This window comes from Petromyzon marinus, chromosome 31 (genome assembly GCF_048934315.1).
Source record: "Petromyzon marinus isolate PM22_M1 ecotype Great Lakes invasive population chromosome 31, UKy_Petmar_22M1.pri1.0, whole genome shotgun sequence".
Taxonomy (NCBI): Eukaryota; Metazoa; Chordata; class Hyperoartia; order Petromyzontiformes; family Petromyzontidae; genus Petromyzon; species Petromyzon marinus.
Window position 1 is genome coordinate 5,831,225 of NC_133697.1, and position 282,493 is coordinate 6,113,717.

Here is a 282,493-nt window from a genome sequence, read left to right on the forward strand (position 1 = left end):
CCGGCGAGCGCAGGGCCCACGACTCGGGACCCCGTGGACCACCCCGCCCCGATCGGACGGATCCAGGAGGACGTCGGCTGCGCCTTCCCGGGCCTGAGCGACGAGCAGCTGAGGCAGACCCAGCAGCGGGATCCGGATCTGGCGGCGGTGGAAGCGGCCCTGCGGGAGGGGAAAAGCACCCTACCAGGGCCCTGGAGCGGTTTGTATGCCCGGTTGTGTGTGCAGAACGGGGTGGTACGGGAGTTAACCGAGGCCGGCCAGCCGGGGTGCATCTGTGTTCCTGCCCAGGTGCGACCCCAGCTGCTACGGCTGGTACACGACCACCCGCTCGGGGGCCATGACGGGGAACGGCGCACTCGGGAGACTCTGCGTCGCCAGTATCTCTGGCCCAAATTGACGCAAGATGTGGCCGCCTGGGTACAGGGCTGCCGCGCTTGTCAGCAGTGCGGGCCGAAACCGGCACGATACCAAGTACCCCTAAGGCCGTTCCGCGTCAGTCGGACTAACCAGCTGGTCGGCATCGATCTCCAGGGGCCATTCCCACGATCCCACCGGGGCAACCGCTATATCCTCGTAGCGGTGGAATACTTCACCCGCTACCCCGTGGCGGTGGCCATCCCCGATAAAACGGCCCTGGTAGTAGCCCGGGCGTTCGTGGAGCACTATGTACTTAAGCACGGGATCCCGGAGCGAGTCCTTACCGACCAGGGTAGCGAGTTCGAGGCCGAGTTGTTTCAGGCGCTGTGCCGGGAGTTCGGGATCCAGAAAGACCGAACCACGGCGTACCACCCCCAGGCGAACGGTATGGTTGAACGTATGAATCAGACTCTGGCCGGAAAGCTCAAGCGTATGGCGGCCGCAAACCAACGGGATTGGGACGAACACCTCCCCTACGCCCTGTTCGCCTACGCCACCACGGTGCACACATCGACGGGCCAAACCCCGTTCCTAATGATGTTTGGTCGTGAGTCTCGTCTACCCGCAGACTTGCTGTTCGGCATTCCTCCACCCCAAACGGAGGAAGGGAGTCGCCCCGTGGAACATCTGATGGAGACCCTACGAGGGGTCCGGGACCGGGCCTACCCGCAAGGGGAGGCCGCGCATCGGCGACAGGAACAGAGCACCCGACCCCGCGTGGAGCCCCCCCTTTTCTTGACAGGTACCAAGGTGTGGCTACACACCCCTCGCGTCGGGGCCGGACAGGTGGGGAAGCTGACCACCTACTGGCGGGGCCCCTGGACCGTGGTACGGCAGATCTCTCCCTGGACGGTATTAATCCAGGGTGGAGAGAGGGGCCGAGAAACGGTGGTTAACGTCCGCCGCTTAAAACCATGGAGGGCAGCCCCGGCGGGGGAGAACCTCGCTGCCCGAGTACCGCGAAACCCCGGTGCCCCTGCGCCACCCGTGCTCGGGGGCCTCGCGCACTACATGGGCCCCGCCGTGCCCCCAGCCCCGAGGCGTCCCGGCCCCGCCAGAGGACGGCGGGGACGCCGCCCCTTAAACCCCGCTGCCGCGGAGTTTGTCCCCCAGCCCCCAGGTGCCGAGGGATCGGAGGAGCCACTGGAGTGGAGAAGGAGACCGCTGCAGGAAACCCCGAGGACGGAGCCACCTCCCCCGAGGCCAGCCACGAGATCCGGGCGGATCCCCCGGACCCCGCAGCGCTACCTCGTGAGCGCGGCCCAGGCGAGGTGCTCCAGTCAACCCGGGACGGGGACTGGCACCTCGGGGGGCTATGTGATGCCGCCGCCACGGAGCCGATCGGCGGGCGGCCCACCTGCGATCTCGCCGCTCCGAGCGACGAGGCCGACATTGCTCCACCCCACCACCTCCCCACCCCCCCCCCCCCACCGGAACACACACGCACGCACTCCCCCACCATTAGAGCGCGTGGGGAGACACCCTGGCCGACAGGTTTTCACCCAGAAGCCCTCGTAAAGGGATAATCTTCACGGTTTCCTGCAGCCAGGGAATTGGACGGTCTCCCCCGACGCTAACACCCACCGCGGCGCCGTGACTTTGGTTGTAATTACATGGTCACGACGGGGCTGCCGTACCACCGCGGGTAGACAGCACACACAACACACACGGGTCAGCAGGCAGGTAGGAGGGCAGAGCCACGAGCGGCGGGAAAGCAGGGTCGCCCTCTGGCTGGAGGGTCGCTGAGCAGGTAAATTTAGATGCGGACGTCGCTGAAAGCAACGGCCCGGGGGATGCTGGGATACAGATGGGCCTACCGATTGGCGGGTGATCCCAGCGAGCTGATTGGCCCGCGAGTCGGCACCAGGTAGCCCCTTTGATGTAGAAAGAATAAAGCGGGTCAGGGCGAAGGAAAAAGGGGCTCTGGCTACTCGAGTCAACCCCAGGCCCGTCAACTCCCGAGTCCAGCCGCGCGAACGTCCGTGGGACGTATCGACGCGCCGCGAGGACCAGACAGCAGTGACGACGAACCGTGAGTAAGAGAGAGAGAGGGAGTTGGGACTTAGCTTAAGAGCAAAACCGGAGAGGGTAAAGGGGAGAAGGACAGGTAGAGTGTAGTGCCGACTATCGAGAGATAGATCGGTCCTGCCCCGCTGATCCCGACTGACTCGATTAAATAAGGGTTCGCCGACGCGGTGGAATAAATCGTCGGCGGTTACATAACGGACTGGTGTGGTTTTTGTGGAAGCGTGGGTGCGCTTGCTGTCGCGGTGGTCGTTACATAACAGACTGGTGTGGTTATTGCGGAAGCGTGGGTGCGCTTGCTGTCGCGGTGGTCGTTACATAACAGACTGGTGTGGTTATTGCGGAAGCGTGGGTGCGCTTGCTGTCGCGGTGGTCGTTACATAACAGACTGGTGTGGTGGTTTTTGCGGGGGTGTGGAAAGAGAGTGGAAGCGTGGGTGCGCTTGCTGTCGCGGTGGTCGTTACATAACAGACTGGTGTGGTTATTGCGGAAGCGTGGGTGCGCTTGCTGTCGCGGTGGTCGTTACATAACAGACTGGTGTGGTTATTGCGGAAGCGTGGGTGCGCTTGCTGTCGCGGTGGTCGTTACATAACAGACTGGTGTGGTGGTTTTTGCGGGGGTGTGGAAAGAGAGTGGAAGCGTGGGTTCGCTTGCTGTTCTCGGTGGTCGCCGCGTGTGTGGAGCGGCGCCGCGTGGATTGTGTGCGCTACGAACGGTCGGCTGCGGACTCCTGCGCTGCGAGCGGATACCCGTCTCGCACGCATGCCCATCGCATAGCCCTTTAAACCCGTTTAAACCAACCCCCCCAAGCGTCGGAGTGAGCACGAACGACGTCGCTTACCCTCCGACCTTTGACCCCCTGTTACCCGCGTGTGATTGGTGCGTGGGACTGCGCGGGCGGGGAGCGTCGCGTTTGGGTGCCGGCGAAGCGCTAGCGGGTCCCAGGGAGGTCGAGGGTGATGCCCCACCGGCAGGAGACCCGGACTCGGGGGGGGACGGCACAGGGGGGGGAACAGGAGCGCGACGACCTTTCCCCGCCAGGGGAGGAGTGCGGCGGCGGCAGCTCCCACACTAGTGGAGAGTCTGGGAGCGTCGGTACTTCGCGGACAGGGTCGCAGGCAGGGGAGATCCCGGGGGCCGGCGACCCTAACAACTCCACTACTCGGAATTCAAAGTATCGTCGTAGCCGGGATGGCTAGATTTTTTTATCATGGGGGGGGGGGCGGGGGGGGGGTGATGTAGTGGAGTATGAAGATGTGTTGTGGAAACTGCGTGATTGCATGATCACACGGACAGTGTGGGTTATCTGGGGTCAGCCTGTGGAGAAGGCGAAAACAGTGTGGGTCGTGTTAGGACAGCCAGGTGCACAGGCTGGGATGATGAGGTAATGGTTGGGCCAATTAAGCCAGAGGATCAGCAACGGCGGTGATTGGCTGTGGCTGTTGTCAAGGGCGAGGAGGCGTCGAGATGTCTGGAGAAAGGCAGGTGTTTGAGGACACGAAGCTTGCAGAGGCACGCGGGCCAATTAATTAGCGATAATGAGAATGGGGATAAATTGGGGAGACACACAGAGAGCGGAGAGTTGGGAGCTGGACGAGGAAGACGTGGAGTTGGAACCAGAGTAGAACCAGAGTAGAACCAGAGTAGAAACAGAGTTTGGAAACAGAGTTTGTAAAGAGTTTGGAAACAGAGTTCGGAGACAGAGTGGGAAACGGAGTTGGAACAGAGTGTGAAGCAAGGCGAAGTAGTTAGCAGTGGAGTGAGCGTAGCGATAGCGAAGCTGAAGCAAGACGAAGTAGTTAGCAGTGGAGTGAGCGTAGTGATAGCGAAGCTGAAGCAAGGCGAAGTAGTTAGCAGTGGAGTGAGCGTAGTGATAGCGAAGCTGAAGCAAGGCGAAGTAGTTAGCAGTGGAGTGAGCGTAGTGATAGCGAAGCTGAAGCAAGACGAAGTAGTTAGCAGTGGAGTGAGTGTAGCGATAGCGAAGCTGAAGCAAGACGAAGTAGTTAGCAGTGGAGTGAGCGTAGTAATAGCGGAGTTGAAGACGCTGTGTGCGGAGTGTGCGAAGTCGCTGTGTGGGAAGACGCTGTGTGCAGAGTTGCTGAACGGGGAGTCGCTGAGTGCGAAGCAAGTGAGGTGATAGTGGGGAGACAAAGGTGGTGAGCGAGCCGTGGTGACCAGGATACTGTGGAGTGTGGAGGACATGTTGAATGTTGTAAATAAAGCAGTGTTCGAAGAAAGACAGAAGTTGTCCGCGTAAAGTCGAACACTACACTAATGATCGATGCGCATGCTCAGTGATAACACTTTCCTGCTCCCGCGCAAGAAGACTCGGCCCACTCAGTGGACAGCAGCAGAGCCACGACAATCAAAATCAAACTCCGCCCAATATTGTAAAGATATGGAACTACTGTACTGTAGAGGCGACCACGTGGATTTCAGACTAACCGGAGAACATAGATTGTTTGGTTTAAGCACGTGACCTTTAATAAACATTTCCAAGAATAACAATGTTGTATAACTGTTTTTGGATTACAAATTTGGGCAAAAGGGAAAATCCACGAGTTATTAAATCACGTCAAAATCTCAGGTGCGCAGTTAATTTTCCTAAATCGGATTAACTGCACGCGGATAATCCAGAGTGTACTGTACACGCATACACATTACTGCGGTTAATGCACCCACAATAATAGCCATGGCAGCAGCTGGATTCGAACCGTGATACCCTGCAACAAACGGCGAACGCCCTACCGCTGGGCCGTGTCGCACAACGAAGAGTTAAACGGCCCCCCTTCGTGTTTGATCTTCCTTGCTGTGCACTGCCGCAGAGATGATAATCTGTTCACTAACTTCACACCGTTTGTTAAGTGGGCTGGCCTGGCGCCAGGCAAACGCCGCCAAGCGTCATGTCAAGGCAAATGTCGCCCTCTGGTGGCATTGCAAGTGATCGTCTCAAGCGATATTCCTCGCGCCCGGTGAAACGGAGCCTTGGGGGTTAGAGCGGAGATTTTCAATCCCCCGTGGATCGCGACCTCCTGGGCAAAGGTGGGGGGGGGGCTTTGCTTGGATGCCTTTCTGGAAGGCACAGGCTGCTGTGGCATGGATACCGTGCAGGAGAAATTTCGAACGTTCGCAGGGAACGTCGGCTTCACGCAACGTGAAGCGTGTTGCCTTACCGACACAGGACACACTTCATACACAACGTGGAGCGTGTTGCCTTACACGAGACACACTTCATACACAACGTGGAGCGTGTTGCCTTACACGAGACACACTTCATACACAACGTGGAGCGTGTTGCCTTACCGACAGGAGACACACTTCATACACAACGTGAAGCGTGTTGCCTTACCGATAGGAGACACACTTCATACACAACGTGGAGCGTGTTGCCTTACCGACAGAGGACACACTTCATACACAACGTGAATCGTGTTGCCTTACCGATAGGAGACACACTTCATACACAACGTGGAGCGTGTTGCCTGACACGAGACACACTTCATACACAACGTGAAGCGTGTTGCCTTACCGACACGAGACACACTTCATACACAACGTGGAGCGTGTTGCCTTACCGACAGAGGACACACTTCATACACAACGTGAATCGTGTTGCCTTACCGATAGGAGACACACTTCATACACAACGTGGAGCGTGTTGCCTGACACGAGACACACTTCATACACAACGTGAAGCGTGTTGCCTTACCGACACGAGACACACTTCATACACAACGTGAAGCGTGTTGCCTTACCGACACGAGACACACTTCATACACAACGTGGAGCGTGTTGCCTTACCGACAGGAGACACACTCATACACAACGTGGAGCGTGTTGCCTTACCGATAGGAGACACACTTCATACACAACGTGGAGCGTGTTACCTTACACGAGACACACTTCATACACAACGTGGAGCGTGTTGCCTTACACGAGACACACTTCATACACAACGTGGAGCGTGTTGCCTTACTGACACGAGACACACTTCATACACAACGTGAAGCGTGTTGCCTTACCGATACGAGACACACTTCATACACAACGTGAATCGTGTTGCCTTACCGATAGGAGACACACTTCATACACAACGTGGAGCGTGTTGCCTTACTGACACGTGACACACTTCATACACAACGTGGAGCGTGTTGCCTTACCAACACGGGACACACTTCATACACAACGTGCAGCGTGTTGCCTTACCGACACGAGACACACTCATACACAACGTGGAGCGTGTTGCCTTACCGACACGAGACACACTCATACACAACGTGGAGCGTGTTGCCTTACCGACACGAGACACACTCATACACAACGTGAAGCGTGTTGCCTTACCGACACGAGACACACTTCATACACAACGTGAATCGTGTTGCCTTACCGATAGGAGACACACTTCATACACAACGTGGAGCGTGTTGCCTTACTGACACGTGACACACTTCATACACAACGTGGAGCGTGTTGCCTTACCAACACGGGACACACTTCATACACAACGTGCAGCGTGTTGCCTTACCGACACGAGACACACTCATACACAACGTGGAGCGTGTTGCCTTACCGATAGGAGACACACTTCATACACAACGTGCAGCGTGTTGCCTTACCGACACAGGACACACTTCATACACAACGTGGAGCGTGTTGCCTTACTGACACGAGACACACTTCATACACAACGTGCAGCGTGTTGCCTTACCGATAGGAGACACACTTCATACACAACGTGCAGCGTGTTGCCTTACCGACACAGGACACACTTCATACACAACGTGGAGCGTGTTGCCTTACCGATAGGAGACACACTTCATACACAACGTGCAGCGTGTTGCCTTACCGATAGGAGACACACTTCATACACAACGTGGAGCGTGTTGCCTTACCGACACAGGACACACTTCATACACAACGTGGAGCGTGTTGCCTTACCGACACAGGACACACTTCATACACAACGTGGAGCGTGTTGCCTGACACGAGACACACTTCATACACAACGTGGAGCGTGTTGCCTTACCGACACAGGACACACTTCATACACAACGTGGAGCGTGTTGCCTTACTGACACGAGACACACTTCATACACAACGTGAAGCGTGTTGCCTGACACGAGACACACTTCATACACAACGTGGTGCGTGTTGCCTTACTGACACGAGACACACTTCATACACAACGTGAAGCGTGTTGCCTTACCGACACGAGACACACTTCATACACAACGTGAATCGTGTTGCCTTACCGATAGGAGACACACTTCATACACAACGTGGAGCGTGTTGCCTTACTGACACGAGACACACTTCATACACAACGTGGAGCGTGTTGCCTTACCGACAGGAGACACACTTCATACACAACGTGGAGCGTGTTGCCTTACCGATAGGAGACACACTTCATACACAACGTGAAGCGTGTTGCCTTACCGACAGGAGACACACTTCATACACAACGTGAAGCGTGTTGCCTTACCGATAGGAGACACACTTCATACACAACGTGGAGCGTGTTGCCTTACCGATAGGAGACACACTTCATACACAACGTGAAGCGTGTTGCCTTACTGACACAGGACACACTTCATACACAACGTGGAGCGTATTGCCTTACGGACACGAGACACACTTCATACACAACGTGAAGCGTGTTGCCTTACCGATAGGAGACACACTCGTACACAATGTAGAACAAGTACCGGACTAACACCACATTGACAAGAGGCGTGGACATGTGGTCTCCCTCTACTGTGGCCTGGGTAACCCCGAGTTGTGTTTTTCGGGCTGGTGGATGGTGAGGGTTGGGGAGAGGTGGGGGGGGAGCGATGGTTGGGGGGGGGGGGGAACAGCGGTCTTGATTTGTGGGTGGCGGGGCCACACCAAAAATGTTGAGAACCACCAACTTGAGAGTGAGGTTGTTCTCCACAAATGTCTAAAACACAACCAACAGAGAATGCGCGTTATTGCTGGGTGGGCAATCCCACTGAGAACACGCGTGGAGGAGAGAAAGCCAAGGGAGCTGGCCACAACGAGCGTCGCTCGACCCAACTGACCCCTCAATAGCCACCTCATTCGCGACTGCTCGTGAAAATGTGCAAGAAAAAAAGGGGACGCTCAAATCGTTCTGCATCCACGCTGGAGTTTAATCGTCACTATCATCATCATCAGCAGCAGCAGTTAGCAGCAGCAACAGCCATGATCAATCCACTGCTGGATGAAGACCTCCCAATTCCCCGCTGCCATCCTTGTCGTTGCTGCGATGCATCACGACCACACAGTCGTCTACACACGAGCCGATTTTATTGCAGATGCAGTGAGATCGCGGATGTCACTGTATGGTGCCGGCCCTAGAGGGGCACGGCGTGCGATGTACTCACATCGCGGACATCACGGATGTAGCAGCATCGTGCATGTCACCGGGTAACGCCGGCTCTAGCGAGGCACGGCGTGCGATGCACCTTCATCGCGGACACCCCGTAGGTGGGTGTAGTACCAGCCCTAGTGAGGGCTTGGTGAGCGCTGGGATAGCGCAGTGGCACCACGCGTGGCGTGCAGTGCGGGCTCCCCCACCGGAGGGAGTGGGAGAGTGTCAGCCCAGGGACAGGGTTACCCTGGGCCATGGCACTCTGGTTGACCCCGAAGGCACGTGACCGGTAAAGTCTACAGGGGGGCCCCCAGGTGGGGGGCTAAGGGGTGGTCACGCGTCCGGGGAAAGTTGTCTCAAGAAGAGTCGAGAGAGTGCCAGAGCTCTCTCGAAGGTGGGCGGGGCCAAGGGCGGAGCCGGCCCCGACCCGGGAGCATATAAGCCGGGTCCCCGCAGGGACCGGGGTTCGTTGTTGCTACCGTCATCTGAAGATCTACGTCCAGAAGAGTCTCCAACACGTGGTCTGGAACCCGAGCCGGGTTCCAGGCCGTATTAGCTAGCTCCCAGTGCGTTTGTATAGTTAGCCGGGTGGTCCACCACCCTAGGCTGTTATCTGGTAAAGGGGCAGCTACCCCTTTGTGTATTCGTGTTGTTGCTGTATTTTTGGTCCAACCAGACCTGATTGAAACCCATTTCTTTTAAACTGCTTTTCGTATTTAGTTGGTTGTACTTCCCCCGCATCTCCGAGTAGCACGGTTGGCTACGTATGGTGCGAAAGAAGATCCATATACATACATACGTATTTCTTTGTAGAGGTTCCACGGTGGTGAGATGTTAATTACCTCGCCTGGTATAAGAATGTCCCAAATTCGATCCAGACCCTGACGATGCCTGTATATTTGGAGTTTGCATGTTCTTTCTCTCCCTGTGGTCGTGTGGATTTTTCTCAGGGTCCTCCATTTTATTTCCTCCATAATTAGAAACATGTGTTTAGAGTATTTGGCTGCTTTGCCACTCATTTCCCATCCATCCAATCCATTCGTCATCATTAGCTCTCGTCAAATGTTATTTTACTTAATTGAGGCATCACAGGCTCGCCCATTACTTCCTCTCATATTTTATTCACCCCATCTCCACCATTACATTCGTACGTACCGTTGTTCATTCTCTGTAAAGCACCTTGGTCAAGACATTATATAAATTACGATACGATAAGATATATTTCCACATGATAAGCCACTTCAGTGAGCTATAATTTGTCGCCAGGTCGCTTCTGAAACAAGAGCTATATAGCTCAGTGGGCCTTACCTGGTAAAATAAAGATAGTTGAGTTATTATAGAGCCTTATCAGACTCTTTGGTTCTATTCGGTAAAGTCACGTCGGTAAAAATAAAATAACAAAAAATCACGACGTTTCGGCCACAACACAAGTGGCCTTCATCAGGTGAAGGGACTGGACTGTCCAGAGGACAGCGTTGGAGTGAAAACAGCAAGCCCAGGTCACGTCCTTTAAGCTGTGTGGGAGGAAACAAATAAACGCCTTGACAAAGGAATTAGCATAAAAATATCAGACTTAAATTTTGATTTAAAGCTTTCGTGACTGCAGTGATTCATAATCTTGGTTCTTTCGGTAAAGTCACGTTGAAGGGAAACAATAAAATAATAAAATATATATAAAACAATACAATTCTCACGACGTTTCGACTGCAACACAAACAGTCATCATCAGGTGTTTGCGTTGCAGTCGAAACGTCGTGAGAATTTTATTGTTTCATATATATTTTATTATTTTATCGTTTCCCTTCAACGTGACTTTACCGAAAGAACCAAGAATACCTTATCAGACTGTTGGGGACAAGTGCTGTTAGCGAGCGGCACCTATGAAGGCCGGCACAGCACACGAGAGGGTGACTGGCCAACACCACGCCCGGTCGCCTTTTTCTATCCAGCGGCCATGTTTATACATCGCTCATTCGAAGCTGAGTCGACCTAGCAGAGGCCCAGAACCAGTACGGATGATCCTTACTGGCGTTGGCCGTGAGCTGCAATCGAACTCGTGTCGCCGGGTTGGTAGCGCAGTGTGCTCACCACCGCGCCACACACACACACGGACGAGTCATATGACGGATTACAAGCTACGACAGGTATCAGCGTTAGTACCAGTGCTTTGCTGTGCTATCAAGGGACTCTCAAATCTTTGCTCACCGATGCAGCCGCTCACTTTAAAGGCCACCAGCCACGCTGTGTTTGTTGGACCACCGCAACTGCAGATCCAGGCGCTTGCATTGCCTGCTTCTAAACCTGGCACTGCTCCACATTTGGAATTCCCTCCTAAACCTTTGCTCAATCCAAAAAAACCCAATGGGATTTTGTTCTGTTTACACCCTCGATAGTGCCGTTTTAGTTTGGCCACTTGGGAGTTGTGGGTCCTTTTGGGCGTGTGCTATGTGACCGTGAATGTAATATATATAACAACACTCAAAGAAAACAATTACCAGCATTTTAAAGACTGGACGTTTCATAAACATTCAGCTTTAAAAAAAAACACAAATCAACAATTCTCAGTGCCCCTTTCAGCACCATTAAAAACATCGCGTGGGAGTTCGGCTTCGGAATGCAAAAAGTATCCGAAACTTGTAAACAAATTTGAAAAACTTTTCTTTCTCCGAGGATGTCCGATCCCAGAAAATAAAGTATCTCGTTCCGTCCCGCGGAAATGCCTCTACGCATCATGCTATACATATGTATATCGTGAAAATACTTCCTAACAAAAAATGCAAATATTCGTTTTAATCCCAGGTGTAAAACGTTAAACCCACGAGGAATACACATTGATGAAACCTGAAAACCACTCAGGAGGACCTGTGGTTTGAGTTTGACTTTTACATAAAATCAGTTTGGTCGTAACTTTATCTCAACCAATGATCCACCTTACCCTTGCCCCTACCTCCTAATACGAAGCTTCAAACGAAAAACTATAACCGTAAACCCTAATGCCTAAACTCTAAATCTCTGATAATAGGGGTTTCCCCTTTTTACCTGGCAACAAAACAGGTGATAAGATGTTAAAACACCAAACTGAAACCTTTACAAGGAATCATGTCTGCATTAACCACAATACTTGTCAGAATGCAAACAAAAACCTACTCTGATAATATATGCATTGTCTTTGAAACTGATTGGTTCACACAAGAGACAGCCTTCTTTTGAGCCTCGTCTCAAACGGTGTTAGACCAGAGAACGCTTGACTACTTGAAATTCCCACATGGTAAGCTACTTAATTGGGCTATCATGTGTGGCCAGGTCGCTTCTGGAACAAACGTTTACTTTCCATAATAAAGATTTTTTTGGGTTAAATTGCGTCAATATAAATGTGTCGTTAAACCCGCGACTACACAGCCAATTATCAAGGTTTGTCACGTAAACAAAACGTGCCAATTAATTCCTACTTCAGCACACCGGTGTTGGAGAGTAAACGTTTAATTGTCTGAGAACGTATTCGTTCCACTGGAGGAACAAAGAATGCGTCCCCAACTATCCGCCCTCCCACCTTCCGTCCATACCCAATATCCCCCGAATATCCATTTCTCGGGGGAATACATTTTCCGGGGGAAGCCAATATTGGTTCACCGTGACTACAGGGCCCAGTCGGTAGTGTCGCCGGGCCGGCTACAGGATCTGGGCCTCCACGAGGCGGTAGTAGAGGCCCCGGGCGGACAGCAGCTCCTCATGCGAGCCCAGCTCACAGATGTCGCCGTCCTGCAGCACCGCGATCACGTCCGCCGCGCGCACCGTCGACAGCCGGTGAGCGATGACGATGCAGGTGCGGCCCTGCTGAGCTTTCTCCAGAGCGTCCTGCACCACCTGGTTTCATCGCAGCAGCAGCAGCAGGCAGCATTGCGGCAGCAAAAAGCAGCAGTAGCAAGCAGCAGCAGCAGGCAGCAGCAGCAAGATGAATGTCGATGGACCGTTTGGATGCTTCGCTCTCGCGGCTTGTGCCACTTTTCCCGTTGACACATGCGAGCCGTGCCGGGGCCATGCCGAGTCCGGCCGTCACCACTCAGGAGGAGCCAGGTTTTGTTTTTTTCCACTGCAGAAGGCGAGCCGCGACGCTGGTATCGCGCGCAACGCGCGGCGTCGAGACGCATGTGGACGAAACGGCGATGCGGTGTTTGTAAGTCATACCAACAGACATCACGCGCTGAGAATTAGTCATTGATCCGATGCCCCTGGCCCTGCTTGGCCCCCGAGATAGAGTAATATGACCTGTGAGGCGAGCGTATCATGGTATGAGCAAACCTGTGCACATGGCAGATTGCTAGTGGAAGACCACCTGTACCGAGAGGGGCCCTAATGGGCTCGGTTTCGATGTGGCAGTGGAAAAAGGCTGTATTGGTGAAACGCGACATAGTGATCATCGTCATGTTGAGAAAATGACGATGATCACTATGAAGCAATGATTGTCATTTCGTGAAAATCTACATCGTGCGATAAACACAAATTACATCACGGTAATCGTGGAGGGCAGTGAATTGGCGTTCACGTTGAGCCTCTTGTCAGTACCCGGCCCCCGCCCCCCCCCCCTACGTCCTCCCCCTGGGGAGTTTCACGAAGCAACTAGTGGTGACCGAAAAATGTGCGAGTTCAAACTCCGCGACGAGTCCCAGTCTCAAATGCCGCACACGCACACAAATAAATAAAGCCATCATATCATGCAAAGTGATATCGCAATAATTATCAATGAACATCAGAAAAAACTCCCCCCCCCCACCTCTTTCCTATTCCCCTTCTCCCCTTTGATGCTGTTATCTTCCCCCTAACCTTCCTCCCCCCATATCAACTTTCACTTCTCTGCTAAAGGCTCCCCACCTGGATGGGGCAGTGTGCCCAATCTACTCCCCTCCATTGCCACCGAGCCCTGCCCTGCCACGCCGATCTCGGCCTTTTGCTTGCGGAATCTCTGCCCTCCCCCCCACTTCTTGTTCGGCGACCGATGCTATGTACCGGGCTCGAGTTTTTTTTAATTTATTAATTACGTCGTATCGCCATCGCGAAGAAAACGCAATCCGGCGGTGGCGACGGCACGCACCTTCTCGCTCTCGGCGTCCAGCGCGGACGTGGCCTCGTCCAGCAGCAGCACGCGGGGGTCCCGGAGGAGCGCACGCGCGATCGCCACGCGCTGCTTCTGCCCGCCGGAGAGCTGGGCGCCACGCTCGCCAACCACCGTGTCGTACGCCTGCGGCAGCACGGCCGACACCGCAGCGACGACGAGGGCGGGCGAGGAGGGTAGCGAAGAGGTGGAGCAGGAGGAGTTGGAGCAGGGGAGGAGGAGGAGGAGGTGGGGGGAGCGCACGTTAAGGAACGTCGACGGCCAACGTTCGCGCGGCGATGCCGACGATGACGGTGATATTGATGGCGACAATAAAGACGATGACGACGAAGGCGACGCTGGTGATGACGACAAAGACGACGTTGATGACGACCACAGGCCGCGTCACGCGCACACCCGGCCCGCCGCTCGGACCTGCGGCAGGGACTCGACGAAGTCGTGGAGGTTGGCGGCTCGGGCGGCGGCGACGACCTCGTCGCGCGACACCGCACGGCTCACGTCGCCGTACGCGATGTTCTCGGCGATGGAGCAGCCGAACAGCACCGGCTCCTGCGACACGACGCCCAGCTGCCGGCGCAGCCAGCCCAGGTTCAGCTGCCTCACCTCCACGCCGTTCAGAAGCTACCCGCGTGCGCGCAGACAAAGAACCGCCGTATAGCGTTAAAAGACTGCCCGGGGCAAGTGCTGTTCAGCGGGCACCCTATGAAGGCCGGCACGGCACACGAGGGGGTGGGTGGCCAGCACCACACCCGGACGCCTTTGTCTCCCCAGTGGCGATGTTTCACACACTGCACCGGGTACTAGGGGAGGCTCGGGATCGGTTCTTTCACGCCGTACGTAGCCCACTGTCCTAATCGGAGGCGCGGTATACTTGGTGTGGAACACCACTTGATGTGGAACACCACATCAAGTACACCCCTCACTTTGGCTGTGGCTATTAGTCACGACAAAAACAAATAAACATAGCAAACAAAATGTAAAAAAATTAAACAAAAAAAGAGAACGGGATTCATGAATTGAATTGTGACCCTGAAATTGCGACAAATCATGGAATCTCTACATGGAAAAGGGGGCGGTGAGTGGGTGAGGTGATGGATCGTGATGTGTTTATCTCGATACGCGCGCGTTCGCGAGCCGATCATCTTCATCGCGTCGAAGTCCAATAGTCCCACACGCGCGATTTATCGTGGGACATGTTTGATCTCAGCGGGCGACACACAGTCAACTTAATGAGGCCTCTCCTGGTGGTAAAAGGCTAGTTGTAAAATAATTATCCATTCGCCACTGAGGGAAAGGATTTGATTTTCATTTAGCGCTCAAATGTCGTAGCATCTCGAAGCGCAGCTTTACTTCTAGCGAAGGAGTTGTGACTGTTGAGGGTGAACTGCTTGCATAGCCGGCACCACGAGAATTGGCTACGACTTGGTTGGGAGACCATCATCCAGCAGTGGATCGATCATGGCTGACGATGGTTCTATTACTGCGTAATGCAGCGATGTGTTCGGGACCTGGATGCCAAAGTCGTTGCCTGCTAGCCGTGACGAGAGGGCTTCAGGACGGAGATTTCGTGTCGCTTTGCTTTTCCTCCTCGTCCGTTGAAAGAGCGGAGGCCACATTGGTTGACTTTATCGATCCATAGACTGGGTTGCATGGACATAATTGCACGACTGTGGCCTGTATATTTAATGTATACGTATATATCTCTATGGGTTTTTACATATGGTCGATAGCTTGTTCTGCATTGCCACAATCACACGACTGCAGATGGTCTTTAATGTATATCTATGGGTCTCTATGTATCTCAATGTGTCTCTATTTGTCCCTGTGTAGCTCTATGTGTCTCTATGTAAATACTATACGGTCCATAGTTTGGGTTGCATGGTCACAATCGCACCACTCTGTGGGTTGTGTCTTGAATGTTCCATTGATGAATGAGATGTGTACATCGGCCTGTCAATGTTCCGACGCGATCATTTTAAATGCATGCCACCACCGAATGCTCAAATGAGCATGGGCTATTGCAAATTTTATTCTTACAGCCCTAAGCTAGTGGTGGAAATTCCATTTTCCTATGGTGGGTGGTGAGTCTATCCAGACTACACTATCCAGAGGATATTCACTTCCGAGAATGTGGTTCTCATTTTATCAACACTACAGAATCATGATGACAGTGAGCTGAGTTGTTTACATTTGGAATCCTCAAGTGGAACTAATAATACATGTATTAAACATGTTTATGTTTATAAACATTAATACATGTTTATGTATTAAACATGTATTGTTATTATTTTTAGCTGTTTTGCTTTTTATTCTTGGTTCTTTCGGTAAAGTCACGTAGAAAGGAAACAATAAAATAATAAAAATATAAAACAATACAATTCTCACGACGTTTCGACTGCAACACAAGCAATCATCATCAGGTGTGAAAACCACAGCAAGAAAATTTGAAAAAAGTGGCGGGTTTTTTTAACGTTAGCACCACGAAGAGCGATTTGGCAGTTATTCAGATGGACGAGTCCATCTATGATCGGAAAAGAGGAGGGGGGAGACGAAAATAATGGATGCAGTCTGAAAGCCACTGTAAGCGTGAACAATCACTTAAGACCCGAAATGGTTTATCAAATCCTTCCAATGATTGCTAAGCCAGAATCCATCTTCTCGGTTGAAATTGTCTCTGTGTTTGTATATGTGGATAGCCTCATGAACGAATCTCTCATGGTAGCCAGATGGCTTGCAAAGAACCTATGTCTTGGAGAAGTCAATGTCATGTGAGCCTACTGAATTATAACAGTGATCTGCCACGGCCGAGGTGTTGGTCCTACCGTGTTTTAGGTCTGCTTTATGTTCACGAATGCAGTCCGAGACATGTCGTTTGGTTTCTCCAATGTAACTACTACCACAGAGGCAACTTAGTTTGTAGACGCCAGGGTAGTGTATGTCCGGAATCACATCTTTTACAGACGGAACCAGATCACGTATTTTACGTAATGTGCTGAATCGGACCTGGATCTTGTGTTTATTCAAGATTTTGGAGATCGTTTTTGTGATCCGCGCAATGTAGGGTAAAGTGATGGTTTTGAAAGGCTCCTCAAGAGGGTCCTTCTTTATGGTTGGAGTGATAGCTTTGCGGATTGTGTAGTCGGAGTAACCATTAGCCTTAAGTGCTTGGTGTACGTGCTTGAGTTCACTGGCTATGTGTTCCTGGTCAGATATGCATTGGGCTCTATGGTGCAGAGTCTTGATGAGGGAATTCTTTTGGGATGGATGGTGGTGGGAATCCGTATGGGTAGCTTTCCTGTAGACAGAGTGGCTCATTGAACCATCAGGTCTCTTTTTTATTAGGACATCCAAAAAAGGTAGCTTGCCATCTTTTTCGACTTCCATGGTAAATCTGATGGCTGGGTGTATGGAATTTATGTGGTCGAGGAATTGGTCTAGAGCAGGCCGGCCATGTGGCCAGATGACGAAAGTGTCATCCACGTACCTCTTCCATAAGGTTGGGCGCAGAGTGGCAATCTGGATGGCGTCAGTCTCAAATTTCTCCATGAAAATGTTGGCTACAACCGGAGATAGGGGGAAGCCCATTGGGGTGCCCTCAGTTTGTTTGTAGAAAGTTCCATTCCAAGTGAAGTATGTATTGGTTAAGATGGACTCGTCCATCTGAATAACTGCCAAATCGCTCTCCGTGGTGCTAACGTAAAAAAAAACGCCACTTTTTTCAAATTTTCTTGCCGTGGTTTTCACACCTGATGATGATTGCTTGTGTTGCAGTCGAAACGTCGCGATAATTTTATCGTTTTATCTTTTTATTATTTTATTGTTTCCCTTCTACGTGACTTTACCGAAAGAACCAAGAATATGAATCCCTGCAGTCATGAAAGCTTTAAATCAAAATGTTTTGCCTTTGTTCTTTGTTGAATTCAAAGTGCTTTTTCTCTATGATCTATTTATTATGACTTAGATCTCCTTAGACAAATAGACTTCCATTCTCAATGGGCTCTTAATAATGCATTATTTGTATGTACATTGAACTTCTTTCGCACCACACATAGCCAACTGTGCTTATCGGAGGTGCGGGGCAAGGACAATAAACTAAAAACAATGAGAAGTTCTAAAGAAATCAGTTTTCAATTTAGAAAAAAAGTGCATAGCTCCAGTGGCTTCCTAATATAGGAAGGAAAAGCGTTGCAGAAGCGCATCTGAAAGCTCTCGATGCGGTGGCCTTCTTTATGCGATGGTCAGCCAAAAGCCGCCGCTAGAATGACCGAAGTTTGTGTGCCGAGATCAGCGAGGCATTGGTAGTTCATTTGTGGCGATAACTTCGTGTGTAATGCGCGTGACATTAACAGTTAATTAACTGTGACTGGTAATTAATACATTAATCTTAACAACTCGATATCCTCCTCTCCCCAGGATAGCCAGATCCCTGCGGCCGCCTCTTGTATTCGGATGCTCTCTAAATATTATGTGTGCCGCATAGTATTCATTGTAAGGCGACGGCTCCGCGTGTCGGTGTGGGCGGGGTTGGCAGACGAGTGGGCGTGGCCTGTGGGCAGTGGGCGGGGTGGGTTGCAGAGAGAGAGGGAGGCAGCCAATCGCCGTGCAGACAGTGGCCGAGTTGGGCGTGGATAAGTGAAAGTGGGCGGGGCCGAGGGAGAATGGGGGGGAATGCCGGTTCACAATGCGTCCTGATTGGGCCTCATAAACTTGGTAGCATTAGAACACTGGGTACGGGGACACCTCTGCTTGCGAACGAGTTAGGTTCCAGAGGTCTGTTCGTAAGTGGATTTGTTCGTAAGTCCAACTTTAATCCTGTCGATTCCAAAAGTGTTGTACGGCATGTACACTAAATGAGAGGAATGGCTTTAAAAGTTGTATTATCTCCTGTAGATGTAGATGCCACTGCTTCTTCCTGTTCTGCAGATGCAGATGCCACCGCCGCCATCTATTGCGCGGCGGTTGAACTTTCGACTCTTGGTCCGAACATCTGCAGCTAGAAACACGGACAGGTTTGTTCGTATCTCTGAAAGTCGATCGAAAGTCGAATGTTTGTAAGTGGAGGAGTCCCTGTATTCTGTCTCCCCCCCCTCCTATCTTTCCCCCCCTCTCCCCTACATGCTCAGGATCTCCTTCTGTAAGTTGGTTGTACCACCTCCTCTTCCCCAATCATCCCCGCTCCCCCCCCCCCCCAATTTAAAAACCCCGTTTCCCCCACCTCGTCCCCCCCCCCCCCCCCCGTCACCGCCATCCCCAGCATTTCCGTAGCATGCTGTTGTTATTCTTCCCTCCCATTTTAAATCTTCATCTTCCCCCTAGTGCGAGGTCCTCAATGGGCCAGGGCAGCAGTCCCACCCCCTTTTCCCTTCTTTTCTCTCCCTTTAGTGCGGTTCCGTTACGCCGGAATGGATGACCGCGGATTTTCTTTTTGTACCCTGTTACTGGAACTTTTCGGCGTGGCATGTCGGACTCACGTTTTGTTGTAACATAAAAAAAAGCCACAAAACACTTGGGTATTCTGGGTCAGCCGCTCCCCACTGCCCTCCCAAGCTGCCTCTCTCCTAAAAACCCAGGCGGAGGCGGGGGGTGCGTTGGTGACGAACGGCAAGCATTGCGCCACCGAGCCGGACGCGGTCCACGCTGCCCTCACCAGCTGGCCGGCGCTGGAGTCGTAGAAGCGCAGCAGCAGCTGCATGATGGTGCTCTTGCCGCTGCCGCTGGGACCCACCAGGGCCAGGGTCTGGCCCGGGGCCACGCGCAGGCTCACGCCGCGCAGCACCTCGGCGTGCGGCCGCGTCGGGTAGCGGAAGTGCACGCCGCTCAGCTGCAGCTCCCCGTCGAAGGCGTCCTGCGGAACGGCGGACGGGGGGAACGTCAAACGCGCAGCAAGGGGATGTTGGATATGGGACGTGAGATAAGGGAGGGGGGCACGGTCCCTCAAATGCACTGCTCACGATCGTTTCCCCGACTCCGGTCGGGCCCTCGTTCGTTCACTAATTTTGAGGGTGCAATACGCCCGGCCTTTTGCACGCTGTGTGTTGTTCCTGCGTCCTTTTGAAATTCCCACTGTATTTTGGGCTTTGAAAGACAATTAACAAAATGCTTACAATAAAAGTTACGGGACACAGGAAATAGAATATGGGACACGGGACACAGGACATACGAGACGGAACAAAGACATTAAACATGAGGCATGGGACGTGGGACGGAGGATGTATATGGGACATTGAACCTGAGGCAGACTGTGACACGTGAGAAAAGGAACATGGGATACAGGACAGAGAATGTGACACGTGACGTGGGAAATCAGACAAAGAACATTGAACACAGGACAGAAGATGTGGTGACACGGGACGCGTGACACAGGAACATGAGACGCGTAATAACGTGATATAGGATCTCGAACTGATGACATAGGAGAGGCAATGTTCGGTTCCAGGGACCAAGGAAGCAGGACACGTGGCGGTGAGGGCCAGCGAGCCTCACCGGCTGGATGCCGCCCTCGCTGTAGCTGTCAATGGCCATCTCGCGCCGCAGCAGGGCCAGGATTCGAGCCGCCGACACCTTGGCTCGGCCGTAGTTGGGCGCCATCGCCATGGCCTGGCCCACCGCCAAGGCGCCGAAAATGATGGCACCGAACACCCTGAGGGGACAGTGCGCTTCTCCATCAGCGAGTCCCCTCGCTGCGGGCGACGTCCGCTCGGTTTCCAGTCCGAGCCCCGATTCAACGATTTGCCAGGGGCCCCCCGAAGCCAATCGCTTAGATAGAAGACGCTGACGTTACACCGTTGCTTCCTCGTCAAGGGTTTTTTTTCCGAAGTCTTTGACGAGATCGGACGAGGACGCGTCACAGCGAGTTCGATCAACAATAATTTGATGAATATGTAATAGTTAAATCAAAGTGGGTGACAAAGTACCTGCGTTAAGTAAGCTCAATGAACCCCCCCCGCCCACAAAAAAAAATCCATGGGGACTCCGTGACAACACTGGAAAAAGCTGCCCCTTCTTGTGCCACGGTGAAACAACAAAAAAAACTGGGCTCGAATTAAAGCGAGAGAGGACCAGCGCCGACGATGAGCCAGGGTGATGCTGCCCCCAATAGACGCCGTCACTCCTGAAAATGTTGATGCGCTCCAGAAGACGGCGATTTGTGACAGAAGATCAACAGCCAGGCACAGAGCTGAGGCAGTGGATAACCAGCAGGGGGTCGTCCCGGTGAGACGTGTGGACAAGGCCAGATTAAGTTTGAGGAAAGCTCGGGGTTGTTATGGTCTGGGAGCCCCCTCTTTATTTATTCAGTTCCTTCCTTCGACTGTTTTACCATTACCCGCGCCCAGTGCCAAACACTCCACTGATATTCTCCCCGCTGATTTCAGTTTTTCAACTGAGATGTATGCGAATTGCCATACAGCTAAATTGGTTCAGTGACAACGAACAGATACATTTTAATTTTGGCACAAAGGTTGGCAGTAATACACACGGTGGTGCCGTGTTAAATTACCGAGTGCAATGGGTGCCCAACTATTCCTGGACGTGTGCGACCACTGTCAGCCCTCTAAAACGTTCTTCTCACGGACCACCACTCGGTTTTGTGAAAGAAAAAAAAATCACCGCAACAGCTCCGCAGACCACTTCCCGCTAGTGTCCTTGCGGAGCACCAGTGGCCTACAGGCCACGTGTTGGGAACAACTGCTCTCTAATGCCACGGATCAACTGTTAGAAAGTGGAATACAATTATTGAGACCGGGAATGGGGAAAAGATTTTGAGGCCCGGGCATCAAACTAAACTAAATTATTTTTTTAATTTTACTAGGCAAGGCCTGCTGAGCTGTATAGATCTTTTTTTCATCTGAAGCGACCTGGCCACAAATGATGCGGCTCAATGATGTGGTTCAATGACGCGGCTGATCACGTGGAAATTTATAGCGGCCAAATAATTTAAAAGCACGTTGATTCTAAATTGTGGAAGGAAAACCAGAGGACCTGGAGAAAAATGCACGCAACCACAGGGAGAGAGACACGCAAACTCCAAGTATACAGCAGGCGTCAGTGTCGGGATTGAACCCACGACCTCCTGTATACGAGGCGGGGTAGTTAACATCTCGGTACCGTAGCGCATGCCAGCAGCCCCTAAATGCCCAGCGGACGCATTGATCAGCCTCCGGGTGCGTGCGAGTGTGCGTGCGAGCATGCGAGCGTGGATGCAGACTGACTTGTAGACGTCCTGGAAGGTGAGCTCCCCCTGGGCCACGAGGAACCCGCCCAGGCGGAAGACGGCCGCGTACGCGAAGCACAGGATGCCCTGGGTGAAGCCGAAGGTGACGCTGAAGAGGTAGCCCCTGCGCTTTATGACCCTGCAGGCGGCGCGGCGGGGGAGAGGGGCGTGCAAAGTTCGCGATCAAAACGGTGGGGGAGAGGGGGATTGCAACATGTGTGAAGTATTCCCTCGTAATTCACGAACTTGCTATCCGCAATTTTGGCTATCCGCGAATCGCATCTGGAACTCTGCATCGAGAGAAATAAAAGAAAGTGATGATGCGAGCATTATAATTTAAGGTAAGTTCATTCATAAACTATTATTTAATCAATCTTGACTTAAAGCTTTTGTGACTGCAGGAATTCATATTCTTTGGGTCTTTCGGTAAAGTCACGTACATGGTTCAAAGAAAATAACAAAAACCAATGACGTTTCGATCACAACACAAGCGATCATCATCAGGAGGAAAACAGAGGGGAAAAGCTGCTGAGGCAGACCGTTTTATAGGTTTAAAATGGGTGCAGCCCAATGGTCATGAAGTCAGCGGGGCTAGTGATGTTATTGTGAGAAATTAGCATGTTAATGTAACTAAGCGACATGTCTCGGATCGTGTTCGTGAGCATAAGGCAGATTTGAAACACGGTAGGACCAACACGTCGGCCGTGGCTAATCATTGTTTTAATGCGGTTGGCTCACACGAAATTGATTTCTCTAAGACGAAGGTACTTTGTAAGCCCACTGGCTATCAACAAAGATTTGTTCATGAAGCCATCCACATATAGAGACACAGACACAATTTAAACCGAGAGGATGGGTACAAACTAATCATTGGAAGGACATCATCAACCAGTTTAAGTCATAACTGGCTGTGATGTTCCCATCCTGCTACCTTCAGATGTTAGTTGTTATTTTCCGATTTTACATTAACAGGTTAAGTGTCTCACACCAACACAGCTACCTCCGCGCGCCGACCTCAACGCGGCGGTGGCTCTGCGATCTCCCATTAACATGCTAATCCCTCACATTAAAATGTTAATCTCTCGCATTAACATGCTAATCTCTCACAATAACATGCTATTATCTCACATTAGCATGATAATATCTCACATAAACATGCTAATGCTAATCTCTCACATAAACATGCTAATCTCTCACATTAACATGCTAATATCTCACATTAACATGCCAATATCTCACATTAACATGCTAAGCTCTCACATAATCATGCTAATCTCTTACATTCACATGCTAATCTCTCACATAAACATGCTAATCTCTCGCGCTAACATGTTAATCTCTCGCATTAACATGCTAATCTCTCACATCCACATGCTAATCTCTCACATCACCATGTTAATTTCTCACATTAACATCACTAGCCCCACTCACTTCGTTTATGACCCTTGGGCTACACCCATTTTAAACCTATAAAACAGTCTGCTTTTAGCAGCTGTTTTCCTCGTTTGTGTTGTGATCGAAACGTCGTAGTTTTTGGTTTATTTTATTAATTTGAACCTTTCTACGTGACTTTACCGAAAGAGCCAAATAATATTATTTAATACTTTAACATTTATTTAATGATAACCAATAAAAAATAGTTATGTTATTAATTTTTTCATGTATTTGAAACGTTTATTTATTTAAGGTAATTCAATCAAAGTTTTTCGTAGGCCACCATCATTATCCGCGAAATTTGCCATTCACGAGCATCTCTGGAACGTATCCCTCGCGAATAACGAGGAGATATTGTACGTATGTTGAACTTCTTTCGCACCGTGCGTAGCGAACTATGCTAATCGGAGGTGTGAAAGAAATTTGTCTTCAATTTAGATTCAAATGTGCACAAGTGCGAGCGAAGAGTATTTGGTTGCTATGAATGCCCACGCGATAAGCCACTTTGTTGACCTACCATTTGCGGCCAGGTCGCTCCTGAAAAAAAACAGCCATATAGATAGCTCAGGGGGCCTTACCTGGTAAAACTAAATCAATTGCCTAGTTTAGTAGTGTGGTGGGTCGACGGTCCGCACCTGTACGGCTCGAGGAGACACTGCTCGAACATTCCGCTGAACTTCTCCTCGAGGCACAGGGACGCCACCGTCCGGATGTTCTGCACGGCCTCGGTGGAGATCTGAAGGCGAGTTCACGGCGTCGCTCCGAATGAGTCGCTCAAGAACAACAAAGTCGCACCGACAACGCGACCCGCTGCACGAGTTCTGCCCGCGCTCTCATTTTCGACGAATTATCGTTGTTGCAGTTGCCGCAGTTCGTGGTTGTGTCTTGCTGCGCAGCTCCCCGGTGCATTTCCAGGTTGTGCCGCGTGTTGTTCGGCACCACGTCCGACGTTTCTGTTTCCGAAGAGTCTCCTGGAAGCCCGTTAAACATGCCCGACGTTTGGCCAACGAACGTTGGCATGCGGTTGGAACCATGAGACCAACACTTCCCGATTAGCATGGTTGACTACGCACGTTGAATATTTTGTCATAAAAATAACAATAAGGGCTACACTAGTGATGTTTTTTTGTTGCATGCGCACAGCCGTACGAGCACACTTTAATTCCCGCTCGAGCGCTCCACCATATAAATGTGGAATTTCCACCACTGACTTGGGGCTGTTAAGAATACGATGAGCAATAGCTCATGCTCATTCGAAAATTCGGTGGCAGTCATTCATTTAAAATCATCATCATACACACAACATTGGCCTCACGTTGGCCAAATGTTCCACGTTTCACCAAGAAGCGTCTCGAGAGTTTAAATGTCACGATTCCACCGCCGTCGCCGCCAGCGCCACCACGTGTCCCTCCTCGCGCCGCGCGGACCGCTCACCTTGCTGGCCTGCTCGTACGCCCGCTTGATGGTGGTGGCCTCGGAGCCCTGCAGGACGCTCTGCACGAGGCCCGCGCCCACCATGAAGGGCATGAAGGCGAGCATGAGCAGCGCCAGCTTCCAGCCCACGAGCAGCGCGATCAGCAGGCCCGTGGCCAGCCCCGAGACGTTCTGCACCAGCATGCCGGCCCGCCGGCCTGTCGCCTGCACGGCACGGCGCGGTCAGCCGAAATCGTCGAACGAGCCAAGCCATCGGGAGGCGTCGACGGCACCTCCGTTTTATAAATTGGAGGGGCCAACAGAGCGTTGTGATGGCGGTGGGTGGGGGTCGGGGGGGGAGAAGGGAGAGAGGGAAGGACAGGAGCGTGGGGCTGCGGTGATGCCGCAGATGTTAATTAAGAGCCAATTGGTTTCTACTGCATGGAGGGGCTGTAGCCGAGGGGATGGGATACAACGCAGCTCGGTTTAGCACGCGAGTAACGCCGATCTGCACCTCAGATTCCACGGTCCGCTTTCATCACCCACCCCCTCGGCGAGAGCGTCTCACCCGCACCGAGGGACGATCGCTTTCGTAAGCCTGCAGCACGTCGCATTTTTGTGTTGTTCGATAAACAGCAGACGCTATCGTAAGAGTTACGCGTCACATCGCCATCGCCTTCGTCGTCGACAGCGCGACGAGGGAAACTCACCCCCTGGACCTGCGCCGCGTCGGTGGACAGCTGCGCCGTCAGCGCGCCGGTGTTGTTCTTGTGATTGTCGAACCAGCTGATCTCCTGCAGAGCACGCACCAGCAACCATCATCAACCACCCCCTGCCCGCGTCATTCCTGCCAGCCGAGCGGCGTAACTTAGGGGCCGTCCATAAATGACGCCACGTGATTTTGGACGATTTTTGCCCCCCCCCCCCCCCCCCCCGTCGTCACACGGCGTCACAAAGAAGTCAGACCCCCCCCTCAAATATGACGTCACAAAGCTCTGCCCCCCCACTCCCCCCCCCAAAACCACGTTTCCATTTTGAAAATAAAACATGCTTCAAATAGCTTTAAACTATTGTCATTGTAGTGCGTATTTAATGTGGCGCTGCACTCTGATGTTGTAGGAGAAAACATTTATTAAAAAGTCTATTTAATCAAGTAGAACGTGTTGTGTATATTGATTCAAAGTTGCGCATTTTGATGTGACGTCACATTTCTCAACCCCCCCACCCCCCCTCGTCACACATCGTCACAAATGTCTGACACGCCCCCCTCCCCTCCCTGCCCGAGGGGACTCTCCCCCTTGGGGTCACCAAGAGGTCGGGGAGCCGGGAGCGCTGGCCGGTGGGTTGCCTGGGGACGTCCCGGCAGCGCCGGTTTTTTCGGGCATTGGCGACGGAGGAATATGCCCGGGGGCCGGTAGCCACGAGTTGGGACTCGGCTCGCAAAGGGGGGGGGGGCTGCGATGTCCGGATCTGCAGCCGGGCGGCTCCGATTGAGCCGCTCGCCCCACGCGAGGGGGGGCGGCGAGCTCGACTCTACGTACGTCGAACTTCTCTCGCACCGTACGTAGCTAATCGGGAGACGCGGTGCGATTAAGCAGCCGGAAGCTCGGCGATGGACGAACGAATGGACGCAAATCCAGAAGGCATCGCGGCTTTCAAGGACTGGAACCGTGCACGAGAGCTGGGCTCCGGCCACTCCGTGGAGGCCGCTGGCTCGTCAAGGTGGGGTCGGTCACGAGGCGCCGCCGGGCGCCAGTGTGCCCGAGTATTTAGGTTGCCGCGACGGCGATGTCCAATACGGCCTTGGTGGCTCATCGGGGGAGCGGGGCGGCTCGCGTTCGGAAACGTCGCAAGTTCAAACGCTGGTCTGGGTGTTGGCTCTCCCCATCGTCCCTCCCCGGGTCGATAAAGTGAGCACCTTACCACTTTGTAGAGAAGTCAACAGTGGTTTTCCAATGGAGAGACTCACCCCCCACCATAGGAATGTGGAATGTTCTGTCCCTGTCTCGAAGTTATAAGCAAGATTTCTGATCTCATATATATTTATATATCACCTCTTTTCCGAGGCATTTTGCTACAATTATACAATTGTACATAAGATGTTCGTGGTTGTGATAAAGAGCGGGGTTGTTAAGAGTGGTGGTGGTGGTGGAGTAGTTGTGACAGGAGAACAGGCGGGAGTGGTTAAGTAGGGGTTGAGGTAGTGGTAGTGATAGGGGTGGGGGTAGTGATGGGGGTGGGGGTAGTGATCGGGGTTGGGGTAGTGATAGGGGTTTGGGTAGTGTTAGTGATAGGAGTAGTGATAGGGGTAGTGATAGGGGTTGGGGTAGTGTTAGTGATAGGAGTAGTGATAGGGGTTTGGGTAGTGTTAGTGATAGTGGTAGTGATAGGGGTTTGGGTAGTGATAGGGGTTTGGGTAGTGTTAGTGATAGGGGTAGTGATAGTGGTTGGGGTAGTGTTAGTTATGGGTTTGTAATAGGGGTATTGATAGTGTTTGGGGTAGTGATAGTGGTTGGGGTAGTGTTAGTGATAGGAGTAGTGATAGGGTTGGGGTAGTGTTAGTGATAGGGGTAGTGATAGGGGTTTGGGTAGTGTTAGTGATAGGGGTAGTGATAGGGGTTGGGGTAGTGTTAGTGATAGGGGTAGTGAAAGGGTATAGTAATAGCTTTCACCCTTTTATCTGGCACAAAAACTGACACCTTTATACAAGGGATCATGTTTGCAATAACCACAACACAAGCAGTCAATTTCAAGGACAGTGCATATCATTATCAGAGTTGTCTCTTTTTGTTTGCATTTTGACTGCTTGTGTTGTGGTTATTGCAAACATGATCCCTTGTATAAAGGTGTCAGTTTTTGTGCCAGATAAAAGGGTAAAAACCTATTACTATATCTTGCTACTGGCAAAGAAGGTCTCATAGTGTAGTGATAGGGGTTTGGGTAGTGATAGGGGTTGGGGAAGTGTTAGTGATAGGGGTAGTGATAGTGTTGGGGTAGTGTTAGATATGGCGTAGTGATAGGGGTATTGATAGTGTTTGGGGTAGTGATGGGGTAGTGATAGGGGTATTGATAGGGGTTGGGTTAGTGATAGAGGTTGGGTAGTGTTAATGATAGGGGTAGTGATAGGGGTTGGGGTAGTGTTAGGGGTAGTGATAGGGGTAGTGTTAGTTATAGGGGTAGTGATAGGGGTGGTGATAGGGGTTGGGGGTAGTGATGGGGGTGGGGGTAGTGATAGGGGTTGGGGGTAGTGATGGGGGTAGTGATAGTGGTTGGGGTAGTGTAAGTGATAGGGGTAGTGATAGGGGTTGGGGTAGTGTTATTGATGGGGTAGTGATAGAGGTATTGATAGTGTTTGGGGTATTGATGGGGTAGTGATAGGGGTGGTGATAGGGGTTGGGGTATTGATAGCGGTTGGGGGTAGTGATGGGGGTGGGGGTAGTGATAGTAGTTGGGGTAGTGTTAGTGATAGGGGTAGTGATAGGGGTTGGGGTAGTGTTATTGATGGGGTAGTGATAGGGGTTGGGGTAGTGATAGGGGTTGGGTAGTGTTAATGTTCGGGGTAGTGATAGGAGTTGGGGTAGTGTTAGGGGTAGTGATAGGGGTAGTGTTAGTTATGGGGGTAGTGATAGGGGTAGTGATAGGGGGTGGGGTAGTGATAGGGGTTGGGGGTAGTGATAGGGGTAGTGATAGTGTTTGGGGTAGTGATAGGGGTAGTGATAGGGGTTGGGGTAGTGATAGGGGTTGGGGTAGTGAAAGGGGTTGGGTAGGGTTAGTGACAGGGGTAGTGATAGGGGTATTGATAGTGTTTGGGGTAGTGATAGGGGTAGTGTTAGTTATAGGGGTAGTGATAGGGGTATTGATAGTGTTTGGGGTAGTGATGGGGTAGTGATAGGAGTGGTGATAGGGGTTGGGGTAGTGATAGGGGTTGGGGGTAGTGATAGGGGTAGTGATAGTGGTTGGGGTAGTGATGGGGTAGTGATAGGGGTTGGGGTAGTGATAGGGGTTGGGTAGGGTTAGTGATAGGGGTAGTGATAGGGGTATTGATAGTGTTTGGGGCAGTGATGGGGTAGTGATAGCGGTAGTGATAGTGTTGGGGTAGTGATGGGGTAGTGATAGGGGTAGTGATAGGGGTTGGGGTAGTGATAGGGGTTGGGGGTAGTGATAGGGGTAGTGATAGTGTTTGGGGTAGTGATGGGGTAGTAATAGGGGTTGGGGTAGTGATAGGGGTTGGGTAGGGTTAGTGATAGGGGTAGTGATAGGGGTATTGATAGTGTTTGGGGTAGTGATGGGGTCGTGATAGGGGTAGTGATAGTGTTTGGGGTAGTGATGGGGTAGTGATAGGGGTAGTGATAGGGGTTGGGGTAGTGATAGTGGTTGGGGTAGTGTCAATGATAGGGGTAGTGATAGGGGTTGGGGTAGTGATAGGGGTTGGGGGTAGTGATAGTGTTTGGGGTAGTGATGGGGTAGTGATAGTGGTTGGGGTAGTGATAGGGGTTGGGGTAGTGTTAGTGATAGGTGGTAGTGATAGGGGTATTGATAGTGTTTGGGGTAGTGATGGGGTAGTGATAGGGGTTGGGGTAGTGATAGAGGTTGGGTAGTGTTAATGATAGGGGTAGTGATAGGGGTTGGGGTAGTGTTAGGGGTAGTGATAGGGGTAGTGTTAGTTATAGGGGTAGTGAAAGGGGTGGTATAGGGGTTGGGGGTAGTAATGGGGTAGTGATAGGGGTATTGATAGTGTTTGGGGTAGTGTTAGGGGTAGTGATAGGGGTAGTGATAGTGTTTGGGGTAGTGATGGGGTAGTGATAGGGGTTGGGGTAGTGATAGGGGTTGGGTAGGGTTAGTGATAGGGGTAGTGATAGTGTTTGGGGTAGTGATAGGGTAGTGATAGGGGTAGTGATAGTGTTTGGGCTAGGCCTGGTGATAGCTGGGGGGCGGGGACAGGGAGTAGCAGTAGCAAGATGAGCTCAGGAGAAGAGATGGTTGACTACGTATGGTGCGAAAGAAATTCAACACACATACATACAAGGGAGGAGATGAGTACCAACGCAATCCTCAGGTTAGTAGGAAACCACTCTGCCTTTTGCAGCAGAGCTCAGGGGCGTGTTCACAGATCACTCTGTGTGTGTGGGATGATGCCGATGATGACAACGACGACGAGAATGATGATGATGACGAGCCGTGCGCTCTGTGGCTGCGGGGTCGCACCTGTCTGACCATCGCTTTGAAGCTCCGCTCACGGAGCCTCCGTGTCAGCACCTCGCCGGACTTCCCAAACGTGTAGCCCTGCGGGGCGCAGCACACCAAACCGCCCGGCCGTTATGCTTAAACGGCCCGAGTTCGATTCCCGGCCACGGCATAGTGTCAGTGGTGAGCGATAATAAAAAATCTCCCGCTCCGTCAGCACGTGTGCAATGCGCGAACGCATGCTTCCTACCTGTACGATGTTCACCACTAAGGCTGACCCTCCGATGGCGATGAACATGAGGCACCAGAAGACCGATTTCTCCCTCTGCTCCTCTTCCGTGGGCAGCGTGAACGTCTGGGGGTGCAGGCGGTACGACACGAGAACGCGGCTCACTCATCACCTGGTAGACAAAGTGTCCATCCGGCCCGGTGTTCCGAGATGTTATATACCTCGTCTGGTATACAGGAGGTCGTGAGTTTGACCCCTGAAGCCTGCTGTATATGAGGAGTTTGTGGTATCTCTCTCCCCATGGTCGTGTGGATTTCCCTCCACATTTAGAAACATGCATTTAGAGTATTTGGCTGCTACGATACATGTCCACGTGATAAGCCACTTCACTGAAATATAATTTGTGGCCAGGTCGCTTCTGAAAAAGAGCTACATAGCTCAGTGGGCCTTACCTCGTAAAATGAAAATAGTTTAGTTCAGTTTATCAAATTCCAGTGGAGTGCGGCGGTTGACTCATGCCATCATCCCTCTGGGGGGGGGGATCGTAAAATTAGTACCACTTTGTGGGCAAGTGAACAGTGATTGTCCTATGGATAGACTAACATCTGCCAAGTGAAATGTGGAATATTCACCACTTCTTCGGGGCTTCTGAACTGCAGATGGGGCAACCTGTTCAATGCTCCTGTGAGCAGGAAATCACTTGGACTTTGACTGCAAAGTGGCAAGGGGAGAGATACGCGTTTGCTAAGGAATTACGCTGAAAGAAGACAGAGGGACACGTGGATTCGAGAACATGCACAAACTATCGACGTGACATTGAGCGTTAAGAAGAGTAAGTGGGCTTTGACAGGCTCCCGACTGAAGACGGTGGTTGGTTGGTGGCTGGCGGTCGAGGCTAGTCGAGACAGCCAAAGGAGGAGTGAACATGCTGAGAGTGCGTCCACGGCAGAGATGGAGCGATGAATCCAGGTCACCACGTACAGGTGCCAGATGGATTGCCACATCGCAAGATCGTGAGAGATCGCAAATGAGTTGTGGGGGGGGGGCTGCATCCAGGAGTGGATTGATAATGGCTGCTGCTTCTGCCGCTGATGATGATGATCTCAACGGAGTGATTACCGGGGCGCGCGGTGCAGCTCACCCCGATCAGCTCGGCGAAGATGATGGCGAAGACCGGCTGGATGGCGCCGTTCACCGCTGCCACCATGATGCCCAGCAATATGTATGGCCACTCGGGAGCGTTGAGCCTCAGCATCTGCAGGAAAGAGATCCCTCGCGCCGCCTTCTTCTCATCCTGTCAAGAAAAACCGCCGTCATCGTAGTCATCATCACAGTCGTCATCACTGTCGTCATCGCTGTCGTCATCGCCGTCGTCATCACAGTCGTCATCACTGTCGTCATCGCAGTCGTCATCACTGTCGTCATCACAGTAATCATCGCTGTCGTCATCGCTGTCGTCATCACTGTCGTCATCACAATCGTCATCACTGCCATACAGTAGGTTATCTCTGGTGTAGGCCAATCAGTTTGTAAGACAGTGCATATATATTTTCAGAGCATGTTTGTTTTGCGTGTTTTGTCACAGGTATGTGTGGTTAATGCAGACTTGATGCCTTGCAATAGGTGTCTCTATTTGGTGTTTGAACATCTTAACACCTCCTGTTTCATTGCCAGAAAGGGTGAAGCCTCTTTCTTATTTTTTTCAACCAGGACAACATGGTGAGCTGGCACCCCCTCTCTCTCTTCCTCCATCAGCCCCGTCAAATCACGTGAGATTTGTCTTATATTCTCTAAGATTTAAGATAATATTTTGACGAAAGAATTACATTCATAGGAGGACAAATTGAAAAATGAGAGCAATTTTAAATTAACCGTAGACAGTCGTCTGTATTCGTTACTCCCACCTCTTCAGTGTCGCCATCTAATATTATTTCTACTACGTCTTCCCAACCTCTTCTGCCATTTTAAATCAATTCAATGTTTATTTCATTTCATGTAAAAATAATCCCGTGTAGCCAGTAACCCAGCTAGTTTCTGTGGCGAGAGCCCACAGTAGCCACTAACAATAGAGCTACTGTCGTTGGGGTGGGGAGGAGCCCAGCCAGCAGCCAGCCAGAAAACTCGAGGCATAGATTATTTGTATGTATGGATGTATGTTGAACTTCTTTCGCACCGTACGTAGCCAATCGTGCGATTTGTAATCGTAGTACGACTGGGAAACAGCAGAACAGAGTTCTGCGCCCCGTCCCTCGGCGCATACCGCCCCGCATCAACGGCTCGGCAGAGTCACCAACCTCCTCCTCCTTCTGCTCCTCCTTGTCGTTGCCATCTCCAGCCGCCACCGTGAGCTCCTCAATCCCCTCGCTATCGTCCGGTGAAGCCCCCTTGTCCGTGCGAGCGACGGGCGCGGGGATGTCCGTGAGCGCCGGGCGGTCGCCGGGACCCTCTTCCGCGCTCGCATCGCGGTTCTCACGCGGCGGCTCAGCGACTCCACCCGCGTCCTTCCCGCTCGACTACAAACGTGAATGGTAAGCACAGATCATCGTCAGTGTCGCCGTCGTCGTCATTGGGTTCGATGTATCCACTGCCGGACTAAGGTCTCTCCGAGATGTCACCATCCGTCACGGTCCTGCGATGCGGCAATGCTTCGAGCTGCAGCTCGCGAGTTGGTTTCACCGCTCCATCTCCGAAGTGGGAGTCCTCTCGGGAGAGTCCCCTCCCCCTGATCGCCACTCCGGCATGAGGCTTCCGGTCTCAGCCGGCGATGTGCCCTGCCAATCACTGGACATGGGAGCTTTTTTTTATATACCACGTCTCACCGTGCTGGTTGAGTGTGGGTTTAGGGAGGGAGGACGCGGAAAGGACCGACTCGTCGATTTAACCAAGCTGTGAAGTTGTTGGGTTCGTGTATACGTTATAGGGAGGGAGCGAGGGAGGTGGGAGAGAGGAAGGGAAACAAGGGAGGGAGGGAGGGAGGGGGGGGAAGCGAGCGGAAGGACCAACTCATCGGTTTATCCGAGCTGTGAAGTTGTTGGCTTCGTCTAAAAGTAAATCATGTATTTAGAGGGAGAGGGGGGGGGGGGGGCGCACCTGCGCCTGGGTGAGGTTGAAGTACATCCCCCGGCGCTGCAGCAGCTCCTCGTGGCTGCCCATCTCGGCCACGGCGCCGCCCTCCAGCACGGCGATGGTGTCGGCGCTCTGCACCGTGGAGAGGCGGTGAGCGATCACCAGCGTGGTGCGGCCACGGCGAGCCTGTGTGCACGCACGACGGGCGGTCGGTCAGCGTCCGCCGTCCGTCGTGCGTGTCAGTCATATGGGGGCTGTTTAACCTTTATCATTAACTATTAGCAGCGTTGAAGCTGTCGGGGCAGAGTGTGCCCGCCGATTTCCTTTTTTGCTTGGTAACTGGGTCCCAAAATTTTGGGCGATGCTTTTGATCACTTTGGTCAGTTTTGAAAAAAATAAATATATGTATATAAAGGATAAGTCCCCATAGCAACGCAACTTTGCGCTCGAGTTGTGGTCATATTGGATCATCTTTACGGGAGTTATCGCGTGTGTCCCGCCAACCCACGCGCTGTAACGGATGTACAGACAGAGCTAATGCCTAAACGTTTTTTTTAATTGCAGTTAAGTAATGCGAAGTAGAAACGATGGAAACGAAACGGTAAACACGGGACGAAAAAAACAATCGTACCGTGAATCAGATCGCTACCCGCTGGTCGTGAAAACTCGGCAAGTCGCCTTGAGGCCGAATCACCATAATAAACATCGGCGACGATTTTGCATTGCGGCATTTCAAGCGGGAACCAGAGCAACTCTAACAGCGCCGTCCGTCGTTGGCCTGACGGACGTTTTGAGGTTCTTGGGCCTGTGCCCGACAAAGTGGGGGGCGTACCCAGTCAGGGGCAAGGGGGTCGAGGGCAAGGAGGTCAAGGGCAAGGAGGTCGAGGGCAAGGAGGTCGAGGGCAAGGGGGTCGAGGGCAAGGAGGTCAAGGGCAAGGAGGTCGAGGGCAAGGAGGTCGAGTGCAAGGAGGTCGAGGGCAAGGGGGTCGAGGGCAAGGAGGTCGAGGGCATGGAGGTCGAGGGCAAGGAGGTCGATGGCAACGGGGTCAGGGGCAAGGAGGTCGAGGGCAAGGAGGTCGAGGGCAAGGGGGTCGAGGGCAAGGAGGTCGAGGGCATGGAGGTCGAGGGCAAGGAGGTCGAGGGCAACGGGGTCAGGGGCAAGGAGGTCAGGGGCAAGGGGGTCGAGGGCAAGGAGGTCGAGGGCAAGGAGGTTGAGAGCAAGGAGGTCAAGGGCAAGGAGGTCAAGGGCAAGGAGGTCAGGGGCAAGGAGGTCAGGGGCAAGGTGGTCAGGGGCAAGGGGGTCGAGGGCAAGGCAGGTGGTGTACCCGGTCGAGGGCGGCCTGCACAATGCCCTCACTGGCCGTGTCGAGCGCCGACGTAGCCTCGTCCAGTACGAGCACGCGCGGGTCGCGCACGAGCGCGCGTGCGATGGCGATGCGCTGCTTCTGCCCGCCGCTCAGCTGCGTCCCACGCTCCCCCACCGGCGTCTCGAACCCCTGAACAGCAAAACGAGCACGGCATGGCCATCACGATCGTCGTCATTGCTATCGTCATCTCTATCGTCATCTCTATCGCTGTCGTCATCGCCATCGCCATCATCATAATCATCGACATCGTCATCATCGTCATCGCCATCATCGACATCGTCATCATCGTCATCGCCATCATCGACATCGTCATCATCACCATCATCGTCATCATCGACATCGTCATCGTCATCATCGTCATCATCGACATCGTCATCGTCATCGTCATCATCGTCATCATCGACATCGTCATCATCGTCATCATCGTCATCATCGACATCGTCATCATCAATATCGTCAACACCGTCATCGTCATCACCATCGTCATCATCATCATCAACGAGTACGGAATTCCCTCGTTCTTCACGAACTTGGTATCCGCAATTTTGGCTACTCTCAAATCGCATCTGGAACTCTGCACAGACTGCATCGAGAGAGACAGACAAAGAGATGAATAAAGTGACGAGATAAAGTGCTACCGTCTCCCACGGTTTACTCGACGTTGGCAGTCCCTATGCCAGGCACCTGCACGCGATTGTTCCAGGCTTTGTCTGCCACCCCGTCGTTCATCTTGACTGCGGGCCACGGTCCCCGTCTGGCCGCGATGCGTCCTGCCCAAGCCCACTCTTACTTTCATAAACAGTCAATGTGAGATCTCTCTAACCAGTGGCATTTTACATACTTGCTGTCATTATTATTGCTCATAATAAAGGTTTCTGGGTTAGATCACGTTATTTATAAATGTGTCGCAGACCCTTCACCACCCGACACGGCCAATCAGTAAACAAATGTGTCACCTTCTTTGGTTCTTTCGGTAAAGTCACGTAAAATGAGAATAAAATAATAAATTGATAATATAAAATAACACAATAATATTCTCACGACGTTTCGGCCACAACACAAGCGGCCTTCATCAGGTGAAGGGACGAGACTGTCTGGTAGGACAGCGCTGGAGTGAAAGAGCCACGTTCAGATCACGACCTTTAAGCTCTGCGAGAGGAAACAAAGCGCCTTGACAAAGGAATTATCAATTTATTATTTTATTCTCATTCTACGTGACTTTACCGAAAGAACCAAAGAAGATGAATCATTGCAGTCACGAAAGCTTTAAATCGAAATTCAAATGTGTCACGTTGACAAAGGACAAATACTCTTTGGTTCTTTCGGTAAAGTCACGTAGGTAGAAAAATAAAATAAAACAAAAAATAATAAAATATCACGTCCTCAGGCGGAAAAAAATATAACCCAGCAGTGGAACTGCTGATCGAAACGTCTTGAAATATTATTTTTTGTTCCATTTTATTTTTCTACCCACGTGACTTTACCGAAAGAACCAAGGAGCATGGATTCCTGCAGTCACGAAAGCTTCAAATCAAGATTAAAAGACAAATAGTTCACTACTTTAGCCCACCGGTGTGTTGAAGAGTGAATCCACAACATTTACAATTTTGAGTACGACGTTTCGCTGGTAATTACATCCAGCATCGTCGTCAAAACGCCTCGCAGATCCGCCGCTACTACAGTCTGTTCTCCTGTCGCGCGCGTGGATTTCACCACGCGAATTAGATACGACGTGATGTATGTATGAGGACACACATTTTTGTCATAACACGGATGCGAATTGTACGGCGCGTGAGTAGGGAATAAGCGGTCGTACGGCTGCCTCGGCGTGGCATCACACGAGGCATTGGGATGCTGCTGGATGCTTCGAGGTGCTACCCACCACGCGCCTTGGTCTTTGTTCGGCCTGCGTACGCATCTCACGTCTGTTATCAGGGACTGCGCTTTACATTACATATTCTTCATTACGACGCAATTTACCCGTAACGCAGTGTTCTTCGGGAACGCAAGCTACCACCGCGGCATAGACTGCATCGACAGCTATTCTCGATTGCCACGATTCCCGCCGGAGTCCGAGCGGTGGCGGCAGTGGCGGCATCACCTCCGGCAGCGCCGCGATGAAGTCGTAGGCGTAGGCCTCACGCGCCGCTCGCTCCACGTCGCCGCGGCTCACGCCCTCGCGCCCGTACGCGATGTTCTCGGCGACGGAGCAGCCGAAGAGCACCGGCTCCTGCGACACGACCGCCACTCGCTCCCGCAGCCAGTGCACGTTCAGCTCCCGCACGTCGTCGCCGTCCAGCAGGACCTGAGGGCCGCCCCGTCGCGCAAACGGCGAGTCAAGCGGCGGCGGACGCAGCGACGCTCGGACCACGTGTGGGCCGGGGAAGTTTTTATTTTTTACCAAGGACATGTTTAGCAATTGCCAGGCATGTAAATTCTGCCACAGCTTAAGTGTGTATTTATTCAGAGATATGTCAAGCAGTGTGAGGGAACAAAAGGGAAATGTTTTGACCTGCAGTGCGGTGATGGACACGTTTGTCACGGCCCTCAGATGTGTGGGGGCCTCAATGAGGGCTAAAGGGGCACCAGACGGGGCCTCATCTGGCATATGGCCCCAAGCCTCCAAAATGCTCTTCATGGCCACTGGTTTTGTCTAAATATCCGTCTGAGGACGATTTTCTCATTTTCACACAAAAAACTCCCTACCAATCGCTAGGAAATCATTCACACGGCTTAGCAATATGAAAATCAATACCCAGATCTTTAAAGACTTTTTGAGCGAAATTGTAAAATGAATACTCTCAAAACATAATTATTTTCTCTATGCTGCATACCCAAGCAATCACTGCACGCGTGTTAGAACACGTGCACGTGTTAGAACACGTGCACGTGTTAGCACACGTGCCTACAGCATAACAAACCTGTCCCTTTATGGCTCCCTTAATAGAATGGCTTTGCCAGCTTGTTTAATGTAATATTCTGAAGTCTCACATTTGGTGGTGGTGCACTCCCTCAACGGAGGAACAGCAAAACTACACAAACTCCTTCTCTCCTGAAGCACCCTCATCACGGCAAGCAGGGCTCAATATTGGCATTGAGCTCCTGAACATATTGCCATGTGCAAGAAGAGTGATAGTGGCGGCAGTGGCGATGGTGGTGATGATGGCTGTGGTGATTGTGGTGGCGGCGATGGCGGTGGGGGTGACGGTGGTGATGGAGATTGTGGTGGTTATAGTGGTGGCGGTGATTGTGGTGGCGATGGTCATGTCGGTGGTGATAGCGGTGGAGGTGGTGGCCGTGGTTGGGGCAGCTGGTACCTGCCCCTCCTGGGGATCGTAGAGTCTCTGCAGCAGCTGCACGCAGGTGCTCTTTCCACAGCCGCTGGGCCCCACCAGCGCCACCGACTGTCCCGGCCGCACCTCCAAATCCAGCCCATTCAGAACCTGACACAAGCCACAGTCGTCTTCGAGAAAACTCAGACTTGTTTGACCATACTTCACCATATGGGACCCTTTCGCCAGTATCAAACTTATGAAGAAACAAGAATAGGCGTTAAATTTTGACTTCAAACTTTCGTGACTGCAGGAATTCATATTCTTTGGTTCTTTCGGTGAAGTCACGTAGATAGAAAAATAATAATAAAGTTAATGAAAAAATAAATTAATTTAATTTTAAAAAACCAGGACGTTTCGATCGGTTGTGTTGCCATCGAAACGTCGTGGTTTTTATTTTTATGAGATTTTTATTTTATTTTTTATTTGTATTCACTTTATTGTTATTTTTCTATCTACGTGACTTTACCGAAAGAGCAAAAGAATAAGAATAGGCGTTTACCCTTTTCTGGCAATTAACGAGGTGTCCAAACACAAAATCGATATACCTATTTCAAGGCATTGAGTCTGCATCAGCCACACATACTTGCGGCAAAACATGCAAAACAAAGACGCTCTGATAATATACGCATCTTAACAACAGTGTTATCTCCAGATAGGGCAAACCCTATTGTTATCATCCATCATGCTTCACCACTCTGGTCGATGAGGGTTAGTGATTGGGGAGCTATGGGGGAGGGGCACGGTGGGGTGGGGGTTTGGATGACACTGAGAAGTAATGGCAGACATGACCGGCAAGTGAGTTCGGGTCACAGAGTTCACTGTGACTCTCTCACCCAGTGGTACACATTTCAGTGTCTCTCGAGGAGTCAATGAACTGTGGAATTGACCTCTGACTGGAGTTCGAACTTGTGGCTTTATGATTGAGGGCCCCATGCTCTTACCACAGTACCACAAATGCCGAATGTATTATTTGGTAGACGTCATCGTGTTTCATCGTCGTAGTTGAACCCGTCTATCTTACCTGCTGCCATATGGATGAGAAACATGGACACTGACAAAGAAAATGGAACTAAAACGCGTAGATTTACTGTGAAGCGTGGAGAGGATGCACGATTGGAATGATACGAGAGACAGGAAGAGGAACACGTGGTCTAAAGCAGGGGTGGACAACCTGTAACAGAGCTAGAGCCAAAAAAACCGCACCAACTCCACCCCAAACCACCCACTCCACCCCAAACCACTCACTCCACCTCAAACCACCCACTCCACCCAAGCCACTCACTCCACCTCAAACCACCCACTCCACCTCAAACCACCCACTCCACCCCAAACCACCCACTCTACGCCTAAGCACCCACTCCACCCCAAACCACCCACTCCACCCTAAACCACCCACTCCACCTCAAACCACCCATGCCACCCCAACCCACCCACTCCACCCCAAACCACCCACTCAACCACAAACCACTCACTCCACCCTAAACCACCCACTCCACCTCAAACCACCCACTCCACCTCAAACCACCCACTCCACCTAAAACCACCCACTCCACCTCAAACCACTCCACCCCAAACCACCCACTCCACCCCAAACCACCCACTCCACCCCAAACCACCCACTCCACCTCAAACCACCCACGCCACCCCAAACCACCCACTCCACCTCAAACCACCCACGCCACCCCAAACCACCCACTCCACCTCAAACCACCCACACCACCCCAAACCACCCACTCCACCTCAAACCATCCACCGACCTTAACCATCCACCCACTCCAAGCCACCCCACCCATCATTCCCCCGCAACTTGTTGTCCTTCCTCCTCACCTCCGATGAGGACGGTTGGATACGTATGGTGCTAAAGAAGTTCAACATCAATACATTCACCCACCCCATACCACCCCACCCACCCCAAGACACCCCGACCGTCGCACCTGCACGTCGGGGCGAGTCGGGTAGCTGAACTTGAGGGCCCTGAAGCGGATGTGCCCCTGGGTGGACGAGGGCCGGCGCCCCGACTCGGCGGCGCTGTCGATGGCCGGCGTGCGCTTGATCATCGCCAGCACGGGGGTGGCGGCGGCACGGGCCGTCGAGATGTACTCCATCTGGCTGGCGGCCTCCCCCAGCGAGGACGCGCCGATCAGCACCGAGAAGAACACCTGAGTCGACACGCAGCGGGGGGGGGGGGGGGACGGCCGGGAAAGGAGCAGGAAAAAAACAACCGCTGGTGACCATGGGCACTCGTCGCTTACGAACGCCCGTGGTTGACGCTTTTGGTGGCGCATTAGCGTCTCTCGAGTGGACTGCGAGGCCGGATCGGCGTGGAAAATCCTGACCTGCGGCGCCGAATTCACGGCCCAACTCGGCTTGAATAGCCGCACACGTGCAAAGGCGCAACTCTGGTTCGGGCTCAGGGTTACGGTTCGAGTTTATTTTGTTTAGGCAAGTGGGAACTCGAGCAACCAGGATATATAGTCTTGTGTGCGAGAGGGACTTGGGCTCACCAACTTGACAAAAGCCAAACAAATAAAAACAATACATTTTCGTCACCTCTCAAAAACTGCGGCGTGTTTCTTCGGGGAGAGTACACTCATACTCGCGAAACCCAGACAAAGTGATGCTTTATATCTGTGCGTGTTTGTGCCCCAGTGAAACGCGGCACAAGAGCATTGCGCGCACACGGGGCGAGTACAGCGGCGTAGCGTGGCTCGCATGGGCCCCCCGATGCTGGAAATGAAATGGGGCCACCCGCCCGCCCCTCCCCCCCCCCCCATCTACGTGGCCCGGCGCCTACGCACTCCCCCGGCCTGTCGGCCCCGGTGTGCACAGTTGCTCCGCCCTGCACGCTCGACAGCCGCGGCGGCACTTGGGGGTCGGGCGGCTCGGCTCACCGTGATGAGCGTGCCAACCGTGTAGTCGTCGCTGTTTGGGTCCAGCACCAGCGTGGTGCCGTACCAGAACGCGAGGCCGTACGTCCCGTACACGACCAGCATCGTCATCCCGATGCCGAAGCCGTTGATGAAGCTCTTGCGCAGCCCCATCTTGCTCGCAGGCGCCAGGCTCCGGCTGTACCTGTGGTGGGATGGGTGGGGGTGGGTGGGAGCGACGATTTAGTGGGGGGGGGGGGGGGGGAAAGCTGTAGCTGATGAATTCACAAATAATGCGGCCACCAATCAGGATTGGTTTTGGTGCGTAGCGGTGGTGGTGATCGTGTTAATCGGTGTGACGACGATGCATGGAACGAAAGGGACAGATAGGCGTTGAGGTTAGGGTTAGGAGTGGAGATTGACTGAAGCAGAAATTTGTTTTTGCAGCTGCCTGTGATTAAACTGGGTCTCAATGTCGAGTGAAGTGAGTGTCTCAGCCCCAGTTAGCAATGACTGCACGCAAAAACCATCAAATTTAATTTGGCGATGCTCTTAAATGGGATAAATTGCAGCTCTGAGACGTAAAATACGTCTTCATGGCGACTGTGATTCAAAGTGGCAGGGTGCGAGAAAATATGCTGCCCTCTACTCGGTGGACCAGGGATCAATTGAAGGGATCTGAGAGATATCTGTGTGATATCCGCTTCTGTGGGCCATTCTCAAACGCGAAGGGTTGCACTCCTGTGCAAGAGACCCGAATGGATTCACCTCATGACATGACACCGATAACACAATCGCGATGAAATTGAGGGAAACGTTTTGAGAAAAAAGATAGCACAGTAGTGATAACGAATGCAGTCCGATATTGTATAGAGATGTTCGCTGTAATTTTGCAACACCAACGATGCATCTCTCACCGCTCCACCTCCCGCGCCTCCCCTCCGAACGCCACGACGGTGCGGATGTTGGAGAGAACCTCGCTTGCGATGGCTCCCGCCTGCCCGTACGCCGCCAGCTCCTTCCTGCTCAACGCCGTCGACGCCTGCAGCGTGCCGTTGAGACGGGATGGGACGGGATGAGATGGGGTGAGATGGGATGGGATGAGATGGGATGGGATGAGATGGGATGGGATGAGATGAGATGGGATGAGATGGGATGGGATGAGATGGGATGGGATGAGATGGGATGGGATGAGATGGGATGGGATGAGATGGGATGAGATGGGATGAGATGAGATGGGGTAAGATGAGATGGGATGGGACGGGATGAGATGGGATGAGATGGGACGGGATGAGATGAGATGGGATGAGATGAGATGGGATGAGATGGGATGGGATGAGATGGGATGAGATGAGATGGGATGAGATGAGATGGGGTAAGATGAGATGGGATGGGACGGGATGAGATGGGATGACGTTGGAATGGGATGGAATGGGATGGGACGAGATGAGATGGGACGGGATGAGATGGGATGGGATGAGATGGGATGAGATAGGATGAGATGAGATGGGATGGGACGGGATGAGATGGGATGAGATGGAATGGGATGGAATGGGATGGGATGAGATGGGATGAGGGCCGCCAAACATTTTAAACGGTTGGGGTTTTGACAGCGTGATGGGGGTGTTTTCACATTTGTGTATTGTCGGCGGCCCCATGTTAGGGTTCGCACTAAAGGCCACTGGGGGACGCCAGTGGCCCACGGGCATTTCAACGAAGAACACTCATGTATTCCTATATGAATAAAATAATGCTCAACTCTTTTCCGATTCACTGGAAGATGAAGGCCTCCACATTCCGTGTCAATCACTCGTCAGTGTTAGCTGGTGTAGTCTAAGGAGTCCAAGGCAAGTTGAGGCTATCACCCACCACTCATAATAGCCGTGGTGGGAACTCAAAGCAGGGGTCGCCGGATTCATAGCGCAGCACGCTCACCGCTACGCCAACTGCTCCACACCCATATTCTTTGGTTCTTTCGGTAAAGTCACGTAGGTATAAAATAAAACAAAATAAATTAAATCACGATGTTTCGGGCGCAACACAAGCGTCCGTCATCAGGTGGGACAACCACAGCAAGAAACAATTGCTGAAGTGGGCAAAAGGGCTGCTGTAACAAGAGGCTATATAGGTAAGAGAGGGGGGGATGGTGGATTATAAAATAAATAAAACGAGATGAGGGCTTTGCCATCACAAAACCAAAATAAATAAAGAACGCTGCTTCAGAAGGCTATTTGCCTTTCCAATATAAACGTTATTTTACTTTTTTATTTCTTTATATTTGGCTGGGTAAAACACACCCTTGAGTATTCTTGGTTCTTTCGGTAAAGTCACGTAGAAGGAAAACAATAAAATAATACAAATATAAACCAAGAATATGAATCCCTGCAGTCACGAAAGCTTTAAAACACCCTTGAGTGTTTATTTTGGTGTTACATTTACCCACAACCACCCAAGACGGTTCCCCTAATAAATCTGGTGAAAGCGCGACTCTCGCGCAGACGCCACGGCGACCAAGGATCGCACAAACTTTGATAAACGCCGGGCGGTGATACGGTGTTTTGAGAAAGCGGCTTCTCCAATGTCACCCCGACTGACGTGGAGCCTTGAGGAACCCGAGCTCTGCCCTTGGACAAACGGGTGGCCCACTGCATCATTGTCGTGACCGTATCGCCCGGAATGTCTACATCACTGTCACCTCGACATCTGCGAGTCGTGGCGCCATGGGCCAGGGGCAGGCACTGTCGAAGTTAGGACGTGGAGGGTGGGGGGGGGTGGTGATGGGTGGGGGGAGGTGGGGGGGGTGGTGGGGAGAGGAGCAGCGGGGGGGTAGAGTCCGACCCGCGAATGGTTCCCAGTGGCTGTTGACGCCTCGGTGGCGAGATGTTGACTCCCTCGCCTGGTATGTAAGAGGTCGTGGGTTCGAACCCGACCCTGACGCCTGCTGCTGTATATTTGGAGTGTGCATTTGGCTATCCCCATGGTCGTGTGGATTCTTCCCTGAGTCCTGCGGGTTTTCCCTCCACATTTATAAACATGCTTTTCGAGTATTTGGCTGCTATAAATTCTCACATCATCTCCATATTGCTGGAAGGTCTGTTCGATGGGCCAGCCATCGAGCAAAGACGGTCGCAGCATCGCGCGCTTTCAGATGCGCTTCTGCGGCCGTCTGGAATGCTCTTCCATCCGATCTTAGGAAGCCACTGGAGCTATGCACTTTTAAATCTAGATTGACAACTCATTTGGTAAAATCAGCTTTTTCTGTTTAGTTTGTGGTCCTTCCCCCGCACCTCCGATTAGCGCGGTTGGCAATGTACGGTGTGAAAGAAGCTCAATATAAATATATGATAAGCCATTTCGTTGATCTATCATGTGTGGCCAGGTCGCTTTTGAAATAGAGCTATATAGCTCAGTGAGCCTTACCTGCTAAAATAAAAAATAGATTAGTTTAATAGTTTAAAAATACTTTCATTACAAATCCACATTGAGCCGCTATGAGATCATTACTGTTGTTGTGCTATATGTAGGACTAACAAACCCTATTTAACTTTGACCAGAACTGCGACATTGTGGGTGAGAATTGGCCACAGCTAACCGTGCCGTGGGTGTCTCTTAACCACAGCTAACCACGCCGTGGGTGTCTCTTAACCACAGCTAACCACGCCGTGAGTGTCTCTTAGCCACAGCTAACCGTGCCGTGAGTGTCTCTTAGCCACAGCTAACCGTGCTGTGAGTGTCTCTTAACCACAGCTAACCGTGCTGTGGGTGTCTCTTAGCCACAGCTAACCGCGCCGTGGGTGTCTCTTAACCACAGCTAACCGTGCTGTGGGTGTCTCTTAACCACAGCTAACCGTGCTGTGGGTGTCTCTTAACCACAGCTAACCGTGCTGTGGGTGTCTCTTAACCACAGCTAACCGTGCCGTGGGTGTCTCTTAGCCACAGCTAACCGTGCTGTGGGTGTCTCTTAGCCACAGCTAACCACACCGTGAGTGTCTCTTAGCCACAGCTAACCGTGCTGTGGGTGTCTCTTAACCACAGCTAACCACACCGTGAGTGTCTCTTAACCACAGCTAACCGTGCCGTGGGTGTCTCTTAACCACAGCTAACCACGCCGTGAGTGTCTCTTAACCACAGCTAACCGTGCTGTGGGTGTCTCTTAGCCACAGCTAACCATGCCGTGGGTGTCTCTTAACCACAGCTAACCGTGCCGTGGGTGTCTCTTAACCACAGCTAACCACGCCGTGGGTGTCTCTTAACCACAGCTAACCGTGCCGTGAGTGTCTCTTAGCCACAGCTAACCGTGCCGTGGGTGTCTCTTAACCACAGCTAACCGTGCTGTGAGTGTCTCTTAGCCACAGCTAACCGTGCTGTGGGTGTCTCTTAACCACAGCTAACCGTGCCGTGGGTGTCTCTTAACCACAGCTAACCGTGCTGTGAGTGTCTCTTAGCCACAGCTAACCGTGCTGTGAGTGTCTCTTAGCCACAGCTAACCGTGCCGTGGGTGTCTCTTAACCACAGCTAACCACGCCGTGGGTGTCTCTTAGCCACAGCTAACCGTGCTGTGGGTGTCTCTTAGCCACAGCTAACCGTGCTGTGCTGTCCCCACACCCGCGACGCCTCCAGTAGCTGTGCCACTACGGCAGATGCTATGCCTTGCCAGTAGCTGTGCCACTACGGCAGATGCTATGCCTTGCCAGTAGCTGTGCCACTACGGCAGATGCTATGCCTTGCCAGTAGCTGTGCCACTACGGCAGATGCTATGCCTTGCCAGTAGCTGTGCCACTACGGCAGATGCTATGCCTTGCCAGTAGCTGTGCCACTACGGCAGATGCTATGCCTTGCCAGTAGCTGTGCCACTACAGCAGATGCTATGCCTTGCCAGTAGCTGTGCCACTACGGCAGATGTTATGCCTTGCCAGTAGCTGTGCCACTACGGCAGATGCTATGCCTTGCCAGTAGCTGTGCCACTACAGCAGATGCTATGCCTTGCCAGTAGCTGTGCCACTACGGCAGATGCTATGCCTTGCCAGTAGCTGTGCCACTACGGCAGATGCTATGCCTTGCCAGTAGCTGTGCCACTACGGCAGATGCTATGCCTTGCCAACGCGTGTTGCAATCGCTCGGCTAGATTCGTGCACTGGAGTCTTGCGACATTGCCCGAACACGTTGCCGGCGAAGGTCAAGGCATCGGCTGAGCTAAGGTATAAATGACTAACTTGTTTTGGAATGTTGCCCCCGTGCCCAGATGCCCACAAACCCAACCCTTGTTGCCATTATAATAAAATATCATTATTAATCTGGTGCCGGCACAGCGCCCAGATCCGCCCTGTGTGTGTGCACCTTCACCGGGGGGGGAGCTAGTGTAGTGGAGACGTTCGCACGCTGCGCTACGAACCCGGCGACCCAAATTCAATTCGCGCTCACGGCCAACACCGGTGAAGATTATTTGAACCGGTCCTTGGCCTCCCCTAGGTCGTCTCAGCCTCAAATGAGTAGCTGGTGCGGTGCGTAACCTTCGCCGATGGGGAGACAAAGGCGTCCGGGCGTGGTGCTGGCCACCCACCCCCTCGTGTGCCGTGTTGGCCTTCATAGGCGCTCGCTAACAGCACTTGCCCCTCCAGTTTGTTAAGGCTATACGGGGGATCTTTGTATTTTTTTGCCCTCACCGCGCCAGCGCCTACCAAGATAACCAGGTGGCACCCACACACCGTGTCACCACTTGCAATTCGGTAATCTGCCCCTTTGCAATTTGATTTCTAAAATTACATGTTAAGTATGTACCTCTCAAGGAGAGAATATATGATGATGTTGCATTTGGCAGTCGTGCACAAAAAAATTCCCGTGGCCTTAAAAGAAAAAATATAGATATAATAAGTGGTAAGAATAGGTTTTACCCCTTTCTGCAAATAAAACAGGAGGTGTGAATATGTTCAAACGCCAACTAGATACCTTTGGCAAGGAATCAAGTTCGCACAAGCCACACGTACTTGTGGTGAAAATGCAAACAAACACGCTCTGATAAATGTACGCATTGTCTTTGAAACTGATTGGCCTACACCAGAGACAGCCTTCTTGATGGCCTTGTCTCACCAGTGTCAGACCAGAGAACGTCAAAAGGCGGACAGTACAAAGACAAAGCCACACGCGTTTATAGCTCGGGTGAGCAGCTATATAATGCAACCTTTTTGCCAGTATCATGCTTTGATAATAAGTGACATTTCAGGCGATGGCCTTCATAGAACAGAGAGGCCAGAGAGATATCATTAATAATGGTTGGACACCGCACTTTACACCACGATGAGAATTACATTCTGATGACCAGAATTTAAATAGGCATATGACTAGTTGCCTAATATTAGCCATTGAGTAACATATGATCCCTTCAGGAATCAAGAAGTAATACTCCGAAACAAACTAATTTTATTTCAAAGTAAAATTATACTATGTTGTTGGCGCCTTGCATTGTGGGAAGTAACAGCCGAATTTATCATTACTGCTTGATGCAACCCCTTGTGGCCACTCGAGACGTTACAATGTACCTCTCAAAATATATCTATTTTTTTAAAGTTGAATCACAACCTCAAATCACGACAGGGGTTTGGAAAATCAAATGTTGTCGGAACAAATTGTCACAAACTCGGCATCGCGATTCGATTCAAGGATCGATTTGTTTTTCTCTGCCTCCTTTTGCACCGCCTCGTTTGTGTTGTTGTCGATCGTGTGGGATCAGCACTCGCTCTCTTGTCCCGCGTGCTCAGAATGTATCGCAAAAGCCCTGCTGGGCTCCTTAAGCATCTTTGCGTAGACAATAACTTTATTTTAAAGCTTCTTATGCAGCCTCTGCAACGATCCTCACCAGGATAGATTAATTCGGTCACGCATTATCCGTCAGCTTCCCCCCAACCGAAAGCTATTACCGCATTGTTGACAAAATAAAACATTGGCGCGTTAAACTTACCAGAACTTCAGCGCACGCACAAAGACAAAGATCCCCCGTCTAGCCTTAACAGACTGTAGAAGCAAGTGCTCTTAGTGAGCACCTACGAAATCTGGCACAGCACACGATGGGGATGGGTGGCCAGCACCACGCTCGACCGCCTTTGCCTCCCTAGTGGACATGTTTACACACCGCAACCAGGTACTCATTTGAGGCTGAGTCGACCTATGGAAGGCCCAGGAACGGTTCAGATAATCGTCACTGGCGTTGGCCGTGAGCGGGAATCGAACTCGGGTCAGCCGAGTTCGTAGCGCAGCGCGCTACCGCTCACACACGCGTGCGCGTGCGTAATAGTTGCGTGCTATCAACAGCATGTATTCCTGCACACGGCTTTCAGTGACACTTTTGCCACTCTTAACCTTTGCACGCTCGAGCACAGCACTCGCACAGGGGGCGGGCTCCCACGGAGCGGCTTAGACGTTTACCTGCAGACAGACCCAGAGTAACCCTCTGAAGTCACCGACAGTCACCCCTCGGGAGTGGGAAAATCACCGCGAGACGAGACCCTCTGCTCACAAATTGCCCCCGACAACTCCTTTTCAGGCGATATAAAGCGCGACCGGCAGGAAGCGCCGTGTTCGGTGATCGGGTTCACGTGTTAAGGTGCAACGCGGCAGGCGGGTGAATGACCGACACTAACCTGCGGCGTGCACCGAAGTAAACTTCGGAGTGGCACACAGCAACTCCCGTTCATCATCACTCCACGTTCTTTTCATATTGGTATGTTTTTTATCTTTCTACCCCCCCCCTCTCCCCCCCACAATGTATTCCCAATGTGGTATCGGTGTCACGTGTCACGTCACGTGACGAGGAATACGTTCGGTCTCTTGCAGGGCGGTGCAATGCTTTGTGATACAGAAGATCCCACGGAAGCGGATATCACAGAACTAGTTTTGTTTTATTATTTGCTAATTGGTGCCCAGTAATGCATTGCGAAGTGGATCGTGTCTTGCGCTCACAAGAACAAACCTTCGCACATTCCGATGTGCCAGCAGCATTTTTTATATGTTAGTTTGAATATAATTTCGTTTATTTAGTAGGAATACGTTTTGATTATCGAAGGGGTTGTCTGTTCCTCAATAGCTACTATTAGTATAACTATTAATATGCCAATGTAATAACTGGTCATCAGAAATACATTTTAAAAACTTTAATCATCATCAGGCCCCATGGTGTAAACAAGTGCAGTCTCCAACTCTATACCATATCTCTGGCCTTTCTATGTGCTATGAAGAAGGACCATTACCTAAAACGTTGCCTCTCATTTATATATATTTTTTCCTCTCAAGGCCACAGCGTTGTTGACGTGCAATGTGTTTGAGATGTTAGTTCTGAAATCATTTTCCAGCGACCTCTCAGCCAAAAGCACGGAGGCTGGGCCAGCTTGTGTCGTGTCTATGTCGTGTCTATTTAATTTCCACCCACCAGGTAGACGGCGCCGGCGGTGCCGGCGATGAGGGGGCTGACGGCCATGATGACGAGAGTGAGCTTCCATCCCTGCGAGAAGCCGACGCCCAGGCCGGCCGCAAACCTCACGACGAGCTGCAGCATGACGCTCACCTGGTCGCTCATGCCGTCCTGCATCTTCATCACGTTGCTTCGCCGGGGACAGGCGTGGCAGCGGACAGAAATACATCGCAATCAGACCCTCCGGCTTCCCGGCAGGGAGACGTGTGCCCGCGGTGTTAACCGAGGATTTAATATTTTGTTTAGTTTGTTGCCTTTCCCCCGAACCTCCGATTAGCACGGTTTGGCTACGTACGGTGTGAAAGAAGTTCAACACACATACGCACATTTATTTTTGATCTCCCAATGTTATCCCGGTTGTGCTTTCGGCGTCAAGTCATGGGATAGATAATTTGGCATAGAGGAGCTCTGTGTTAGAGGACTGCCAGTGGAAGCAAGTGGATATCACAAGAGCTAATTCCGACTTCCCTTCTTCAAGTGCAATCTGGTGCACACACAGTGGCAGACACCACTTGTCCACTCGCTGTGCATATGAGAGTGAGGTCCATCACGTGACAGTCAAACCGATACCTGAATTTGTAAAGTTGAAATTTTGCCAAATTTAAAGTGATGCATTTTTATTGCACGGTCATTGGTGACTTGGCTGAAACCAACATTTCATGTGAATTGAGACTTAATCGCAGGCAGTTGTCCAGAAAATATTTCCATTTCCGACACACAAAGTCTATTTTTCGCCATAGATGTGGCCAGCCGCTGCACAATCTGCTCGACTCAGGTTTTTTTTACTTTTCTTGATAATATATTTTGTCTGATCGTGCTCATTGTGTTTACATGCTTGACCTGTGCAGTGCATTGAGATTAAAAGCTACATTAAATCAAATTATTATGATTATTATTGATTCTGAGAAAGGAGCATTTGAGAATTAGTACACAGGCCAGAAATCAGTACCGCCTGAGGTGGCAAAATGTTTGCAGTGCCAATCTATTTACACGGCCAATAAAAGTGAATGATGTGATAATCTACGAATTTAAAAGCTTACCACGTTTTCACTTTTACTCGTGGTGTAAATAAAGTGGGATCGTTAACATTTCGTCACCATAGGCGGTGCCGATAGGCGGTACCGACAGGTGACACCTCTGGTATGTGGCACGTATAGGAACTGTTTAAAACACGTAGCTTGATTCTATAGATTTTAAATAATCTTTCCCATCAAATAATGGGAATAAAAAAAAACCTGGGGGATGGATATCAAAAGCATGGGATTTCATTTTTTTTCATTTTTATAATCCCACTAATAACCCCTAAACTATATTCACATCACCTTAACAAAGTGGCCCAACACTTAACGTTGCTGATTAGAGCCACTGGCACGAATCTGGTTCTTTTCAATATGAAAAATAACACATTTGCAGCAAAACTTTTGTGATCCTGTCAGGTGCTAAAGAGCCCGTCCACAGTGACCGATTAGGATGAGGATCCTTGTAATGTGCACGTTACGGTGGTCTGAGGAGAAGGCTCACTGCCTGACTGGGCCGCCAAAAGGTTTTTGATGTTTTTGGAGGCCCAGGGCAAAATTCCAAATCAGGCCCCTTTGGCCTTTTTTGTGGTGCCCCCTATGAGGCTGCTCGTTCTGAGACCTCTTCAGATCTGAGGCTCAAGGCAAACTGCTCCACCTGACACCCCCACCCCGCCACTTGAATCTCTGCACCTGATTTTTTGGTCCCAAACTCCTCTACAAATCGGCAGGAAGTGCCGAGATTATTTTCTAACTTTGGCTAATCAGGAAGAGGCCTACGTCGTGGGCATTGACACGGACGTGAAAACATGAATCTATTTCAATCAACTACCGTGAAGCGTCCCAATGGCCTCCATCCAGTACCAGAGTTTACCAAACCCGTCTGGAAGCACCGCGCGGTGCTGAATCAGACAGGGTTACCACCTCCGAGCTACGAAAGACCTCATTATATTTCATGGGAAAAAGAAGTAGGAGGAGAAGAAAAGATCTCGCATTATCAGAAGAAGGGATACCTTCACGCAAAATGAATTGTCTTGAGCGGTGGTGTTATCATCACTGTGATTATTACGACCGCTCATACTACTACTCCACAACTGACAAAAAACCGGAGCTCTTTATTCTCCTGGGAACACTCGGAAGATTAGCCCAGGACGGGGTGCCACCTCAACGGGAACGGCACGGGCGGGCGGTAATCGTAGCTGGCCGAGGAAGGTGCGGCGGCGAGCGCCGGTCCACTCACTCGGTGAGACAGTTGCCGAGCTCGCCGGCTTGGCTCGAGTCGAACCAGGCAGCGTCCTGCCGCAGGATGGAGCGGAAGAGGAGCCGGCGCACGCGGTGAGCCTGGCGCGCGCCCGCCGCCGCCCAGCACGCCACCTGTACCGTGCCCAGCACCATCACGGCCGCGCCGCCGCCCATGAAGGAGTAGGCGTACTCCGTCATTTTGTCCTCGATGCTGCAAGAGCGCGCGGGAGGGCGGGAGGGCGGGCGCCGACGCGTCGATCAGCGTCAGTCTCGATGAATGCGGGGTAGATATCGACGAAATAGAGATTGACCCTGATTTAACGTGGGTCAATGTTGATCGTGAAGAGCGTGCGATGGGCACGCGGCGAATTCAGTGTGCGAAAGTCCAAATTAAAAAAAATGCGCGGATTTGAATAGCTTGATAAACACAGTGACAGCGAGTACCGTGGACAGCCCCTTTGTCAAATCGCTGCTGGATGAGGGCCTCCCCACTACGCGCCGGTTATTTTGACCATACTTCACCACGCTAGTTAGTGCGGGTTGGTGGCTGTGGGGAACTTAGACACGAGAGCATACACCTACAAAAGTTGATGTGGCTGCTCTGGCTACCCACGGCATAACCCCCCAAAACGATGTGCTGATGCCACATTTATGCCCGAAGAATGAACGTAACTTCAAACAATACCGAAATAAAATCGGAAACGATGCAAATGAGAGAGCAGAAACGAGACAAAAAGGAATGGATTCTTCATTTCAATGGTGAACCCCAGACTGTGACAATGTTTGTAGAACTCGCTTAAGTTGTGATTGTTAAACGCCTCTTATTACGCGCGAAGGCTGCCCGATTGTTGTTGTTGTTGTCAAAGCAATTAAAATTGTCATCAATAAAACAAATCGATCTGCCCGCGCGTGGAGATCTCTCACTCGAAGGTGACGTTGGCGAGGATGTTGCCGATGCAGGAGAAGTTCCCTTGGCACTGGTCCACTTTGCCGAAGTCCACGAAGGACGAGGTCATGTCCCCAAACACCATGAAGAGGATGGGGTAGGTGACCCCGTGGCCCACGGCCGACAGCGTCCCCACCACCATGAGGAAGATGTCCCACCGGTCTGCAAAGCGGAACTGGGCCCAAGCGCAGACGCGTGTGGAGTTTGCGACATTGCTTTCGTTTTACTGGCCTGGGAATTGACTGAAATTAACCCCCGAGGGGTGACCTGTAGTAAACTCTGAAATGACACCGAGTAACCTCGTTCACGGTCCCCGCATTCTCCTTTCACACTTACGCATGTTTTGCTGTGCTCTTTTGTAACCACCCAAAATGTTATTACGATTGCGCAATCGACATCGCGACCTTTGATTCGCGCCGCTGGCTACGGACGGTGCGAAAGAAGTTCAACATACATACATACATACGTACACACACGCGCACACTGATGAAACGTCCATTCGGACCTCTTTCAGAGCAGTGCGACCGTTCGTATTCGAGAGCGGCCCCGCGGAGGCGCATATCGGAGAGCTACCTCTGAGACCCCTCTGGTCTACGTTGTAGAGAGCAGCACTGTCCCACCCACCCCTGCCGATCACGGACTCACCGCGGTTGTCCTCATTTGCAGTGCTGGGTGGACAGAGGCCGAGGGTGGTGGTGGGGGAGGGAGTAGGGGCCTGGGAAAACCGCTGCCCCATTGTTTCGACTGCCGCGTCCTGGAGGTCAATTCGAGCGGGCGACCTCTGTGGAGTGCGAGTCTAATGTGCTGACCATTTACACCTCAACAGCGTCCCGCACCGACACCGATTCACCTCGATCTGTGGTGGTGGTGGTGGTTTCCTTAAAGCATTTCCGAGTTTCTGACCCGTCGGCTCTGTGTGGTTTGTATTGGTTCATAGCAATGGGTGGGGGGGGGGGGGGGGGTTCTGGGGGGGAGAGGGGTTAGAACGCGTAAATATCTAAATGCGTCGTTAAAACCGCCACCACCAGATACAGCCAATTAGCAAGGTTTGTCACGTAAACGAAAAGTGCCGATTTGTTACTACTTCAGCGCACCGGTGTGTTGGAGAGTAAACCCGCAGCATTTACAATTCGCTGGTGATTCCAACCAGCTTCGTCAGGCGACTTGCCGTAATTGTACTCGCACGCACGCTCACCAGGTCCAGCGGTTTGACTGGCTGTGATGTCTTCTTGGAGGAATCCTTTTTCTTGTCGTCCTGTAGGCGATACGAGGCGTACATCGACACCGTGCACAACAACGTGCACGTGAGCATTGTAACAACGTTGTGCACCCGTTGAGCGTGACGGCTTTGGGAAGAGGCCTTCAATCCAGCAGTGAGATTAATCACCGGCAGATGATGATGATGGTGACTGATGATGAAGATACCTTGGTGCACGACACCCGGTAAAGAGCCGATGACCAAAATTAACCCGGAATGTGCCCCGGGTCTCCACGGATATGCGAAGCTAAACAGGGGTTGGGCAGCCAGGAGAGTAGTTTGCATGGGGTGGCCGCTGTGCATAGCAGGTGTTATAGGCTGCTGCGGGACTAGTGTGCGGTGCGACAGAGGGCAGTGCAGCAAACATCTATTGCTGTACTATACTTCTATGCTCCCGCGCCAATGCTCTCCGCCTTCATCAACCCGCATGGACTCAGCGTGGTGAAGTGTACAACTTGCTCAGAGAACACCCAGGGGGACCTGCGCAGCGCGCTCAATCTTGAGATCCTCATCCAGCAGTGGATTTGACAAGAGGGCTGCTGTACACATGCCGTGGAAGAGACAGAGCGCCCTTAGGCGTGTTGGCAACAGCTTGGCCACGTGGCGGCAAGCGTCAACGATCTTGCGAGAGGCCCAGCACAGGTGTGAGTCACCATCACCTGGCCAACGTTGCAACAGCAGCAAGCAGCCGCTGTGGCCAATGGGCAACATCAACAAAAACGACAACAGCCGCCGCCCGTTCGCCACTAAGTGGCGGGGACGATTCACGACAGCGCTTGAGCCCTCAAAGGCGCTCGGTGCATTCTGAGGCCACGTGGTGAAGGATCGCTGACAGGTGACGGAACAGACCCAGGTGCCATGTGTAACCGCTTCCACCTTTGTTTACCTAACCAATTAACCGTGGTGAACACACCAACATAAGCTTGGCCAATGTGCAAGACAAAAGATCCCCGTGTAGCCTTAACAGACTGTTGGGGCAGGTGCTGTTAGCAAAGGCCTATGAAAGCCGGCTCCACACACGAGTGTGTGGGTCGCCATCACCACGCCCGGCCGCCTTTGTCTCCTCAGTGGCGATGTTCACACAACGTACCAAGTACTCATTTGAGGCTGAGTCGACCTAGGTGAGGCCCAGGACCGGTTCAGAAAATCGTCACTGGTTGTTGGCCGTGAGCGGGAATCGAACTCGGTGTCGCCGGGTTCGTAGCGCAGCGCGCTCACCACTACACTACCGCTCCCCCCACTGTGCAGGCGTACACACACTCACACACTCGTGAAGAGGTGCACGTGGCACAGCTGACCCCGAGGTGATGTTCTACAGGTGTTCGTGAAGGGTTAAGTCAGAGCGGGCTCTGGCCTAAAATATGGCTCTAGATGTTGGTGTTATAATTTATTTATGTAGTTTATTGTTAAAAATTCGATCACAGTCCCTATGATCACTGTTACATTGCATTTATGGCTTTATTTTGGTGATTGCGAAAACGTTTTTTGGTTTTTGGCCATGTTTTTGTTTATTGTAGTACGGAGTTAATCTTAGTTGTCTTGTGATTGTTGTTGTTATTTGACTTGCATCCCACTGGGATTTTTTGCACACAGCGTTGGTGTACGGTGCTATTTCAGGAATATTTTTGATGTTTTTTTCCTGGATTTTCTGTTTGCACAGTCACATTATCACTTTAAGATGTTTTTCTTGTTCATGTCTTTTTTTGTTGCGGTTGGCTCACAGGGCTATACCAAATAAATGAAACTATGAACTATATACGTTGACGAAGACTGCGGCGACTTTTGATTACCGTAGACAAGTAACGCCACCAACTCGACGCATCCGTTAACAACACTGCGGCTTTAAGATAAATATATACTGTCCAAATATACTCTCACATGTAATCCGCGACGTCTCTCAAAAGCCTTCTTGTCCGAAACGTTGCCGATAATATATTTTTATTTTTCATTTTACGGCCACGGTGTTGTTGACGCGGGTGTTGAGTTGGTTGTTGTTCGTCGTGCAATACTGCCAGTATGACCAAATACTTTTGAGTGCAGTAATACCCCGGTTCGTGTCGGGGATGCGTTCCTGAAAAGTACAACGCATATCAAATGGCGTGTATTATTATTATTACTACTACGGTCTGGAACACTCTTCCTTCCGATATTGGGAAGCGACTTTGAGCTATGCACTTTTAATTCTATATCGAAAACGCTTTTTTGTGTTTAGTTTGTTATCCGACCGGCTCTCTCCAAAAAAACGTGACATCACGGGAAATGACGTTGCTTGTTGTCCTTCCCCCGTACCTCCGATTAGCACGGTTGGCTACGTATGGTGCAAAAGAAGCACAACATACATGCAAAGACACACTGTGGTATTAACCAGGGCGGCCGCTGGAGTCGAACCGCGAACCTCCGCAACGACAAGCAGCGGCGAACCCGCTGCTCCCACTTGGGGGGGGGGGGGGGGCGTCACACCCCCGGGGTGCGGGAAAAGTGAAGAACAGCAGGTGCCGTCGACAGCAACGAATCACAGATGAAGAAGAATACGGTGAGTTCACAATCACAACAGTTGTTTGCGCTGGAGGAATCCGATGAGCGATAAAGATTTTTGCACAGATGTCCAGTAGGAGCGGGCAAAAACGTTACAACAACGGACAATGCAAAAACACGCTCGCCGTGCAAAGGAGAATGAAAAAAACAAATCACCCAAACACGTACAAATAAAAACTAAACCGTGAGTCCTCCCCAGTAATTTCTTCCCATTTCCAGCTATTGTGAGCTTCTCCTCACGATATCTCCCGGCTATTTGTACCTTGGAGGTGGCTAACCATAGCTTGACCTGCGCACAGTTCCCTGTGATGCGCGTCTATCTCAATGCAGTTTCACACAGCGAACTCTCAATATCGATCTGAACATGCATTTCGATAATTAAGATTATTTTGCTGCTATAAATGTCCAAAATGGCAAGCCGTTTTGTTGAGCAATCATTTGTGGCCAGGCCGCTTCTGAAAAAGGGCTGTATAGATAACGCAGTGGGGGGGGGTCTTACCTGGTAAAATACAAATATCCACACGTAGTAATAGCTTTTTACCCTTTTATCTGGCACCAAAACTGACACCTTTATTACAAGGGATCATGTTTGCAATAACCGCAACACAAGCAGTCAAAATGCAAACAAAAAAGAGACAACCCTGATCATGATATGCACTGTCCTTGAAATTGATTGGTCCACACCCGAGACGACTTTTATCCACACGTGTAACGTTACAAACCTCACCTTGCCACACGACACAGCAGCAGAAGAGAAACAAGAAGCTGCTAGACGCAGAGATAGACGGAGAGAATTGGGGAGGCCACTGAGATACCAGTAACCGTAATGGTCAAGCCCCAACAGCCCCAAAGGCCAAGGCACTAAAGATGAAGTCCGAATGGTGTCCCAACCTTCGCCGCTTCTTCTCTGCATTACGATGACACACCAAGAGGGCCGTGAGTCGTACCTTCATGGTTGGTGGTGGCGGCGGCGACGGCGGTGGTGGTGGTGCCTCCGATAGCCCCGGGTGAACTGACTGCCCCGAGGTGTGTCCCAACCTCACCTTTATATGCGACGACACTTGGTGGCAGCCGCGCGTACAAAGTCCGAAACCATCGCCACCCGGTCCAGGCGCCGTTATCAGCGTCCCCATTGTTTACCACGGGCCTCCACGTGGGCAGGATCAGCAGCATCAGCACGCACAGGCATAATTGCACGGTTACGTGGGAGCAAAGATCGGACGTGACCTGTGGTAACCCGCCTTGCTGCTCCCTCAAGTCGGCACAGAAGGTGGCCCCCGCGCGGGTGTGCGAGTCGCGGTTCCTTGCGTGTGTTCCTGTGTCTGTGGAGCGATAGTGTAGCAGTTACCGCGCTGCGCTATGAACCTGGCGACCCGGGTTCGATTCCCGCTCACGGCCAACACCAGTGACAATTATCTGAACCGGTCCCGGGGCCTCCCCTAGGTCGACTCAGCCTCAAATGAGTACCTGGTGCGGTGTGTAAACATCGTCACTAGGGAGACAAAGGCGGTCGGGCGTGGTGCTGGCCACCCACCCCCTCGTGTACCGTTCCGGCCTTCATAGGTGCTCGCTAACAGCACTTGCCCCTCCAGTCTATTAAGGCTATATGGGGGATCTTTGTAGTGTGCGTGGCGCAGTGCTTTAGCGCAGCTACGCTACCGATGCCCGCTCAGAGTGCGTGGAGGAGAGCAGAGTGAGATGAGATGAGAGAGGTATGCATGGGCAAGTGCGATACGTTTTAAGATATTTAAGCTCTGCACACAATACAGTATTCGTGTGGTGGTTAAACCCAGGATGGATCGTAGTCGAAGCCCAATACTGAATATTTCAAGCCGGCGCAGATGTTGCTGTAAAGGGGTCCACGTTTCGTAACTATAACAAAGACAACGACCCCCTCCTGTAGCCTGTAACAGACTGTTGGGGCAAGTGCTGTTAGCGAGCACACGAGGGGGTGGGTGGCCAGCACCACGCCCGGCGGCCTTTGTCTTCCTCGTAGAGGAATTTACTCATTTGAGGCTGAGTCGACCTAGGCGAGGCCCAGGACCGGTTCAGACAATCATCACTGGTATTGTCCTCTGCATGCCACCCCCCTTCCTCTCATCTCACTCTACTCTCGCCACGCAATCCCTACTCCAGAAACCAAGGATTTTTGTCGAACCCCCGCCAGATCCACTTTCGCTCTGCTGCCTCCATTGGTGGAGCTTCCTTCCCCCTGCCACCCTCGCGACTCCCAGGTTAACTGACAGCGAGCAAACCCCCCCCCCCCCCCAAGAAGAGACTCATTGAAACACGTCGAGTCCGTCGTCGTCTGGCCCAATCACCAACCACCAAAGTCCTCGCCAACTTCGGTACCCTTCTTCGTCTCCCCAGTGTCGCAAGCAGGAATTCATTTCAAAGCCGAGCCTACCAACTGCGAGTTCAGAATAGGCTCGGGTAGATATTGACTTAAAGCTTGCGTGACTGCAGGAATTAATATTCGTTGGGTCCTTCGGTAATGTCACGTCGATAGGTTCAAATAAGATAACAAAAAACCACGACGTTTCGATCACAACACGAGCGATCGTCATCAGGAGGAGAAAAAAAAGAGTAAAGCTGCCGAGGCAGACTGTTCTAAAAGTTTAAAATGGGCGTAGCCCAAGGGTCGTAAACGAAGTGGGCGGGGCTAGTGATGTTAATGTGAGAGATTAGCATGTTAATGTTCAAGTCTAGAATGTTAATGTAAGATAGGAGAGCGGCCTCCACGACGAGGGCGCGGAGGTGGCTATGTTAATGTGAGAGATTAGCGTGTTGATGTAAAATCGGAGAGCCGAAGCCACGGAGAAAATAAAAACTAACATCGGAAGGTGGCAGGATGGGAACATCACGGCCAGTTATGGGGCCGTTCATGAATGACGTCACACACCTAGGGGGGGAGGGGGTCAGACATGTGACGTCACATCAAAATGCGCAACTTTAAATAAATATAAACAATAGAATTGTGATAACAGCACTAATTTTGATAAATTTTTATTATTAACTATTTTATTATTTAAATTTACTAAGGCCACCTTTTATTTATTCCATGAAGGAGCATTTTGCTTCTCATGGAAGAATGGAGAAGCATACATTTTGTAAAATTTTTGAATTATTGTTTTTAAACATTTAGATTTTAATGATTCTACCAGGGCTTTTCATTCTCTGGATTGAATGTGATTGTTGTAATTGTACTCTCCATGTTGATTTGTTCTACTATAAAGTTTACAGTATTTTTATAGTTATAATTACTTTTAATATTTTATAATTATAAGATAATTTCAATATAATATTCTGAACATCTGCAGTTTTAGTTAGACGTTGAATATTTTCAAGTGAATTTTATGCTAAATTTCAGCTTTCCAACGCCTTTTTAATATGTGTTTTCTCCTACAACATCAGAGTGCAGCGCCACATTAAATACGCACTACAATGACAATAGTTTTAAGTGATTTGAAGCATGTTTGATTTTCTAAATGGAAATATGGTTGGGGGGAGGGGGCAGAGCTTTGTGACGTCACATTTGAGGGGGATCTGACTTTTTGTGATGCTGTGTGATGAGGAGGGGGAGGTCAAAATCGGTCAAAATCGGTCAAAATCGCGTGACGTAATTTATGGACTGCCCCTATGACTTAAACTGGTTGATGATGCCCTTCCAATAATTGCCGCGTTTGTACCCATCCTCTCGGTTGAAATTGTGTCTGTGTCTGTATATGTGGATTGCTTCATGAACGAATCTTTGTTGATAGTCAGTGGGCCTACAAAGTACTTTCGTCTTAGAGAAATCAATTTTGTGTGAGTTAACCGCGTTAAAACAATGATCAGCCACGGCCGAGGTATTGGTCCTACCGTGTTTCAAATCTGCCTTATGCTCACGAACACGGTCCGAGACATGTCGCTTAGTTTCCCCAATGTAACTACTGCCGCAGACACAGCTTAGTTTGTAGACGCCAGGGCATTGCATATAAGCGATCCTATCCTTCACAGATGGGATCAGATCACGAATTTTAAGTAGTGTTAAATCGAGCCTGGATCTTGTGTTTGCTCAAGATTTTGGAAATCTTTTTGGTGACCCCTGCTATGTATGGCAAGGTGATGGTTTTGATTGGGTCCTCAGATGGTTGTTTCCCAACGGTTGGGTGACAGCTTTACGGATTGTGTGGTCAGAATATCCATTCATCTTGAGAGCTTGGTGTACGTGTTTCAGTTCACTGGCTAGGTGATGATTGGCTTGTTGTTGTTGTTGCATGGCCAGGAATTTAACCCAGGTGGGCCATGAATCGTCGTGCGGTGCGCAAACTACCACGCCACTCACTAATTGTTTTCTAAAGATTCCCTCTCGGGTGTAATGCTCAACACTTTTTTTATGAATGCCAGCCGAAACGTCGTCATCTTCCTATTCTCTCGGCAACGGTAGAAACAACAATAAAAACTGTTGTTTTTTTTCTCAATTAACACTCATTCTGTGCATAAGCTCACACCGATGCAGCACCTTGATAACTCCGACGCGATCCATCCGTTATTTATATCAGCCGCCGGGTCCTTGCTTGCCAGACAGACCTTGAGCCCCACCCCCCCCAGCCTCGGCACGCTGAGCAAGGGCAAGGCAAACAAAGGAGCGCCGACGATCGCTATCGCCGCACCGCTGTTTGTCACCATCCTCTCCCTCGGCAGACGCCCCCCATGGGGGGCCCCACGTCTGGGTCAGGGCACGTGGTCTCCGCGGTGCGAAGTTGATCAAGGCCCCCCCCTCCTCCACACCCGCTTCGGATCGGCGGGGAGATAAAACGGCGTCAGCAATGAGAAGATGGACTTTTCGCGCGCGTTGTTTTGTGTGTGTTGGTGTGACGAAGGCGCGCGGTTACGCACCACACACACACACGTGCGCGCGCTCGCTCTCACGCCCATGCCAAAGATCCCTCACCTTTGGCCCTGCAAACCGTAGGGGACAAGTGTGCCCTGGGCGAGCAGCTATTTGTCAGGGTGGCAAGATGTTAACTACTTCGCCTAGTATACAGGAGGTCGGAGGTCGGGGGTGGGGGGTTCGATCCCGCCCCTGACGCCTGCTGTATATATTTTGAGTTTGTATGTCTCTCTCTCTCTCCCCCCGTGATTTATACCAGGGAATTTGAAGAGGAAGAGGATTGGACAGGAGAGGGATACGGTCAGGGGTGGGGAAAGATGTGAAAAGGGGATTGGTGAAAGGGGGAACTTGGGCGGAGGTGAGGAGAGATTTCAGAAGACGTGGGAGGAGAGGGAGCGCCGTGGTGGTGAGATGTTAACTCCCTCGCCTAGCATACAGGAGGTCGTGAGTACGATCCAGACCCTGACGCCTGCTGTATATTTGGAGTGTGCATGTCTCTCTCCCCGTGGTCGCGTGGATTTTTCTCCGGGTCCTCGAATTTTCCCTCCACATTTAGAATCAACGTGCATTTCTAATTTAGAGTATTTGGCTGCTACAAGTTTCCACGTGATACGCCACTTCGTTGCGCTATCATTTGTGGCCATTTAATAATGGTGTGGTCAGCGACACACGTTCCAGCTGCCTTTGCCTCCCCCCAATGCTGATGTTTAAAATGCTGCCCCCCCCCCCCCGGCCCCAATCTATGTGGACGAGAAATCACTTGGAATGATCTCAGAGGCAGCTCTGTGGTACCCACTTCCACGGGGCGTTCTCTAACATGATTGGTTGCAAGGCTCTGTGAGAGATCCGGAAAATTCATGTGACGTGACACAACACACAAAAAGAGGGAAACACTTGATTTAAAGATTGGCACATCGTACGAAGTGGTGGTGTGGCCAGGTACACGGCCGGTCACCTTTGTCTCCCCAGTCTCGCAGCAGGAATTGATTTAAGGCTGAGTCGACCTCCTGCGAGTCCAGAATAGGTTCAGATAGGCTTACCTGGCTTGTTGTTGTTGCGTGGCCAGGAATTGAACCCAGGTGGCCAGGTCCCCTAGTGCAGTGCGCAAACTACCACGGCCAAACAGCGTGGACACTATTATGTGATTGTTTTCATGACAAACAAGAAATGTAGAATCGGTTATTCGCTCCTGGATTGAAATGCATTCACAAATGTAGCTTTGTTTTCACCAATCGTGAGACGGGCAGTGTGATGAACTCGTGATCATCTTCACATCGTTGTCGTACCTTTTACCAACATTCAGTCCCTTAAACACCCCCCCTCCCCCCCCCCCCCCCCCGTTCTATTGAACAATTCATAAATCTGTGAAAGAATAGCTCGATAGCTGCACAACACTGCACAGTCAAAACCTACGACCCAAAATCACCTGGAACGCGCCCAATATCGTCGTACGTGCGATGACGCGCTGAGCTTGTGTCGCAGCGCACGTGGCCAGCCGTGCTAATCGGAGCGCGAAGCAGACTCGAGCCTGGATTAGGGCTTGGATGGGCACCCGCCGTGCATGGGCACGGGTGCTATTGTGGGCTGCTGCAGGGCTACGTTGTCAGACTAGGGCAGTTGCCCCCCCCCCCACCCACGCCTCCTTCCCCAACCCCATGCTGACTTGCGTGATTAACGGTTGTGGGGCGGGCCCTCATCCAGCAGTGGAGCGACCAAAGCGCTGCGCGGGTTGTGCACGATTACACGATGACAGTAGGACGGAGGGGGTTCAAGTTGCAGCTTCCAAAGCACCCGCTATAACGCGCGTCGCGTGGGCCTTCGCGGCCAATATTATCCATAACAGAGGTTTTTGGGTCAGATCTTGTAATTATAAATGTGTCGTCAAACCCGACACCACCCGACACAGCCAGTTAGTAAGGTTTGTCACGTAAAACAAAACATGCGAACACTCTCCAAAACGCCGGTGTGCTGTACTCGTAACGAAATGGCGCGTTTTGTTGACGTGACAACCCTCGCTGAAGTGGCTGCGTCGGGCGGTGGCGGGTTTTACGACACATTTCTGTGCTTGCGCGGTGTAACCCAAAAAAAACACCTCTGTTATGGATAACACGCAACCTTCAGCCCCCCTCCCCTTGCCCCCCCCCCCTCCGTGACCTCCCAACGAGCTCGCAGCCAGCTCACTTGGCGGGCACAGGCGGGGAAAGTGAAATCTGCGCGACGCCGCGAGTCGCTGGCACGCGGCCATAGTTGCCAGCGGCAGGAGTTTAACTTTAAATAAAAGATTTGACTCTCGGTAAAGTATTTTTTTTTTAAAGGCGACACGCCGAAACTCAACAAATTCGTAAATAACACCGTGGCCTTAAAAGGGTATATACTGTATATGTGGCGACGTTTTGGGCAATAGGACCTTCTCCAGGGCACGTCCATCATGAATTCTCTATCACGGCTTTACTCCCAAAATGTAATAATAATAATAAAAAAATGTACATGGAGTAGGCAGTAGGTGGCAGCCTCTCCATGCTATGGGAGAGAAACGCGAACACTCGGGCTCCATAGGTCAGCGTCGAGGGCAGCGCAGAGGAGGGAGCAGGCGGGGGGATGGTAGGATAGGGGGGCGAAGGGAAGGAGAAAGTGGATCAAGTAGCCCCCCTCCCTTCCTCCAATCGCTATTGAAGGTCTGCCCTCCCCCTCCCATGCACCAAACCCTTATATAATTCTACGGTGACTCAATTCCACCTTACATTGGTCCTTCTGCCATTCATTGGACACACGCGGCTTATCGGTAAACACCCAGGGTGACAAATGCTAACAATGATTTTCTGAAAACCTTTTATCTTTAGATCACAGCTCCGTATGATAGCAAGGTCGCAGTGGTACATCATTACGAGAAAAAAATGTCATTGAAGAGGGGTACCGAGGTATATTTAATGCAGAATATAATTTTGAGGAGAAACTAACGTGATATCAATCATCCTCAGAATCTGAAAATAGGAAATGTCTTTAAACCAGACGGTATATACGCCAAGATGTTTGCCCAGTGGACACAGACCGTGGTGAATACTGCTCATGGTGAACACTGCCCATAATGAACACTGCTCATGGTGAACACTGCCCACGATGGACACTGCTCGTGGTGGACACTGGTAGTATCTTGGCACTGCAGGTTGTACCGACAAAACTCTTTAGGTCTTCGATGCAAGCCTATCCTTTTCACATTTAAAACGACAGACTACCAACGCGCGTGTGTGTGTGTGAGTGGGCGTTTATACAATTCTTCCCGAGCCCCCAATCCGGGCTTCCACACTGCATCTCGCAAATCAGATGCACACTTTCATGTGCATGCCCTGGGAACAATCTGCTAAGTCTTCACAGGGACGTAAAAAGTCCGTTACCTAATAATTCAAAAAAATAATCACCATACTAATTCACCACTTCACGACAATGCATGGACAGAGTCTTTGCCCTTGGTCTCGGTTGAGCCACCCCGGTCTCCGTTGAGTCTCCCGGTCTCCGTTGAGTCACCCGGAATCCGTTGAGTCACCCGGAATACCGTTGAGTCACCTGGTCTATGCTGAGCCACTCGCCCTCTGTCGAGCCACGCGCTTTACCGTTGAGCCACTCGCTCTCTTTCGAGCCGTGCAAAAGCTCATCCATCCCACCGATCAAGAGATCGCGCTGTCTCTCTGGTTACGGCAGAAGTGGGTTACGTTATCTTTAAATTTGTATTCAGTTCTGCCGTCAACAAGGTCACAGCAGCGAACTATGCTCCTACTTAACTTTGCCCCTCCAATCCCTGGGTCCCCAGAAATATTGTCAGAACTCCAACAGGCACCACCAACACCACCGACACGACCACGAACCACTGCGTATTAGAAGAGTGATTTTTTTTTATTAAGCGACACTTTGCATATTATACGGTACCACAGGTACATTCGGTTAGCGAAGATGAAAAGGCACAGAGTGTATTGGACTAAGTCTGACACACTCTACACGACGTTGAAGGACAGCACACATCTGTACACACGAGAAAGCACCTTAACCAACAAAGGGGGAGAGGCAACCTACAATCATGTCTACGTGTTTTCTTATCTCTTTTATATTATCGTATATATTCATATATATAATCAATTTCTGTTCGATCTAAGAAGATTTCATTTTTTTTCAAAATAAATTACAATAAATTAGGAAAATAAATTACCGCTTGGAGGGTTACATTTCAAAATAAAATAAAAATCGGTCCTTTGCATTCTCTACGCCTCTAGAACTACTTACCCACTAGAATTCAGAAGAGTTAAATTAGCTGCGACGGCCTTAACTTAAATCAAACATTTTTTTTTATATATATAAAATCACCCGCTAAAAATTCAAAGATCGAGCAAAGACGGACAACGAGGTTTGCGCGGATTCTTACAAAAAAAGGGGGAGTTTTTGCACGAAAATCCGGGGACGAATTTGTGAATGAACGCAGTGGTGCGGAGACTCCAGTAACGCCTTCGACAGCCTTCGGGCCTTTGCGAATAAACAAGGACGAGGGATAGTGCCTCGGTTAAAAAAAAGTGCCAATTAACCCAACAGCGAGAGGACTGCACAGTAGCGAACCCAGGAAACACGGCCGTAGGGAGAGAGGGGGGGGGGGGTGTGGACGACTCCTCTCGTCCTCACGGCTCGCTCGCTCACTCGCTCGCTCCGACCGCCTTGCATATTGCTGCGTGGGCTCGCGTCGAATCGCCCACCCCCACCCCCCCCCCACCCCCAATTTTTCAACTCCAACAGAGCGCGGCGGTGGGAGAGACGAAAAGAATTGACCCGCGCGATATCAACCCCGGGTTGGCCAGCACATGCGACAATCGCATTGGCACAATACTGTGAGGGCAACCGAAAACGCGTCGCTCGGCAGGAGCAAGAAAACAAGAAAACGTGAAAATCGCAGTGGCCTCAGGGGAAAGAAAAAAACCACAATGGGTGTCATTTTATTTGCTTCTGTCGCGTCAGCACGGTTTCGTTTTCTACCTGCACCCTAGAAGAGAAGGTAACGGGGCACAGCCCTGCGTTTCGCTTGCTCACGCCGCTGCCGGCGGAAGGGGCCTCTCGGCTAACGGGAGGGCTTCCCCAGAGCCGCTCGACTACCCCAGAGGGTAGTTGGCCTGCTCTTCCACGATGGCCGGACGTCTCGGAAGACGTGGGAGAGCCCGCCCACGCTTTGCCGCGACGTAACGGCGATCGACTACGCTGTGGCTTCGTGCTGTGCCCTGTATTCGTGTTGTTACCGGTCGACTTGGGGATGGATATATATATTTGTACCAGCTCCTTCCGTACCGGCGCGCAATGACGACACACTCAAGCTACAATAACAACAAACAACAACAAAAATACGATAGCATTTTTTTTTCTCTGCAGTAAAAAGAAACCGGATCGAGGAAACAAACTGCCAACGACCGCCGTTGTCTGTGTATGGGGGGGGGGGTGCTTTTCCCTTCAAGTTAATTTATTTAGCGACTCTTCGAGATGCACGCCGCTGGGTGTTGTAACACCCCCCCCTCCCTCTCTCTCCCCCAGATCGCAACAATACAAAGTGTCCCCCCCCCCACTACTACTTTAGGGATGTACAAACAGAGTAGTAATAATCCGTGCGTGTACAAAACGTTCATTATCACGCGCCAGCCTACCCCCCCCCCCCAATTATCAGTCGCTTTACAAAAAATTACCCGCCCCGTGAGTTTCCCTTCGCGCGAAGTAAAAATGGTTCGTAAAAGATTGGCAAGAGAAATAGCGTCGGGCCGGGCCCACACAACCCACCCACCCACTCGCCCCCCAAACCGTGTAAAATACTGTCGTGATGCATAGCTAACCGCACCCGGGCGTTCGCGGTAATATGCCTTGAGAGCATTTCCATTAAAATAATTTCTATGAAGAAGGCACCAAACCACTTAGGTCAAAATATCAGGAGCAGACGAGAGAGAGAGAGAGAGGGAGGGAGGGGGGGGGCTGTACGGAAAAAAAACATCACACGAATCACCCTTTTTGCGTGATGCCGGTTCACACCACGGACGAAAATCTGTGGCGACCGTAACTACAATATAATAATAAATACCCAAGAGGATTTTTTTTCTTTTTTTCCATTTGCGACCATAGCAACAAGGAGAAATAAAAACAACCTAAAAAAATTAAAGTACGCAAAGATGGAGGTTTTTTTTGTCTGTTTGTTGCCACACTTTGCTACGATTTAAATTGCACACGAAAACAACAGCGGCGCTTGCGACCGATGAACAAATGGCAACCCCCCCCACCAACCAAACTCTCCCCCCCCCCTGCCGAATGACCAGTGTATTGTAAAAAAAATCAAAAGCAATCAACTACGTCAACTTTTATTTAAGCTTATCTTCAGAAACAAGCAACGAAAAGGCTTTTGGCGTCCCGTTAAATGGGCCACGTGTTCACCAATGCCCCCCCCCCCATTCCTTTTCCCTGACCTTGTATTGCTGCTGGTTTAGAGCCTCAGCCGACAATCCCAGCTGCCGCAGAGGCAGACTGCATCTTAACGAGCAATAAATCTGACAAGCACCATCAGCCCACGCCCGCGCGCGCAGACACACAGACAACCTCTCTCGCGCGCGCACGCACGCGCAGAGACGCACGCGCACTCCAGGCCAACACCGCATGATGTGTCCACATGCCTCCCAATTGTTTTTTGAGAGGGAGGGGGGGATGTGGATTTTTTTTGGGACGTAATAAATTACCGTAACAATGTTTAAGTAGCACACGTGAGTAACATGTAAGGGTTAATGCCGTCATGATAAATACAAATAGGATTTCATCGTCAACATTAGCAGCCATGATCTATCCGCTGCTGGTTGAAGGATCTTCAACACTCCCCAAAGCCATCTCCATCTCACAATCCCCGTGATGTTAACCATACACCTAGTTAGTAACAGCACACGGGCCAATTTCATCGCTCCATCGCAAAGATGGCCATGTAATTGCTCGAAAATGTAACATAGTGCGCGCGATGACTCGGGATATTTTCCGCTCACCGGTTTATTATTGTCGCCGTCGTTTTTGTATACCGCATACCGACACGAATGCTCCCCCCTCCCGCTTACGAGTATGGCGTAAACATGAACGGCCTCGTGGTCGGTGGTGTTAAAAAATATTTGCGGAATTGCAAAAAAACATTTTAGTCATTAAAGTAATTTTTGCGAAACACTTTTCCGTTGATGAAGAGATAATGGGAGCGGAGACCGTCAGCGGTTGATAGATTTGCAGTGCAGTCGAAAGGCAACCTCTGTCTTCCGAGAGCCTAATTAGGGGCTTCTAAAAACGGAAATTGGCGATCTTAAGCCACCTCAAAGTGAATGTGTGTAGAGTACGACCCACGGGCACATAACAGAGACATTGATCCCCCATAGAGCCTCCAACGGGCTGTTAGGGCAAGTTCTGCGAGCGAGCACCGATTATTGCCAACGTCGGGATTTAATGGCCAGTAACACGTCCTGCCGTTGTATCCCCAATGCTGATGTTTACACGCGCATACTCCGTGCAAGGTACCTCTTTTAGGGCCGAGTTGACCTCCGGGGTGGCCCAGCACCGGTTCAAATATACATCACCCGTTTCGTTGAGCGGTGCGCTAACCACTGCACCACCACTCCCCACAAGTTACCAAACGCACGCACAAACGCAACGAGAGCTTATCAAACCAATTCGACACTATTCTGCATGGCGTCTTGAGACGCTCTTGTATTTAGATGCGACACGGATCCAAATTGCGCGTTTCAGAAGGGACAAAGGAGTTGCAAATGAGGAGCAACAGAGGCACCACTGGGACGGGGCAGCAGTAGGAGTCAGAGACCCGAGACCCGGGGGGTGAGATGGGAGGACGCGGCGGAGCGAGGATGCGAGGGCAAGTCGGCGTGTGACTGGAGAGAGACATTCTGACCAGCTGACTCCATGCAGCATTGGGACCTCGGGCTACGTAAGTCTACGGGTCTCTCTGTAAGTCTATGTAGGTGCATGGGTCTCTATGTACGTCTATGTACGTGCATGGGTCGCTGTGTAGGTTCTACGGATCTCTATGCGAGGACGATGGAGGAGATGGGAAGATGCACAGAATAGATGCTCATGACTTCTGGCTTCGTGTTAATTGTTTTGTGGTAAGAACTCAGCAACCTGCCAAGCCGGTAACATCCATAGCGTCTCGATTGCAAGGACAAAACGTGAGATAACTGAAAACCAGTGTGGCGCCTACAAATCTGCCAAGCTACGCTGCGGAAACCACAAAAGATGGGCGACGGGGAGGCCTTCATCCAGCAGTGGTTTGATCATGTCACCGCCGCTGATGACGACGACAACGATGATAACGGCGCTTGTGGGGGAGACGGATTGTCGTTGGAGCCAGCGAGAAGGACCCTGGGAGTCGGTGGGGTGTCCACGGCGTCCAACGAAGTGGCAGCACAAACCCGCCGCGGTTTGCTTGCGGCGCGAGAGATCCCTCGCATATGCTCGAGAGGAACGCTGTCCCTGCGCGTCTCTTGCCCATCTGTCCACGCGTCCCCAACGCCCACCACCACCACCACCCCCCTGCCACCACCGCCACCACCGCCGCCGCCATCCACCCAAATTCCCCCAACTGCACCCCTCCAACCCACCCACCCACCCCCATCCAATGTAAGTCCCCACGCGTTCACGTCTCTCTCCTGGGGCACCCCCACCCCCACCCACTGGCAAGTGGCCAGACCCCTCACCTGGCCAGACAAGGCCGCCACCACCACCACTGCCGCGCTAAATCGTACCCAAGGGGTGGGGGCTTGGAGAATTGGGAGAGTGGTGGTGGTGATGAGAGGGAAGGGCTGGGGGGGGGGCGGTGCCGAGGAGAGAGGGGGGGGTTATTGGGGGGGCTGAGGGGACGGACAGAGCCCATCACCCCAGGGAGGGCATTGTGTGCAGGAGGCGACGGCGGCAAGATAATCGGCCGCAAGTGATTTAGATTTTGACATCAACACCAACAATTAGGCGACTGGCCACACTCGTGCTGCACAATGCACTCTGACAAAGAGGCGAAATTATTTTTTTTTCTTCACTTAATGGAGAAACATTAGCTCCCGTTCGAAATTGGCTTACATTTATCTTTTTTGTTGTTGCGCAGAATTCATTCACGGTGCCGCACACGCGCACGAGCACGGCGATGATCGGGAAGAGTAACCTGAGGACGGCCCGAGAAGGGCGGCTGCCCTGCGTGGCGATTCCTTTGTTAAAATTCAAAACAATTACACGGCGTGGGTTAACGAGGTTAACGAGGTTGCTGCTGCCCCGGCTCCCCTAAGAGCTCCACGCGGCATTTGGCACCAAGTCCGACGCTCCGCGCCATGGGCTGGTCACAGCTTCTTCGGCTCTCAGAACTCGGAGCGAAACGTCGAACATCGTGCCGAACAACAGGCACACCCCGGTCGATCGGAGAGCCGCACGGCCGATGTTTATCATCGCCAACCACGAAACACCAACGCGGCAAGGCGCAAGCGGTGGCTGGCGCCGCTGCTTGCGGCGGACTTGCGCCCCAGTGCGGGGGGACAGGGCCGCGTGTTTCACCAACAGGGCCTCCAATTTAATTTTCGGGCTCGTTACGCGCACAGACGCGGCAGCAGTCGCCTGATTGGGGTGGAGGGAGGGGAGAGAGGAGGCAGGGAGGGAGGGAGATGCAGGAGGGATGAGAGGGAAGATTGAGGGGGTAGCAGTGTGGGGGGCAGTTGGATGTCTCCTCCATCACCATCCCCCCCCCACCATCCAACTCCCCCTGCCATTATTTCTCCTCGCAGCCCCCCCCCCACAGAAGGTTCCGAGACAAAAGTGAGTGGAGGGAGTGGCGGCGGCGCGCGTTTTGCGTTGTGTGGGGGGGGGGGGGGGGCGGACTTTATGGACGTGGATCATCGCCAACAAAAGAGAGCCGACGCGAGCGAGTGGCTCCTGATCCGTGGAGGCGTCGGTGGCCGTGACGCGGTGGCGGGGGGCGGAGGGGGCGGAGGTAGGGGGAGGGGGGTTGCGGGGGAGGGGGCAAGTTGAGGCCACCGACTCAGGCGCAGACGGGGGGGGTGGGGACGCCTCGTGACTCAGACGCACTCGCAACAAAGCGCGTCGGCGCGGCGCTCAATCCTCGTCGCGTCCGCGGCGCTGTGGCGCGTGCCCACGCTCGTGTGCGTGGGCACGCGGCACGTGGACGCACAGCGGTTAGCGGGCTGCACCGAGAACCTCGTGCTGGCCGTGGGCAGCAGTCACTCAGGGATTCAACACGAGCGACGATTATTTGAACCGGTCCCGGGCCTGCCCGAGGTCGACTCGGCCTCAAACGAGTGCCTGGTGCGGTGCGTAAACTTTGTGGCCGAGGACAAAAAGAGTGGTCGGGCGTGATGCTGGCCGTGCCGGCCCTTCATAGGTGCTCGCTGAACAGCACTTGCCCCAACAGCCTGTCAAAACTTGACCCGAAGCTTTCGTGACTGCAGGAATTCATATTCTCTGGGTCCTTCGGTAAAGTCACGTAGATTGAACAAGAAAATAATTATTTTTTCTACCTAAGGGACTTCACCAATAAAATAATTATTGTTCAATCTGCGTGACTTTACCGAAAGACCCAAAGAATAAGCCTGTTAAAAGACTATAGTGGGGGATCTTTGCCTTTGTGCGCATGGTGGGAAACAGCAAAGTTGTGCGGCTTCTGAAATTGAACGCGACTAACCGTTTGGTTATACCTTTCTTCATTCTGCTAAGTAGATAATAAACAGGCAGCACCCTCAATTTGCTTAAACCGTCGCAAATAGTAATTTGCGACGCATGTTGTGCGCATGTTAATATCATCATTGATAATTTTCACCGTACGCGAATAAAGGAAAAACAAAATCGTGCGAATTAAATTAAATTGGGAGTGCACGCGGAGCACATTTGCGGTAAGGCCTCTTTGCACAGACAAATTTTCACACAACGGCGGGGGGCGCGGGGGGGACACTTCGCCCCCGCCCCCCCTCCCCCCGAACAAAAATATTTTCAACGACAACTCGCACATCCCTCTAATTGCAGCTTCAGAAATCAAACTCTTGCAGTGCCTTTCCCCCCCCACCTCTCAACCCCCCTCCCACTCCCCCTCCCTGCCCCCCCCCCCCCCACTCGAGTCATTCCGCATGAATAAAAACAGTCCATTCGCGCCACGGCCACAGCCACCGATGGCCCCTTGCCTCCCTTGCGGCATTCCCGCGGATCCTCCCGCTTGTCGGGAGTCCCGCCGGGCAACGGTGGCACCGCACGCGAGAGGCCGCCGCCACGTTTAACTCTCGGGGTGGGAGTCGTCTGTGCACCTCCAAGTTGCCGCTAACGTGCCGGCAATGTACCGGCAACGTCGTGACCGACCCGGGCCACCGGCTCGACCCACAGACGGCTCTCGCTTCCATTTTTCCGAACGAGTCCAATCTTTCGCGGGGTGACGCACATCCCCCCTTGCGTCCTGTGCAGACCCTAAATAGTTGTCGTTTGTTTCCGTTCTAAACTCGTCCCGCAGTTTTAATTCCTGCAAGAAGAAAAAAAAATGTCTTTTTGCCGTGGTCGTCTGAACACGTCCGGCACCGCCGACGTTGTTGTGTTTTACCGAGTAACTTCTCGTGGTTCGTTTCGGGGTTTCTGTGACGAGGCTGGACAAAGCCGGCGGGGGGGGGGGGGGGTGGCTTGTTTTGTTCTCCCTCTCTCAAGAGCACGTGGCCAGCCAGGCAGCTTGCACTAACGGCCGTCACAGAGCTTCCTCCTGCCCCGGCCTTGCGGGGGGGAGGCAGTGGTGGTGGTGGGGGGGGGGGGGGGTTGGTTGGCAGGGGGGCGCGTCACCGCCGGAGGTCACTGCAGGAGGCTGTCCTGCGAGCAGCCGGAGAGACGGAAAGCGTCGGGGACCTCCGAGTCCATTTTGCAGATCACCTTGTAGATCGCCTTCTTCCAGGACGGGTCAGTGTCCTTCCCGGCGGTGATGGCCGTGAAAAACTCCCGCAGCGTGATCTCGGACACCTCCAGGAAGCGCACCGGCACCTGGGCACGCACCGGCACACAGATCGATGCAGTCGATACGCTACTCGCTTGGGAAAAATTTATATTTTTTCATAAACTAAGTATAAAAACTATCAACAATTTTAATGTTACCAGGTAAGGCACACTGAGTAATATATAGCTCTTCTTCAGAAGCAACCGGGCCACAAACAAAAGCCCAGTGAAGTGGCTTATCAAGTGGAAATTGTTAGCAAGCCAAAATAACCTAAACGCATGTTAATTCTAAATGTGGAGGGAAAAACCGGAGGGCCTGGAGAAAAAAACAATCACGTAACCACGGGGAGAAAATGTAAACTCCAAATATAAATAGGGGTCAGGATCGAACCCACGACCTCCTGTAATACCAGGCGAGGTGCCGATATATATATCAATAACGCCCACCCCCGACTGGCAGACGAAAGCCAATTTTCAAGGCCGACACTGTGAATGCTTTGTTCCACACAGGGACAGCTGCCGCTGGCAGTCCCCCGCAGCAGGGCATTGCGATGGTTGAGATGAGATGCGACGCAAGGCGCTTTGAGTTGCTCACGCATTTAAGCAAACTCCGGGCATCCTCACAGCGGCTTTTGGATACCCATTGATCAAAGACGGCCACCGCATCGCGTGCTTTTAGGTGTGCTTCTGCGGCTGTCTGGAACGCTCTTCCCTCCGCTATTAGGAAGCCACTTGAGCTATGCACTTTTAAATCTCAATTGAAAAATCTTTTCTTTAGAACTGCTTTTTGAGTTTAGTTTGTTGTCCTTCCCCCACACCTCCCATTAGCATGGTTGGCTAGGTACGGTGTGAAAGAAGTTCAACATACATAAAGCAAGAGCACTGTAGATGGAAATCGAAAATCCTCACGTAATAAAGGGGCGAGATAGATCTTAAATTAAAGAGAGAATAAATATAACGTATAGCTCTGATGGTCAATCTACTGCTGGACGGACACAGCCCTCCCCGTGCCATGTCAGTCATTGAGGTTTGTTTGGTCATATTTCTTCAAGCCAAGCCGGCGCCGGTTGTTTGTTAATATGGGCCGGTAATCGAACTTGGGTCGCTGGGTTCATAACGTGTTCACAAGCCACTGTGCCAAAAGTAAAAGCAACAATGGAATTCAATCGGAGGCATTCCACACGTCTCCGCCGGCTGATAATGTGTAACTTATTATGACTCACGGCCACATAAGCGCTGAAATAAATAAATACAACTTCGATTTACGTTGCGGCTGAATGTGACCGCATCTCGACATGCAGTACTGTACAACAACAACAACAAAACTGCGCCAAAAAGTGAACTGCCAGAGTGGAGTAATGGTCAGCACACTGGACTTGCAATCCAGATGTCACCGCAATTGGATTCCATCTCCGGCCACGGCAGTTGAAACGATGTGGGGCAAAGTTTCTTAAATCCCTCCAGGCAAACTCTGTCCATCCCGGCACGGCAAAACAACTGTGGCTGGTCGATCGGTGGGCCGCGTGCGGTGGGCTAAAGTGTGACTTTTTTGCTCACGTCTGGCCAACGTGGAAGACTAGGCCAAGTAACCCTCCTCAGAGTTCGCTCGACCGGATGCCCTTCCGCCAGCAATGAGAAAGCAATTGCAGGGCCGCACCTTTACCGTGTTTTCATAGCGATGCTTCCACAGACAGGAGAAACCATGAACACTCAAGGTATCATGATGCACCCCCCCTACCCCCCTACACACGCCACCAACCCCCTACCCTGGTGATTCGAGAATTTTTTTTTACGATTCCGAGAGAGTTACCAGTTTCAATTATCTTTCTTCAAAACATTTGTTTTTTACTTTAGATTGTGGCGAATGTGAGCGGCGTCCAGTGGCTGCAGGGTGACTCTGTTACAATGAAAACACGCACGAATCAAAACGCATGTGGGCGACGCGCGCACCGAGGGCGTCGAGAGACGATATTCGTCGCCCGAATGATGAACAACAACCATCAGCTGTTACCAGCCACGAGGGTTTACTTGCTGTACTTTGACATGCAAACCGTGCGCAGCGGGTGCCACGCAGGGGTTAGCGCACTCCGCTACGAACCCAGCGAGTCAGAGTTCAATGCCCGGTCACGACCAAGTATGTATGTACGTTGACCTTCCGCACCGTACGTAGCCAACTGTGCTAATTGGAGGTGCGGCGTCAGTGGCGGATGAAATCGCAACTGGGTACGAGCCGCCGTCCCTTAACCAACGCACGTTCGCCAGTGCGAGGTGAAGTACGGTCAAACAACCCCGATGAGCAAAACGGGAATGGAATATCTTCATCCAGCAGTGGATTGATAATGGGCGGTACACACATGCAAACCCGAAAAGCCGCGCAACAAAATCAAAGCTTCCATAAAAGCGTTGACCCAGTTTGCAATGCTGTCAACATCAGCCAATGCATATCCACGTGCACAGCGTCTCATCCTGACTGGGTGACACGAGGCTCACGCCTCAGTGGCAAGGGTGCCCTTGGCGGCACACGGCTTGGTTTAAACAACTAAACCCAGAGCGGCCAGGAGATGGCGGTACAGAAAGCGGGTTCCCGAATCCATCTGCACATTCCTAACCCCATCGTAATTTCCAATAAAAAATATATCTCCAACCGCCCCCCCCACCCCCCAGGTTTCCACAACGAAAACGGAAATCGGCCAAACACCCCAAGGGCAGGACTCCTCCCCCTTCTTGCGGAGTCGCGAGACTCTTCCCTCGACGTCGTCACAGACTCCACGAATTCCGACGGCGCCCTTCGCTCTCTCCCCCCGCACCCCCCCCCCCAGAGGTGGTTGAGCAATGGGCGCGGGGGCTCGCGCGGCGCCCCATGCCCCCCCCCCCACCCCGTTCACGCGTTTGCTCTCCTCCCCGCGCTCTGCCAACGCCGTTCGACAACACGTGTTCAAAGTGGCAATAACACGCGATCCGCACGCACGCACGCACGCCCCGCCCGCCGATACTCAATATCGCGGAATGCACGGATTTTGGCACTTCGGGGGAGGGAGGGAGGGAGGAGGGGGGGGCAGCGCGATGGCCAAACGCAGGCGGTTGCAAATTGATTTGCGGCGTTTTTGACGACGGCAGCGCCGCAAACAACCGGTCGCGGTGCGCCATCTGTAATGGCCGGGGCGGGGGGGGGGAACAAATCACTACAATTAGCGCGCAGGTTTGCCGCAGGTTTGCCACAGGTTTGCCGAAGGCTTGCCGAAGGACACTGGACAACTCCACCTCACGTGGCGGAGACGCCGTCAGGCAGCTCAAGGGTTAGTGCCTTTTTTTACTACTACTACTACATCCTCGAATCTTAACTTTTAAATAACTTTGGCGCGTCTGAATGGGGGAAGGATGGACGGGGCTTATAATTAATGCAGTGTATCAGATAGAGTGCCCTTGCACTCCTGACCTTCACATCAATGAGCGCAGTCAAAGCATGTTCAAAGTGCCCAATGTAATATTCATGCAACAAGCAAGCAGAGATCAAGGCTCTGTCCTGGGGTAAAAATACAAAAATGCTGTACCAAATAAAGAACAGGGAGCAGAGGAGGGAGGGGGGGGGGGCAGGGAAGAAGAGAAAAAAACAGGGGGGGGCGGAGCGGAACGGGAAAAAAACAAAACTAAAGGCGACTCGCATTCAAGTGCACGGCAAAAAATGGTGTTGGGAGCGCTGGCGAGAATTAGGAACGGCATCGCGCGTCTCCAGCGCCCGCCGCACTCCCCCTCGCTCGTTGTTGGCCCGCCATGCGCTCGCCAGCGCAGTAATCTGATTTAGACAGAGTGATCAATAGTGCTCTGGGTATTGCGAAACGGGGCAGATGGCAGCAAAAGGGGGGAGAGAGAGAGAGAGAGGGAGGAAAGGGGTCAGAAATGATACGCCCCAAAACCCACTGCCCTGGCCACCCTCGACCAGTGGTATTGACTCCAGGCATTGTCCGCAAGCCAGCCAGAAGGCATTGCCATGCAGCTTAACCATTAACTCACCAACGTCCTCCTCCTCCCTTCCCTTGACCTTTTGTTTCAAATGGGCATATGTTAACCTTTCTGCCATTTCATTAATCCGCAGATGCCACTCCCGACGAGTAGGCACCGCACGCGACGCCGCGGCATTACTTTTGTTCACGTGCCACCGGCTAATGACGGCTCACAAATAAACGCCGTCACAGCTACCGCCACCACCGCCGCCGTCGCAAATCCTCCCGGCTCGACACTGCAACAATCGCGTCAGAAGCTCTGACAAAGTTGCAGCCGAAGGAGCAAACCCCGAGTGGTTATCGCACAGCGGCGGTATTAACGGTGGTCAGACACAGGGGGCTTCGATGCAGCTGCAACAAACTGGGTGGAAAAGGGACCTGAGGGGTGGGGGGGGCAGGGGTGATGGGGGTTGGGGGAGAGGTGGCTGGGGGAGATTTGGGGCGGGGGGGGGCCGCAGCTCATTCCCCGTCCACGGACCGCTCCGCCCCTGCCACCCTGTCCCTTGCGTGGCTGGCGGAGTTGGGAGTGGTGGCGGCGGTGGTGGCCGGCGCAAAGAGAAGGGTTAAAAGCTGCCAGAGCGGAGCAGATGGCAACGCGGCGCACGGCAACCTTGATGCGTCCCGACGCCAGTGATTGGTGTCTGCCGCTTGTGCCGACAGAGCGAACACAGCCCGGAGGCGTGATATATATAAGGCCGTTACTGTGAGCTAAGAAAGATCCACAAGGAGAAACGGGACAGGAAGGGCAAACGGGCAGCCACGCGCAAGCCAAAGAAAAACGTGTAATTTTTAATAGCACATTTTTTTTCTTTCGCCACTCAGTCCAGGCGATTGTTTTGCAATTCAAAACATTCCAGGCTCTATCCGTGCAATAAAATACTGCCCAGCCCTTGCTCATCCGATAGAACAAAGCGGGCCCTGGTTTACACGCAGTTTGCAGTCTGTGTGTAGCATTGTTCATCGTAAGTTTTTCGGGGCGCACAACTCCTTCAGTATTTATGAGTCTATTCGGCTTCTGGAAATGGCAAACAATAACACTCCATCATCACGCCCCTTAAGGGGGGGGGGGGGAAGCCCTTGGAATTTTTGCCTCCATAGCCGATAATTGTGGGGGAAATTACCATGGCCTCAATGGATAAGAGTGATTTGAAAATGGACAAATTCAAATTAATTAAGGCCACACTTTTAACGCAAACTGAAGGTGTCCTTGGGTTCTAAATGTAAAAAAAAATTACGAATTTTTTTATGTCAAATGTTCGGAACAGTTTCTAAACGGTTTATTCAAAACGCGCGCCCTCGACGTTAATTGCTCCAAATGATGATGACACTTTGTTTCCTCCATAGGAAAAAAATGTTCACGGAGAAAAAAGTTCATTATCATATTATTATTTTTACGAAAAGTGACATCGACCCTTATAGGTTCGGACAGCGCTTCATTAAATCCTAGACGAAAATGTCAGCATTTGGAAAACAGGTGTATTTGCATATAACCTCATTTCACAAACACACAAATCTATTAGAGTGGGGAAGCAGATGTCAGAACCTTGGAAATCGCCCATTTAGAGGTTTCACGCAGCACATCGTAAAGCAAAGTCGTGGGCGAGAGTATTGGAAAGTGACAAGCTGCCACCAGATGATTTATTACCTCCTTAGCTCGGCACAAACCAGGGGAAGGGACAGCTATCTGAGCGCGGAGTAAACAGCTAAAACTATTCACCGTTTGTAAAAATAGGTCAAAAAAAACCAGAGGGCTTCAAAAGAAATTGCGTTCGCCCTCTTGCTAATATTCAAACAGGCTGCAGTGACCTGCTTGAAGAAGGGGGGGGGGAACTTTTTTTTATTCCAGAGGCCCCCGTCAACTAACCAACCGCAGAAAAGCAAACAGTTGTCTGCTGATGTTTGCTTGATAAAATGTGGCCTTTGCCTGCTAAACTTTAGCTCGCCCGGATGAATAATTAAACGGCGCAAATGAGACCCCCACCCGTCGCCGCCGCCGCGCCGAGCCCGCGTGCGAGTTTCCGACAAAACAGGTTTTCCGCCCTTGCTCAAGAGCCGAGGAGGGTTGTCTGGAAAAGGCGGCTGAGGGGCACGAGCGACTTCGCCCCATAATAATCGCTCGCTCCTCGCTCGCTCGCCGGGGTGAAAAGGGAAGCCACAGCTGGCACTCTCGCCGAGATCACGCCGCGCGCACAAAGGCAAATACTCCCTCCCCACCCTCCCCTCTCCCCTCCCCTCTCCCTCCCAACCCCCCCCTCTCCCTCCCAACCCCCCCGTACAGAGTGAACGGACTGTTTGGGGGGGACAAGCGCTGTTCGCGAGTAGCGCCGACGAAGAAGGGCGGCACGGCACACGAAGGGGGTGGGGGTGGGGGGCAACACCGTACCCGGCAACCTTTGTCTCCCCAGTAGCAATTTTATTTTTACACATACTCATTGAGGCCGAGTCGACCTAGGGGAGGCTCAGGACCGGTTCAGATCATCGTCACCGATGTTGGCCGCGGGCGGGAATTGAACTCGGTTCGCCGGGTTCCTTGCGCAGCGCGCTAGCCCGTTGCTCTACCGCTCCCTACGGACGCGCACACGTACGTAGGCATGTGCGTACGTATGCGCGTACATAATGCGTGCGCACATAATGCGTGCGTCCAGAGCGCAGGAGGGCACGCGCACATGTATGTGTGTGCCCATATGCAACATCTCGGGTACAGACGCCTTTGGTGTGGGTGGGAATGGGGTGGGGAGAGGGAAGCAGCTTTGAGGGGGGTGGCTAGTGGGACAAATGTGTTGAATGTAGAACACGTGTTATCCACTGTGGAGCATGTGTTCAATACAGACAACGTGTTATACACTGTGGAATACATATTAATTCACGGTGGAACACGTGTGTGTTCACGGTGGAACACGTGTGTGTTCACTGTGGAACACGTGTGTGTCCACTGTGGAACACGTGTGTGTTCACTTTGGAACACGTGTGTGTCCACTGTGGAACACATGTGTTTTCACTGCGGAACACGTTTGTTCACTATAGATGTGTTCACTGTGGAACATGTTCACTGTGACACGCATATTGACTGTGACACGCATTTTCACTATTTGGCAATGCTCACCACTAACAAGTTGACGACTGGTTGCATAATGCCCACCACTAACCATTTGACGACTGGTTAGTGGTGAGCATGATGCAAGCGGTAAACATCTATATTAAGGTAAGTGACGACTGATTAGCACGGTTGGCTACGTACGGTGCGAAAGAAGTTGAACATACATGTAGGCGAGTGTCACGTGAGTGTCACGTGACCCCGTTTCCAGGACTGTCTGCCCTCTAGTTCCCTGTAGATGATACAAAAAAAAAACAGTCCGTGTCCGGTAGACCAAGCCCTCAACATGGGTTTAGGAATCAAGGAGTAAAGTTCACAGGAAGAGCAACCGCGGTAGTAGCGATAGAAGAGTAACAAGCAGGTGATGGACCGCCGTGCGAGCGAGTGACCGCAGGAGTGAATCGGCGAGTGCTAGATCGCCAAATGGGTGCCGCGGTGGCGAGATGTTAACTCCCTCGCCTGGTATGCAGGAGGTCGCGAGTTCGATCCCGACCCTGACGAAGCCCTTTCATATAATGGAGTTTGCAGGTGTCTCCATCCCCGTGTTCGCGTAGATTTTATCGCCGCCTCCTCTTCCCCTTCACATTCACAATCAGCATCACGCGTTTAGATGAATTTGGCTGCTGTAAATTTCCACGCGACGATGAGCCACTTCGTTGAGCTGTCATTTGTGACAGCCAGGTCGCCTCTGAAAAAGAGCTACATAGCTCAGTGGGCTTTACCCGGTGAAATAAAAAAAAAGATAATTGAAAAATGACTGTCTTACGACGAATTCTGGCCAGTGTGGCGGGGTTGGCCTGTGATCTGGGGTGCTTCCACCCCGAGTGGGGAAAAGAGAGGGAGAGGAGCTCCATGGAGAGAGGGGAACAGGGCAGAGGTTGGTGGGGAGGTTGAACTGCACTGCGGGGGGGGGGTGCAGGAGGCAGAGGGAGACGTTGAAGAAGGGAGAGAGACTTACAGGTTTTTTTGGAGGGTTATATCGCGTAAATATATAAATGTGTCGTTAAACCCGCCACCACCTGACACAGCCAATTCGTAAGGGTTGTCACGTAAACTGACCATGCAAATTCTTAACTAGTACAGCACACCGGTGTGTGTTGGAGAGCCACAAGCTCTCTACTAGTGTACTAGTGTGCTGTACTAGTAACGAATTGGCATATTCTGTTCACGTGACGAACCTTACAAATTGTCTGTGGCGGGTGGTGGCGGGTTTAACGACACATTAATATATTTACGCGATCTAACCCAAAAAAAAAACCTCTATTATGGATGATATTGGTCGCGAAAGCCTACGTGTTCAACGGAGAGAGACTTGTTTACAGGAATATCGTGTTATCGATTGCAGGGTTTTGCGTCAAACTCGCACTGGTGACTTACTACGGGGTAAGCGCCCTTGCCTGTAACCATCAAATAAAGAGGGTCACTGCATCGCGTGCTTTCACGTACCTTTTTGGAACGCTCTCCATTCCGATATTCGGAAGCCACTGGAGCTATGCACTTTTGAATCGAGATTGAAAACTCATTTCTTTAGACCTGCTTTTTGTGATTAGTTTGTTGTCCTTCCCCCGCACCTCCGATTAGCATCGTTGGCGACGTTCGAAAAAAAAGTTCAACAGACATATAAACACATTTTTTTTGTATTTTACCAGGTGAGGCCCATTTTTGAGCTGTATGGCTCTTTTTCAGAAGCGACCTGGCCACAAGTGAATAGCCCAACGAAGTGGCTAATCACGTGGAAATTTATAGCAGCCAAATACAAACATCTGGCAGATCATCAGCGTTGGTTCGCGCAAGCCTGACACTCTGCTGACGAGAAACCGAATGCCGAAACTGATACAGGGGGGTAGGTATGTGTTGAACCGAAACTATACAATCCCAGAAGGCCGTGTGTGACCAATCGGTTGTGTAAACAAGACTCTCTTATTTTTTTATGTGGCAGGACGGATATATGAAGGATGTGTATTGTCTGCTTAATTATTTAGTTTACAGCAGCGGTTATCACATCGGGGTGGGTACCCCTGGGGGTACTTGAGGTGATTTTACACGTGTGACATTACATCATACGTGAGAGCCATTGGCGAATGATCATGCACGAATCTGCCAATATAAAATAAGTCCGGATTTTTAATTTTAAATCAATACGGTAACCGAGAACGATAAAAGAAAAGACCTTGACAAACCCATTGATATTCTTGGTTCTTTCGGTAAAGTCCCTTCTACGTGACTTTACCGAAAGAACCAAGGATATGAATCCCTGCAGTCACGAAAGCTTTAAATCAAAATTTAAACCCATTGATGGTAAACAACGTAAACAATGTAAACAACGCGGTTTCCGAGGGCAACCCGTAAAGCGCAAACAAATTACGTCACGCGCGAAGAGCGTCCCCGTTGACTTTGTTTCATTCGCTTGCAGTCACTTAACTCGTTAGGATAACTCGCGAAATGGACAATAATTGGTTAAAATACTTACGCCCATTAATTCATACATTTATTTCTCGGGAACCACGTTTGGCTCAGGGGCAAGGGGGGGGGGTACTTACACTGGGTTGCAACCAAATTCAACAAGGGGTGGGGGGTCACACCTTGAGCCAAAACAAGGCTGAGAATAACCACGTGTTCAGAGGATTAACAGATGCTGTTGCTGCAAAGGGAGCATTGTGGGTAAAAACTGGCGACATAATTTGCGCCACGCAATGCTGCCACGGTCAAGCGGTGTCAACAACAAAGGGCAAGCGCTCAACTCGTGTGGAGATTGTGGTGGTCTCTCTCTCTCTCTCTCCCCCCTCCTCTTCTCCCGAAACATCCCAGGGTGGAATGATGCTCTACCCCCCCCCCCCCAACAGGTCCCTCTTCCACCCTGACCTCTCCGTCCCGGCGAGTTGATGAAGTGTCGCGATTCACGGTCACGACTTCTCACGCGGCACCCGTGAACGAGACCACGTGACGACGTGACCGCGGCCGCTCCACCGGCTCCAAAATCCAGCCCCTCGATGGCTTTGAAGATCGCACGCTCAGCCGCCTTCAAGATCACCCATCGACTTGCACCGGCCTACGACCTCCCCCCTCTCACTCTGCTCCCCTCCACTTACTCTCCTACCTCTCACTCGACTCACCGCTCCCGCAACCAAGGCTTCCCATCAAAGCCCCCCCCCCCCACTCCACCTTCGCTCAGTGGGAAGTCCGTCATCAACCTGATGACGGACGCTTGTGTTGCGACCGAAACGTCGTGTTTCTTTTATTACTTTTTTCTATCTACGTGACTTGACCGAAAGGACTGGAGAGTATGGATTCCTGCAGTTACGAAAGCTTCAAATCAAGACTCACTCATTCTCCTCCACTGCCCCCCATGGCCTGGGACTCCCCCCCCCCCTGCCATCCGTGCTGTCAACTCACTGCCTCTGTTCAAGTCGAGGCTCAGGACGTTCCTCCTCTGCCCAATGCCTCTGTCTCTGCACAGTCGCTTGAGATGCGGTCACATTTAGACGATGCTATACAAGTTAAGAATGTATTTTAAGAGCCAATGCAATAATCAATTCCTTCCGTAACACTGGTTGAAAAACAGCGGCGTCAAGCTGTTGGAGGAATCGCGCGACTCATTGCATTCAAGTAGCATCGTTATTATCATAAGCATATTATCAATCCACTGCTGGATGAAGGTCTCCCCAAGTCGTCGCCATCTCTCACGGTTCTGTACTGCAACCATTCGGAGTAAACAAATCGAGAAGCATCGATTCATACAGACGTTGCTCGCCGCACACATCCCAAGGCATCAAGAATCACACGTATAACTGTCAATCGTTAAACGCTTGCACGCGCGACAGTGTCGCGTTTCTCGGCTACGTTGGGTGGTGGAGAGTTACCACAACAATGCTCGTCTCTATTGTAACACGGCCTAACCCGAGAATCTATTGCAAATCATTGATCAAATTAATTGAAGCGTCATTACGCCCTACCCTACACAGTGGAGGTCAGAAGCAGAGGGAAAATACAGCGAGCCAACGTTCACAGATTCATTGTTATTATTATAATTTCTGTTGCAGGATTCCCTCATTATTTGCGAGGGATATGTTCCGGAAATGCTCATGCATAGCAAATTTTGCGGATAATGATTTTGGCCTACGAAAGCTATTAAATACGAGAACATGATCATAACACGAAAATGGTTATACTAAATACGAAGTAAATAAATTAATTTTATTAAAGTATGAAATTATAGTTTATGTTAAACGTCTTTGGCACCGTGCATAGCCAACGATGGCTAATCAGAGGCGCAACAAACGCCGGTTGCGGGATTTGGCAGAAACAAAATCGCCGTTTGGGAAATTTGCCGTGGATACGAACTAACCTTACATTACGATGATAATGCTGCACAATCGAAGGATGCGGCAACGATGATGCTGATGCGATGTCGTTACTGCTCCTACGCAGACGTAGTTCCAGATGCGATTGGCGGATAGCGAGTTCGTGAATTACGAGAGATTGCTGTAAAGTACAGATAGTCCCCGAGTTACGATGGTCCGACTTACGATATTTCGATCCAACGATGGCGATAGCGATACGACAAAATTGTTAAATATTTAAAATCTCGCGCGGCAGGCAAACGCAGTAGCGTACGAAGTACGATACTGTACGTTGGGACGCTGCCGGGATGTACACATCTCTCGCCTCATAGATGTGCAAAATATGATACGTTACAATACGTTCAATGCATGTATGGTACGTAGCTTTAGCGATTTCATTTTAGGGTTACCACGATACGATACATACGTTCAATGCATGTTAAAAGTTTTATATATATAGCAAATAGGATTGTTTCCTGAAAAAACTTCATATTAAATTGCAGTTCTAATTGGTAGGCTAAGAATTTACCTTGTTTTTTTTACTTTACATTTTACTGTGCAATACAGTATTGTAATTAATAAATACATACAGTATATAGTTTACACAGTTCGGTACTGTAAATTGCTCTGTTTTGCTAAATTATCACCATTCTTTAAGACTCCTGGGGAGGCTAGGCCATCTTCGACTTACGATATTTTTGACTTACGATGGGGTCGTCGCAACGAGTAGAGGGCTACTTTAACAGTGACATTGGTCATCGATTTTTTGGTTAACATTTTGCCTCCCATAGGACCCCATGATTTCGATTAATGTTAAAATGTTGGTTAACGGTATGTTTACGTCATGCACGCGGGTGCCAATTATCGGCCAATCCGAGGGCTCGTAAGTGGGGCTGAGCCATGCCCTCAGCCAATCAGCGACGCTCATTTATGAGCGTTTATAGCTCGACTGGCTTTGTTTACATTGCGTTTTCTGTTTTGGCAGTATAAACAGCTGTCTTTTGCAGACTCAGTCATTTTTTAAAAGTATTTTTCAACTTATAAGCGAATTTTTATTACAGTTATTTCGGCGAGATGGTCGCTTTCGTGGAACGGATTAAAAACGTTAACCGAGGGACTGCTGCATTGGCAAATTGACACGTTCTGAAGTCGCGCTTGAAAATAAAAAGTGCTTCTTAGCTCAATGGGCTTTAATCGGGGGGGGGGGGGGGCATCGTGATTCAGGGGGGTTTTGAGGTTCAAAGAAAAAATAACAACACAGAAACGCACGTGGCCAAAATAAGAAGGGCCACTAGCGTCGCCTCCGTATCTTCTGTGTGGTTCTCTTGTAGACAGAGGGAGCCGACACTGACTCACTCACACGTCATACACTGACTCACTCACACCATGCACTGACTCACTCACACATCATACACTGACTCACACCATGCACTGACTCACTCACACCATGCACTGACTCACACCATGCACTGACTCACTCACACGTAATGCACTGACTCACACGTCATGCACTGACTCACACCATGCACTGACTCACTCACACGTCATGCACTGACTCACTCACACGTCATGCACTGACTCACTCACACATCATACACTGACTCACTCACACATCATGCACTGACTCGCTCATCATACGCTGACTCGCACATCATACACTCACTCACGCTGCTACTGACTCACTCACACATCATACACTGGGAGTGTCGTGCTGCCAGCTATGGCTGAAGTTTTTTTGTCGTACGTGTTATGTATATCGTTTATTGTTAAATTAAAAAAAATTACACTTCCTATGATTACTGTTGTTACATTGTTTTATAGCTTTATTTTGGTGATTCGAAAACATAAGGTTAATATAAATTGTCTTATGATGTTGTTGGCTTGCACCACATTGATTTTTGCACGCAGCGTTTTAATACGGTTTTTTTTTTGCGTGGAATATTTGCTGGCTTATTCCAGGATGTTTCTGTTACGCGTTGTCGCTTCGAGATGTTCTGTGTTCAAATTTTGTTTGTTGCGGCTGCGGCCGACTTAAGAGCCGCATGGCTCACGGGGCTATACCTAATAAATGAAACTTGAAAACTTGAAACTTGAGACAGAGGTGGGGGGCGGCGGGGGACAGCGGTTGGGGACGGAATTACTGCCACTGCTTTAAAAAAAGCGTAACGACGCTTCCGGTTATTATTCGTAGTTTGGGTTCTTTTGTTGTTGTTGTTGTACACAATCACCATCGCGGGCAGCTCTGCGGTGGGAGCGCCGGGAGCTGAGAGAGGGGAATAATAAACAATGGCTCGAATGCAAAGGGAGCGCGGGGTCCGTTGGGGGAGGGGTGGGGGGACTTCGAAACGCCCTCACTATAATCTGAGCAGTGACTAATTACGCAGCCTTTGGGGGGGGATCTGGTCCATGAAAAAAAAAACCGGCACTTGGAGAGGAGATCAAGGGGATGCGACGGACCGATCCCACCGGCCACGTTGGGTCTGACGACGGGGGTGCAGGGGGGAGGGGGGACACGTTTGATGGGCACAGAACGCGACGAACGATTGGAACGTGCGGGAGAACGCGTTGCGAGAGGCGGGGTTGGTGGTGACATTTGGTTTCGCGTGCAGGGTGAGAGATGGCCGGTGGCGTCGCAGGACCATGAAGGGATAGCCACGGCGTGGGGGGGGGGGGGTGGGAGACGTTCATCCAACAGTGGAAGGAAAATGGCTGATGGTGATAAATAAGTGGATCATTCGCCTCCTCCTCATATCTGTCTGCTGCACGTTAAACAATTTATTTACCGCCGCCCTTCGGGCGCACATCCTTATGGGGGTGCGTATCACTTCAACAGTATTGGATTTCATACAGCCAAAACTCTGGGCCAGTTTCGACATTCAGTGTCTCATCGGCAGTCAAGCTTGCTGGAACCAATGCTGGTGCGCTGCCAGATGTTTACAGGCAAGGACCCTCTCCGTTTGATATGGGTCCTGGCTTTATTCCTTGCCGTTTGTCAAAACTTTTCCCGTGTTGTTGTTTTTTGTCCCCCCCCCAATCCTCCACCCCTCCCCCCGACCCTCCGCCCCCTCTCCAAGGTAATTATTGACCAGCACATGCGGGTGAGTCAGGATTGAAGGACACCAGTGGCAGAAGGCTGGTCTGCATGAGTGAATGTAAAAAAAACATTAAAAATATTTTTTCTCTCTCCTCCACCCCCGCGTTCTATTATCAAGGCTATTTAAGGGGAAGGAGATATGACAGTGAGAATGGGGAAAAAGGCACTTCGCTTCACTGTCGCGAACAATTTGCCACAAACACCAAGGTCACACCGGCGAGAGACACCGCGCAGGCAACGATAGCAGAGTCCTTTTGCCTTCAAAGGGCTAAAAAAAAAACATCCGCATCTTCAAAGAACCGGCTTGGGCTCCAAAGTGTCACTCGGATGAAATGGGTCCCTTTTTGCAGGGAGGGTGCCGACGAAAGCCTTCGTGCCAAGCGTCATGGGACGGCTAAAAGCTGGGAGGGTCCGCGCGGGTCTCTCCGAACGGAGTGGCCGTTCCCGGAGCCTTTCGAGCCGCTCGCGGACGTATATTTGTCACGCGCGCGCGATGTACGAACATTAAAGTGCTTGCATGCGAAGACCACTTCAGGTGCCGCGCGGTTTCTTGATTTCGGTTTCTCTGTGGTTCGCTATTATTCTTTTGTGTTCGCGCCGTTGTGTTCATACGGGGTGGCGGCAGCAGCGTGCGCCGAGCACCTGGCTGTCGCGTTCGGAAAGGTCGCGAGTTCTAATCCCGGTCACGGGTCGAATTAGCTCACCACCAACACGATCTCTCTCTGTGGTCGATCAAATGAGTACCACTTTGCGGGCAGCAATCCAGGATTCTGTCCGATGAGTAAAACAACTGGCTCCTGCAGCCAGAATGTGGAACTTCCACCGCTGGCCGTGGACTGCCAACGGAGGTGTGCGCTGCCCAGTGGTGCACAAATCGAGTGTGCAGGCGGTGCGACTGCAACTGGGGGACACTGGGTCGGTGGGGGCCTTGGCACCGGGCAGGAGATTAGATGTTATGGGGAAGGGGCACCAATATTTAATTCCTTGTTCTCAGGGCCCATGCCAACCACCCTACGCCACTTCGATGGTGGTGGGCAGTGCAGTGGCGTAGTTATCGGGTTGGCACATGCCAACCGCGCTACGCCACGTCATGCCACGCCACTGGGACCGCCCGGCGCTCCGTCGAGCAACGGAAATACATACACACGCGCTCACGGAAGGACAGACAGGGACGCACGGATGGACACACGGACACACACGCACGGCTCCAACTCCACCGAGCTTAGAATCGCGCACCGGTCGTCCCACTGCATGCCATAACATCCCAGTCACGCGCGTCTGTGGTGAAATTAAGGACACTCACTACTGATTAAGAAAGGGAATTAGGATGGGAAGGGATTAGATGTGATTTGATGTGCTAGTTGTGTGCTTTGGGCTAAAGGCAGGAGGGTAGGGCAGCGAGAGATGGAGGGGGGGAGAAGAGGGAGAGAAAATCCTCCAGGTCATCAGCTGGAACCGGGTGCACTCCGCGGGGCTGTGAATCCAGCCAAGCAGACCCTAGCGGCGATGCCATGGGGGGAAAAAAAATCTTCCATGATTTAGCTTCTGCATTATAATCCGTGGAATATCTGCTGGGGGGGGGGGAGGGAGGAACTAAATATATAAATAAATACAACAGCTAGAAAGTTGACTTATGGATTTTATGCTGGTACGGATTATGCCGTACAAAGTTAAATTTACAGGACGTTCCGTTAAGGATTACGGAGGAGAGAATACAGTAAGAGGGGGTTTTGACGTTCCAGACGATCAAACTCTGGCAGTACCAAGCGCCGGGCATGCACACGGTCTAAATGCACACGCACACGTGTGCACGCACACACGCACACGTGTGCACGCACGCACGCGTGGACGCATGCACGGACGCATGCACGCACGCGTGCATGCAAATGTCACTTAACGGTTTCCACGTCTCAGGACCTCAATGGCCAATTTTATTAATTCATTCATTTTCTAAATAAATCATAATCTTTAGGCAATGCCCGTTAACCCCCCCCCCCGCTCCCCGCGCTGCAACACCTTCAATACCACACGAGGTTATGTATAACAGAAACTTGTGCTTAACAGAAAAGCATAAACCAAACTCGAGCAGCGCGGCAAGACCGTTAAATAATTCGTCAACGGCCGTTATGTCCGTCCTCGCAAACGTACTAAATAGTTTTACTGTTGTTGTTGGGCCGTCAACCCCTGTGGGAAACACACCACCCACCAGTAGCATTGATTTTAGCGGGCACGCACCCCGCGCCGTCGCACGAACCGCGGAAGCCACGGACGCGTGGCTCCAAACGCGCGCACACACACACACAGAGAGAGAGGGCGGCCACGCGTCCCTCTCCCGCTGCCTTCGACCCGAGTGTCCCGTGCCGGTCGGAATAACTCGGTGCCAATCGGAACAAGACACCCTTCTCGGCGTCGTGCGTCCACGCGGGGGATCGCGGCGCCGAGCGAGGCGTCTCTTGCACACCGCCGGTGAGAGAGCGACCGAGGGCTCGTGCGGGAGCTGCAGGCGCACGTACGCGCGCCCTTGCTTTCCGGCGCGTGGAACGCTTCTCTAATAATTCGATTCTCCTTGGCTTATGTTTCTTCCTCCCCCCCCCCCACCACCCCCCCACACTTTTTTGTTTGAAAGCGACATTGCTTTTAAATCCAGTCCTAAAGCCAAGCCACCCGCCCCCACACCACCCACCCTCCTCCATCAATGAACGACAATCAGCCAGGGTAGGGGTGTCTCAACCCCTTGGCACTCATAAAAAAGGTGATGCTACAGCCGCATTCTTTTAGATTAAAATCATTATTTGGATGCCGTGAACAGGCCGAGTTGCCTCGCCACAGAGCCAAGTGGCCTTCTGCTGTATTTAGACGGCTGCAAGGCGAGCGAGCGTGCGCGCGCGCGCGCGTGCGTGCGAACAAAACAGAACGAAACGTATGAATGAATGAAATAACGAGCCGGCTTAAGGGGTCCGATAGAAACCGGAAGGGAGACGGCCGGAGCGCTGAGCTGGCATCGCTCAGATCACTGGCTTTCGAAGTCAGGCTTCAGCTGCCCGCGATTAAACTGGGTTCTCAAGTGGAAGCGAGATGACGTTCAGCAAACATGTAGGCACAAAAATGTCCGCATCTGAGAATTGAAATGTTAATAATTGACCGTTTAGTGTCACGTGATGAACGTGAACTGCAGTGGCAGACGCGGGTGGGAAGGTTCTGGCACAGAGGCAACCCAATAGCAGAGCCTTGTTTAAAAGGGGGGCAGGTACACAAACTGAAAGGGGGCAACGATGCGGCCAACCCAAGAAAACCCTTAGCTTATAAAAATCTAAATAAGAGGCCGAGCCTTCAGCACGGAGCACGGGGGCTCAGGTCACTTGCAGGAAACTCTCACAGCGGTGGCTCTGTGGTATCTGCTTCCACGGACCATTCTCTCAACACTAATGACTTGCACTGCTCTGCGAGAGTTACAATCGGATCGTCTAGTCTCGTGACGCGATGCCGGGAGGGAACCGGGGGGGAGGGGAGGGTGGGGGGGACGATGAGAAAAATAAAAGGTAAGAAATAGAGAGAAATGTGCGACCTTTATTTAAGGAGGGCGGTAGTGAGAGTGTGAGAGATAGAGAGAGTGGGAGAGAGATCTGAGCAAGCCGAGAGGGGGTTGGGGGGAGGCGGGCCCGTGGGTTGTCCGCTGGAGGAGCGTCACGGGCACGCACGCACGCACCTCGAAGTCGTTGGCCTTGTTGTAGTGGACGTTGAGCGCCCGGAAGAGCTCGCAGTCACGCGTCACCCTCAGCTCGTCGACGTTGGTCACGCCCTCCGTGATCGCCTGTCGCGCGAACTTCTCCACCTGGATGTAGTAGAACTCGCGGAAGTTGCTGAACCACTTGATGAGCTGCGACGTGATACACCTGTTGAACTGCGGGCGCGGGGGAGAGGGGGGGGAAGGCGGCGATAACGACAGCAATTTTTTTTTTTACCGTGAAATAATAATAATAAAAAAACCTTCAGCTCCCGGGACGCGCGCTAAATTGGACGTGTTCGTTTGTAAAAGAGAAAAAAACCCACAAAGATAATTACATGTTCATTAACGCGGACGTTTGGCAAATAGAACACAACTGCAGACGCGTCGGCGTATCGTCGTTATTATTATGATGGTGTGTTCTCTCGCGTGAGGCCCTCAAAGGCAGCGGAAAGAGAAAAATACGACACGCATTTGTCGCGTGGCATCAATTAATAACGCAACCTGTCACAACACGACAAGGCCGCTGCTATCATCACCACAACCACCATCATATATATATATCTCTTTCAAAAAAATAAACCAACGGCGAGGAATAAAACACGTCGTGTGCGCGGTAGCTTTGTTTACGCATTACATTCTTTTTCTCCCTCTTTGCCCCCAATCAGTTGTCGCCGCCGTGCCATTCTCTGCGTGATGTGGGCATGCCGTGCGGGAGAGCGGATTGAGGTCAGGTGCAGGAGGGCGACGGTTTGCCTTTGTGCCACCCAGGCCGGCACTAATTCCTGCCAGCCCTAATCCCCAGGGGCCATCCCATCTGGCATCTGGTAAATGCCCACCAGACAGCGCAGGGACCGGGCGCGGGCAGGGGACGCTCGCCCCCGTCCTCCACGTCCCCTCCCCGCCAGCGCTGCCCGACGCACGGAGCGCGGCTGAACGCGGGTGGCCGAGCCACCATTGTTCCGCGCTCGCCCCTCTCTCTCTCTCTTCCCCACGCTCCTCTTCTTCCAAACACGACGCTCGGCGCCGATTCATTGTCAAGCGTCGTTGTGGAGAATTTTAGTTTGCCGTAGCGGTGTTAAAACGACGCCTCCTCTTTTCCGCATTTGCGCGGCCACAGAATAGAAAAAAATATAAGTTTTAATAAATTTATCGCGCAACCCTTCGCGCTGCACAGCCTTCTGGGAGTGAATGTTATCGGCAGCAGTTCAATACAAGCAAGCTCGGGACCGGTTTTGAAGCTTGGGTTGGTCAGAGAGTCGGAGTCGAAGGGACAGAAGTGATTCATAGGTTCATTGATTGCGACAAATTTTTTTATAAAGCATCCACAACAACAACGGAATTGGTTACAATCTTGTCGGCCAAATATAAATCAAAGAATGATCGCGTCCATGCAAGGTCTGCGTCAAACGAGACCATGCAAAGATCGCGATTTCAGATTCGGCTACAGTTTAACGCCACTGGTCTCACCCCATCGGTTAGTCGGGTCAAACGCTACAAAGAGTCGATTCGGAAGCGGAGGCGGTACCCCCTGACCCACCACAATTCATCGTGCGGCGGACGACGTGAATTGGTACAGGCCCAGTAAAATCGGCATCAGCAGCAGCATCGGCTGGCTGATGTCACCAGATAAGCCCCCAACTATTCCCAGGCAGGAACCAAAACGATGCGAAATTTAATTGCGCCCAGACAAAAACGGGGCAAAAAACCTACGCGCACTTTTATATACAGTATGCGCATATGCACACGCATGCAAAAATAATATTTCTTTCACACCGCTAAACGTTTCTTGCGGATCAGTATCGTCTCGCGACAACAATCGCGCAGCGCCCAGCTACCTGGAAATACGACCAGACGGACGGACGAACGAACAAACATCGAGTGCCACCCCTCGACCACGGTTATTACGCCAGGCCCGTCACCGAGTTAGCGGCGCATCTTTCACATCGCTCGTATTTTACGCACTCCGAGTCTCGACTCGCAAGACGCCCCCCCCCCCCCCCCCACCCGTACACCACCACCAGCGAGTCTTCCTCGCGCACGCACGCCGGCACTACATGTGCCAGCTGTGCCTCCGCGCCCGATTTATAACCGCTTTCCATTTATCTAATCTGCGCGGCTATAAATGAGTCTCCTATTTTATCTGCGGAGAACGGCTCCCGGGAGGCCCGGTGTATTTGAGGCTTAACACCGGCGCTGGTGGACGCCCGAGGTGGGCTCAGACACTAATGGCGAGGACCTCCCGGCGAGGAGCGCCGGAGGACCCCCGGCATCCCTCGGCACGGTGCGCGGAGAGAGAGAGAGAGAGAGGAGGCCCAGGGGGGTCACCGCAGCGGTGTTAGCGGTGGCAGAGGTGGTGGGGGTGTTTTCGGCAGGTGGTAGCGGTGCTGGTGTTGGTGACCGTGGTGTTGGCTTTTGCTTGTTGGCAGTGGTGGTGATCATCGTGGTGGCAGTGGCGGTGGTGGTAATCATGGAGGTGGCATTGTTGGTGTTGGCGGTCGTGGCAGCAGCAATGGTGTTGTTAGGGGCGGTGGTGTTGATCGGGGCAGCAGTGATCGTGGCATTTGGTGTTGGCGGTAGTCATGGTGGTCTTGGGGGTGTGGCAGCAGTGATGGCTGATGTTGGTGGCAGCAGCGATGGTGGCAGCAGTCACGGTGTTGGTGGAAGCATTCACGGCGGCGTTTGGTGGCGCCGGCGGCGCCAGCGGTGACGTTGGCGGCAGCAGCCTTGGCGGTAGAAGAGCCGGAGGCTCGACGGTGCCGTGCGCCACCAGCAGGCTGTGCTCGGTGCGCCACGAGGTGGGGCAACCACAGGGCGACGGCGCCGTGTGTGGCACGAGAGTCGCGAGGCACACGAGCCGCGAGCGACGCGACCGCGACGACAATGACTGAAGGTTGCGGCGACGTAAGGTGGTTGTTAAGGACTCTGGAGCCAAAGCGCATCTTGATGAATACTTTCCTCCGGATAAGCAATATTTACATAATATATTAGTTTGTTTTGCTCTGGGTCTGTTTTTTTACTTTGATTTAAAACACGGCAATTTCATAGCGCATGATTTTAAAGCGCTCATTACCGCATGGAACCCTGCCAATGACCACATTTGCGAAATAAAGTTTTTTGTTGTGCTTTTCATTTACGTATTCCCTTCCCCACTCACCGCCCCCCCCCGCCCCCCATTCCCACCCCCCCCCCCCACATGTATTTATTATTTCTAGCCCCTTGCAGTGAACACTAAATACTCCGTCTCGGAGGCGATTTGCATTGTCTGTGCCATTACCATGCTCCTTCACCCCCCCCCCCCCCCGCTTATCACTTATCTCCAGGAAAACGTCCATGTTATGAAAAATTATTCGCAGCTGAGTGTCATCGCCGCTGCCAGCTGAGACCAACGCAAGCTAATGGGGCGTAATGACAGAGCTGGTACTTGAGTCCCTTTGTGCAGGCATTCTAAGGAGTTTTAATGCGTCAAAATGCATTGGCCAGAGGGTAATGGATGGAAATGGCAGTGGCAAGAAGTGCAATCAAGGGGGTGGGGGGGGTGGGGGGTGGGGATAGAGTGGGTGGTGGTGGGGGGTGGGGCAGCAGCGGCTTGGCCCAAACCCCGCATCTGCGTTGTAATTGCTGTTTTGTTGTGCCGCTCGTGAGCTTCTGCCGCGGCTAATTAAAAGGAGAAGTGGACGTCCGTCACCAGAAATTGCTTCGACTGCGCGTGGGGGTTCAAACATGCACTTAACCCAGCGCGCTCGCGTCTTGTTTGTCCGATTTCGCCACCGCCAGATGCCCGCACGGATCTGATTAAGAGCCGGGACTGAGAGTGGCTTTGACCGAGCACGTGTATCCAGTTTCATTCCAACTTGTCTGCATTTGCTCCGTCTGTTCACTGTTTCGCTGCTGCCCCCCCCGCCCCCCCCTTGATTTTCGTAAGAGGGAGGTGGTGGGGTGAGGAGGAGGAGGAGGGCGAGGGAGCAAGCCAGGGGGGAGTGCGAGTGAAACGGTCGGGGTTCCACGTACAGTGCCGTTGCGTAGATCCACCACTTTCGCTAAAAACGCGTGCGCCGGGCGAAAAAAATAAAAAGTTTCAAATGTTTGTCAAAAGTAAATCATTATATTCCAAATCATCTCTTGGATGAAATTGGCATTTATATACACGGTTCATTCAGTGTGGCCTAATTTGGAAAAAGAGAAAACTCGACTCTGCTTCAAAATGAAATCCTGCCAGTGTGTTGTCAATCAAAGGGGCTTTTTTTTTTCCGCTCCCCCTGAAAACCGGCGTAATTCTGTGATCTAAACGAACAGGCGCAGTAGAATGTGCTGCACTAAGCCTTTTGTGTATTCATCATTCTCCTTTTCAAAAGGCAACGCACATCCTGGTAAAATGCCTTAATAGCGATGCCCTTGTTAAGCACTCCAAACAAATCTGGTGCCCGTGGTTTTTTTTTTTTTAAAGATGCGTGCCTGGCACTGATATGACAGCAAAACGAGCACTCTTTCAAGCAGCCCGCTTTTGTTGAGCCGAACAGAAGCGGTGGGTCCCCCCCTAGGGACCCCCCCCCCCTCCCGCCTCTACCACCACCACCGCCACCCCCACCTCCGTAATCCACCTCCTGCACGACTGCCCCATCTCTCTCTCTCTCTCCCTGTCTCCCATTCTCTCGCCTTCCTCATTTTCATTTTTTTTTTCTCTATACCTTCCCCAAGATACATATTCAGCGCGGGCCTATCGAAAGAGCACACTAAACAATCACACTGACATCTTAATTCCACAGACCGATGGCCGGGCGTCTCTCGCTGTGTCACTGTGTGCGGCCTGTCAGTCCGTGGGCGAAACGACAGTGAGCACTCGAGTCGTTTTGTCTATTTGCTCTCTTGCTCACCCCCCCCATCCCCTCCCTCCTTCGCTCGCTCGCCCGCCCGCTCGCTCGCTCACTCAAATCCTCGGGATGTGTTCCTGAATTTCGGATGAACCGGCATAGCTAGGAAATTTCGGGCAAGCCAAAAGATTTCTGTTATTTCCGACCTGCGATCTCTAAAAACGCGAAATCCTTCCCACCGCACCTCCGATCGGCACGGCCGTCTACGTATGGCACGAAAGAAGTTCAACGTGCATAGGTACAGGTCACTCAAGCACTGCTGTGCCTGCCACAGGTGATGTCACATGGTATCAGATGATGTGACTTTCATGAGGACGAAGGCACATGGCAGTATGTTATTACATCGTGAAGATGATCCGGATATACGAAAACCAAACAGAGATCTGAGACTGTCCTTCAAAATCCAAGCTCCCGAGATGTTTTAATCCTAAATGTATTCCTACTAACCAGGCAGTTTGCTGGTGAACTTACTGGCTTTTTTCAGTTGCTTTAAACATGAAAAATAATCCATTTCACTTCACAGGGTCCTTCTGTGTTACAGCGTTAGAGGGTGAAATGGGGGGGGGAGGAAGGGCGGGGGGGGGCAAAATCTGTAAATAATTACAGATCACGCTGTCGCTTTTGGCCGTGGTGAGAAATGAGTCTGGTTTTATTCGCGGCTCTAATTGAAAGGGATCGAGTGTTTGAGAAGGGTGCGGCGAGAGGGGTGAGAGGGGCACGGCGGTGGGGGGTTAGGGGGGGGGCATAGCAAGGGAGGGGGAAGGGGGCGGAGGGTGATGGGGGGGGGGCATGGCAAGGGAGGGAGGGGGAGGGAGGTTGGGGGTCGGAGAGGGTGGGGGACAGCCCGGCCACCGTCAAGGCAGCTGCCTTCTCAAATCACTTGCATCTTTATTGCGCAAAATTGCTGCACTCAGCCAGATATATATTTTTTTCTTCCGAGGGCACGGGCTCGCGCGCTCAGATTCCGCTCTTTGCGCATAAAGACGGCCAGTTGCGACGGCGTGTCAACAGCATCCCACTCCTGCCGGAGTTCCAGCGACACCACGCGACACCGGTCCCGGCCACGTGCGGTGGCCACGGCTACGAAACGGCCGCGCAGGAAAATACCACCAACCATGGCCTGAACAAAAACAAAAGCTGAAACATAATCCCCCGTGCTATGAAGAAGAGCCGCCGTCGGCCACTGTACGTTTAAGGCCAACGCGGCGAGATTGACGAGTGTTTGCCGAGTTTGTTGTTGTTGTTGTTCAACTGTGCTTGTGCACCACTGCCAATGCACCACCAGCAGCAGCAGCAACAGCCACCACGTAATGCTACACACGCTTTTCGCATCGTAGTTTCAATCGCAGAATGATTTAAAAAAAAAGTCGAAGTGACATCATGAGCATTGGAGGCATTGGTGCTCAACATCCCATTTACACACCTGAGCAAGTGGTGGGAATTCCACAATCCCATGGGGAGAGTCTCTCTCCACTGGGCAACCCACCCCCCCTCCCCCTGCACCTGGTGACTTTCCTCACAAAGTGATGCAAATTTTTTGCCGACCCTGGAGACGATGATGTACGGGAGCTCGAACCACGACCCAGCGTGCCGATCGCGGGCTGCATGCTCGCTGGGTGAGCTGCCAAGTTGCACGAATTCGAAGGTGGAAGCTGCTTTCCGTTTTGTGCCACGTGCACGCGTGTGCGACAAAGTGCCGTCAACAAAGAGTCCGTGTGAGAAAAGTCGGAGAAACGAAAGTCGCCATCGCGTTTGGGCAGCGTGGTGTCCTGCCAAAAACCTTCGTGAACGCCGCCACCACCCCCCCCCCCCCTACCGGTGCCAAATCTTGCAAAGATGTTAAGTATTGCAAAATGAAAGCTCTCGCTCTGGCAAAAAAAAAAAAACCCCTATAAAACAAATTGGCCAATTACGGCAGCATGTTTTTTGAATTTGCGGACCCGCACAATACGGCTGAGTGTGCGTCTCCGCAGCGAGCAAGGGGGCCACGCGCGCTAGCGATCGTCCCTGCAGAGTCGCGGAGTGGTAATAACATTCTTTAAGCGATAACATTTTATCCAAACAAACACATTCTGGAAGGGTCCCGTGAGAGCACCATCAAATTAGAGTTGCGTTCGCCCAGCAGAGCAACATGAAGCGCCAGATTTTTTTCTCTCTCTCTCTCTCTGTCCACTTAAAGCTGATGATTCAACTAATTCTCAGCTACGCCAAAATGTAGTCAACTAAAAAAAAAAAGACTGTTTGATCTCTATAAATTAAAATCTTCTAAACTATGGAGAGGTCCTATTGTGAGCGTCTTAATGAGATGAATGCCACCGAGAGTGGGTCCATCTTGAGGGGGTGCCCCTCCACCCCAACCCAGCCCGTGCCCGCCTACCCGCCACCCACGCGTGTCACTGCGAGCCCTCACCTTGACGTCGGAGAAGTAGATCTTGAGCATGTTGGAGCTGGGGTAGCGCGAGTAGAAGAACATGAGCTTGGCCTTCTTCAGGTGGCTCGGAGTGAGGCCCTCCTGGAGGTGGTCCCCCAGAGTCAAGGACAAAGATCTCAAAACGACAGCAGACCGCGAGAGCTCACGAAATGCGATTGAGCCCCTTTTGTCTCGGATAAAGGGGGGGGGGGGCGGTGGGGGAGGGGGCGACGACGACATTAACCCACGGTGCGTGCGCGTGGCTACAAGGTCGGCGGCGAAGGTCAACACTGTCGATTCACTGCACCTCGCTCGCGCTCGCTCGCCTCGCACGCACGCACGCAGACAAACGTCCCCCTTGTAGGCTGCGTAGAATGTCAGGGCAAGTGCTGTTAGCGAGCGCCTACGAAGTTCTCGCGCGACGCACGAGAGGGTGGGGGTGCTGGTTGCAGTCGACGCACCGAGCCGGTACTCATTTACACACCGGGTACCCGTTTAAGGCTGAGTTGACCTAGCGGCGGTCCAAGACCGGTTCAGATATTCTTCATTGATGTTGGCCATGAGCAGGAATTGAATTCGGGTTATTGGGTTGAAAGCACAATGCGCTAACTGCTACCCTATTGAGCTATAACCTGCAAACAAAGACAAAGATCCCCGTATAGCCAAAACAGACTGTTGGAGCAAGTGCTGTTAGCACCTATGAAGGCCGGCACGGCAAACAAGGAGGAGGTGGGTGGCCAGCACCACGCCCGTCCGCCTTTGTCTCCCTGGTAGCGATGTTTACACACCACACCAGGTACTCAATTGAGGCTGAGTCGACCTAGAGGAGGCCCATACTCGGTTCAGATAATCTTCACTGGTGTTGGCTGTGAGCGGGAATTGAACTCAGGTCTCTGGGTTCGTAGCGCAGCACGCTAACCGCTACACTACCGCTCCCCACTGCACACACACACTCACATTCACGGGATCGGCACCAACATCGTGAATGACAAGTATTGCCTTGTGGCTGTTGTGGCCAATAGATTTCGTTCATCCAGAATGTGCATGTGTACATTACATATGCATGCATTTATGATGACGTACACTCATTGCACAGTGGCGATTTTACAACATACAAATATACATGACGACACACTTCATCCATTAGTGACTCATGTACATTCTAATGATGTTCCGGAAGGGCTACAACAAAGCTGACTGTCTACGACTATAACAAAAAAATATTGCAACCAGATATTCAATAAAAACAGAGGTTTCACGTGTGCAGGGTGAATTATTACAGCGCGGGATCGTGAGATGTGATTGTGACGGCACTTCATCCAGCAGCAGCTTGACGATGGCCGATGATTAAAGCTGAAACTTTAAAAAAACTTTTTATTTTACCAGGTAAAGCCTACGGAGACATATTGCTCTTTTTCTGAAGCAAGCTGTGTAGCAGTCAAATATTTGAAACGCACGTTTCTAAACGTGGAGGGAAAAACCGGAGGACCTGGAGAAAAATCCACGGGGACCACGGGGAGAACATACAGCAGGCATCAGGTTTAGGATTGAACCCACGACCTCCTGCATATCAGGCAAGGTAGTTAACATCTCACCACCGTTGATGAATGATGGGGACAATGCGGATAAGGACGAGGCGCAGGAGGCAGCAGGGAGTACGGGATACGAGTACGCAGAGGTCGCAGAGGTCGCAGAGATCAACGCTCGAAGACAAACCACCCCCCACCCACCCCCGGTTCAAGTCACCTGCAAAACTCCCGACCTCAGCGAGCGACTCCGCTCCACGCGCAGGCCCCAGGGATTAAGGCGCAGACCCCCGGCCTCTAACTGCATTATACCACGGCGCACGTGGGCTGGGGGGGGGGGGGGGAGACGCGGCGAAACGAACCAGCCCCCAGCGCTCGAACGGGGAATCGCAACGCCAAGACGACGGCGGTCGACGGACAGGTGGCTATCCAACAGGCTATGATTAAATGTCTCGTGCTCTCGGCCTGCCCAGCTGGTGACCCATTTACATTTCTCTGCCTGCATCTGTTAAGGTAAAAAAACGTGTGCGTGCATGTGCGCGTGCACGCGCACATGCACGCACACACAAGATGCGCACGGCAACATGGGTAATTTTCAAGGACGCGCTCTCATGCAGACTTTGCATCGCCTTGGGTCGGAGACAACGTTACATTTCGGAAAATGCCATTGAAGGACAATGCACTCGCAATCCCAGTTATTTGCTTTTAAATGCTTTTAGCATTCTATAATGCCACCTCTGAAAGTGTAATTCGTGCGAACTCCGGCGCGAACGAAAAGAGAGCGCGAAGATGAGAAAAAAAATAACAGTTTGAAAGTTTAAGGCCACTGCCGTTATTATTGTTCAGTTGTAAATAGTCCACCACCGATGTATTTTAACGCGAGCTGCAACTGGAACCTTCGCCCGTGCGAGTAAACCAAACGTTTTTTTTGCGGCGAAGCTCGCTCCTCTCCATGCCGGGGTGGTCATGCGGGGCACGGTTGACCGTACTTCGCCACACCGGTCGGTGCCGGTTGGCGGGAGGCGATAGCGTGCACCCGGGAGCGGTTCGGATATCTCGCGCTGCGCCGCGCTGCGCCGGGGTTTTTGTTCTTGACGCTTATGGCCCGACGATAGCTTTCGCTCCGTTGTGCTGGGGGGGGGGGGGGGGGGGGGCCCTCTTCCGGTGGGGGTCCCTGAAGATGCTCCCAGAACGTGCAGCGGAAACGTCAGGCATCGTGCCGAGCCAACAAACGGGAACCACCCTAAACAAAGAAAAATCCGCACAAGCCAGGGAAGCTGCACACGTCACAGACGCTCGACGTGACCGGGAATCGAACTCGGGCCCACCGCGGTCACGGTGGCGCGCAAAGCGGCGCGCCACCGTGACCGCGGCGGCAACGCCACCACGGTTACTTTTACCTGCCACCCAAAGAGCCACATCTGCGGGCGCGGTGCTCCCCGTAGTAATTGCCGATGTGCACGGACTTGTCGCGGGGATTTCAGATGGACTGGGCGTGGACGGAGGACATCTGAAGTGTGGGAGAGAAGACGATGGTGGGCGTGGGTGGAGGAGAGTTCCCGTAAAGCGAAGACAGGGCTGAAAGGGGGCTGAAGCGGGATTGGGCACCCCCTAACCCCCCCTCACCACCGCCCCCCCCCCTCCCCCCCCTGGTGAAGGTTCAACCCCCCCCCCCTTTTAAAGTCTTAGTTAAGAATTTAACACCGTCGGTCATGTTTAATCAGCCTTTCTTCCTCGTACGCACACACACACACACAGGCCGTGAGAGCTGTAGAGCAGAGTGCCCGACGGGACAAAAGCGGATCTTGGCATTACTCATTCTGTTTCACGTTAAATGTTTGGAGCATTTTTAATGCTGGTTGTATCGTCATCGTCCCTCCCCACACCACCCTCCTCCCATTTACAGGGCTAGTAGAGGACGATGCCAATGGTAGTGCGGAGGAGGAGTTGGACAGTCGGTGAGAAAGGAGGGCGATGACGATCAGAGCCGGAGTGACGACACGAGATCGCCCAACTTGCCAATTGACGCCATCGCGAAACGCACCTCAAATGTCGATGTCAAAATTAAACCGGATATGTGTTTTTTTTTCCCCTCTCTATTTAACCACTGGCCCAATGGTTCAAAATTCCAAGAGGTCAGCAACAAACGGCACTATTGAAGGTGTCAAGACGTTTATCGATTTGAGCAAGGGCTGCAAAAAAACTTGGGGGGAGAGAGAGACGACGGGAGGGAATTCAAAAGTGGCACAAAATGCAAAAAAAACCGCAAGCCGAAATGGGTTCCCAGCTCCATGGAATTTGAGGTGGTGATGTATTTACCGATAGCAGCTCTGAGCCAGAGATGGAAATTCCGCAATCCTATGGCAGGGGCAAGTCCGTCTGCCTCTGGTGGCAGGAAAATAATGAAAAACGCAAATGCGATATAGTTTGACATGGGAGTGTGCCAGAGTAGGTAAATGTTGTGCTTAAACACTGATTTTAAACATCAATTGCAGTCAGACTTGAAGATTCAGGCACTGCACACTCAGTGGGGCTTAAATGTGTTGTTGAGATTTGTGATCACACATTTGTCTTCTCTGCCACTTACTGTTGATGTACTTATGCACGTTGTACTTTTATCTATATTATACTTCGTGACTTGCTTAGCTTTCCTACACTTTGCCGTTTTGGTATTATCTGTTGTTGTAGCAGCAGTAACTTTCTGACCCGCCCCAACTGGAGAGCTTCATAGCTCATCGGATTCTGATTCTGCGCCGTAGGCAGTTCGACGCGCGGCGATGCGGAAACATCTGCTCGCGTCTTTATTGGTAACATCATCATCGTCAACAGTCATGATCAATCCACTGCTGGATGAAGGTTTCCCCAAGCCGCAAGAGATCTTGCGAAGCTACAATCCATATGGAACCTGCGCGCGAGATCTGGCGTCGACTATAATGAAGCATTAAATATTTCATACAAACTATTGTGCACGTATGTGGCAACTATCCATCTCACTCGTGTAACAACTGGCACATTTTTATTAATGTTATTTAAATTCCTTATTATCCATTGGTGGAATAAAATTTCATTTCAAACAAATATTTGTTTTTACAGCGATATATATATGTCCTTGACTGCTGAGATGGGTCAGCGTGGCCGTTGTGTTCAACCAACACGAATTAGTTTTTTTTACATTTTAAACGTTATTAAATTTAATTACTTACTGCAGTTATTTTTCCCTCCGCCCTTTGGAAACCGTAAGAATGGTCGGCGAAAATTTAATATCTGGCGGCGGCGGTAACTGAGATCGCCTCTCGAACCAGGTCGGAAGAATTATTGCGATGCGTTGCGCGCCACCGTGGGTTGTAGGGGGGGGGGGGGGGGTGCGAAATAAATGGGCGACTCTCACGCTCGGCAAAAAAGAACTCACGGTCGCGCTCGCTCGCTCGCACTCGCTCGCTCGTTCGCCCTCGCTCGCTCGTTCGCCCTCGCTCGCTCGTTCGCCCATCGGGTCATTGTTGAGCAGCGGCAAAGACGGCACAACGAGAGGAGAGAGCGAACACGGAGAGAGATGTGGGAGGGGGGGGTGCAGGCAGCAGGTTGGATGGGGGTGGTGGAAAAAACTATCGCTGTTGAGCTTTCAAGGCCAAGAGAAGTGAATTTGCACTGATGAAAAATGGGAACATAAAGGAGGAAATATGTCAATTTTCGCCGACCGTGAAGGCTTCACCTTTTCCCCCGCTTGTTTTTGCCCCGGAGCCGGTGCGCGCGCGCGGAAGCAGTGGTCGCAGCACTCTCCGAGGCACTGATAAAGCAAACAATGCCCCCACCCCCTGAAACATGAGACGGCAAAGCAGGTGCAGCGCAGACAAAGGGAGAAAAGGGCCCATCGCAGCCGCACAAAAGCCTGAGAGAGCTGAATGGTGGCCATTTGCTCGAGAAAGCACGGTAATCTAAGGCTCGCCAAAACTTCACGGGGGAAAGTGCCCTTTTTCTTGTGCGCACTCCTCCCTGTTCTTAGACGCGTCGCAAAATGGCAAAGCCGCCGCCGATGCGAGCGCCGTCTCCCAAGTCACGGTCCTCGCCGGCATCGCGAGAGCAAGACAGCGACCACGACAGTGACCAAGACAGCAAGACAGCGACCACGACAGTGACCAAGACAGCAAGACAGCGACCACGACAGTGACCAAGACAGCAAGACAGTGACCACGACAGTGACCAAGACAGCAAGACAGCGACCACGACAGTGACCAAGACAGTGACCACGACAGCACGAGAGTGACCGCGACAGCAAGACAGTGACCACGACAGTGACCGTGACAGCAAGACAGTGACCACGAGAGTACGACAACGGTCGTGACAGCAAGACAGTGACCACGACAGTGACCGCGACAGCAAGACAGTGACCACGAGAGTACAACAATGGTCGTGAGAGCAAGACAGTGACCATGAGAGCACTACAGTAACCACGAGAGTGACCACGACAGCAAGACAGTGACCACGACAGCACGACAGTGACCACGAGAGCACGACAACGACCACGACAGTGACCACGACAGCACGACAGTGACCACGAGAGCACTACAGCGATCGCGACAGTGAGACAGTGACCACGAGAGTACGACAGTGACCGCTACAGCGATCGCGACAGTGACCACGAGAGTACGACAGTGACCACGAGAGTACGACAGTGACCACGAGAGCACGACAGTGACCACGAGAGTACGACAGAGACCACGAGAGTACGACAGAGACCACGAGAGTACGACAGTGACCACGAGAGTACGACAGAGACCACGAGAGTACGACAGAGACCACGAGAGTACGACAGTGACCACGAGAGTACGACAGAGACCACGAGAGTACGACAGTGACCACGAGAGCACGACAGTGACCACGAGAGCACGACAGTGACCACGAGAGTACGACAGAGACCACGAGAGTACGACAGAGACCACGAGAGTACGACAGTGACCACGAGAGTACGACAGAGACCACGAGAGTACGACAGAGACCACGAGAGTACGACAGTGACCACGAGAGAACGACAGAGACCACGAGAGTACGACAGTGACCACGAGAGCACGACAGTGACCACGAGAGTACGACAGAGACCACGAGAGTACGACAGAGACCACGAGAGTACGACAGTGACCACGAGAGTACGACAGTGACCACGAGAGTACGGCAGTGACCGCTACAGTGACCACGAGAGTACGACAGAGACCACGAGAGTACGACAGTGACCGCTACAGCGACCGCGACAGTGAGACAGCGACTGTGGGAGTACGACAATGACCGCCACCCAGCAAGCGGACTGCACACGTTCCGAAGCCGCCGGCGCAAAAAAGCACCGAGGGTCGGTAAAAGAGTTGGCCGCGTCGGCTCCGGAGAGCAAAAGACGCCCGAGCCGGCACCGCTGAGGAGCCAGAGTTCAAATCCAGGCTTCAGCCGCCACCCCCGTCCCGTGATCGAACCGGCTTCTCGAGTTGAAGTGACCCCCCCCCCCCGCCCCCCGCCGCCTCTTTCCATCCAGCGAAATAAATGAACAGATGGGAAGGTGCGGCCCCTTAACCGTGTGGACCCGAGGTCGTGCGAAGTGATCATCTCAGAGGTAGCTCTGAGATATCCACTTACACGGGGCCATTCTCTCATCTTCGTCACGACCCAAGGGGCAGATAGTCCACGAGGTGTCCCACCGCACATTTCGTCATTTGTTTCCACCTTTCCTCTATCGTGTGCCAATATGTTCAAGTGGCGCCACATCGTCCTGCCACCAATTCCGTACGTCGTCAAACCACCACGTTTCACTCTCTACCGTGGGTGCAATGACGCTGCGCAATGCGAGAGTTCCGATTGAGTCCACCGTCTCATGATGTGAACATCGACGGCTCAGTCGAGATAAACTTTGGTGGAGGGGGGTGGGGGTGTGGAAATATACCCAAAAGCTTCGGAAGCATAAATTAAATTTACAGAGCGGCACGTGTACAACGTAGACGCGGACTCGGCCGCCAATGTCCCATCGGTGTCCGATTGTTTACGCGCGGCGCCAGGCATATCGGGCGGAAGGCAATAACAACGCTTGCACGTACTGTGCACGTTTAAACACGCCGGCTTTCGCGACCGATATTATCCATTATATATATTTTTTGGGGTCATATTGCGTAAACGTGAATATAAATGTGTCGTTAAACCCGCAACCACCCGACACTGCAAATCAGTAAGGTTTGTCACGTCAACAGAGCGTGCCAATTTGTTACCAGCCCAGCAAACCGGTTGTGTGTTGGAGAGCCAAGCCACAACATTTACAATCCGAGCACGACGTCTCGCCGGTAATTACAACCAGCATCACCAGGCGACAGCCAGATTTGTACGTACGTACGTACGATGGAACTTCTTTCACGCCATACGCAGCCAACTGTGCGAAATCGGAGGTGGGAAACCCCGGTGCAGCGTAAGAAACATAGACTGGGCATCTCGAATCAAAACTAAGGAAGCAGCGTCAATCGACGGCACGCGGACGGTCACGCCGAAAAGGCGGCCCACGCCTCGCCACCCCAGCCCCCCCCCCCCCTCCCCAAAAACCAAGATTCGCGCAAAGGATCCGAAGCTCGTTTTTTTTTTTTTACGAGGCACACCCATCACAACGACTGCCCTACGCAGTTTAACCGCTTTCCCACGATTTCATCCCGAACTTTATTGGCTCGCACCTTGTCACGGGAGTCTGGGGGGGGGGGGGGGGGGGAGGGAATGAAATGAAGAGATCCAAGCGGTTCTCCACGTCTGCCGTCGGCAGCGGGCGGTGGTGGGGTAACGCTAAGTGAGATTAAGAGGTCCTTATCCTCAATGTATTTCCCAGTTAGCTGAACAAGCGCCGGCGCCACCACCGCCGCGCGCCAGTTTAGCGGCGCGGAAGTTCTGCGTGCTTTTTTTTTTTAACAGATACACAAATCGGAAACTAATATATTATATTATTTGTTTTTAATCGTTCGCCAAGTGATGGCGTTGACGCGCTGGTAACGGAACCTGCGCCGCCATAGCGGCAGCTAAAAAAAAAAAATGACGGAGTTAATGATGTAAATGAAATTTAATTTGCGACTCCGCCAAAATACCGAAGCGCAAATCAACAGAAGCATTTCGGCGGTGGGTTTATAATTACTCGTTTTCTGCGTGCGCACGCGCTGTGCACGGATGTGCGCGTGTGGCTCTTTCATCCTAACAAGCCAACAGACTTACTCAGAGGCGGTGGATTTATAACTGATAGATGAAAGGTGTGCTCGCTACCTTTCCCGACAGTTGGCGCCATCATTAGCAAAAAAAAACACCACACACAAACGGTTGTTTTTTTCTTTCAAAAACTCTCTTCAAACCTTTTTACGGGGATCAAAGGCACCGGGGGGGCGAGACGCTGCAAACGCAGACCCGCCGAGGCGAACACGCGCACTTGACCTGAAATAAAATATGTTTTTCACGCCGCTCAACCGCCGCGCACAACACTGACTAAGCCCAATCATTCCCGTCGACAGGTCGTTTCGTCCGACTGCGCGACAAGAATCCCTTTCCTGTCTTCCCCCCCCCCCCCCCCTTCTCAAGCGATTAAAAATACCTTGGGCCCTGTGATAAATATCGCCGTGTCGTGCCTCCGTTTCCTCAAAAGCCGCAAAAGTGACGCGGGGCTCCTGGCAATTTGATAGCCGCCCCGGAATCGGTTTCTTTTAAACTGACAAAACAGAACAAACCAGAGCTTCAAATGCCTACGGTTCCCCCCTAAGATCTATTGAAAATTATTTCTTTCTCTCCACCAGCCCCCCTCCCGCCTCCTCCCCCCCCCACCCCCACTTTTAGAAATCTGTCTCCCGCACTATTCTGATGCTTCAGACTATGCCCATGGCAATATATTTCCTTTAAAGATCAAAACATCAAAGGGATCCCCCAAAAGAATATGGAGGAAACCGCAAATGCCAACCATCTGCTTTTTTTTTTTCAGATGTCTCTTTCTTTGGGAAAAAAACAATAGCAGCGCGCAGGATTCTTAAGGTGCGCAAGATACGGTCTCGTGAACGCGAGCGCGGCAAAGACAATTACATCACGCCTAACCGTGTGCAGAGAAAATTAACGCTGCGAGTTTTTGGAAAAATGTAAGAAATTCGAGAGATCGCTGGGCGCAGCGCGGCAGTCAAGACAACGGTGAAAGTTTCCGTCTACCGCCGAGCGGCATAAATGGGTAACCAACGCAGCGAGTCGACTGGCAGTGGGGCAAAGTGTGGGTGGACTCCCACCTCTTCCGAGACGTCTGGGAAGAAGCAGCAGGCCGAAAGCCCCTCCAGCGTAGGACTCCCGAAGAGATCTTCCGCCCAGCGGTAGTGGCGTGGTCGAGCAATAGCAGGGGCCGCGCCTTTGCCTGCCGTCTGTATTTACGTCGTTCAAGCGAACGCAACTCAGATGTACAGGTTACCAGAGCGTTATCGCCCGCCCGTTGGTCCGCGGGCATTGTTTTCCCTCTCTCAAACGCAAGCGCGTGGGTTCGGCAGGGCGAGAATTTTACGACGGAGATTTTAGCCGAATTAAATCCTGCCGGATCTCGACAGGGCAACTCTCGCTTTCTCTCTCTCTGAATGCCGCCACTCTCCACTCCCATCACTTCCCCTTTAGCTGCCCGAAAGCGATGGATGACCTAATTCCCGCGGCACAATTAATCTTATATTACACCTATAAACCACACGCAGAGGACTTCCCGGCGGCAAGTAACGCTCGCAAAGGGGGGAGACGCGTCTTCTTTTTTATTTCTGATCGCAAACTTTGCCGTGAGTCACCCACGCAATTTAAACTCCAGACGAAAAAGGAAACTCCCCCAACCCCGCCCCCCACGACATTACCTTGGGATTAATGACACTGGCAAAACACCGCAACCGGCTTATTTTTTTTTCTACAATTTTTCAGAAGTTGAAGTCGCACCCCGACCCGTCAAGCTCGCGAAATCCACTCCCGTTCGCGCCAAGCGGCGGCGAGCAAAAGACCGCGCGTGGATCTCGTGCCGCGTGGACCTCGTGCCAGCGCCCCCCCCCGCCCCCGGCGGGGTCGATGCCAGACCGTGCCGCCCGCCGTTGGCCGACGCACTTGTGCCGTTGCGCGCGACTCTTTGTCATCCCCGTCGGATTTACACAACAACGTAAATGATTAATAAACTGCGCCCCAGCTATGCGGGCAGATAGAATGTGAACAGAAAGCAAAGACCCCCACCCCCACATAGCCTCGAACAGACTGGTGGGTCGAGTGGCGTTCGCGAGCGCCCATCAAGGACGCCTCGGCGCACGTGGGGTTGGTGCGAGTCAGCACCACGCCTTTGTCTCCTCTGCGGTGATGCCTGCAACACCACAGCAGGTGGCTTATTTGAGACCGAGTCGATCTCAGGGACAGCCTGGACCAGTTCAAGTATGTCCCACTGTTATTGTACGTACGTACTCGAGAGCGTGCAGGTTCGCAGCGCGGTGCGACAACCAGCGATGATGTTTGGATTGTATCCCAGTGTAACCACACATGGATTGTTAGCGAGCGCCTATTGAGGCCAGCTTAACAGGAGCACCGTACCTCGCATACCCAGCCCTCTTCATAGCCCCCCCCCCCCTCCCATTGCTGATGAATTGAAATTATATCAGATACTAATTTTAGGCTGAGTCACCCGAGGGCACACCCAGGCGGCAGATAACAATCACCAGATTTGATTGCTCAAAGACAGGCCACCGAGATCCTAACGCAGTATGCTACAGATGCGCATAAGTACACACACAGAGATGATACGTACTGCTTCTGTAGACGTGTACACACGCACGCGTACAATACAGACATGGGTTTAAGTGGGGCACATAAATGCGTAAAAAAACAAAAAGCGTTTGTGCACGATGCAAATAATCCATCGGCATTTCCTGAAGAAGTGCATTGTGGTATTCGATAATGGTCAAAATAAATAATGTTGACAAACTCTATATGTAACGAACATTAAGAGTGAAATAGGAATAACGAATATCGTGTAAACTCAGACACAAGCTACACAGAAACACTGATACGGCATTTATACAAAAAAAACATACATACAGACAGACAATACACATCGAAAAAACACATGTGATTTACAGAAACACACACAGGCAGGCTATACAAAATATACGGCTTGATGCAGATTTCACACATAATGCACATACACACATACAACAGATACACAACACATGTTATGTACACAACCAGTCTACACATATGGCGATACAACATGTCGTATCCAACACAGCAATAAATGAAAAACATAAACAAAGATTATGAAAACAGACACACATAAAGTACACACTCTGTATACACAAAAGCACAAAAACACAAAGTGTCGTATGCACAAGGAACCGCACAAACAGAATCACAGCTTAAATACTACAGAGATTATGAAGTGTCGTATGCACAAGGAACCGCACAAACAGAATCACAGCTTAAATACTACAGAGATTATTAAGTATCGTATGCACAAGGAACCACACAAACAGAATCACAGCTTAAATACTACAGAGATTATGAAGACAAGGTTGCCCCCACATAGCCTCAACAGACTGTTGGGGCAAGTTTTGTTAGCGAGTCGCACCTATGAAGACCAGCACAGCACACGAGGGGGTGGGTGGCCAACACCACGCCCGGCCACCTTCGTCTCCCCAGTGGCGATGTTTACACACCGCACCAGGTACTCATTTGAGGCAGAGTCAACCTCGGGGAGGCCCAGAACCGGTTCAGATAATCGACGCTGGTGTTGGCCGTGAGCGGGAATCGCGAACTCGAGTCATCGGCGTTCCTGGCACAGCTCGGCTAACCGCTTGCGCCACAGCTCCCAACACAGAATCTACGCGGTTCAATTCCAGCAGCCACCCTGGTTAATGCTGCTATGGTGCGGTATTAGTTTAATACATAGTAGAGCTTTCGCAACCAATGTTATCCACAACAGGTTTTTTTTTTGGGTTAGATCGCGTAAATATTATTGTGTCGTTAAACCCGCCACCACGTGACACAGCCAAACAGTAAGGTTTGTGACGTAAGCAAAACGTGCCAATCAGTAACTAGTTCAGCACACCTGATGATGGTTGCTTGTGTTGCAGTCGAAACGTCGTGAGAATTTTATTGTTTTATTATTATTTTATTATTATTTCCCTTCTACGTGACTTTACCGAAAGAACCAAGAATATGAATCCCTGCAGTCACGAAAGCTTTAAATCGAAATCAGTACCAAGTTCAGCACACCGGTGTGTTGGAGGGTAAACCCATAACATTTACCATTCGAGTACAACGTTTTTGCCGTTAATTACAACAAGCCTCATCAGGCTACAGCCAGAATTTCCTGGCATTAACCGGAGGGAATACTTCCACGCGTCTCGTCCGCTTCCCGGCGGCATTGGATTCCATATTTGGCAAATTCTAGAATTATTATTATTGGGATTGCACACACAGAGCAGCAAATTAATTCCATAGGCCACTCTTGGAAAGGAGACTCATCCTGGTCTCTCGAGTTCTCCCCTGGTTTAAACAACAGAAAGCTACGATGCTTAAAACTAAAAACACATGTAATGTGCACAGAGACTTTATGGGACCTCCCTCACCAGTATCAAAATATAAGAATAGGTTTAACCCTTTCTGGCAATAAAACTGTTTATGTTAAGATGTTAGAACACAAACCTGAACCCTTTTGCAAGGAATCATGTTTGCATTAATCACATATACATGCTCTCGTAGTATATGCATCTGGTGTGGACCAATCAGTCTAAAAAACAATGCATCATATACTACCAGAGCATGTGCTTTTTGTTTGCACGATCACCACAAGTATAAGTGGTTAATGTAGACATGATTCCTTGCAAAAGGTTTCAGTTTGGTGTTTTAACATGTTGACACAACTGTTTTATTTCCGGAAAGGGTAAAACATATTCCTATATGCAGAGGAGGCAAGACACGTGTGTCACGCATACGGACAGCAGAAGGTAAGAGTTGTCATACACATGAGGGGGGATTAATGAACACGACTCCGACCAGAGGATCAGTCCTCACCATCATTGCTTTGCCCTGCACGTGACATCACCCTACTTTGCGTACAACTCACACAGCCTTGCTTTAGAATTAAACGAATTATTTGGTGATGATGCTGCTGCTGCTATATTGGCAGTGGTGCACAAGCGCAAGTAACTAAAAACCCCACACACACGCGCTCGTCAATAACACTGCCACCTTACGAAGAAAACCATACAGAAAATGCGACGTCGGCCTTCCTTCATAAAGCACCCACCAACTCACAATTGAAGACGCAACATTTTAGACAATCGCGGCAAAGACAAAGATCCCTCGTATAGCTTGTAACAGACAGTTGGGGCAGGTGCCGTTAGCGAGCACCTATAAAGGCCGGCATGGCAAACGCAGTCGGTGGGTGCCCAGCACCACGCCCGGCCACATTTGAGGCTGGGTCGACCTAGGGGAGGCCCAGAACCAGTTCAGATATTCGTCACTGGTTTTTGGCCGTGAGCGGGAATCGAACTCGGGTCGCCGGGTTCGTAGTGCAGCAGCGCTAACCGCTGCACCACCGCTCCCCACAACCACAGCATCCACAGAACCAGACACACGTCACATACAGACATGCACACCCATTGTGTACACACACATGACACTGTCAACATGCGTGTCATGTATACACAGAGCCTGCGAAGATACACACTTGTGCCTGCCATATCCGCACATGCAAACTCGTTACATGTACACGCAACTGAAACACAGAATCAAGTCGCATTCGCATGCACGCACACACAGAATGTCCAGCACTTCGCACGCCGAGAGGCTGTACACAGCCAATCACAAAATGTCACACACACACACACGCCATCAACACACACACACACCTGCGCTTCATCTTCATCACAACACACACACACACCTGCACATCATCAACACACACACACACGTGCATCATCAACACAAACAGACCGGTAAGCCTCGACGCGCTAGGCATCGTCAGCAGCATCGCCAAATCCAAGGATATGGTGGTGGCCGAGTAGGGCGACACGTCTGCCGAGTCCGACTGCTCGCCGCACTCCGACTTGATCATGGCGAGCGACAGCGCGTCTCCCGACGCGGTGGTCAACGCCGGCGAAGGCGCGTTATTCTGCCCGTGCGACATCAGCAGCTGCTGCTGGTGATGATGATGCTGCTGCTGCTGATGATGCTGCAGCTGCTGCTGCTGATGATGATGATGGTGCTGCTGGTGATGATGATGGAAGCCGCGTAGCCGCCCGCCGCCCAGGTGGCTCTCCCGCCCCAGCCCCTCCACCAGCTCAAGGGGCGGCGAGTCGAGCTTGGACGTCGCAAACGACGGCGGCGGAGGCTGCGGCGGCGGCGGCGCGGCTCCCGGCCCGACGCGGTCGAGCCCACCCGCCAACGTGTAGGCCAGGATGGGCAGGCTCAGCCCCGGGTGGTGGTGGTGGTGCAGGGGGAAGCCCGGCGGCAGGTGATGCAGGGGCGACGCTCCCGGGTAGCCGTGCCCGCTGTGGTGGATCGCCGGGGATGGCAGCCGCTCGCCGCGGTGCTGCTGGTGCTGCTGCTGCTGGTGCTGGTAGTGGTGGTACGCGACGACGGTCGAGGGACGCTCCGGCGACAGCTTGCGCACCACCAGCGAGAGGGCCTCCGTCTGGTCCACGTCGTCGTCGTCGTCGTCGTCCGCGTCGCCGGCTCGCCGCTGGGAGCCGGCGCGGGCGGGCGGCGGGAGCCCCGGGCGGGCGCCGGCCACCGGGGCGGCGTCGCCTAGCCGCTGCAGGCCACGGCGCTCGAGGAAGCTGGGCTCGTTGCCGTTGGCGGCGACGGCTCCGGGGCCGGCGGCCGAGGACTCGACCGGCGTTTTCAGCGGCGCGCAGCTCTGTGGGCCGGCGAGCTCTCCGCCGCCGGCACCGGCGCCGGCGGCGGGCTGCTTGGGCGCGAACATGTGCACCACGGCGTCCACGACCTGCGACACCGAGTTGGTGAGCTTCTTCTTGAGCGTCTCGGCGAACTCCTTGCCGTCGTCCAGCTGCCAGCCCCGGCCGCCACCGGCACCGCCCTCGGGCACGTTCACCTTGCCGGCCTCGCCGGGCCCCTTGCGGTCGCTCTCGCGCACGACGCCCTGCACGGGCACCAGTGTGCGAGTCCGGTTGAGCTGTCCGCCGGCGTGGCACGTGGTGTCCACCGAGAAACGGCGCGCTGACTCGCACACGTCGGACGACACGCCCTCGTCGGACGTGTCCACGTCGCCGTTGTCCTCCTCCTCCTCCTCGTTGTCCGACTCGCTGCTGTGGTTGTACACCTGCAGGAAGCGCTCCTGCAGGTGCCGCAGCTGTTTCTGAAGCTGCTCCAGCTGCTGCTTCAGCCGCCGGCGCTCTTCCAGCTTTTGCTGCTGTTGGGCCTGCTCAACCTGCTGCTGAACCTGCTGCTGCTGAGGCAGCCTCTGCTTGCGCTTATTCTCCCGCTGCTGTCCATCGTGCGGGCTCAGCTGCCCCGAGGCCTCCTCCTCATCCTGCTCCATCGACGAGACGCCACACCCGGCCACGTCGCCCGCCCCGACCTCCCACTCTTGGGGGGGCTGCCGCGCGGCCCCCGCCACGTCCCTGTCCCTGAGCGCGGCGCCGGGCGACACGCTGATGCCACGGATGATGTTCTCTACGCGCGCCCTCTTCACCTGGTGCAGCTTCTCGTCGTACGCGCGGCTGCCCGGCTCCACGAAGGCCCCCGGCGGCTGGGCCCCGTGGGCTGGTGGGGAGCGGTCTCTGTCCGAGGGGGACGCGCAAGGTTGGGGGGACGATGACGGGACCGGCCGTCGCGCAAAATCGTCGGCCCCGGCGAACGCCACGTCCGCCCTCCTCTCGGCCGCCCCTCCTCCTCCTCCACCTCCTCCGTCGCCACCGCCGCCGTTGCCGCCGTTGCCGCCGTCGCCGTTCTCGGCTCCGACGGCCCGGCGAGCGGCCGCCGCCGCCGCCGCCTTCAGGTGCGCCAGGTGGGCCCCGTACGCCGAGCAGTCGTCGTGGAAGTGCCGCCCTCCGCGGCCGTCCCCGCGCAGAAGCGTGCGCAGCACGGCCGAGCTCTCCGCGTCGACGTCCCTCTCGGCCGCCCCGGGCGGGAGCGGCGCCGCGGCCGGGGGCGCCGGCGCGGAGGCCCCGGCGGTGTCGCCGACCGCCGCGTTCATCATCATCATGGCGGTGGCTGTGGCGGCCGCCGCGAGCTGCAGGCGCCGCCGCTTGGTCCTCCTGGGGTGCGGGAGCGCGCGCGCCGGCCCGCGCATCTCACACGCGCCGAGACGCGCTCAGCCGCTCCGGCGCGGCGCTGGAGCCAGCGAGCATTACCCGGCACCGCGGAGATGGAGCGTCCTGCAGGGGTGAGGGCGGGGGGGCGGGGGGTGGGGGGGCGGAATCCGAATGGAGAAGAAAAGGCGAGTGGGGAGAGAGAGAGAGAGAGAGGTCATGGTAAGAGAGAGAATGGGAGTTGGCAGGGGGCGTATCGAAGGTGATACCAACTGTGTCATTGGCATCATCAGGGTTACGTTGCAGCAGAAGCTGTCAGGGGCTGAGCTCCACAAAATATTTCCATGCCCCTCCCCTGGGAGGGGAGGTGGGGGGGGGGGAGAAGAGGGGTGGTGGTTTTCGGGGGTTCAGGGGATTAAGTTCTGAAGAATCGTCACATTCATAGGCAGCATATTATCATCATTACCATCATGGCCGTCGTTATCATTATCATATTATTCACGCCACTACTCTTGTTCATCAAAACAATAAAAGCATCATTGTTGCCATTATTGTAACTCTGTTCTGTTACGATACCTTCATCGGGCTACAAGGTGGCACCGCCACCGATTAATGTAACTTGTACATAAATTATTGTACACGTGCACCCCTCTTAAAGGGACACGTACATGCGGAGAACTTAAAGGGACACGCGATGCTAATAAAAAAACAGCCCGGATTATATAGGTTAAGAGGCCAGTGTTTACCCACGAGTTTTAAAGCGTCGTTCATTAAAACAATAAAAGGCTTTAAAATTATGGTGGTTAGGCGCACGACCGTAGGGGTATATAAAATAAACGCAACTTTTTATTTTACCAGGTAAAGCCCACTGAGCTATTTAGCTATCTCTTTTTCAGAAGAGACCCTGGGGCCACAAATGATCGCTCAACATTAAGAGGAAATACAGAGCTGCCAAATACTCTAAACGCACTCTGATTCTAAATGTAGAGAGGGGGGGGGGAAATCCACGCTACCACGGGGTTGAGAGGCACCGCAAACTTGAAACATTCAGCAGGCATTGTCAGGGTCCCCATGGAACCGACGACCTCTTGTATACTAGGAGAGGTAGTTAACATCTCATAGCCACTGTGGCTTTTAAACCCCGTGCCGAGGAACACTGGGACGACGTCTCTGGAGCCCCACAGCGACGCTCCAGAGACTAACTTTCAAGTCCATTTTCGAATTAACGGGCACACTCTCTACGTACGAATTGAAAATATAATCGCTTCATGGTTTATGCCTTTAAAGTTGCAAATGACAAACTAGTGTTTTTTTATAATAACAGTTTTTTTTGTACATTAAACTTGCAGCCACTCGTGTTATACACCCCCCCCCGCACCCCACATGAGCATCAAAGCACTCATCCAGCAGTGGATTGACCAAGGGCTAAATACTTATACTCGGCAGTCGCCTGGATTACGGTACTAACAATGAGAAAGTTGAACAACAATAGCTGGATGGGGTGGAGGGGGGTCAATTGTCATTACGCTTAGGAAATGAAAACAATGCAAGAGTCTATGTATTCATAACCAGGCCCAAATAACACAGAGACAAAGATCCCCTATATTGCCTTAACAGACTGTTGGGGCAAGTGCTGTTAGCGAACACCTATGAAGGCCGGCATGGCACAGGAGGGGAGTGGGTGGCCAGCACCACGCCCGGCCGCCTTAGTCTTCCCAGTCGCGATGTTTACGCATCGCACTAGGTAGTCATGTTGAGTCCGAGTCGACCTAGGGGAGACCCAGGACCGGCTCAGATAATTGCCACCTGGCGTTGGCCGTGGTTCGAAGCGCAACGCACTAACGCTACCACTATTGCCCAAATAACACATGCGCGCGTGAGCGGGTAATCATTTCAGTGTGCGATGATGATACCATCACACACTCGGACATAGCACTGAGGACACGAGGTGACACGAGGGAGGTGATGGATGGAGGAAGCCAGTGGGGGGGAGGGGGATTGCTGGGTTATGGGGGTGGACTGGGGGGTGATTCGGTTGTCAGACACAGACCATCCGACGCTTGGCCCCCCACTCTCCCCTCCTATCATTCCGAAGTCTATTTACATCTATTAGTGTTGTAGAGTGGGGAGCGGTAGCCCCCTTCGCCACAAACCCTTCACGAATGAAATTGACTGCCAGCCACTTATAACATCAGAGGCAATTATATATAATCTGAACCATTCCCGGGCCTCGCCTGGGTCGACTCGGCCCTAAGTGCGTATCTGTTGCGATGTGCAAACGCCAGCATTGGAGAGACACGTGCAGCAGGCGGGCGTGGCACAAGTCACCGGCACGCCAACGTGCGCAGACCTTAATTGGTTCTCGTTAACAGCACTTGTCCCAACAGTACCCGAGGCTATACGGGGAAACATTGTCTTTTGTATTTGTAACAGTGGCTGAGCCTGGTTGCGAGGATATATTTGTCACTGGATCATCAGAGTCTGCGACTCTCTTCATCCTACAGTCGGATCGGAGAGTTCCTTGTTTTGGGATGGCCCGGGAGTCTAACTCATCCCATTGTACGTTAGGGCTGAACGATTAATCGATTTCAAATCTAAATCGCACTTTAAAGCAATGCGATTAGCAAATCGCAAAGGCTGCGATTTTTTTCGATTTGAAAAATCCCATTACTTACTTATTGGAATTGTTTCTTTTTTTATTATTGTAACTTTCTTTATTTAACTTAAAAATTGTTTAATGTTTGATTGTTCTATTTCAATTAAAACGTTTTAATAAATACACGTTGGAAGCAATTCATATCTTTTAAGTTCTAATTCTTGCATTAGAATATATATAGAGCAGTTAATATTTTGATGGTATCACGTGGTAATGCTTGCGTCAGCAGACGTCAGCAGTTCTCCTGCTGTGTTTGTTTCACCTGATGACGGTTGCTTGTGTTGCGATCGAAACGTCGTGATCTATTAATTTTCTATCTACGTGACTTTACCGAAAGAACCAAAGAGTATGGATTACTTCAGTCACGAAAGCTTTAAATCAAGATTCACGTAGATAGGTTCAAAGAAAATAACAAAAAAAATAACAAAAAACTATTTTTTTGTTATTTTCTTTCAACCCATTTACGTGACTTTACCGAAAGAACCAGAGTATGGATTACTGCAGACACGAAAGCTTCACATCAAGATTCACGTAGATAGGTTCAAAGAAAATAAAAAAATATAACAAAAAATATTTTTTGTTATTTTCTTTGAACCTATCTACGTGACTTTACCGAAAGACCCAATAATATGAATTCCTGCAGTCACGAAAGCTTAAGTCAAGCTCCATAACATATTTTAAATCTATTACATAGTGAATATTGAACTGAAGCTTGACTATAAAAAATATTTAATCGCAAATTAAATCGCAATTCAATTCGCAATGTCAGAAAAATCGCAATTAGATTTTTCCCACAAATCGTTCAGCTCTATTGTACGCTCTCTGCTGCCTCCGAACAACGGCCACTGAACATTCTGACCAACATAACGAACTTACAATCAGCTTTACTCTGGTGGACAAATTATTCACTCAAATCTCTGCTCTCTTCCGCAAAGGCCGCAAAGTCACCTGTTAAAATATGTTTTTTTTTCTTTCGGAGCAATGTTGTTGACGAAGGTGTTGAGATTTCATTCGGACGAATGAACACCTCTCTCAGCCTGCGTCTAGATCACACCCGAGTCCGCGCGACACTGGGAAGCCGAGCTGGCGACGAGTGATGGGGAACGCCGGGTGTTGTACCAAGTGCTGTAATAAGAGGCTTGCGCTGTGAAAGTGCCTGGCACATGGAAGTACAAGCAATGGACCCTTAAATCTATCTGTGTGAAGTTTTGAGTGTTATCAATTAGTGTCCGTGGTGGGTGTGCCCCCCCCTCCCGCCCACGAGAGCGAATCCTAACGACCCAAATGAAGCAAGGACCCTTTTAAAAAAAGAGTTCCGAAACTTTGCGAGGCTTTCCACCGTACAGAAAAACGGTTAACCACCACCACGACCATCATAATGATTTGACCAGCGTGGTGAAGCGTGGTCAAATAACTCAAACGACCCGCTGAGCCGACCTTATTGTCGACCTTTTTTGGGGAATCTATCCAGGGGTTCCCGTAAAACCCCCAGGGACTCCCATGAATATAGTCCATACATATGCAAAGGTCCCCCGTGTAGGCTTCAAGAGGCTGTTCGTGCCGTTATCTCTCCATTACTGACGTTTGCCAATCGCACGAGCGGAGATTTTTTTGAAAGTGCCGAGTCGATCTATGGCCCAGAGCCGGTTCAAATAATCGTCAACGGCGTTGGCTGTGAGCGGGAATCGAACTTGCTAACCGCTACAACTACCAATCCCCCCGTATAGGCCACCGACAAGACAAAGATCCCCTGTACAGCCTTGACAGACTGTAGGGGCAAGTGTTGTTAGCGAGCACCTATAAAGGCCTTCACGGCACACGAGTGGGTGGGTGGCCAAAATCACGCCCAGTCGCCTTTGTCTCCCTAGTGGACGATGTTTACAGATCGCACCAGGTAATCATTTGAGGCTGAGTCGACCTAGGGGAGGCCCAGAACCGGTCATTGGTGTTGGCCATGAGCGGGAATCGAACCGCTCCCACAGACACATACACACACATCGCTACGATGCCGTTCACACGGGCGGGGCGGAACGGGGGGGTGGGGTCGAGGAGGAGGGGAGCGCAGTGGTGGTGGTTGGTGGCGATGGCGTTAAGGTGCTTTGACAGGCGATTGTGCATGCGCAGCCGTCTGCTAATCTGCCGCACTTTCTGCTTCATGCAAACGGAAGGGGAAACACAAAGAGGGTGGTAGTTTAGGTGGGGGGGGGGTGCGTGAGAGGGGTTGGTGGTAGGTGGGGGGATTCAGAGCCACACAACGATAGAGCCCCGGGTGTTACGCGGCTCGTTACGAGACTTAACTCTCCTCCACGCCCGCCCGCCAGCCCCGTAATTAAATCAATGGACAGAGGCGACCGCTTTTTTTGTGTGTGGCGAGTCGACGCGTCGCTTCACCCGGCGGGCTCGGCCTCGGCTTACGCACGGGACACCCAGAGCGCTGATGCTGGAAAATTGCTCGTAATCACACACGTCACTCATCTGGCCTCGTTAAAGCCATCACCCACCGCTAGAGTTGGTTGGGGGTTGGGGGGCGAGTGGTGGTGGTGGGTGGTGGCGGGCGGGTGGGTGGGGGTAGAGAGAGAAAACACACCCGGTTATTACCAGATCCATTCCCTCATCATCTTGCATGACAGGGCGTGGTGGTGAGTGGGGGTGGGGGTGGTGGCGAGGCGGGGTGGAAGCTACAACATTTGGGGATATTTCAGACAGCTACCGGATTAACGCATTAGCAAACGAAGGCGGTGTTGTGTGGCCCCCATGTCATGCAGTCGGTACGTCGTGCTGTGTACGTACGTGCGTTCGTGCGCGCGCGTGTGTGTGTGTGCGTTTTATAATTTAGTCTAAGCCTTCAATTCCTGTCTTTTTTTGAAAACGTAAATGCCTCTGACACATAATAATAAGAGGAGCCGCCTTCAACTTAGCCCCACCGCCGCCTCCTAAAGAGGTCATTTTTAGCACCGATTAGAAATAATTTTCGTGCGCTATTTTTTTTTTGGGGGGGAGGGGGGATTTACCACTCATTCCGACAATGGGATGGAAAATAAAAACACGGCAACTCTCACTCCACGGTGGCGTTCCACTTCTTCGTTTGACATTGGCCTGCCCGTGTGACGCAGCTGCGGCGTGGTTTTGAAAGGCGAGAATCGATCCGACTTGTCGATAATTTCATCAAAGCCAGTAGACCCCGTTTTTTTACGACGATATCTTACTTCGCATTTTACGCGCTGCCGATTTTACACGTTCCCTATTTTACGCGTTCATTATAGGCACGCACGCACACACACACGCACCACACGTACCCGCTGCTTAGCCTGCATAGACTGTTCTTGCAAGTCCATAAGAGGTTTTTTTAACCCCAAAAAACCCCCTCTATTATGGATGATATTGGTCGCGAAAGCCGACGTGTTAAACTGTTCTTGCAAGTGTCGCTAGCGAGCACCTATTAAGTCATAAAAGCAAGTCCCTTGTTTACGACAATATCTTAACCTCGCACTTTTACACACTGCGTCGTATGTTTATACAATAATCGTCATCCTCATCATCATCATCACCACATATACAACCACAACGATCCCCCCCCCACCCCGTCGAGCCTCAACAGAATTTTGGGGACGAGTGCTCGCCAGCGAACACCTATTAAAGGCTGGTACAGCCACTACGAATTGGTGGTGTGGCGAACACCACGCCCGGCCACCTTTGTCTCCCTAGTACCAGACACTCTCATTACAAGGTGAAGTCGACTTACAAGCGGGGAGGCCCACCCCAGCACTCGTCACCGATGTTAGCCGTGAACGGGGATCGTAGCGCGGCGCGCAGACCCCTACGCTCCCACCGTGCGCACAAAGACTTTCTAGACTGTTGGGGGACAAGAGCGCACTGAAAAAGGGTGGTTGGTGGTGGTGGTGTTGGTGGGTAATACCCACAACCCGGTCACCTTTGTCTTCCCCAGTACTGATGATGTCCACACCGCACAAGGGTGCTCATTACAAGGTTGAGTCGACCTCGGCGATGGGCTGGAATGACTGGGCTCAGGTGATCGCTGGCCAATGATGTCGCCCGTGATCGCAACTCGAACTCGCGTGGACGGGAGCGCTCCCCACCATAGACACTTGTCCCAACAGCCCGATGAAGGCTATCGGGGGGGATCTTTGTAACTCCCCCACCCACCCATTGCATTTACAGATACATACAATGATACAGTATACACAGACATGTCTAAGATTAATATCCCCCTAGAGCCTTCACAGACTGGGCAAGTGCCGTTAGCGAGCACCTGTGAAGGCTGGAACGATACACGAGGTGGTGCGTGGCGAGCCCCGCGCCCGACCGCCTTTGTCTCCCCACCGCACCAACTACTCATGTTGAGGCCGAGTCGACCTATGGGGAGGCCCAGGACAGGTTCAGATAATCGCCACTGCCGTTGGCCGTGAGCGAGCATCGAACTCGGCTCACCAAGTTCGTAGCGTTGCGCGCTTACCGCTCCACGACCTCTTCCCCCCCCCCACATACACACTCACATAAACACATGCGCACGAACGCGTTTACACAGACACTCGCATACAACCGCACAGACACACTCTCCATTATGCATACGGGCACACATACATAATACACACACAGGCGCACAAATACAAAGACATGTACACAACAAAGACAAAGATCCCCCGTACAGCCGACACGGGCTGTCCGTGCAAGCTAGCGCGCAAAAGACAAAGATCCCCCATATAGCCTTTAACAGAGTGTTGGGGCAAGGCTTGCTCCACAACCGCTCCACTATGTATTACACACAAATCAAGTTCTGCTAGTTCTGTTAGCGATCACAAATACACAACGCACACAAATACACAACGCACACAAAAACACAACGCACACAAAACAAACACCGTACAATAACATACAAAGACACATGCATAATGATAAACACCCCCCCCCCCCTTCCACGCGTGTAGCCTGCACAGGGTTGGTCGCAAGTTGTTGGTCGCAAGTTGCTGTTCGCCAGCACCGATATGAAGGCCGGCAAGGAGGGCACACCGAGTGGGTGGCCAACGCCACGCCCGGCCGCCTTTGTCTCCCCAGTGTTGATGTTCACACATCGCACCAAGTACTCAATGCACACAAGACAATGATCCCCCGCGTAGCTGTGACAGACTGTTGTCGGGGCAAGTGCTGTTAGCGAGGAGCACCTATGACGGCGGTAACGGCACACGAGGGGTCGGGTAGCCTGAACCACGCCCGACCGCCTTTGTCTCCCCAGTGGCGATGTTTACGCACCGCACCAAGTACTCATTTGACGCCGAGTCGACCTAGGGGAGGCCCAGGACCGGTATCAGATCATCGTCACCGGGTGTTGGCCATGAGCGGGAATCGAACCCGCGTCGCCAGGTTCGTAGTGCAGCGGCGCTAACCGCTACACTACCGCTCCCCACTCACACACAGAGACACTCACACACAGAGAAACACACACAGAGACACACACAGAGACACTCACAGAGATACTCACAGAGACACTCTCACACACACACAGAGACACACACAGAGACACTCACAGAGACACACTCACACACACAGAGACACTCACAGAGACACTCACAGAGACACACTCACACACACAGAGACACTCACAGAGACACTCACAGAGACACACTCACACACACACACAGAGACACTCACACACAGAGACACTCACGCACAGAGAAACACACACAGAGACACTCACAGACACACACAGACACACACGCACACACACACAGAGACATACACAGAGACACGCACACACAGAGAAACACGCACACAAAGAGACACCCACAGAGACACACTCACAGAGACACACTCACGCACGCACACACACACAGGCACACGCACACAGACACACACAGACACTCACACACACTCACACACAGACACGCACAAAGATCCCCCGTATAGCCTTAACAGACTGTAGGGGCAAGTGCGGTTAGCGAGCACCTATGAAGGCCGGAACGGTACACGAGGTTGTGGGTGGCCAGCACCACGCCCGACCGCCTTTGTCTCCCCAGTGGCAATGTTTTTTATCCACCGCACACACACAGACACTCACACACAGACACACACGTGTAGAAAGCTGCACGCAAAGTATACCTGGGGTACACGCCGAGCGCATTAACGGCGCGGCGTGTAATTTACAGCTGTAGATGTCGCCGCATCCGAAGCTCACCGCAACAACAACAAAAAAAGCCGCCTCTCATTTATGAGTCACCAGTTTATGTCCGAGAGCACTATGGTAATAATTGGTGCGCGCAGAGCACAAATTGCGCCATAAACTCAAAGACAAGCGGCGCCCTTGGTGGAAACTCCACCGCGTGCGAAGGGGGGGTGGGGGTAAGGGGGGTGTGTTGAGAGAGGTAAGCCGATGGCAGGTGCAAGCAGCCTACCTTCGTTCCCCTCCGTCGTTCTTTATTGATTTCCATCCATCGTTCATTCGCGCCATCATCCGTTCCATCTTTAACAATCCCTCCCCCGTCATTCATTATTCAGTGACCCCATCCCCCAACCGCCCCCACCGCACAATCATTCCTTCCCTCCATCATTCATTTTGTTATATCCCTTCATCCTCAATCCGTCCATCCTACCATCCCTTCTATCATCCATCACCTCCATAATTCATTCGCTCCGATGTGCCCCCCCCCGCTCCATCATTAAATTATTCCATCTTTCAATTGCACCCATCATTCATTCCGTCCATCACCATCGTCCACATCCCCAAGACTTTAAATATCATCGTCAAACGCTTACGCTGGTGCGGCGACCTTTAAAAACACCACTGCCACCAACACCGCAACAACAACAAAACAGCCGGTCGTTTTGTTTGTTGTTCTCCTTGTGTTGTTTAAAGGGAAACACAACAACAGGACCAGAACCATTCGCGAGACAACGCGCGCGGCCCGCCATGGAGTTGGCGAGTCCCGGCGAGTAACCCCTCCCCTTACCTTCTCAGCCTGCCGCCAAACAAGAAGTGAGAGTGGAGGAGGAGGAGGATGATGATGAAGCGGAGGAACAGGAGGAAGAAGAAGAAGAGTCTCCGAACGGCCGCTTGTGAAGTGCGATTCGCGCTCTCACTATCTGTGTCGCCCGCTCTCCGCAGCGCTCAGGGAGACGCGACCCAGCTCACGGCTCTTCAAGCAAGAAAAAAAATAAAGGATCCTCCCTCCCTCTTAGCTCCCCCTTACCTCCCACCCAACCCCACCTTCCCTCCCTCCCCCCTACTCCCACCCAGAGTCCCCCCTTATCCCCCACACACCCCCCTTGTGCTCCTCCCACCACTACTACTGCTGATGCCACCGCCACCACCACGCACCCGTCCCACACATCCACCCAACCTCCTCCTCCTCTCTGCTCTCCGCCCCAGCTCCGCCCTACCCAGACAGGCGAGCAGCAGAGATCTCCTCCCCGCAGACGTCGGGATGAAGGGACATGGGGGAGCAGGGGGGGTGCGCTGGAGGAGGAGGAGGAGGAGGGAGGAGGCGTCACGGGGCGTCGCTTCCCCGAGCCAATGGGAGCGGCGAGGCGGACCCCGAGCGCCGTGGCCCCCAGGGGCCAGGGACGACCGGGAGGAAGAGGAGAGGAGGTCAGGGTGGTGGAGGTGGTGGCGAGGGTGGAGGATGGGGGTGGATGAATGGGGTGGGGAGTGCGTGGGGGGGGGAGATGTAGGGGAGGGGGCACCAGCACGGGGACCCGAGACTCGAGCAGACATGTACCGGGAGGAGATGGAGCAGCGGAATGGGACGGAACGGATTCAGGAGTTGGGGGGGGGAGGGGAGTGGGGACCCAGACTCAAACCAAGAAGTTTGTGGGTCGGGTCGGATTAGGTCGGGTCCACAAAGCTCCCGTGTACAGTGGCGCGTTGCGACAGCGAGTGGGGAGCAGGGGAGAGGGGAGCGAGAGAGTGGGGGGGGGAGAGAGAGGAGCTTGTTTTACAACTCAATAAATCGGGCAGCCGATAACCACATTATGCAGCGTGCGTGATGAATGCGCTCGGCGCTCTCCGCTCCTAAAGGCGACGCGCATTACGCGCAGCGTGCGCGCTGTCTTTGCAGCAACTTTGTTGTGGCCGCAGAGATTATGGATAGCGTCAACAACAATCGTCTCTATCATCATCAGCGCCGGCGTCGTCCGAATGTTTTCGTCGTACGACGCGTCACAATACAGATCCGTGCGTCTCCATCACCACCACCACTGTCATCCCCATCGCCATCGTCTTGGGGTTGCAACGTGACATCTGCAAACGTGTTCGTGCGGTTCTGCGTCGAGACGCGGTGTTGCGAATGTGCGCAGTGTCAAGACAACGGTCATCTACGGCACCATCATCGCGAACAGCAGCTGTCATCTCACGCCTTACTCGCACCCGCGTTGCTTCCACCTGGATCTCACTCGGCCTCAACCTCGCACCACCGATCCTGCACTCGCCCTTGCACCCATCTCCTTCCGACTCGCACATATCCACCTGCACCTTTGTTGAACCCAACTCCCTCCGACCTAACGCCCACACTTTAACCCACTCCACTTCACTCGCTTCCACCTCCCTCCCACTCACTCCTACCTGATCCCACCTCCCTCCCACTAACACCTGATCCCACCTCCCTCCCACTCCCACCTGCTTCTACCTCCCACTCACTCCCACCTGCCTCCCAGCACCCACCTCTCTTCTACTTCCACCCTGCTCCCACTGTCCTCTAACTCCCACTCAGCTTCCACCTCTCTCCCACTCTGCTTCCACCTCCCGCTCACTCCCGCCCTGCTTCCACCTCCCTCCCACTCCCTCCCACTCCCTCCCACTCCCTCCCACTCCCTCCCACCCGCGATCCCACCTTCCTCGCACGCCCTGCAACACTTTACTCGCGCACCTCGCACTCGCCTGGTTCCCACTGCGCTCCAAGGTCGTGCCACCATCCCCAGAGCCCCACCCTGGCTCCCACCTCCCCGTGCCACCCGTGCGCCCACCTCAACTTCCCGTCTCGCAAAGTGAACCGCGTGCCGAGCCGCGCTCTCCCCGCGCGTCGCAGCGTTTTGGATGGCTGCGTAACTCGATGCTGGCGGGCGGGCGGGCTGGGGGGCGGGGGGGGGGAACACAGTAATATAATTATTTTAAAGTAGAAATATTATTAAAATATCAACGGCGCGACGTCGTCCCATAAAGGAGGCCATAACCCGAGAGCGACTGTGCAAAGTTCAAATGCGAATAAATGAATCGATAGCGTGCGTACACGTGCATTTTATATATCGTACGCCGCGCATGGATTTACATCGAGAGGCGGAAAAACGCAGACGGTTAAAGGAGACACGATGGCGATCATCATAACGGTTGGCCCTGCCGCTGCCTGTGACGACGAATGGGTTCCACAAGAAGTCGCAAACAAAACGCCTCGCGAGAGACGCGAAGAGAAAAGTTCCCTCCCCGGCAGTTGATCTCCACCGCCACAAGTGCTGGACCACGACCCCCTGAATCGCATCCAATGCGCAAACCACGGCAGCAACAGGCGCGAATACTCCACGACGTCTACGACGACGACGATGATGATGATGATGATACACAAATGGAAGATTGACAACTCAGTTGTGCGGAGACTGCGGTCACCACCCAGAAAAGAGCCGCGTCACGTGTAATGTAGACCCAATGGCCTATTCGCGCGTAGGAAGGAGGGGGCCTCATGGCATCGGCGATACGGCGCACGCGTTTACTCCTGAGGCAATTGTCTGGCTCAACCACCTGGATGTAAAAATGACACAAGTGATAATGACCGATGGACAATCATAATTACGGAGTGGCAGCCACGGAATGGAACGCGTCCGAGAGAAATCGTCTGCCCGGGGAGATTTGCAATCTATCTGATTTCCTCTTGAATCTGAAATAACAATCCGTATTGAGTCTATCTGTGCGGAGCTTTGAATGTCGCCCGCTCGTATGCGTTGGTGGGTTGTCTCCCGGTTTCCCCGGTTATCATCCCACGCGAATCGAAGCCACGCGTTAATGGAATTGGCCAAACCTCTCAAGGTTGCAAGGCCCTCTTGAAATAAGGCATTGGGACTCACTGGGGTTTTGCTGGGTAATTGACCCCGAGAAAATCCCAGTGTGGATAATGCACAAACGCGTGAATCTTGGAGTCACCTAGCACGTTTTTTTTTTGTACAACGCACTCGTTGGCATCCGTTGAACGTGTCTTTAAAACGTCAGCCGCCTCTGTCCACCCCAGCAGTATAAATGCATGCACCACAGTTAGCCAGTCGATCGGCGGGTCGCTTGTTGTGGGGTAAAGCCTGGGTACTCTCACCTCTTCTAAGACGTCTCGACGTCGTGGAAGAGCAAGGGGATAATGCCACCATCTACCAGAGGGGTGGTCTTCCGCCAGTAGTGGAGTGAGCAAGCAGTTGCAAGGATTGCACCTTTACTTTAACTTGTGTATCCATTTACACGATGGTCAGACTGCTTGAGGGGGGTGGGGGGGGGGGACTTCGTGTAATGAGTCGCACCCTCCTAAATACATATTATCTTAACGCTTGATTTTTGATTAACCGGAGATGCACTTTACACCGTAGGGGACTTGAGAAAACCGCGACATTTTAAGAAAGTTAACAAATTAACCCGCAGATGTAAGTTGTAAAACGAGCAGCTTCTCCATCACATCATATCTAGTACCAATGTAACTCCTTGCCGGACGTAGGCCAAAAATACTCCTTAGAGAGGCTCTGTGGAGCTTCCTCAAGGAGAGCTTACTATCCACCAGCCGTGGCGTGAGGGAGCAATTGCAGGGCTGCGCCTTTCGAAAATGAATGTTGGGACTCCTAAATCTCATCTACCAATCTCATATCTATCTATCGAATGTGTCATCCTTCAGCATAGGAGTACAGTACAACAATGGATTTGTTTTGCCTAACTCGCCTTCCGATGTCCAACCACGTACATGACGGGCACGTACATGATGGGGTGACATGGACCTAACCGCAGTGGCACAAAGTAATGAATAAAGTATATATTTAAATAAAATGCAAATCACAGAAGGAGAGAAGCCGCGTGCTCTCGTGCAGCTCGGCGGAAACAAACAGCGCGCGAGAGAAAGTCCTTGACCAAGCCAAACTCTTTGTTTGTCAAAGGCTCTGCGAGTTCTGCTGAGTTTGGCGCACGTGGGGTGGCTTGTCCTCTCTATGGACAGGCGGCACCGATGTTTCGGCGCTGCGACCACTGACAAAAGAAAAACCACACACAAAAAAAAACAGACACAATGAAAAGAGAGGCCCTGGCGAAATCGGGAGGTATGCATGGGGTCAGCGTTGAATTCATGGCGCGGTAATGAAACTAAACTAGAAAATATTTTTTTTGTTTTTATTTTAGCAGGTAAGACCCCTACTGAGCTATGTAGCGCTTTCTCAGAAGCGACCCTGGCTATCGCAAATGGATAGATCAACGAAAGCGCCTTATCGTCGTGTGGCAATTTATCGCGGCCAAATAGTCGAAACGCGTGATGTTGATTCTAAATGTGGAGGGGAGAAAAACCAGAGGACCCGGAGAAAAATCCACTTTACCTTTAGGCAAAGAGACATGTAAACTCAAAATATACAGGCGTCAGCGTCGGAGATTGAACCCACGACCTCCATGTTTACCAGGCGAGGTAGTTCACATCTTGCCACCTTGGCGCCCCCAATTAGATGGTTAAGAACATATACCTACAGTACATACGTATCGATATCACTATTATGTGTTATTACGTTTGTTTACCCAGAAAAGCCTCGTGGATCGTTTTCAGGCGGGTCCTGCCACGTTTGTCGCAGAAGGAGGTGATGCTGCTGCTGCTGCTTTGAGCATAATCCCAATTGAGCAAGCTCCCGGCAGTGTCTCAGCATTAGTAATGTTTGGAAAATATCACACGCGTTGTTTGCGTGTTTGTTGAGCTGCGGGAGCATACCGGAGAACTTCCAGAGGAAACACGCTCACAACAGGAGGAGAACACACGAACTACACGGAGAAATGAAATCAAACCCAGGGGCTTCATGCTGTGAGGCGCGAATGTTACCACTGCACTATCCCTGCCTCCCACATAACGTACAGATGAAACGGATCGATAAGACGGATGTTGAGTATGACGACCAGGTTACAGATTAAGCAAAGAGCCCATTGCCTATGACCAACTTACCAGGCTTCCCCGCATATCGCAAGCTAAGCAGGCGGGGAGGGAGGGGGGGGAGGGGGGTTGAGCCTGGATAACGCCTGGATGAGCGATGGCCACGCGCACACCAACAGGCCGTGACAGGGGCTACTGCTCAGCTGCCTGGCGAGACAACAGCGGCAGCACGCAGAGCGAAACAAATCCGTCGTTATAGAGCGCGAACTGCGTATGCCGCCTCCGCATGCTTGTGCGCCGAACTTCTTTCGCGCCGTACGTGGCGTAAAGTATGTGCTGCGAAGCAGGCCCATTACGTGGAACGTCGCTTATCGTGACGCCGTTTTCCTTTTAAAGCCACGCAGTGTAATTGCCGGGTGTGTTGAGCGACGTTGTTGTTGTTGTTGTCGTTGCCGCTGTTTGTGTCTAGTTCACCACTGCCAACGCAATGTCACCGCATTCCATTCTGTTAGTCTCTTACTTGTTTATGGCAGCAACGTGTCCTGGGAGATAAATGAGCAGTTTGAACCCCTGCGAGGCACGGAGAGATGGCTTCAGGAGAGAGAGAGAGATAGACTTCGTGTCGTTTTGCTGTTCCTCTTCCTCCGTTGGAGGAGCGCAGACGGCGCTGGGTTTACTCCATCGGTCCATAGTCCGGGTTGCATAGTCACGATCGCAACAACTGTGGCCCGTTTTCAAGGTGTATAGATATACAATCTGTGTCCCTCTATGTATCTCTACGAGTCTCTATGTGTCTATGTATCTCTATTTGGCTCTGCGTAGCTCAACGTTTTCTCCATGAGTTTACGATGTGGTCCGTAAAATCTTGACTTAAAGCTTTCGTGACTGCAGGAATTAATATTCTTTGGGTCTTTCGGTAAAGTCACGTAGATAGGTTAAAAGTAAAATAACAACAAATACGACGTTTCCACCGCTTGTGTTGCGATCGAAACGCCGTAGTTGTTTTTATTTTCTTTGAACCTATCTACGTGACTTTTTCCCGAAAGACCCAAAAACATATGGTCAGTAGTTTGTGTTTGATGGCCACGATCGCACTCCTGTGGCTTGTGTCTTTAAGGTGACGATCACTCTCCGTCTTTATATATGTCTACGAGTCTCTATGTGTACATGCTACTCTAGGAGTCTCTGTGCAGCTATACGTATCTCTATGGGTTTACTCTGTCGGTCCGTAGTTTGTGTTGCATGGCCACAATCACGCCACTCTGTGGCTTGTCTTTAATTGCCCCACTGACGAGGGAGATCTGCGCGTTGGCCCTGGCATTGACATCCCGATGCGGTTGATGGTTTCTACCGCTGTCTTAGAGGAGGAGCGGTAGTGTAGTGATTTGCGCGCTGCGCTACGAACCCGGCGACCCTAGTTCAATTCCTGCTCACGGCCAGCACCAGTGACAATTATCTGAATCGGTTCCTGCCACCCTCCTTCCCCCCCCCCCCGATCAACTCAGCTTCAAATGAATACCTGGTGCGGTGTGTGAACATCTCCATTAGGGAGACAAAGGCGGTCGGGCGTGGACACCGACCCCCTCGTGTGCCGTGCAGGCCTTCATAGGTGCTCGCGAACAGCACTTGCCCAACAAGTCTGTTAAGGCTATACGGGGGATCTTTGTCTGTGTGTGTCTGTGTGTGAGTGTCTGTGAAGGGGGGGGGGGGTGTTTGACTTGTTGTCCTCTTCGAGGAGGAGAATGACCAAAGCCAAATAATTCGTGAGCGTAACGCGTTGGTCACTTAACTCCAACGACCCGCGCGGTCGAGGAACTCATCAAAGCGCCGAACACACAGACACACACAAACACAGAAGCGCCGCGATTACCCCGCACTGATTCCTATCGCCGTGTTTACACACAAGAGCGCCCAACGTCACGCTCGGCTCAGCACGCCGATTCATTTAATCTACACACTTGCCGCGCTCACTGCCCGAAACGTCACCCATTCACGTGTCTCTTCTTCTCTGAAGGCCAACACGCGGCGTTATTGGACGAACGTTGAACACGGAGGCTTTCGCGACCAATATCATCCATAAGAGTTTTTTTTCTTGGAGGGTGAGATCGCGTAAAAATATTTCGTCGTTAAAACCTGGCACGTTCTGCTTACGTGACAACCCTTACTAGTTGGCTGTGTCGGGCGGTGGCGGGTTTTAACGACACAACATTTATATATTTACGCGATCTAACAAAAATAACTTGTATTATTGACGAACGTGTTTTGAAATGTATTTTTTTCGTTTGTGTTTCCCTACCCGTGAGTTCCGCTCCGTGTCATTCACCCTCGCCAGCCGCCGTTGCGTCGTCCCGGGACGCCTTGTTAAGAGGGTTCTGCTCATAAGTGCTGGGGGTGTGTGGGGGGGGGAGCTATTAATTACCAAGTACACACAAGACACTCACAATAGCAATAATGAGCGGGCCGCGAGACACCTGCCGTACGGAACAGATGTCATGTGTGTGTGTGTATATTATCAAGCCACGGACGAGTTATCAAAACCCCACCATTCCAGTTAGGCCAGTTCCACCCTCCCACGCCGCCACTCTCTCCCCTCGCGTCTCCCTCCCTCTCTCTCGAGGAAAGAAGCTTAAGGTGACGGTTCTTCAGCTGACACCGAAGCCTCTTATAGAATCGAGGCGTTACCTGTCCCTGTGCGAATGCTCGGGACAGGTGTCCTTATTTCGGGGGAGTTGGGTTATGAGAGACGTCGACACCCAACCGCTTTTGTCTCCCCGGTGCTCATTGTCGTGGGGGGGGTGGGGGTGGTGAGTCGACCGGGAAGGTGGCACCGAATTATGGGCTCGGATACGGCTCGCCAACTGATGATGGCCGTGTCCGGGATTTGAACTTGGATCCTTGGGGTTCGTTGCGCAGCGCGCAGACCTCTGCCTCGTCGCATGCCCACGGAACAGCAGCCGCCGTGCACTGCGACGCTTGTGCCAGGCTAGGTGCACCTTGAGGCCACGTTAAGTTTCGAAGGCTCGCTGCTGGCAGGAGGTCACGGGACAGAGCCAGACTGCCATGGGTTGACCGACTGAGTTGACTGGCAGATGCACCACCTGTGCTCCCCGCTGTGCCAACCTGCTGCGTTTTATTTCGCCCGGCGTTCCGCTCGTTGTTGTGAGCAATCGCTCCTCCGCCCTCCGCTGCTAATGGAGGGCAACTACCTCCCACTGCTCAAGTAGCGTCCTTCACGAGGCTGCTCCACAGAGGCCAGTCTTGTCACCACTGGCACCAGCAAGTCCGATCAGCTTTGAATCCTCCCGAACCGCATCGGCCCATCTCTTCTCCCGCTGCGCCCGTTTAGCCCCCTTTATCAGGCTAAGCAGAAGCTGCTTGGGCATGCGGTGGCTGGGCATGAGGGCTGCATGAGCCAGCCAACGCAGCCTCGCAGGCACAGACAAGACAAGGATCCCCTTAATAGACACGCACGCACAGACACAAAGACGAAAATCCCCCGTATGGCCTTAACAGACTCCAGGAGCGAGTCAACGAGCACCGATTGAAGGCCGTTACGGACACACGCACAAACACACGCGTACTGTACACGCGTGTCTCGGTGTGTGGAGCCAAGTTCGACCCCGAGCCCTGACGTCTCCAATGAAGACACTGCATCCGCCACGTGCCTCTGTTGCCCTTCTTCCTTGGCAGCCGTTGACTGCTCAGCGCCGCTTGCTATGAAGGAATCTCCTTTACACCCTAATGGCTTTTTAATGTCCTCATTAGTTACATCTCTTGCCGCTGCTTCCTCGGGTTTATTCCACTTATCATCCTAAGCACCATCATATCTCGCCTCACGCAGTCTCTCCCAGACCCCCACGAACCCCCCCCCCCCCCCCCCCCCGTGAAGCCTAGCCCTGCCGTCTCAGCGTGTCCACTTTGTAAACATCATCATAAGGGGCATTAATTGTAAAACCCCGCAGCTGTCCCGGGCTGAGCTGCGGAAAATATTTATCAATACCCACCCCCCCCCCCCCCCCCCGGTAAATGATGGCATGAGGAATGAACACAATGACAATGCCGTATTCACCGGATTACGAGACGCGCTGTCCCCCCCACCTCCACCCCGTGTTTTAAAGTTACGTGTTGAGTGCGTCTTATAATTATTATTCGGTATGTGAGAGAGATACCACATTTGTTGTATATCTTTATCGACACCGGGAGGCACGCGTTTGAGACGCGTCTTGCTTTCCAGAGCGTCTTCATACACCCCCGAATTCGGCAAAGCACGAGGGGCGACGCCGTCCGTGTCTAGCGAACAGCCCCGGTACCTTCTGTCAATCCACTGCTGGATGAGGGCCCCCCCCCCACGGAGTGCGGGTCGTAGTGGGGGGGGCGGGGGGAGGGCGGCGGATGGGGTCCTTTTTTATAATACTTCACCACGCTGGGCAGTGCGGGTTTGGTGAAGGCTGGAGGAGCATAGACGGTATACAATGTATACCGTGTGCACTATACATGGCATAAAATGTATGCAATGTATACATTGTATTATATGCATTGCATGCCATACATGGTGGCCGATCGTTCAGACAGACGTAGGCTCAAACCTGCTTAGCTTCCAAGCTCTGGGGGTATGCCTGGTTATATTTGGTTCTAGGCGATTATAATATCGATTGTGTAATGTTTATTATAACTTAGGTTTATAACCCCCCCCTCCCACCCTGTCCCCCGCCCAGCGAATCAAATAGTTGACAAAAATTGGCGTAACATTCAAAAGCCGATTCCTTTCCACTCGAGGCTCGATTGTTGTAAGGGGCCGTCCATAAATGACGTCACGCGATTTTAGACGATTTTTGACCCCCCCCCCCCCACCTCGTCACACGGCGTCACAAAAAGTCAGACCCCCCCCCCTCAAATATGACGTCACAAAGTTCTGCCCCCCCCCCCCCACACTGATGTAACATTTATTAAAAAGTCTATTTAATTAAGTAGAACGTGTTGTCTATATTTATTTAAAGTTGCGCATTTTGCTGTGACGTCACATTTCACAAATCCCCCCCGATCCCCTACCCCCCCATCGTCACACATCGTCACAAATGTCTGACCCCCCCCCCCCCCCCCAAGGTGCGTGACGTCATTTATAGACGGTCCCCTAGCGTCCGTCTCGTAAGTTCTGCTCGGTGAATGGCATCGGCCGCAGCGCCCACGGCTGGCGAGGACAATCCGCGTGCAGCGGGAACGAGGCGACCGTCGCAAAAGGCGTGGCTGTCAGAAATCTACCTCGAATTGACGCATCGTTACGCGGCGAATTCAGATCGCTCTCTAGCCCAAGTGCAGATGGACAGGAGGAGGCGGGCGAGCGGCGGAGGGCCGCAAGTTCGTCCACCGCGCGGAATTCAAAATACCTATCCACAGCAGCACGGCAATGCTCAATCGACTGCTGGATGGAGGGGCCTCTCGCGTCGCACGCCACGATTTCGCACGGTTCGGCGATACAGGAATATTATCAGAATTGTTACTTGGACTGGAGGAATCCGATGAGCCGTGAAGAATCTTTATTATCACGAGACGTGCAGGATGGGCAACGACAACAAGCGCCATTCGCCACGTAGTGGCGCTGACGTCACCACGGCGCTTGTGCCAGGCTGTGTGCACGTTGAGGCTACCACGTGAAGTGTCGGACGCCCTTTGGCAGGAGGTCACGGGGCAGAGCCAGTAGGTGCCACGGGTCGATTTGACTGAGATGAGTGGCCGATGCACCACCTGTGCCCCCTACTGTGCCAACTTGCTGTGCTTTAGCCACCAGGCGCTCCGCTCGTTGTTGTGAGCGTCGCTCCTCTGTCCTCCATTGTTGCTGGAGGGCGACTGCCTCCGACTGCCCAGTAGCGTCCTTCACGAACCTCCTCCACAGAGACCGCTGGTACCAGTCATCGGCAAGTCCACTCAGCTCCACGTCCTCCTGCACCACATCATTCCATCTCTTCTCTTGCCTGTGCCGCGCCCGTTTAGCCGCCTCTATCCGGCCGAACAAAAGCTGTTTAGGCATGCGGTGGCTGGGCATGCGGGCTACATGACCCAGCCAACGCATCCTTCCCTGACTGAAGGAGCTCCCCAGTAGGACTTTGCCCAGATCTTTCAAGGATTTGTGAGCTCCTCACACAATCCAGCCTGGTAAAACCCAGAGTGGATCGTAGGCAGGCCAGCCTAAATGTTTCTAACCGGCCAAGATGTTCCATTCGGGGGGGGGGGGGGGGGTCCAGTCTGGGCGATCAGCACCCGCCCACGGCCCCGACAATGGTGGCGCCATCTCCTGGTCGGTGGCCCTCCGGGAACGCTGCTCCATTTCTTGGCAGTCATCGGGGTGCTCGACCGGAGGTCATAATCCCATCCCCTTTTGAGCGACGTGTCCTGTCGACCCAAGCGCCACTTACGTTCCTGACGTTTGAAGAGTGCCCTTGGACCTGCGTGCGTGTGTTAGCCAATCGACGCGCAGTATTCCTCTTTGTGACTCTCAGTTATGCTCGTGGTGTTGTGATTTTTTTATTCGGCCGTGGACTGAAGGTGATTTAGGGCTTTTGGGGGAGGGAGGGGCTGGGGGGGGGGGGTTAAAAACGGAACTTCATAATGGAAAGGTAGCGACGTGGCCTAAATAGCTATCGAACAAAGACGCTTGCCACATCGCGCGCTTTCGGATGCGCTTCTGCGGCCGTCTGGAACGCTCTTCCGTCCGATATTAGGACGCCACTAGGAGCTATGCACTTTTATGTCACCTAGATAGAAAACTAATTTCTTTAAAACTGCTTGCCGTGTTTGGTTTGTTGCCCTTTCCCCGCACCTCCGATTATCACGGTTGGCTACGCACGGTGCGAAAGACGTTCAACACAAGGTGTTTAACGGGTGCGCACTATCTGCTGTGACAGATGGATTAGAAACGTCGCGACTTTTGACGAAGAAAGTTGGAACGCAAACTGAGAAGGGCGCAAGGTAGCGAGGGGAGGCGCACGCTGCTGAGAGACGGAAAGAACGGCCACGTGGATTCAAGAGCATACGGGCCGTCCATAAATGACGTCACGCCCCTAGGGGGGGGGGTGGTCAGATATTTGTGACGATGTGTGACGAGAGGGGTGGGGGGGGTAGTTGAGAAATGTGACGTCACATCAAAATGCGCAACTTTAAATAAATATAGACAACACGTTCTACTTAATTAAATAGACTTTTTAATAAGTGTTTCTCCTACAACATCAGTGTGCAGCGCCACATTCAATTTGAAGCATGTTTTACTTTTTTTTGGGGGAGGGGCAGAACTTTGTGATGTCATATTTGAGGGGGGGGGGTCTGACTTTTTGTGACGACGTGTGACGAGGGGGGGGGGGTGTGAAAAATCGTCCAAAATCGCGTGACGTCATTTATGGACGGCCCCATACTCAAAATTCGAGTCGTCGTAGTGACGGGCAGGAACAACGCACGTCGCCGAGAGGGACGGTAGCCGATGGTCCGTGTGTGTGTGTGCACGCTGTGTGTAAGAACTTCTCTCGCGCCGAACGAAGCAGCCAACCACCCGCTAATCGGAAGTCTGTTAACCTCGCGACTAACGGCAGCAGGTAACCCACTCGAGAGCCCTCCGAGCGCGGAGATGGAGCCATGGAATCAGCTCGTATGCAGCGGGATCTGGACGGATTGATTGTTGCATCGCGAGAATGGTGGGGGAGAGAGAGAGAGAGCGCGCAACAGGCTTGGGGGGTTAAGGCGGCAGCGAGAGAGACGTAGGGTGCGAGGAGGGGAAAGGGCAGGAGGAGGAGGAGGATGAGGCTTTCATCCAGCAGTGGATAGACCACGGCTGATCATCACGATGATAGGAACCGAGCCACCCTGGGGTGACCCGCCACTCCTCGGGCCTGTTTGCCTAACCTGCACCAGCATGCTAATAGCTCTAATTACGGGTTATCAATGGGTTGTCAGGGTAATTAATTGGGCGAGACGCTCTTAATAGCAATGGCGTGGTACAGCTGGATCTCAACTTCCCACGCGAAGCGCCGAGGAGGACATTCAGCGCGCGCGTAATGCCCTGAAAATTGCCGCTGCTGTTCGCTGTGCTTTGTTTAATCACCGCTCGCTCGCCGTTTAAGTCGAGGCTTCGGCTCCCCGGCTCTTGGCGGTCGCCGGTTAAATGAAACCCCGCGCTAGGTAACTTGGAGGAGCGGTGGCGCAGCGGGTAAGCGCACTGCACAGCGAACCCGTGCCGCGAACGCGCCGTGCCCCACGTTTCGCGCCACTTGCTGGGAGCTTCTTTGTCTTCTTCTACTACAGCTTCTTCTTCTTCTTCGTCTTCAGGAACTGAGTTGAGTTCTTCTTGAAGTGGCTTCTTGAAGAAGCTCCCGACACGTGGAGCGAAACGTCGACGCGCGGTTTACAATCCGCAAACACGTCCCCTGTCCTGAGAGCCACGGCCTGTTCCGTCTTCGCCGGCTTGAATACAACTTACAACGATGCACACCGCCAGCTATGTCCACAGCTTGTGAGATTACTCTCTTGGGTAGAGAGGTGTACACCTCGTTAGGCAAGGGTTGCGACGAGGTGAGAAGAGTGGAGGGATCGGTGTGCCGTCCCCCGCCCGCCGGTGAAGGCGTCACGCGCACAGTGCGATACGCGTTGAGGGTTCGTCGAGGACAGTCACGGCGACACGTTCATGTCACCCTCATTACGCGAGATTAAGGTCAAGCGTCGCACAACAGAGCGGCGTGTGAGTGTCGTCTGAGTGAGTGAGTGTCGTCTGAGTGAGTGAGTGTCGTCTGAGTGAGTGTGTGAGTGTCGTCTGAGTGAGTGTGTGAGTGTCGTCTGAGTGTGTGAGTGTCGTCTGAGTGAGTGTGTGAGTGTCGTCTGAGTGTGTGAGTGTGTGAGTGTCGTCTGAGTGAGTGTGTGAGTGTCGTCTGAGTGAGTGTGTGAGTGTCGTCTGAGTGAGTGTGTGAGTGTCGTCTGAGTGAGTGAGTGAGTGTCGTCTGAGTGAGTGAGTGTCGTCTGAGTGAGTGTGTGAGTGTCGTCTGAGTGAGTGTGTGAGTGTCGTCTGAGTGAGTGTCGTGAGTGTCGTCTGAGTGAGTGTGTGAGTGTCGTCTGAGTGAGTGTGTGAGTGTCGTCTGAGTGAGTGTCGTCTGAGTGAGTGTCGTCTGAGTGAGTGTGTGAGTGTCGTCTGAGTGAGTGAGTGTCGTCTGAGTGAGTGTGTGAGTGTCGTCTGAGTGAGTGTGTGAGTGTCGTCTGAGTGAGTGAGTGAGTGTCGTCTGAGTGAGTGAGTGTCGTCTGAGTGAGTGTGTGAGTGTCGTCTGAGTGAGTGTGTGAGTGTCGTCTGAGTGAGTGTCGTGAGTGTCGTCTGAGTGAGTGTGTGAGTGTCGTCTGAGTGAGTGTGTGAGTGTCGTCTGAGTGAGTGAGTGTGTGTGTGTCGTCTGAGTGAGTGAGTGTGTGAGTGTCGTCTGAGTGAGTGTCGTGAGTGTCGTCTGAGTGAGTGTCGTCTGAGTGAGTGAGTGTGTGTGTCGTCTGAGTGAGTGAGTGTGTGTCGTCTGAGTGAGTGAGTGTCGTGAGTGTGTGAGTGTCGTCTGAGTGAGTGAGTGTGTGAGTGTCGTCTGAGTGTGTGAGTGTCGTCTGAGTGAGTGTGTGAGTGTCGTCTGAGTGAGTGTGTGAGTGAGTGTCGTCTGAGTGAGTGAGTGAGTGTCGTCTGAGTGAGTGTGTGAGTGTGTGTCGTCTGAGTGAGTGTGTGAGTGTCGTCTGAGTGAGTGTGTGAGTGTCGTCTGAGTGAGCGAGTGTGTGTCGTCTGAGTGAGTGTGTGAGTGTCGTCTGAGTGAGTGTGTGAGTGTCGTCTGAGTGAGTGTGTGAGTGTCGTCTGAGTGAGTGTGTGTGTGTCGTCTGAGTGAGTGAGTGTGTGAGTGTCGTCTGAGTGAGTGAGTGTATGTGTCGTCTGAGTGGGTGAGTGTGTGAGTGTCGTGAGTGTGTGAGTGTCGTCTGAGTGAGTGTGTGAGTGTCGTCTGAGTGAGTGAGTGTGTGAGTGTCGTCTGAGTGAGTGAGTGTGTGTGTCGTCTGAGTGAGTGTGTGAGTGTCGTCTGAGTGAGTGAGTGTGTGAGTGTCGTCTGAGTGAGTGTCGTCTGAGTGAGTGAGTGTGTGTGTCGTCTGAGTGAGTGAGTGTGTGAGTGTCGTCTGAGTGAGTGTCGTGAGTGTCGTCTGAGTGAGTGTGTGAGTGTCGTCTGAGTGAGTGTGTGAGTGTCGTCTGAGTGAGTGAGTGAGTGTCGTCTGAGTGAGTGTGTGAGTGTCGTCTGAGTGAGTGTCGTGAGTGTCGTCTGAGTGAGTGTCGTCTGAGTGAGTGAGTGTGTGTGTCGTCTGAGTGAGTGAGTGTGTGTCGTCTGAGTGAGTGAGTGTCGTGAGTGTGTGAGTGTCGTCTGAGTGAGTGAGTGTGTGAGTGTCGTCTGAGTGTGTGAGTGTCGTCTGAGTGAGTGTGTGAGTGTCGTCTGAGTGAGTGTGTGAGTGAGTGTCGTCTGAGTGAGTGAGTGAGTGTCGTCTGAGTGAGTGTGTGAGTGTGTGTCGTCTGAGTGAGTGTGTGAGTGTCGTCTGAGTGAGTGTGTGAGTGTCGTCTGAGTGAGCGAGTGTGTGTCGTCTGAGTGAGTGTGTGAGTGTCGTCTGAGTGAGTGTGTGAGTGTCGTCTGAGTGAGTGTGTGAGTGTCGTCTGAGTGAGTGTGTGTGTGTCGTCTGAGTGGGTGAGTGTGTGAGTGTCGTGAGTGTGTGAGTGTCGTCTGAGTGAGTGTGTGAGTGTCGTCTGAGTGAGTGAGTGTGTGAGTGTCGTCTGAGTGAGTGAGTGAGTGTGTGTGTCGTCTGAGTGAGTGTGTGAGTGTCGTCTGAGTGAGTGAGTGTGTGAGTGTCGTCTGAGTGAGTGTCGTCTGAGTGAGTGAGTGTGTGTGTCGTCTGAGTGAGTGAGTGTGTGAGTGTCGTCTGAGTGAGTGTCGTGAGTGTCGTCTGAGTGAGTGTGTGAGTGTCGTCTGAGTGAGTGTGTGAGTGTCGTCTGAGTGAGTGAGTGAGTGTCGTCTGAGTGAGTGTGTGAGTGTCGTCTGAGTGAGTGTCGTGAGTGTCGTCTGAGTGAGTGTCGTCTGAGTGAGTGAGTGTGTGTGTCGTCTGAGTGAGTGAGTGTCGTGAGTGTGTGAGTGTCGTCTGAGTGAGTGAGTGTGTGAGTGTCGTCTGAGTGTGTGAGTGTCGTCTGAGTGAGTGTGTGAGTGTCGTCTGAGTGAGTGTGTGAGTGAGTGTCGTCTGAGTGAGTGAGTGAGTGTCGTCTGAGTGAGTGTGTGAGTGTGTGTCGTCTGAGTGAGTGTGTGAGTGTCGTCTGAGTGAGTGTGTGAGTGTCGTCTGAGTGAGCGAGTGTGTGAGTGTCGTCTGAGTGAGTGTGTGAGTGTCGTCTGAGTGAGTGTGTGTGTGTCGTCTGAGTGAGTGAGTGTGTGAGTGTCGTCTGAGTGAGTGAGTGTATGTGTCGTCTGAGTGGGTGAGTGAGTGTCGTCTGAGTGAATGTGTGAGTGTTGTCTGAGTGAGTGAGTGTGTGTGTCGTCTGAGTGGGTGAGTGCGTGAGTGTCGTGAGTGTGTGAGTGTCGTCTGAGTGAGTGTGTGTGTGTCGTCTGAGTGAGTGAGTGTGTGAGTGTCGTCTGAGTGAGTGAGTGTCGTGAGTGTGTGAGTGTCGTCTGAGTGAGTGAGTGTGTGAGTGTCGTCTGAGTGAGTGAGTGTCGTCTGAGTGAGTGTGTGAGTGTCGTCTGAGTGAGTGTGTGAGTGTCGTCTGAGTGAGTGTGTGTCGTCTGAGTGAGTGAGTGTGTGAGTGTCGTCTGAGTGAGTGAGTGTGTGAGTGTCGTCTGAGTGAGTGAGTGTGTGAGTGTCGTCTGAGTGAGTGAGTGAGTGTCGTCTGAGTGAATGTGTGAGTGTTGTCTGAGTGAGTGAGTGTGTCGTCTGAGTGGGTGAGTGCGTGAGTGTCGTGAGTGTGTGAGTGTCGTCTGAGTGAGTGTGTGAGTGTCGTCTGATTGAGTGAGTGTGAGTGTCGTCTGAGTGAATGTGTGAGTGTCGTCTGAGTGAGTGAGTGTGTGAGTGTCGTCTGAGTGAGTGTGTGAGTGTCGTCTGAGTGTGTGAGTGTGTGTGTCGTCTGAGTGAGTGAGTGAGTGTCGTCTGAGTGAGTGTGTGAGTGTCGTCTGAGTGAGTGAGTGTGTGAGTGTCGTCTGAGTGAGTGAGTGAGTGTCGTCTTAGTGAGTGAGTGTGTGAGTGTCGTCTGAGTGAGTGTGTGTGTGAGTGTCGTCTGAGTGAGTGTGTGAGTGTCGTCTGAGTGAGTGTGTGAGTGTCGTCTGAGTGAGTGTGTGAGTGTCGTCTGAGTGAGTGAGTGTGTGAGTGTCGTCTGAGTGAGTGAGTGAGTGTCGTCTTAGTGAGTGAGTGTGTGAGTGTCGTCTGAGTGAGTGTGTGTGTGAGTGTCGTCTGAGTGAGTGTGTGAGTGTCGTCTGAGTGAGTGTGTGAGTGTCGTCTGAGTGAGTGTGTGAGTGTCGTCTGAGTGAGTGAGTGTGTGAGTGTCGTCTGAGTGAGTGAGTGTCGTCTGAGTGAGTGAGTGTCGTCTGAGTGAGTGAGTGTGTGAGTGTCGTCTGAGTGAGTGAGTGTCGTCTGAGTGAGTGAGTGAGTGTGAGTGTCGTCTGAGTGAGTGAGTGAGTGTCGTCTGAGTGAGTGAGTGTGTGTCGTCTGAGTGAGTGAGTGAGTGTCGTCTGAGTGAGTGTCGTCTGAGTGAGTGAGTGAGTGTCGTCTGAGTGAGTGAGTGTGTGAGTGTCGTCTGAGTGAGTGAGTGTGTGAGTGTCGTCTGAGTGAGTGTGTGAGTGTCGTCTTAGTGAGTGAGTGTGTGAGTGTCGTGAGTGTGTGAGTGTCGTCTGAGTGAGTGTCGTCTGAGTGAGTGAGTGTCGTCTGAGTGTGTGAGTGTCGTCTGAGTGAGTGTGTGAGTGTCGTCTGAGTGAGTGAGTGAGTGTCGTCTGAGTGAGTGAGTGTGAGTGTCGTCTGAGTGAGTGAGTGTGTGAGTGTCGTCTGAGTGAGTGAGTGTGAGTGTCGTCTGAGTGAGTGAGTGTGAGTGTCGTCTGAGTGAGTGAGTGTGAGTGTCGTCTGAGTGAGTGAGTGTGTGAGTGTCGTCTGAGTGAATGAGTGTGTGAGTGTCGTCTGAGTGAGTGAGTGTCGTCTGAGTGAGTGAGTGTCGTCTGAGTGAGTGAGTGAGTGTCGTCTGAGTGAGTGAGTGTGTCGTCTGAGTGAGTGTGTGAGTGTCGTCTGAGTGAGTGAGTGTGTGTGAGTATCGTCTGAGTGAGTGTGTATCTGTGTGTGAGTGGGGATCGGTAGTGTAGCGTTTAGCGCGCTGCGCTACGAACCCGGCGACCCGAGTTCGATTCCCGCTCACGGCCAACACCAGTGACGATTATCTGAACCCGTCCTGGGTCTCCCTTAGGTCGACTCAGCCTCAAATGAGTACTTGGTGCGGTGTGCAAACATCGCTACTGGGGAGACAAAGGCGGCCGGGCGTGGTGTTGGCCACCCACCCCCTCGCGTGCCGTGCCGGCCTTCATAGGTGCTCGCTAATGGCACGTGCCCCAACAGTGTGTTATGGCGATACGGAAGATCTTTGTATGAGTGTATGGGTGGGGAGTGGTGGTGCAGCGGTTAGCGCGCTGCGCTACGAATCCGGCGACCTTAGTTATATTCAAGCTCACGGCCAACACTGGTGACGATTATCTGAACCAGTACTGGGTCTCCCTTAGGTCAACTCGGCCTCAAATCACTACCTCGTGCGGAATATAACCATGAGCACCGGGGAGACAAAGGCAGTCGGGCGTGGGATTGGCCACCCCCCGCCTCAAACGAGTACCAATTGCTTCGTATCAAAGATCAGCAAAAGGAAGACGAAGGCGGCCAGCTGTCGTTCCTGGCCACACCACCCCTCGTGTGCCGTGGCCGGCCTTAATAGGTGCTCGCACTCGTCTCAATCGTCTGTAAAGAGGCCAAACGGTGTGCTTGTAATGTAATCATGTTCAAAATGCAAAGGCGGTCAACTATTTTGGTAACTGCTTGCTTTAAACAAAGCTCAGGGTGGGTTTAAACTCACGTCTTCGTTTGCCTGGCATCGAATATAATGAAGTGTGTTCTATTTTAAAACGACACTTTTTCGTCTCGAAGAGAAAACAAAGGCAATGATCCCCCGTGTAGCCTTAACATACGGTCGGGGCAGGTGCTGTTAGCGAGTAGCACCTGTGAAGGCCGGCACGGCACACGGAGGTTGGGTGGCCAGCACCACGCCCGACCGCTTTTGTCTCCCTTCGTGGCGATGTTCACACACCGCACCGGGTACTCATTTGAGGTTGTGTCGACCTATATGGGGAAGCCTATAAAACCGGTTCGAATAATCGTCACTGGTGTTGGCCGTGAGCGGGAATCGAACTCGGGTGGGTGAGTTCGTAGCGCAGCGCGCTCATCACGACACTATCGATCCCCACTCGACGTGACGACTCGAACTCGCGTTTTTCTCCCCGCTTCTTCTTCTTCTTCTGCTTCTGCTTCTTCCCGGCGTACGGCTTCTGATGTCGATGGGACAGCAAACAGCCGCGATTTCACATTCGGGCGGTGGCCAAGCCCACAGATAAGCGCCGCGTCAGTCCCATCGCTGTGATGCCTCCTTCGCATTTGTGGATCGCGGGTAATTGCGTCGCTGTACGCCGCACGGTGTCCGTTTGCTCCCCGATCCACGCGTCGCTCCTCTGAACGTCCCACCGGCGTAATCCAGAGCGCGGTGCAGCGTCTCCCGTGCTTCATCTGCACACTTTTCATCCTTCGACAATTGCGGTTTTTTTGTTTGTTTGTTCGTTTACGATTTCAACTTCGAACGCGGCGCCGCCGCACAGCAGTCGCTCGCTCTCGACGAGACGGATCGACTCGGGAGAAGAGACGTGAGGACCCACAGACAGGGTTGAAAAAGGCAGCAGTCACGCAGTGAGCCGACGGCAAATCCCCCACCACACACACACACACCAAGCTCTGCCGTCCTCTACATATATATGAATGTGTTATCGGCCAATTAATTAGTGTTTACGTGTGGGTGGAAACCGGAGCACCTGGAGAAATCCCACGCGTGCCGAGGGGGCAACGCTGTATCCCATACAGACGGAACGTGTGGAGTCCACATTGTTTGCTGTACCCCATTTCCCTGGCCCAGCCAGGGTATGGCTCCTCCTCGACCCCCACGGGAAGGGAGTTTCACCACAACATCTGTGCGGTGGTGACCCTCCAACCCCCGCCGCTGCCTCAACAGTGATGGGTCACGGGCAGCAGCCACGTGCAACGTGGGCACCAACGCCCGGCTCTGGTTATATGTTGTTATATGTTGTTGTTGTCGTCGTCGTTGTCAATGTGCACGTTTGCGATGTAGACGCGGTGTCGAAGCGGTGGCGATAGCTCGGCTCACACGGGTCTGCCAAGCATTAGATGAGAGTCATTTGTTGCCAGAAAGAAGGTGGAAACCTATTCTCATAGATGAGAGTCGTCTGTAGGTTTACTAAGTGTTCACGATGGCATCGTGAATATTACCCACGGTGTGTGTCTGTAGAACTTCTTTCGGCACCGTACGTAGCCAACCGCGCTAATCGGAGGTGCGATGCGCTACCGCTCCACCCGCTATTGCGCCTCTACATCGCAAGGATCGTGTGAAATGTCGACGTGCCGCTGCTGATGATGATAATTGCAACCAGCAGAACGGTTGCCCCTGCTGTTTAAGATGTTGATGATGATGTAAAGTGTATCTCGGGTTGCGAAACGGTCAAGCGCCTCAAGCATGGGATAGCGAGCGGTTTCCCATGAGGAAGGTTGCGAGTTCAAATCCCGGTTGCAGGTTGACTCATCATCCCAACGGGGTGGATAAAACGACCACCACTTCTGTGGGGGAAGCCAACAACAGTGGTTAGCCTATAGATAGAATCACCTATCGCCATAGGAACGTGGAAATTCCACCGCTCGCTTCGGGCTGTAAACCGGAGGATGTAGCCCCGTCTCATTGCTCATTTGAGGAGGAAATCGCTTTGATTTTACTAATCTTGCGTGCCTCACTGTTGTGCGATATTTACTGATGCTTGACACACACGTGACCCCACTCGTATTGTGCGTGTGGATGATCAGAATGTGTATTTATACTGCAGGAGGAATCAGATGAGCTGTAAAGCTCTTCTTCGCATATGTCCAGGAGGGGCAGGTCAGAGCGTTCTAACAACAAACAATGGAAACACAAGATAGGAGTGTAAATACGAAACAAAATAAAACGTAGAACGGTGGGATTGGCTGACAAGCGTGTGTGTGTATGTGGCGCAGCCTCAAATGAGTACCTGGTGCTGGCCACCCACCCCCTCGTGTGCCGTGCCGGCCTTCATAGCTGCTCGATAACAACACTTGCCCCAACAGCGTGATAGGGGGGGTGGGGGGGTCTTTGTCTGTGTGTGGCAAAGTGGGGAGCGCGCTTGCGCTACGAACCCGGCCGGGCACGAGTTAGATTCCAGCTCACAGCCAACACCGGTGACGATTATCTGAACCGGTCCTGGGCCTCCCCTAGGTAGACATCCTCAAATTACTCCCTGATTAGGTGTGTAAACATCGTCGCGCGTGCTGTTGGCCACCCACCCCCTCCCTCGTATGCCGTGCCGGCATTCACATGTGCCAGCACTTGCCCCAGCAGTCGTTCGAGGCAATCTGGGTGCTCTTGTATTGATGGGCAGCATTAGTCTCCCGCTCGCTCGCCCCACCGCCAAGCTCACCCTCGCCGCTCGCTAATGTCCTAATCAGTTATTCTTCTGTTCCCCATCCCCCCATACACTCTTAAACCCCCCCCCCCCTCCGATTGCTCGCACGCTCCACCCGCTGGCCTTCACGGGGGGGGGCACTTCATCGAGGAGGGCCATGCGGGACGCCGGTGTCAATGACGAGACGTCCGTCTCGGTGTCATTCGGCATCGTCAACAATCATCATCATCAGCAGCAGCCGTGGTGGTGGTTCAATCCGCCGGCCGAGGCTGCCCGCCACCTCTAACGGTCTCGTCGTGATCGTGTCGCAATGCGTGTCGCCTCTAGCCTCTCGACGGCGGTGGAACTCGCTGCTGTCCTTTAGCTGCCGCTCCGTCGCCGGTCTCGTCCAGGAGCACATCCCGATCTTATGCATCATCCCCGAATAGGTGATGCGTCCTTGCGAAATCTATTTTTGTTTGTAAGTCAAGTAAATATTACGTCTCTGAATCGTGTTCCCGAAAGCACGTGCCCCTCTTTCTGTCTCTGAGTGCCCAGCTGGATGAAGGCCTCCTCACGCCATGTCGGACATGTTTTTTTGTTTAACCATACTTCACCGCACTGGTCAGTACCGGCAGGTTAAAGGTGGGGACTGCAGGACCGGGTTCTACTATCACTCGCCGCACAATGTTGAGTCGCTTGAAGTGGTGCGGGCCATTAATTGACCCACGCGCTTAGCGATAAACAATGCGACTTCAGCCCCTGGTGATGCTTGGAAGGCCGAATGGAGTTGACAAGAAGTCACAAACAAACGCCTCCTCGTGTACGAGCCGACCACGCAGATGATCCCTGTGGCTTGGATCTTCAGCCAAGCTTCATGGGCCACAACCCCCTGAACCGCATCCGCACGCAAACCATGGCGGCAGCAGATGCCATGGACGATACTTGGTGATGGTCATGTTATGAACTGAATGTTGAGCTGCTTTCGCACCGTAGTTAGCCAACCTTGCTCATCGGCGGTGCGGGGTAAGGACAACACACTAAACACAACAGGCAGTTTTAAAGAAATGATTTTCAATCTAGATGATGATTTAAAAGTGCATAGCTCTAGCGGCTTCCAATGTCGGAAGGAAGAGCGTTCCAGACGGCCGCAGAAGCACATCTGAAAGCGCGCGATGGCTCGGCAAAAGCCGCTGCGAGGATGAGCGGAGTTCGCGTGATGGTTTATGCTCGGCAAGGTATTGTGGTCCATTTGTGGCAAGCGCTTTGTATGTAATGAGTGCGATGATGAACAAATTAAACGTAAAAAAAAACTCTGCGGGCAATTGACCGATTGGAAAGACCATGAATTCCCCTTCGTGAAAATAGTGACATCGCACCTCCGATTAGCACGGTTGGCTATGCACGGTGCGAAATAAGTACAACACACGCACATGCATAGCACCCTCCTAGCCCTGGCCGGAACTGAGCATTTAAGCCACGTGCTTAAAGGCAGGGAACGTGAGTTCGAGACCAGATGGTCCGCCATTCTTACAGAGCCTAAACAGAGGTGCGTGGGCGAAGAGGTCGGGTGGAGGGGACGGGGTACGGGGGGGGGGGTGCCCGTGGGGGGGGGGGGGTGCACGGGGGGGGGGTGCACGGGGGGGGGGTGCACGGGGGGGGGTGCACGTGGGGTGTTGCCGCCCCTCTGCCGGCAACGGGCAGAGTGGAGTGCTGCTCTGTGGGAAGTTAACCCACAAGTTCACATGTCACGTGTGTCTATTCTTTTATTTGCGGTGTTTTATTTTACGTTCCCCCCCCCCCCTTTAACCCCCCCCCCCTCACTCCTCTCGGTCCCCACCCCCCACTTCCCCTCCTCCCCCCTGTCCCCCCCGCAGCACGCTAGTTATCTTTACCCCTCCACCCCGTATCAACGTTCACGTCCTCCGCTCGGGGTCGCCCACCTGGGGTGCGGCAGCGAGCCCAGCGAGCCGAGTTCTCACCCCCTCACGGGGCCCTGTCGCGTCTAACTTGGGCGCTGCTGTTCGCTGAATTTCTGTACCCCCCAGCCCCCCCCCCCCCCCCCCACCCCCGTTCGGTGATCGGCGCTTTGTACCGGGCTGGTGTTGAATTGTCATAAATACAATATGTTTTTTTAATTCATAAGAAAACACAAATATTTCAGTGTGCGGAGAGAGCGGAGACAGTGGTCACCAACCAGAACGGAACCGCGGAGCGTGCAACGTCGAACTCACCGCCCGGCTCAGACGCAATCGTCTGGGGCTCAGGCACATTCATGTAAAATCATAGTTGTTGCCCAACATCGATGAGAGCCATACGAAGAGGATGGCCTGATGTTAACCGCGGCCGTGATTCAAACTGAGGTCACCAGGGTTTATAACGCGAAGTTGTGTATCCCAATTGCCAATTCTTAAGGCGGACAGCGTCACCGAGACTCAAGATCATTCTCACGATGTTCCTGATCGGGTATATTTAACCAATTATGCCGATAAAATTAGAAACTCAGCAGCGAGGTCAACAACCTAATTGCTCTACTGTCTTCTTACAGGCAAATCGTAGCCCAGCAGGCTCCATCTGTGTGTGTGTCCACGCTTTATTGACTTGCGTGCAATCTCGTCGGTGTATAATCTGTAATATTTAATAATGGTCAGCGCCAGTTAAACCAGATGCAAGGTGGACTGCAACATCGCAGGATTGCTCGCGGGTTTCGGGAGCCCGTCATTCAACAGTGGATTGACCACTACTGTTGATGTTGATGCTACAACGGCAGCCGCACAGTGATGTCGATTGGCGATCACTGCGGTGAATAGAAAACAGGCGCTGTGTGCTACGTTGTGGGCAGATGGCAGTGTGGAACAAACTCCATTGTTGTGTTGTCCCTCTATGCTACCCTTTCCCTGCCTTGACCAAGCCACACTGACCAGTAGGGTGAAGTATGGCCAAGCAATTCCTCCCTCCGCCCACCCCATGAAGACCTTTGTTCAGCAGTGGATTGGCGAAAGGGCTGCAACATGTGCAAACGCCAGCTGTGTTACCAAATTGTACTTCACTTTTTAAGGAGTACCCTTTGCACCACTTAGCAAACCTTTAAGCCACGTGATCCCCTGCTGCGCTTGGGTAGTTCTGGTGGTTGGTGGTGGTGGTAGTGGGCTGTGGCCAGGACGCTTCTCGAGAAGGATTGGATGGCCAGTGGCCAAGAACTAGAGGATTGCGTGGAAGCCAAAGGACTGAACGACGTGCCCTGGTGGAGTCCTTTCACTGCGGAGGAGACGGACCGTTGAATCGCAGGAGGTGGCGGCGGCTTGTGAAGGCCTTCATCCAGCAGTGGATTTATCACGGCTGATGGTCGTTGGTAGCGGTGGTAGCTTTCTTTCAGTTACAGACCTTACTTTTTCGGTGGCCACCTGTTGTATGAAAGAGACACCTTTTAAATAACATAATTGTATTGCTGTACTATTAAAATGGCATATTGTCAAACACGTCCATAATTGAGAGCAATGGTAATAATGATTTATTATCGTTCCATGTTCTTACGTTCATATTAAGTTAAGTAAAATTGTGCGTACAGGTGGCTATATAAATAATGTGACCAACAACAACAAACGCACGGACATTGTGTGAGACCATAAAAGAACGCCTTCGTGCACACAGCGAGCTCAGCTATTTTTACACAAAGCGAAATCATCACAAAGCCTCTGAGTGATAATCACCATTAACTTTATAAAAATGGACATTAACTCTCACACAAAGATCTCTCGTGTAGCCTTTGGATAGACTCTTTGGACATGCACTGTTAGCGAGCACCTATTAAGGCCCGCACGAAAAAAATAGGGGATGGGTGGTCAACACCACTTCCGACCGCCTTTGTCTCCCCAGTGTATCAGGTACTCATTCAAGGCTGAGTCGACCTAGGGGAGGCCCAGGACTGGTTAAAATATTTAGATCTCACTGTTATTGGACGCGAGCGGGAATCGAACTCGAGTTGCTGGGTTCGTAGCGCAGTGGACGAACCACCAAACTCCTGCTCCGCACATACACAAAGATCCCCCATATAGCTTTAACATCCTTTTGGAGTAAGCGCTGTTCGAGAGCACATATGAAGGCCGGCACGGTACACAAGGGGATGGCACCACGCACACACGCACTGACACACAAAGGACCACCTGACCCATCTTGTTTAAAATTGCCGAACAAAAATGGTTTTATTACAATTTTTCATCACTTCTTCGGCTAGGCAACTGCTAACAAAACACAGTCTTGCCCTCCCCCACCTCCCCGTATATTGAAACGAAGTAAAAACAAAAAGGCAAATCTTTTGTTACAGCCGCTATAATTCAGCCATTCGCTCCTCATTGTTAAAACCAATAAATATATATACAAATACGCAGGCGTCTCCTAACGGGACAAGTGTGGGTCTTGATGTTCTTCACTTCATCCCACGCGACGGCACGACGACAAGAGGACGTTGATGGCCCTCTCCTCCCGGGAGATTATCAGTCTCCGTGGCACAGGCGGCCCTCCCGTGCACGCCGTGCCGTGACGCTGACAAAAGGGGCCACGCCGCCTTGAGATGATGCGAGGGGGGAGGAGGGGGGCCACATCCGTCACCGAAGAGCGAGGTGGTGGTGGGGTAGGGCGGATGGGTGGGGCGGGGTCAGGGGGACAAGAGTGAGAGTGACCCCCCCTCCCGCCCCAAGCCTCTTCCCCGCACGGCAGGCGACCTCTGACCCACACCGCGCGCACGCCCTGACACACTGCGCCTTGCACCTGCATTCAATGAGTCAATGCTGCGGAAGGAATGAGTCGAGGCAGGTGCCAAGGCTTTATCTGGGACCCCCCCCCTCCACCACCACCCCCACCCAGTCACCATGTGCTCAGTGGGAGGTCACCCATTATCCTGTCCCACATTGTCTGGAACTCCCTTCCCCCTCCCACCTCCCCCAGCCATCTGTGCTCTTGACTCCCTGCCCCTTTTTGAGCCCAGGCTCAAGACCTTTGCTGCTGTTGTTCCCATGACTGACTCACTGCCTCTTTCCCTCTCCGAGATGCGCTCACATTTAGATGCTATATGAATCCATCGCGTATCATATTAGATCCTACTCATACTCCCAGCTGTTCTCTTGGAGCTCTCTGAAAGTACACATTTGATCGTGATAACCGGTCCCCACTAAACACCCACGCCGCTTCCCAATTAAACACACCTCTACGTGGAGCGGCGTTGCAGTGGATCATTCACTCCGCTATTAACCCACCATCTCGAGTTGGATTCCCCAGGCCAGGGATAACACCGATCACCAGTGGCAAATGATCTCTTGAACAGTACGGGAACCCCCACTCATATCACCCATATCACCCGGTTGCATTGGCCAGTATGATGACGCACGGTCCAACTAATTCCCATGATTGAGTACGGCGTGGGGAGGCCTTCATCCAGCAGTGAATTGTCAAAGTGCCGTACATTAATAGTATGAATTATTAAAGCTCAACATGCTGTTCATCCTATTCCCCAGTCTATGGATTAACGCTAATTGGATATAAGGCGATGGATGTATTCGGGAGCACATTTTTTCATAACGCGATCGAGTCAACTGCGACGCGCGAGTAGGAATAAGCGGTCGTACGGCTGCCTCGGCGTAGCATCGTACAAGGCGGGATGCTGCTGGATGCTTCTAGATCGTTGGTTCTTATAACCTGGGGTGCATGCACCCCCATGGGGGTGCGAGACATGGCCAGATTTTTCTCCAATATAAATAATCGAAACACAAATTAAGCACGGGCACGTTAAGTTACAACTTACTTTGTTTCATCAAACCCCGTGTATTTATTAACATCGTACATTGTTTACGATTGTGAGCCAAAGGGGTACAAGGCTGCAGTAAGGTTAAGCGCCGCTGTTCTAGATGCTACTCACACGCCTTGGTCTTTGGTCGCACTGCGTACGCATCTCGCGTGTTTCCACGGACTGCTTTACCGCCTATATTATACATTCTTTATTTATAACGCGATTTCTCCGTAACGTTCTTCAGGAACGCAACTGCTACCGCGATATAGGCGAACAGGCGGTGTTATTATTATTGTTGGATGTGTTAACGTCGCGGCAATATGTACCCCTCGGTGTTTGGTAAATGTTGTGGCTCTGCTCATCGTGTCGCGGTTGCGCAGGGCTCGGCGCAGGGAGTGGATCGTCCTCGCTTCCCCAGAGTGCTCGGCAGGCATTCATTCATTCATTAATCACGGAGGCAAAACAAAAGGGTACACTCGGCCTGCGTGGAAAGAAAAGTGTCCATTGAGAAGCGAAATTGTCCTCGACTTAAAGAGTCGGACAGGCAGCGAGCGGGCGAAACGTTGCCTCTTAAGCCGTGACTGCAAGGCGGTGCACAGGCGTCTGCGTGAACAAACGTTACTTACACTGGCGACGCGGCGGATGTGGGAAATGTAAAATGTATGTGGGGGCGAGGGGAGGAGAGAAAAATGCCACGAAAGTGGCCGCCACAAAAGGCAGTCGCATTTGAAGGTCAGAAATGTAGAACATCACTCAGCTTTGTGTGTACATAATTACACGCTGCTGCTGCTACTTTGGAAGCTCCGAGTGGATAGGAGGCATGTGCAATAAGACCACTGACATGATTGTTAAATGAAATTAAAATTGAAGGCCTCCAGTTAATAAAGCGTTAATGCAATTTAATGGAAGAACCCTTTTGCTTATTTTAATTATAGACAGCATTTATATGGTGATGAGCTCGGCTGACCAATGCTGAAGGCCTTTAATACGCCGCAAGTGTTGAGAGATGCGCTATGTGCCGCGCTGCCAATTAACGGCCGAGATAGACTGCCTCGGTGAATGCGCAAAACAACGGAAAGAATAATTGCTTTCATTTTCTCATCACGGATGTTGGTAAGTGCTCGCCGGCCTCTCCCAAACAGACAACCCAATTTATTGGAGTGCTTAAGGTCTTTTACAATATTGAAGGTGCTGATGTGAAGTGTGCAGCGGGGGGGGGGGGGGTATTTCCATACATGTGTTAAAAAATTAATAAAAACGCTTAGTAATAATTTTCCAAAAAAAATCTACGCCACGGAGCGCAATTATTTATTTTTAAAAAACGAAGTGTTCGCGCGGCCCAGAGCGCAAATGCTGAGTGCATAAGCGACGACAATTTCGGTCCAAAGTAAGACACGGCGACGTGGAAAAAACTCCCCCCAAAAAAACCTCTTGTCTGTCGGCAGAACAGGGGTGGGTGACGAAAACAACTACGCAGACAGTCTGGTGTCTACACCAACAAAGTTCAACTCGGTCGGAATGAAACTCACCACGGTTTGTGAATAAACACCGTTTAACCAGCGCTGCCATATAAAACCAACGCAGCCATGTAGCAGCCTGCGCAGCCATATAGCCAGCTGCTGCCGTACTACCAGCGCTGCCGAATGTCCAACGTTGCAGTATAACCAACGTTGCAGTATAACCAGTGCTTACTTTCCAGTCGGGTTTTTGTTGTTGTTGATGTTGGGGTGGGTAACTTGGAAATTATTTCCGCACCTGGCACACCACATCCAGGATACCTCGATAATTATTCACCGTGACTGTGGCTACGAGTCGCGTGCCTACGCCAGAAACATTCGCAATACGTATCCCCGTAGTTGGGTTGGCGATCAAACGTTACACTGTACTCGGTACTTGTGATTTTAATCCGTCCTGTGTCGCATCCGATGCCTCCCAACGCCTCCCCACTTGTCAGGGCCTTGAGCCATCATCACTCAAGAGTTTGTGCCGTACGAGCCTTCGACAACACAACCGCGAAAACCTACGCAGTGGCACCCATCCGTGTCCACGTTCCTACCAGGATACATTGTAGCATTAAAACCTCGGTCAATTCTGCTCGGCAGCTGCCAACCTTCTTGCATTAGCCACTCTTAACACCGTGGTGCAAAAAAAGGCTGTGAACATTGACAAACCAACAGTTTCCTGACGAATGGAAAATGGTTCATTCGTCAACTTCAAAGTGTTCCAGATACCACAGTGTAAAAAAAAGGTGTGATTTCCAACTATGGGTCAGTCAACCTTTAGCTCTCTTTACTCTGACGAAGGGCCGTTGCTTGAAACGTCAGGTATGCTTTCTACATAGTCACCGCTGTAAGGCAGCGACACTGACCAAAGCGATGGGCGGTTTGTTTTTTTCCTTGTGCTTATGCAGCACTGCCAACGCAGCTCATTCATTTTTAATATAGGTTAGTTTGGATCTCTTGTTTTGTTTTATGTAAACATTAGCAGCTTAGATTGGTACCATTCGTCGGTGGGAGTGAACAACAAAAGACGCTTTAAATGCATGTCCGGGCTAGCTATTTTCCCATTTATCCTGTGCCTATAATTTAAGCCTTCTTTACGTTCTTCAATAATTCCCTGTAGTTCAGTTCCATTGGTTATCATGAGGAGTGTCAATACTTTGTTTCTCCATTCACGTCCATGGCTTTGTATCTCCAATCCAACGATCAAAGATCACATTCTAACGTTGCCGTGAATAACTGTGGCGAAAGCGTGTCTCCTCCAGCTACTGATTCAATAACGTGCCACAGTGGCGAAATGTTCACTACCCTGCCCAGTATACAGGAGGTCGTGGTGTTCGATCCTGACCCTGACGCCTGCTGTATATTTGGAGTGTACATGCTCTCACCGTGGTTGCGTGAAATTTTCTCCGGATCCTCCGGTTTTCCTCTACACATTTAGAATCAACATGCGTTTAGAGTATATGCCTGCTAGAAATGTCTAAACGATAAGCCACTGCGTTGAGCTATCATGTGTGGCCAGGTCGCTTCTGAAAAGGATCTACAAAGCTCCGTGGGCCTTACCTGGTAAAGTGATTTAAAAATAAATCGTTTAGTTTACCTGTCATCAAGCAAGCCCAAATTTAGCTGTTCCATTTTTGTACGTGGTTTTCATCATGGCTATATCGTTTTTAAAATTTAATTTTAGACTTTGGTTTGTGATAGATAGATGGATGGCTGCATCAATTTCCACTAAGGCAAAATGGCTTTTCGTAGTCTACAGAGGCTAGGCGTAATGCTGTTTGATTACCATTAGCCTTTTCCATAACCTAACGGCACGTTTGTGCTCAATGATAGAAAACCCTTTTCTAAACCTGGCTTACTCGTGTCGTTGGTTAGCCTCAACACCTTATGCCATTCTGTTCCCAATAATGTTTTGCGGACGAAGCTTATGCGCGTGAAAAGAAGCGAATTGGATCTGTAATCGATTGCGCACGTGAATCTTCCACGACCAATGCTGTGACTCATCGTACGCTTCTTTTGGGTTCGATCGTGGAGGTGTAATGCGATTTTTTTTGTTACTGTAACCCTACACTGTCTCACCCCCCCCCCCCTCCCACCTACGAAGGGTCCCCACTTGTTTGGGGTAGTGCGGTCCTACGTCACCCCTCCTATGAATATTTTCGACGCGCCGATCGGGAATTTCGCGGATTCCCCCCCCCCACCCACCTCCTATTGGATATCGACGCGTTGTACCGGGGGCTCGCGGGTTTTTTTCGCATTAAAAATATATATTTTTTTATATATATAAACTATAACCCTTCACCACCCGACAGAGCCAGCATTGAAACATTGTTTTTCAACATTCCGGTTTTCTGAAGAAAACAAAAAAAACATCAATTGGCACATTTGCCCATAACGTGACAACTTTATTTGAATGACTCTGTCGGGTCGTGGGGATAATATAGCGTGTACAAATAAACAATATACCAACACGATCTAACCCAAAATAAACGAATTACGAATCGGTATCATCATCCGTTTGGACGAGAACAACGATTGAGACATCCGCCCATAATTGAGGCATTTCATGCCCGCGTAAACATCTCGCAAAGACGAATAGCATACGTCAACTTAATTAAGCTCTAACTGAGCGAAGCGCAAACAACACACACATAACAACTCTCGTGTGTGTTTGTGCGCCATTCAATTGTCAATTCCCCCACACCCCCCCCCCCCCATGTTCGTGTTAGTCAAAAGACAGGGGTTTAGCGCACTGTGTGAAATCAGCCTGCCGACAAGCCAAGAGTTCGCGCGTAATTCTACATGCAAGACTCAGCCTCCAATCGTGTAAAGAGTGACTTAAATGACACAGACGCTGTAATTATCACTGTTTAGCGGGAGCAGTTCGAGGTAAACACGCTTTAAGCCGAAACAAATGCGTGTTATTACGCGCATTGACCTATTAATGCACAACGGGCACTTGTGACACGTTTATACGGAGCGTCTTCACGACGTCACCTCGCCGGAAACTGGGTAACTACAACTTCTCAAACTTGATTTGGAGCTTTCGGTAAAGTCACGTAGAAATAAAAAAATAATACATTAAATAATAGCATACAACGTTTCGCTTGCAACACAAGCAATCATCATCAGGTACAAATGAAAGAGAAAACAAACCTAGTGAACGTTTAAATACAATGCAATACAACACAGAGAGTCGGCTAACATAACAGTCCAACACCCTACCTGGTTGATTACCTTCTTCCTCATTTGATTTTTTTAAAATCGTACGGCCGCCTTGCCGAGCCAGGCGACGGCCTCTTCCATCAGCAGCGTGGTGGAGGAGGAAGACCACCCTCACCCCCTCCTCCCACCCTACCGAGTCCAACGTCGAGTCCAGTCAGGGCCCCCACTCGTCGACTGGGTGAGTGCGACACACGGTCCGTCGACCAGCACGTCCACGGAGCGCGTCGTTTTGTCACGTTGGACCAAGTGTTGGCTGCACTTCTTTATCAACAACAAAATAGAAGAGGCAGTCGGACAATACTGGCTAAATTACCCGACGAGACTGGCTGTAATCACCGGCGAAACGTCGTTAACTCCTATTGTACATGCTGTGGGTTTACTCTCCAACACACCGGTGGTGTTGTACTAGTAACGAATTGGCATTGTTCTGTTCACGTGACAAACCTTACAAGTTGGCTGTGTCGGGTGGTGGCGGGTTTTAACGACACATTTATTTTGACGCAACCTACCCCCCCCCCCCAAAAAAAACCCTTGATTAAGGACGATAATTTATTCATTTTTTTTACAAATAGGACGATTTATTTATCCTTGCACCTTGAATACAGTGCCTTTAGAACGGACTAATGCACCGCATGGCGGTAAGTGCATGCATACAGGAGCTCAACAGATTCCAGAAGCCTCGGCACTTGCCAATATAAAATTGCAGCACACAACCGCCACATCTGAACACAATGCACCGTCTGCACCACCACGCGGATCTAAACAACGCAGGGCACCACTTTTCGCCATTCCACCCTTAGTCACTGTTTGCAAGACTGCAAATGCATACGCCAACACAAAACAAATTGCATACTAGAAGCGGTTGTGTACGCAATGCCCCTGAAAAATGCCTCGGCGATGTTATTTGTAAAAAAAAAAACTGTAGGTAAACTTGCACTCCTGGCCTTGGAGAATTTCTGCAGAAACATTCCTGAAATTTCTAACTATATTATTCAATTGAAAGCAAATCACCGGATTTTTGTCTTTTCTTCTATTGCCTGCTCGTTTAAAATACATTGCTCCCGGGCATTGAATAAAACTTCAGCCGGGAAGTTACACCGAGATTGAGGGTTTGTTTGGACCACCATCTTTGCGTGGTTTTTCCCCCATCAAAATATAATTGCAATGTAATAATTTATTTTTAAAATGTTATTTTCATAACAAGATGAGCATACATTTCGATTGAAAGCTTTCGTGACTGCAAGGATTCATCTTCTTTGGTTCTTTCGGTAAAGTCACGTAGAATGAGAATAATAAAATAACACAATAAAATTCTCACGACGTTTCGGCCACAACACAAGTAGCCTTCATCAGGTGAAGGGACTGGACTGTCCAGAGGACAGCGTTGGAGTGAAGACAGCCAAGCCCAGGTCGCGTCCTTTAAGCTCTGTGGGAGGAAACAAAAAACGCCTTGACAAAGGAATTAGCATAACAATGATGTACTGGACCGGCACGGTGGAGGTGGGGAGGGGGGAGTTTACGTAATGTTGGTGTGAAGGGAAATAAGTGGCTGTGAAAGTTTGGGATACCACTACTTGAAAAAATATACTGTACCATTGAAAATTAGTTTAATGTTTGGTTTGATTTAGAACATCTTTCCAATGAATGCTTAATTTGAAACCATCCTCTCGGTTGAAATTGTGTCTGTGTTTGTAAATCTGAATTGCCTCGTGGACAAATCTCTGATAAAAAAAACCCGTGGGTTTGCAGAGAACCTTGGTATCGGAGAAAACTATATCGTGATCACCCACAGCGTTGTAACAGCTATGTAACAGCTATTAACAGTAACTGGGTATACACTACACTATATAATGAATACCATATAGTAAACCAATAAAAAACTAAAATATAAACTACCTCAATGTTATCAATAAACTATATTATCCAATCAGCTAAGCTACCAACAATAAGTCGTTATATATCATAATGCCATATGGCGAAAAAATGGGTGGATTCTTACCCTCAACTTTAGCACCACGGATAGCTACGGGCCCCGTTCAGACGGACGAGTTCATCCATGGTCGGAACGGAGGAGGGGGAGAGAGACAGCTGCGAGGCGCTGTTATACTCCATGTTGTAAACCATACCATTAACCGTGGTGTGAGGGGTATTAAGAGTCAATGCCAGCGAAAGACCTGCGGTCTGAAGGTCATCGTAAAATACAATTAATTAAGAACCGAAATGGTTTAAAACATCTTTCCAATGGTTACTAAGCCAGAATCCATCTTCTCGGTTGAAATTGTCTCTGTGCTTGTATATGTGAATTGCCTCATGAACGAATCTCTCATGGTAGCCGGTTGGTTTGCAAAGAACCTCCGTCTTGGAGAAGTCAATGTCATGTGAGCCCACTGAATTATAACAGTGATCTGCCACGGCAGAGGAGTTCGTTCTACCGTGTTTCAAGTCTTCTTTATGTTCGCAGATGCGGTCCGAGATATGTCGTTTGGTTTCTCCAATGTAGCTACTACCACAGAGGCACTTTAGTTTGTAAACGCCCGGGTACTGTATGTCTGGAACAGCATCTCTGGTTCCATCTGTAGCATTGTGATATATAACGACTTATTGTTGGTAGCTTAGCTGATTGGAGCATATATAGAGTGTATTGATAACATTGAGGTAAATTTTGATTTAAAGCTTTCGTGACTGCAGTAATGCATATTCTTAGTTCTTTCGGTAAAGTCACGTTGTTGTTTCCCTTCAACGTGACTTTACCGAAAGAACTAAGAATATGAACATTGAGGTAGTTTATATTTTAGTTTTTTATTGGTTTACTATATGGTATTCATTATATAGTGTAGTGTATACCCAGTTACTGTTAATAGCTGTTACATAGCTGTTACAACGCTGTGGGTGATCACGATATAGTTTTCTCCAATACCAAGGTTCTCTGCAAACCCACGGATTTTTTTTTATCAGAGATTTGTCCACGAGGCAATTCAGATTTAGAAACACAGACACAATTTCAACCGAGAGGATGGTTTCAAATTAAGCATTCATTGGAAAGATGTTCGAAATCAAACCAAACATTAAACTAATTTTCAATGGTACAGTATATTTTTTCAAGTAGTGGTATCCCAAACTTTCACAGCCACTTATTTCCCTTCACACCAACATTATGTAAACTCCTTCCCCCCCCACCCCCACCGTGCCGGTCCAGTACATCATTGTTATGCTAATTCCTTTGTCAAGGCGTTTTTTGTTTCCTCCCACAGAGCTTAAAGGACGCGACCTGGGCTTGGCTGTCTTCACTCCAACGCTGTCCTCTGGACAGTCCAGTCCCTTCACCTGATGAAGGCCACTTGTGTTGTGGCCGAAACGTCGTGAGAATTTTATTATTTTATTTTATTATTTGATTCTCATTCTACGTGACTTTACCGAAAGAACCAAGGAAGAAGATGAGCATAATGACAAATGCCAGACATAAGGTCATCGAGAGTGAGCGTTTATTGTTTAATTTAAAGCTTAAAGTTCGTATACATTTTTTTAAAGGAATTTGCTTTGTATTCTTAGCTCTTTCGGTAAAGTCACGTTGAAGGGAAACAATAAAATAATAAAATATATATAACACAATATAAAATTCTCACGACGTTTTGAAACGTCGTGAGAATTTTTATTGTTATATATATTATTATTTCATTGTTTTCCTTCAACGTGACTTTACCGAAAGAGCTAAGAATATGAATTACTGCAGTCACGAAAGCTTTAAATCAAAATTTAATGACCATGGTTATTGATGGTAACTGGGAAAGTGCTTTAATCTCAACCCCAGGGATGGCTCCCAGTCCATACGGAAAGGGTAACTCATGAGAAGTTCGCTCTTGGGATGGAAAAGACTGTCTCAAAGGCAACAATTGTGTGTTTAAGAATGTTTCAAGACAATTATGTAAAGCCATATCTCATCTGCTGGACACAGCGAGTGTAAAGTTGCTGGCAGACTGGCATTATTTTTGTTCACATCATTTTCATGCCAAATAGGCAAGCAATGACACATCAAATTGATTTTCACACTCTTATTACATGCAACCAATCGCACATGCAAGAATCAATTATTTTCAAATCTACATTGTACGAAGGTGATTTGAAAGGTTCTGAGCTGAACATATGAACCTTATGGCGGGTCCCATATGCCCCCGGCTCTCGCATAAATTGCGTTGCGACGTCATTTTATGTCCGTTGAAGGCGAACCATACGGCAATCTATTCCTCTCGACGAGCTCTACACGTTTTCAAAGCTGTTTCTTCTGCGCATTCGTCCTCGCTGCGCTTGGACACGACAACAGAATGATCCGCGCCAGGTGGGTCGCGGCGTTTATGTGCGCGGTGGGACGGAGTTGCCAAAAATAAAACAATTACGCTTTTTACTTCCGTTCAATCGGGACCCCGGGGTCCCACCATAAGGTTCATATGTATGTACATCAATAAGAACCACGTAATTTTTCGCTTTTTTAAACCTTTTCAATTTAACCCAGAAATAAGTTTTCTTCCATTCTATTCAGATTCCCCCGCTCAGCTTCTTTCAGATCATCACCACCAACACAACCATTATCATTCTCAAAATGCTTTTCCATGCAGATGCTCATTCAATTTGGGACACCGGAGAAAATCACTGGAAACCAGGTCTGGAGAAGAGGCAGTGATGTGTGGGAGTTTATTAAAGTGAAACTCATTGACGGCATCAGCATACAACTCTTGCAGTGTGTGCTAGAGTGTTGTCGCGTACAAGTGAGTCACGCTCACCTTTCCAAGAGCACTCTGTTTATTGGCCAATGCAGGTAGCCAGAGCCAGTCTGTATAATGTTGACCTGCGATCGTCTGCTTGTGGGCCATGAAGTCAACGTGCACCACACTCCTCGCAGAATCCCATGCAGTGGCGGGCAAGTTCTTCCCCTCAGGGCGCTCTCGCTTGACTTTCTTGGCTGTTTGGAGAAGCCGGACGTTTCCACTGTGGGGGAGCGACTGCCGTCCGGGGTCGTGTCGGCAACTCCAGGCCTCGTCGCTGGTAGCGAATCGCCCACTTAAAACTATGCCCCAAGTCCGCCTCCACCCGGACAAGATTGTCAGGGGAAGTCATCGTTGGACGCTCGCTCTTGATGCCACGTGTCGGTGCCCTGGCAACCCTGACGTGCACACAGCTGGTTCATTATCTATGGGACCTTTTTTGCCATTATCGAAATTATTAAATAATAGGCTTTACCATATCTGGCAATAACACAGGTTTTGAGACGTTCAAATGTTGAATTTCTTTCGCACCGTACGTCGCCGGCCGTGCCCATCGGAGGTGCAGGGGATGGTCAACAAACTGTGTGTATGAATGTTGAAATTCTTTTGCACCGTACATATTAAAAGGCATCAAGTCTGCATTCACCGCACATACTTGTGGCAACACGTGTGGTTAATGCAGACTTGATGCCTTACAATAGATGTCGTATTTGGTGTTTGAACATTTTAAAACCTGCGATATTGCCGGAAAGGGTAAAGCCTGTTCTTATTGTTTCATTGCCTGGTTCATTGTTTACACCGATCCCACACCAATGCCAAAGGTGTAAGCTGACTTGGGCTGCGGTCTTACAAAACCGCGTGTCGCACGGCCTTGATATTTCCCTCATTCACCGCAGTCGCTGGCCGCCTCAACCCTTGCGGTCATCTTCAAGGGTCCGTTCTGTCACGACGGATAATCAGCAGCCTGCAGTATGTCCGTTGTTGCGTATGATGGTGCATTGTCGCGTTGTAACACTTTCAACTTGTGTTTGGACATTAAATCATTGTTTCGTGTTCTAGTGTCAAAAATGTCGGGAGAGCAAAATGCTTGATTTAATAATCGTCAGCATCCATCATGGTCTACCTGCAATAGATGGATTTTGTACCCTGGCTGTATGGGTAAACTCAACCGTGGACTGTGAGCAGTTGTAGCATCAGTGGTCTCCGCTATATCATTCTGCACCAGGCTCGGAACTCTTGGTGCCACCCTCGTATGCGAGATTCTCACGTGACCCTTGGAGCCAACACAGGTCCTACATGCACCACAATGTTAAACAGTAATCGAATCTTTAAGGGGCAAATTGTTGCGTGGCTAAATCTCAGATTCTCAGCATTTCGAGTTATATTCAAAGAATGCATTGGTTTTGCCACCATGCCAAGAAATGCCCTTCCCTAAAGTCACCAAGACCAAGTAAGTACCAAGTATAAAGGTATTTATAATTAACACAGGTGCCGATTTCTTGCAGATAAAAAAGCGCCGAAACATGGGAACACTTTAAATTAATTCAACGGGCACTTTTTCTTAATCAGTCCAGAAATCACCCTGCGGGCAATTGCCAAGCTCCCGGCACAACTTACTGCGTCAGGTTAGCGGCGGTTAGCGTTACAACACGGATCTTTCAGATATTCTCACAAGATAGAACGTGCCCTTAAAATATGGGGCTAATTCACGAATGGGGGGGGGGGTGCCCTCATAAATCAGTTTCCTTTGTAAAAGCCCAGTATTTTCACGAAGACAGCATATGTGCCACTTTATAGCCTGTAATGTTTTACATGTATATTGTTTTGCATATCATACAATCATGAAAAGCAATATAAAACCACCGAAAATCACAGGCCAATTCTGGAACAAGTAATCCAGTCCTACAGCAGTCACAGAGTACAGTGCTAAAAACTGAGACCGCCTGGCACGTGATACTTCTGCGCAACTAACAACAAAGCGACGTCGCATTTGTGATGTGGGACAAGGCAAACACCTGCTCACATTATTTCTTTGAGGACACACGGCGATCGAGGCGCAACACTGCACCCTGTCCTGCGCCAAAAAAAGGGCACGCATCGCCATTTAGCCAAAACGTGACAAGAGGCGGGGCGGGGGGGGGGGAACTTTTAACGGGCGTCGCGCTTCTCATCGTAACCAACCCGCCCCCCTGCCCCGCGCCCCCCCCACTCACAGCCGCGGCAAAATTAAAGTTACAAAATATTGCACGCGCAAATCGGAGTGCATTTTTTTTTCTTTCTTTCTTTCTTTCAGGAATGAGGTTACACGTACAGCACGCGCGCATGGCACACAAATAATAAAAACAATCAAAAGTTTTTCAGAGATCACCTTATTCCCCCCCCCAAATGAGATATGTTCAGAATCAGTGACGGGAGTCATGAGAAAATCACAGCAGAGGACACTCTTCTAAAGCCTTCAGCTATTCATCTGTCTTCAGAGGCAGTCACACCTCCACGTTATCATTTTGTTCCGACCCACCTGAAGTGACGTTTCACCAGACGCTGTTCAAGGACAATGGTCTTCATACAACAAAAACAAAAAAGCCAACGCAACACGAACCAACAACATACCAGTGAAAACAACACAAACGTACAATCGTGCTGGCTGTTGGCAACATTTCGACAGGACCAACGCTGTTAAAGTGCAGCCACCAAAATTGTAGTTGACCACGCCCGCCGTAGTGCCACAGGCAAGCATTGTGTGACGCCTTGCTCGTGGCACAAACCGGGGTGGAGAGTGTCGGTCATTGACACTTCCGCAGCACATCTGGGCAAGAAAAGGCGAGTAGGGGTTGCGGCGGAGTGACTGGCCGACGGCAGCCTGGCCTCTGCGCGGGGTCTCAGTGTCCGGCCAGCCGGCCCCACTGCACCGCCGAGAAGAAGGGGTGCGCTCGAATCTCCTCCACTCCCAGCCGCTCCCACGCGTTGAACTGCAGCAGCTGCTCCACAGCACGCGCAAAAAAATATAAAAAAAGAGATCCCTGCGTGTTAACCTACGTAGACCGTTGGGGGGGGGGGGTGGAGTGGGCTGTTAGCGAGCGGTTGTGAAGGTCGGCAAGGCGTGCGGGGGGCAATGGGGGGTAGGGCAACAGTGTGGCCAGCACCACGCCCCGCTGCTGCGTTTCTCTCCCCAGAGTTGGATGTTTACACGCCGCAGCAGCTACTCATTCGACCAAGAGGAAGGGTTCAGAGGTCACTTGCCACCGACGGTGACCGTGGCCGGGAATCGAACGCTCGTTGCCGGCATTGCAGCGCAATGCATAACCTGACCGCCGTGCCACCACTCCCCACGACACATACACAAGACATGGGCAAGCAACCCGCATCGCCAAACACGTCCATAAGGCTTAGATGGCTGAATGCCAAATAAATATCCGTATACAAACACACACTCTACATGCAAGTGCAAACTAAACAGATGGATATTGCATGGCTAGGTGCATGGCAAAAAAAACGCGGTGACTTTACACCCGTGCACACCCGTGCTATGGTGCGCGCAAGTAGTGTGGGTTTATTTATTTAATCATAAAAATGATTATTCTGAAGTTAATCTCACCTGGCGGAGGAGCGAGGCAGCCTCTGGGGAGAGATGCTCGGGCAGGTGTAGCGTAGTGTGCGTTGTGATGCCAGTCGGGTGGGACACGTGAAGTGCCTGCACGGACGCTCGCAAAAAAAAAAGCAGAGTCATGAAAATATACGCGCGCCATCGCTTGCTGGGTCTTCCCTTAAGGAACGGAAGACAAAAGACAAAAACCTGAACTTGATGCAATCAAAGGCTTTGAACAAATCACCCAGAATGTCAATGCACAATAGGGTTGCCATAGGTGCTGCGGATATATGTTGTGGGCAGCAAAGGTCACTATCGCAAAATCCATTAGTGTGCTGTACTTCTATGGTCCCACGTCTATGCTCCGCGCCCTCCCCAACCTCACACTGACCAGCGTGGTAGAATATGGTAAAATAACCCCCCAATAACCCGCGTGTTGTAGCGATGCCCTCATCCTGCAGTGAATTGTACATGCATGCATTGTAATCAAAATATATTCATGAAAATTGAGAAACGTAATTTTCCAAAAAATAATTAATTTCCTTCAATAGCCACTACCGGACACAGCACGCTTAGAATTAGAACGTTCTTGATTGTAATGAAAGACGTTCATCAGACGTGGCTATATGTCGACTTAAAACAAACCCTAAATGTATTCATTCGACAAAATATAAGGGCCTATACAGACGTTCATCGTGCTCACAGGCAGCACGAGTTGCTTTTTGGAAGGACGCGGACTTTTCTCCCCGTCTTATCAATCGTCCAACGTTTAATCGAAAAGACGGCACCAATTTGAAACAAAAAAGTGAATTGGAAATCCGCTGTCCACCCCGTGCCATAACTTTCACCAACATCCTTGCCTGCGTCGGTGAAAGCCATAAACAGTAAATGTTCTCCACTGCCCTCTTACTTAAGTTTGAGCTTAAGTAGCACAAATAATTTCTCCTTCCCACATTCGTCTCTCCGCATAAACATATTTTTAAATACAAGCCATCGGCCACAAACTCTTTCATCTTATCAGCAGTACTGGTTCAATAGAAGCAAACTCTTGTTTGGTTTTCACATTCAGTGTCTCATCAGCAGTCAGGCTTGCTTGAACCGATGCCAGTGAACTGCCTGATATTTATCGGCAAGGCCCTTTCAGGAAGAAATGGGTCCTAGCTCGACACGTAACTTATAAGCGATCTTTAGGAAAGTTATCGTTCGATTAAAACAATAGCACGCATTCCTCTGAGTAAAGGGATGTTCAAGGGAATGTTTTGACAAACCTGTCCCGTCAGGAGTTCAAACATTATGGCACCAAGACTCCACCAGTCACAGGCCTCGGTCTCCTCAGCAATACCACCGACCTCTGCTCGACAACGCACAAGGGGGTACACATTACCCTCCCATCAGCCCAACATTATCACTCCCCTGTACACAAAAACAAATATCCGCTGTAGCCTTTAAACACTGTTAGGGCAAGTGCTGTTAGCGCGCGCCTATGAAGGCTGGCACGGCACACCAGTGGGTGGGTGGGTGGCCAGCACCATGCCCGGCCGCCTTTGTCTCCCCAGTGGCGATGTTTACACACAGCACTAGGTGTAAATCTACCTCGGTGAGGCCCAGGACCGGTTCAAATATTCGCCACGGTTATTGGTCATGAGTGGGAATCGAACTCAGGTCGACAGGATGATAGTGCGGTGCGCTGCTACACTACCCCGCACAAGCACGCACGCACAGACATACATACATACAGCGATCATCGAGTGGCCCGTGTCTGTCTGGGTCACACCCGGCACTCACCAGGGGCGCAGTAGAACTGCTCCTGTGCAAGGCTGCTGCAGCTCTGGTCCACTTCGCTCCACTGGCCAAAATAGGTGAGCAGAATGTGTCCTGAAAGCACAACACGTGGGAGGACATTCATCTCTTAAATTAACTGTGGAACGGACTGAAACACGTCGAATAAACATAACCAATAGGTCATGTAACCACCTGACTGACTCAGCCCCTCCTAACACAGCAATATAATCAATTAGCATTAATAGATTTTTTAAAATCCATTCCTTTTAGTAAATTTTTTACCATCTACATCATTAGACCTCCTTTGCCAGTACCAAAATGTAATAGGGTTTTTCCCCTTTTTTCTAGCAACAAAACTGAAACCTTTTTACAAGGATTCATGTCTGCATTAACCACAATACCTGCAGTCAAAATGTTAACAAAAAACATACTATGATCATATATGCATTGTCCTTGAAACTGATTGGTCCACACCAAGGGATGGCTTTCTTTTGAACCTCGACCCAATTGGTGCTCGACCAGATGACGCCAAATGTGGTACAGCTCAAAGACAATCCACTAGCAAAGTAATGAGGACTCGGGGTGAGCATCTACATCATTAGACCTCCTTTGCCAGTACCAAAATGTAATTATAGGGTTTTTCCCCTTTTATTATAATTACATTTTGGTACTGGCAAAGGAGGTCTAATGATGTAGATGCTCACCCCGAGCCCTCATAACTTTGATAGTGCATTGTCTTTGAGCTGTACGCCATTTGGTGTCATCTGGTCGAGCACCAATTGGGTCGAGGTTCAAAAGAAAGCCGTCCCTTGGTGTGGACCAATCCGTTTCAAGGACAATGCATATATGATCATAGTATGTTTTTTGTTAACATTTTGACTGCAGGTATTGTGGTTAATGCAGACATGAATCCTTGTAAAAAGGTTTCAGTTTTGTTGCCAGAAAAAGGGGAAAAACCCTATTATTATATTTTTACCATCTCTTTTGTGTTTTTATCAGTCTCGTGTGTGCAATCTCATTCGTTACATGAGCAAATTATTAATTTCGAACAAGTTACAGTAGCTTATGGATGACAGCTTCTTACGTGCACAATTAAATGAAAATAGATTTTAATTGCGGCATCGTGACGTGCATTTGAATCAAGTTTCTCGTTTCAATATCTAACCGTAACCGGAAACTCATGATTTTCACGTGGCAAGGAGAATTCTTGTAGGCTGTTAAAAACTACGGCCGTTATCTTTCTGCTGTCACGGCCACCAATTTTTTCTGGAATCCGCTTGTGTCCTCGACTCTCTCAAGTTGGTGAGTCTACCATCAGGAGACGCTCTTCAACTCATGCTCGATGTCAACTACAGCCATAACTGCAAACTGTGATTTGACATCTGTGAATTTTCAGATGTGAAATGTATCCTTTCGTTGTATTATTTTTAATCATTGCCGTCATATATGGAGGCCTCGCCTGGTATACAGGAAGGTCGTGGGTTCAATCTCAACCCTGACGCCTGTTGTACATATGGAGTTTGCATGTTCTCCCTGCAGTCGCATGGATTTTCTCTGGGCGCTCAGGTTTTTCCCTCCACATTCAGCATCAACATGCATTTAGAGTATTTGGCTGCTAGGCATTTCCACATAAACCACTTCGTTGAGCTATCATTTGTGGCCAGGTAGCTTCTGCAAAAAGAGCTGTATAGCTCAGTGGACCTTACCTGCCAAAACAAAAATTGTTTAGTTTGTATATTTTTCTATATTATTCTATTGTTTTGATCGATACGTTAAGACAACCCTGCGATTGTCTAACGTGTCTATCTCATTAACCCCCTCTTGCAATCTTCCGCCATCGCCAATCCCCAGCCTTGCCAGGACGACACCTCCGGTAAAGAGGGAGCTTCGTTGTTCTTCCAGCTTCCATCAAAAGGTCGACGTACTTTTTTTTTTTATACCAACTTGATACCCGGGCGACGCACAGAGGACAAGTGACATCTCCTCTCCGGCGAGATGAGGGCGAAGCCGCCACAGAACCGTGCGAACTCGGGAGATGGCTGGCAGCGTGTCGGATTTTGGCAGAGGCGCCACCTCCGTCCCCCCCCCCCCCCCCCGCTGAGATCGGATTTTCCTTTGATGCTACAATTTGACCTTGTATTGTGCGGCACGAATACTGTGCAAGTATCTGTTTGGTATGCAGCCTATTGAGCTTCCCGCATAAAGTCCATATTGCACCTTTTATAGAAAAAATATTTCGGAATTCACCGCCACCCCCCACCCCCCCCAAGAGGTTACGAGACAGAGCATCCGTTGGAATTCGAGAACTGCCGACAAAAGTGGATATAGCAAAGCTAGCGCTGAGATCACTTCAAGTTACCCCTGGTCTGTATAGTAGAAAGGCAGCACATTTCAACGGCTGTGATCGCAGCAATGCAGAGGCAGCGAGGGTGGTTTGCGGATCACACTAATGTTGTGAAACTCCCTTCCCGTGGGTGTCAAGGTGGTGTAATACCGTGGCAGGTAGACTCATTTCGAGCTGTTTCCATCTTGCGTGCGAGGGTTTTCTCTGGGTGCGCTGGTTTCCTCCCACTTGTATGGACACTGAAATTGGCTATCTTAAAATAAAAAAAACCCAATGCAGGACCCACCTGCAAACAAGTCCCTGGACTGTGTGTGACTCTCCTGGATAAATTAATATTATTAAATGAGAGTAATACACACCGCATGGTAGTCAAGTTGGACTTTAGCCAAATTAAGTTGAAAACCAAATTTAACGGACTGTTTCTTTCGTGTGCAATCATTGGTGACTGGGCTAAAAACCCGCAACACTTGAGAACCCGTTTAAATCACGTGTCCGAGTGGGTTCGAACCCAAGATCGGAGCTGATTAACCAAGTCCAATGTCCAAGTGACAGTTTTACTATAATGGGTATACATTGTTGAGCGACAGCAACAACATACTACAATCTGCATGTGCTAGAACACACGGAATATATTCAACTTAAATATAACTTAATGCTTCCACAACTACTGCTAACACATGTATGAACCTTTTCGTCAATCCACTGCTCAATCAGGGCTTCCCACGCCATGCTGGTCGTGGGGGTCAAATATCGAAAGTTCACCAAGCTGGTCACTGTGGGTCGGTGAAAGTGGGAAGCATAGTCGTGGGGCACAGGAGTACATTACAACCACGGATTTTGGTGCACTGCCCTCTGCTGTCAAAACAAAGACACACAGCCACCGATAACAAACTGGAGCGCAGTGGTCACCCATTCAAGGACTATACAGGCTCAACCTCTGCTTAGCATCCGTGAGCTGACAGAATTGGGTGAATTCTACGGTCATCGAGTCAGAGTCATTACAAACAGCTACAAGTTAATAATTCATCGAAGGGTTAGGCCATGGAGCGATCTGGCCAACATTCTCTCGCGTAATCCTCCACACCGCTCGACACAGCCAAACAAATTAAACGGTCACGTGCAGGGGCGTTAATGTGAGCTCAGTGCGGACCCCTGTCGTCGAGCAGGATGTTGGAGGGGTTGAGGTCGCGGCAGATGAGGCCGTGTTGGTGGAGGCCATCCACTGCCACGACCATCTCGGCGGCCCACTGCCGCACGCAGCCCTCGGGCAGGCAGATCCGGCACTCGGTCGCCCGTGACCGCGCCTCCTCCAGCTCCCGGAAGACCTGAGAGACGTCACGAGCCCGCGTCGCTGCCACGGTAGACGTATTAACGTCGTCGTCACCGTCGTCCTCCTCCTCCTCGGCGTGTCGCCGTACTTTCGACACCGGCAGACTCTCCGGGCAAGTGGCGGTGGGCGCAGTGGCGACTGCCTCGGCTTCGGCACGGGTGGCGTCGACCCAAGGCAGCGCCACCGCCGCCGTCGCCATCGTTGCCGCGCTCTCCAAAAGGCCCTGACTAGCGTACACGTCTCCAAACGTGGCATTGCCGTTGTCCACGTTCGTCTTGGTGGAGTGATCGTGAGAATTGCCCTCGAGTTTTTTGTCTCCTTCGCGGACACTGTCGACCACCGCGCCAAGGTCGGAGTCTGCTTCGATTCTTACTTCGTCGTTTGTTCTGCTCGCCTCCGTTGTTGCGTCAACCGCGGCGCCCAGAACCACGTCGGCAGCGGACACAACTCCATTACTGTCTACCTTATATTCTATTTCATTTGTAGCATGATCGTCGCTCTCACCACAAACAGCTATCATCCCTGAGTGACGGTCTTCCTGTTCACTCTGTTCCACACCGCCTGTTGCACAGAGTAGCGTGGAATCCGTAGCGAACAAGTCCGGAGTTCCTACAACTTCTTGCGCTCCGCTCGCCGCCGATCCCGGGCGAGGTCTCGCGTAGAAAGTTCCCACATCGCTTCTCCCACTGCCGTGGCTGAACGTGTCCTCTTCGGCAGCTTCTCTGAAGGAAATGATGGGAATGACTTCAGAGGCGGAGTCAGACTTGTCGTCACTCACTCCAGCGTCCACGCAAACGTCCAGCTCGTCGTGCATGATTTTCATCATCCTCTCGTTCTGGGCCACCACGTCCTCGATCGTGTCGCTCGTGTCCCGGCCATCGGCCGCCTGTGCCGCCGACATCCTTTCCGAGCTGTCCACTCTGTCGACGAAGGGGAAGTCGCCGCCGCTGTCGCCGCTGTCGATCCTGAACAACTCCATCGGGCTGCTCTTTGAATCTCGCAGGTGGTCGCCAGAGCGGGGTGGCTCCGCGAAGACGTCCGGAATGCCTTCGGCCGGGAAAAACACGTGCTCCTGCAGCGTGGCGGGCGAGCACAGGCTGTCCGAGCTCAGATGCGACATCGACTGTCCGCTCATCTCCTGGCACTGAGAGTTTGAGTCGGCCCCGTCCGTGGCGGAGAACGCGTTCACAGGCTGAGCCACCTCCTCCGTCACCCGCTGCTCGGCCTCCTGCTGGTACTCCTGGAACAAGCTGAGGTAGCTGTTGGAGTATTCTCTCTCACCGGAGTCTGTGGACAGAGAGCGGTCGTCACCTTTCACCTCCGAGTCATCCAGCTCCTCGTCCTCCTCCTCGTCGCCGTCTTCGGAAGTGCTACCGTCGTCGTACGAGCTGCCCTTGCTGATCTCGGTGATGTCAGCGAGCGGGGCCTGGGGCGGCTCGGAGGACGAGGCCGGCGAGGACGTGGCCACTTGAGGGACGAGGAGTGCGGCGACGCCTGCTCGCTGCTCGTCCGAATCCCTGCTGGAGTCTGCGGCATCCGCCTCGGCTTCCCTCGCGTACTCCACGCTCTCCTCGGGGCTCCGGTTCAGAAATCCGCTCACGTTGGACCACAGCTGTCCTCCTGAAATGACGCAAAAAGCCAGGCTTTGGGAAGAGTGTCACCAATGTTGCTGTGAAGGCAACTGCACGCGTTTTTCATCATCCCTTTTATTTAGCCAGAAAAGCCTCCGTGAATTTTAATGTTTTGGATACTTCCTCTTGCGACAGGACGCCGATAGCAATATCTGTATATATAATGGTGGAGAGGGTGTGCAGTGATGCCACTACCAACCGGTGGCGTAGCGCAACAGCAGGAAGATGGAGTCTTCGGTGGAGAAGTAGCGGATGAGATGGACCAAGAAGGGCACGCTGCGCACCACCACCGTCTTCTGGATCTGGCTCATCTGGCTGCTCTTCCTAAGCCCCTAGAGTGGAACGCAAGCATCAGTTGCCCCACTTCCAGAGGTCAGGGGACGCGGGCACTGTGAAACCATCAGTATCATCACCGGTCTGAGTCAATCTACTGATGGATGAAGGCCCCTACAAGCTGCTGCCATCTCTCACAATCCCACGATCGCGACGCATCGATCCACCCAATACCCGCATTCATTTCGTTCATGAATTATTTAGTTTACTTCTACATTTTAATTATTATTCAATTTAGGCTAAATGGTGTGGCACAGTGGTTAGCGCACTCCGCTAACAAATCAAGCTTCCCGAATTGGATTCCTAGCCACCGCTACCATGGATGGCGAGTGATATATGAACCGATCCTAGGCGCACCACTTCACCTACCAACATTGATCAGAGTCGTCAAGTATGGCCATGGCCGGCACTGCATAGCGAGGCCTTCACCCAGCAGTGGATTGACAACACGGTCGTCAAAAACATTTCAAGCAGCCTTTTTACATAAAGACAAGAGCACAAAGTCACACGAGGAAATGTTCAAGGCTCAACAAGGACAGACGGTGGAGGGAGGGGAGGGAGGGGAGGGAGGGAGGGAGGGAGGGAGGGAGGGAGGGAGGGAGGGAGGGAGGGAGGGAGGGAGGGAGGGAGGGAGGGAGGGAGGGAGGGAGGGAGGGAGGGAGGGAGGGAGGGAGGGAGGGAGGGAGGGAGGGAGGGAGGGAGGGAGGGGACAGACAGACAGAAGCGCAGCCGGTGTCGCCTGGGAAAGGGAGTAAACGCGAAGAAAAGAAAGGAGCAGGTCATCAGCGAGTCCACAAAGCCCACATTATATGCATTATATCAAGGCACTAAAGCCCGGACAACACAATAACAACCCCAACGCTCATAATAGGGCGGGTTCATTACAATTTGGCATGCGCAACGCGCATTTCAAAAATAGCGTATTCCAGTGCCCTACGTGAAAGGTTTTTTTTCATACTCGAACCATGCCCCTTAATCAGCCAATCAATAATGTCAACGGAATCAGTAGTCGCAGTTGTTCACCCCCTCCTTTTTAGACTCAACTGAGCTTCACCTGCCAGGCAGTGGCCTTACTCTCCCCTTGCCATAGCTCGTACAAACAGGCCCGCTCGAAACAACAAAGACAAAGATCCCCCAGTATAGCCTTAATATACTGTTGGGGCAAGTGCTGTTAGCGAGTACCTGTGAAGGCCAGAAAGGCACACAACGGGGTGGGTGGCCAGCATCACGCCCGGCCGCCTTTGTCTCCCTAGTGGCAATATTTTTACACATCGCACTAGGTATTCAACTGAGGCTTAATCCACCTAGGAGAGGCCCAGGACTGGATCAGATAATTTAACCGTCACTGGTGTTAGCCATGAGCGGGGAACAACAACAAAAACACACCCACAAAAACAACAGGCATTCAGATGACTGCGAAAGTTTCCAACGTTTAGCACGACCCCGCAGAAGCCCTGTGTCATTCTGCTCCACAAACCTGCCGGACTTACAGGACGAGCGCGGGCTACGTTGCGTTCAAGACGGAGGCGAAACAACAAAACGACGAATGAAATACACCACGTCATCACAGCCAGCGTGCGCTTTGTCTTACCTTCATGACGAACGTTTCACCGTTTTTCGGGTCAAGAACAAGCAGCACCTGGCCACAAAGGGAACATGTTGTGACCGTTGGGGAGACAAACCTTGACCCTCCAAGTACTCGCTGCTCCCCTCATCTTTATGCGCGCCCATCCATATTCACAACTTTAGACCCGGTGAACGTTGCATTTTAAAGTTACGAGCTGTTATCCTATACGGCATATTTGGACCGTGCTTTGTATCTGCCAGGGATTTGTAAAAAAAATATTTTAATATGTAAACGGCCACTGTATATTATTATTATAATGTAAGCGCCGTGTAATGACATGCATCTTTAGTATGGACCATACGGTCACTTTATTCACCCGCGTGAAAATAAGCCGAGCTGTAGATCACGCAGATTAAAAGCAGCCATCAATAATTGACGACTTGTTTATTAAAATGACAATACGAGAAGATGTTAAACGTCATTTAAAACCACGGTAAACTTTGAAAAGACACGTGGCTTAATGCGGCCGCTTGCATGGGCAACAGCACATGAGACTCGGACAAAACATTTAAATCAATTTCACTCAGGAACAGCTCTGGGCAACAACTGTCCGAAAGTGAATTGGAGCACAAAGTACACGGTGGAGTTTTTTTTCCCGCGCGTGTGCTTTATTTGTTTCATTTTCCTGAATTTCTTTCAGGAATGCGCCAATTACAGCTCACCCACTTTGCATCAATGGCGCCAACGTTCTCGCACTTTCGTAGCGTGAACTCATTGCTCAAGAAAATTAGGCAGAAGCCCCCATCCACCAAGATACCAAAAGGCCGTGAGCGTGAGAAATCGCGTCTGCCATGCAGCGCTCCGCACAAACCATGGCAGATGCGGATACCTGATCCACAAATGGAGACTTAAAAAAAACTCTCCAGTAGTACACGACTGTGGTCACCCAGAACAGAGACCGTACAACGTATGAAGACAAATACGAAGAAGACATCATAGCGATGCACACTCCGTTGCTCCTGACGCGGTTATTTGGCTTGACCACCTGAACGTGAAATTGTAGCTGTTGCTCAGCATCTACATCAGCCGTGCAAAAGAAGAAGCACTCTGGTGTTCATTCGATGTTGATACACGAGGGGGCCATTTATTTGAATTTTTTTTTATTTCAAAAAGATGGATCAATATGCACATTAAATTTTGATTTAAAGCTTTCGTGACTGCAGTAATTCATATTCTTAGTTTTTTCGGTAAAGTCACGTTGAAGAGAAACAACAAAATAACAAAATATATATAAAACAATAAAAAATTCTCACGACGTTTCGACCATAACTCAAACGGTCATCATCAGGTGTGATGATGACCGTTTGAGTTATGGTCGAAACGTCGTGAGAATTTTTTATTGTTTTATATATATTTTGTTATTTTGTTGTTTCTCTTCAACGTGACTTTACCGAAAAAACTAAGAATATGAATATGCACATTGTATTAAGAATTCTACACGAGAGCTTTTTTGTCAACCCACTACCGGATGAAGGGCTCGCCAAGAATTTCAGTCGTTGGGGCCGTTTGACCATACTTCACCATGCTGGTGAGTGCAGCCTGGTAAAGGCGGGCTGATTCATATATCACTCGCCACTGATGTTGGCAGCAGCCAGGAATCGAATTTGGTTTGGGGCGCCAGTTCATATCGCAGTGCGCAAGCTATTGCGCCCACCACTCTCCCCCACAGGAGGGGTTCACAGTGCATGGCCAACAGCACATCGCCCTCATCACATGTCACCATAGTGATGATGGACGCGAACTGCGCTGAGTTCCCCGCATGTCGGAGGCTGGACGCCCAGCGTGCAATATTTCCACACAGTCAAAACAGTAAAAGTTATTTCCTCCTCAAATGAGCAATGAGGCATATCGGTGCTCATCTCCCGTTTACAACTCTGAGCCATTGGTGTAAATTTGGCGTTCCTATGGCAGGGGTGTGTGTTATGCATAGGACAAACACTGCTAACGTCCCCACAAAATAGTGCCTACGTTATCGGTTGAAAAGGGATGATGGGCTGAGTCAACCCCCAACCAGGATTTGAACTCGCAACCTTCCTATTGCGAGCTGCTCGCTCTACCGCTGAGCCACCTGGACACAAATCAATCAATCAATCATTAACAAAAAATACTATTATTTGTATAATCCATTAATCAATCTCTTCGACCAATCATTTCAATGCTATTCCAGACATTTGACTATTAAGCATTTAGTATGCATTTGACCATTTCAGCAATGCATCACCACTCACAAGCAATGCATATGAGTGGACTCACAACAGCCCTGGAAAACATCACGTGCGAGCGCGTTCAACGGAGGTGCGCGCATATGGATTGGCGCACTGCGATATACACTCTCCCCCCAAGTATCACAGATGTTCTTTTGAAACTTACCGTGAGTCTCTCAGTCTAATGATGCCATGCCGAATCAAGCAAGCAGCCTGGACTAATCCACATTCACTTTGGAAAGCTTTCTTGGCTGCCAAGCATTAATTTGATTGCTCGGTGAGGCTCTTGAACTGAAGGGACCTCACATGAATGCAGACATGAAATTATGGTTTTCACTCAAGTTTACTACATGTAACTAACATTGCATGTTATGCAGTCCCTGGAGGTTTGAATTAATCCGCATTTAGATCTAAAAGCACTTCCACTCTGCTGCTGCTGATGGAGAGATTTATTTGCAAACTCTATCCGTAGGCATAAAATGTTTTAATATAAATGCTTTATGAAAAGGAGGCAAAGAATGTGAATTATGTTTTTCAAACCATCTGTCTACAACGAACAAAAGTATGAAGATTAGATTTGTTTTTAAAACATAGCTATGCATCCTAAAGCAAAAGTTGAAAACTACATCCGATGTTGAAGCGTTCCGTCACATTAACTTAACGTGGGACTGCACGATCATAGAACACTACATATATTTTTCCAGCGTACGCGATAAATAATGCAGACCCCTAAGTCAATGTGGTACATCACAAATAACGACTTACTTTGCCTATGACGCCAAGAACTCGGAATTTTTTTAGGTCCTCCAATGGCGAGGCACAGAGGTTCGGAGGTCCAAAGCTCAAACCCTGCTGAAACAAGATGCTTCCGTTAACATCACCACCGGCGACCTAATTCTCAACGCATGCGTATTCCGTGCCAATGAGTTTCAAGAACGACAACAAAACCGGTCGATGCGCATTGCTCGTGCATGTGCGGATCTTTTTGTCAGATCCACTGCTTCCTTCCGATATTCGGAAGCCACTTGAGCTATGCACATTTAAATCTAGATTTAAAACATTTCCTTAGAACTAAATTTTGACTTAACACTTTCGTGACTGCAGGAATTCATGTTCTATGGTTCTTTCGGTAAAGTCACGTAGAAAAAATAATAAAGATAAAATAATAAAGATAAAGTGAATAAAAAAATAATAAAAATATCACGACGTTTCGATCGCAACACAAGCAATCGTCATCAGGAGAAAAAAAAGGGGGAAAGCTGCTGAGGCAGGCTGTTTATAAAGGTTTAGAGATGGGCGGGGCAGCTAATGTTAATGTAGGAGAGGTCTCCGACACCGGCAGTAGGTCTACACCAATCAAAGAGCTGTTTATAAAGGTTTAGAGATGGGCGGGGCAGCTAATGTTAATGTAGGAGAGGTCTCCGACACCGGCAGTAGGTCTACACCAATCAAAGAGCTGTTTATAAAGGTTTAGAGATGGGCGGGGCAGCTAAAGCTAATGTAGAAGGCTCCGACACCGACAGTAGGTCTACACCAGGGGTCGGGAACCTTTTTGACTAAGAGAGCCATGAAAGCAAAAAATTTGGAAATTTATTTCAGTGAGAGCCATATAATATATTTTAAAAGTGAATTCAACTAAATGTCAGTATAATAAGCCTCTGAATTTATTCTTTTAAATAATGTTGTTATAACACTCACCATTAATGCGACTTCTGGTGCTGCATGGATTTGCTGATGTCTTTGTAGTCGGGTTGGTACTTTGTAGTCGGGTTGGTACTTGGTGAGGTTAAGCTTCATGCAAGCGTTGAGGCTTTCATCCGTTAAACGTGATCGTAGGTTGGACTTGATGTTTTTAAGATGTGAGAATGACTGCTCACATGCATACGTAGATCCAAACATGGTCAATACAGCAATACTCACACGCTGCAGTGTGTGGTATGTGACAGGAAGCGCGTTCCAAGTTTTGAGAATCAGCTGGTCTTCGGGTTGGAGTTTTTTCATTTCTGTCCACATGTGCTTGCTCGCCAACTCCGCTTTCTGTCGTGTGATTCTTTCCAAATCTTCATTCAGTGACTTGAACTTATTCACCCACATGTCTGAGGCCTTCAGGTCAGCCACTTCTGCTTCAAAATCTCTGACGGAGACACCAGGGATGTAATTCAGGTCGGCTGTGTTCAGTGAACACTCGTTTGGATGGGTGATGAACTTAAAAAGACGAGTGTGCTCACGAAATTCTCCAAAGCGTGCTTTGAAGGACTGTAGGAGACTGGATGTGCAGCCAGCTAGCTGGTGGAGATCAAGGTTTTGAATGGGCTCACTTGCTGTGCATGCATCTTTAAATTGGCTCAGTTTTTCAAAATGTAGTAAACGACCTGTTTCAAGATCCGTGATGAAAAGCTCCAGCTTGTTTTCAAAAGCAAATACAGCTTGTTGAAGGGATAACACTGTATTTCCAATGCCTTGCATTTTCACGTTGAGCTGGTTCAGATGTTCAGTCAGATCTACGAGATAGTAAAACTTGAGGAGCCACTCGGTGTCGGCTAGCTCAGGATGCCCGACGCCTTTCATTTCAAGGAAAGTCCGGATTTCGTTCAGGCAAGCCGCAAAACGGCTAAGCACCTTCCCTCTTGACAACCAACGCACATTGCTGTGCAAAAGCAGACCAGGATAGTTATTTACAACTTCATCCAGCAGTGTTTTAAACTGGCGATCATTTAAGGCTCGGGCAACAATAAAGTTGATCACACGAATGACCAGCGACATCACTTCGCCAAACTGCCTGTCACACATCTGAGCACAAAGTGCCTCCTGGTGTATAATGCAATGGAAACTTAGGATGGGTCTATTTTCATGTTCACGGAGAAGCACCACAAATCCTTTGTTTTTCCCCACCATACACGGAGCACCATCAGTACACACTGAGAGAAGTTTATCCATAGGTAGACTTTTTTCTTGAGCAAACTCCATGAAAGACTTGAATAAATCCTCACCTCTTGTGGACCCTTTTAATGGCAGAACAGCAAGACTTTCTTCGCGCAGTGTGTCACCAACAGCATATCTTGCAATCACGCTGAACTGCGACAAATGGCTCACGTCTGTTGACTCATCCAAAGCCAGAGAAAAGAACGGCGCTGCATTTATGTCCTTCACTTGCGTTTCCTCCACTTTGTTTGCCATCACGATGGTACGATCATGAACAGTTCTTGCCGACAGAGGCATGTCTTGTATCCGTTTGATTATCTTGTCTTTGTTCGGAAGATCATCAAAAAGTTCATTGGCTACATCCAGCATGAACGTTTTAGCATACTCGCCATCTGTGAATGGTTTTCCGTTCCTCACTATTGCTAAAGAACCAGCAAAGCTAGCCGAATTATAGTCACCTTGCCGGGTCCATACGCGGAGTTGCTGCTGGCTAGCTTGCACCCTGCTCAGAAGCTCTTGGCACGCTTTCTTTCTGCTGTCTCCCGCAGGGTATTTTGATGCAAAGGTAGCGTGGCGCGTGTCGAAGTGCCGCTTTACATTCGACCGTTTCAACGATGTAATTTTGTCATTGCAAATTAGACACACCGCAGAACCCGCTCTCTCCACAAAGGCGAATTCTTCGGTCCATTCGTCCTGAAATGTACGATACTCGTCGTCTTTTTTTCTTTTCGCCATCTTCTTCGTCGAAGGGTTAGCTTTGAGCTAATGACCGAGCAGACGCAGTCTCAGACTGATTCAAAAGGGGGCGTTTACCTGTTTTACCCAGCAACGACAAACGTAGGCCAGTATCATCCAATTAAAATAATGGACAATTGCTCCTGCAGCCCTGAACAGGACATGCGCAGTGAAAAATCGATGGATGGATTAAAACAAGTGAGAATATTTTGTTTTATCTGCGAGCCATATGCAATCATCAAAAGAGCCACATCTGGCTCGCGAGCCATAGGTTCCCGACCCCTGGTCTACACCAATCAAAGCATTGCACCTCGCTCCACACACCCACACTGCTGATGGTGGAAGTGGACAAGAAAACACAAATCAAGTCATGACCCAAAGTGGTTGATGACATCGTTCCAATGATTGCTGAGTTGAAAACCGTCGTCTCGGTTAAAATTGTGTCTGTATATATGGATGGCTTCGTGAACGAATCTTTGTTGATAGCCAGTCAGCTTGCAAAGTAACATTGTCTTAGAGAAATCAATTTCATGTGAGCCAGCCGCATTAAAGTAATGATCAGCCACGGCAGAAGTATTGGTCCTGCCGTGTTTCAGATCTGCTTTATGTTCACGAACACGGTCCGAGACATGTCGCTTGGTTTCCCCAATGTAACTGCTGCCGCAGATACAGCTTAGTTTGTAGACGCCGGGATATTGCATGTCAGGAATCTTGTCCTTCACAGATGGGATCAGGTCACGAATTGTATGCACTGTGTTAAATCGGACCTGGATCTTGTGTTTGTTCAAGATTTTGGAAATATTTTTGGTTATACCTGCTATGTAAGGTAATGTGATGGTTTTGAATGGATCTTCAGATGGCTCCTTCTTCACGGTTGGGGTGATGGCTTTGCGGATTGTGTAGTCAGAATATCCATTCGCCTTGAGAGCCTGGTGTACGTGTTTGAGTTCACTGGTCAGGTGTTCATGGTCGGAGATACATTGAGCTCTATGGTGTAGCGTTTTGATAAGGGAATTCTTCTGGGATGGATGGTGGTGGGAATCAAGTTATAGGTAGGCATCAGTATGGGTTACTTTCCTCTAGACAGTGGCTCATTGAGCCATCTGGCCTCTTTTTGATTAAGACATCCAAAAAGGGCAGCATGCCATCCTTTTCTACCTCCATGGTGACTTTGATTGCTGGGTGTATGGAATTGATGTTGTTGAGGAATTGTTCCAGAGTAGGTCGGCCATGTGGCCAGATGACAAACGTGTCATCCACGTACCTCTTCCACAAGGACGGGTGTAGAGTGAATGCCTGGATGGCATTCGTCTCAAAATTTCCCATGAAAATGTTGGCCACAACCGGAGATAAGGGAGAACTCATTGGGGTGCCCTCAGTTTGTTTGTAGAATGTTCCATTCCAAGTGAAGCATGTATTGGTGAGGCAGTGTTTCACCAGGGCTGGTACATCAGCATTCAGTCCTTGTTGGACCAAATCTTCAATTATTGCAATGGTATCGGGCACAGGAACTTTGGTGAATAGAGAAATAACATCGAAACCAATGAGCATATTTCCTGGGGACAGTGAGATGTCTTTAATTGACGATACCAGGTGAGTTGAGTTAAGAACAGAAGAGGTGGTCTTACCAGTGAATGGCTGCAAGGTCTCAGACAGAAATCGGGCCAGTTTGGAGGTGGGTGACACAATGGTGGAGACGATGGGACGAAGGGGTGTGCTTTCTTTATGGATTTTTGTTAAGCCATTTAGTCTGGGTGGTCTATCAGCAGAAGGTTTTAAGGAAAACCGTTTGGTCTGTTCAATTAATGAAGCTGAATCGGTGATGATACTGTTCGTTTTTGTAACGAGGCAGTTGGTGGGATCTCTTTTAATTGTTGTGCAGCTGCCATCATTTAGAACTACTTTTCGTGTTTAGTTTGTTGCCCTCGCACCTCCAATTAGCACCGTTGGCTCCGTACGACGCGAAAGGTGTTCAACATACATACAAGCAACATACACATACATACGGACGAGGTCCTGCCCACACGGTACGATTCACGGAGGTTATTTGACTTTACTTCACCACGTCAATGCAGGTTGGTGGAGGGCAGCACTATGGTACAGTATTAAATTTTTTATTGCACTTCCCTGATGGTGCCCAACATGTAGCCGCGCAGCAGCATGTCACAACCTGATGTGTATGGTGGTTGCCCACCCAGGCGCTACTCAGGCCCAACCCTGCTTAGCTCCTGAGATCCGATGAGATCGGGCGTATTCTGGATGCTACAGTCACAAGCCGCATGTTACCGAACGGCACTAAATATCAAATGTGGGGAGGTAAAACATCCTGCACTCAAAAAAGAGATAAACAGCTATGGTGCAGCCCGCCAAAGTGCAAACTGTAGACAAGACGAACAGCTCAATTTCTGCGTACGGCCAAAAGGACCTCACCTGAACACTTTACATCTGTGTTAAGGACCTTGCCCAACTATTGCGTGCATAGTGCCGGACCAAGAAACATTTGTGACAATTCTGAGTCGATGCGTTTGTACATACAACATAAGTTCATGGAGAAGATGAGTGGTGGAAACAGGCAGGCAGCAGCAGAAGCAGCAGCAGCAGCATGAAGCAAGATAAAAGCAAGAGGCACAGGTCATGTGCCCACGTACAAGACAATTCTGGGAAGGTCTTCTCAGTGTCCCGTTTGTGAGCAGCATCCAGTGATTAGAGCCCATGCTCGCCAATTACTGTTACTTGTGTTCTGTTCTTAAGCGCAAGCGCCCATTCATTACTAATTGTCTTGACAAGATGCGCCAATCACAGGACATAGGGTGGCTTTTCTTCAACGCTGGCCTGTTTACTCCGCTATACAAAAATGTGCACCCACAAACAGCACTGTCCCTCCCGTCCTTCTTAATACAGTCGGCGCATTGAAAAACTTCTTATTCATGTCAAACAATGGTCATTATTTTAACAAGACGTGGCCTGTTCTACTTCGACCTACTTTCTACGCGGGTCTCCATTCCGCACTTGTCACACACATCAACGGAGAGTGAACGAGACAACAAATTCACCATGAGCCAACTGGTCGAGGCGAAGGTTTGAGGAACGGTAGGCTTTTCAGTTTTCCGAGAAGCCAAGGGTTACATACCGCATGTTTACACTGTGTAATGCTCCACATACCAAAATTGTAATGCTATGTAATATAAATAAATAAGCACTTTAAACATTGGAGCCGATGTCGGACGAGTGTATAAAAGTTAAGCCGACGATGACCCACATTTGCGTCCACCTGCGATTGAAATGGGGGCGGTGGGGTGGGGGGGGTTGTGGCCATAATAAAACTCAAATAAAGGACATGGGGATAAAAAATGTGGAAGCTGGGCAATGCAAACGGTGCCCTGTAGGCCGGGAACATTGCTTCATTTAAAATAGATCAAAAGGTAGATTGAAAAGTGTACAAAGAGGAATGAAAAGGTGCATGCTAAGAATTACACCAGGGGCCAGGAAGTGGATTATACAACATATGCCCAAGCGCACTTGGGCAGCCTTCGTTGCCAAAAAACATGATGGCCTGTGGTCAAGCCTAACGACGAAATGCCAGCCAAAGGAGGGAACACATTACAACTACCACACAGAAGGATGACTTCGGTCAATGCGCACGAGTGAGATGGATTGCTCCACTGCGCGACCGTGTGCGTTGGCGACAGCAGTGGACAGATCACGGCTGATGACGATCATTATGATATTGTACATTGTGACCCACAAATCATGACAAGTAATTGATTGTGGGGGGGGGGGGGCGGCGCATCGATTCATCAGGCAGTAGCAGGCATCCTCATCACATACGCAGTGTCAGAAGGAAAGGAGCGACAAAAACACACTCACGCAGGGCACGTACCCGGTCAGCCTGTGCCATGGCCCCCGTCTCCGGCTGGGCCTGCAGGTGGCCGGTGTAGATCTCCTCGGCGTGCAACAGGTATTGCGCTGTCTTCCTCTTCACCATGTCGCGCCGCACTGTGTTCGTGTCACCTGTGCGCACGCACCACCCACCGACGAGCCTCACCCACCAACCGACGCTTCTACCGCGCACCGGCAATTGAGCCATTAATGTGGGCTGACAGAGAGTTGGCATCATTATCAGCTTCCTCGAACAGCCGTTATTTTGAGGAGGGAAAAATAAATATTTTAATCAATCCGAGTTCTTGGCTCGAAAAAGAGACGACAGATGGCTATGATAAAATAATATATTGTGGGGGCCGCGACTGGTATTTAGATATACATTTGCGCGTGGTACACAAAATAAAGGTGTACTCTAGTCTAAGGGGTCCCTGTTAAACCGTTTCTGATTCCCCATGTTTTCACAGCACAATGGGCAATACCACCTTACTGGGAGAGATGCACTTTGCCCACTCTTTAAAAAACATTCTGCCAAGTGAGCAAAATGAGCTGGTGACATCTGCATTCAATCACCATCTTGTTATTCAAAGCCAACGTGAAATGCACACGTATGTTCCTGCCAGACAGCGTACCTTGCACGCCCTGCAGGAGTAGGTCAACGCCCATCTTGTAGGCATCGAAGGCACCTTGGTAGTTCCCGAGCACCTCCTGGGCTAGCGCCAGATGGATTTGCTGACTGGCCACCACCAGGTAGTCGTCTTTCCCTCGGCCGGCAGTGGAGAGGCTGAACAGGCTGTCCTGCCGGCCCATGGCTGGCCTCCCAGCCCCGGCTCCGTCTGGCCAATCATCGGCCTCGTCGTCGCCAGGAACACCGTCCGGAGACAACGGCGATGAGAAGGGGGAGGCCGGGGGCTCCATCTCCCCGGCGGTTGAGGGAAGGCTCGGTAGAAGAATGTCCGCGGCGGCTTCACTCACCCCGCCTCCCGTCGCCGCCGGGCCGCACACATCCAGCCCACTGCAGCCGGACCCTGTGCAACATGGCCACGTGCAAAAACCGTCAGCGGAATTGACAACACTTCCTCCGATGAAGAATTTCTTAACACTTACAACAACAACAAAAATACAGGGAAGTAAAAAGTACGCGATGGGAATGAACTGCACACACGATAGTTAACACACCAACTAAAGGGTGTATTTCGTAAACGGTAGGTACCGTACTTTATTATTCGCGTATAAATAGTGTAAATGTTTACTGTATGTATGTTTAACTTCTTTCGCACCTTACGTAGTAAACCGTGCTAACCGGAGGTGTTTATATTTTCATATACACACAATGTATACAGTGTGCGGATATGAAAATGTCATATGTTTGATATTTGCAATCAGGGCTCAGTAAAATTTGAAACAGTGGCTGGCACAGTTTCCAAAAGTAGATACAAAAATTTTCCATCCCAGCCACCATGGGGCATTTTCCTCTGCGGCTGAAGTCGATCAATAGAATTGGCATCCGTGCAAAAATCAGTAAAGTAGAAAAGCTTACATTTCAGCCTGCGATGTGGCACTCTCTCGTTAAGTAAAAAGCACTTGCTCTTTGGTTTTGTCAATCAATTCATAGATCGATGCTGACAATAAAGCGTGAATTTTTGCTCGATTTGTTTTCCATTTCACCCTGGGATTCAAGGTGTCGTTGCCAACGCACCCGTGCCGCTTGCCGCGCCAGGCGCTGGGGAGGTCAGCAAGATGTCGGGAAGGTCGGGCAGCGTGTCCACACTCTCCGTCTCTTCGTCTCGATCACCGCCGTCCTCCCTCGCGTGCGATGACAGCGGGCCCTTGCCCTTGGTGGATCAGAGAAGAGACGACAGCATGAGCATTATTTATCCAGTACAGTGTCGCTGTGACGCCCTCTGCTGATAAATTACGTTCAAGCGGCGTACTGAACCTGTTCTTGCAAGGGCACTTATCTGCCCGAGCTCGGCATGATGTGACGTTAAGGCATACCGCGGAAATTATGCTGCAATGTTGGTAACTGAAGGCAGTACAGAAAAAAAACAGGTCCCTGCAGGGTGGGCTGGTAGGACAAGTCTCTGCGCTGTCTATTGCTGATTTTACACCCAACAGCACGAGATTTCACTTCGTTAAAGTATTGAAAGGGGACGGACGGACGGACACATTAATCTATTGCAGGCTGGTACACTCAGTTTACAACTTCGTTCCTACCAGTATAATTGCTGTACTGTAAAGTCTATGCTCCCACGTCCGTGTACCCGGCCTTCATCGACCCAGAATGGCCAGTGTAGTGAAGTATGGTCATATAACAAAAATAAATACTGGTTGGAGGGACAAAACTGAAGAGCACACAAGTATACATATTCCTCGGACAATTATTGAAGGCAGACCAGGACCTTGAATTTTTTTTGCACTGTACATAGCCAACCAGTATTTCCTTGTAGCATGGCGAGACCAAGAAATACTGCCAACTTTGTGAGCATCATCGATCACTCGAAGGGATAACAGCAGATAATCGAGACTGATGATGGAATCGCAGCCAGGGGAGGGAACACGTCCAAGAATACCACTTCCCGGAGAGATGGAGCGATGTGATCCACCCACGCGAGAGAGCGATATGGACTGTGGTGTCACAAAACCGTGAGAGACGGAGACGGCATGTGGAGGCCTTCATTGAGCAGTGGATGCTGATATGACAATTACAAAGCTGCAAAATTACAGTTGTTGCATTCCCTGTGATACCTGTAGCCTGTCTTCAGGTCCCTGGTGTAGAGAATCAGAGAAAGAGTCGGTCGGGCTGTCGGCTGGACCAATTATGTCCGATCCTTCGTGCTTATCACCACCCTGTTAATGGCAAACGTGCTTTAGTTTACATTACTGACTTCATGGATTTGTTAATTTAGGGAGCATAAACTAGCAAGAGGATTACATAAATACTCGGTAATAGTGAACACTACATTTTGTATGCACTCGCACCTTATCAGATACCCATGATGCAAATCAACACATGATGCCTCAAAATCACTGGACATCTCCAAACAGTAAGGTCAGAGTTTAAAAAGCCCCACAGGATGAAACGTAATGTTTTTATTCCACAATACATTAACACTGTCTAGGCTCCACAAGATACACTTTTCCCCTATTACAGCAGTCCACAATAAAATAATCATATTCTGGCAGGCCACGTGATGTAATATGCCATGTGTAGAGATGTTATGACATCAAGTGACGTTATAACACCTATACACGTGACCGCTGATCTGTATCTCAACTCCAGGTCTGTCAAATCTCTCTTGTCTATCTTTCATTTCACTAGTATGCATCCCGTCTACAGCTCTTTAATTTCTATCTCTTGACTACCACTCTATCATCACACTCGTCTGTATCTCTCGTCTACACCTCTCCAATGTCTACCTCCTGATTATTTATCATTTAATGCACTCATCTGGATTTCTCTATCTCTGGCGAGCCACACATCTCTCGAAGGACCATTGCTCTCAGCGGGTTCACACCAAGAGCTTTCGCAGCCCAGATGTGGCCCACGGTCCACCATTTGAAGAACCCTCGATCTATCAGAAGCATTTCCGTATCAATCTGCCGCACACCTCAAAGAACTCCTGCAGCTGCCGACTGTTGTAGAGGGACGGGATGTTGGCTGAAAACTGCAGCAGGTCCTCGGCGCACTGTCGCCTCTCCTCAATCACGGAATCCTCAAAGCGTCCTGTGCAAGCAAGGCTGCTCATAGCCTGGCAATTCACTTACAATGTATTAAAAAAGAACTCAGCTGCCGAAAGGTTTTTTTTTTATTCAAACACTTTTAATTCGTTGATTAGGGGTAGACTACAAAAGTTAATGGACTTCTTTTAAAATGATTAGGTAAAACAATCTCATGAATTGTCAAGATTAATGTTTGTGATGTAGCTGAAGATTAATTTAAATTTGCCTTGTATGGTCTCACTTGCATAGTATGTTCTGTCTTGTTAATTCTTATTTGAGAACATGAATAGTATATAATTATCAAAATCAATTATCAATTCGTGGACATTATTTTATGCATATACCATGAGCATAATGATTTAACATAATCAATGTATCGCTCATTATATTACCACGGTTAAAATCAACATTATTTATACTTACCAAAAACAGTTGCCTTTGCAAAAGGTGGAAACTCTTCAGACCTCCGGAAAAGGTTTCGATGGATCATACACAGCTCCTTGTGCAGCTTCTTAATATCATTATATCTCTTCCACACCACTATCTGCAACCACAAATACAACAACTTGAATTTCCGCACACCTCCAATTAGCACGGTTGGCTATGTACGGTGCGAAAGAAGTTCAACATACATGCATATATATGAGTGCATTATGCCATGTAATGACACCCAAGTATAGAAACTGCATAATCTAACAAGTGGATGCATTGGTAAACAAATCATTTTAATATGGAAGCCATCGGCAGTGCAACACAGTCCAATGTTGTACCGCACTTCTATGTTACAACATATATGCTGTCTTCATTAATCCGTACTGACCAGCGTTGTTGACCAGCATAATAAAGCATCGTCAAACAACCCAGATGGCGTGGGGAGGTCCCTTATCCAGCAGTGGATTGACGGCACACACAATTCACCAGTTTCATCCTGGAAATGACTCAGGTCCTCAAGACACGGTGTGGTGCTGAAAGAGGATGAGCTCACGCAAGAGGTTGTACCAATACAGTTACCTCTTCAACATTCTCCGGATTCTTTCTTGAAACAATCTGTCACGGTGCAACAGATACATGTACACAGGGTGTAAGAACAAGACACACGATGCTACAAGTTTTTTCTGGTGACACTAAACACCCCTTTGCAGGTAATGAACCTCCAGAATTAAAAACACAGGATGAAACACACAGACTAATCAAACAATGCTGGGTTGACGTCTATCGTAGATGTGCACAAATAGCGGGTGAGGGAAGAAAGCCTGTTTGTTTTGAACAGTGAACATGTCAATCTTCCCCTGCATGTTGATCGCCACTCGCAGTGCAGGTGGAACAGCATGTTTTTTTTTGGGGGGGGGGGGTTTATGCCAGGGTGGAGTGGTGGTGCGGTGGCCTGGGCCCTTTGAGCCATGCGAACAAGGTTCGAATCCTGGCCGCGGCTCTCACAACCACCAGAGTGACGACTGATGTCCGAACTGGGTTTTTTGGGGGGGTGTTGTGCCAGGGTGGAGTGGTGGTGAGGTGGTGAGGGCCCTTGCGCTTTGAGCCATGCGAATCAAAGGTTAGATTCCTGGCCACGGCACTCACAACCACCAGAGTGACGACTGATGTCCGAACTGTTTTTTTGGGGGGGGGTTTTGTGCCAGGGTGGAGTGGTGGTGAGGTGGTGAGGGCCCTTGCGCTTTGAGCCATGCCAATCAAAGGTTAGATTCCTGGCCACGGCACTCACAACCACCAGAGAGTGACGACTGATATCCGAACTGGGTTTTTGGCGCCCAATCTCGCTTCACTATCCAGCACTGACCAGCGTGGACCGACGCAGAGATTAACATCATCATCATCATGCGCAAGATGCCTAATTACCACCCGAAATAGTGGCGCAGTGGTTAGCTTACTGGGCTGCAGGCCCGCGTTCGATACCTGTGCACGGCGAACATCAGTGGCGAGTAACGTCTGAAGCGGACCTGGGAAACCCCCCATAACTAAGCCCACACTGACCGGCGTAGTGAAGTATGGACAAACAATCTGCATAGCCTGTGACAGGGCAGGAGGAGACCTTAATCCAGCAGTGGATTGACAATGGGCTATATACATTAGCATTCATCATCAGTGCACTTTGGGACGAAGGCCTCTCTAAGGTGCTGCTATCTCTTATCGCGCCATTCTACAATCCGCTAACACGCGAGTCGAATTGCAGTTCTGCAATATAAGCAACCTTCATCAAGAGTGCAAGTGCATTTTAAATTCGTTGCATTAAATTACGTTGTAAATCATCTCGGAATCCGCGTTTCCTGCTGCACCCCCACCGAACCCATTCCCCCCGGGCTCGCCTGGCCACCCCAACCGGGGTACATCGGCCCCTGTGCGGCAGGGCCGATCTAGGCAAGACCGAGGATGCGCTGAGCGAGCGGGGTGAGTGTTCCGAACGCCTCCCAACCCAGTCAGTGCCCCGAGGATAATGATGATGTTGTTGTTTTGTTTTACCCGGGCGGTGACCTTGTAGACCGTGTGTCCCTTGTCATGTCGCCGCGGCTCCGTGACGGTGTAGAAACGCGCCAGGTCGCCGCCGTGCTGAGGCATCGTTCGGGGCCGCGGGACTCAACGCGCCGCCGCCGCCGCCTCCATGGCCTTGAGCCTTGGCCGGTTCCTTAGGGTTCTCGGGCAAAGCGACAGGTGGGAAGGGCCTTGGTCGACACTTAAATAACAACAACAACAATAATAATAAACAAACAACAGCAACATTCGTGAATGACATAAAGAAAAACTTTTTCAAAAATATATAGATATAACAGTCGACGTTTCGGGCAATGGCCCTGCTTTTGGGCACACGCGTAAGGAGGACAGCGGAGAGATAGAGATGGATCGTAAGGTCCGTAATTTATGATAGGTAAGATGATTGTTTTTTTGTGTTAGACGGCGTAAATAAATAAATGTTGTCGTTAAACCCGCCACCACCCGACACAGCCAACTAGTAAGGTTTGTGTCGCGTAAACAGAACTTGCCAAAAAAGTTACTAGTACAGCAACACCGGTGAAAGTTGGAGAGCCAAGCCACAACATTTACAATCCGAGTACGACGTTTCGCCAGTAATTGCACCCGGCATCATTAGGCGGAAAGACAATTTGTTGTGTCATATTTACGCGATTTAATCTAAAACAACGCTTTATTATGGATATTGGTCTCGAAATCTTACGTGTTAAACTTGATCACATGGGTTGGAAACTTCACTTACTTTTTTAATGTGTCCTAACGGATAGTCATACATGTCAACGCCTTATTAGTGCCCCACCTTATTACAGACCAATTCCGACCTTATTGATCAAAGTTCATCCCAGAAAGTCCCATCACAAGGGAGAAACACAAACAAATAGACACAAAAAATATGTTTTGTCCGTGTTGAAACGGCTGTTACGCCGTAAGGCCCTGAAAACTAAATTTCCCTGTACAAGAATACGGATAAACCCGTATGGGTTGAGAGGTATGAATATAACAGTTGACGTTTCGGGAAATGGCCCTTCTTCAGAGCACATACATAAGGAGGCCAGCGGAGAGATAAGAGTGGATCATAAGGTGCGGATACTTCGCTTGTTTACACTTTAATTATTTGAAAAATGTGTACGAACGAATTGTAAGTTGAAATAAAATAAAAAAAATGTAAAAATCACAAATAAAATAAAATTAAATCACGGCGTTTCTAAGGCAACACAAGCGCTCATCAGGTGAAAATTGGGCAAAACACATAGCGAGGGAACACACACAGAGGGACATCACACACACAGAGGGACATCACACACACAGGGAACGGCAAACTGCACGGAGGCAAATACAGCAAGCAGCTGAGAGAACACTAACTCAACAAACTTTAGAAACTTAACGCGATGCAAACCAGTCGGCCAACAACACGGCTAGACACTAACCTGGTTGACCACGTATTTCAAAAGACTGCTAAATTTTGTGTTCATCTTCTGGGCTGATTTATTTAAATTTTGTTTTATTTCTACATACGTGACTTTACCGAAAGAACCAATGAGTATGTATAGTAAGTATTGCAGTCACGAAAGCTTCAATTCTGGATAGTAAGTTGTTTTAGATCGGAATTATGAATAGTTACCTATTGAGTAGCAGCTTAACAACTAATGACTGATGTTAATGCGCCTTGTGTGCAATTTAATTACTGTCGCAGGGTATTGATGTGCACTGTGGAATTGAATTGCATTATTATCTGTTCTTATTACTGACTAGCTTTATACTACCCAGCTTCGCCCAGGACTTGGATTCAACACGGCCGACCGCCTTTGTCTCCCCAGTGGCGATGTTCACACACCACACCAGTTAGGGGGCCGTCCATAAATGACGTCACGATTTTTGCCCCCCCCTCCCCCTTCGTCACACGACGTCACAAAGAAGTCCTTAATAAAATGACGGTCACGAAGCAGTCCTTTTTTTTAAAGCTGCAGGTTACCGACCCCCTGGTCTGAACTATAGACTCTGATTGAATGGGAATCTAGACTATGCAATCTAAATTCAGTGTAATTATAGACCGTGGATTGCAATTACATGTTTCATGTGTGCATCATATTCATCATGAGCTGGTCATGAATATAAGGTTGCTGCTGGATTTTAATGGCTTGCCAAACCGCTGCCACCTGTCACTTCATCTATAAATTAACTATAAACTACTAAAATATTTTTATTTTACCAAGTAAGACCTGCTGAGCTTTAATAATATTTTTCAGAAGCGACCTGGCCACAAATGATGACTCAACGAAGTGGCTTATCACGTGGAAATGTATAGCAGCCAAATACTCCAAACGCGTGATGTTGATTCCAAATGTGGAGGGGAAAAATCGGAGGCTAATGCAATGAAACGAGAAAAATCCACGCGACCACGGGGTGAGAGACACCGCACACTCCAAATATACAGCAGGCGTCAGGGTCGGGATCGACCACCACGACCTCCTGCATACCAAGCGAGGGAGTTAACATCTCGCCACCACAGCGCCCCTTGGACACGAGCTGCACCTGCACGCGAGGTGGTGTTTCATCGCTCCATTTCCACGGTGGATGTACTGTCGGGCATGGTTTTGCCTCCTATGACTGCCACTTCGTCCGCAGTCTCGACCCCAGGCTATCATTCCTTACTAATTGAAAAAAAAAACACGTAGATCCTGAGACAGGCACCATGTATCGTCGGCTTAATTGACGATATTAATCCACCAGATTTAAATTTTGGGTTACAGGTGTAGTGACATAAATGGTGTCACTACACCTGTAGCGACAGTACCGAGTGAAGAGTGTTACTGTATGTGGTGGAGCATCTCTCTAGCACCAGAGTGAGTATGCCATGGCAGGGCTCAATCGAGGGCATTGTCCCGGTGGCAGTGAGAGAGAGAGTTCGGGTGAGGATGTAACAGTCTGCGTGAACCCGAGAGGGCACGTGACCGGACGAGGCGGTCACGAGGGCCAAAGAGGAGGTGAGAGGGACACGTGATGTGGGCCCAGAGTCTCCGAGAAGGATCTGGAAAGGGGCGTGGCCAAGGGCGGAGCCTGGCCACGCTGCAGTCCATAAAGGCCGAGTGCCCAGAGTGATCGGGGCTATTAATCTCTGGGAAGGAATCTTCTGTCTTCGATCCTGGGTCCTCAGTCTCCGGTCTTCGCGCATGTGGACCAGACAGCGTGTTCGCTGTTCTGGTCCGATTGAGTAGTTAAACTGTCAAGTGTGTATATAGTTAGGGGCCGTCCATAAATGACGTCACGCACCTAGGGTGGGGGTCAGACATGTGTGACGATGTGTGACGAGGGGGGGGGGGTTGAGAAATGTGACGTCACATCAAAATGCGCAACTTTAAATAAATACAGACAACACGTTCTACTTAAATAGACTTTTTGATAAATGTTTTCTCCTACAACATCAGAGTGCAGCGCCACATTAAATACCCACTACAATGACAATAGTTTAAAGCGATTTGAAGCATGTTATATTTTTTTTTGGGGGGGGGGGCAGAGTTTTGTGACGTCATATTTGAGGGGGGGGGGTCTGACTTTTTGTGACGACGAGGAGGGGGGGTCAAAAAATCGCGTGACGTCATTTATGGACGGCCTCTTAGCCGTGGTGGTCACCACCCCAAATCGTTATCCCGTTCATGTTAGTAGCTACCCTGCGGTGTTAGTGAATAAACGTGCTGCCTCCTAGATTAAGTGTGCCCCTCAATTGAACCCACCACACAGACAGCCGCGCAACCACTGTGGGTATCGTGGGTGTCACCCACAACATTCTTAGAGATATGTACTATGAAGAAGGGCATATTGCCTGAAACGTCACCTATTATATACTCTTCCTTTTAAGGCCATGGTGTTCCTGACGAATGTGTTACATTATTGTTATTTTTTTTTAGGCGCGGTTAAGAGACACTCGCACCATGTTAAGATGTGGCCCGAGAGACATCAACAACATTTGACTTGAGGCTAACTGGCTTCTAGACACCCTAGTAACTTTGGGTCTGCGTTTCTCTATCTTCAGCAAGGTGACGAGCTCGTTATGCTGATAACGGAACCTCACAAGCAGCACACGAACATGCAGGCCCCGGGGCTACTGTGTCGGTTACGTATTGCCACAAGTTACATATTTGATATGGTTCAGCACATGTTCAATAGGATATGATACCAGTCCCTCGCATAGCGTGGCAAGAGTAATTAACTCGCAGAGGATCGACGTGGATAATATAATGAAACGAGCGGGAAGAAATGTGGAGTTGCACTCCGATCAGCTGCGATCATCGTGGCAGTTGACATTTCTGCTGCCGTAATCGCCGGATTATAAGACGCACTTTTGGGTTCCCTGTATTTGAAAGCAAACGTTGGGGAGGTTGGGAGGAGGGACGTGTGTCGGGGAGCGGTGGTGTAGTGGTTAGCGCGCTGCGCTGCGAACCCGGCGAGGCGAGTTAAATTCTCGCTCACGGCCAACACCGGTGACGATTATCTGAACCGGTCCTGGGCCTCCCCTAGGTCGACTCAGCCTCAAAACGAGTACCTGGTGCGGTATGTAAAATCATCGGCAATGGGGAGACAAAGGCGTGGTGCTGGCCACCCACCTCCTCGTGTGCCGTGTCGACCATCATAGGTGCTCGCTAACAGCACTTGCCCCGACAGTGTCTCAAGGCTTTCGGTGGGGGGGGGGGGTCTTTATCTTTGTCGAACCAGACCTGGATAATTGTATTGACACGAGTTTGGAACGCGTCTTACTTTTCGAGTGCATCTTTTAATGCGAATAATAACGGTATCCACAGCCGACACACACGCGCGTCAATCACATACGTCAGCGTCGCCGAAACGACAACAACAGCAGCAGTAACAGAAGGAAATTGCGTTCGGTCGAATTATTATCCGGCGATTTTAATTGATAAAAGGGTGCCAATTTGTCCGGAATGAAACAATAACAAAAAAACAACCAACAACCGTGCAAACCAATTATTGCCGTGCATTATCAATTGGCAAACAAATGTGTGTGTTTGTGTTTAAAAAGGGCGGTGGGGATTAGGTAGACTCAGCCACCATGAACAAAAACACATGGTCGGGGAAATGTGTTAATTTCGTGCATAATTCAAGCGTGTACTTATGTCATGGAACTAATTAGGCCATTTAACGGCGTTAACGTTTATTAAAATAAAAAACATGCGGTAATTAAGCTGAGACAAATTAAGTGCCAAATTACGCACTGCAGGCGGCTGTTAATTGATACATTTGAACAGGAATCGTGGTTAACAAAAAATTTTCAGGAATTAAAAGCCGACGTTTATTGGACTGCTGAGGACTTTTTATACAATAACAATGTACGGCCCTTTGTTAATCCACTGCTGGATGAAGCCCCTCCCCATGCCGTGTCGGTTGATGAGAGTTAGTTTTGATTTGAAGCTTTCGTGACTGCAGGAATTATGTGACTTTACCGAAAGAACCAGAGAGTATGAGAGTTAGTTTGACCATGTATTTCACCTCGCTGGCCGGTAACGGGTTGGTGAATGTGAAAGGCAAGCAGGCAGTCCATAACCGGTTCAGACATCACTCGCAACTGACGTTAGCTGTTGCCAAGACTCTCACTCAGGTCTGCCAGGTTCGTCGTGCCGTGTGCCAACTACTCCGGTGAAATGGCGTTGACATAGTTCGATGAATTCTACGTCTCTTTAGTTCGTCTCATCCAGGGGTCGGCAACCTTCGGCTCCGGAGTCACCAAGCGGCTCTTTAAGAACCACCACCCTCTCGTCGTATTCACCACGTGGCATCGTGACTCTTTAAATATTGGTGTTTTAAACATTTTTTTACCGAATTAGAGCAAAAATTGGCTCTTCTTTTTATTTTGGTTGCCGACTGCTGGTCGAATACATGCTAATTAATTTCCTGCCGTCAAAATAATAACTGATTCCCTTATGGGTTTCGATACATCACGTCGCAGCTGAAGATTGATAAACATGACAAGCTGACTATTTTTTTGGCTAAATAGATGACTGACCAACCTGTAATTTGTCTTGCAAATATATAACATTGAACATTTGCAGTAATACTTGTTACGAGCGACATCACGTATCTATGGATGTTCAATTATTTTAAAGTTGTATTTCAATAGACATAATGTAAGATTAACGTAGCGGCCTCTAGTGGCTGGAGAGGTCTCGCGAACCCCATCATCGCGTAACATACAGTATAAGACATAAAAAGACCGACTTTACAAACGAACTACTTTGATGCTTTCTTCAGGAGCTTAATGAACAATGTGTAACAAAACAATGTTTTTTGTTCCTGGGTAGTAAGTGTTTTTTTATTTCTAATTGCATATGCCTCAAAAGTACAGAAAATGGCTATTATTTCCCCACAAACTTTGCTTTTGTGACCATGCCAGTGATATTTTGAAATTTACCTATTTTCAATGAGAAAACGTGGTGTACATTTGTGTCTTTTCGTTCATGTAAAGTCCTGGTCACAAAAGCAAAGTTTGTGGGGAATGATAGACATTTTCTGTACTTTTGAGGCTTAAGCAATTAGAAAATAACACTTACTACCCAGGAACAAAAATCGTGTTACATAGTGTCATCAATAGTAACCGGTTATTAATCGACGGATCGTTACACCTCTTTGGTGTTCGGATTGTGGTTTGGTTTACACTATGGACCAGGATATCTGAGATCTTGATTTGAAGCTTTCGTGACTGCAGGAATCCATACTCTTTGGTTCTTTCGGTAAAGTCACGTAGGTAGAAAATAAAATAAATCACGACGTTTCGGGCGCAACACAAGCGTCCGTCATCAGGTGTTGCGCCCGAAACGTCGTGATTTATTGTATTTTATACCTACGTGACTTTGCCGAAAGAACCAAAGAGTATGGATGTCTGAGTTAGAGTCCCGGTCACGGCGAACACCTGATGCAGTCTTAGACACATCCTCTTCATCTCGACCAACCCGTCCTGACCAACGTGGTGAAGTATGGCCAAACAACCTCTGTCACCAACAATGTGTGGTGAGGCCTTCATCCAGCAGTAGATTGACCAGGGGGTATGGGGCCGTCCATAAATGATGTCACGCGATTTTGGACGATTTTTGCTCCCCCCCCCCTCGTCACACGACGTCACAAAAAGTCAGACCCCCCTCAAATATGACGTCACAAAGCTCTGCCCCCCCCCCCAAAAAAATATAAATCATGCTTCAAATCGCTTTAAACTATTGCCATTGTAGTGCGTATTTAATGTGTCGCTGCACTCCGATGTTGTAGGAGAAAACATTCATTAAAAAGTCTATTTAATTAAGTAGAACGTGTTGTCTATATTTATTTAAAGTTGCGCATTTTGATGTGACGTCATATTTCTCAAACTCCCCCCCCTCGTCACACATCGTCACAAATGTCTGATCCCCCCCCCCCCTAGATGCGTGACGTCATTTATGGACGGCCCCTATGCAGTACATTTAACTTAATCAACGGTCTGAGCTCTGTAAAATCGGCAAGTGCTTTGATGAAGATTCATAGCATAGCTCTCCGATGTGTGTCCGAGTTTTATCGTGTGTCGTTCGGCATGATGTCCGACGTTTCGCTTAACATGCTGGGGATCTTCTCCAGGAACTGAATATCTAAACGGAACCATATCCAGTGGCAAAGCGAACGATATAATTCGTTTATGACCTAAATTTTGATTTAAAGCTTTCGTGACTGCAGTAATTCATATTCTTAGCTCTTTCGGTAAAGTCACGTTGAAGGGAAACAATAAAATAATACAATATATATAAAACAATAAAAAATTCTCACGACGTTTCGACCATAACACAAACGGTCGTCATCAGGTTTTATACATATATTTTATTATTTTATTGTTTCCCTTCAACGTGACTTTACCGAAAGAGCCAAGAATATAGTTTATGACCTATTTTGGCCAGCAGGTGGCGGTATTGCCATATATAAACTTCAGCCAAAATTTCCCATTCGGAACCTTTGAGAAAATCGGACCCATATTCGAATTAAAAGTTGTCCAAAATAAAGTCGCGTGACTTTTACAGCTTTCTAATCACACTTCACCGCGGTCTTCGGTGCGGGTTTGTTGGAGGTGGGTTGGGGGGCATAGCAGGACAGCACGGTAATACCCTGGTTTACGTCGCTGTAGGCGTTCCTAAAAAGGGTGGTGACGAATATCAAAACGACGTAAATCAAAGCAATTCACAGGATGGGTGGAGGCGAAGGCTGGGGCGACAGGTCCGAGAAAGGGCGGATGATGCCGTCAGCGGACGTGCAAGCGTGGAGTTGAGGCGATTCAAATAAAGTCAATCAAGTCTCAAGTCTGTATTTCTATAGCATGATTTCGTGCAAAGGGTGCCATTCAAAGTGCTGTACAGATTTAAAAAAAAACATTGTTAATAGACTAAATCACAATAAGAATAAAAGCAAATTCCATACGAAACAAAATTGAATTATAATGAATTACTATCGAAGGCATATTAAAAAAAACAACACTATTAAAGAATCTTAAGTAAAAGCAAGTTTTCAAATTTAACTTAAAACTGCTAAAAATTTTTTTAAAGCTTTCGTGACTGCAGGGATTCATATTCTTGATTATTTCGGTAAAGTCACGTAGAAGGGAAACAATGAAATAATAATAAAATAAATACATAATAAAATACAAATATGTTTTATATTTGTATTATTTTATTGTTTCCCTTCTACGTGACTTTACCGAAAGAATCAAGAATATGCCGAATGACTGGGAAGCCCTCGGTGACGACGTATTTGCGAAACGACGTAAATACGACAATGGATTTTGCTGCACTACCCACAGCGTCGTCTCGCAGTATATAACAGCCACAGTGATGCATGGTGATCGCCCGTCCAAACGTTACCAGGCTCAAATCTGCCTAGCTTCTGAGATGTGACGAGGCGGGGCGGGGGCATTCATGGTGAGTTAGTCGCGGGCGATTGAACACAATCGTGTGGATTTTAACAGCGAAATGGTTATAACGTAAATTTAAGTAAAACAAAACTTTTTTTTTATTTTAGCAGGTGAGGTCCATTGAGCTATATAGCTCTTTTTCAGAAGCTACTTGGCCACAAATGATAGCTCAACGAAGTGGCTTATGTGGAAATGTGTAGCAGCCAAATATTCTAAACGCATGTTTTTTTAAATGTGGATGCGACCACGGGGAAAACACGCAAACTCCAAAAATACAGCAGCAGGCGTCAGGGTCGGGATCGAATCCACGACCTCCTGTATATCAGACAAGGTAGTTAACATCTCGCCACCGTGGCGCCCTGACATGGTCCGAGCAATAGCGCGTTCGCCACTTGTGGCAGATTCGAATCGCGCGGCCGCCCCGATTATTACTGCGGATGTAATGGTCACAGTAGAGTACTAGGCGCCCGTTTGCTTCACGTAGGACGCTAAAGATCCGTTGACGTCATTCGCAAGAGTAGGCCTGGTCTGTGCCGGCGTCGGGGTCCTAATTTTCCAAATTTGAAAAATGACACCGCAAATTACTCCAGGTGGATTATGCATAGCAGCAATCACCGCCCCCGACTAGTAGACTCATGCCCCAGATCACTCTTTCAAATTAGACTAATCATCGTCTCCTGAGTTCTCACCTAGTTAAACAAAATTCACTTTCTTTATAATGGACTTGAAAAGACATTGTTAATAGTATCGTTTTGCCACATTTAGGTGGTGTACGAACAACTTCAATACCACAATGTCAGTGAATGACTTTTCCCTATAGTAGTAGTAATAATACAGCGTAATGCTCTTTATCCAGAAAAGCTTCACAGAGTCTCAAGACACGTGCTCAGGGCGGTCGTCCTTCAACAGGATGCTTGACAAAATTGCATTCATGAGCATTTTTGGACGCTACAACTCAAAGCTCCACACAAATAGATTTAGGAATCGACGTCTCTACAACCATCTCGCGGCCACCTGGCGTTACGAAAGTCAGCAATGTTCGTTTAATGTACCACGCCCTGGTTCATCACAACATTGATCCATTGGGGTTATTTGTTTGACCGTTATCCATCACGTGAGTGGTCTGTGCTGATTGGTGAAATGAATGTGGCGAGGGGTTGGTGGTGGAGGTGGTGGCGGCATGACCGGTTCAGATATAAATTGCCACGGATGTTGACCGTGAACGAGAATCAACCTCATTTGGAACAGTTCATAGCGCTGCGCCCACCACTCCCAATCCATTCATTTATTATTACCATCCACAACGCCGCGCTTATATTTCCGAAATAGGGGGCCGTCCATAAATGACGTCACGCACCGGGTGGGGGGTCAGACATTTGTGACGGTGTGTGACGAAGGGGGGGGGGGTTGAGAAATGTATGTGACGTCACATAAAAATGCGCAACTTTACATAAATATAGACAACACGTTCTCCTTAATTAAATAGACTTTTTAATACGCTTTCTCCTACAACATCAGAGTGCAGCGCCACATTAAATACGCACTACAATGACAATAGTTTAAAATGATTTGAAGCATGTGTTATTGTTTGGGGGGGGGGGGGGCAGAGCTTTGTGACGTCATATTTGAGGGGGGATCTGACTTTTTGTGACGCCGTGTGACGAGGGGGGGGGGGAGGTCAAAAATCATCCAAAATCGCGTGGCGTCATTTATGGACGGCCCCTAAGTAAGTGCATTGCTGCGCGATCAGCTCGAATTAAATCGCCGCGTGCTACAAAATCACGCCCTAGTTGCAAGTGATCGGGCGGAAACGGCGGAGACATCGCGGACAGGATGGGGAGGTGAATCATTTGAGATGAAAAAACACGCGCGCAGAGAAATTCAGTCTCCCTGCACGTGACAACCCTCCCTCTTCTCCACGCCCACAGAGCTCAAGGCAACAGCAGAAATTGTCTCCGTTTTGACAGACACGATTGCCTTAAGGTGTGATGCAGTTCAAGGTTGCCTCTGTAATTTGTCACGCTCAGCGCACGATCTAATATCCACTGCTGGATTAAGGCCTCTAAACCGTTGCTAACATCGCACCGTCCCGAGATAACAGCGATGCGTCTAGCTCCGTCTCTCGCGGACCTGTTGCTCCTCCTTCGACTGGCACTCCATCAAGGCCGTAGCCATGGAGTCAACATTGGGGGGGACCAAATCTTCCAGGGTGCCTGGGGGTCACAACCCAGAAAAATATCTAAATTTTAAAACTCATTTTCCTGCCTGAAATATTACAGAATTCACTAACACATGGGATGGACTTTTTATTATTATTTTTACAATGTCTAATAGGTTCTTGTATTACATTGCTCTGTTTTTACTTTTTTACCATTTCTTGTTTCATTGTACGTAATGGCAGAGATTATGGATTAATAAAGTACAACAATAACCACAATCATATAAACAGAAATCTATGCATTGATTTATATGAAGACTAGTCCAGATATTGTGGCCAAGGTGTAGAAAATAATTTTTATTTACATAGCATAGCAATTATGTTTTTATAGCAATATATTGGGGGTGGAAATTTTGAGCATATTAGAATATTATAATTACGGCCTTGCACTCCATCGTTAGTCTCGACCACCGGCCACCATCCCTTTACTATGATGTAACGCGTTTACATAAAACTACACGTGGACTATGGAGGTAATTTCTTTTCTTCTTCTTCCAAACTTGGTTCACTGTTTTGCAATTGGCCAACCGTGGGGCTGTGCTCACGGCGTCTGTACATGAATCACCGCCTTCCGCTACGGGCAAGTGAGCGCACAGGTGAGGTACGTACTGTATGCTGAACTTCTTTTGCACCGTACCTAGCCAACCGTGCTAATATTCAGACGTCTACGCCTCCTCCCCCTGGGGGGGGGGGGGGGGGAGGGGGCACAGGGGGAGGGGTGGAGTGACGTCTGGAGCTTTTCCTCGGGACTTTTGCGCAATCCCCGAGAGCTGAGTAACTCCCAGCCAACACCACCATGGGCACGGCCTCTGGATCCTGTCGGCCTGGCTTACGCAAGGGCACGGGGGTCACTCGGCCATGTGGGGGCACAGAGCGGAGGCGTGCAGGGGGGGGGGGGGGCATGGGGGTGTGACAGGCATACGGGTTCAAGAGGATCAATGGTAGCCCTATATCGTGAGTAAATTAAGCTAAAGCAAAGCGCCCCAAGTAGCTCAAGAGGATTCGCGTCAAATAGCTAGACATCATATCCTCCGAAAGAGAATTAAGATGAACAAAATAACGAATTGATCTAATCTCTGTCTTCTCTGTAGCTCCCCCGTTTCTCGTCTAACATTTGTGTAAACAATATTGTCTACAAGTGTCATTGCACGTGTCTCTCCCGTCTGCGCTTCTCTTCTAGAGTTTAATTTCACCTCTACTTTTTGTCAACGTTTCTCCCACCTCTCTACATGGGTACCAGTTAGCGGTTAGCGTGCAGCACCACGAACCCGGCTACCCGAGTTTGATTCCCGCTCATGGCCAACACCCAGTGACGATTATCTGAACCGGTCCCGAGGCTGCCGTAGGTCGACTCGGCCTCAAATGAGTACCTGGTGCGCACCTCCGATTAGCACGGTTGGCTATGTACGGTGCGAAAGAAGTTCAGCATACATTTCCATTTCGTGTCGAACACCTCTTCTGTTTATTTACCTTTTCTTGTTTACTCTTTAATTTAGAATGATTCATGCTAGTTTAGTGCCCTTCTCCTTCCGTTTTTAGTATTCCACCCACAATAAATTCCGAGGAGATTGAGTGATAAAATCAGCTCGTGTGTGGGTGCCGCGTGGATTGTTACAATGAGAGGATCTGTAGAGTTGATGGCGGCTTAGAGGGGCATTCATCCAGCAGTGGATAGACCATTGATGATGGGTAAGAAGTGACTTGTGAGTGGCACAACGTCTTACTAAAGCGTTGTTCACGTCGAATCATCGTCCGGAGAGTTACGTGATGGCAAACCTTCCCCCACTCCACACAAACACTTTCAACCCCACTTTTAATCTATGTATGCATGTTGAACTTCAATCGCACCGTACACAGCCAACCGTGCCCGTCGGAGGTGCGGGGGAAGGTCAACAAAAAGACTTGATACATTCACAAAGGCACCAGAACTAAGCATTTTGCGCTTGACATTTATTCCTCAAATCTCAGCACAATGTCTCCATCCTCGCAATCCACCCTTCGTGCCAGCAAGCGGCGGTTCAGCGTGCGGCGGATGGATCGAGCAGGGCGGGCGGTTGATTGAGCGAGCGACCGGCCTGGGAGAGCTTCCCCCGCTTCCGTCACTCCTCCTGGAAGAGCGCGGCGGGGAGGCCGTCGCGCCCCGGGTAGCTGCTCTGCGTGCCGGCCGAGCGCACGCTCTCGGCCGCGATTTGGCATGCGCGCCGGGCTGCCTCCGCCAGCGGGAGGCCCGGGAGGCGCGCCTGGAAGAACGCGAGCGAGCCCACGAAGCTGTCTCCGGCTCCCTGGGTAGTGATGACGACGATGATGATGATGATGATGGGAGAAAGGGGGGATGATGATGAGATGATGGAGATGATGACGATGGGAGAAGGGGGATGATGATGGTAACGATGATGATGGGAGAAGGGGGATGATGATGATGGTAACGATGATGATGGGAGAAAGGGGGGATGATGATGAGATGATGGAGATGATGACGATGGGAAAAGGGGGATGATGAGATGATGGAGATGATGACGATGGGAAAAGGGGGATGATGATGATGATGATGGTAACGATGATGATGGGAGAGGGGGGATGATGATGATGATGGGGTGGCAGAAAAGGAGATGTGAAGGAGAGAGTCAAACAAAGTCAGTCGCAGTTAACGCCAGGGGGGTCTCTGGAGCATCGAACAATTCGCGTGCCATTTTCTCTGTATTAACAATCTAAATCGGCCCTGACCAAATCACCTGGAATTCTCCCGATCTCCTCAGATCTCAGGGGCTAAGCAGGTTTGAGCCTGCACAGTGCTTGGACGGATCAGCACCATACATAAGGCAGGTGTTTCCAGCAACTGAGTCTGATACACATTTAAGGCTGTGGGGACCTCGGGGAAGGCCCAGGACCGATTGAAATATTCGCCACTTGTTGATCGTGTGCGGGAATTGAAGTCAGGTCGCCGTGCCAGCAGCGCAGTGCGCTAACCACTGCGCCACCGCTCCAAATCCAGTCGCAGTGATAAAGACAGGTGAGAGTGAGCGCGCGAGCGTGCAAGCAGCAGCAGCAGCAGCATCCGGCTCACCGTGGTGTCCACTGCGGTGACACTGGGCGAGGGGACATGCCGAGGAGCCGGGTCGGATTGGCTCGCGACCACCGCTCCATGCCGCCCCAGCGTGATGACGACGGCGCCGCAGCCTCGCTGGAGCAGCAGCGTGGCGGCGCGGCCCGCCTCCTCCACTCCGCTCACCACCACGCCCGTCAGCAGCTCTGCCTGCCACCCCCCACCAACAACAGCAGCAGCAGCAGCTCTGACTGCCACCCCCCACCAACAACAACAGCAGCAGCTTCGCCTGCCACCCCCCACCAACATCAACAGCAGCAGCAGCTTCGCCTGCCACCCCCCACCAACAACAACAGCAGCAGCAGCTTCGCCTGCCACCCCCCACCAACAACAACAGCAGCAGCAGCTCTGACTGCCACCCCCCACCAACAACAACAGCAGCAGCAGCAGCAGCTCTGCCTGCCACCCCCCACCACCAACAACAACAGCAGCAGCTCTGCCTGCCACCCCCCACCAACAACAACAGCAGCAGCAGCTCTGCCTGCCACCCCCCACCAACAACAGCAGCAGCAGCTTCGCCTGCCACCCCCCACCAACAACAGCAGCAGCAACAGCCGCCGTTCGCCACTAAGTGGCGGTGACGTCGCCACGTTGTTTGTGCCAGCGTAGGTGCACGTTGAGGCCACGTGAAGCGTGGAAGGCTCGCTGCTGGCAGGAGGTCACAGGACACCCAGATGCCATGGGTTGACTAACTTGAGATGAATGGAAGATACACCACCTGTGCTCCCCACTGTGCCAACTTGCATTTATCCACCCGGCGCTTCGGTCGTTGTTGTGAGTGTCGCTCTTTTACGCTCTGCTGTTGTTGGAGGGCGACTGCCTCCAACTGGCCAGTAGCGTCCTTCAGGAGCCTCCTTCCCAGAGGCCGATTTTGACACCGCTGATACCGGTCATCGGCAAGTTCACTCAGCTACACATCCTTCTGTACGGCATTAGTCCATTCCTCTCTAGCCCATGCCGTGTCCATTTATCCCCCTATATCAGGCCAAACAAAAGCAGTTTGGGCATGCGGTGCCTGAGCATGCGGGCTACATGCCCCAGCCAACGCAGCCTCGCCTGTCCCCCCACCCCACACACTCACACACCGGCCCAATGAAGAGATTTCCCGGTATTTTTTTTTTTATAATTGTGAGCCGTTGCGGTGAACTGGGGAGCCCTACATTCAGCAGTGAATTGACCACTCCAATTGTATAAATTCCCCAGTTCCTATATTCCCCAACACCTCTTGATTAGCACGGTTGGCTATGTACGGTGCGAAAGAAGTTCATCATACATACAATGTACGTAACCTTGCCCAATTCAAGACACGTGTCTTGTCATTTCATTAGTGACCCCAAGCGCCGGCCGCAGGCCTTCTGGCTTGTACTCAGCAACCGGAATATAAACAAGTGGTATTAAATACATAAGCAGATAAGCGGTGGCTCATTCCTGTAAACACGTTTGGGGGGGGGGGCACTGTCCCTTGCTACCCCGTGTATTCCCACGCCAATGAGCAGGTGGCTCAGCCATAGTTTCGGAGAGTTCAAATCCCGGTTGGAGGTGGACTTGTCCCATCATTCCTCCGGGGTCATTGTGGGGAAGTGAGCAGCAGCAGCAGTTCTCCTACGGAGTGACTCTCCGCCACCAATGCAAATGTGAAATTTCCACCGCCGGCTCAGGGGTGTAAACGGTAGATGAGCAGCAATGCCTCAATGCTTATTTAAGGGTTGGGTGTGTGGGGGGGTGGGGGGGGTGGTGGTCACAAACCTCGGTCTCGTTTGGACAGAAGATATCAGAGAGCTCGTAGAGCTCAGGGTCCAGGTCCGGCACGGCGGGCGCGGGGTTCAGGATGGTCCTCACTGCCGGCACCACGGACAGCAGCGGCGGGGCGGAACAGCCGAGTGACGTCACAGTGGGACGGTCCAGCGCATTGCAACATCGTCAGCCCCACCCAGCCACACGCGCGACTCCGCCGGTCAATAGCGGGCACCGTGCGTGTGTGATTGTCCCACACACCTGGAGCATGGTGGCTGTGTGACAGAGGTCGGGGCGCTGTGCTACGAACAAGGTTCGGTTTCCGTTCACGGCCATCAACACCCGTGACCAATATCCGAACTGGTCTTGGGCCTCTCCTAGGTCCACTCAGCCTCAACCGAGTACCTTGTGCAGTGTGTAAACATTAGCACTGGGGAGGTAAGGTGGCCGGATGTGGTGCCAACCACCCACCCTCTCGTGAGTCGTGCTGGCCAACATAGGTGCTAATGAACAGCACTTGCCCCAATAGTCTGTTGAGGCTATATAAGTGATGTTTGTATTTCGTGGCGTTGGTAATGGTGCTTAGAATGACGGCGGTAGTGCTAATGGTAGTGAGGGTAATAATAATTGTGGTGTTGGTGGTGGTCATCATCGCCAACCTCACCCATCAAAACGGGACGTGTGTTACAGGGAGGAGCAGGAATGCGCGATGATGCACGGGGCGGTGTAGGGTTGTGCAGTGACTCGGTAGACACGGGCAGCATCTAAAGTGCACGCCATTTAAATATGTAATTCCATTATTACGTTTGGTGAGGAACCTCGGACACCTTTCCAGGTGTGCGTGATGAGTTGCGGCGTGGTTGTGGGTCCGCGTGGAGAGCTGTCGTGAGGTGCCGGCCTGTGCCGTGAGTTGTGGCGAGGTGTGCGTCCGTGTGGCGAGTTGCCGGCGAGGTTGCGCAAGGTGGCGGGCGCCGCTCACCCCCGTGCCGGCGGGCGAGGCGCAGTGCCCGCGCCGTGGTCTCGGGCCGCACCTCGAGCTGTGCCAACACGACGCGAGCGCCCGAGATGGCCGCCCGCGCGAGCGCCACGTCCTCGGGGCCCAGGAACAGGTTCGCTCCGGGCACGATGACGATCGCGTTCCTCCCTGCCACGTGACGCAAAGACGGGCGGTGTATCCCCCCCCCCCCCACACCCCACCCGACCGTTTACTTGCAATTCCAAATATGTTGGCCCCCGTTACAAATTGCGGTTTGCGATCGGTAGCTGAGTATCCCGCACCTCCGGCTGCCACGGTTGGCGACGTACGGCGCGAACGAAGTTCAAGTTACACGTGCAATTAGAATGTGTCATTTCATTACAGCTGTAATTTGTAATTGGAATCCAACTGGTAACGTGCATCTAAGTTACAAATTGGTCCGGTAATTTGGGTTTCTAAATCTGATTACGCAAATTAATGCACCGTATGTTGCCCAGCAATGACGGCCGTGGGGGGGGGGGGGGAGGGGGCACGTGGACATTTGAACAAGGGGGCGGGGAGAGGGGCAGGGGTGGCAGGTGCTACTCTACCTCAATAGACTTCATGGAACCCCTTGGCGACTTTTGACTTCGTTTTTTTTTAACCATCGTCTGCCATGATCAATCCACTGCTGGGGCATTCGAGTCTCCCGTCGCCGTCCGGCACGGTTCTGCCGATGCGACGGAGAGCGACGAGCACCTGCAAGCGCGGCGATCTCATGGCTCTGTCTCCTTGGCCGAGTGTCGCCTCCTTGGACGCCTTCCCCTCCTTCGGCTGCCACCCCCGAAATAACGCGAAAGCTCAACGTGCCGGCACGTTGAGCTTTCGCGTGAATTAACTCCGGCGTTCCCGTCGGGATTGGCCAACCGGTCTTGAGCACTTGCCCGACCACCTCTGATGCAAACCAGGGGTCGGCAACCAAACTAACAAGAAGAGCCAATGGATGGGAATACGAGACCGGTGGTCCTTAACAAATAACGTCACCAAGCAGTTCTTGAAGAACCACGTGCGGCTCCGGGAAGCCGCAGGTTTGCGCGACTTTTTTGTCGACTTTTCAACCTCGTCCTATTCGGGGGCCCAAAAGCTCTAAAACGCATCGCAACGGAAACAGCGAATCACGTCGCGGCGATTCACCCAACATCTGCCGGTCGACACAAAACACCGGCACTTCTTTTGTTTTATATCTATAAATCTGGGAAGCAGCCTGCGGGGCACTTGCCGAGACGCGGGCGCACCTCACCTTCATCGTCCACCGTGATGGGGGCCACGCCAGTGGCCGCCTCGGAAACTTGCCCCACGTGATCTGCGTGCTCGCACCGCGCACAGGAAGAGACACGCAGCCTCCCGCTCGGCAAGGCGAAGCCACGCAGAGGGACACAGCGAGCCGGTGCTGTTGGCGGGCGCCTGTGACGTACGTGTACGTGTACACGTACGTCATCGGGAATGATTACGGTACGTGCGTACGTCATCGGAACGGATTAGAAAGAAAAGAAAATAACTTTATCGGTACGTCTTCAGGTCGGATAGACATACCGAGGCTCCCACAAGGCCGTGCCAGGAGCGCGAGTGGCACGGTTTGGCGCCAGCTATTACAGGGTGTGGTCGTGTTGCTATGGTTATCAGTGGTGAGTACAATGTCTTTAAAAACGACGGCGATACTACGAGTCGAAATAAAACTGACGCTGAACCGCTTGCGTGTTCTGAAATTCAGCGGTGTGACCGGGACACCCACCCTGCCACTCGCAGACGTCTTGGAACGACGGGAGAGGGTTAAGGTTGGCAGGGTGCACACGAGGGGCTGGCGTGTCCAATGGCACCACGCACAGTCGACCGCCTGCCTCCGATGTTTAACAAGTACTTATTTAAGGCCGAGTCGACCTAGGGGAGGCCCAAAAGTTAACAAAGCCTTCAGATAGCATAGCCACGCATGGGGAATTGAACCTCGGGTATGTATGTAGGGCAGAAAGCAAACAACTGTGCCATCACTCTACACACAAAGGCAAATATCCCCCATATAGCCTTCAACAGGCTTTTGTTTCAAGTGCTATACACGCGTAACTAAGAATGCAGACACGGCACACGAGGGGCTGGGTGGCCAGCACCACGCCCGACCGTCTTTGCCATTTAAATGGTGGTGTTTATAAACCGCACCAGGTAGTCATTGATAGCTGAGTCGACATAGAGGAGGCCCAGCACCGATTCAGATATTTGTCTTCGATATTGATACCTAGCCATGAGCAGGAATCAAACTCGGTTGGCCGGGTTCGTAGCGCAGTGTGCACAAAAGACAAATATCCCCTATATAGCCTTGTTATTTTATTTTTTACCTACGTGACTTTACCGAATAGAACCAAAGAGTGTGTTAGGGCAAGTTCTGTTAGCGAGCACCTATGAAGGCCGGCACGGCACACGAGGGGGTGGGTGGCCAGCATCACACCTGACCGCCTTCGTCTCCCCAGTGACGATGTTCAACACCGCACCAGGTACTCATTTGAGGATGAGTCGATCTAGGGGAGGCCCAAGACCGGTCGAGATAATCGTCACCTGGTGTTGGCCGTGAGCGGGAATCGAACCCGGATCGCCGGGTTCATAGCACAGCGCGCTAACCGCTGCACTACCGCTCCCCGCAATCACACAGACACGATTACACAATCACACACACCCAAGAGATCAACACAACGTATTGCGTTGATGCCACCACACCTCAACACATCACTTTCTCCCCGCTGCCAGAACCCTTGGCCTTTGCATTGTCGGCGACAATCCGTCACCTTTTTTTTTCGATTTAAAGCTTTCGTGACTGCAATGATTCATCTTCTTTGGTTCTTTCGGTAAAGTCACGTAGAATGAGAATAAAATAATAAATTGATCAAATAAAATAACACAATTATATTCTCACGACGTTTCGGCCACAACACAACGTCGTGAGAATATTATTGTGTTATTTTATTTGATCAATTTATTATTTTATTCTCATTCTACGTGACTTTACCGAAAGAACCAAAGAAGATGAATCCGTCACCTGTCCGACCTTAAGAGTATCAAGCTGGCGAGTGCGAAGGCGGTGCAATTGCACCGGGAGCCGTGGGCCCGGAGTGGGCGTGGCTACGAAGAGTGTGGAAGGAGTCGTGTAGGGGGGGGATCCCACCGCCCCCCCCCCTCCCCCCATTTAATTCCTCGCACTGGAACCCACGCCGTCCACGCGATGGCACCACCGGATCTTCACACACCTATGTTCACTCCGTTATCCTTGAAATTCTGAATGTAGTTGTCTCCGAATGTGTCCTTTCCGACCTGCGCACCGCACGGTGGAGTGGAAAAGAGGACGAGGCAGGAGAGGGGTGGGTGGGCGGAGAGAGAGAACGTGAGCTGGCTCGGCTCCTGACTCCTGGCTTGGGCAGCTGCGCAGCTATCGAGTGTGCAGGCGGTGCAGTTGCACCGGGGGTCCCCGTGGGCCGGGGGGGGGGGGGCCTTGTTGGTGCCGGGGCTACGCAGAGTGGGGAGTGGGGGGAGGGAGGGGAAGTTGAACAGGGGGCCCCTTTTAAGTCTTTGCACCAGGGCCCTTGGCAACCACGCTCCGCAACCGCTCTTGGCAAATGCGCGTTGCGCAAGTAACATTTTGCAGGCATATTGGAACGTGACAGAGCAAGGTACAGTTTTAATATTTACATTTCAAGTTTATGTAACAGGGAGAAGGCTACAGGGCTTGTATGTTTAGCTTTAGTCGGCGGCCTTTTGTCAATCGACGGCGGGATGACGACCATACTGCAGCATTCACATCTATTATGTACAATTTGATAATAATTGAGCATCACACACACACACACACTTCGATGTGTGTATCGTGGGCCAAAGAATCGGCTTCATTCAACAAATCAATGCTTCGTTATTATTATTATTATTACGACAAATGTCAATAGTTGATGTGAACCTTGCAGCCACTACGAATTCTACATCATCATCATCATCTGCCATGGTCAATCCACTGCTGGATGAAGGCCACCCCAAGCCGCCTTGTCCCGGGGGCCAACACGACAGCCGAGATGAAAGAGACGGGAGGCAACAACAGTGGCACCACGGTCGCCACCTGTCCCGGGAATTAGCCTTCTGTGGTCTGGTGGCAGCAATCGATTTGTGCCCAGAAGTGGCGCTGCCTATTGCGTTGAACTTCATTGCGGGTAGCGCAGTGCACAACGCTGTTTCGATAACAGACCGAGCGCTGACTTGAGAAACACGTCTTGGTTTCGTCTGCGGTGGAACGGGTGGTGTGACTCCAGGTGGTAACCAGGTGGGATTCATCGCTTCCTGTGTGGCAGCAGCTCCAGAGAGAGAAGAGAGGCTCAACACGTGGCACGACCGGGGGCCGCGCTCGCATTCACCTAATCTAAACTAAACCAATCTTGATTTGAAGCTTTCGTGACTGCACGAATCCATACTGTTTGGTTCTTTCGGCAAAGCCACGTAGGTAGAAATAAAATGAAATAAATCACGACGTTTCGAACACAACACAAGCGTCCCTCTTCAGGTGAAAATCGCCTGCTGCTCGCAGCAGACATCGCAGCCATCACGATTTTCACCTGAAGACGAACGCTTGTGTTGCGTTCGAAACGTCGTGATTTATTTTATTTTATTTCTAAACTAAACCACCAAACAATTTTTATTTTGCAAGGTAAGGTCCACTGAGCTATGTAGCTCCTTTTCAGAAGCGACCTGGCAACAAATGATAGCTCTTACGAAGTGTCTAATCGTGTGTAAGTGTACAGCAGCCAAATACTTGAAACGCGTGGTGATGTTGATTCTAAATGTGGAGGGAAAAACTGGAGAACCCGGAGAAAAATCCACGCAATCCACCACGGGGAGAGAGAGAGAGACACTCAAACTCCAAATATACAGCAGCAGGCGTCAGGGGTCGGGATCAAACCCGCGACCTCCTGCACACCAGGCGAGGTAGTTAACATCTCGCCACCGCAGCGCCGCATTGGCAGAACAGAGTGAACCGTTGGTGACCTCGCGGGCGTGTGGCCCTGTACCTTGGCCACCATGGCCGTGCTGGCGCCGAGCCGTGCGGCCTGCACGCACTGGTTGGCGCCCTTGCCCCCGAACCCCACGGCGAAGCGGTGCCCGTGAACCGTCTCCCCGACCCGCGGCAGACGCGGGGCGTAGCTGGGCAGGGGCGGCAGAAGGGGGCGTGGGGTTTGCAAGGGACCGTTGGGTGTTCAAAGCAGAAGGGCACAGGGTGTCCATAGATGATTACGATGTCAACAAGTGGGGTTATGACGAAGGTCTCGACAAAGGGCATCAATATAGAACGCAACACAAGGAACCACGAAACTGTGATTACAGATTTTGATTTAAAGCTTTCGTGACTGCAGGGATTCATATTCTTGGTTCTTTCGGTAAAGTCACGTAGAAGGGAAACAATAAAATGCGATTACAGATGTTTGGTCAATAATCTTCAATCACATTTACAGTGTTATTTATGTATCCATTGAGGCCTTATTGAGTCTCAATACTGTTTTTTTTCTTTTCTGGAGGGTCCTGCCACAATGGAATGTTGAGCCAATTTTCATGTGGATTAAAATAAATCCATACAATTAAGAGGGTGACACAAAGACTCGTGTAAAATTGGCTCATAAACCCACTCGCTGTACTGCAACTGTGCTGGCCATCTCGTGGCTTATCTGGTTCGGAAGTTCAAGACAAATCTCTCGGTGATCCACCAACCCTTGCCCCCAAAAGCACCAGTTCACAGGCAGCCACATCCACCGCACCCGGCCAGGCCAATCACAAAGCGACCAGCAAAGCTTAGTGCCCAGCTCATCGCGCGTAAGGCACAGGGCATAACACAGCTCCTCAACGCACAGCACTGACACGAAAGACCAAAAAAACTCAACACAATTGTCAATGACATTGTGGCCTTTTATGTAAAAGATATATAACAGGTGGCGATTCGGGCAATGGCCCTTCTTCATAGCACATGTCATTGAGGAACGTGTTGAGTTGTCGCTCGTTAGTTTTCAAAAACAGGTCCCTGCAGGGTGGGCTGGTAGGAACATTGGAATTTTGCGCAATTTTACGACATTGTTACGTAAAATTGTGCAAACTGAGAGCGTCTTCCCACCTTTTTGCCCTCAAAATCGTTGAGGGTTCTTCGGACAAATTAACCTCTGTAGAGGAATGGAATGGTGAAATCCTTTTTGACTGAAATCTGCTCATTTTGGAGCAATGTATCATAAAATCGTTTACGGGCTGGGCCGAAAAATGACAACAATTGCATTTTAAAATGAGGAATTGTTTCCCGGTATACGGTAGTATGGGGCTTTTGAAAGGGGACGGACGGACGGATGGACGGACGGACGGACACATTAATCTACTGCAGGCTGGTACACTCAGTTTACAACTTCGTTCCTACCAGTAAAATAAAAACATCTTGTCGTGTGATGTCGTGCAGGGTCATCGGTTAAAACGATAAGTAAATCAAAGTCCGTCTCACCGTGAACACGGTCAATCTCTCGAGCAGTGGTTTGTAAACCTTTCACTGCAGCCTGCACCCCCTTTGGTTCTCAACCGTGAAAAAATAATAATGTTAATACATACCTCGGTTTGATGAAACAAAGTAGTTAGGTCTAACGTGCGCGTGCTTAATTTCTCTTTTCGATTATTTACCTTCTAAAAAGAATCTGGCATGTCTCGCACCCCCAGAAAGAGCATCTCGCACCCCCAGGGGGTGCAGGGTGCACCCCAGCTTAAGGAAAACTGATCTAGAGATAAGGAAGAGGCAGCCTTTTTTATATATTTCACACCTCATCAGAACATATTACAAAGCGCAGGGCACTACACGCATCTAATCACAATCGCAACGTGGAACACAGAGTGCAGGGGCATCATAACGCAGCCTATCGCACAGAACGCAAAAAAAACATCTCATGGCGGTCACAAATGCAACACACAGCTCATCACGTTGGGCAGCACAAAGTGAAGGACACAAAACTGCTCATCGCAAATCACGCATGATGGGAAAACAAAGCACTCGCGATGTATGACACTGCTCGTCATAATAAGCGAGGAACCAAAACAAACGCACAGGGAATATACGCGGCTCGTCGCCACGCAAGGGGCTTTACGCACCTCACCAGATCCGTCATGCATGAGCCCACCACGACGATCTCCGCAGGCGCAGATGCCATGTCGACCGTCGCTCAGCGCGTCGGGGGTGTGGGGAGCCGCGGTCGAGCAGCGAGAGGAGGAAGCGGCTCTCTGTGCGGGGTGAGAGGAGAGGAGCCACGGGGGGGGGGGGGGGGGGAGAGAGGAGACGCAGGGAGTGATAGGAGCCACGGGGAGAGATGAGACAGGGAGAGAGAGGAGACCCAGGGAGTGATAGGAGCCACGGGGAGAGATGAGTCACAGGTGAGAGAGAGGAGCCACGGGGAGAGAGAGAGGAGCCACGGGGAGATAGATGAGCCACTGGGAGAGACGACTCACGGAGAACAGAGACGAGTTACAGGAAACGAGATAGATCACTTGGAGAGAGATGAATCACTGGAAAAGAGAAGAGCCACGGGGAGAGAGCAAGGAGCCACAGTGGATTAAGAGGTGCCATGGGAAAAGAGAGGAGCCACGGGAAGTGAAAACATCTGTCTGTCTCCCTCTCGGCTAGAGGTCACGCCTCTGTAGGGGGCAGAGTGCGCGGGGCGCGTCACTGACCACGCTCCCTCCCCCCCAGGACACAGCGCCAATCTGTTGACACGAGAAGTATTGAACGGATTTGGTGCAGGGTGTGGTGAGTGAGAGGGCTGCTACTCGTGGCTGGTCGTCTAGTTGGTTAGGGTTAGGAGGAGCGCTAATACGGTCCCTGTGATTGAACGGAGAGTTGGTTCGGGCGAAGGTCACAGCTTATACGAGCGGCTTGTTCGCTCGTTGATTAGTTGTAGGGGTAGTGCGCGCGATATCTATGCTGTAGTAAAGGTCGATAAAGTGTTTGGTTGATTCGTCTGGTCAGGGTTAGTGAAGCGAGTACTCTCAGTTCGTTGGATAGTTGGTTCGCGTTCTATCTCGTACTCGTGTTTGATTGGCTGACACCACAGTCAATCGCAATCACCTGTAGACGCCCGTGATCCCTTGTGAACCCTGCGCCTTACTGCTCTGAAGACCCAACGATCCAAGCGTTTACATCGCGGTGTTAGTGGCCACTCGTGCTGTATACTGAACGATTTTCATTTTATAAGGTAAGGCCCTTTGAGCTGTTTAGCTCTTTTTCAGAAGCGACCGGGCCACAAATTATAGCTCAACAAAGCGGCTTATCACGTGGAAATTTCAAGCAGTCAAATGTGTTCTCTGAATGCACGTTCATTCTAAATGTGGGGGGGGGGCGGGGGGATCCGGAGGGCCTGGAGAGAAATCAACGCGACCACGGGGAGACAGAAACACGCAAACTCCAAATATTCAGGCACCAGGGTCGGGATCGAATCCACGACCTCCTGTATACCAGGCGAGGTAGTTAACATCTCGCCACCCTGGCGCCTCGCGACGAGGGGGATACAGAGGGAGGGCTAAGGTGCTATTAGTACAAGGAGCTCGTGTCGTAACAAGGACAGGGAGGGTGCCCCAGGCGACCCTTCCAACGGGGGCCACCGCCCTCATGGGTAGTAGCCGAATATTCGGATGAGCAGTAGCGGCTCTGATGTTTAAGTGGAGTAGTCCCGGCGTCTTGGAAGAGATGGGGGGGGCGGTGGATTGCCAATGGCTGACAATGATGATGTCGATGAGACTTGGGCGTTTATATGGATTGTAATTATCATCTGAATTTTCCTGTGACCAATGAATAGACGGAGGGGGGGGGGTGGTGAGTTGGGATGAGTTAGAGGAAGAATAGGGAGTGCAGAGGAGGTAGGGAGTGGGAAGGTGGGGAGAGTTCAAGGAGGGAGTACGTTGGGAAAGCGTGCGTGAGTGAATGGAGAAGATGAAGGAGTGATGGAAGGAAATGGAATCATGGATATAGGGAGAACGGACGGATGTAAAGAAGGAACACAGACGGAGGGGGGGGGGGGATACGTGTGTGGGCGGATGAAAGTGAAGGAGGGGATGGGGAAGGAGGGGATGTGGAGAGGACGGAGGGGATAGGGAGGGGAGGGAGGGGAGGGAGGAGCCGCTCGGGACGAGGTGAGCAGCATTATTGTAAAACACTACCCCGCCCTCGCACTCACGCACAGGCACGCGCAAGCCGACCGCAGCTCGTTCGCACTGGTTCAAACCCTCCTTCCCGAACAATCACCCCCCCGAGCCTCGAGGCGAGAGACGCCAGGAGAGAGGGAGGGAGAACGCTAATGAGCCAACATCGAGCGTAGCCTGTGATGCAAGTGCCGAGCGTGTGTTTGCGCGCGTGCCGAGAGCTCACGTCCTCACGTCCCCAGTTCCGCCGTCAATACGCGACACACACTGCTGACTTCCCGTACGAAGTGGTACTTTATCGACCGGGGAGGTGTGAGGGTTGTAGGAGGAAGGAGGAGGATGATGATGATTATGGGCCGTGAGGACCTCGATATTAACTCGGCACGGTTCAAATAATTGCAGCGGCATTATTCACGATAATCATCGTCTTATTGGTTCTTTCGATAAAGTCACGTTGTAGGGAAATAATAAAATAGATATTGTTTATATTGTTTTATATATATTTTATTATTTTATTGTTTCCCTTCAACGTGACTTTACCGAAAGAACCAAGAATATGAATCACTGCAGTCACAAAAGCTTTAAATCAAAATTTAGATCATCATCGTCGTCAGCCGTGATTAATCCACTGCTGTATTAAGGCATCCCTTGTCGAGGGCAACATTGGCGTGGGTTGCTAGATCATACTTCACCATGGTGGTCAAGTGCGAGTTCGGTAAAAATGAAGTTATCCCAAAACTGGTTCATGAAGTTCTGCATCATAATCATCAGTGGGCACTCCACTGCTGGATAGCGGGCTGCCAACACGGTTATTGCCAATGTCCCACGGTTCTGCCACGTAATCATCCGTGCACAGGGGTTCATTTCATCGCTCCATCTCCGCTGCGGCCGTCAGCTCGGGCGCGTTCCCTCCTCTGGCTACCACTCCGTTCTTAGTCTCGACCGCCAACCATCATCCGGGCCATCTTCATCATTACACGAGCAATGGTGAGCGCATTTCACAAAAGAACCCGGCCACCTGAGTTCGATGCCCGACCCGCGCGGCGGTTAATATCAGTGCCGAGCGACATCTAAAGCGGTGCTGGGTCCAACAACTTCATCAACACCCGTTGACCAGCGTGGTGAAGTATAGTCAAACACAAGATAAGTATGGGGGGGGGGGAGTGATTTTAGACTGCACTATTGCTGCGGCATCTGGCATAAGGAAGGAAGTGATGGTGCGGTTTTGTACACGGCACTGACCGTTATAAACTCTTGAACTTGAGTGCAATCCTCGGCCACCACAAGCTCCTTCTAAAAAGCGGCACGCAAAGGGGGTTGCGGAGAGGAGGAGGCACTGCTAATCATTAGGGGGTGGGGAGCCGGTGACACGGGTACCCACACAACCTCTATAGAATCACCACCGGTGATATGGCAGGGACATTAACACGAGAGGATCACGTCTCTCCACGGAACAAAACCCCCTTTTAATGTTGACTTCCAACAAAGTGGGGCACCCATTCTAGATTTGAAGCTTTGGTGACTGCAAGGATTCATACTCTTTGGTTTTTTCGGTAAAGTCACGTAGGTAAAATTTAAATAAAATAAAATAAATGAAAACAACTAAATTCAATCACGACGTTTCGGAGGCAACACAAGCTTCCGTCTTCAGGTGGAAACCGTCACAGTAAAATTTTGATACAGCAATTTTGCTGTGACGGTTTCCACCTGAAGACGGAAGTTTGTGTTGCCTCCGAAACTTCGTGATTTAATTTAGTTGTTTTCATTTATTTTATTTTTACTTTACCTACGTGACTTTACCGAAAAAACCAAAGAGTATGGGGCACCCATGTTTATCGAATCTGGCACGGGCGATGAGCTGCGTCAGAATTTCAATTGACGATCTGTGACCGCAGCATCGGTTTTCCGGGTTCATTTACGCTATTTTGTGTGCTCGTCACCATCACCAGAAACATTGTAAACGCGACTTACATTGGTACCAAGTTCTGGCTTGCGCTCGTCATCGTTTGCCCGAGTTGACTGGTAACGAAACCCGAACACTGGTAAAGAAACGGGAAACAGAACAGCTGGAAGTACGCACACGACGCACAAAGCGGCCAGTGAGCTTATGCGAGTCACGCGGACAGAAAGAGGAACACGGCCAGATAACGTGCGCAATGTTAGTGGCATCACGCACGCACCGTTCCGAAAGTGAAGTCAAAGCGTTCGTCAAGAACACTGCCCTAAAAAGGCAAGGACAAAAACATACATACATATATAGCTGGCAGGAGACACTTTATCATTGACGGCAACAATGCCCACATCGGATTGGGAACATGTAGGCAATATGACTGCCTCTTCAGCTGCCACTATGTCGACCAAATGTAAGGACAACTTGATTTCCAAATTCAACCGCCTCTCCAACAAGAAATCTGACCCACACACCGAAAAGCGAGACGTTAACAAAGTTATTATTAATCGCAGTAACAGCTCTATTTCTGATGGTCTGAAAACCGTTTTAGCTAAAGGACTAAACTTTGCAGTCACACCTAGACAAATACCAGTTAATGATATCATTGCCCATGTCGACGTGGCACTCAAGGGCCTGGGTCACATCGCTGCAGACGTAGCAAGATCTGAAATCGTTGCAACCCTCAAAAACGCTAAGATGCCAGCTAGCAACATCAGCCAAGATGAGCGCTTTGAATGATCTCAATTAAAAAAGAGGGATGACATTGTCATTCTCTCAGCTGACAAGGGCAATGCCACTGTCATCATGGACAAAATAGAATATAACAACAAAATTCAGGAACTACTCAACGATGGCAGCTACACAAAAATAAGAAGAGACCCCACCAACAGCCTCGTTACTAAAACCAAAAAAAATATTTCTGATTCAACAGCATTAATTGATCAAACCAAACAGTTCTCCTTGAAACATTCTGCGGCCAGGCCACCAAGATTATATGGCCTTCCAAAGATACGCAAAGAAGATACACCCCCTCGTCCCATCGTCTCTACTATCAACTCCCCCACCTACAAACTGGCTCGTTTTCTGTCTGAAATCCTGTGGCCTTTTACTGGAAAAACCACCTCTGCGGTACTAAACTCTACTCACCTGGTTTCGACAATCAAAGGTATTTCCCTGTCCCCAGACGACCTGCCTGTCAGTTTTGATGTGGTTTCCCTATTCACCAAAGTTCCTGTACCTGACACCATCGCAATAATTGAAGACTTGGTTCATCAAGAACTGCATACTGATGTACCCCCTGGTGAGACACTGTTTAACCAACACATACTTCACCTGGAATGGAACTTTCTACTAACTGAGGGCACCCCAATGGGCTCCCCCCTATTGCCGGTTGTAGCCAACGTTTTCATGGAAAAATTTGAGACTGACGCCATCCAGACTGCCACTCTACGCCCGACCTTATGGAAGAGGTACGTGGATGACACTTTTGTCATCTGGCCACATGGCCGGCCTGCTCTAGACCAATTCCTCGACCACATCAATTCCATGCACCCAGCCATCAGATTTACCATGGAAGTCGAAAAAGATGGCAAGCTACCCTTTTTGGATGTCCTAATTAAAAGGAGACCTGATGGTTCAATGAGCCACTCTGTCTACAGGAAAGCTACCCATACGGATGCTTACTTAAAACCGGATTCCCACCACCATCCATCCCAGAAGAATTCCCTCATCAAGACTCTATACCATAGATCCCAATGCATTTCCGACCAGGAACACATTGCTAGTGAAGTCAAGCACGTACACCAAGGTCTCAAGGCTAATGGGTACTCCGACTACACAATCCGCAAAGCCATCACTCCAACCATGAAGAAAGATCCTCTTGAGGAGCCATTCAAAACCATCACCTTACCCTACATTGCAGGGGTCACAAAAAAGATCTCCAAAATCCTGAATAAACACAAGATCCAGGTCCGATTCAACACAGTACATAAAATCCATGATCTGGTTCCGCCTGTAAAAGATGTGGTTCCAGACATACAGTACCCGGGCGTCTACAAACTAAGTTGCCTCTGTGGTAGCAGCTACATTGGAGAAACCAAACGACATATCTCGGACCGCATCCGTGAACATAAAGCAGACTTGAAACATGGTACGATGAACACCTCTGCCGTGGCAGATCACTGTTATAATTCAGTGGGCTCACATGACATTGACTTCTCCAAGACGGAGGTTCTCTGCAAGCCATCCGGCTACCATGAGAGATTCGTTCATGAGGCTATCCACATATACAAACACAGAGACAATTTCAACCGAGAAGATGGATTCCGGCTTAGTAACCATTGGAAAGACGTTATAAACCATTTCGGTTCTTGATTGATTGTATTTTACGGTGACTTTCACACCGCAGTCCATTCGCTGGCACTGCCTCTTAGTACCTTTCACACGACGGTCAATAGTATAGTTTATAGCATTTTGTATAATAATAAATAGTATAACAGTGTAATGTTTAACATAATTCATAAGGCAATATATAGTACCGTAATTGTATAGTCAATATACAGCAGTGTGGTATACAGTAGGGTTAGTAGAATAATACATAGTGTAATACTGCAAGTCTAATATTTTATAGTCTAAAGTATAGGGTAGTGTATAGTAACGCATTGTATAATTCAAGGGTGGGGTTTGTCTATGGATACGATATTATACAATGTAGTTTAGATTGGAAGGTATAATATTGTAATGTATAGTAGTCTAGTTTATAGCATAGTTATAACACAACACAGGACAGAGCAGCGCACCGTGGCTGTTTCCTCCTCTTCCCCCCCTCCTCCGTTCCGAACATAGATGGACTCGTCCGTCTGAACAAAGCTCGTCGCTCTCCGTGGTGTTAATCCCTCATACTAACATCATGCTAATCCCCCAGTTACATGCTAATTTACTGTTGATATGTAAACTCCTCTCCCCCCTCCTCCGTTCCGAACATAGATGGACTCGTCCGTCTGAACAAAGCTTGTCGCTCTCTGTGGTGCTTATCCCTCACACCAACATCATGCTAATCCCCCAATTACATGCTAATTTATATGTAAACTCCTTTGTCAAGGCGCTCTGTTCCTCCCACACAGCTTAAAAGACGCTGCCAAGCTTGGCAGGGTTCACTTACGCGCTGTCTTCCGGACAGTCCTGTTTCTTCACCTGAGGAAGGCTACTTGTGTTGTGGCCAAAACGTCGTGAGAATTTTATTGTTATTATTTTGATTATTTTATCTCCATTCAACGTGACTACCGAAAGAACCCAGAAGATGGCAGGAAACGTTTCTGAAAATGTCACTTCTTCATTCAATAAGGAAGGACTGTGCAAGAAGGATCATTGTCTGAAATGTTGCCTGTTTTAAATATATCCAAAATAAGACAAAGATTCCCCCCGTATAGCACCTCCGATTAACACGGTTGGCTACGTACGGCGCGAAAGAAGTTCGACACACATACAGTACATACATAGCCTTCACAGACAGTTGGGGCAAGTGCTGTTAGGGAGTAGCACCTACAGTGAGGGAAAAAAAGTATTTGATCCCCTGCTGATTTTGTACGTTTGCCCACTGACAAAGAAGTGATAAGTCTATAATTTTAATGGTAGGTTTATTTGAACATTGAGAGACAGAATACCAACAAAAAATCCAGAAAAACGCATGTCAAAAATGTTATAAATTGATTTGCATTTTAATGAGGGAAATAAGTATTTGACCCCCTCTCAATCAGAAAGATTTCTGGCTCCTAGGTGTCTTTTATACAGGTAACGAGCTGAGATTAGGAGCACACTCTTAAAGGGAGTGCTCCTAATCTCAGCTTGTTACCTGTATAAAAGGCACCTGTCCACAGAAGTAATCAATCAATCAGATTCCAAACTCTCCACCATGGCCAAGACCAAAGAGCTCTCCGAGGATGTCAGGGACAAGATTGTAGACCTACACAAGGCTGGAATGGGCTACAAGACCATTGCCAAGCAGCTTTGTGAGAAGGTGACAACAGTTGGTGCGATTATTCGCAAATGGCGAGAAACACAAAAGAACTGTCAATCTCCCTCGGCCTGGGGCTCCATGCAAGATCTCACCTCGTGGAGTTGCAATGATCACGAGAACGGTGAGGAATCAGCCCAGAACTACACGGGAGGATCTTGTCAATGATCTCAAGGCAGCTGGGACCATAGTCACCAAGAAAATAATTGGTAACACACTACGCCGTGAAGGACTGAAATCCTGCAGCGCCCGCAAGGTACCCCTGCTCAAGAAAGCACATATACATGCCTGTCTGAAGTTTGCCAATGAACATCTGAATGATTCAGAGGACAACTGGGTGAAAGTGTTGTGGTCAGATGAGACCAAAATGGAGCTCTTTGGCATCAACTCAACTCGCCGTGTTTGGAGGAGGAATGCTGCCTATGACCCCAAGAACACCATCCCCACCATCAAACATGGAGGTAGAAACATCATGCTTTGGGGGTGTTTTTCTACTAAGGGGACAGGACAACTTCACCGCATCAAAGAGACGATGGACGGGGCCATGTACCGTCAAATATTGGGTGAGAACCTCCTTCCCTCAGCCAGGGCATTGAAAATGGGTCGTGGATGGGTTTTCCAGCATGACAATGACCCAAAACACACAGCCAAGGCAACAAAGGAGTGGCTCAAGAAGAAGCACATTAAGGTCCTGGAGTGGGCTAGCCAGTCTCCAGACCTTAATCCCATAGAACATCTGTGGAGGGAGCTGAAGGTTTGAGTTGCCAAACGTCAGCCTCGAAACCTTAATGACTTGGAGAAGATCTGCAAAGAGGAGTTGGACAAAATCCCTCCTGAGATGTGTGCAAACCTGGTGGCCAACTACAAGAAACGTCTGACCTCTGTGATTGCCAACAAGGGTTTTTGTCGGGGCCGTTGTCCCCCGACTCCTCCGTTATGATCGAGCTACTGCTCCCCGACTGCTCTGTAGGGTTCGGGCTACCGCCCCCCAATTCCTCGCTCCCCTGTACCCCCAACTTTGTTGCTGCCCCCCGCGTATTCATGATTCAATTGGTGGGATTGACCGCTTTACGCTTACGACGCGCTACGTGGGCTCAATGGCGGACGTGCTGCGGTGAGCGCGCCCGCAAAGTAAAACCCCGTCTCGTGCATAAACAAAAGGGTACAGCGCGCCGACGCGTGACTCCGCGGCCGCACCGAGCGCCCACGCACGGGACTCGAGGTCGGGAGTCAGAAGTCAGGGGGCTTCCACCGTGCGTGCGCCGCTGATTGGGGGGAGTCACTCCGCCCCGATTTAAAGCCCGTTTAAACAGCCACGCGTGTACGCGAACACCAGACGCTACACCCTCCTCTTCGCTGTGAACAGCCGCGCATGCACGCGAACACAAGGCCCTCCACCCTCCTCTTCACACTCACAAAGACCACACGACACAGTTTATCCTCTACTGGCGATTTTATTCCCCGCGAATAACCCGCTAAACTACGCGTGTTTGTGTGGGTCAGCAGACACTAGCCTATCCCTCGGGGATCCTGGACTCAATGTATCCTGCCTGTTGCTCCACTTTCTACCCTCTGATTAATTAGCCCAAACTCACCTCTCCCTTACTTACGCTTACTCCCAATCTGATGCGCCGGAAGCTGTGGAAGGGCGATGCTGTGCGTCGTCTCCGTGGAGAATTGGGCCTGGCTGCGTTGAACCTCGTCACACGGACGACTCGAACGGCTGGCTCCAACACCCCGCTGATCTCGATGCCTTGAAGGACTCTGCCCTTTACTGCCTGAATTCCACTGTTTCGCCCCCTTGGCCTCCCGTACAATCAGGGGCCCGGATTTTCCCGACCTTTTGATAGTCAGATCCCAGCTCTGGTGACGTCACCGCAGTGGTCCCCTCGACGTCCGCTTTCCGCTCTTCCCGCTACCAGCCTACTGACCCGTGTTGTGTGTGTGTGGTTCCATCCACGGTGGCTCAACAGCCTCTGCCGTGACCATGCAATTACAATCCCAGGTCACGGCGCCGCGGTGCACGTCAGCCTCGGGGGTAGGTCGCCCAATTTCCCGGCCGCAGGAAACCATGAAGATTTTCCCATCAGGGGCTTCTGGACGAAAACCTGTCGGCCAGGTGACTTCCCCTTGGGCCCTATGTGGGGGGCGGCGAGGGGCGCGCAGCGTCGGCGTTGTTGCTCCCCGGTGGCGGCGTCACGGCGGTGGGCACGGCCCCGACGGAGCGGCTCCGCTGTGGCGGCACCACATTTTGCCACCAAGTACTAAGTCATGTTTTGCAGAGGGGTCAAATACTTATTTCCCTCATTAAAATCCAAATCAATTTATACAATTTTTGACATGCGTTTATCTGGATTTTGGTGTTGTTATTCTGTCTCTCACTGTTCAAATAAACCTACCATTAAAATTATAGACTGATCATTTCTTTGTCAGTGGGCAAACGTACAAAATCAGCAGGGGATCAAATACTTTTTTCCCTCACTGTATGAAGGCTGGCACGGCACACGAGGGGGTGGTGGGGGGGTGACCAGCACCATACACACTCTCGTGGTATTTACGAACATGTTGAGTTTGTTGCTTACGCACCGCGGCCAAAGCTGTATCAATTGGAAAAATAACAAACATTGCTGCAAAGAAAACTTAGCGGACTCAGGTAGGCCACGTCATGGCTAGAAGGGATGGCGCGCCGCTGGTCGAGCCAAACGACGGAGTGGCAGCCAAAGTCCGGGGGGGGGGGAAATGCGTCTCGAGATGACGAACACCGTGGAGGTGGCAGCGATGTAATCAGCTCGTGTGAAGGCGCTAGATTGGAAACGTTGCATGTGGCGAACCCTGAGAGATGGCGGTGGATTGGGGGAAGCCTCGTCCTGAAGTGGAGAGATTCTCGGCTGGTGATTATGATGTCGATCATGTTGTCGCACTGCCTTCGCGTTTTAGTCGTTTACACGTAACTGACTGGCTTTGGGTATAAGCGATCTCTTGTGGTCAGTGTTTAATGTCAGCTGGAAGAGTCCGGAACGCTGTTACCGGGAATTAATTTCGCGCGCCACATTCATCTCGCGTAATTTAATCCTTATATAAATATATATATAAATAAACTAAGCTATAAATTAAACTTTTTTTTTATTTTACCAGGTAAGGCCCACTGAGCTATATAGCTCTTTTTCAGACGCGACCTGGCCACAAATGATAGCCAAAAACAGTACTCTAAACGCATGTTTATAAATGTGTAGAGGAAAACCAGAGGACCCATAGAAAAATACACGCGACTACGGGGACAGAGACATGCAAACTACAAATATACAGCAGGAGTCGGGATCGAACCCACGACCTCCTGTATACCAGGCAAGGTAATTAACATCTCGCCACCGCAGCATCCAAAATCAGCTAATTCCTCCAGTAAATCACGTGACTTCTGTGCGGCCACCCCCACTGCGAACCCTGCTGAGACAGACGCCGCACCGGGCAGCTCACCCTCGGTTCCTCCTTCCTCGTCTCTCCCCTCTCATCCCCAAAAATCGTGGCCCGGTCACCATTCTCCCCCTCCTCCCATTCCTGCCCGGCGATCCTTCTTCATCCTCGTCTTTCCCAACCCTCTGCTCCAGTTGTTAAATTATTTGTCCACGCGTTCCCTCGCGTTTCTAATAAAAAATTTCCCCCGCTACTTTTTAGTTTTGCCCATACATCAGTAACATCCTTAACTCAACTCCCCCTTCCCGTAGTATTCCACGGGCCTCAGTTTCATTGGGTACAATAATAATAGCAGCAGTAGTAGTAGTAGTGCCTAATGCCGATAATCCCTACTCAAATCGAGCCGAACAGCGTTTGGGAAAACACCGAGTGAGGAATGTAGGCGTAACTTATTGTGGTGGTTCTTGTGCCCTTCGGCCCGTGGTGTGAATGCAAGACAAAGATCCCCCGTATAGCCTTAACACACTGTTGGGGCAAGTGCTGTTAGCGAGCACCTATGAAGGCCGGCACGGCACACGAGGGGGTGGGTGAGCAGCACCACGCCGGGCCGCCTTTGTCTCCCCAGTGGCGATGTTCAAACACACCGCAACCGGGTACTCATTTGAGGCTGAGTCGACATAGGAGAGGCCCAGGACCGGTTCAGATAAGCGTCACTGGTGGTGGCCGTGAGCGGGAATCGAACCGGGAGGCGCGAGGTTCGTAGGGCAGCGGGACCACTCGCTCACCAAACTCACCCCCTTGGTCTTTTGATCTCTGCGCCAGATCCACGTCACACACTTCGGGGCGAGTTCACGTGGTGGGGGTCCTGAATAATTCATCAGAGGAGCATTCTGCTTCAGTTGTACACAGCGCTCGTTGTCGTCATCAGCAGCAGCAGTGGTCTATGTCCACTGCTGGAGGACCACCCCACGAAATAATCACGAGTAGCAAGCAGCAGGGATGACGGTCCACGGTCTATTCAATGCTGGATTCTCAAAGAGCCTCCCCCATTGCTATCACGGTCAGCCATGATCTATTCACTGCTGGATGAAGGACTCCCAACCACGCCTTCCCTATCATCAGCAGCCGCAGCCAGTGTCTATTCAATGCTGGATGGATGCCTCCACATGACGTAAGGGGCCGTCCACAAATGACGTCACGCGAGTTTGAACGATTTTTGACCTCCCCCCCCCCTTCGTCACACGACGTCACAAAAAGTCAGACCCCCCCTTCAAATATGACGTCACAAAGCTCTGCCCCCCTCCCCCCCCCAAAATAAAACATGCTTCAAATCAAATTTAGATTTAAAGCTTTCGTGACTGCAGTGATTCATATTCTTGGTTCTTTCGGTAAAGTCACGTTGAAGGGAAACAATAAAATATATAAAACAATAAAATTATCACGACGTTTAGACTGTAACACAGTCATCATCAGGTGTGGTTTTTCATATGATGATGACTGTTACAGTCGAAACGTCGTGAGAATTTTATTGTTTTATACATATTTTATTATTTTATTGTTTCCCTTCAACGTGACTTTACCGAAAGAACCAAGAATATGCTTCAAATCACTTGCGCATTTTGATGTGACGTCACATTTCTCCCCTCGTCACACATCGTCACAAATGTCTGACGCCCCCTTATGTGGGTGACGTCATTTATGGACGGCCCCTAATCACAATAATCACTACCAGCCATGGTCTATCCACTGTTAGAACGAAGGCCTCCGCACGGCGTCACGGCGAGAGACAACTTCACCAAACTCCCTGGCGCATGAACGCCGATGTCGTTGCGTTTGTCCCACCACCCCCCGTCGCCCCCCTTCTCCGAGCTGTGCCATTCCGCGCCCAGCCCCCTACTTCTAGCCACGATGATACATCATCCTTCCCCAAGTGCTACTTCGCGTCTCTAGGCTAAAAAGCGTCCCCTCCACACCCCCCCACCACCGCGTTGTAACTTTGGGCTGTGCGCGCCTCTTGCCTTGAAACCGAAACGACACCGCGTGTTCGTTTAACACGTGTCGCCGATTTACCACGCGACAACCGGACAGGCAGACGACGATAATGATGATGGTGATGGAGGTTCAACACAGGGGCTGTGAGACACGGGGGGTGGGGGGGGGTGGGGAAGGGTGGGGGGGGGTACCGCGGAGTGGCGAAGTTAAAATTTTCCTCTTCGACGAGCGGCCGCTCAACAATCCGCCGGAAGGAACGACCCGCCGCCTGTACGTCACCGCCACTTGCTGTGGATACGGAAAAGCCCTCCCCCCCACCACCACCACCAAACGACAACGACTCCTTATATGGGCATGTACGTCAGAGGAACTTCCCTCTCTCACACACACACAACATGGCTGTGCCATTATTGCTTTCGAAACAGGGGGGGTGGAGGGTGTGTGTGTGAAGGCGCGAGTCTCCAAACGACGCGTCCGATTTGTGCTCCCTGCACCGTGGGGGGGGGGGGGGGGGGTAACGCCAATCGCGGCATACTTACGTTAAAGTTCGAAACACGAAAGCGAGTGGACAGGGTCGGCGCGAGCTTCGCATTTTCTCACTTTCGCTTCAACACCCCCGCTGCTGTTGGTACAGCCCGGAGTCGTCTCACGTCATCGCACGCCAACCCTCTTTGACCCCGCCCAGCGCCGCCCCCGCCCAGCGCCGCCCCCCCCTCCACACCACCCAGAGCCTCCTATATAAGAGACGCGCGGTCGCTTCCAATTCACTCGGTGCTGGAGAGAAGCTCTCTGGGCTTCGTTTTTTGTCGTGAGCGTGCGCTGTTGTTAACAGACGGAGGGGGTTGGGGGCGGGGAGAGCTCATTCGTAAGGCTTAGAGGGACACGTCTTACTCGCAAGTGTCCCAACCACACTGTCCCCCGCGGCAATTGATAAGAACCCCCCCCCCCGAGCCAGAAGGCATCAACAGGCAGTGGGGGGTTAATAGCAGCAGCAGAAGTACCAAGCCAGCAACACGCACGGCACCTTTTTCCGGGCAAGCGTGAGACGGCAAACTTTGTTTCGAGTTGCGCCGGGGAATGTACCAGGAGCCGAGCGAAGTTTCTGGACCCACTTCAAGCAGCAGAGACTCGAGGCAGCAGGGCACGGATCGATACCCTTCGGCCGTCGGAATGGGTGGTCCCAATGTTGTCATCACGAGCCGGGTAAGACGTCTTTGAGATCTCGTTCAAGTTGTCTTCTTTCTTATTCTCCTGTCCGCAGGTTGTCGGTGTTTCTGTTTTCAACCTTGTTACGACAAGCACGTCTTGTCTGTATGCTACAAAGAGGGAGGGTCGTTACCCGAAACGTCGCCCGTTCTATACTGTTTTAATATGTCGGGCAGTGTTATTGAATAGTGTTTGGGGTTTTTTGTTGTTGGTGGTGGTGGTTTTTAGGTGCCACTGCCAAAGCAGTATCGCAACAAAACGGTGTTCAGTTTGTGATGGGAGAAATAGTCGTAGCAACGCAGCGGATTGAGGTGGCCTTCATCCAGCAGTGGATTGACCATGGCTGATGATGATGATGATATTAGTGGTGCTGAATGGGAGTGGATGTGTAACGCTTACCGTGACTGACTGAAATCGTTAAAAAACCCCATCAACGTAGAACTCGCTACCTTGAAAATAGATGTGCATCGTAGGCTAACGTTTCGGGCGATGGGACCTTATTCAGCGCTAGGAGAAGGGGCCGCATTGGCATGACTCATTGTGTCACTCGCAACGCTCTTAAATACACTCGTCACGTCAGCAGTTGCCGGAGGGCTCTCTTAATCGCAGCTTCAAAAAACTTTGTTTGTAACCTAAGGTGTCGTCTAACTCGTGGCAAAGCACACACGCGCACGTTATATAACGTGAGATGGGTGGGATGATCGCTTGGCAGAGTCGACTACCAGTAAACGTTTCAATAACTCCCCAACTACTTGACGAGAGAGGCTTTTCCTCCTTATGTCGGTTGTCACTTTAAAACTAAAAAAACACACACACAAGCGGTGTCGCTTTAGCGGCCTGCGGACACGTCGCGGAGTGATGATGATGATGTGTTTTCTTCGTAGCTTTGTTTACACACGGTATCTCTCTCTCTCTGCTGGCCCGGTGCCGCTCAAGCTTCGCGCATAGTTGGAACATGCTCGAAGACGCGGCCGCCTCTGTACTGTTGCGCTATTTCACTCGTGAGAAAACCCCTACGGCACCCAAGTTGAATCGTTCTCCCACGGCAGACGAGCTCTCGCCGGTATTTAAACACACCGCGCTCACCGTTTCACAACGGTACTGGCAGCCACCACCGCCGCCGCCGCCAAGAGTAATCACGTCTTAGCCTGCCCGAGCGCAGTGACAATTTGATCGGCAGACAAAGAATCCCTGTATAGCCTTAACAGACTGTAGGGGCAAGTGCTGTTATCGAGCACCCTATGAAGGCCGGAACGGTACACGAGGGGGTGGGTGGCCTGCACCACGCCCGACCGCCTTTGTCTCCCCAGTGGCGAATGTTTACACACCGCACTAGGTACTCATTTCAGGCTGAGTTGACCTAGGGGAGGCCCAGGACCGGTTCAGATAATCGTCACTGGCGTTGGCCGTGAGCGGGAATCGAACCCGGGTCGCCAGGTTCATAGCGCAGTGCGCTAACCGCTACACCACCGCTCCCCACTCTATAGAAGAAACTCACTCGCTCATCGACAATTTAAGGATTCGCCCACAGTGCGACGACCAATGTTACCGGTCCTGTCATTTACGTTTTGAGTGTCTACGTGAGTTTATTGATGGGAGCCTCTCTGCACGTCTGTGGGTCTCTGTGTGTCGATGGGTCTAGATGTAAATCAATGAGCATCTATGTGATTTTATGGGTGTGTGCGCGTCCATGGGTCTATCTGTGTGTCGATCTGTCTCTATTGTACTTCGATGGGTCCGTGTGTACGTCGATGAGCGTATACGTGAGTTTATGGACGTCTGCACGTCGATGGGTATGTGTGTGTGTGTGTCATTGGGTCTCTATGCGTGTCGATGGATCTCTGTGTAACGACGGGTGTCTATGTAACGATGGGTATTTGTCCATGTGTTAACTCGCCCTCCCGTACAAGAGAGAGAATATCCCTGCAATAACGGTTACCCCCCCTCCTCCTCTCTTTCTGTCTGCTTTTCTCTTAGGGTTTCAGTAGCAGCAGTGGCGGCGGCAGTGGTGACGCTGGCGCTTCCGGCTGGGCGCCTAGTAGCGGGGGTCGAAGGGGTGCACCCCCTTACAGCCGGGCCGGGAGGCGTGGGGGGCGACCATCCAGGGATGAGATGGTAAGAGCGACTGACGCACGTGCTGCACGCGTACAACTTGAAATGTTCACGACCGGGTCGGTCGTTCATTTCTTTAATTCAATGTGGGTTTTTTGTTGTTGTTGTAAAAACTCGCCCCCACCAAAGAGGACGTTGCAATACTTTACGCTGTAAATACAACGACGGTAGTCCTACCTATGAAATAAAGACGCATACAAAAATAGCAAAGTGAGAGGACGTATTCAAGGAAAAGCTAAAAGGAAAAAATGAGTCTTGCAGAGTTTCCTGAACTGTTCAGTGCAATGCCTCGACTGATCGATTTCGCGTCGATTGTACGATTCCTTTATACCGGTTTCTTCAATTGGTGTGTGTCGTAACCCCGGCGGTGCAGCCTCTGGAGGCCGCTAAATTCACGAAAGGCGTTTTTAATTGGAATCGCGATGTCCGGCACGCTCTCTTTGACTCTTGGCGTTAGCCGCGGCCAGGGAGTCTTCGTAGTGGGGTGCGCGAACCGCTAAACAAACTGCTGGGGCAAGTGCTGTTAGTGAATAAGACCTATGAACTCCAGCACGGTACACAGAGGCGAGGGTGGTTTGCTTATCACCACGCCTTTGTCTCCCCAGTGCTCATATTTAGACACTGCTCATTTTAGGCTGAGTCGACCTAGGGGGTGGACCAACACCGGTTCAGATATTCAACACCGCACACGAAATGCGACATGGGCATTAAAGTACAGAGGAGGGGCACCTTTTATCGCTGTAACCGCATCCTGGGCATGCGACGCACGCTTGTGTACAAAACGTAACCCAGCCAGCCGTGACCGAGCCCCCGTTTATTAGATCCGCAGATCAAACTGGATCGCCTGCTTACCCCGACTTATTGTTTGACATCACAAACAAACACCGTGCCGTATACGACGCGGCGGTCGTGAGTGGTCGTGAATATAGAAGCGCCGCCGCTGTGTAACCGGTTAGTTGCGCAGCAAGCGGAGACATCGCTGGCAGCCCTGCGATCGACAGGAACTGTCGTGTGTATATGGTGCCACTTACACACGCATTCGTACCCACGCCTCCGATTAGCACGGCCGGCTACGTACAGTACGAAAGAAGTTCAACGTTGCTTACGTGCATTGTACGGCGACGTGGCCCATCGGTAGCGTGTCCGCCCGCTTGTTGCAGAGGTTCGCGGTTCGAATCCAGCCCTGGTTAATACTGCGGTTGCACATCAACCACAGAATACCGTCGCGTGCCGGCACGTTTCCACCACCGCGTCGGTTTTCGCCGCTGTGCCGTACGGCTCTCCGTCACGCATGTCCGGGATTTCTGGCAATGTCGGACGTTTTGTCTGACATTTCGCTCTCCACATGCTGGCGAGATTCTCCAGGGTTTGAATTCTGGCAGATACGTGGAACGGAATGTTGGACGATACGCGGCACAGTCGGAAAACACGTCATAAAACACGTCAGAGTGTGGTGCAGCGTGTTACAATAGCGATGCTGATCGCTGTGGATTTAATTGTCCACCTATTGTGGACTAAGAAGGGCCGATGGGGAAACAGGTCTGGGACCTGACATAGGACGAACTGGTTCAGCCATCAACGGCTGGGTTTCGGACCAAAGGCTTTTTCGGTCGCTCTTTATATTTTTGTCTTGGCAGTAAATAAATACATTGATGGAAGTGTCCACGGTCTGACAGTCATCACAGCACCTGTGTCAAGCCAAACACATTTATGTCACTGTCTTGACAAATAGATACAATTTATCCGTGGCTATTGTTGTTGCAAATCAGCCAGTTGTGGCCGAGCTCTGATTCGGCCACTTCTCCGGCCAAAACTTGTTAAGCCGCTCAACCATTCGGCATTTGCCGACCGCCAACCGCCGAGCGGGACGTCGAGGCTGCGATCCGGCTCGTTGAAATCACCCTCGGTCAACGTGGCCCCAGCTTAAATCGTTCGCTAACCCCCGCCGCGTTGTCCATCTCTCTCTCTCCCTTCTCATGCAGCTCAACCCGGAGGAGGAGGAGAGGAGGATTCTCCGTCGGGAACGCAACAGGCAGGCCGCTGCCAAGTGTCGGAACCGGCGACGGGAACTCACAGACCAGCTGGAGGAGGTGAGGAGGAATTCTCTGCTGCTCGTAACGTAGGCTGCGGCTGCGGCCTTTGTTGTTGAAGGCCTGGGGCCTCTCTCTGTCTCCCTCGTGCTCATTTAAGGCCGAGTCAACCTAGGTGAGGCACAGGTCAGATTCGTGTCCCAATCGAATCCGACGTTAGTATCGTAGAGCAGTGTGCGGAGCGAGGAGTTTATGAAAGAGTAGTCTTTATTTGCGTCACACGTTACAGAATCAGAATATTTATACTGGAAGAATCCGATGAGGTATAAAGCTCTTTTGAACAGATCTCCAGTTGGGGCGGGTCAGAACGTTATGACAACAAATATTACAAAAAACACCATAGGGGTGCCAAGCATAGGTACGGTAAACAAATCACCGAAAAAATGTATGCACAAATAAAACGAAACTCGTTTTTTTTATCTTGCCATGTGAAGCCCATTGCTCTATCAATTCTTGAGAAGCCACCTGGCCACATATGATAGCTCAACGAATTGGCTCATCATAATGAAAATGCACAGTGGCCGAATACTCGAATTAATGTAAGTGCTGGTGCAGGAAAGATATTGCAAAACCCTAACCCGGACTCGCCCCCCCCACCTCCGTCGTCCCCACAGGAGACGGCCGAACTCCTTCAGCAGCAGGAGCTGATCAAGTCGGAGGTGGACAACTTGCGCAGGGTGAAGGACCAGCTGGAGCTCGTCCTCGCGACACACGAGCACTCGTGCATGCTCGTGCCGTCACGGGACGACCAGAACGTTCCGTCATCATCCCCCTCCTACCTGGCCGCGACCGCCTCCTCATCCTCCTCCTTGTCATTGTCCTCGTCATCGGCATCTTCTGCGGCGGCGGCGGCGGCGGCGGCGATGGCAGTGGCACCTTTGGCCACCGTCCCCCAAGTCCCATCGATGGCGTCATCGACATCGTCATCGTCGCTGCGGCTGCCGCCACTGCCCATCCCCTACTCCTTCGATGGGGCGCTCGCGACGCGGGCTGGTGGTGCGGCCACCACGCAACGCCAGCGGCAGCCGCAACTGCGACTGCCCACGTCATACATGGACGCGACGGCCAGCGAGTTCGCAGCCTTCCCCGACCTGCTCGAGTGCCTCAACACGCCGGTGGTGACCACCACGCCGGGCGGGGGCACCCCCTCGCTCATGTTCACCTACCCCAGCGTGGCCGGGCCCGAGATGCAGACGGCCGCCACCACGGCCGCCTCCACCGCCTCCGCCGCCACCACCACCGGCACGTCGTGCTCGACCGCCTCCACCAGCTGCGGCTGGGCCCAGCGGCTGAGCAGCAGCAGCAGCAGCACCGACCTGGACGTGCTGCTGTCTCCCACGCTGCTGTCCCTCTGAGAAGAAGAGCGACGCGTGTGCGTGCACGTCTGTGTTTGTTTGTGTGTGTGTGTGCTTGCTGTCCACGTTGTGGGGAGCGGTAGTGTAGCGGTTGGCGCGCTGCGCTACGTACCCGGCGACCCGAGTTCGATTCCCACTCGCGGATAATCGACACCAGTGACGATTATCTGAACTAGTCCTGGGCCTCCTCCCCAAGGTCGACTCGGCCTCAAATGAGTACCTGGTGCGGTGTGTAAACATCGCCACTGGGGTGACAAAGGCGGTCGGGCGTGGTGTTGGTCACCCACCCCCTCGTGTATCGTGCCGGCCTTCATAGGTGCTCGCGAACAGCACTTGCCCCAACAGTGTATTAAGGCTATACGGGGCATTGTTGTCCTTGTTTGACCACGTGTATCTGCCCCGTGAGTTGCCAGCAGGGCGTTCGATACTTCACGTGGCCCTAAAGTGCACATTGCCTGGCACAAGCGCCGTGGTGATGTCACCAGCACTTAGTGGCGAACGGCGGTTGTTGTTGTCCACGTGGGCCATCTTAATTTGTGTACGATAACATCGACGAGGCGTACGGCCTTTGCAAGGCGTGCTCTTGGAAAGCGTAAAAAAAAAAATCTTGATCGTCGTTCTCGCCATCGTAGTTTCCGCCGTTCTGATGGAATTGTTGTTGGCGTTTCGCTCACCGGACTGCGGGGGAGCTTTAGTAGCAATGTGTGCGCAGGGCGTAAACGTGACGGAGATGTAGCAGTGGAGACGACGGCAGCTTTCCGTTCGAGCTGCTTGCTCGGCTTTCACAAAAAATTTTATTTAGTTGTACAAGTTGGAGCGTCGTGACGATGTGAATTTCCCAAAACTCTATTATTTCTTTCTTACTTTGGGCACTTAGATAAGAGGACGCTCCTGATATTTCCGCCAGCGTTCGAGGTTGTTTGTTGGCGTAGTGTAGCTCTTCAGATCCCCTGCACCGTCCTTCTCCGGCTCGTGGGGGTCCCAGCGCAGTTGCACCGCCTGCACACTCTGTTGGGCTACGCCGCCCTTGGCGATGACGCCGACGGAGAGACGCTTGCTTGAAGGAGGGTGTGTTGTTCGTGATGGTGTTGCATTTTATTTATTTCGTCACGTGTGTCGTTGCTGCGCTGTGTGCTGCCAGGTGCTGCTAGTGACGGTGCCCGTCGGTTTGTGTTCGAGCCTCGTGAGTTAATCGTTTGTGCTGAGCGCACCTGTATTATCTCGGACTTGCAATTACCTGCGTAATTCTGGAGAGCTACCACCCGTAATATTTGAGTAACGGCAGCGCAATGCCTGCAGATATTTTACAGAGATATGTATTCCCCCCCCCCCCCAGAAAAAAAAAAAACTCTAAACCAAAGACTTATTGCAGCTTGTTAGTATATATATGAAATATATATGTGCACGTGAACTTTATAAAAGAAAATAATATATTAGACTTAAGAGAGGATATAAATTATATTTGAAAGGAAAAGATTTTACGTATACTATTTTATTATGCTACTGGTTAGCACTTAGTGTTGAACACTATTTGCCGCATGCTGTGATTACTGAAACCCGTGGAAAGAAAGGCCCTCTTGTCACGGGTTTGTCTTTAAGAGGGGACTGTCGGGACTGGCTGGAACCATTCGCGTTAAATGGCACACGGCAATTGCCCCCAAAAGTCATCAGTTGGCGGAAGATGCGGGGGAGGGGGGTGGATGCAATAGGGTGAACCAAACTCTTAAAAAAGGGGGGGGGGGCGCTTGGTTAGAGGCTGGGATGGGGACATAATTTGGAGATTGATTTTTGCCGGAAACTTTGACCCAGATAATGCATCCAGACCCGCAACACCATGTCCAGTATGAACCCCTCGCTGTGGCTACGAGCTACGTGCCACCAACTCTCAAATATGTTACCAGCGACTTGGAAAATATTTGGTGAGAAATGTAAGGCCTGGTCAGAGATTCGTAAGTGTTTGGTTCACTGGTGTGGTTAGTGGAGGAGTTTTCGTCTGGTTGGCGAGTTTGGTGGCAGTAGGTAGCCAGGGATCGAGCAAAGTATTTTGTTACTTGTGTTCTCCGCTTTAAGTATTTTATAGTTTTGCATCGAACTTGGACCCATTTCTGGCAGAGGGCCCTTGCTTTTTAAACATTAGGCACGTACCTGTCAACCCCTTATCAGTGCCTACCTTGTTACAGACCAATTCAGACCTTATTGGTTACCCCGTACCCTAATAAATTTCAACGTTCATCCTACAAAGTGCCATCACGAGGGAGAAACAAATGGACTACATTTTTTGCCCGTATTTAAACGGCTGTACGCTGTACGGACCTGATCTCAATTTCCCTTTACAAGAATGCAGGTAGACCGTATGGGTTGACAGGTATGAGTTCACCAGCACTTGGCTTAATTTGCTTTTATTAGAACAATGCTGCTGAAAAGACGCACTCCCAACAGGGCTGTATGGCCAATGGGATGTTTAACAAAATATTTATTTCGTGCGGAGAGAATATATGGCGAGGAGAGATTAAACGTCTGCCCAGTTATTTCACAGCCTAATGTCCTGGCCATTTCCAGCACCCACCTGCCCCGACGATGACCATTGGTCCCATGTATTCAGGCGAATTGCTGTGTGATCGCGGGAGTTTCCTGTGCGCGCCAACTGCCCTTAGGATAAGTGACACCGACTGTAAGCTGTTGAGCAATGTAGCAGATGAGTCATTGTTGGTCCGCGTGTAGTTTACAATTAGCTCCGAGGCCAGTTGACACGGTATTGTGATCTATTTAATATATATTTTTTGGTGAGCATATGCTTTCGTAAGAGTGAAGACATATATTTGAAGAAGAGCATTATTTTTTTACCACGTTATACGAATATATAGTATTGTCTTCGTCTGATGAAATAAACAATATTATTTGTAAAAACTTTACCGGATGCCCCCTGCTGTTTTTTTACCGTCATTGCCATAATGCTCGTCATTCCTGCAGGGTTTTTCATGCTGTGACATTCCACCAGCACCACAGGAACGTGAAGGCAGGATGTGATGATGATGGTGAGTATGATGATCATCTGCATCATTAAACACCTTTTGAAAGCTGCATCCCTGTGCCGGAGGAAGTGCTGATGATGGAGCCAGTGGGAGGCATGGTCCAGTTACTAAAGCCTAACTTTTATTTGACCAAGTAACGCCAACTGAGCTATTCGCATCTCTTTCAGAAACGACCTGGCCACAAATGATAGCTCGGCGAAGTGGCTAGTAATTTGGAAATTTACAGCCGCCAAATACTCTAAACGCATGTTTCTGAATGTGTAGGGGAAAACCGGAGGTCCCGGGGAAATGTTCACGTGACCACAGCGAGAGGGCCATGCAATCTCTAAATATACAGCAGGCGTCAGGCTCTGGATGGAACCCCCACGACTTTCTGTATCCCAGGCGAGGGAGTTAACATCTCGCCACCGTGGCGACTCGGGTGAACACTTCATCACATTCCAGCACGGGTCATCGCCTGACAATGGGAAACCTCGGGGTGGACTTTGTAGCCTCGTGAACATAGGGTGGAGCGGTGGCGCAGTGGTTAACGCACTGCATCCCGTGAATGCAGCGACCTGAGTTCAATTCCCAATCACGACGAACGCCGGTATCGAGTCGTATCTGAACCGTTCCTGGAAGTACCCCCCCCCCCCCTTCAGTAACCAGCAATAAGCCAGGGTGGTGAAGTATGGTAAAAGCAACCTTCGTGACCAAACGGCATGAGGAGGTCTTCGTTCAGCCGCGGATTCATCAAGGGACCGTACGGCAGTGGGTCAAAGGGCTTGCTTGGTTCGCGCTGGGGGGAAAAAAAACTTTAAATCAAAACATGACTCGCCCAAAGGCAAGCTGCATTGCGCAATCCCAGGGAGAGGCTGCGTCGTCGTCGGCGACACGTGGCTTTTGCGACTTGGTGACCACGTGAAATAAACAAATAAATGAACAAACAAACGTATGCAGTTAATTTACAATACCGTACAGGAAAGCATCGATGAATCAGTCTCAATTATATTGTTTCCAAGAGCGTCCAGCATTGCGATGTTTGGACAGTTTCTTCCTTATAAAACAAGATTGTTTATTTACCCGCAGCGAAGGTTTAAAGAACGGGCCAAGTTTCCTGAATCTCTCCGCGTCTGTCCACCCGGCAGTTATAAATGGGCACAACCACGGCGACTCGATCGGCAGAACGCGTATGGTGGTGGTGGTGGGGTAAAGTGTGGGTACCCCAAACGCGGGCCAAAAATACTCCCCAGAGCTCCGTCTCTAGTCATACAATAACCGTGGTTCGCCACGAAGTGGCGGTGACATCCCCACGACGCTTGTGCAAAGCTAGGTGCACGCTTTTACGGTGTAAGCCCTTCCACCAGCAGTGCCGTCAGCAGGTGATTGCACTGCTGCGCTTTAAAAGCTGCACCTTACATCAGTGGCGTGGGAAGCTTCACCGAGTCTCAAGATCCACGTTTTTCAGGAGGGACCTGCAACATTCAGATATTTCGCCAATTCCTCGCATTTTGGAGGAAACGCGACTTATCGTTATCGTCAGCCATGATCAATCTACTGCTGGACTAATGCCTCTCCACGCCGCCTCAATCTCCCGCAATCATGCGATGTTCATGATTGAAAAGCTAAGGAGTCGATTTCATCGCTCCATCTCCAAACTGAAAATAATCTTTGGACGGCATTCCATCTCCTTGGCTGGCATTCCGCCGGTATTCTTGAATGTCGGCCATCACCCGTTCCAGTCAGGTGTCCTGACCCAAGCACACTTACTTAATTTCAATGATGTCATGAACCAGCGTATCACGTTCTCTATAATCCGCGTGTTAAGACTGGAATCCCAACAGACGATCTGTACTCTTGGTATTTTGTGACTGACTCCCTATACTTTGCACTCCTATCGGCTTTTGTATTGTCTGGTGTTGTAACTTTCTGACCCGTCCCTGCTGGATATCTGTTAAAAAGAGCTTCATAGCTCATCGGATTCCTCCAGGATAAATATTCTGATTTAGATACACCCCATCGCGGGACATGGGGAGCGGGGTGATGTGAATAACACGCAAAAGCTTCGAAACAGGGACCACCACACTGGGCTCAAGAACCTACTTGCTGTACCACCACAGCTGTCAGCATGAGGCGGGTTTGGGAGTCTAATGCTCATTGCATGATCCACCAACCACGCCTTCGAGAGAGATGGCTGCGTGATGAATCACGGGCATGCGCTGCTACCACGCCCGGATATTGAGATTCCAGATTTCTGCCGCTTACATCAGCGAGTGGGCATGCAACGCAGCGCGGATTTGGGACGGGCGCAACTTGTGACGCCGCGTACGTGATTTTAACCACGTGACACGTGGAGCGTAAGCCCGGACATCATAATCTTTTAAAAAAAAATCAGAATCTATATTTAGACTGGAAGAATACGCCTAGGCGATGCGCTCTTTTTCACATGTCCAGGAACACATTAAGGGGAAGTGAAACATTCAGGGAAGTTGACAAGGGGCCATCCATTTAGTACGTACGCATGGAGGGAGGAGGGGAGGGGGTTAACCCAAACGCGTACGCTTGCGTATGGGGTGGGGGGTCTACAGACAATGTTCATACGCATAGGAAGCGGGGGGGGCGGGGGGTGAAGCCTCGATAATAATTTGTCTACATTGGACTTCAAATGAGTTATAAAGTCCGGCGGTGGACTATCTGTTTGCTTAAACACGTTAATATTATTAATCCTTTATCGTTTCTGCGTGGATTAAATATCGGCCGTTCTATGGGATTGGGGGGGGTGGGGGTGGGTGGGCGTCAGGCGTACGTACGCAGGTGGGGGGGGGTGTAAAAAGTCCGCGTGCGTACAGGGAGGGAGGGAGGGGTGACGTTTTGACAGATTTTTGCGTCCCTACTCAATGGATGGGCTCCAAGAACTCAAGGTAGCATCGCCAGAGAGCGGCACGCGTACAATGACACCACATCAGCAAGAGGAACACGTGGATTAGAGAGCCATACGTAGCTTTACAGACACTTTTATCGTCTTAATAAATGTGTCAAGAACACTTTAGGCCCTTAAAAGAAACATTATCATTTGACGTTTCGGGCCATGGCCCTTCTTCATAGCACACGAGACATAACATATTGGTCTTCATCCAGCAGTGGATAGAGACCGTGATGGTAAAATCAATTTCAGAGACGCGTGCTGGGGGGTGACACGGAGAGACGGGGGAAGGCGCTCAACTTGCGTCGCGGTGGTGAGATGTTAACTACCTCGCCTGGTATACAGGAAGTCATGAGTTCGATCCCGACCCTGACGCCTGCTGTATATTTGGAGTTCGCGTGTCTCTCTTTCTCTCTCCCCGTGATCGCGTGGATTTTTGTATCCGGGTAGCCCGGTTTTTCCCCCTCCACATTTAGAATCAACATCACGCGTTTGAGAGTATTTGGGTTGTTGCTGTAAATGTCCACGTGATATGCCACTTCGTTGAGTTATTATTCTGTGGCCGGGACGCTTAGTGGGGCTTTACCTGTGGGGAAAAAATCCCACAGTTTAGTTTCGTGTTCATACCTGTCAACCCATAATCAGTGCCCGCCTTATTAAAGACCAATTCAGACCGTATTGGTCACCCCGTGCCCTTACAAATCTCAACGTTCATCCCCCCCCCCCCCCCCGTATTGAAACGGCTGTACTGACCTGAAAACTCAGTATTCCCTGCACAATACGGAGTAAAGGGCCGTCCATAAATGACGTCACGCACCTGGGGGGGGGTTCAGACATTTGTGACGATGTGTGACGAGGGGGGGGGGGGAGTTTGAGAAATGTGACGTCACATCAAAATGCGCAACTTTAAATCAATATAGACAACACGTTCTACTTAATTAAATTGACTTTTTAATAAATATTTTCTCCTACAACATCAGAGTGCAGCGCCACATTGAATACGCACTACAATGGCAATAGTTTAAAGCGATTTGAAGCATGTTTTTTTTGGGGGGGGGGGGTCAGAGCTTTGTGACGTCATATTTGAGGGGGGGGGGTCTGACTTTTTGTGACGCCGTGTGACGAGGAGGCGGGGGGGTCAAAAATCGTCCAAAATCGCGTGACGTCATTTATGGACGGCCCCTAAGTAAACCCGTATGGGTTTGACGGGGGCATTCGTTTTAAATTCAAACATGCCCCTTACGAGAGCGCGCGATTCGATTCCCCGTATCGCGCTTAGGGAGTGCGATTCTTGGCTGAAGAATCGATTCGTCTGGTGGAGGTCCCTCCCAATGCACCGAACGCAACGCCTCCCGGACACCCCTCCCGGACGTAGCCGTCGACGTCAATTCGCCGCACTGAGTGTAACGCACGCAACAACAACAACAAAATAATCTATCGATACTCGAACCGATATCGTTGCATTCGATCGAGAAATCTATGGAATCGAGAAATCGATAGAATCGCCGGGTTTCGCGAATCGTTTCGCCGACGGTGATGACGCGCGTGACACCGTAATCGGTGTCTTGACGCGTTACTGTACGCACAGTGGAACTTTTTTCACGCCGTACGTAGCCTAAAAACCGCGCTCGCCGCATACCGTGTCAACCCGTACGGGTTTAGCCGTATTATTGTGCAGGGAAATTGAGTACAAAAAAAAATGTTTCGTCTATCTGTGTGTTTCTCCCCTTGCGATGGGACTTTGTAGGATTTTCATTGAGATTTATAAGGGGCCAGGGGTCATCAATAAGGTCTGAATTGGTCTGTAATAATGTAAGGGCCACTGCAGTACACAAGGGTTTGATAGGCGTGTCATCGGACAATAACGAATTACATCTCTTTCGCAGTACCGTATTAAGCTCCCTATTGATCACTGTTACATTGCTTTTATGGGCTTTATTTTTGTGAAAACGTTTTTTTTTGTTTGAGCCATGTTTGTTTATTGTAGTACGGAGTTAGACTGATGGCCTTAATCTAAGTTGTCTTGTGGTTGTTGTTTGACTTGCATCCCACTGGGATTTTTTTGCACACAGCGTTGGTGTACGGTGCTTTTTTCAGGAATATTTTGCTGGTTTTTTTCCCTGGATTTTCTGTTTGCACAGTCACACATAGTCACTTTAAGATGTTTTCCTGTTCGTGTTTTTTTTGTTTGTTGCGGTTGCAACCCGATTCAAGAGCCGAATGGCTCACATGGCTATACCAAAATAAATGAAACTGAAAGTTCGTTGAGCGAGCTGGCAAGGATTGGGCATAACTATTTCACACAGCCGATCGGAAAGAGCACAAACTTTAAAGTGTTCGTTACCTAACAGTGAAACTTAACAATACGGGAACCACGCGCGAAAGCCGAATGGCCCATTTGCACAGCAAGCGTGCAGTACTTGTGTCACTCCACTGCTGGATGAGGGCCTGCGAGTCTCGGGGAGATACTTGGCAAACCTTTACGTCTGCTTCGTAAGGAACGAGGTTATGTACCCCATGTTGCTTTTCCCTTCATTATTTTTTGTACGTGTGTTGGAACTTCGTTCACGCCGTACGTCGCCAACCGCGATAATCGGAGGTGCGGTTTGGGGGCTGGAAGGACAACATACCAAAAATCAATTCTCAAGAAATTAGTTTTCAGTCTCGGTGATTTCAAAGTGCAACGTTGATGGAGAGCAAACAAATGATTTTACATTGAAAGTGGTTGAGGCAGGAGATGCCGGCGTGGTGTTATGGCTGCGACTAGCACGGTTGGCTGAGTACGGTGCGAAAGAAGTTCAACACGCAGTGCAATATGCAAGTGACGTTATGGATGTCACTATGGCGCTTGGCGCCTACTGCTGTTGGAGGAGTGGAGACGCATGCCGGGAGTCCTCTGGGCCACCAGACCACAGATTGACATGCAAGTGGGCCACAGGGGGCCCGAGGGACACGTGCCGGGGAGCCAAGAGCTTCTGGCAGGATCGAGATGGGTGCGTGGCCGAGGCCGCGCTCGGGGGGATAAAGGGGAAGCCCCGCAAGCGATCAGGGGCTCATCTGCGGAATCAACCCTGGGTCCTGCGTCTCGTCTCGTCATCTCCGGGTCTTCGGTCATCGCTCGGCATTGTGGGTCAGGCGGCGCGTAGGCTGACTGACCCGTTACGTGTAGTTCACCCGCTGCTCACATAGTTAACCGTGTAGCTACACCTCGCAGCAGAACCAGTGGACGTTTAGTGTGTTACCCTGTTGGGGAGCAAATAAATAAACGTGTTGCCTCCAACTCCAGTGTGTGCCTCCGTACAACACACTACACAAACATGATGCCCCATCCTTCGTGTTCGAGTCATTATTTGTGGCATGGTCTCTTGTGGGAGACCACAGCGATGCCCGGTGCCAGATCGTGAAGACGGAGACGCATACACGAGGGAGCTTAGGGGGCCGTACATAATGACGTCACGCGATTTTGGACGATTTTTTTACCCCCCCCCCCTCGTCACACGGCGTCACAAAAAGTCAGACCCCCCCTCGAATATGACGTCACAAAGCTAAACTTGCTTCAAATCGCTTTAAACTATTGCTATTGTAGTGCGTATTTAATGTGACGCTGCACTCTGATGTTGTCGGAGAAAACATTTCTCAAAAAGTATATTTAATTAAGTGGAACGTGTTGTCTATATTTATTTAAAGTTGCACATTTTGATGTGACGTCACATTTCTCAAACTCCCCCCCCCCCCTCGTCACACATCGTCACAAATGTCTGACCCCCCCTTATGTGGGTGACGTCATTTATGGACGGCCCCTTATCATGATGGGTCGCCACGGTGGCGAGATGTTATCTGCCTAGCCAGGTATACAGGAGGTCGTGAGTTCGACCCCAACCCTGAAGCCTGCTGCTGTATATTTGGAGTTTGCGGTGTCTCTGCCCGTGGTAGCGTGGAATTTTCTCCCGATCCTCCGGTTTTTCTCTTCACATTTAGAAACATGCGTTTTAGAGTACTTGACTTGCAGTCAATTTCCACGTTTCAAGTTTTTCAAGTTTTATTTATTTCGTATAGCCCTGTGAGCCATGCGGCTCTTAAGTCGGGTGCAACCGCAACAAATTTCCACGTGAAATTTGAGCCATCATTTGTGGCCAGGTGGCTTCTGGAAACAGAGCTACAGCAGCTCAGTAGGGCCTTACCTAGTGAAATAAAAACATAGTTTAAAGTACAGCACAATATACAGTTTTCCTCCTCGCTTTATGCTGGTTCGTTTTGTGCGACTTGACGTGTATGCGGCTAAACCTATTTTTGCCCCCAAATTCGCTTTATGCGGTTTTAATTCACTCGACGTGGGGCTCATGTCGTCGGACATGGGACAACACTGTGTGTCCTGTAGACGCTTCTCAGCAGGCAGCTGTCTCGTACGCTTATTTTCTTTGTCCGACCCTTTTGGAACGCATCTACTACCGCATAGAGCGAGGGAACCCTGTGTTTTGCTGCACTGGCCCGTTGTCTCTGCTCGCCACCGTCTGGGTGTGCTGGTGATCGACGATCCAAGCGCTTATCCAGGCTCAAATTGCCCGCTTAGCTTCCAAGATGTGACACACCCGAGCGCTTTCCGGGATTGATATGATCAGTCATGAAACATCATCGCCGTCGGTCTTGGTCAGTCCACTGCTGGATGAATGCCTCCTCACGAGCCGCCGAGATGTTTCACGATCCTCACGATGTTAATACATCCTCGTATCCTTCACGAGACCTGATTTTTGTTTATCACTCCGTCTTGTGTTGATGTTCTCTGTAAGGCGCCATCCTGCCCCGGATAACTCAACACAGCCAATGCAGAAAGTACCTCTATCGTTACTGCCATGGTCAGTGAACTTCACCCATCGGTCCACCCATGGTTAGGACTCGGCCCACAGGACTGGATTTTGTCTCATCCATACAGCCTGTGTTCAACCACTCACTAACACCCCACCACTCGCTCGCTCGCTCACCAACTCACCCGATCACTCACCCAGTCACTCACCACACCACTACAAATCACGACAACGCACTCCACCACTCACTCACACAGTCTCCCACTCACCACCACGCTGCAGCTCATCTAACTTCTCTTGTCTCTTCCCTCGTACTGCTCCGCTTTGGAATTCATTCCTCTCATCATCATCTCCCCCCCACCCACCACCACCACCCCCCGCAAAAGCTCTTATAATAACCACACTTATCCATCGCGACTTTTATAGCGGTGTTCAGTCTCGGTTGGGCCTTTAAAGCCTGTGCTGCGTAACTGTTTACAAAAAAAACCTAAATAAATCGAGATTCTTGAATCGACTTTGTGATTACAGAATCGTGGTTTAGATGGGGGAGGGGGGGCGATGAAGGACGCTGCTACTGGGGAGTCGGAGGCAGTCGCCTTCCAGCAACAACGGAGGACCGAGGAGCGACGCTCACAACAACGAGCGGAGCGCCGGGCGGATAAAACGCAGCAAGTCGGCACGCTAGGGGTTACAGCTGATGCATCTACCGGTCGTCTCAGCCAAACCATGGCACCTTGGTCTATCCCGAGACATCCTGCCAGCCACTTCACGTGGCCTCAAAGTGCACCTGGCCTGGCACGTGGTGACGTCACCGTCACTTAGTGGCGAATGGTATTGGTATTGATGGTGTTGTCGAGGTTGAAACGACTCCCGAAAGAAATATTGTATGGGGGTCGGGGGGGGTGGGCACGTGAATGCACCGGTGATGAATCAGTGACGCACGCTCACGTGCAGCACGCGGGCTCCCAGTCTCGCCGGAAAAGGGCGGAGCCGGAGTGGCGAAGCGCTCCCCACACAATGCGGCAGATTGCTAATTGGACGCTTCCGACTCGCTCATTTCGATTTTAGCTCCCGAGGGCCAAGCGGAGGCAATTTATAAAGCTCGCGAAACGCGCGCGCGCGTGCGCGTGTGTTGGTGTTGGTGTTTACGCGTTGCGCGCGCGTGTGTGTATGTGTGTGTGTGTTTAACACATAAACACGTTTGGGGCCGTCCATAAATGACGTCACGCGATTTTAGACTATTTTTGCCCCCCCCCCTTCGTCACACGACGTCACAAAAAGTCAGACCCGCCCCCCTCAAATATGACGTCACAAAGTACTGCCCCCCCTCGCCCCCCAAAAAAACATGCTTCAAATCGCTTTAAACTATTGTCATTGCAGTGCGTATTTAATGTGGCGTCACACATTGTCACAAATGTCTGACCCCCCCCCACCCTAGGTGCGTGACGTCATTTATGGACGTCCCCTTACGCGTTGTGCGCGTATGTGTGTGTGTGTTTGACACATACACACGTTTGACAAAGGCCCCCCAGGATAACCATAACAGACTTTTGGGGCAAGTGCTGTTAGCGAGCACCTATGAAAGCCGGTAGGGCACTCGAAGGGGGTGGGTAGCCAACGCCACGCCCGGCCGCATTTGTCTCCACAGTGGCGATGTTTACACACCGCACCATGTACTCATTTTAGGCTGAGTCGACCTAGGGGAGGCCCAGAACCGGTTCTGATAATCGCCATTGGTGTTGGCCATGAGCGGGAATCGAACTCGTGTGGCCGGGTTCGTAGCGCAGCTCGCTAACCGCTACACTAACTATCGCTCCCCACATACCCATACACACACGCTCACACTCAACACCAGTGACAAATATCTGAACCGGTCCTGGGCCTCCCCTAGGTCGACTCAACCTCAAATTAGTACCTGGTAAGATGTGTAAACATCGCCACTGGGGAGACAAAGGCGGTCGGGCGTGGTTGTTGGCCACCCATCCCCTCGTGTCCCGTGCTGGCCCTCATACAGGTGCTCGCTAACAGCACTTGCCCCAACGGTCTGTCCAGGCTATACGGGGGATCTTTGTCTTTTTGTGCGTTTGACTTTCAGACGGAAATTGTCGAGACATGTCGCTGCTTGTAAGAGTGCCGATGGATTGGGAAGCGAACCAAACCCCCTTGGTTGTAAATAAATATTGAGGCCCTGGCACAACAAAAACAACCCTGAGCGGATGTGTTTAATATGGGGGGATTGTCTCGGTGGTTGATTCACTGCTGGGTGAAGGCACAAGCCCATCGCCAGCTCGCGACCCTGCTGCGATGTACGGTCATAATCCGCAGCATGGACCCACCCCCCGGGACCCCCCCCCCACCCCCCCCCCCCCCCAGGTCGATTCAGCCATTTGACCATCCCGGTCAAATGGCCCAACTTCACCAAACCGCATTGACCAGCGTGGTAAGGGGCCGTCCATAAATGACGTCACGCGATTTTGGACGATTTTTGACCCCCCCCCCCCCCTCGTCACACGGCGTCACAAAAAGTCAGACCCCCCTCAAATATGACGTCACAAAGCTCTGACCCCACCCCCAAAAAATAAAACATGCTTCAAATCGCTTTAAACTATTGTCATTGTAGTGCGTATTTAATGTGGCGCTGCGCTCTGATGTTGTAGGAAAACACGTTTATTAAAAAAAAGTCTATTTAATTAAGTAGAACGTGTTGTCTATATTTATTTAAAGTTGCGCTTTTTGATGTGACGTCACATTTCTCAACCCCTCCCCCCCCTCGTCACACATCGTCACAAATGTCTGACCCCCCCCCCCCCCAGGTGCTCACGTCATTTATGGACGGCCCCTAAGGTATGGTCAGAGGCCTCCGTCCAGCAGTCGGCTAACAGTGTAACTTATTACGTGATGTTCATCACGTCACTATGGATTATATTAAAAGCGTATCGAATCGTATACTGTACACAATAAACAGTCACGTCCTGAATAACAAGGCGTGTAAATATTTAATTGATTAAAAAATATATATATTCTCGTGCCGAACCAACATTAATGGAATTGACTGAAACCGGACGGAACAGACGAGACTAATAGACAAACATCGATTATCAAATGCAGCGAAGTTAGCAGGTGCGTCTTATAATCTGGTAGGCGCGTGTGTGAGTGTGGCCACCTCTGTAAAACTTTATTAACACTAACGGCACGCGGCGTTTTGGGTGCGTCTTACTTTCCGGTGCGTCTTGCTTTTTTACGGTGCGTCTTATAATCCGGAAAGGGAAATGCTCGAGGGAGCGCGAATTCTTAAGGGGCCATCCACATAAATTACGTCACGCGATTTTGGACGATTTTTGACCCCCCCCCCCTCGTCACACGGCGTCACAAAAAGTCAGACCCCCCTCAAATATGACGTCACAAAGCTCTGCTCCCCCACCCTCCAACAATAAAATAAAACATGCTTCAAATCGCTTTAAACTATTGTCATTGTAGTGCGTATTTAATGTGGCGCTGCACTCTGATGTTGTAGGAGAAAACATGTATTAAAAAGTCTATTTAATTAAGTAGAACGGGTTGTCTATATTTATTTAAAGTTGCGCATTTTTTTTATGTGACGTCACATTTCTCAAACCCCCCTTTCGTCACTTATCGTCACAAATGTCTGACACCCCCCCCCCCCCCACCAAGTGCGTGACGTCATTTATGGACGGCCCCTAAGCACACGAGTTGTGTGAGGACACCGTCTCGGCGCGTTACGTAACGAGCGTAACGTGTGTCGCCCATTTCCACCACAATCAGGTTGGGCGAGTCGAAGGGAACCCTCAACGGTAAGAAACGTCACAAGACACAACTCCATATAAGGGCATTATGAGGAAGGAAACACCTCCCCCCCCCACCCCCATTTCTTGGCCAAGCCCCGCCCCAGTCATGGGGAATCCATCCCAAGTTCGGGGGCCAAAACACAACCACGTGGTCTCGCAGGCGACTTGCGTAACCACGGCGAAATGTGGGCCCGAGATAGGCAAACAAATAACAAACACGTGCTTGCACACGGACCCCGTTGCCATGGCAGATGTTGAGATTTGGTCGTGCTGAATAAATTATGTAGATGATTTTCATCTTGAAATAACAAAAAACATCATCAGTTGCCTGCCTTATTACAGACCAATTCAGACCGTATTGGTCACCCCGTGATCCTTATAAATCTCAACGTTCACCCTACAAAGTCCTATCACAAGGGAGAAATACAAACAAATAGACATTTTTTTTTTGCCCGTATTGAAACGTCTGTACGCCGTATGGACCTGAAAACGCAATTTCCCTGTATAAGAAAAGGCCTAAGGGGCCGTCCATAAATGACGTCACGCGATTTTTGGACCATTTTTGACCCCTCCCCGCTCGTCACACGGCGTCACAAAAAGTCAGATCCCCCCCTCAAATATGACGTCACAAAGCTCTGCCCCCCCCCCCCCCAAAAATAAAACATGCTTCAAATCGCTTTAAACTATTGCCATTGTAGTGCGTATTTAATGTGACGCTGCACTCTGATGTTGTAGGAGAAAACATTTATTAAAAAGTCTATTTAATTAAGTAGAATGGGTTGTCTATATTTATTTAAAGTTGCGCATTTTTTATGTGACGTCACATTTCTCAACCCCCCTCCCATCGTCACACATCATCACAAATGTCTGACCCCCCCCCCCCCAGGTGCGTGACGTCATTTATGGACGGCCCCTAAACCGTGTGGGAAGATGGGTATGCTCATGGACGGTGCTGCCAAAAATAGGTTGGATCTTTGGCCAATTCATTATTTCGAAGATTTTATTTACGTGGGACGGCGACACGCACGGGATGATCTCATCGCTACCGTCTCCTTTGTGTTAAAGTGGGCCCCCGTGGTTGCGAATTCTGTCTGTCCGTTATTCGCTTCGACCGCCGTGCCGTTCATGGTACACTGTAAACTTGATTTGAAGCTTTCGTGACTGCAGGAATCCATACTCCTTGGTTCTTTCGGTAAAGTCACGTAGGTACAAAATAAAATCAATTATTTTATTTATAAATTATTTTATTTTATACCTACGTGACTTTACCCAAAGAGCCAAAGAGTATGGTACACTGTAGTTATGAACTCGTACGGTCACGATACATCGGATGCTGTTTTTAACAATGATTTGATTTTTTTTACGAATCATGCTTTTGTAACATTTACGCTAATGGGGGGCGCATATAATGCATATAATATTTTGCACGGCAATTGAGCGGTGACGTCACATCTGTGATGTCACCCGCATGCGGCAGCGTCACGCAGTGTGCCTGATGACGCACGCATCCGCCCCCCACCCTCCGCGTAGGCCGTGTATTAATCCAAGACAAGAATCCAAGTCTCGGGCGAAGCCGGGTAGTAAAGCTAGTAACAGTATATAACAGGCGACGTTTTGGGAAATGGCCCTTTTCTTAGCACATAAATCACAATGACCAGCGGAAGAATGGTCCAATAATTCCCCGACACGACGTGGGAGAGCCCCTCATCCAGCAGTGGATTGACAAAATCTCCGGAAGTGTACGGGGTGCACTTAATCTACACAATGATTCATTACAATCCATTATACATCCTCCACGTATTTATTTCAGAGCGACGCAAGGAGAGTGTTTGTCGGCTCGCCCGTGCTATGAACCCAACTACCCGAGTTCAATTACCCAAACATCATTGGGCGAGCGATGACAACATCTGAACCGATCCCGCGCCATCCTACATTCCCACCCCACCCTTCGCCAACCAGCGGGGTGAAGTTTGATCAAACAACCCCCACGAACTTTTCCATCTCAGCGTGTTTCTCGACAGCCTCCGAACACCCGAGGGTTTGTTGTTGGCTACTACGTCCTGTCCCACTTCTCTGCCAATTCCCCTTTGGGGCGCCAGTTGGCCCCCTGACCGCGTGCGAACACGCGGTCTCCACGTGGCTAACACGTGGCTGACACGTGACCAGCCGTGGCAGCTGAGGATTGTGGCACGGTCATCCGGCAGCTTCGCCGAAGGTGACGGACGGACGATGAGCCCCTTCTCTGCATAAACACCGCTACCCACATATTTGTCAGTAGGGGGCACTGAAAAGTCAAGTCAAAGCGATTTCCTGCTCAAATCTCTTGTTATCAACCTCTGATTCCGTGGTAGGAATACCACATTCCCATGGCGGTGTGGGTGGGTGGGGGCTATATTTCCAAAGAACAATCACTGTTGGTATAAGTAACAAAGTGGTACTCATTCTATCGACCACGGATGGGCTGAGTACACCGACCAACTTGGATTTGAATTCGCAGCTCTCCTATTGCGAAGCCGCTCGCTTTACCTATCGAGACCAGGACACGTTCAGTGGAAGCTCTCAGATGCGGTTGTGGCGCGTGTCGTTCGGTTTGATGTCCGACGTTTCACTCCGTGTGCTGGGGAGCTTCTTCAGGCCAGTTCCCGTGTCTTGGGCCCATGATAAATACATTTAAATGTTCGCGTAAGAATAGATTATTTACTACTCTTTTGTTCTTTCGGTAAAGTCACGTAGGTATAAAATAAAATGAATTAAATCACGACGTTCAGCAATTGCTGAAGTGGGCCACTTCAGCAATTGTTTCCTGCTGTGGTTGTCCCACCTGATGACGGACGCTTGTGTTGCGCCCGCAACGTCGTGATTTAATGCATTTTATTTTCTACCTACGTGACTTTACCGAAAGAACCAAAGAGTATGGATCCCTGCAGTCACGAAAACTTCAAATCTAGATTGACGATTTACTGTTTAGGCAAGTAAATTATGCAAATCCTACACTCACATTGCATGCAATTGGGGCGAACAAAACCGTATAATTCATAATTAAGGTTGGTGGGTTAGATAGCGTAAGTATTAATGTGTCGGAAACCTCCACCACTCGACACAGCCAGTAAGGTTTGTCATATAAACAAAACGCCAATTAGTTACCACTTCACCCCACCGGTGTGTTGGAACGTAAACCCACAACATTTACAATTTGAGTACGTGGTGATTACGACCAGCTTCATCAGGCGATTTGCCAGAATTGCAAATTTCCAAAGTTAATACCAAACGCAGTACAATACCACCCCCCTCCTCCGCCTCTGATCTCTGCACCTGATGGGTTCAGGTGATGACGTCGTCCTGCTGCTCGACCGGAAGCAGGTAGATTGCTTCACTATTCTGGAAAATCGCCCGATGACGCTGTATGTAATTACCAGCGAAACGTCGGACTCAAATTGTAAATGTTGTGGGTTTACTCTCCAACACACCGGTGGGCTGAAGTAGTAAGTGCTTGGCGCGTTGTTTACGTGACAAACCTTACTGGCTGTGTCGGGTGGTGGAGGGTTACTACACATTTATACTTACGCGATCTTAAAAAAAAAAACCCTTTGTTATGAATAATCCTGGTGGCGAAAGCTTCCATGTTAAACCCACCCGTACAAGTGAGCGAAGCAATGGACATGACGACAATGATGAGATCGAACGATAAACGAACACATTCATTGAATCGCAGAGGGGATGTTACAGTGGTGCGTTCATCTCATTGAAGCGATACTGATATACAGTATATAAAAAATAATTCTCAAAGCCATAATGTTGCGAAATTAAAGTGTAGTGAAACAACTATGTATACAGTCACGAATAGATAACCCGTAGATGTGAAATAAGACAGCTGTCATGTTAACACTTTTCGTACCCGGGAGCATTTAAAGTAATTGGCTTTTTAAATACAGTAGTAATAATAATAAAAAGGAAAGATAATACGCACTGTTGTGTGTGTGTTTTTTGATATTCTCTATGGTTCAAAGAATATTCTGGCGGAAGAATGACATTCAAAGGTGCACACATTGAACATTTATAGCGATTTTAAACGAACTGTGGTCAGCGTTCTGTGTTCGTTACTCCCGCCTCTTTGGTGTCGCCATTTTATAATTATTATTATGTCTATTGAACTTATTCTTCCGCTGTTTCAATTCAATGTTGATTTGTTATGCGGAAAAAAAAACCCGTATAGCCAATTGCCCAGCTAGATTCAGTGGCGACGACTCGCAGAGAGGGCGGTTGACACCGCAGAAGAACCGAGCAGCGAGCCAGGAGACTCCAGGGCACACACGCAACAAATTGTCCGAAAATTAAAATACCAAAAAGAGAATTGAATTGTTACTCGAGATTCAGACGTGAATTTAATATGAATACGTGTGAAAGACTTATGAGGTTGAGTTTATTTGTTTATGGTATTGATTCGATATTCTCGAATTGTCAATGTTTAATTTACACGTCGTCCATCATTCACTATAATCAATCTACAGTGATTTTGTACGTTTGCCTACTGGCAAAGAAATGATCAGTCTATAATTTAATGGTGGGTTTATTTGAACAGTGAGAGACAGAATAACAACAAAAAAATCCAGAAAAACGCATGTCAAAAATGTTATAAATTGATTTGCATTTTAATGAGGGAAATAAGTATTTGAGCCCCTCTCAATCAGAAAGATTTCTGGCTCCCAGGTGTCTTTTATACAGGTAACGAGCTGAGATTAGGAGCACACTCTTAAAGGGAGTGCTCCTAATCTCAGCTTGTTACCTGTATAAAAGACACCCGTCCACAGAAGCAATCAATCAATCAGATTCCAAACTCTCCACCATGGCCAAGACCAAAGAGCTCTCCAAGGATGTCAGGGACAAGATTGTAGACCTACACAAGGCTGGAATGGGCTACAAGACCATTGCCAAGCAGCTTCGTGAGAAGGTGACAACAGTTGGTGCGATTATTCGCAAATGGAAGAAACACAAAAGAACTGTCAATCTCCCTCGGCCTGGGGCTCCATGCAAGATCTCACCTCGTGGAGTTGCAATGATCATGAGAACGGTGAGGAATCAGCCCAGAACTACACGGGAGGATCTTGTCAATGATCTCAAGGCAGCTGGGACCATAGTCACCAAGAAAACAATTGGTAACACACTACGCCGTGAAGGACTGAAATCCTGCAGCACCCACAAGGTCCCCCTGCTCAAGAAAGCACATATACATGCCCGTCTGAAGTTTGCCAATGAACATCTGAATGATTCAGAGGACAACTGGGTGAAAGTGTTGTGGTCAGATGAGACCAAAATGGAGCTCATTGGCATCAACTCAACTCGCCGTGTTTGGAGGAGGAGGAGGAGGAATGTTGCCTATGACCCCAAGAACACCATCCCCACCGTCAAACATGGAGGTGGAAACATTATGCTTTTTGGGTGTTTTTTTCTGCTAAGGGGACAGGACAACTTCACCGCATCAAAGGGACGATGGACGGGGCCATGTACCGTCAAATCTTGGGTGAGAACCTCCTTCCCTCAGCCAGAGCATTGAAAATGGGTCGTGGATGGGTATTCCAGCATGACAATGACCCAAAACACACGGCCAAGGCAACAATGAAGTGGCTCAAGAAGAAGCACATTAAGGTCCTGGAGTGGCCTAGCCAGTCTCCAGACCTTCATCCCATAGAAAATCTGTGGAGGGAGCTGAAAGTTCGAGTTGCCAAACGTCAGCCTCGAAACCTTAATGACTTGGAGAAGATCTGCAAAGAGGAGTGGGACAAAATCCCTCCTGAGATGTGTGCAAACCTGGTGGCCAACTACAAGAAACGTCTGACCTCTGTGATTGCCAACAAGGGTTTTGCCACCAAGTACTAAGTCATGTTTTGCAGAGGGGTCGAATACTTATTTCCCTCATTAAAATGCAAATCAATTTATAACATTTTAACATGCGTTTTTCTGGATTTTGTTGTTGTTATTCTGTCCCTCACTATTCAAATAAACCTACCATTAAAATTATAGACTGATCATTTCTTTGTCAGTGGGCAAACGTACAAAATCAGCAGGGGATCAAATACTTTTTTCTCTCACTGTAATTCGGCGCTCAAAGTCTAAGAAAAAAGTTTCCAACACAGCTGTCGGGATAGATGATGACACAGCAGCATCACCAATACGATATTTAAGTTCTTAGAGGTCCCTTGATTCGCTAGTGTAGACTTAAAAGAAGTCGGGTGAATAGGCGGACTTGTCAAATCATAAAATGGGTGTATCCTGAAACAGAAAGGAAGTACCAAACAACATTGACAACAAACTAAAACGTATGTCTAATGCATATATTCATATCAATTTGTATGTTAGTACCTTGAATAACAGGAAATCTATTCAACTTTCTTTTTTGGTATGTACATTTTCGGATACCCTGTATTTTATATATATATATTTTTGACCGGACCGAAACCATTAACTCACTACACTGGAAAAGCAGGTTTAATCATGGGTGGCTGACACCAGGAATCGAACCCAGAACATCATACATCAAGTGTCTGTGACTCTTGAGCCTTGCGACCACTCCTGATAATTATCTTGGGTCCTGGGCACCTCCTATCTTCACCAACCCGCGCTGAGCAGTGTGATGAAGTATGGTCAAACATCTCTCGTAACCAACACGGCATCGGGGAGACCTGCATCCATTAGTGGATTGACATTTGGCTAAAAACAGCGCTTAAATTCTTTCTCGATATTCTCCGGAACGCTGCTAGGCTGGTTTGAAGTAGGGATTATTGGCACAAGGCACTATCACGAGAGTACGTGGTACCCCTGTCCATAGAAAACCTATATCATTGTGCCCTGTAGTCCTATACTAATAATGAGCATGTGTAACAACCAATATAATATTTCAAACATGATATTTCCAAAATAATTCCCCAAACAGTGCTCCGGACTATTCTGGCATGAAATATACGCAACGGCTAACGCTGTATGCTGTACTGTAATACTTCTGTTTGCTTGGCGCATGCAAATTTATGTTTAATTTAAAGTTAAGACGGATTTAATGAAGAGTTAAATCGATGGACGGATTGAAGAAACGAATGAGACCATGGCCGAAGGAAGGCATGATTGAAGAGTTCAAGAGATTAATAGAGAGCAATAGAGAAGTATAAAAAGAAAAAGAAATTAATGTAATGAATAGCCTCTGCTTTGGGCCGAGGACAATGCTTTTTTGCTGCTCAAATAACACAACGTGCCTGCCGTGACGTCACGCCGAATCTGACGCAATCTCCCAAACATTACCGTCACCACGGCAACGGCCGTCTGGTCCTCTCGCCTGGTCTGGCCGAGTGCAGTGGCTACTGCGCGTGAGGCCCCCCCCCCGCTCTCGCCCAACCCATGGGATTTGGGGCTGGAATCGTGGCAGTGTTTGGGGTCAGTTTATGGTCAGCGTTTGGAGATTTGAGATGGCGCACATTTGGGTTTTTAAATATATATAGGGAAAAAAAATGAGGATTTTAAATTTTAATGGGTTGAGACAATATTACAAATGAAGATTTGAGCATTCGAATCTGGACGACGGATTAAATTCATGAAGTGAAACAACATCAAAAAAACTGACTCGTCAACGTAAAGCTGAAACAGCACGTGACAGATGGGCGAGAATCAGCGCAGAATAGAAGCCAATGGAGGGAATAAGACGTAGAAGTGGACGGACATTGAACGAAAACTAACTAGAAAACCAAACTATTCTTCTTTTACCAGGTAAGGCCCACTGAAATATACAGCTCTTTTTCAGAAGTGACCTGGCCACAAATGATAGACTGAACGAAGCGGCGTACCATGTGTCAATTTAAAGCAGCCAAATGCTCTAAACGCGTGTTTGTAAATGGTGAGAGAAAAAAAAAACGGAGGTCCCGGGGAGAACACGCAAACCACAAATATACAGCAGCAGGCGTCAAGGTCGGGATCGAACCCGCGACCTCCTGTATACCAGGCGAGGGAGTCAACATCTCGCCACCGTGGACGCCCCAATGAGGTGGAGGCGCGAGAGATAAGAAGATTTGGAGGAGCTCGCTGCGTGGAGGTGGCAATAGATGGAGCAGAGCGGAAGACAACATTGGAGATGGCCTTTCTTCTGCACTGGAAATGGTCACGGTTCAATAAGAGAAGGCACAAAGTTTGGGGATGAAGAGAATTGAGGATAGGGTGGGTTTAGAATGAGGCGTGTTTTGGATGGGCTGGACTGAGTTCAGTCATAGGTGTTTTTTTTTACCATACCCTCACGCCGTTGGTTCGTGTGGAATGGTGAATGCGGGTGTCAGTGTACTATAATAAAGGTTTTTGTTGGGTTAGAAACCATAAATATAAATGTGTCGTCAACCTGCCACCACGTGACAAAGCCCATTCGTAAGGTTTGTCACTTATAGACAATGAGCCAATTAGCTACTACTTGAGCACACTGGTATGCTGGAAAGTAAACCCACAACATTTACAATTTGAGTACGACGTTTCGCTGGTGATTACGACCAGCTTCATCGGGCGATTTTGCCAGAATTTCAAAATTTCCAATTCGCATCTTGAAAATAGGAAGGGCCCCATGACGGGCCCCCTGTGGCACGCCGACGAGGACACGGTGTAGGCGAATGACTGTTCGTCGCCCAGCTTGACCACGATGCAGGTGTCACTCAGTCCACCCCAGTGCCGCATCCGATACACCGAGCCTCGACATTAGCCGCCCCATAAGTATCGCATCGTCAAGAGAGAGAGAGAGATCGAGGCCAACCAACTGCACTGCATCACGAAACCTGAGTTCAATTTCCCAGAAACTGGCTGACGTCAGTAGCGCCTGACATCTGCACCAGTCATGTCCCCCCCCGCCACCGCTTCATCAACCCGCATTGACCAGCAGCGTGGTCAAACGAATTGAATGAGACGGTGCTTTTTTTCCCTTGTGCGGTCATCCGTGTCTAGGCTGGGGGCCATCAACTCGCTACACTCCAGAGAAATCCCGGGGGGGGGGGGGGGTCGGGGGGGGATTTTTGTTGTTGTAGTTGTAACCCCACTTTTTTTTCATTGTCTTTCAAGAACACATAATGCAGTGGGACTATTAAATGGAGGGAGGAACAATCCGAATGAGAATATTTATGGACACTGGAGGAATCCGATGAGCTACAAAGCTCGTTTTCGCATTATAACGTTTAACAAACCAGGCGTAATGCACCATGAAATTTCAGGATATAATTGAGGGGTAACGAAGGGGAGGGTGAGAGAACCCAGTTTTAACCACGGGCGGCTTAAACCCAGTTTCGAACCCCCGGGATTTCAACAGTGCCGGCTCAGCGCTCCGTGTCACCTCTGGACCACACCACGATTGCCTATCTCCGCGTGATCCACCCTGCCGCCGAAGCATCGCGTCGCACGTGCTGCGCTTGAGCAAGGATTTCGCAATCTTGTGAGGACAAGGAGACCACGGGTCACTTGGCACGGATGGTGCAAGCTGCTGTGGTGGCGGCGGCGTGCAGCTGTCGCTCGCTTGCGCGCTATACTCCACCGAGCAAGTCCCGTCGAAGTGGGAACTCGTCTCCAGAGTACGATTTCACCACGGGGCATCTGTGCGCGCGAACGTTACGCAACGTTCGTGCCCATAAATAGGACCAACAGGCACTGAAATGTTAAATGTAATATATTTCATTAATAATTCTTGTTATTATATTATCACAAGACACGTGATACCGATGTGCAACATTTTTTTGGGATGGGATTGTTCCTGTTTGTTCCTGTTTGGTTAAAAAAAAAAATCCAGAACTCCGTTGAACAGCACACTTTAAATCCCAATTGGCTGTAAACTGGTTTAAATTAAGGATTGATAATCACAACGATGATGACGATGAATGTCATCATGATTAGTGGACACGTCCACCAGTGGACAAACGGAACAAAGCAGTCAATCAAACTTTATGTATTTATTATTCTTTCTTGTTATAATCGTCCCATATCTGGGCTGAGGCCTGCCTCAATGTTTTCCACACTTCGCGACCCCTTGCCACCTCAATCTCCATCCAGTGCGGTCCTCCACATCTTCGAACTTCGTTTCTCTCCAACGTGTTTTTCGGCATGTACCGCTTGAGTTGCTGGGCATGGTGTCCGACGTTTCGCTCCACGTTCTTCAGGAACTGAACGTTCGGGTTGTGCGTGCGGTAGAGACGGAGGGCACATGGGGGACTTATAACGAGACCGACACGTTTAACACGTAGGCTTTCACGACGAACACAGTGTTATGATTCACATTATTAATCATAATAATAATTTACACTTTTAAAGCGCGTTTCATCCAGAGGTCGCAAGTACGCTGGCACAGCGCAAAAAGCAAGTAAGTAAAAAAATAACTCACGCAATTCTAAAAACCTAATATAAGCGCGCAGGCTCATGATTTAACCACGGATACAAATACCGCCCCCCACCCCCCCCCCCCCCGAACACTCCAAAAACACATAACAACATTCACAGGGAGGAAAGGCCTTTAAGAAAAAAAATGTCTGAAGGCGGGATTTAAATAAACCGAGGGACTCAGCGGACGGGAGTGAATTCCACAGCGTGGGGGACCACATGGAGAATGGCCTCCGTTGAGCAGAGGTGCAACCTCGGCACACGCGACAAGTAACCCACACTCAAGACGAGCCAAGAACTCGCGTTGGGACGTACGGGTGGAGGAGGTCACGGACGTAAGAGGGAGGAGGCATCAATCTCGATTTGAAGCTTTCGTGACAGCAGGAATCCATATTCTTTGGTTCTTTCGGTGAAGTCACGTAGGTATAAAATAAAACAAATCACGACGTTTCAGGTGCAATACAAGCGTCCGTCATCAGGTGGGAAAACATGATCTGATGCTGAGGAAGACTGTTTTAAAAAGTTTGAAATGGGTGTAGCCCAAGGGGCATAAAGAATTGGCCGGGGTTAGTGATGTTAATCTGAGAAATTAGCGTGATGTTAATGTGAGAAATTAGCATGCCGTTATTGTGAGAAATTAGCGTGATGTTAATGTGAGATATTAGCATGATGTTAATTGTGAGAAATTAGCGTGATGTTAATGTGATAATTTAGCGTGATGTTAATGTGAAAAATTAGCATGATGTTAATGTGATAAATTAGCATGATGTTAATGTGGAAAATTAGCTTGATGTTTATGTGCAAAATTAGCATGATGTTTACGTGATAAATTAGGATGACGTTAACGTGAGAAATTAGCGTGATGTTTACGTGATAAATTAGCATGATGTTTATGTGATAAATTAGCATGATGTTAACGTGAGAAACTAGCATGTAACTGTAACTGCCACTTCCGTGCCCTCGTCGAGGAGGCCGCTCTCCTCCTATCTTACAGCTACATGCTAATTTCTCATAGTAACATCATGCTAATTTCTCACATTAACATCACGCTAATTTCTCACATTACCATCATGCTAATTTCTCACATTAACATCATGCTAATTTCTCACAGTAACATCATGATAATTTCTCACATTAACATCATGCTAATTTCTCACGTTAACATCATGCTAATTTCTCACATTAACATCAGGCTAATTTCTCACGTTAACATCATGCTAATTTCTCACATTAACATCACGCTAATTTCTCACATTACCATCATGCTAATTTCTCACATTAACATCATGCTAATTTCTCACAGTAACATCATGATAATTTCTCACATTAACATCATGCTAATTTCTCACAGTAACATCATGCTAATTTCTCACATTAACATCACGCTAATTTCTCACATTACCATCATGCTAATTTCTCACATTAACATCATGCTAATTTCTCACAGTAACATCATGATAATTTCTCACATTAACATCATGCTAATTTCTCACGTTAACATCATGCTAATTTCTCACATTAACATCACGCTAATTTCTCACATTACCATCATGCTAATTTCTCACATTAACATCATGCTAATTTCTCACAGTAACGTCATGATAATTTCTCACATTAACATCATGCTAATTTCTCACGTTAACATCATGCTAATTTATCACGTTAACATCATGCTAATTTCTCACATTAACATCATGCTAATTTCTCACGTTAACATCATGCTAATTTCTCACATTAACATCACGCTAATTTCTCACGTTAACATCATGCTAATTTCTCACGTTAACATCATGCTAATTTCTCACATTAACATCATTATAATTTCTCACATTAACATCACGCTAATTCCTCACATTACCATCATGCTAATTTCTCACATTAATATCACGCTAATTTCTCACAGTGACATCATGCTAATTTTTCACGTTAACATCATGCTAATTTCTCACATTAACATTACGCTACTTTCTCACAGTAACATCACGCTAATTTCTCACATCAACATCATGCTCATTTCTCACATTAACATCACGCTAATTTATCACATTAACATCACGCTAATTTATCACATTAACATCACGCTAATTTATCACATTAACATAACGCGAATGTATCACATTAACATCATGATAATTTCTCACAGTAACATCATACTAATTTCTCACATTAACATCATGCTAATTTCTCACATTAACATCATGATAATTTCTCACATTAACATCATGATAATTTCTCACAGTAACATCATGCTAATTTCTCACATTAACATCATGCTAATTTCTCACATTAACATCACGCTAATTTCTCACATTAACATCACGCTAAATTATCACATTAACATCACGCTAATTTCTCACATTAACATCATGCTAATTTCTCACATTAACATCATGATAATTTCTCACATTAACATCATGCTAATTTATCACATTAACATCACGCTAATTTCTCACATTAACATCATGCTAATTTCTCACATTAACATCATGATAATTTCTCACATTAACATCATGCTAATTTATCACATTAACATCACGCTAAATTTCTCACATTAACATCATGCTAATATCTCACATTAACATCACGCTAAATTTCTCACATTAACATCATGCTAATATCTCACATTAACATCCGCTAATTTCTCACAATAACAGCATGTTAATTTCTCACATTAACATCACACTAATTTTCACGTTAACATCATGCTAATTTCTCACATTAACATCATGCTAATTTCTCACATTAACATCATGCCAATTTCTCACATTAACATCATGATAATTTCTCACATTAACATCACACTAATTTATTACATTAACATCATGCTAATTTATCACATTAACATCACGCTAAATTTCTCACATTAACATCATGCTAATGTCTCACATTAACATCATGATAATTTCTCACATTAACATCATGCTAATTTATCACATTAACATCATTCTAATTTCTCACATTAACATCACGCTAATTTCTCACATTAACATCACGCTAATTTCTCACATTAACATCATGCTAATTTATCACAGTAACATCATGCTAATTTCTCACATTAACATCATGCTAATTTATCACATTAACATCACTAGCCCCGGCCACTACTTTATGACCCTTGGGCTACACCCATTTCAAACCTTTTTAAAAACAGTCTGCCTCAGCATCAGACCATTCTTTCCCACCTGATGATGGACGCTTGTGTGCGCGCCTGAAACGTCGTGATTTATTTTCTCTTATACCTACGTGACTTTACCCAAAGAACCAAGGAATATGGAGGAGGCATCGTTGAGAGCCATGTGGGCGAGACGTAGGATCTTGAACTCCCACTCGGAAACTGACCGGTAACCAATGGAGAGAGTCAGATACAGGGGCAATGTGCTCAGCAACCGGTATAAGAACCCTGGCAGCTGCATTTTGCAAATGCTTGACGGCTGTTTAACAGCTTGCGAGAGATGCCAGCTAATAATGCATTGCAAAAATCTATGCGTGAAAAGGCAAACGCCGGAACGAGCTTCTTAAGGTGCGATGATGGGAGAAATGGGGCCCAACGTGGCTCTATTTCTGAGGTGAAAGAAGGCAGCCTTAATGACCTTGTTAGTGTGCGGTTCGAAGGTTGGTGAGAGATCAAGGACAACGCCAAGGTGAGCAGCACCGACATTGTGGCCATCAATTAACAAACTTACCGAGCCAGTCTTAGACAATTTATGACGTCAGCCAACAAGAACGATCCACACCAATCTACCAAATTGCAAAATTAATGATGAAACGATCACGGGGCGGGGCTACCTGAGGAGTGGGCGGGGCAACGCCCGAAACAGCAAATCCGCTCGCCCTGTGGGTGGTGCTAGTGGAGCGAGTGGGCGTGGTTATGTAAAATGGGCGGGGCCAACGTTCGGCGGGACACTTCTCATGTGGGCGGCGCCAGCAGGTGAGTGGGCATGGCTATGTGCAGGTGGGGAGGTGGCTTGCAGCTGGCCATGTGTACCAGTTGAGCCTCCCAGAAATGTTGAATGTAACTTTAGTTGAATGTTACGCATAAACACGTCTAACGGGATCAGAAATGCACGTACCGAATTCTCAGGATTATAAGACGCACCGCATTTTAAAGGAAACAAGAGCGAGGGATGTGTCTTATAACACGGTAGCTGTCCGCGTGCGTGACCAGAATTTGTGCCACTTTATTGACACGTGGCACACGTCTTATTCCATGTTTCCTTGCCGTTGCCGGTGCGGGCGCCTGGGTGCGTGCACCTCGCTCACCGGGGCGTCTTACAGTCCTGAGAATGCGGTGCAATACGTACGGTACAATTGACTCCCCCACCACCACCACCACCACCATGGGCATGCGGTGACTGCTCCAGCCGCAAGTCGCTTATGGTGCCATGGATGGCGCCTGCCTTAACTGACGCCGCCGCCCTGCGTGAGGGCGAAGCTCCCCGTGGCCGAGTCAACATCAGCGGCCGCGTATCCCACGGCAGCACCGGGGGGCGCCATGAGGGACGGTGCCAGCAGGTGCGGCGACACGACGGGCTGGTAGCGGTGCTGCTGCTGCTGGTGGTGGTGTTGTTGTTGTTGTTGGTGGTGGTGGTGGTAGGCCCCCGCGGCTGTTGGAAGGCACGAGCAGGACTCGTGAGCTCGGATGACGCCGAGTAGAATCTGCGCCTGCCTGCTCAGCGCGCGCACTTCGCGTCTCAGCGCCGCGTTCTCCTGCTCCAGAAACTCGCTCTCCTGCTCGGCAGACAGGTTGGCGGCGTGGGGGAGGTGGGTACGGTGGGTACGGTGGTGAGGACAGGAGGTGGGTACGGTGGTGAGGTGTTGAGGTGAGGAGGTGGTGAGGTGGCCAGGCGGTGAGTTGAGATTGTGAGGGTGACAAAACGCAATGACGTCGCGTTTTAAATCTGGCGGTGTGTTCACGCGGACGGCACGGGGGTTAGGGCACCCGCGGAACGAACCCAGCGACCAGGGTTCGATTCCCAGTCACGAGCAACGTTAGTGTGCGAGAGGTATCGGAGCCCGTGGTCATTTGCCTCCGTGTCACTCTTTTCTCGCTACTGCCACGGTTACTTTCGCCGTGAAAGTCACTCATCGATTCCTCCGCCCATGTCGCCGAATCGGTTAAACGAAAAACTTTATTTCAAGACCCGCAATGCACTGCGTGGTGAATGCGAGACGGTGGTCCTCAGTACATAAAGTGACGGAGCAGTCGTTAGTGAGCCGCATGCGGCTCCGGAGACTCAGGTTGCCGACCCCCCTGGTCGTTTTTGTCTCATCAACAACCATGCACACTTTAGGTCGAAACAACACACGCACCCACCCACTCACTCACCCATTCACCCACTCACTCACTCACTCACCCACTCACTCACCCACACACTAACCCACTCACTCACCCACTCACTCACCGACTCTCTCACCCACTCACTCACCCACTCACTCACCCACACACTAACCCACTCACTCACCCACTCACTCACCCACACACTAACCCACTCATTCACCCACTCACTCACCCACACACTAACCCACTCACTCACCCACTCACTCACCCACACACTAACACACGTACCCACCCACTCACTCACCCATTCACCCACTCACTCACCCACTCTCTCACCCACTCACTCACCCACTAACTCACCCACTAACTCACCCACACACTAACCCACTCACTCACCCACTCACTCACCCACACACTAACCCTCTCACTCACTCACCCACTTACCCACCCACTCACCCAATCACTCACTCTGTCAACCACTTACCCACACACTCACCCACTTTCTCATCCACTTAATCACCCACACACGCACCCACACACTCACCCACCCATTCACTCACTCATTCACCCACTCTCTCACCCACTCTCTCATCCACTTTCCCACCCAAGCACTCCCCACATACTCACCTACGAACTCACCCACACACGCCCTCACTCGCCCACTCTCTCACCCACTTACCCACCCACTTACTCACCCACCACGCTGCAGGTCTCTCCTCTATCTACTTCTTCCCACGCACTGCTCTACTCTGGGATTGCCTCTTCCCATCACCATCATCATTATCCAAGCTCTAATAATCATAACAACAACGACGATAACCTTTCTAAATCCAATAAACGTATTCGCCCGTAGCTCTATGGAAACTTCGAGAACGCCGCCGTTTGTTTTGTCGGCCGCTTGACATATTTTGTGGGGGCCTCTTTGGCCTGCGCCGTGGCATTGGCGTTGCGGCTCACCTGGTGGAGGCTGTCGGCTCTCTGAGTCTGCTTCTCGCGGCTCTTCTGCGCGGCGATTCGATTCTTCTCTCGCCTCGTCGCTCGCCTCTGCTCGTCCGGCTTCTAATTTTTGATAGAGAACGAGTGAACAATTAAAATCGTCGCTCGCCTCTGCTCGTCCGGCTTCTGATTTTGAGATAGAACGAGTGGACAACTTAAGATTGTTTAGGTTATTCGATCCCGACCCTGACACCTGCTGTATATTTGGAGTTTGCGTGTCTCTCTCTCTCTCTCTCCACGTGGTCGCGTGGATTTATTCTCCGGGTCCTCCGATGTTTACCTCCACACTTAGAAGCACGCGTTCAGAGTATTCGGCTGTTATACATTTCCACACGTGATAAGCCACTTGGTTGAGCTATCATTTGTGGCCAGGTCGCTTCTGAAAAAGAAGCTAAGGGCTCAGTGGGGTTTTAACTGGTAAAATAAAATAAGTCTTTTTTTCTTTTCGCGATTTGTTTACCTTTCCTATACTTTATACGCCCATCGTGTTTTTGTAATTTTTTTTTTATTGTTGGAACGCTCTGACCCGCCCCTACTAGGCATCTGTATAAAGAGCTTTACAGATCATCGGATTCCTCCACTCTAAATGCAGATGCTCCTTATTTATTCTGAAGATTGTTGGTCGCATCTGATCGTCCGGCTTCTGACTTTGAGATAAAAACGAGCGGACAATTAAGATCGTCGCTCGCATCTGATCGTCTGGCTTCTGATTTGGACAATTAAGATCCGCTGGTCGCCACCCAGCCGTTAATACGGCGACGTGGCCCAGCGGTAGCGAGTTCCTCCCGCTTGTAGCAGGGGTTCGCGGTTCGGACCCGGCGGGCGGCCCTAGTTAACACTGCGGTTGCACATTAGCCGTAGAGTATCGTCGCGTGTCGTCTACTTCGTCTTCACGGTGGACGTTAGCGAGCCCGTGACGTCATTAAAAAAAGAATATGCCGTCGTGTGCCGGAATCATTGTCCCAAATTGGTTTTGGCAATTACACCGCAAGCCAATTGCTCGATTGCGCGCAGACACGGCATCATGAACCCCTCCTCTTAAATTACGGCAGTGTCTGTGTGATAACAATTACTCTGTAAGAATAATAGCGCGAACAGGAAATGTACTGAATTATTATTCGTAATAATTATTACATAAGACGGGGCGTTGCGCCGAGTGCAATAAGTGTGCACTATGAGTTTCACACACACACTGGGATCTAATAGCTGTTCACAGAGGCAAAGGTATAGCCTGTAAATGGTTTGTGGAAAGCGATACGTACATAATCGTGGCATTGTAACATCCTGTAGTGGTTATAACGAATTACGATTACACGGCTAACCAATGCGTACACAACCACAAGTATCCTACACTTTTATGATTTGCAGTCCTCTTTCCATCCACTGGCAGATAAAAGCCTCGCCACGCGGTATTGGTAGTGGGGGATCGTTTGACCACACTTCACAAACTCTTGTCATTGCGGGCTGGAGCAGATGGTGCCGTGAAGAGAGACCCGTTGCAGCGGGTGTGATATTTCACACATCTCTGCGTGATCCACCAACCCTTACCTGTCACAGCGTTGAAACCCAGCCGTGCGTCGTTACCACGCCCGGATAATAATCTATGTTTTATTACCCAAGGGTTACAAAACGCAAAGCAATCAACAAGAAAAGGCACTATTGAAGTTCTAGATTTAAAGCTTTCGTGACTGCTAGGATCCATACTCTTTGGTTCGATTGGGTAAAGTCACGTAGGTGAAAATAAAATAACAAAAAATCACGACGTTTCGGCCACAACACAAGCGGCCTTCATCAGGTGAAGCGACGAGACTGTCTGGAGGACAGCGCTGGAGCGAACTGCGCTGTCCTCCAGACAGTCTCGTCCCTTCACCTGATGAAGGCCGCTTGTGTTGTGGCCGAAACGTCGTGAGAATTTTATTGTGTTATTTTATTTTATCAATTTATTATTTTATTCTCATTCTACGTGACTTTACCGAAAGAACCAAAGAAGATTAATCCTTGCAGTTACGAAAGCTTTAAATCGAAATTTAAGCCTCGTTCGCTCACCCGCATAATGTTTGCGAGACGAGCGGCGCTCACGAATCATCGATTATCGATCACCGGATATCGACCGCTACAATCACAGCGCCACCGCTCTCACCTGGGGGCAGCCGGAGTCTCTCCGGGGGCTGCCCTTGCTGCTGCCCTTGCTGCTGCCCTCGCTGCTGCTGCTGCTGCCCCACTCAGTTTCCGATCCGAGCGCAGTGGAGTCGGGGAACTCGCCACTCACGCAGTCGACCATGGCGCCTCACTGTCTCCCGGTCTCTCTGCCTGTTCCACTCCCCCGCGTCTCCCCACAGTGCCCACGGCAGACGCCACTCGTACGGGCTCGGTCGCGGTAGCGACTCTTACAAATCCGCTCTCTTTCTGTGAGCGAGGCTTCCCCATCGCCGCTTCCTTCTACGGCCTGCTCCGTCCACCCCCCGCCCCCGCAAAATGCAACGCCGTGAATCTCCCCCCCCAATCCGCCGCCCGGCTTGGAGCGTTGCGGTGCAGGAGACGAAGCGATGGCGTTGGAGTTGGGATTTTGGAGAGAGGAGTGAAGGAGAGGGACGAGGTGCGAGCAGGAGAAGAGAATTGGAGATGGAGGTGGAGTGGGAGGCTTGTGGAGAAGAGTGGTGGAGTGGGGTAGTGATGGAGAAGGTGGTGGTGGTGGAGTGGGGTAGTGATGGAGAAGGTGGTGGTGATGGTGGTGATAGGTGTTGGTGGAGTGGGGTAGTGATGGAGAAGGTAGTGGTGATGGTGGTGATGGTGGTGGTGCAGTTGGGTAGTGATGGAGAAGGTGGTGGTGGTGGTGGTGGAGTGGGGTAGTGATGGAGAAGATGGTGGTGGTGGTGATGGTGGTGGAGTGGGGTAGTAATGGAGAAGGTGGTGGTGGTGGTGGTGGAGTGGGGTAGTGATGGAGAAGGTGGTGGTGGTGATGGTGGTGGTGGAGTGGGGTAGTGATGGAGAAGGTGGTGGTGGTGGTGATGGTGGTGGAGTGGGGTAGTGATGGAGAAGGTGGTGGTGGTGGTGGTGGTGGTGGTGATGGTGGTGGTGGTGGAGTGGGGTAGTGATGGAGAAGGTGATGGTGGTGGTGGTGATGGTGGTGGTGGTGGAGTGGGGTAGTGATGGAGAAGGTGGTGGTGGTGGTGGTGGAGAAGGTGGTAGTGGTGGTGGTGATGGTGGTGATAGGTGTTGGTGGAGTGGGGTAGTGATGGAGAAGGTGGTGATGGTGGTGATGGTGGTGGTGGAGTGGGGTAGTGATGGAGAAGGTGGTGGTGGTGGTGGTGGTGATGGTGGTGGTGGTGGAGTGGGGTAGTGATGGAGAAGGTGGTGGTGATGGTGGTGGTGGTGGAGTGGGGTAGTGATGGAGAAGATGGTGGTGGTGGTGATGGTGGTGGAGTGGGGTAGTGATGGAGAAGGTGGTGGTGGTGGTGGTGGTGATGGTGGTGGTGGTGGTGATAGGTATTGGTGGAGTGGGGTAGTGATGGAGAAGCTGGTGGTCGTGGTGGTGGTGGAGTGGGGTAGTGATGGAGAAGGTGGTGGTGGTGGTGATGGTGGTGGTGGAGTGGGGTAGTGATGGAGAAGGTGGTGGTGGTGGTGGTGGAGTGGGGTAGTGATGGAGAAGGTGGTGGTGGTGGTGGTGGTGGTGGTGATGGTGGTGGTGGTGGAGTGGGGTAGTGATGGAGAAGGTGGTGGTGGTGGTGATGGTGGTGGTGGAGAAGGTGGTGGTGGTGGTGGTGATGGTGGTGATGGTGGTGGTGGAGTGGGGTAGTGATGGAGAAGGTGGTGGTGGTGGTGGTGGTGGAGAAGGTGGTGGTGGTGGTGATGGTGGTGATAGTGGTGGTGGAGTGGGGTAGTGATGGAGAAGGTGGTGGTGGTGGTAATAGGTGTTGGTGGAGTGGCTATTAGAGATGGTGGCGGTGGAGGTTGTTGGTGGAGTGGGGTATTGATGGAGAAGGTGGTGGTGGTGGTGATAGGTGTTGGTGGAGTGGGGTAGTGATGGAGAAGGTGGTGGTGGTGATGGTGGTGGTGGTGATAGGTATTGGTGGAGTGGGGTAGTGATGGAGAGGGTGGTGGTGGTGGTGGTGATGGTGGTGGAGTGGGGTAGTGATGGAGAAGGTGGTGGTGGTGATAGGTGTTGGTGGAGTGGGGTAGTGATGGAGAAGGTGTTGGTGGTGATGGTGGTGGTGATAGGTGTTGGTGGAGTGGCTGTTAGAGATGGTGGCGGTGGAGGTTGTTGGTGATGGTGGTGGTGATGGAGATCGTGTAGTGGGGAGAAGTAGTGCCGTGGTTAGCGCATGGAAGCCGGATGTGGTGTTGGCCATCCAGCCCCTTGTGTGCCGTGCCGGCCTTCATAGCTGGTGGTCTACCAACACTTGCCCCAACAGTCTGTTAAAGGCTATACGGGAGATCTTTATTTTTGCTTGGTGGTGGAGAGGGAGGTGGTGGAGAGATGGCCCTTTGCTGGATGAAGACCCACCGTCAAGGGGCTAACCATAATAGAGAGGCGGAGAGGGCCCAATGGAACAAGATCGTGGGGGAGATGGAGGGGGTAGAGACGGTGGTGGTGTTACGATTGGAGAGACGGGTGAGGAGGGTGGTTATGGAGGTTTTATTTGTGGAGTGAAGTGGCGCAGAGGGTCGTGAAGAATGAGTTGCAGAGAGTGGTGGAGCGGGGAGTGGTGGAGTGGGTCGTGAAGATTGAGTGATGGGACAATTGTGGAGAGAGCTGTGAAGTTTTCGTACCTTGGCAGTCTGCTTATAACCAGCTACAGTTTAGCAGCCGAGGGCTCACTCCGAATCAATCGAGCGGCCTTATCTTATAACCAGCTACGGTTTCGCAGCCGAGGTCTCACTCCGAATCAATCGAGCGGCCTTATCTTTTAATCGGCTGCGTAACGCTGTATGGTAACGACCTGGTCTGTCGCTCCACACGAAGCTTCAGGTCTTCTTGGCCACGATCATTCCCTTCCTTCTCTATTCCTGCGAAACGTGGAGCCCTCTAAAGGAACATCTGCGCCGGTTTGAAACATTCAGGCTAGCCTGCCTACGATCCATCCTGGGTTTAACCAGACTGGATTGTGTGAGGAGCTCAGATCCATGAAATATCTGGACACAGTCCCATCAGTGATCTCCTCCAGCAAGCGAGGCTGTGTTGGCTGGGTCATGTAGCCCGCATGATCAGCCATTGCATGCCCAAGCAGCTTCTGTTTGGCCGGATAGATGGGGGTAATTGGGCGCGGCACGGGCTAGAAAATAGATGGACTGATGTGGTACAGATGTTGGAACTGATTGGACTTGCCTGTGACTGGTACCAGCGGTGTCCAGATGGGCGTCTGTGGAGGAGGTTCGTGCAGGATGCTACTGGGCAGTTGGAGGCAGTCGCCTTCCACCAATAACTGACGGGTGGCGGAAGAACGACGATCACAACAAAGAGCGGAGCACCGGGTAGCTAAACACACACAAAGTTGGCACAATGGGGAGCACAGTTGGTACATCTGTCAGTCATCTCATTCAGTCAACTCTTGGCAGCTGGGTCTGTTACGTGAGCTCCTGCCAGCGAGTCTTCGACACTTCACGCAGACTCGAAGTGCACCTAGCATGGCACAGTCTCTGTCTTCTTAGAAGTGGAGATATAGAGTGAGAGAAAGGGAAATACTCTAGAACTTAGTGAAGAACACTGCTCTAGAACTTAGTGAAGAACACTGTTCTAGAACTTAGTAAAGAACACTGTTCTAGAACTTAGTGAAGAACACTGCACTAGAACTGAGTGAAGAACACTGCCCTAGAACTTAGTGAAGATCACTGCTGTAGAACTTAGTGAAGAATACTGCTCTAGAACTTAGTGAAGACCACTGCTGTAGAACTTAGTGAAGAACACTGCTCTAGAACTTAGCGAAGCACACTGCTCTAGAACTTAGTGAAGAACACTGCTCTAGAACTTAGTGAGGAACACTGCTCTAGAACTTAGTGAAGAACACTGCTGTACAACTTAGTGAAGAACACTGCTCTAGAAATTAGTGAAGAACACTGCTCTAGAACTTAGTTAAGAACACTGCTCTACAACTTAGTAAAGAACACTGCCCTAGAACCTAGTAAAGAACACTGCCCTAGAACCTAGTGAAGAACACTGTTCTAGAACTTAGTGAAGAACACTGCTCTAGAACTTAGTGATGAACACTGCTCTAGAACTTAGTGAAGAGCACTGCCCTAGAACTTAGTGAAGAACACTGCTCTCGAACTTAGTGAAGAACACTGCTCTAGAACTTAGTGAAGAACACTGCACTAGAACTGAGTGAAGAACACTGCCCTAGAACTTAGTGAAGAACACTGCTCTAGAACTTAGTGAAGAACACTGCTGTAGAACTTAGTGAAGAACACTGCTCTAGAACTTAGCGAAGAACACTGCTCTAGAACTTAGTGAAGAACACTGCTCTAGAACTTAGTGAGGAACATTGCTCTAGAACTTAGTGAAGAACACTGCTGTACAACTTAGTGAAGAACACTGCTCTAGAAATTAGTGAAGAACACTGCTCTAGAACTTAGTGAAGAACACTGCTCTATAACCTAGTAAAGAACACTGCCCTAGAACCTAGTGAAGAACACTGCTCTAGAACTTAGTGAAGAACATTGCTCTAGAACTTAGTGAAGAACACTGCTCTAGAACGTAGTGTAGAACACTGCTGTAGAACTTAGTGAAGAACACTGCTCTCGAACTTAGTGAAGAACACTGCTCTAGAACTTAGTGACGAACACTGCTCTAAAACTGAGTGAAGAGCACTGCCCTAGAACTTAGTAAAGAACACTGCTCTCGAACTTAGTGAATAACACTGCTCTAGAACTTAGAGAAGAACACTGTTCTAGAACTTAGTGAAGAACACTGCCCTAGAACTTAGTGAAGAACACTGCTCTAGAACTTAGTGAAGAACTCTGCTGTAGAACTTAGTGAAGAACGCTGCTCTAGAACTTAGTGAAGAACACTGCTCTAGAACTTAATAAAGAACACTGCTGCAGAACTTAGTGAAGAACACTGCTCTCGAACTTAGTGAAGAACACTGCTCTAGAACTTAGTAAAGAACACTGCTCTAGAATTTAGTGAAGAACACTGCTCTAGAACTGAGTGAAGAACACTGCTCTAGAACTGAGTGAAGAACACTGCTCTAGAACTTAGTGAAGAACACTGCTCTAGAACTTAGTGAAGAACACTGCTCTAGAACTTAGTGAAGAACACTGCTCTAGAACTTAGTGAAGAACACTGCTCTAGAACTTAGTGAAGAACACTGCTCTAGAACTTAGTGAAGAACACTGCTCTAGAACTTAGTGAAGAACACTGCTCTAGAACTTAGTGAAGAACACTGCTCTAGAACTTGGTGAAGAACACTGCTCTAGAACTGAGTGAAAAACACTGCTCTAGAACTTAGTGAAGAACACTGCTCTAGAACTTAGTGAAGAACACTGCTCTAGAACTGAGTGAAGAACACTGCTCTCGAACTTAGTGAAGAACCCTGCTGTAGAACTTAGTAAAGAACAATGCTCTTGAACTTAGTGAAGAACACTGCTCTAGAATTATGATTTAAAGCTTTCGTGACTGCAGCAATTCATATTCTTAGCTCTTTCGGTAAAGTCACGTTGAAGGGAAACAATAAAATAATAAAATATATATAAAACAATAAAAATTCTCACGACGTTTCCACCATAACATAAATGGTCGAGACGTCGTGAGAATGGTCGAAACGTCGTGAGAATTTTTATTGTTTTATATATATTTTATTATTTTATTGTTTCTCTTCAACGTGACTTTACCGAAAGAGCTAAAAATATGAATACTGCTCTAGAACTTAGTGAAGTGCACTGCTGTAGAACTTAGTGAAGAACACTGCTGTAGAACTTAGTGAAGAACACTGCTCTAGAACTTAGTGAAGAACACTGCTCTAGAATTTAGTGAAGAACACTGCTCTAGAACTTAGTGAAGAACACTGCTCTAGAACTTAGTGAAGAACACTGCTCTAGAACTTATTGAAGAACACTGCTCTAGAACTTAGTGAAGAACACTGCTGTAGAACTTAGTGAAGAACACTGCTCTAGAACTTAGTGAAGAACACTGCTCTAGAACTTAGTGAAGAACACTGCTCTAGAACTTAGTGAAGAACACTGCTGTAGAACTTAGTGAAGAACACTGCTCTAGAACTTAGTGAAGAACACTGCTCTAGAACTTAGTGAAGAACACTGCTCTAGAACTGAGTGAAGGACACTGCTCTAGAACTTAGTGAAGAACACTGCTCTAGAACTGAGTGAAGAACACTGCTCTAGAACTTAGTGAAGAACACTGCTCTAGAATTTAGTGAAGAACACTGCTCTAGAACTTAGTGAAGAACACTGCTCTAGAACTTAGTGAAGAACACTGCTCTAGAACTTATTGAAGAACACTGCTCTAGAACTTAGTGAAGAACACTGCTGTAGAACTTAGTGAAGAATACTGCTCTAGAACTTAGTGAAGAACACTGCTCTAGAATTTAGTGAAGAACACTGCTCTCGAACTTAGTGAAGAACACTGCTCTAGAACTTAGTGAAAAACACTGCTGTACAACTTAGTGAAGAACACTGCTCTAGAACTTAGTGAAGAACACTGCTCTAGAACTTAGTAAAGAACACTGCTCTAGAACTGAGTGAAGAACACTGCTCTAGAACTCAGTGAAGAACACTGCTTTAGAACTTAGTGAAGAACACTGCCCTAGAACTTAGTGAAGAGTCGCGCGGGTGGAGTGGCGCTAGCGATGGACGTTAGTGCAGAGGGGAGCTCGCTGAGCGGCAGAAACTGGAGATGTTTTTTTCTGTATCACGATGAGGGTCTTCTAGGGGATTTTCTCGAATTCCGCGAGCGGCGCCTTCCAGGGTTAGGGGGGGGGGGCATCAGGCGTCTGCAAAAAAAAAGCTGCTCAAAATGTGGAACTGAAACCGATCGGATCACGCGCATTGCCTCCGACGAGAGAAAGTCGCCATCATTGGCAGGTGACATCTGTGTACTTGTTGTGTCGCAGTCAACTTGGTAGGGTGGGTGCGGCGGTGGCGGGGGGAGGGAGGTACTTTTAGAAAGAGTGTTTAGACAAATATAACTCTCACTTCACTCACCACACGCCGCGCAAGATAGTGGCCCTGCACAATGTTCACGGCCGCATTTGGTACGCGCAATTGATTTTGTTCTCCCTCGTGACATCGTGTTTGGGAGCGATTCCCCGCTCACGATTATGTAAAAAAAAACAGTCCTGGGCCTCCGCTAGGTCGTCTCAGCCTTAACACAGTCGCCGATGTAGTTGTGTGAACATCGCCACTCGGGAGGCAAAGTCGGTCGGGCGCGGTGCTGGCCACCCAACTCCCTCGCGTCCCGTGCCGACCCTTCATCAGCGCTACTCGCTAACATCAATCTCACCAAAAACAAAACAAAGTCTGTTAAGGCAACAAGGAGGATTACTTTGTCTTTTGTCTTGGTAGGTGGTGCACAAGCACACGTGATAAAAGCGTAACACAACTGTCAATAACACTGACCCGTAAAAGACACGATATATCGGGGGGGGGGGGGGGGGCGGTGACATGGCCCAGCAGTAGCGCATACCCCGCTTGTTGAAGAGGTTCGCGGTTCGATTCTATCGGCCGCCCTGATTAACACCGCGCGCGTAATGACCGCAAATCCCGTGACGTCATTGGTAAGAGTCGGCCATCGTGCGCCTCCGTCATGGCCCACATTTGCCAATAACTCTATTTGGGATTACATCTGGCAATCATCGCCCCCTCTAGCGGAATCTTAAAACTATGCTAAACTATTTTTTTTTTAATTTGACCAGGCAAGGTCCTACTGAGCTACGTAGCTCTTTTTCAGAAGCGATCTGGCCACAAACGATAGCTCTACGAAGTGGCTTACCACGTGGAAATTTATGACAGCCAAATAATTCAAACGCGTGATGTTAATTATAAATGTGGAGGGAAAAACCGGAGGACCCGGATAAAAATCCACGCGACCACGGGGAGAGAGATGCCGCAGATTTCAAATATAGAGGCGTCAGGGTGTTTCAGTTTAGTTTATTAGGTGTAACCCTGTGAGCCATGCGGCTCTTGACTCGGGTGCAACCGCAACAAAACAAAAACATGAACAAGGAAACATCTTAAAGTGACTACACGCAACAGAAATAAAACACCGTATTTCAACGCTGTGTGCAAAAATCCCAGTGGGATGCAAGTCAAACAATAACGACCATAAGACAATTTAGATTAAAGTTGTCAGGCTAACTCTGTACTACAACAAACAAACATGGCTAAACCAAAAGGTTTTCAAAATCACCAAAATAAAGCTATAAAAACAATGTAACAGTGATCATAGGAACTGTTATTCAAATGTAACAATAAACGATATACATAACATATACGACCAAACTTTGCAGCCATAGCTAGCTGCATGAGTCACTCCATAACAGCAGAAGTATCAGTAGCAGTATCCAAAAAATTCAATACACCTTTAAAGATCAGCACACTATGATCAAAACTCAAGATCATACTTTGCAGCGGTCATCCGGAACGATACATTTGATTTCAGGCCATTCTGAATAGCAGTGGCAGCTAGGGGTGTACAACTCCTCTAGAGCAGTTCTGAGTGAAGATCTCGCAGGTAGTGATCCAAGTTGCAGTTTATTGGCGATAGCATTCCAGACCCTGGGAGCGTCAACAGCAAAGGCTCTTCCTCCAGTAGTTGTACGGCAATATGGGAATGTGAAGCTGGTAAATGAGATCCAACCAACAACCTCCTCCAAACCAGGCGAGGGAGTCAACATCTCGCCACCGCGAGTGGAGACTAAGCGAGGCTTTCCTGGGTACACGCGTGTAATCACAATGATACCAGCGTAGTATATGTCTTACCAGCGATGTTAACGGGGAATGGCCGTTCATTGTACAGGAGGGACGTTTTTCGAATCGCCGACTAATTATTTCAACTTAGGGCGCCGGTTTTTGTCGGCCGTGTTGAGATTTAGTTTTGGTATATACTGTACCGAAGTTCACATCATCATCATCACCACCACCATCATCATCATCAGCCATCATTTCCATTCCTGGAAGTAACCCAGCAATAACGTATGAGTAATTGATATTACCTGGATTCGAAAAAGTGTTCTTCAGAGATGGGATTTTTTTCTTGTTGTGTGTGTGTGTGTCTTTAGTGGCGGGTTTTTTTTCTTGTTAAGTATAATCATTTGGATTTTTTTTTTACAACCCTTGTTCTATCAACCGCTGGATGAAGGGGCATACCCACGCCTGTGTTGCTAATGGTGGGGTGGGTTGGGGGGGGGGTTCCCAGCCGATCAAAACCAGGCCGGGTGTAAAGGGTTGCGCGTGGGGGGGGGGGGGTCTCAGGGTCGCTTCGGAGATCGCTCGCCACTGATGTGCGCCGGCCAGCCGGGAGATGACGGCGCGCGTGTGCAACCCGCGAGCGGCCATCCCCAATTCCCCGTCAAATCACCGTTGACGCGTTTAGGACGCAATGAGACACGCGTAAAGACGGTAAGGGGCCGTCCATAAATGACGTCACGCACCTAGGGTCGGGGGGGGGTCAGACATTTGTGACGATGTGTGACGAGTGGGTGGGGGGGTGGGGGGGTTGAGAGATGTGACGTCACATCAAAATGCGCAACTTTAAATAAATATAGACAACACGTTCTACTTAATTAAATATACTTTTTAATAAATGTTTACTCCTACAACATCAGAGTGCAGCGCCACATTAAATACGCACTACAATGACAATAGTTTAAAGCGATTTGAAGCATAGGTTTTTTTTTGGGGGGGGGGGCAGAGCTTTGTGACGTCATATTTAAGGGGGGTCTGAATTTTTGTGACGCTGTGTGACGAGGGGAGGGGGGGGTCAAAAATCGTCCAAAATCGCGTGACGTCATTTATGGACGGCCGCTAAGGTAATGTCGAACTATTAATATCGGTGATGATGCTGCTGCTGCTGCGATGGCAGTGGTGCACAATCACGGTAGAGTACAATGTATGTACAGTATTTTGAACTTCTTTCGCACCGTACGTAGCCAACCGTGCTAATCGGATGTAGGTGCGGGGGTGTGGACAGCAAACAAACACACGCCACAAAAAATCATAAAGACTCGACACATTCGTCAATAACCACTTCCTCAAAAGGAAAGGAAATATATATAGTAGTAGTAATAGTAGTAGGCGACGTTCTGGGCAATGACACTTAGTGTGCTATGAATACGGGTCATTGCCCGGAACGTCGCCTACATTATTTACAAAAAAGATGTATTTCATTTTAAGGCCACGCGCACTGTGATTGCCGAATATGTCAAAAAAACAATTATAGAATAATGAGCGGTCATTTGTTCAAATGTAAGTACTGTGCACTAAAGACACAGCCAGTCCACTGCTGGATGAACACCTCCCCACGCCGTGTTGGTCACGGGGGTAAGGAGTGGGGGGGGCAGGTGGGTGGGGCTGCTTGACCATACTTCACCATTCTTGGTTGGTCAAAGGCTCGGGGGGGCTGCTTGACCATACTTCACCATTCTTGGTTGGTCAAAGGCTTGGGGAGGGGGCTGCTTGACCATACTTCACCATTGCTGGTTGGCCAAAGGCTGGGGAGTGGGGCTGCTTGACCATACTTCACCATTGCTGGTTGGCCAAAGGCTGGGGAGTGGGGCTGCTTGACCATACTTCACCATTGCTGGTTGGTCAAAGGCTGGGTGAGGCTGCTTGACCATACTTCACCATTGCTGGTTGGCCAAAGGCTGGGGAGTGGGGCTGCTTGACCATACTTCACCATTGCTGGTTGGTCAAAAGCTAGGGAGTGGGGCTGTTTGACCATACTTCACCATTTCTGGTTGGTCAAAGGCTGGGGGGGGGCCTGCTTGACCATACTTCACCATTGCTGGTTGGTCAAAGGCTGGGGGGTGGGGCTGCTTGACCATACTTCACCATTGCTGGTTGGTCAAAGGCTGGGGGGTGGGGCTGCTTGACCATACTTCACCATTGCTGGCCGGGGGGAGGGGGGGGGGGTGTTCAGTAGGAATCTGTATTGGACGTGAGAGCGAGACTGCACTGTATGCTGCGGGGGGGGGGGGGGCATGGCGAACTGGACCCCCCTCGTGTCCACTGAGCCGTGGAGGGACCCCGCGGTTCGCTGCCCCGGGGTTCGCTGGCCCGTGACCCGCAGCCTTCGGCCTCTGGGGCTGAAGAGATCCGGAGCGTTGGCTCACGGTCACCGTCGATTCTCGATGTTGTTGATGATGATGTTGTTGTTGCTGTTGTTGATGATGATGTTGTTGCTGTTGTTAATGATGTTGTCGTTGCTGTTGTTGATGGTATTGTTGTTGCTGATGTTGTTGGTGATGATATTGTTGTTGTTGATGATGACGATAACGTTATTGTTGCTGCTGTTGATGATGATATTGTTTTTGCTGTTGATGATGATGTAAGTGTTGCTGTTGTTGATGGTATTGTTGTTGCTGATGTTGTTGGTGATGATACTGTTGTTGTTGATGATGACGATAACGTTATTGTTGCTGCTGTTGATGATGATGATATTGTTGCTGTTGTTGATGGTAATGTTGTTGCTGCTGTTTTGTGTTTAAAATGTTGTTGTTTGCCGCTGTCAATATTGGTAATGTCGTTGTGATGTTTTGCTGACGCTGATGTCGTGATTATGGTGACGATGATCATCATGATGATGATCATCGTCATGCTACTGCTGTTGTTGCTGTTGATCACGTGCTTGTTTCTGTTGTTGCAAGAGGAAGTATCTTCGGTCAGGGAGATTCGGAAACTCGCGCGGAGAAAAGAGGAAGTGTCCTTAAACATGTATGCTAACAAATTAAACATCAGCGGGCAAACGTCTCCTCCGCGGATTTGTCAATCCACATTCACACATATACACAGAGTATTTCTTTACACAATCCAGCAGGTGCACGGCCTTTGTGCACGATTTGAGCAGCATTGATTCAAGGCAAGCGAAACTCTAGGACCGGTTTCCACATGCAGCGTCTCAACAGCAGAGTCACGCTTGCTTGAATCATCGGTTCAACAAAAGCGAAACTCCAGGACCGGTTTCCACATGCAGCGTCTCATCAGCAGAGTCACGCTTGCTTGAATCATGGGTTCAACAAAAGCGAAACTCCAGGACCGGTTTCCACATGCAGCGTCTCATCAGCAGAGTCACGCTTGCTTGAGTCATCGGTTCAACAAAAGCGAAACTCCAGGACCGGTTTCCACATGCAGCGTCTCATCAGCAGAGTCACGCTTGCTTGAATCATCGGTTCAACAAAAGCGAAACTCTAGGACCGGTTTCCACATGCAGCGTCTCATCAGCAGAGTCACGCTTGCTTGAATCATCGGTTCAACACAAGCGAAACTCCAGGACCGGTTTCCACATGCAGCGTCTCATCAGCAGAGTCACGCTTGCTTGAATCATCGGTTCAACACAAGCGAAACTCTGGAACCGGTTTCCACATGCAGCGTCTCATCAGCAGAGTCACGCTTGCTTGAATCATCTGTTCAAGACAAGCGAAACTCTTGGACCGGTTTCCACATGCAGCGTCCCATCAGCAGAGGCAGGCTCGTTCGATTTAATCAATGTTGGTGAACTAAGAGATGTTTGTGAGATTCCCGGTCACGGCTAACATCAGTGGCTCGAGGCCGCTATCCTTTCACCAACCAGAGTGGTGAAGTATGGCTAAACAACCGACACTGTGTGTGAGGATGCCGTCATCCAGCAGTGGATTGAAAAAGGGCTGTACAATAACGCAATTATAATTGTGCGTAACAGAAATTGCCAGTAACAAAACTTTTTTTTAATCCCACATCTTCGAAGAATGCCGTGTATCAGATAGCAACAGCGGCATTGCAGTGTTATTATACTGGTAGGAACCTCCTGGTTACACCAGCCCACAGGGGATTATTGTGTCCGTCCGTCCGTCGTGCATCCAAAAATGGGAGAGGTGGGGCTGGGTGGAGAGGGGAGGGTGGGGAGGGGCTAGGTGGGGTGGGTGGGGAGGGGCTGGGTGGGGAGGGTGGGGTGGGGCTGCGTGGGGAGGGGAGGGGCTGGGTGGGGAGGGTGGGGCTGGGTGGGACTGGGTGGGGTGGGGCTGAGTGTCGAGGGGAGGGGCTGGTCACCCCGTGGTGCCCTTATAAAACTCAACGTTTAACCTACTCACGCCGGCTTGTGCCTGCCCTCACAGTCGGGTAAATTTGCGGAATACACCACGCCGCCGTTGACCCTGGCCATTGATTGAGCAACCCAACGTTCCTACCAGCTCCCTCCGCAGGAATGTGTTTTCCAGGGGCGGCTCGATCATTAGAGAATGCGTGGTGGCCTTTAGTGCGGCGCCTCACGTGCGGCGCCCTCGACATTCACGACGAGTGACAGCACCGCCCATCACCATCATCATCGTCGTGCTGTTGTCAACCACCAACAATGGGTTCAAATGTGTGGCAGCCCTCACACTGCTGATCTCTTAGCGACGACAGTGACCCCCCCCCCCCCTTGACAATGAGTGTAGAAAACTGCTGTAGAACTTAGTGAAGAACACTGCTCTAGAACTTAGTGAAGAACACTGTTCTAGAACTTAGTGAAGAACACTGCTCTAGAACTTAGTGAAGAACACTGCTCTAGAACTTAGTGAAGAACACTGTTCTAGAACTTAGTGAAGAACACTGCTGTATAACTTAGTGAAGAACACTGCTGTAGAACTTAGTGAAGAACACTGCTCTAGAACTTAGTGAAGAACACTGCTGTATAACTTAGTGAAGAACACTGCTGTAGAACTTAGTGAAGATCACTGCTCTAGAACTTAGTGAAGAACACTGCTGTAGAACTTAGTGAAGATCACTGCTCTAGAACTTAGTGAAGAACACTGCCCTAGAACTTAGTGAAGAACACTGCTGTAGAACTTAGTGAAGAACACTGCTCTAGAACCTAGTG

General features: G+C 50.4%; 6 protein-coding genes across 21 annotated transcripts; 1 reads left to right on the forward strand and 5 right to left on the reverse strand.

Moving 5' to 3' along the window:
- Positions 1 to 9,913: 9,913 nt before the first annotated feature.
- LOC116947956 (ATP-dependent translocase ABCB1) lies at positions 9,914 to 49,613 on the reverse strand. The gene is made up of 21 exons (XM_032964303.2): positions 49,449 to 49,613; positions 41,947 to 42,071; positions 41,054 to 41,234; positions 40,097 to 40,321; positions 38,145 to 38,270; positions 36,929 to 37,132; positions 34,786 to 34,956; positions 33,485 to 33,646; positions 32,689 to 32,907; positions 31,536 to 31,688; positions 30,416 to 30,520; positions 30,187 to 30,264; positions 25,692 to 25,775; positions 25,003 to 25,206; positions 24,204 to 24,304; positions 22,133 to 22,273; positions 20,406 to 20,562; positions 19,570 to 19,767; positions 14,337 to 14,543; positions 13,902 to 14,048; positions 9,914 to 12,676 (listed from the first exon to the last, which is right to left on the reverse strand). The coding sequence occupies exons 1-21, from the start codon at positions 49,611 to 49,613 to the stop codon at positions 12,482 to 12,484; spliced, it is 3,348 nt and encodes a 1,115-aa protein (XP_032820194.2). The 3' UTR covers positions 9,914 to 12,481.
- Positions 49,614 to 51,742: 2,129 nt separating this feature from the next.
- LOC142929604 (ATP-dependent translocase ABCB1-like) lies at positions 51,743 to 54,821 on the reverse strand. The gene is made up of 3 exons (XM_076071188.1): positions 53,890 to 54,821; positions 52,673 to 52,869; positions 51,743 to 51,959 (listed from the first exon to the last, which is right to left on the reverse strand). The coding sequence occupies exons 1-3, from the start codon at positions 54,253 to 54,255 to the stop codon at positions 51,743 to 51,745; spliced, it is 780 nt and encodes a 259-aa protein (XP_075927303.1). The 5' UTR covers positions 54,256 to 54,821.
- Positions 54,822 to 72,505: 17,684 nt separating this feature from the next.
- Positions 72,506 to 132,916, reverse strand: LOC116947710 (prospero homeobox protein 1-like). Of its 2 annotated transcripts, none has more exons than XM_076071037.1 (5): positions 132,710 to 132,916; positions 113,448 to 115,797; positions 98,895 to 99,002; positions 91,596 to 91,790; positions 72,506 to 73,408 (listed from the first exon to the last, which is right to left on the reverse strand). In XM_076071037.1, exons 2-5 carry the CDS (start codon positions 115,710 to 115,712, stop codon positions 73,223 to 73,225), a joined length of 2,754 nt encoding a protein of 917 aa, XP_075927152.1. In that variant the 5' UTR covers positions 115,713 to 115,797; positions 132,710 to 132,916; the 3' UTR covers positions 72,506 to 73,222. The 2 variants fall into 2 exon arrangements, with proteins under 2 accessions (XP_075927152.1, XP_032819619.2); XM_032963728.2 differs by lacking the exon at positions 132,710 to 132,916 and adding an exon at positions 125,290 to 125,504.
- Positions 132,917 to 162,345: 29,429 nt separating this feature from the next.
- LOC116947711 (ribosomal protein S6 kinase delta-1-like) lies at positions 162,346 to 191,206 on the reverse strand. Of its 5 annotated transcripts, none has more exons than XM_032963729.2 (16): positions 191,005 to 191,206; positions 189,541 to 189,576; positions 188,953 to 189,073; positions 188,418 to 188,569; positions 187,555 to 187,656; positions 186,506 to 186,641; positions 185,439 to 185,834; positions 184,808 to 184,938; positions 178,036 to 178,122; positions 175,031 to 175,078; positions 173,306 to 173,438; positions 171,296 to 173,095; positions 167,805 to 167,894; positions 167,288 to 167,370; positions 166,029 to 166,124; positions 162,346 to 165,411 (listed from the first exon to the last, which is right to left on the reverse strand). In XM_032963729.2, the coding sequence occupies exons 1-16, from the start codon at positions 191,098 to 191,100 to the stop codon at positions 165,313 to 165,315; spliced, it is 3,606 nt and encodes a 1,201-aa protein (XP_032819620.1). In that variant the 5' UTR covers positions 191,101 to 191,206; the 3' UTR covers positions 162,346 to 165,312. The 5 variants fall into 5 exon arrangements, with proteins under 5 accessions (XP_032819620.1, XP_032819621.1, XP_032819622.1 ...); XM_032963730.2 differs by having other exon boundaries at positions 178,036 to 178,119; positions 191,005 to 191,205; XM_032963731.2 differs by having other exon boundaries at positions 188,418 to 188,533; positions 191,005 to 191,204.
- Positions 191,207 to 204,083: 12,877 nt separating this feature from the next.
- Positions 204,084 to 228,863, reverse strand: RBKS (ribokinase). Of its 10 annotated transcripts, none has more exons than XM_032963736.2 (12): positions 228,732 to 228,849; positions 227,343 to 227,413; positions 219,146 to 219,213; positions 218,417 to 218,467; positions 215,135 to 215,263; positions 213,037 to 213,169; positions 211,237 to 211,300; positions 209,247 to 209,309; positions 207,971 to 208,135; positions 207,004 to 207,095; positions 205,219 to 205,407; positions 204,084 to 204,436 (listed from the first exon to the last, which is right to left on the reverse strand). In XM_032963736.2, exons 5-12 carry the CDS (start codon positions 215,191 to 215,193, stop codon positions 204,254 to 204,256), a joined length of 948 nt encoding a protein of 315 aa, XP_032819627.1. In that variant the 5' UTR covers positions 215,194 to 215,263; positions 218,417 to 218,467; positions 219,146 to 219,213; positions 227,343 to 227,413; positions 228,732 to 228,849; the 3' UTR covers positions 204,084 to 204,253. The 10 variants fall into 10 exon arrangements, with proteins under 10 accessions (XP_032819627.1, XP_032819629.1, XP_032819628.1 ...); XM_032963738.2 differs by lacking the exon at positions 228,732 to 228,849 and adding an exon at positions 228,619 to 228,699; XM_032963737.2 differs by lacking the exon at positions 227,343 to 227,413 and having other exon boundaries at positions 228,732 to 228,855.
- Positions 228,864 to 229,290: 427 nt separating this feature from the next.
- LOC116947715 (uncharacterized) lies at positions 229,291 to 238,215 on the forward strand. 2 transcript variants are annotated; one of them, XM_032963745.2, is made up of 4 exons: positions 229,291 to 229,743; positions 231,724 to 231,861; positions 233,841 to 233,948; positions 234,563 to 238,215. In XM_032963745.2, the coding sequence occupies exons 1-4, from the start codon at positions 229,618 to 229,620 to the stop codon at positions 235,301 to 235,303; spliced, it is 1,113 nt and encodes a 370-aa protein (XP_032819636.1). In that variant the 5' UTR covers positions 229,291 to 229,617; the 3' UTR covers positions 235,304 to 238,215. The 2 variants fall into 2 exon arrangements, with proteins under 2 accessions (XP_032819636.1, XP_032819637.1); XM_032963746.2 differs by having other exon boundaries at positions 231,732 to 231,861.
- Positions 238,216 to 282,493: the final 44,278 nt, after the last annotated feature.

What these genes read in the sequence shown, in the direction of transcription:
- LOC116947956 (XM_032964303.2), bottom strand. Translation starts at nt 49,613, where the DNA reads ATGAAGATGCAGGACGGCATGAGCGACCAGGTGAGCGTCATGCTGCAG. An exon ending in CGGTTGGCACGCTCATCACG is followed by an intron (nt 40,322 to 41,053) that starts GTGAGCCGAGCC and finishes GTGTCGACTCAG; the next exon opens with GTGTTCTTCTCGGTGCTGAT. An exon ending in TCTTCGCCGAGCTGATCGGG is followed by an intron (nt 30,521 to 31,535) that starts GTGAGCTGCACC and finishes CTGCACCCCCAG; the next exon opens with ACGTTCACGCTGCCCACGGA.
- LOC142929604 (XM_076071188.1), bottom strand. Translation starts at nt 54,255, where the DNA reads ATGCACAGCGGCCACCCCATGCAAACTACTCTCCTGGCTGCCCAACCC. An exon ending in CAGTCAAACCGCTGGACCTG is followed by an intron (nt 52,870 to 53,889) that starts GTGAGCGTGCGT and finishes GCTTGGGCCCAG; the next exon opens with TTCCGCTTTGCAGACCGGTG. An exon ending in CTCGCCAACGTCACCTTCGA is followed by an intron (nt 51,960 to 52,672) that starts GTGAGAGATCTC and finishes GCGCTCTTGCAG; the next exon opens with CATCGAGGACAAAATGACGG.
- LOC116947710 (XM_076071037.1), bottom strand. Translation starts at nt 115,712, where the DNA reads ATGCGCGGGCCGGCGCGCGCGCTCCCGCACCCCAGGAGGACCAAGCGG. An exon ending in CGCCCTACTCGGCCACCACC is followed by an intron (nt 99,003 to 113,447) that starts ATATCCTTGGAT and finishes CTGGGGGACCAC; the next exon opens with CTCCAGGAGGGCCTCACTCC. An exon ending in ACAAGGCCAACGACTTCGAG is followed by an intron (nt 73,409 to 91,595) that starts GTGCGTGCGTGC and finishes GTGCGTGCCCAG; the next exon opens with GTGCCGGTGCGCTTCCTGGA.
- LOC116947711 (XM_032963729.2), bottom strand. Translation starts at nt 191,100, where the DNA reads ATGCCTCAGCACGGCGGCGACCTGGCGCGTTTCTACACCGTCACGGAG. An exon ending in AGCTGCAGGAGTTCTTTGAG is followed by an intron (nt 187,657 to 188,417) that starts GTGTGCGGCAGA and finishes TGCCATTAACAG; the next exon opens with GGTGGTGATAAGCACGAAGG. An exon ending in TTGAACTCCTGACGGGACAG is followed by an intron (nt 166,125 to 167,287) that starts GTTTGTCAAAAC and finishes GCGTCCGTGCAG; the next exon opens with GCACTTCACGTGTCCCACCC.
- RBKS (XM_032963740.2), bottom strand. Translation starts at nt 215,193, where the DNA reads ATGGCATCTGCGCCTGCGGAGATCGTCGTGGTGGGCTCATGCATGACG. An exon ending in GCACGGCCATGGTGGCCAAG is followed by an intron (nt 211,301 to 213,036) that starts GTACAGGGCCAC and finishes TGCGGTGCGCAG; the next exon opens with GTCGGAAAGGACACATTCGG. An exon ending in CATCACGGTGGACGATGAAG is followed by an intron (nt 208,136 to 209,246) that starts GTGAGGTGCGCC and finishes GTCACGTGGCAG; the next exon opens with GGAGGAACGCGATCGTCATC.
- LOC116947715 (XM_032963745.2), top strand. Translation starts at nt 229,618, where the DNA reads ATGTACCAGGAGCCGAGCGAAGTTTCTGGACCCACTTCAAGCAGCAGA. An exon ending in GACCATCCAGGGATGAGATG is followed by an intron (nt 231,862 to 233,840) that starts GTAAGAGCGACT and finishes CTTCTCATGCAG; the next exon opens with CTCAACCCGGAGGAGGAGGA. An exon ending in TCACAGACCAGCTGGAGGAG is followed by an intron (nt 233,949 to 234,562) that starts GTGAGGAGGAAT and finishes TCGTCCCCACAG; the next exon opens with GAGACGGCCGAACTCCTTCA.